This window comes from Pseudopodoces humilis, chromosome 3 (assembly GCF_049639895.1).
Source record: "Pseudopodoces humilis isolate 2021_Gansu_Grassland_sample_001 chromosome 3, ASM4963989v1, whole genome shotgun sequence".
Lineage (NCBI taxonomy): Eukaryota > Metazoa > Chordata > Aves > Passeriformes > Paridae > Pseudopodoces > Pseudopodoces humilis.
The window spans coordinates 78,820,552-79,108,909 of NC_142202.1; the positions used below are offsets into that span (position 1 = coordinate 78,820,552).

At 40.1% G+C, this 288,358-nt stretch overlaps 10 protein-coding genes across 24 annotated transcripts; 4 read left to right on the plus strand and 6 right to left on the minus strand.

Annotated features, from left to right (window-relative positions):
* Positions 1 to 3,663: 3,663 nt before the first annotated feature.
* Positions 3,664 to 20,488, plus strand: AKIRIN2 (akirin 2). 3 transcript variants are annotated; one of them, XM_014263558.2, is made up of 5 exons: positions 3,665 to 4,323; positions 14,767 to 14,910; positions 15,633 to 15,767; positions 19,421 to 19,492; positions 19,805 to 20,488. In XM_014263558.2, the coding sequence occupies exons 1-5, from the start codon at positions 4,119 to 4,121 to the stop codon at positions 19,813 to 19,815; spliced, it is 567 nt and encodes a 188-aa protein (XP_014119033.1). In that variant the 5' UTR covers positions 3,665 to 4,118; the 3' UTR covers positions 19,816 to 20,488. The 3 variants fall into 3 exon arrangements, with proteins under 3 accessions (XP_087909127.1, XP_014119033.1, XP_005518248.1); XM_005518191.2 differs by having other exon boundaries at positions 3,667 to 4,323; positions 15,618 to 15,767; XM_088053001.1 differs by lacking the exons at positions 19,421 to 19,492; positions 19,805 to 20,488 and adding an exon at positions 18,363 to 19,379 and having other exon boundaries at positions 3,664 to 4,323; positions 15,618 to 15,767.
* A 4,571-nt stretch (positions 20,489 to 25,059) lies between these two features.
* On the minus strand, positions 25,060 to 59,636 carry ORC3 (origin recognition complex subunit 3). Of its 6 annotated transcripts, none has more exons than XM_014263311.2 (20): positions 59,521 to 59,636; positions 57,035 to 57,089; positions 55,268 to 55,365; positions 51,609 to 51,753; positions 50,709 to 50,813; positions 49,794 to 49,948; positions 48,727 to 48,863; positions 47,003 to 47,162; positions 46,102 to 46,215; positions 44,546 to 44,679; positions 43,994 to 44,057; positions 40,956 to 41,072; positions 39,984 to 40,063; positions 36,087 to 36,220; positions 33,643 to 33,728; positions 33,079 to 33,176; positions 32,024 to 32,165; positions 27,864 to 27,980; positions 26,770 to 26,849; positions 25,060 to 25,629 (listed from the first exon to the last, which is right to left on the minus strand). In XM_014263311.2, exons 1-20 carry the CDS (start codon positions 59,542 to 59,544, stop codon positions 25,524 to 25,526), a joined length of 2,151 nt encoding a protein of 716 aa, XP_014118786.1. In that variant the 5' UTR covers positions 59,545 to 59,636; the 3' UTR covers positions 25,060 to 25,523. The 6 variants fall into 6 exon arrangements, 5 of the variants coding, with proteins under 5 accessions (XP_014118786.1, XP_087908847.1, XP_087908846.1 ...); XM_088052721.1 differs by lacking the exon at positions 59,521 to 59,636 and adding an exon at positions 59,153 to 59,248; XM_088052720.1 differs by lacking the exon at positions 27,864 to 27,980.
* A 152-nt stretch (positions 59,637 to 59,788) lies between these two features.
* On the plus strand, positions 59,789 to 90,240 carry RARS2 (arginyl-tRNA synthetase 2, mitochondrial). 2 transcript variants are annotated; one of them, XM_005518188.3, is made up of 20 exons: positions 59,789 to 59,933; positions 60,564 to 60,637; positions 61,262 to 61,358; positions 64,137 to 64,220; positions 65,549 to 65,646; positions 66,769 to 66,824; positions 68,372 to 68,455; positions 71,878 to 71,954; positions 73,431 to 73,586; positions 75,061 to 75,167; positions 75,784 to 75,879; positions 77,775 to 77,835; positions 81,245 to 81,321; positions 82,597 to 82,721; positions 83,979 to 84,046; positions 84,146 to 84,255; positions 85,227 to 85,322; positions 87,095 to 87,169; positions 88,091 to 88,154; positions 89,410 to 90,239. In XM_005518188.3, the coding sequence occupies exons 1-20, from the start codon at positions 59,895 to 59,897 to the stop codon at positions 89,494 to 89,496; spliced, it is 1,731 nt and encodes a 576-aa protein (XP_005518245.1). In that variant the 5' UTR covers positions 59,789 to 59,894; the 3' UTR covers positions 89,497 to 90,239. The 2 variants fall into 2 exon arrangements, with proteins under 2 accessions (XP_005518245.1, XP_087909906.1); XM_088053780.1 differs by lacking the exons at positions 59,789 to 59,933; positions 60,564 to 60,637 and having other exon boundaries at positions 61,307 to 61,358; positions 65,616 to 65,646; positions 89,410 to 90,240.
* Positions 90,241 to 90,703: 463 nt separating this feature from the next.
* SLC35A1 (solute carrier family 35 member A1) lies at positions 90,704 to 107,487 on the minus strand. Its single transcript, XM_005518187.3, has 8 exons — positions 107,244 to 107,487; positions 103,944 to 104,121; positions 98,717 to 98,876; positions 98,212 to 98,364; positions 96,900 to 96,966; positions 93,427 to 93,603; positions 92,873 to 93,007; positions 90,704 to 91,550 (listed from the first exon to the last, which is right to left on the minus strand). Exons 1-8 carry the CDS (start codon positions 107,470 to 107,472, stop codon positions 91,420 to 91,422), a joined length of 1,230 nt encoding a protein of 409 aa, XP_005518244.3. The 5' UTR covers positions 107,473 to 107,487; the 3' UTR covers positions 90,704 to 91,419.
* On the minus strand, positions 107,466 to 123,963 carry CFAP206 (cilia and flagella associated protein 206). 2 transcript variants are annotated; one of them, XM_005518186.3, is made up of 13 exons: positions 123,786 to 123,963; positions 122,407 to 122,490; positions 122,016 to 122,106; positions 120,795 to 120,983; positions 120,356 to 120,514; positions 119,690 to 119,898; positions 118,853 to 118,972; positions 116,198 to 116,396; positions 115,341 to 115,478; positions 113,171 to 113,364; positions 112,014 to 112,157; positions 109,075 to 109,341; positions 107,466 to 107,534 (listed from the first exon to the last, which is right to left on the minus strand). In XM_005518186.3, exons 1-12 carry the CDS (start codon positions 123,891 to 123,893, stop codon positions 109,111 to 109,113), a joined length of 1,866 nt encoding a protein of 621 aa, XP_005518243.2. In that variant the 5' UTR covers positions 123,894 to 123,963; the 3' UTR covers positions 107,466 to 107,534; positions 109,075 to 109,110. The 2 variants fall into 2 exon arrangements, with proteins under 2 accessions (XP_005518243.2, XP_087909851.1); XM_088053725.1 differs by lacking the exon at positions 107,466 to 107,534 and having other exon boundaries at positions 109,008 to 109,341.
* A 31,077-nt stretch (positions 123,964 to 155,040) lies between these two features.
* Positions 155,041 to 157,607, minus strand: SMIM8 (small integral membrane protein 8). 5 transcript variants are annotated; one of them, XM_014263388.2, is made up of 4 exons: positions 157,534 to 157,607; positions 156,784 to 156,841; positions 156,349 to 156,490; positions 155,041 to 155,397 (listed from the first exon to the last, which is right to left on the minus strand). In XM_014263388.2, exons 3-4 carry the CDS (start codon positions 156,466 to 156,468, stop codon positions 155,239 to 155,241), a joined length of 279 nt encoding a protein of 92 aa, XP_014118863.1. In that variant the 5' UTR covers positions 156,469 to 156,490; positions 156,784 to 156,841; positions 157,534 to 157,607; the 3' UTR covers positions 155,041 to 155,238. The 5 variants fall into 5 exon arrangements, with proteins under 5 accessions (XP_014118863.1, XP_014118865.1, XP_087909253.1 ...); XM_014263390.2 differs by having other exon boundaries at positions 156,806 to 156,841; positions 157,534 to 157,559; XM_088053127.1 differs by lacking the exon at positions 157,534 to 157,607 and adding an exon at positions 157,357 to 157,527 and having other exon boundaries at positions 156,806 to 156,841.
* A 10,034-nt stretch (positions 157,608 to 167,641) lies between these two features.
* On the plus strand, positions 167,642 to 179,273 carry GJB7 (gap junction protein beta 7). The gene is made up of 3 exons (XM_005518184.3): positions 167,642 to 167,654; positions 172,843 to 173,564; positions 179,131 to 179,273. Exons 2-3 carry the CDS (start codon positions 172,870 to 172,872, stop codon positions 179,261 to 179,263), a joined length of 828 nt encoding a protein of 275 aa, XP_005518241.1. The 5' UTR covers positions 167,642 to 167,654; positions 172,843 to 172,869; the 3' UTR covers positions 179,264 to 179,273.
* Positions 179,274 to 179,277: 4 nt separating this feature from the next.
* ZNF292 (zinc finger protein 292) lies at positions 179,278 to 230,782 on the minus strand. Of its 2 annotated transcripts, XM_005518183.3 has the most exons (8): positions 230,582 to 230,782; positions 203,688 to 203,842; positions 203,133 to 203,211; positions 201,643 to 201,778; positions 193,589 to 193,791; positions 190,641 to 190,777; positions 189,325 to 189,466; positions 179,278 to 187,556 (listed from the first exon to the last, which is right to left on the minus strand). In XM_005518183.3, the coding sequence occupies exons 1-8, from the start codon at positions 230,741 to 230,743 to the stop codon at positions 180,375 to 180,377; spliced, it is 8,196 nt and encodes a 2,731-aa protein (XP_005518240.2). In that variant the 5' UTR covers positions 230,744 to 230,782; the 3' UTR covers positions 179,278 to 180,374. The 2 variants fall into 2 exon arrangements, with proteins under 2 accessions (XP_005518240.2, XP_087908560.1); XM_088052434.1 differs by lacking the exons at positions 189,325 to 189,466; positions 201,643 to 201,778; positions 203,133 to 203,211; positions 203,688 to 203,842; positions 230,582 to 230,782 and having other exon boundaries at positions 179,279 to 187,556; positions 193,589 to 193,728.
* A 21,534-nt stretch (positions 230,783 to 252,316) lies between these two features.
* Positions 252,317 to 254,795, plus strand: CGA (glycoprotein hormones, alpha polypeptide). The gene is made up of 3 exons (XM_005518182.2): positions 252,317 to 252,416; positions 253,338 to 253,522; positions 254,718 to 254,795. The coding sequence occupies exons 1-3, from the start codon at positions 252,317 to 252,319 to the stop codon at positions 254,793 to 254,795; spliced, it is 363 nt and encodes a 120-aa protein (XP_005518239.1).
* A 30,495-nt stretch (positions 254,796 to 285,290) lies between these two features.
* On the minus strand, positions 285,291 to 287,284 carry HTR1E (5-hydroxytryptamine receptor 1E). The gene has a single exon (XM_005518181.3). It carries the CDS (start codon positions 287,273 to 287,275, stop codon positions 286,181 to 286,183), a length of 1,095 nt encoding a protein of 364 aa, XP_005518238.2. The 5' UTR covers positions 287,276 to 287,284; the 3' UTR covers positions 285,291 to 286,180.
* Between the last annotated feature and the right edge of the window lie 1,074 nt (positions 287,285 to 288,358).

The following is a 288,358-nucleotide window of genomic DNA, read 5'->3' on the forward strand; positions in this document are numbered from 1 at the left end:
TCCTGAACTTATTTTTAACTTGTGCTTTTAGGGAAAAATCACAGAATTCAACAATTAGTAGGGGCAATAACATTTAAATAACAATACTTTAATTTCCTGGGGCTAATTTTTCTCTTTTATATTATTCTAATCAGCTCAGTTACCTTTTCCTATACAGATTTTGGTTTTAATCAATATTTTCTGAATAAGTGGAAGTATATATAGTATTTTAGAAGAAACAGGTGTTTTGGATGTCTTTTACATTGGGAAATACACTTCTGTACTTCTGCTGGCAATTCCTTAGTAGCTTAGGCCTAAGAAACAGATTTGTCCTATTGAAAGTCAGTGCATGTTGCAGGTTCAGGTCACAATTTTTGGTATGGTTTATCAGCATAAGTCAGCATCTAAAGAAGTAGAGCTGACCTTCACAGACCTCTGCCTTTCATTCCTATTCCTGTGTATCCTTTACCTTTGGCCAGCACCATCTGCTTTCCTATGTAGGAAAGCAGACTGAGAAATTTATTCCAGTTTTCTTTCAGCTGTTTTTTCAACCTTACAACTCCTGTACTAACCCAAACTTTTTTCAGCTTCACTAATCTCTTCTCACATGGCGCCATACAAACACTTCACTGACATCACAGCAGATAACCACCACTGCATTTTGTCCACAAAATCTGCAATCACAGTGTGTGCCTAATACATAAGTAAGAAACCTTTGGTACCCATCTCCAAATTCAAGTGGCTGACACCACTTAAAGTGAATTTTGCTCATTTGTTGTGAAATGAACAAACCCTTGAAACTGTTCAACTAATGTATGGTCCTGTGCTGGCAAGCACGGCTGGTTAATGAGAAGTGGGAAGAATATGGTTAGATGGTGTAGGAGAAAAGATAGGGACTGTGATGTGGATCCTGCATCAAGTGAATAGGATGTCTCAAAGAAAAGGAAGCAAAGTCGAGATGGTATTCAAAGAGAATGAGAGAACGACAAAAAAAACCCCAAACCCCACCCCTCAAAAACCAAAACCATAAAAAAAACCCAAAACAAACAAAAAAACCCCAGCAACAAAAAAATCCAAGCCAAGCCAAAACAAACAAACAAAAAAACAATGGGGAAATGGAGCAATGGCAGAAGGAAGGGGAAGAAAAGAGAATGCACAAAGCCTAACATTTGCTTCACTGTGATATTTCCACCACCATCCCAAAGCAATACACTGAAAGGGTTACTTTCCCACCTCAATCAGGGCTGTACAGAGGTCAAAATATTGTCTTGAGTCACGACTTGCCTTTTTAACAGGTGTCCTGCTTTAAGTACATATTCAATAAAATCTAGCACAATGCCAGTTATGAATAAGCTCTCCCACTACCAGTATTAATAAAATTTGTGGGTACTATTTATTTTAAAAAGATGCTTGTAATATATAATTTTAAAGGCACCCCATGTAGCACATAATGGGGCACTACAAATTGGTTATATAATAAGTAAGTAGAAGAAAGAACAATATAAACAGTGGTTTGCAGCCTTGACCCTATGGTGTTTCCTGCCACAATGAAAGTAAAAACACATGTTCCCTGACAACCATGAAGCACTTTGTCACTGCTGTTGGACATTTTGCTGCCTTAGGGCTTGTCTACATGCAAAACTACATTGGTTTGGCTGGGTTTAATTTGCTGCACAGGGCTGTGTGAATTCTTATTTTGACCTAAATCAGACTTGCTTCAGTTTAGCTCAACAAATTAAAGGTCAGATAAAAGCCAAGTAACTCTGTTGATTAGGACAATCACAGTTCTAATCAATTGCTTACAATTATAGTGCAGCCTGTGCTGGCAAAAGCTGACTTTCTAGTGGCTTATCTTGATGAAGTTTCACCTGATTCCTCAGACTGTCTTAATTGATTTAAATCGTCCTTAGGATCTAGTGCCACATGGTTAATGTCACCAAATCTTTGCTTCTGCTGAATGCAGAATATATACCCAAAATAATAATTTTAGTGGGGAAATGCTGGTTACTCTGAGACTTATCTTTTTTTCCCACTACCACACCCAAACACAGGCACTTCTCAGCATACAATTGATGGCAGAAACAGGGCACAGAGCACGCCAAACTAAACAGGTGCATCATATACACACTAAGAGACACTTGGTGTTTCCTTAAATCAAAGCCTGCAAGAGCAATTTTGCTTTAGTCTTGCTGGGTTAAGTGCTTGGTAAGAATATTTAATACCGGTGCCTAAACACAGGGAAAGCTATATGCTCAGGGAAATGTAATGGAAATGAAGAATTAAACAAATGGAAAACCAGACAGCATTATTCCAAAGAAGTGTCCACAGAAGTAGTTACACCAGTACACTAATAGTAGGACAACTATGACACTGTAATAACATCAGCACATTTCCTGAGTCTTGCTGCAGAGAAGGAGAACTTGTCTTAGTTTTAGAAAGGCTTGTCAGCATCCTTATTTCCAAGGAAACACTCCAAGTACTTCCTCTTCAGAGGAACAGCTCACAGCAGAGAATTCATCCTACGATATTAATTTTAGGCCAAGGCAACTCCGGCAAGCTTAAGGTAAACTTCACCTAATTGCTCCAACATTGTTACAAACTATCTATCTGTCTCAGAAAAACCAATCATTTGTTGAGAAGGAAGGCTCTGCTAAGTCACCCCACCACCTGAAACCTCAGCTACCTCAAGAGCAGCACAACCATAGTGCCAGCACAACCAGATTGTAGTTTAGACTGACAGGATGCTACTATGGCTTAATTAACAATATATGCCACACACCAAAAATGTACAGCAAATCCTGTTTTCAAGGGATGGTAAGGTTTGTGGGGTTCTTTAATGCCATTAGAGAAAGCCTAGCTTACACTTCAGAACAGAATCAAAACACCAAAGCCTTAAAACTTTAGGAGGGCATATTTATCATTTTGTCTTTCAAAGACAACCTGCCTTTGTGCTCGTGGTTAAATTAACAACTTTAGATACAGAAAACCTAAAAGTTACATATATTTTGGGGGTTATCAACCTCTGTTAGGTTTCCACTGCGGTGACCTGTAACACAGTTTGTTTCAATCAAGAAGTTGCACAGGAAAGAGCTGTGCTCTTCCCGGCAGTGGCTTTATAGTTTTTTGATCCTCTTCCCTCATCACCATCCTTAAGCAAGAATGTGCTTTATGCAACTGCAAGGAAACCACTCGGTTACGCCGTGACACAGATCCCGACATTGTGAGGCCTCTCCATGCGTGTCCTTAGCTGTCACCTCGAACTCCCACACGCTCCCTGCCCTCACCATGGAGGCTACTAAACGCACTTTGCCCCCGATTTCACATGCGGACAAGCGCCACACGGACGTATATCTGCCTCCCAGCCCGCTCGACAGCCGCGCTAACGGGAGGCAGGGTAGGACTATCGCCCCCTTTGTGTCCCCGCGTCCCAAGGGGACCGACCGGCCGGCCGGCCGGCCCTCCCCCGAGGTCCCGCCGCGTCCTCCATCCACACCCCAGCCCGCACCCTCCCAGGGGGGATTTAAACCAGAACCCGGAAGCCTACCCTGGCGGCGCGATGCACACCGGGAGCTGTAGTCCCAACTCCCCAGTGTCCGTCCTGCCTTTGAGCGGCGGGGCCGGGGCGGGGAAACCACGAGTCCCGTGAGCCTCTGCGGCAGGGGGGGGCTGGCGTTTGAACCGGCGGCGTTGTTGTTGACGCCATATTGCTGGTGCGGGGGTTACGGCCGGGAGCGCCATCGCCGCCGCCATCGCCGCCGCCCGGGCCCCGCCATCGCCATCGCCCCGCATCGGCCGCCCCGCACCGCGCATCTGGGACCGGCACCGCGCCCCTCGGCACTGTTCGTGCCCCGCCACCGGCCGCGGGCGGAATTTGTCCCGGCCGGGCAGGGCGGAGCGGGCGGGGAGAGCGGAGATCCAGCCGGACTGAACCGGGGCTGCTGCTGCCGCTGCCGGGGCCGCTCCCTAGAGAGAGGCCGGCGGGGAGGCGGCGGGGGCGGCCCTGACGGAGCCGCCCCCTCCTTTCCCTTCCCTCCCCCCCAGCCCACTCCAGACAGCGGGGAAGACGCCTCTGGGCAGGGCCGGCTGCTGCTGCCTCCACCGCTGTCCCTCGCTCCGAGCCCCCTTGGCCGCTCCGCGCCATGGCTTGCGGCGCCACTTTGAAAAGGACTCTGGATTTCGACCCGCTGCTGAGCCCGGCGTCCCCGAAGCGAAGGCGATGTGCGCCATTGTCAGCCCCGGCCTCAGCCGCCTCCTCCTCCTTCGCCGCCGCTGCCTCCTCCCCGCAGAAATACCTGCGCATGGAGCCCTCGCCCTTCGGAGAGGTGTCGTCCCGGCTCACCACAGGTGAGGGACGCGACACTCCCTGCGCCCGGCAGCCCCCCCAGGGGCAGTTCGGCGGGGAGGGGGCCGGGAAGGCGGCCGGGAAGCGGGGAAGAGGAAGGCGGGGGAGGTGTTGGGTGGGTCTGGCGTCCCCCTCCAGCCATTTTCTGCTGGGCTCTGCGGCTGGCAGCGGCCGGGGCGATTCCTGCTCGGCTTGGCACCGAGCGACACAATAGAAATGGCCGTTTGCAGCAGGAGAGGAGGGGGAGGAGGAGGAGGGACCGGGAGGAAGAAGGGGGGGGCGGGTTGAGCCGATGCGGGCGGGTGGCCATAGGAAAGGGGTCGGTGAAGGCGGGGGTTAAGACTGGAGAAAGGGACCCGAGCGGCGGACGGGGTGTGGGGGCTGGGGGTGCTGCCGGAAAAGCTCGATCCTAGGAAAGGAGGAGGCCGGCTTTTTTTTTTTTTCTTCCCCCTCCTGTTCCATGGGTGCCTGGATGTGGCAAGGAGAGCCGCAGGGGCGAGTCGAGCTGCGGAAACGCTGGGGGCGGCAGGGGACGGGGGTGTGACCGAGGTGGGGCTGGGGTCCGGAGTCGGCAGGGCCCCAGTCGATCCCTCCTCGCAGCCATTATCGGTGGGTCGAGGCGGCGGCACCTCCTCCCGTTGCTCAGACATCGGGGGAGGCGAGGGGGGCAGGGCGGGGAGGCCGGCCTGTCATCCATCACCCGCAAAACGCCAGTGGGAAAAAGCAAAAGCGGATAAAACAAAGGGGTAATCCCACTTCCCAGCCCCTTAATACGGGCCATCGTCCCGGATAACCCCTTCTGTGGTATCCTTAAAAGTTCCGTAGGAAAACCGGGCGTTAAAAGCGGTTGTCTGCAAGGGTGAGAGTTGCCTTTAGGGCAGATAAAATGGAATCGGGCGGTCTCCTCCTCTCGTCTGGGAGATGCGGGGCAAGAACGAAACCCTTTTACATTCTTAAGGTACGAGAGATGAGTCAACCGGCGGCCCTGAAAGCTCGAGGTCTGCTTGTGTAATGGTTGTCAATTAAAAATCAACCGAATTCTTTTTAGCAGCGAGTAGGGAGAGAAGAAAGGAACGAATCTTGGCTGGGCCCGCAGGATTGACTGGCCCGTGCCATGCTTAGTCCAGTGGGCAGCTTCCAGCAATGCACTCAGGGACGGTGCAGCTCGCGGCCATAAGCGGCTGTAGCGCCGAGGTATGGATGTATCCGTGTCCTTTGTGTGCAGGAAAAAAAAAGCCCTCTGCAGTTGTTACAGCAGAATTCCTTCCGCTGTTGTGTTTGGTACTCCCTTTTATAACGAAAGTTGGCTCCAGGTTACCAAGCACTAAGTTTGAATGTTCAAATTTATAGGACAGTGCCTTGTTTCAATATTCTTAGTTCATAAAACGGTACCGTACAATACATTTTTTACATGTTTTAATAAAATAATAAAAAATTGCTATGGAGGAAATACAGAGGGCATACAGTATAAAACTTGGCATCAGTGCCTTGATATTTTTTTGAACCTCTAGGAAAGGATCTTGAATGAGTCAGCGGTCTGGGATGAGAGTTGTGATGGATGGCACTCCCTGGTACAGCGAGGCATTGCATGTACTTTGAAACAGATATTTAAAATCAGACCTAATTTGATGGTTTTAGAGGATAAGTGTTGCTTCTTTGCAGTGATTTTTTTTTTGGTTTCTTTGGGGTTGGAGAGCTTAGGTTCTGAATATTTAATATTAAATACTGTCTGGCCAGTAAATATGTCTTGCTGAAAGGAGGCAAATCAATAGAATTTTCGGAAGAGACAACTTACAGCAGTACTTGAGGTAATATCTAAGCTTCTGAACCTAATGCCTAACCATTCTGAAGGGCTTAAAAACTGAAAAGTTACTGAAATAGAGCAAATACAGGCCTCTTTATCTTCTGTGAAAAACAGAGGTGCAAATCCGTGTGAAAAGGTGATATCTGTACAGACAAGGATGTATTTTATGTATAGAAAATGCATTTAATGTAATGAGGAGTGAATGACAGTAAATCAAAATGTCTGGTACAGCACTTGAATGCTCCTAAGCAAAACCTGAAGCATTTATAAGTTGTGCACGTTTACATGGGTTTTGCTTAAAAGCTCCCTCTGTGGTTTCTGTTACAGAAAAAAATACTTACACCGTGCTGGTATAAACGTATCTGTTAATCAGCTTGCTTAGCTTTTAGTTTCAGTTGAATTTGGGGGTATTATCACATTGTATATTTCATATCAACCCTCGCCGAGCAAATTAGGGCTCATAATTTTAAAGGGGCCATTTGAAAGGCTGTGTGTGATTCATCTAATTTTGTAAATGTACCTGTGAGCTAATACTTTGCGTTTTTCCTGGTAGTCACTTGGAAGAATCAGATGGTTTATTCTAGAGTTCTGACCTAGGTTGAGGCCTAGTGTGCTCCAGAAATATGTATTGCTTTCCATTGACTGTAAAAGGAGTTCACATGACAATTTCTGATGCAGATGTCTGCATTAGAGTCAGAGAAATCATGCTGTATGTATGAAAAGAATTCAAGTCCAATTTAAAAAGTGTTCCTGAGTCACCATTTTGTGTTAGATTTTGTGTTGGGAAATTTATTAACAATAGTCAGAATTCAGTTGACTTGAAGAGTGTCTTGTCTGAATTTTCTGTGATGAGAATTAACATTCATATGAAATCAGAGTTCCGGATGTAAAGGACTTGATGCTTAGACTTTAAGTTCATGCTTAAACGTTTTTCTTCTATCTGATATTCTGACCTGGTAGTGTTTAACTTCACACAGTGGAGACCATATCAGCACCAGAACTTATTAACCACGTCGTCATTTCAAAAATGAATTCTCTGGAAGCAGAATACAGATTGATGGAGGGGTGTACTGAGAATATAGTGTGGTAGTCAGATGAGAAAATAGCTGTCTTTATAGAGTGGTCATAGACAAATAACCAATGTCTGTCAGAGAGAGTATAGGCTTATTCAGGATGAAATTTATCTCTCACAAGAGTGTTTTAATATTTTGTGGTTATTTGAACAGCTGTTAGGTCACTTCCAGTTTCTTGGTGAATTTGGCAGCCAAACTGCAATTGTGGCTTTACAGTCTGTACTTTCTGTGGAATTGTGCTTACTGGCTTGAGCATACTCATAGCTACATTTGCTGATTTTTGAATAGCATTATTTGCATGTGGAATGATGGTTTTAAAATGATGTTCACTATAAGCAGTGCAGAACATACCTGCCTGGTGTAATACTGGTTTAGTTTTGAAAGAGTGGCTCCTCTTAAATATTTTTCTACTGCTTGAATACTGCAGATGAGTTTTAGTTTCATTTAAGTTCTAGCTGTAAATGAGACTATTTTGTGTAATCAGAATAACTGCACCTGGGTCTGGATGCTGCCTATGTGTTATGCATACACTTGTTGGGTTTCCTCTAAAGTCTAGAGGGTGCTTTTCTGTTTCAAAGCTGTTAAAGGAATTCAAGGATGAAAGGAGAAAACGTTGGCAATATTACTTCTTTGTTCTCTGTTGGATGTTTTGGAACCATTTGCATTTTTACCCAGGTGATAGATTGTTCGGGAGGGGGGAGAAAAGAGAAGAAAATGACACTTAAATTTTTAAAATTCAGAGGTAGGTTAGTTGTTGAAAACCTGCATGTCTGGACATTTCTGAGATCGAAGCTACAGTGGGGAGAATACAGTTGAAAGAAACTGGGGGGGCAGAAGAGAGAAATAATGTTGATTTTAGGGATTCAAGTCTCCTAATTCTTGGTACATAGAAACTCTGAAGACAGACTGAGATCACAAGTTTTTTTTCCACACTTCATCCAAAGCCAGAGGTTAACTTGAAAGAAATCTACCGACTTTAGCGCATGCAGTTTTTCCTCCATCTGAAATATTCAACGGCCTCAACACTTCCCCAGCAACTAACTAATGTTGCAAACTAAAAACCGTAGTGGGCGGAGCTGTTAAGAACAGGCCTATCGTGAGGGACTCTACAAGCAGAAGGTAGATGAATTTGCCTTTAGTATGTCCTTTCTCTTCCACAGAATAGTCTGGAATAAGATTGATGTTATTGACACAGTTTTTCAAAGTTAAAGCAAGAAAATGTCTTTGACCTTTTTGTATAGGAAGAACAGTTAATCTTCCCCGTGGGCTGTCCTCCTATGACCTTTGAGTTGCCCCTTGAGTAAATTGAACTCCAGTCTGAAACTTGGTCAGGCAATGGCCAGGCATAGGTTTAGCTTTTAAATGAACAGATCCAGTGGTTTTGGAGTGTTACATACTAGTAGTGTTGCATCTCTTTCTTCTTAATTTCTGTTTTGTTAACTTATCCACATGTGTATTTATTGCTAAATTATCTTGGTGAGATGCCAAGTCTCTCATTGCTCTCCAGTGTTGCAGAAATCATTAGGATCTGAAAAAACAAAACATTCCCACCCCTTAAAAAAAGTCATGTATTGGCTTCATCTGGACTTCATAATTTAATTTCTATGAAAAGTTTCTGTATAGATGCCCATGGTGACTATAAATGTTAAATACCCTTGGTAGTAGATGTCATAAAATGTTGAAGCTGCTTTTTTTGTTTCAATGGCAAATCTGATAAATGCAATGTGACAATTTTTTATGTGAAGGGAAAGATCTAATTGCTGTGTCTAATACATTTTGCATTGCTTGATTTATTTTTCATTCCTCAGTCCCTTGATCAGGAGAACGGGGACTTCCATAAATAACACATTTGCAGAATGAGCTAATGCATATGTGAGCACCCCTCTTGTGGGAGAACCAGAACTTTGTTAGCCTGAAACCTGGAGTAACTGGATCTTGTGAGGTGCTCTGCTCTGTGCCCCTGTCCGTGGCAAGCTGCTTCTGTCCGTTCTGTACCTATAGCCAGGGGCTATGAGGTGTCAGCATACACCCGTTATCTTTCTTCTCTCCCTCCGTCTTAGAGCATACTCCTCTGAGGGGGAGCATGCGTTCCAAATGTATACATTCTGTAACTCACCTCTTAACATGCCTGAGAAGCATAAGTGGAGTGGTTGATATCTGAGACCAAAGCAAGAGAGAAAGAGGAATATTTGGGTTGTTTTAATTTCTATCTCTGCCAGGGTTCCCTGGTTAAGTAGAAAAAAAAAACCTGAGGAATACTTTTACCCATTGCTCTGCTGCAGTGCTGCCATTTGAGGAAACTGGCATCTTAAAATCAACATTGTATGTCAGTAGTCTGGTGGGGAGACCAAAAGTAGGAATGTGGTAACATCAGCTAGGTGTTGAATAAGGTTGAAAGTCTAATGGAACTACGTTATATGTTAATTTGAACTAGGACAGTGGAGCAGTTTTGTTTTAACAGAAGTTAAAATCCCTAAAGACGTATGCCACTGAAATCAGGATAACATTTGATTGATTACTTAGAAGAAATCTCAGGCATGCTTTAAGTTTGAATGCATACATTGAATAGTGACATTGCAAACTGAAACCTGAGCCAAAGGTTCCATTTCAGGCCAGGAAGACTGCTACTCTGATTTCAGCACATTGAGTCACCTTCCTGTGTGTTTTGCTGAATTTTCCTTTAGCTAAATGAGAGAAGCCAGGAACCGTGATGAGAGATTGAGATGCTAGTTTAAAAAGCCCAAAGAAAGTACTTCAGATAAAACAGTCAGCACCTTCATAGTTGATAAACAGTTATTAAAAGGAGAAAATAATTGTTTGCCATGTTAACTTTTTAAATTGAACTGGTGTCTCCTTGTACATAATTTCTAGGTAATTACAGGTCAGGATGAAGTAATTAGATGGCAGAATTGTGAAAAATATTAACTTGACTTCTTATCATGAATTAAAGCAAGTGGGAAGACTACATCGTTCCTTGGAAATTAATATTTGGCTTTGTAATCCATTAGTGTGACAATCATATTTCAGATATCAAACTTGAACTCTATTTTACCCTGTTCATATTTCATCTTCTCTTCGTTCAGAAATCTTTGTTCTCCAGATGACATCTCAAGTTCTGAAAGATCTTAATGCGAAACTTAAAAAACCTACATACTCAACTTTATTCTCTCAGTGTACAGTTCTGGATAAAAAAGAGTATCCATCTATTTCATTGTATTCAGGTGTATTTGTCTGAATCCCTGATGCCTTTGGTGGTTATGGTGAGGCAATAGCAGTTTTCATTTGTCCTTCTTAATCTTAGCCTTGAACCTGAAGGAGAAAGGGGCACAAAACAGATTCTTGTGTAACTGGTAGAGATTCATAGTCATATTGTATTTGAAATGCAATTTATGAAGTACTAATTCATTTTGGTGTGTTAGTAGTATGACTTTTTCTTGCTGCTACGCCATATTTGAGAAGTCTAATTTTCAGTTTTAGTACCTCTGCCTGGTGTTTCCTGTTAAATAGCTCTGCGCCTTCAGAGGCATTTCTAACCAGTAGGAAACACTGAGCACAGAGGAAAGAGTGAAATCACAAATAAACTGAGGATAGGTCACAGTGATGTGTGTTTCATCATATTAAATATATTCCTTTTATCATTTCAGATCAAATCATTGTCTCATGTACAATATCTGTTTTGAACTTGTTGTTTGTATGTTCAAGGTGGATGAAAGCTTTTATTTAAAATATCTAGGAAGTTGTAATATATGTGATGCAAGTTCTCACTTTAGTTTTATAGTCTTGGAGAAGGTGACAGTAGATTTTCTTTAATGAGTGCACTTTCAGATTCTAAGTTCTTGTATATAAAAGAATTTGTTAATTAAAATGCATGTCGTTGTTTCAAAGGACAGTTCAGGCCTCCACACTGAGGCACATAAAAATACTGTGCTGTGTTTGACACCACTTCAGTGAACATTTTAGTTCAGTTGTGCACTGCAGAGAGAATAGTCAGAAATAATTGGAAGCTGGAGAAGTTAAAAAACTGAGCTTGAAAAAGCAGGGAGGTTTTCTGGAAGCAAAAGTAGGTTGGATCTACTAATTCTAAGCTTTGTTTAACTGGGTCAGAGTTTTAAAAGTCTTTAGATTTAGATGTCTGCTGTATAGGTGGTGTTCAGAAGTTGTCTGGTTTGCACTACCTTAGTATTTCACTTGCTTCCTGCAAGTGCTATAAAAATGTTGTTAGTATATTTGTGTGGAATTATGAAACAGAACCAAAAATGGGAGAAGTAACTTGTATTTATGTGCAAGAAGTAACTTGCATTTAAATAGTTTTTCTTACTGCATTAGATTATTTTATTTGGCATTGAGATTTTAATTTAATTTAAATGGAGACTTTCATTTAAAGATTCTTTTAAAATGAGTCATAAATATTTGCAGGCTTACATTGCACTTCACAGTGAAGTGGTTTTGTTTTAAGAGTAAGATTTTATGCTACTGTAACTTAATAAGAATGTCTGTACTCAGTCTTTGCTGATAAAAAAATGTGCCTGCTTTATTTGAAGTATTCCTGGTCTCATGATTCATGTGAGAAATCATTTAAAGTTTGGTGCTGTTTTAAACTTGGGATTCCTGACTGTTAATCTCCATTTTATAAGTGGTGGAAATCGGGAAGTATGAGATGAGTCAGTCTCCTTGCCTCCTGTCAGCAAGGTACCGAGTACACCTTATGGTCCAGTTCTCTGTGCTGAGCTGTGTGTAAATGTTGTTCCTCTGAACAGAGGAATACCATTTACCAAAACAGGTTATGGGCAAGCTTAGCAAGTGTTCAGTCAGTGCTTAACATTTCAGGCTTTTTTTCTCCTGGTTGCTGTTTGCAGTGTAGGCAGTGTCATGTTTAAATAGTCCTTTCTCTTAAAGTTTGCTTAGTTCTATACCTTTAGCTGAAGCCATAGTAATACTAACTGTAAAGTGATTTTGTTAGGATGGGGCTCTCCTAGTATCTGTCAGTAGTGTTTCTAGAGATTTTTGATTTTGACAGCAATATTCAAAGGTGACAATTTAAAAAGTGCTGCCAAATTATAAGTAGATGAAATTGCTGTAATATAATTAAGACTTCTTGTCCACAATTCAGTATAATTTGGAATAGCATCATGTATCTTTGGTGCACAAATCATAGTTTTCTATCCTAGTTGTTCCTGCTTTCCGAAAGTTCACACCTGATTTCTCTTCCTCCTCTCCCTGTTTCCCCCACACCCCTCCCTTGCTTTTGTTCCTTCTATTCTGACTGGTGTTTTAACATTTTCTCTAAATTATTCCTTGTTTAATTTCAAGGGTTTGTTAGGATTCAAGGAGACATGGCTCCTTTGTTGTTTTGATTTAGCTCTTGGAGTTGTATCAGTTGGCCAGACTGTTTATGTTTATCGCCCTTAACGATTTTGGTGGTTAATGTGGTTTGAGAATGCTTCTGCAAAAAGATAAAAGGAGAACTGTAGAAAAGATACTTATCTTAGTTGTTACACCTGAAATTTGGATGATTTTTTTTGCAGGTCACATGGAGCTTGGAAAGTATAGTCAGGACAAAGTAGTCATAGTGAAGGATGGTCATGGTCTGTTATGTTCTTCAGTTAATACAAATGCAGTGTGAATATGCACAGTCATGTTTCTTGTAGTGTAATCATGCTTTAGGACAGATGGTCCTATCATTTAATTTGGTTCCCATTCAAAATTATGCAGTATCACTGCAGCCAGAACAGCACTTGATTTTGAGGAGAGGTATTGTTCTACCACCATAATGCCATTATAAATGTATAAATAGTAGGAGTATAAATATTGTTAGGTGGTTCTCTAACTGGTGTGTATATGCAGATGACCAGCTCTGCATGGGATTCTGTTTAATTACGGAAGCCTGACTATATCTTCATATGATTTAGATAGTTTGGTACCATACAGGAGTGTATGTGCCTTGTAATACAGAAAGTATGAATCCTCCATCCCCCTGCACCACTTTCTTGTGGTTCCTTCTCTTAATTTACCTGCTGTGCTTTTTTATTACTGTTTTATTAATGTCTTCTGCATTTGCCATATTACTGACCTCCCATTATAGAGTTGAAAAATGTAGAGCTACAGGCATGGGACTGAAAAGTTACCAAGTCCTTAATCAGAGGACAAAATCCAAGAAGCTCCTTTGTTGATTCAAAACAGTTTCCTCTCTTTTTATAAATTGGAAATCTCTAGACTGACTCATGGAATTGAATCATGACAGTATTTAGACATCTGAACTGAGAATTGGTGTTTGCTTCTACTTGGTCTAGCAGAGGCTTCAGCCAGATGACTGAAGACAGTGGTAGCTGAAGTTACCTGCATCAATCACATGGTTCCTTTTTAGAAGTGTTCAGATATGGAAGCTCAATAGCATAGGGATTGCAAACGTGAAATTTGGTTTAAGTTTTCATGGTATTGTATTGGCAAAATGCGACAGAAATAGGAAGGTTCTTAGTAGAGTCCTTTGTAATTCTGACACGATCAAACAGATTTATATGTATCTGAGTTTTGGAAAGTTGTCCTTGCTAAAATTGTAGAAGTGTCAGTGGAAGCCAATCATGCAAGTAATCTTTTTCTTACTGCATTTGAGCATTTTAAAGTAAGAGTTCTCATAAAGGAGGAGAGTGTTTGGAAATTTCTTTATGGGAAGGTCTTATGTAAAAAATAGAAAATTCCTTTTTTTCCTTGAAAATTTAACATTCCCAGTTACGCCACTGATGCACCTGAATGCCATTTGGTATTTGGAATTTCAGAGAGAAGGCACACAGGATTTGTTCCTGTTGCAAGGATTACTTTTTCCCTTAAGATTCTACAGTGGAGATGAGATTATTAAAATAATTCGCTGTACTTTATTTATTGCAATCAAAAACTGCACTGCATATTGCCATATTCCTTTAAAGAAGACTGTTGATCCATTTATGTGGACAAATTTGAGGCTGTCAAAAACGTTGTGGAAAGCTTTGTATTTTTCTTGTCAGCTTCCAATTCTTTGATATTTTAAGCAGTAGGTGCTTAATGCATACTGTCTAAATTGTGTTTTCCTCTTCACTGTGCTGCCTGTGAAGCAGGCCACTCAAACCTACAGATAGGAATGGCAACTCATGTGGATGTTTTATTCTAGAGTCTCTTGTTACTGTTAACTCTGTGAGTGATAATGCTGTGTGTGGGTGAAAGATAAAATTAGAGATTATAATATATAAAGATAATTAATAACAGTATAAGTTTTATTGCCAAATCTTTCTCCATGCTCATTGTATCGTTCCTAAATTTTAGGATGCTGGGTTTTTTTGTTAACAGTACTCTGGTGCCAATACTTGACCTTAACAAAGAACATTTTTGCTAGCGTTCTCCTACTGAAAATAGTCTGGGTTACCTTTCTTTTAATCAGTTTATGTGGGTTTTACAGGTCATGTTTTAAGAGTCTGTCTATCTTCTATCATCTGTTACTTACCTACAGCATTTGATGTTTGAGTGGAAATCAAGAAAAATGGTGAAATGTAAAGATAATTATATTAGGGTTTTGGTTTTGTTATTTTTTTTCTTTTTAGAACAAATTCTGTACAACATAAAACAGGAGTACAAACGCATGCAGAAGAGAAGACATTTAGAAAATAGCTTCCAGCAGACAGATCCTTGTTGTTCTACTGATGCACAGCCACATGCATTTCTCCTTACTGGACCAGCTTTGCCAGGTACCCAGATAATTCTGCGTAATTTTCCTCTGTTTTCTTAGACTCTGCTTGTGTAAACAATTTTTTCTATTTACTTGGTGGTTTATGTCACTGTCTCACCAGTTACTGTTGGTTTTTTGGCCATAAATTGTGTGTAATTCTGCTGTGTTCTGTTATTCTGTCAGATTCCATTTGAGTAAATAGTTTTCCCTGTTACCTGTTGTGTTGCGACACATTCCACTAGTTACTGCTGCTTCTTTTGGCAGTAAGGGCATTGGTCTGGAAGATGGTAGCTTTTCATTTAAAGAATTGGTTGGACAAAAACCTGGCATTGTTTTCAGTAGACCATCCTGCCTACTCCGTCACAGATACTGTAATAGGCTTTTGCAGAGCAGCTGTCTTGGCACCAGTATACTGTACTATATGTTTTCTATAGAATAGAAGCTTAAATTTGTATATGGCAACTGCCATGTAAATGGTGTTCGCAGTTCAAGTGTGATACTTTTGGGATTTTGATAGTTATGTGTATTGTCCATTGCAGATGGCTTCCTTTTGAGCATCCAGTTCTGCTTCAATAGTAACTAGGAGGATCAAATAGCAGAAAAAATTGTCTTTAAATGTTTTGTAAAGTTCCTTTAATATAAAAGGTGTGAAAAAACCTGATTATAAAAAATTGGTTCTGATCTGCTTATAATTGTAAATTGGTATGCCCAAATATTTACTCTTAGGTACTTCATCTGCAGCATCATCACCATTGAAAAAAGAACAGCCCCTGTTTACTCTCAGACAAGTTGGAATGATCTGTGAACGTTTGCTGAAAGAGCGTGAAGAGAAAATCCGTGAAGAGTATGAAGAAATTTTGACCACAAAACTTGCAGGTATTTTATAGTTCAGAATAATATACATTAGAGTGAGTTGGAAAGCTTAAAACTTCTCTTATTTTTGTTACAGTGTTTGTTTTTTTCTGACCTAATCTGATGAAGGAATGGGGTTGCATACATGACATGGAAAAAAAAAATACTCCATTTGATAGTTTTTTTCCTTCTGTGCTGCTTTGGATAGAAAGTATGACTCTTAGTTATTACTACTCAGTGCAGACAGTGGTTCTATTTCAGTTAGAACTTTCTCTTGCTATTGTGTCTGAATTGCAGTTTCCCCTTCTTTTTTTTTTTTTTCTTTTTTTCCTCCAGAAAGTCTGCCTTTAGATCTCTTTTTGAAGGACTGGTTTTTTGTTTTGTTTTTTTCCTGCTTGGGAACTGACTTCCTTTTTCTGGAATTTGGCAAGACGACAGTACTTAAGATTTCCCTTTCTCTTCCCTTTACTTAACATTACACTGCTGCCAGCAGTGTTTGTTTATCTGCTTGAGAATCAGTTCAGCTGTTTTTCTGATGCTCCATGTTGAATTCTTGTATTTCACAATTCAGCTGAAATTCTTGGCACCTGATGCCAGCTTATCATTCCATAAAGATCATGGTAATGTCAGCATTGTAAATATGACCTTTCTTCAGTTTTTAAGGTCCTGTACCTCTAAGTTTCTTGCTAGCATTTGAGCATCTAAATTCTTACGCATTCATACTTTCACAGTGTGATTTGGAGTCTAATTTAATATTTACTGTGATGATAATGAAAATCTGAGCACATTCTTCTGCAGACTTGCTTTTGAATACCTGCAACTGTTCTGCTTCCCACCTGAAAACACATCAGAATTACAGTTGACAGGTCTCTTCAGGTGGGAATAAAACCCTTTACAGGCAGAGGGTCACCAGGCTTGTGGGCTGCTTGTGATAGTATTGTCTCTGCACCCAAGGTTCTGTTCATGTTCTGCACTTGCTGATCTGCCATTTCTGTGTAAGAAATTGCTATAGTTCTATGTCCCTCTTAAATTACATTGATTTAAAACTAAAATTAGAGCCATGAATATTTTTGCTGCTGTGGGCCTGGTGTTCCATTTCAGTGCTGTTCTTTTTAACCTGCTTCAGCCTGATGAATTAGGACTCTATAGAATTTTATTCTCCTAATTTATGTATGTTAGGAATTAGGTCATTTCTTGTATTTTCTTAAATGCGTTTCATTTAGCAGGGATCATAACCATTTGAAGATCAGATAGATTTACATTTGTTCCGGACACTTTTGGAGTACAAGCTTGTAGTTCTTGACACAGGAAGCCCCTTGGTCAGGTTCCTTACATGTGCTGTGTCTCTCAGTCCCAAAAGGAGCATTGTTGGGTTTGTTTTTGGGAAAGAGAGGAGATAGAATTCAATCTGGGAGTTGCGGTTTAGTGAGATGATTCAGGTTTACTTGTTCTTACCATGGTGCTCACCAAAGAGCAATTAGGAAGATCATGTTACTGCAGCACATATATTAAGCCAGTAATACATTTTCAACATCATATGGGAATTCAGAGACTGACAAAAGAATTTAGAAATTCGTTACATAGAAGGCCAGTTACGGTTGTTTGATGGAATGGTTATAACCTTTTCTAAACTTTATGCAGTAAGGTGATACTCTTCGTTACAAAAGTGAAGTCAAAGGAAGTGTAACTGGAAATTCCATAATAAATCTCAGTTGAATAGCTTCTTTCAAGTGACTTAACTGAATGTTTGCATCTTGGATATTTTCAAGTTGTCATGTAGGTAGTTAGCCAGATACTACCTATTCTTTCCTTCTCCCATGTTCTTTGCAAGTAGAGTTGCTTTTTTTGCAGAATAAATGTTTGGTAAATGGAAAACTCAGATCATTGTAATGCCCTGATTTTTCTTCCTGCCTCCATTACCTGAACTGAAACTGCTCTTGGTGCAAACTTGGTTTTGCAAGAGCCTTAGGGAAACACTAGCTTGAAAGGTTTTAAAGAATTTGTGAAAAACAGTCTTTTATAGTATTGTAATTGAATCTATGTTCATGTCATTTAGCCACCTGACTTAAAATACTTAGGATGTATATAATACAGTGATGTAAGTGTTTGTGCAGTGTTCACTTAAATTTTCAAGTGGTTCACTGTAGGCTGCTCCAACCTTTGGATTGCTTAACTTCTGAATCTGAATGTCACAAAAAAGGGGCTTTATAGTAACTAGGTATTTTAAAAATTGGCAAAGCTGTACTTCTACCAAAGGTGATGGTAAAAAGCAGCTGTGTATGTTGACTTCCACCTTCAAGGAATAACATTTGCAAGTTTGATTTTAGCCTTTAATACATACTTTAAGGAAAAGTTGTAGTTGCTGTTATGTTTTGAAATGGTTTCAGGGCACTAGATCCTTCAGTCTGTGTTATTTTGTTGTTTGGCTGAAGTCCTCACATGGCTGCTGAAAAGCTGCTGGTCAGAACTACAGTGAAACAAGTCCTGGTTCTGGCAGAGGGGAGCTGACCCCAGGCCCCCTTGGTCAGGGATAAATGTCCTTAGATCTTTGGGTCCGCTCCGTACTTTGGGCTGCTGCTGCACTACTTGCTGATTACTGATACCCTGTTTACTTCAAAGGTGAAGCTCATCCCTGCAAGAGGATGGGGACTTTATTGGGGCAAACCTGTGGGACTAGGAACCACTACAAATCTAACTGCATTTTTGGTTGAAGATTGCCTTCTTTGACCTTGCCCTTTTCTCAGAACACCCCACATTGCTGCACATGTATTTTTCCACAAGGGAGGAAGGGGAATGGAGAGGAGCGGCATCTGGTAGATATTACTCTCCTTGTTCAATTTCCTAATTCTGAAAGGTGATATCCTGCTGATGAGTGCAGTGTTAAAACTGAATAAAATATTGCGAATGTATTTTTATGTATGTGTGTGTAGAAAGAGTAACCTTTCTGGGAAATAGTGGTGCTTAGTTCAAAGCCAAGTATGTTCCATATCAAAATTTCAGATGACACAGTAACAATTTTCATACAGTCCACAATCAACTGTATCTCCCATAGTAGCTACTTTTGTGATTGAAATTACTTAAAAGTTAGTCACTTAGCATTTCATCCTTTCAGTTTCTTTTGCTTTTGATTTTCTGGTGGTCAGCAAGTAGAATTTCTAACTCTGTAGCAAATTCCCTTTCCCATACTTTTGTGTTTCCATTTCATTAAATTAATTTTCTTAAATCTAGTAATGGTAGGAGCAGACAAATTATGTTTCCAACCCTAGCACTGACCTTTATGTCACGTTTTCCTTAACTACTCTGCCCCCATTATGGATCTGTAAAATGGGCACACTTCATTTCTTCAAAGTACAGTGTGTGATACTTAGCAGGTGTGAGGTATATTGAGGTTTTTGTTATGTGCAGCACAATTCTTTCTGAATTTACTGCCATCTTTCTCATTTACAGAAGTTTGTAAGGGACAGCCTTTTAATTAAGGGGACATCGGCTGAATTGTTCTGGAGGATAAAAAGGAAATGGCAGCTATAAACTGTATTAAGTTATTTAAAACTAGTACTAGTTGGGGGTGTGTTTAACATGAATGATAAAAATAACATGAATGTATAAAAATAACCCGCAAGTTTTTTTCTGCTTGATTTAAACTTAAAACTCATACTTTTATTGCTTCATCCTTCCAGAACAATATGACGCATTTGTGAAGTTCACGCATGATCAGATCATGCGACGATATGGAGAACAGCCTGCCAGTTGTGAGTATCTCTTTCTTCTGGTCCCTGTAGCAGCATTGAATTACTAAATGTTCAATAATTTAAATGGCCATTGTTTGCTGTTAAGCTGCTAGGCCCCAAGGTAAAGTACTAGAAATTAAAAATGTGGAATATTGAGGTTGAAAGGGAGGTGTGAGAGAAAATGCAGTTTGTGTTTAAAACATCTAGAACTGTTTTCCCATAGCATGCTGGGGTTTTAATTTTGAAATCAGTTCTGATACTACCATAGAAAGTTTGCACAGAGCTGATACTTATTACTGCTGTCATTAACTCTTTTTCTTTCTCTCTTTCCAGATGTTTCATGAATCACACTTTCTGCATATGTGGGCTGCCCTATACACCCTGTTTTATTGTTGCAAGCTATCCCAGTAAAGACTTGCAGCAATGCCATATTTTTTCCCCCCTGTGAACACAGGTTATTTCAAGCTTTTGTCAGTGGCAACCACTCTTATGCAGCAACTGGTTTTGGAGTGCTCCCTGATGTCAGTACCACCTGGATGTGGACCTTTGCTACCTGTAATAATACCAGTGGCCTCATTTGCTGTATCATTACGATTTGGCTTCTTATGTTAATAAGTTTGAAAAAGTAAAGGATTAAAGCTGGTGTTCTAGAAGTTGCCCTTCACTGGTTGTGTAAATAAAAATGTAGAATGACACTTCTGACTGAAGTTAGTGTGGTTTTCATAACTGTGCACTACAACAGAGCTGTAATCACAGTTAAGTTAGAATGTAATCCCAGGACAATTTTAAGCAAATAGCCCACAGTACTGCCTGTGAAATAGTGAAGGAGGGCATTTCTGTATTCCATGACTTTTTTGGGGGTTAAGAATGGGTTTATATGATTTCTCATTTTTGTAGTTTTTATTTATTCTATCAGTCTTTAACAAATGTTTATTGCTGCAATTTTTCAGTGTATCATTGTTTTACTGCCCTTGTAGTACTGGAATTTAGTTGGAAGAATAAAACATTTACTTCTAATCTGTTTGTTTTTAATATGCAGGTGGAACTTTTGCTGTGTATGAATAAACTTAAATCTGAGTGTTTAAATGAAAACTTTATTTACTAGCAATAGTGGGTGGGTCAGTTTTAGATCAGGAGAAGGAGGAATATTAAAATCTCAGGTCATTCTTCAGAGGCAGAGAAATCTTCCTTAGATCGGCTGTATTGTTTCATGTTGAGGAAGTGCGTTTGGTACAGAATGGACACAAAACTGGTGATACAACTTGCTGCAGCTGACTCAAACAGCAGCTGCACTTGCCTTCAGATTTCAGTGACACAGTAAAGGCAGTCTTCATGAGACAGAGCAAGTGCATGTACTGCAAGCTGGAACAGTGTAGGTATTGCAAGAGCTGAAGGTGTGTAATGCCTGTTAAGGGTTGAGATGAGAGCCTTGTTGGACGCATTCAGCTGTTGACAGATTGCTGTGTTAGTGCTCACTGCTGCTGTCTGGCAGTGCTGGGTCTCTGAATCACTGCAAAGTTCCTACATGACAAGTCCAGATCTGTGTGTTGTGGAGTGGAAGTTTTGCTACCAAAGGCCTTTGGTTACCTGCTTTGGGGACAAGAAAGCAGTTTCTAAGTAATCATTTCATTTTAAACTGCTGTCTTTTCTAACTTATTGTCAGCTTCTGGTTAAATGGAACTCTGCTCTGTGATAGATCTCTGTCCCATCTGAGATGAACAGAGGAGTTTGAGTTGAAGCTGGTAGGTTAACTTGGTCATTGGCTCATGCTTGCTTATGGTATCAGAGAAGCCTTTATGAGCTCTGCTTCTTGAACTCTTTCACTTAGGAGTGAGATTGAGGGTTTGGAATTGGACACATTGTCCACCTATATCAGTATTTTCTGCTCACTTTCTTGAAACCTATCTTGCCTAAATATTTGCATTATTACTACTTTATTTTCAGAATCCCAGAAATGAGAAATCTCTGCTAGACTCCGCTCTCAGGTCTTCTGTCACTGAAGATAAAACTCTCAAGGGCTGTAATTTCTGTTTGTCTTCATTGAAGTCCTCAGTCCTTCTTCTTGCTCCTCACTTCTTTGACCTCCTTTTATTAAGTTGCCCAGGCTAGAAAAATCATTGCTTCTAGGTGGACCACCATGCAAATTTTGGCATCCTCATAGATCTAATGTATTTCCTGTGTTCTTACCTTTTCCTTTGGGATATTATGATTTAGAAATAAGAAGTGATGTCATGCTAGCACGCAGCCACTTCTGTACTGCTCCAAATTGATGCATAATAAGTAGTCTTATGGCAGATGAAAAGCATGACACTGTGGGTGCTGATGTATCACAGCTGTGGTTGCTTAATTCACGCCTGTTTTGGAAATGAGGTTGCATTCTTTGAAATTTTTCATTTTTTTAACCTGCTGCTTGTTATGTCTTGGACTTCAGACCAGCTCCTTTTCCTGATCTCAGTGCCAGTATCTGGTGTGATGAATTACACATGAAAGGCTTGTTCTAACAAGAGACATACTCGTCAGTAGGAAAATGGCTGGCAACTCGATGGGCTGTTGAAAGAACTAGGGAAATTGGGGTACTCTGAGGAGCCGGCTGGTGCTTGAAAACAAACTGGCTTTGCAGAGCCTTTTTTAACGCTTTTGAGTCAAGGAGAAATGGGTACAGATCAGTAACTACGCAGTTCTCAGCGCTACATTTTGTGGTGGCCACGTATAGAATATTTTTGCCATTTGTATGTAACTGCAGTCTTGTCCAAAAGCCAAGCAAGCTGAGAACAGTTAACTGGAACTTTGAACAGAGTGAAACCAAAGAGCTTGGTTAACCTGTTTTTAAGGTAGTGATGTGGTTTTTTTCTTTCCAAACAGATCTCATTTCTGTGTACTTGAAAAGCAGCATGTACATCCTGTGTGTTGATTTTTGTGTCTAGATGTGAGAGCATATAACCATAAGATGATTCAGCATTTTTCAGGGTTGCAGAGGAAGAAGATTTAAGCAATCTTGTGTGCTGATGTTTTGAGATTTGCCTGTGTACTCTTGACCAGTCACAGATTCTGCTTAAAAAACTGTTTTGTGAAATCTCTTCGTTCCTGAATTGGGAATTGGGAAGGATTTAAGCTTTCTGATTCCACAGCGGGGAGAAAAAATGGAGGCTGGTAAAGTATTTAGAGTTTATGCTCTTGTTAAGCAGTGCTTGTGACTTTTGTATTGCAAGTCATTCTCAGTGATGAAATGGCTTTTACAGGCACCTGGGCTGTTCTTATAGTTTACTGCTGTTGTAGGCTTCAAGATAAAAATTAGACAGTTTGTGTTTGAAACCAGTAGTGCAGTAGTGTAAAGAGGTGTCAAAGAACAGCATCTGTAACAGTAGAGAAAAAGGGTTGGAAAATTATTTTAATGAGCATTAACTTGGATTCAGGTCTGATTTTTTGCAATAGTTCTGTTGAAAGATGTGGCTACCTAAGAATTATGATAAAAGTTAGTTCAGAGGTGAGACTACACTGGAGTTTTGTAATGACTACAGACATTAGCACTTGGGGTGTTATTTTGGTCCTGTTTTCTTTTAAGTGAACATTGCAGACAGTGAAGGTTTTCTGGAATATCTGCAAACATGCTATTAGTATGCAGAGAGTTGTAGAAACTACTTTTTAATTTTCCAGTTGAAATCTCTTATTTTGGCTAAGGTATGTGAGAGTGTCTCAGCTGTTACTGATGTTTGTTCCAGATTCAGTGATGTTAAGCTCTTTCCAGGAAGGTAGGACTGATTGCAAAGTCCAGCTTCTGAAGAAAGGTGAACTAAATTAAATTTATGACCAGTTTAGTTTGTGTTTTTAACTGTTCAACCTTCTTCCCCTCCTTGCTGAAGAAAATGAAGCGCCAAATACAGAATTAAAAGATCTGATCTGAGAAACCGTATGTAGCACAGCAAATGTGACTTTAACCGTACAAATCTGTTATTAGTTAAAGGGAAGAAACAGCCATTAACTATTAATTTTACTGTTTTAATGTCATGTTGCCTGCACATTTGGGGATTAAAGGCCACACACTGTTGAGGCTGGTTTCTCTTTATTTCTGAACATTTTACCCTCCGGGGATGTGAAAGTTACCTGGGGTGAGGTTAGCAGAGGGGGGTGGCAGGGGACAGCTACACAGCAAAGCACTTGGCTTCCTGTCCTCTTGCACATCACAGAGACATTTGGTGCTGCTCCCTTTCATTTGTCAAGTGTGTTTGCAAGATAAACGGGGTGAGGTTCAGGAAGGGGGGTGGGGGGGTGGTGGGTTGGCGGTGTTTGGCTTTCTCCTCTGCTGAAATGTCTTTCTGCTGCTGGAAAGCTGGCTGTATATGCTACTGAACAGGTCCCTGAGCATGCTCACCAAGGAAGAACGGGAATTTTTTACCTATGTCTTGGAACTTTCTCAAGTGCTCCACTGCAGTACTGAAAATTCATGCTCTTGAGGTTTTTGTCATTGTTTCTCTAGTTTTATGTTCTGGCAGAAGAGGCTGATAAGCTCCTCCTCCCCTTCCTGAACTGGCTGGAAGCATTTAGAACCAGACCCCCCACTTAAAACACAGCAGAACATGTTGCTGTGACTGCAATTCCTGCAGTTGGAAAATACACAACTTGTACCCTCTGAACTTACTTAAAACAAGTCTGACATCTCTTACTTACATTCCTGGGGAAACAGCTGGGTAAGTTACTGGTTCTTGTAACAGGACTTCCCAGTACAAGATCTGGTTTATGGCAGTGACTGTTTTTGGAGCTCCAGGCTGAAGTGCCAGTGCAGTTAAGTAGAAGCACCTGGAGTCTCCTGACGGCTAAACGAGGGAGCACTTCAATGCCTCAGAAGGAAAATGAAGGCTCTAATCCCTTCTTAGTCAACTGAGGATGTCTGGAAGTTCTTTGGAGGTAGTCTTTTACAATAAAGTAATTACCACTCAACTTTGCAGTTGTCTGGCAGGGATGAAGTCTGAACACCTCTCTTAACAGTAGCCCTTTCTAGGTGGGTGGTCAGGCTGCCCTGAAGTCCCTGCCCTTACAAAGCTGCAATGCACCTGTCAGAGCCCTCAGGAGGGTTTACCAAAGCATGGCAGATGCACTGCTCTGGAGGGCAATGCAGCTTTTCCCATGGCTGAAGAGCAGGGCTCAGACACCAGCATAAACACATTTGCTCCTTAAATGGAGTAAAGAGAAATAGTTGGCCTGAGAAGGCTTGCTGAAGATCATCACATGAGCAGTGCTGGTACATGCCCAACCTACACTGCCTTTCACACAGCTGTTTCCTTTGCCGGCATGCAGCACTGACCCTCGGCAAAGAGGGAAGTTACAACATGTGCTTTAGGTGGGGATTTTCCTAGCTTCCACCTGAGTGCTCAAGTGCAGTGTTCTCAGTCTGTGCTGACACAAGTTCCTCTAACAGCAGAAGTCAGCTAGTATCCATCAACTTCATGGAAAAAAGGAAATTATTCAAACAGCTCACTTTTGCTCTTAACAAAGAGCAAAACTTTGTATTGTCACAATTATTTTCTTCCCTTCTCAAGGAGTTTTTAGGGCTTTAGGACAAGTTTGGAAAAAGAGACAGCAGAGGCTGAACATAGAAGTTCATTGTCTTCTTTAGCAAACTTGTTTTATTTATTTTTAAATCTAGTTCAAGGATCTAAGAGGCATTTAATCATAATGACTCAAATCCTATCAGCATATAAGGATGTTAATAATACTGCTGCATCACTTCTGTGACTTACACAGCCAGTGTTGTCCTTTTGGCTTGCTAGCCTGAGTTGTAGCAGTGGACTGTTAAACATCACACATCAAAGAAAACTGAAACTGGCACAACAACACAGTGTTTGGAACATGAGCGTTAAGAGAGCAGAACATTATACAGGGATGATGAACATTAAAAAAAACATCTCTATTCAAGCCTGCCCAGGCACTCAGGATGTATCTCACAACATTCAGGCACGGCTGACTTTGACTCAGGATGCAAAGTTGGTGAGGAGTGGGGTAGTGGGAGCACAGCCCTTGTTCTGTTGGGAAGGTTTATTGGCACCATGGTGGCACTTTAACAGCCTCCCCATGTCAGCCTTGCCACGTGGTCAGTCTTCTGCTTGCTGGGCTTTATGAAGCCCAGGAGCTCCAGTTCAGAAACGGCTCGAATAAAGCGAGCACTGGACATGTCAGTGAAGGAAAGAAACCAAGTTCACTTTTTATGACAGTGACAGAGACACTGTTCTCTTCTTGGAGGGCAGGATTTCTAAGTCATGATGAGCACAGGTTATACAGTGTGTTGCACAGTAAAACTGTTGGAAATAAGGGCAGAGCACGAGCTGCCTACAGAAGCACAAATTGCACAGATCTTCAATCTGATCAGTACTTCTGCCACATGCATACGACGTGACAGCAAAGGAAGAGTCCCTTCTCCCACTGCTAAGGGAAGCTTAAAGCCAACAAACATACCAATTTTGTAGTGTCTCGGAAGAATTTCTACTTTTATGTCCCTTGACCAAAAACTAGATAGATAATTATACAGATTTTTTCTGAGGTTTCATGGCACCACCTTCTCCTTACTTTTTATTCATTCTGCCTCTGTTGCTGCCTGCCTGGCATGGTGTACAGTCCCAAGTTAGAGAATTTAATTTATTGTGAGTGACAATTAAGAGGGGAGCTTGTAAAAAAGGAAAAGCCAGGAAAGCCAGATATAGTATTAGACCATGTAATTATCCTTCCTTTAGTTAAGCCTATTTTTGTACAGCTATTCATTTCTTCTGTATGGCAGCACTACTGCTGTAGCCATGAGTTTTGGTTATAATGCTCATCTATTAAATATTTTTCAGACCTCAGTTCAGGATCAGGACAAAGTAAGAAGCAGAATGGGTATCCTGTAGAAAGTAAGTTCTCAGCTCTAAGGTACTGGAACATACTGGAACTGGAGTTACTGCTTCCATTTCTCCATCTGCCCTCTAGGTCACAGCCCTCCTCCCATCTGTTCCCCAGTAATGCTCCACCCCTATCCAGCAGCTATACCAACTCTGATGATTTAACCAAACAGTTTCAACTTGTTTTATGGACTTTCGGTTCTGTTTCAGACCCAAACAACTCCTGCAGACAAAAGCTGCTTTGTCTATATACTCCCAGCCTAACTATTTCAACTGATCTATTTCTTCAACGTTTTCAGTATATTAAGGCTGTTTGAAGTAATTTTTCTGAAATTAGTTAATCAGTCCACATGAAACTGTATTTTAAAACCCCTGGTTCAAAAATCCTGTAAGCTTTTCCATGTCAAGCTTCAGAAAAATGAGAAAGGATACTGGATAATATCATCCACCTGGTCTGAGGAAGCTGCATCTCCATTTGGTTCCTCAGCTGCCGTCACCACAGTTGAGAAAGCCTAGAAAGGGAAAAGCAGCACAGATTTACTCAGTTCATAGACAGACAGATCTGCATATAAAATAGTGAGTTCTGAGCTGAAGGCTATCACTCAGGGTGAATAAGATCTTGGAAAAAGAACTGTAGGAGACTGTCAGTTCAGCAGCAATCAAAGAGGTTACACATTACCATGGCAGGAATACAGAATGCAAGACATCACTCTGTGAACTCGTGTACCTGCATTTTAAATCTCAAACAGTTCTGGGTGCTGACCTATTCTCAGCAAAACTACAGAACTGAAAAAATATTCTCAAAGTGAGACTGCTAAAATATACTGGGGAAATGATAGAGGTAAATTGGCTGCAAGCAAGGCAGCAGCAAACGGAACACTTGGAACAAATAAAAGGATTATCCTCTAAACCGCAGGTAGTTAAGCTACAGAGTTTCTTGCAGAGGATGCTGTGGTTGCTAAAATATATTGGTAATGACATTCAGGTAGGTTTACAAAACACAGAAGAACCACTTAAATTTAGGAAACCTTAGAACTAAAATATGATTGTTAGCCAGGGAGACTTTATCATATTAATGTATATGAGAGTATGTATCATATGCTCATATGCTCTCTCTGCTTATGGCTACAGGATGAGACAGGTTATCAAGCTAGAAAGACCCAGGCTTTTCCCTTGCACAAGCATTCTCTCCAAGAGCCCCACTTGCCTGTTTCCATAAAAGTGTCACAGAATACTTAAAAACAAAGACAAAAATATGAAAGGCAATTTTGTTAAGCACAAAGTCTGATCTGTGCCAAACATAAAATAGAAGCAGAAGCAAAGTAGTTTCATCACAGAGTAACAGAGCTAGAAATAAATGATTCACAACAGAGCAAGACTTATTGGAGTTACTGTGGGTTCTTGTGGACCAAGGTATGCAATGATTTAAACTGTCAAAATAGGCACTAAAGAAAAGCAGACATGCAGCAAAAAGATAAATGAGAATACTGAAAGCAGGTAAAGGCACTGTTTGCATCATCACATACCTCTAACCAATCAACGAGATTAATCAATCTGCCACATTCCAAATGAAGCTTATACACTATGCATATGTCAGGGGCTTTATTAGAAATGCCTCCTCCATCACATTTCAAAGCTTCATTCTGATGAAAAAAAATTGAAGGCAGTAACTTTGATCAGTGTCTAATCTTGAGCAATTCTAAGGGCTAGAGAAAATATTATTTCAGGTGATTCAGATAGTAGGTATTTTAAGCAAATATTTACTGTTTGTGTGTTTAATGGCAAGTTGATGGTACAAAATAAACAAAACAAAAATGAGAAACAAATAGTAAAATAAGATGCATACTGTTTAAAAAAAAACAACCAAAACCCCCCCAACAGCTACTTCACTTCTGGTGTTTCTTCTATAACATTTCTGCAGTATCTACTGTAATGAGCAATTATCTGATTATGCTTTCATGCAATTTTTTTTGCTAGTTCTATTTACATATGAGAGAGAAATATTCAGTTTTATGGAGTTGGGAGCAGAAACTAGTCATGATTTACCACGTAGAAAATAGGGAAGCATCCTTTTCCCACAGCCCCCTTGATAGGAAGAGGAAGACTTAATAAAGATATGTTGTATGTACTAAAAATAATTGCTTCTCTCATCTCAGAGTTTTATCTTTGAGTAACAATCATTTATCTCTGGCTTGGAACTCAGCATCTGTAAAGGCAAAAGTCTTAATTTCTCACTAAGTATTCTAAATTTCAGGAAATTCATAGAATCATTAAGGTGGGAAAAGCCCTTAAAGATCATGTGAGTCCAATTATTAACCCAGTATTGCCAAGGCCACCATGAAACTGTGTTCTTTACTGCCACATCTACATGTCTTTTAATACTCTCTATGGATGGTGAGTCCACAACTTCCCTGGGCAGCCTGTTCCAGTGCTGCTTCTTTCCAGGAAGTAGGTTTTCCAAATATCCAACCTAAACCTACTTTGATACAACTTGAGACCATTTTCTCGTTCTGTTGTGGATTCTCTGGGAGAAGCAGCCAACCCCACCTGGCTACAACCTCCTTTCAGGCAGCTGTAGAGAGTGATAAGGTCCCTCCTGAGCCTTTTTCCTTCCAAGCTAAACAAACCCAGCTCCCTCAGCTGCTCCTCATAAGACCCTTCACCAGCTTTGTTGTCCTTCTCTGGACATGCTCCAGCACCTCAGTGTCCTTTTTTAAGTGAGGGGCCCAGAACAGGACAGGCACTCGACGTGCGGCCTCACCAATGCAGAGTACAGGGGGATAGCCAACGTCCCGGTCCTGGCTGGCCCACACCATTGCTGATACAGGCCAGGTGCCGTTGGCCTTCTTGGCCACCTGGGCACTGCTGGCTCATATGCAGCTGCTCTTGACCAGGACCCCCAAGCCCTTTTCTGTTGGGCAGCTTTCCAGCCTCTTGGATTCAGGTCATCAGCACTGAACCATTTATTGGGAAGTTGAAAAGCCACTTGAGCCAGAGGCAAAAGTCTCTGTACAGCTGCAGAAATTTACAGCATTTAATTTCATTTTCACTTTAAGAAGTCAGCTGTCTTAACATGAAAACAACCACTGATCATTTCTTTCAGCTCACAGAAGTTTGTTCTAAAATGCTTTCATATGCTAGCAAAATATACAAGCAACTTTTGGGAAGTTATAAAGCAATGACAGACACCTTCAAAAGAAAAATGTTTTTCAAGACAGGAAAAAAAAGCTAGGCAAAGAATATAACTTTGCTCAAGGATCTCCAGTTTACCCATAGATCTCAATTCCTGCAATTTTTGAGACTCGGCTCCAGTTTGGGCACTCGCACTTATGAGACGTTTCACAATTTCCAGAACACCTAGCAATTTTCAAGTTTATTTACTCTCCTCTACAAGGAACATAAAAGCTGTAGACCTTATTTCAGTATCTGTCAGTTTCATTACTGATGGTTTCCAGAAAAATCCAGAGAAATCTGGCTAACCCTTCACGATGTTAAAATGCTGGTATTAGTTTATCAGGAACTCAGGAGTATTATGGTACACTCCAGTAACTCAGAAGTGTACCATAATTGTTTCAAATACTCCTGTGTTAGTACCTGGCACACATGAGATTACACTTCTGGCTGATCTAGAGGCTCACCACTGCCCAGAAGGACAACACTACTCCCTTATCTTTTCCCCTCTCCTACAGCACCCAGCTCTGTGGTTTTCTGCTCCTCACGCATGTGCCAACCCTTTGCATTGATTTTCTAATTGTAAGGTCAGGACAGTTATCACAACCAAGAGAGGATGCAAATTCCAGAGCAACAGCACACTCCTAGAACCAGTTCATCTGTAGCAGCACCTGAAAGATCCGAGCCTCCCTTGAGGTAACTGGGCCAAGCCTCTGCAGAGCAGCCGGAGGGAGCTGCAGCTGTCAGTGGGGAAACCTCAGCTTTGAGGCTGCAGCACATGTGTGGTTCCAAAAGAAATAACCAGGCTGACAAGCAGGAAGCTGCCCTACAATGAGCAGCCAGTTGTGAAACCATCTGTCCAGCACAGAGCTGCTGCTCCCAAAAGAAGAGAACAGATGTGGGGGCAACCCAGAACACAGCTGATGAGGAATTGCTCTTGCCTGACCCTGCCCCAAAGCTAGACAGAGGACACACTATCCCTTGCTCTGGAATCAATGCTGTTATCCCAAGGATCAAATCCTCTTTCCCTGATATGGGAGTTGGTATCCCAAGTTTCAGCTTGTTAAATTTTTAAGGGATCAGCAAAACCAGAATTATGCTGGGCTTGGTGCAGTTTTTTGGGGTTCTCTTCTCCCCCCTGGATAAATCTGACCCTTGATTCATGTTTTGCTAAATAAATAACTGAACTGGACTCCTGTAAGCAGTGCATCACATATTAATCATTCACTGGTACTCTACTGAAGCACTTTTCTGTCCTTCTGGAAGGAACAGTTCTGGAGAACTTTGCTCTGGTCACAGTGCAGAAAAACACAAACCATGCAGAAGTCATAGACAGAAAATATTTGACTCACATGGACTAAAATGCTAAGCAAGGTACCCAGACAATACTGCTACTGTTGGAAGCTATGCCAAAACCTCACAATCTTCTCAGAAAACATTGGAAATATGTTAAAGCATTTCCAAGTACAAAGTACAGGATGACAGAGGGCTTTAAATCTTGTCAACTCATCAAAAAGAACAGAATACTTATTAAAGAGATCAAAGTTAAATTTTCTTGGCTGTCCTAGTCTATATATTTACAGGTTTTCTAAAAATATATATTACTGAGGTTCATATTAGGTTTCTTTAATAGTCACTTGCTAAGTACTGTTCTCACAAATAAGTTTTGTAAATGCTTTTAGTAATAACTCCTGCACACAGCAAAACTGATAACCCTCATTCAAACCGAGGAGAGTGCCAACAAACCCAATACAAATCAAGTTGTAGATTTCAAAGGCAGGTCTTTATCAGCCTTTATGCTTCCTGATAAGTGTTGGCTTTGACTCAAGTAGTGCATTACTTAGATACAGCTACAACCAATACTTTCTTCAAAATTATGATCTGTTTTTTAAGAAGAATGTTAGGACATAAGAACAACTTCAAGTACCTTCTGTAGTCAAGGACAAAAAGAAACGTATGTACATTAGTTTTACAAATCCTAGTCTATTTCTTTCTGTTGGTCATCCTTTCAGTTTGACTTACAAAAGAACTGGAGAACAGTCTGCTTTTCTCTCCTAGAAAAGGGCAGGGTTAAGCTGTATTTATGCTTATGACTCCACCTGAACAGCCTTTACCTTACAGCTGATCTACATAGTGAGGACTCAGCACCAGCCCCATTAAGAAAGTCTCTGGAAAGAGTAACAGACTCTGTATTTTTCCCTGTGGACAGTCATCCTAATTGCAGCAGAGGACAAAATAACTTTTCTGCTACATCTACAGAAGAAAATATCATGGCTAGAACACCCTCTGAAAAATGGATTCCTCCTACAGAACTCTTTCCAGAATTACCTTCACCAGACAGATTCCCCAGCTCTTTGAACAAAGTCCCCAGTTGCTTATCAGCACTTGCTAATTCTCTGCAAAACAGCTGAATATGTGCCAAGCTTCATGAAACAGCAAAACTCAGCCTTGCACACCATCCTCACACAGCCTTCCCCAACTACTCCAGCACCCAAACAGCCCACTTGTTTCTTACCTTCAGGTACCAGTGTGGGTTATTTAAAGCCGTGTGCAGTGCAGTCCTGGGGGCAGCATTCAAGTGCCCTCGGAGAACAGTGGCTGCATTGAAATACACAATCTCATGCAGGGTCCTGTCGCCTGCAGGAACAAGGTATTTTCTGGAAAAGCATGAGGTATGGGGGGAGTAGGGGAGACACAAGCTTCAGCTTAAGGGAAACAACACAAGTCTGCTGCAGTCAGACTACAAAAATGCATGTTTCCCATCCAGTACTGAAAAATCTCTGAAAAACAAGATGAACAGCACTGAAATAAACTTTTAAGCAGAGAAGCCTGTTATTATCAACTCTTCATCTAATGGAGTTAGCATAGAACTCTAGCTGGGACACTGACAAATTCAAAAATAAGGGCAGCAGCTACAGTGCTAACCCAGTCAAGAACTCCACAGATCTTGCTATCCATCTCAAGGCCTCACCATGAGTCTCTCTGCTCATCTTTGTCTTCCTATCTGAAGCTTTTTGCTTCTTTTTACTTCTGTTAGCTTCTCTGCTTCCCCCCCACCCTCTATAATTAACAAGTGCCTTCATCTCTTCCCCCATCACAACAAGCCTTTCACATCTTCCACTGCAGAGCTGCCTCCAAAACTGCATCTGCTATGGCTTGCTCACCAAAACAGTTCCCAAAATGGACAGGATATCACACTTGACATCTGTACAGTTTCATAAGTAGAACAGATCAGCAAAGATTAGGGTAAAGACTCTCGATTTTATTTTGCCACTTATACCCACTCCTCCCTCAATGCTGTCTCAGTAGCCAAAGTAGGTTGGTCAATTCGTACCCTAATTATTTCAACTGATCTACTGGAAAAAAGGTGTGGTTTGTGGTTTTTTTTGGGTTTTTTTTTTAGTTATTATTTTTAGAGCCCTCAAAGAAAGAATAGGAAGGGGTGGCGGGGGGGGGAAAAGTGTGCCACAAGGACCAAGACACAATTTTGACAAGATGAATGTGTTAGTCAAATTTCATTTGCAACTTATGGTGCAAACTAATGCAGGAATATAAAACAGGAAGGCTCACCTTACAAGTCTGTCTATATAGTCAACAACTTCAAAACGAAGCATTTCAAACTTTGTCAGTTTCTTAGACCTCCTTGATTCCTTCAACTCCAACAAAGTCTTTAAAAAAAAAGTGGTGCATAAGACTACATGGGAGGCAGTTATTCTCTGGAGAGCACAATCTGTATGTTTAACATGTATAATTAATTTTTGCTGGCATGTTCTCACTGATGATGTTTGAAATGTAATCATGCAGTTATTTTTATTTAGGCCAATGTATTCAGTTCTCAAACCCGTAGGAGTTTGAGAAATTCAAAGAAATATGTTAGGCAGAATGTCTAAATTACAAGTTACATAAAAAGAAAACATCTAATTTGCATTCTAAAATCCTGGTTTATGATAGATATTTTCTATAATTTTCTATGTGTCAGGAAGGCCTGAAATACATAGTTGGTACTTATTCATTCATTTTTAAGATGAGACACACACAACCCTTTACTCAGAGCTCCAGCAAGCTGGGAAGAATTAACCATGAACATTTTACAACATTAATTTAAGGAAACAGTAAAGCCTAGGCAGGCCTAACCTTCTGAAGGTGATAAAGGTCTGTCTTCTTCTGGAGCTCCTTTTGTGACAATACAGACACATCTTGTTCGTGGGAAGCTTCTGAAACTAGAACAAAACTAATGTTTGAAATGTGGGGTAGACTTTTCCTACATAAACCTCCTAAACAAAGCAATCTTCAAAGTACTCAGTAGTTCCTTCTTCACACACACCAAATCACAGGCAGCTTTTGGGTCTTGCATCTTGTAAAATATTGTTAAAAAAGAAGTCTGCTTAGCCAACAGTGATTAAGTAACAATTCAGCCCCGGGCAAAGGCCCAGCACAAGCCTTGCTTTAAGCCATCACTTTACTTCTGTTTAGGCCATCCTAGGTCATACTCTCAACATTTGTTAATTGGACAGATTATGACTAGGTACCACTGATGCTTTTGGAATATTCAAAAAGCCACATGCTACATTTTTTTCCCTTCTCACGTGCAGAAAAATAATGAGTAAGAAATGAGTTCTCCCTACCTAACCCAAACACTGCAACCAGAGTAGCAAACAGAACTGTACTAAGGTACTTCACTGGGCAGTTTTATTCTCACCTTAATTTATACGAAAATTTCATCTTCATGGACATGTAGTTTGTTGATCAATTTCACCAATTAGTCATTTTTAGGTAAAAACAAAGAAGCAAAACCTCCCAAAGCACAATCAGTGTTAGGGTGAGCGATAATCAGAACAAAAGGAATCTAAATTTCTTGCCTTACTTAAGATGGCAGATAGAGATTCCACCCACACATCACAGCTAAAGCTCTATCAGCAGTGACAATCATGATACTTAAAAGCTTTTTGGTAACCTGCAGAGAATAATTTGGTATCTTAAAGGGTCCTGTGGACATTTGTCTTGAGTGTTGAAGACTTCAAATCAGAAAACTTCCTCGCCACTAGTACACCAATATATTTTTTTATTTTCCAAATCCTTCAGCTCAAACTAGATTGAACATGAAGATATTTTGTTTGCTCAAGCCTCACGATTTTATGTTTTTCAGTTCATCAGACAGTCAGGACAATGGACTTTTAGACTATCCTTTCACTCTAAAAGATCTGTGGGCAATTTGGGTACATGACATTTTTGGCAGATGTCTGAGAATCCTCACTGAAGTTCAATACCATTACATAAATATAAAATAAGAAGTTATCTAAACTCAGCAATCTATTCACCTATAGTAAATTTAAACTTCCCCATCTCACTTTTCCTTTGGAGCTTAAATCCACTTTGAAAACAAACTACAATCATTCATGGATTCAGCAGACCTTGCCTATTTTAAAATCATCTTCAAATCCTAAGTGAAAAAAACCCCTGTCTTTTTTGCTTTATAGTTCTTCAAGTTCTGAATCCTCGGAGTTTTTTCCTTATTTACTTCCTCTAGGTAAGAATCCAACTACTTAAAAGCCTTTTGCTTTAATTCTTTTTTTCCAAACGAGACAAACCTTTAGTTTTCCATCATATTTCAGATTCCTCAGTGCTTTTACCAGCAGTGACAGATACACAGCTTTTTCAAAATGATGACCTATTTTGTCTACCACAGGTCTGCTTTTACTACAACTGTTTAAAAATACATGGTACAGACAAGAGCCTTTTGATTCTTTTGGAAAGCCCTCAGTTAACCCTACAGTGTAATGTGACTATTTTAATTAATGTTGACTGCATTTGGGGATTGTTGCCTACTTATCCAAATGCTGTGTGGCAACCACACTGATAATGAGCTTAATTAATATGCATATAACAGACCAGATGATAACCAATTAATCTTCAAAAGCCAATCTTTGGGGAGTGCTCCATAATTCAGGGCACACAACGGCATTCCTATTCCAGAAGAATGCTGAATACATCACACTCCTATTTCAGAGAGTGTGCAGCAGTTTCAGTTAACCTGCCTCTAAAAGACAGAACGCTGCTCCTCATTTGCTTTGCTAAACTTTGAAAGGTGTCCTCTACCATGGACAATCAAATCTAGGGGCTTGACGAGTCACAGCCTGCCAGCAGAGCTGACAGCTGCCATTCGGAGTCCTAGCTCTGAAGGTGCAGGGGAAGGAACCTTACATACATCTGGGTTAAATAACACGTCATAGGAACTCTGCTGCTATTTATGTTTAAAAACAGTTTGTTTTTAACAACTGGAACACCTGCTAATATGCTCAAAATACATGTATGAGAGATTTAGGGGATAATGTACGCTGATCTGTCCAATTTCTTATCTTGTATCACTCTTCCTTATTACAAAAAAACATGAACCACATACCACTAGAGAATATGAACATTTCCTAAATCTGTGCATGTATTTAAAAAAAATCCTGCAAATATGATGGTTTAATACAGTAACAGGCTATCTCAGGGAAAATTATCAGATTACTCATTGGTCAGATTACAAAACAGCTTTTATATAATTTGTAATGGAATACATGATGGTACACACCCACCTTCTAGATTCTGAAACTGGGTCAAGAACTCCTTCAAGTGTTTTACTGTCTTATCAAACTCCTTTCCAGAAGATGACACCAAAATTTCCACACATTGTTGGAGCATGGTTACCAAATCAGTCTTATTCAACATCCTAAAAGACACAATTGTTGGCTGAAGTTGAAATGCAGAATGATGAAACAGTTTTCCATGTACTTAGTTGAAAAAAGTTTTTCAAAAAACTGAAAAACTCCTTTTAAAAGAAACAATCTATCTTACAGCAACGTTAATTTCTCTCCCTGCTGTCACTAACAGAAAGAAACAAACCAATTAGGTTTGGTGATGATGATAAACCTTTACCTTTTCTTCAGAACAATAGTTTTCCTGATTATCTAAAAACACTTGTTGGACATGGGAGTTACAATTTTTGAAACTGTGAGTAAGACACCAAAACAAAAAAAACAAAAACAACAAACCCAACATCCAAAACGCAATCATGGTATGGTTCAGAACTCATTCCCAAAACCAATAAATGAAATTAAATAAAAAAAATTAAAAATCACTGTGTAAACTCATCCACAAAACTAATCTAAGAACGTGACTCAGAATGAATGACTCTCAAATTAAATCTCTATGCTTTTTTCTGTATATAATTGCTGTAAATCTAACCATCACTAGAATCCCAGAACTATTCAAGTTGGAAGCGATCTCTGGAGATCATCTAGCCCAACCTCCAGCTCAGCATTCACTTACTATTTAGTTATTAGGGCTTTTCCCAAATGTCACTGAGCACTGCCCAGTCTCAAAATCTTAATTTAAAAGATATCAAAGCAATGCTGGTGGTCAGTGTCTCAAGCAGTGGGCTTTCTGTATCAGCTACCTAAAAACTGACTAAGAAATTTACAGAAGAATTCAGAAGAGGCTGGGGAAGCTCTGTGGCTATCTGGAGGGACAAATGCAATCTGAGCTCTAGTTTCTAACTGGCAATTGATACTAAATGCTTTTAAAGGTTAAAATTTAAAACTTCAGTTTATCTGCTTCAGGGTTTAGATTTTTGCAAAATTACAGGTATTGCCTTCAGATGCACTTATTTTGTATAGAAAAGTGTCAAGAGCTAACAACAGAAAGGGTGACCTTGACCACACCAAACATTTTGAAAGTGTCTTGTATAATATGATGGGTAAACAAGATAGCCTTGTTCCAAGCCAGACAAAACACTGCAGTTAAACACCCAATGTAGAAAGAAGATAAAGCAAATCTGGAGATCTGTGAATGGGAAACAAATTTATTTTCATAGTATTATTCAAAGGGAGACTGCAAGTTCTAGAAAAACTTATTTACAACAACAATGGGATTATAGAGCCCAAAGAAAAGGCAAGAAGACAGTTATCACATATTAAAAAAGGATCCTGTGCAACCTTTTAGGTTTAAGATTACTGCCAGGTATGCCAGGTATCAGTGGGGTTAAGATTTTAACTTGGTGAGGAGTCAGGCTTAAAGCAGGAAAGAAGATCTCAGATTACCAAAAGGCAGTAAATAAATCTATCACTGATTATTCAGACAAGTTATGAAGGAGAAGAAAGGAAGCCACAATGAAGTCCACAGAACCTCCTTCTGAAAGCTGAAGTAGGGAATCACCTGAAGAAGTGATACCAGGTTGGTCAGCACCAAAATGACTGGTCACAGAAGGGCAGGACTGTGAAAAGCAGCATGTGATGAAAAGCCATCCATAATTAGCAGACAAAAAACAGAGTATAATATCTAGACAGAAGACAATAGGGCAGACAGTCCTTGAAGTTTTGCCACCCAAAAGGTTGATGAGATGTCCCAGCCAGTTAGCTTCACATGACCTATCAAGTGAGACACTCTCCAATATTCTTGATGACTCTCTTCTGACGGAATCAATGCAAAATGAACTAAAGCTCGCACATTCTCTCTGTCGCCCCATGGTATATCTTTTAGACTCTGGAAAACTCAGGTAGAGTAACTACTGTCTAGATTGCTCAAGTTAGACTACCTGAAACACCATCCTTGGGAAGAGCACTTCTAGCAGAAGGGATAAAAGCCTGTCCAGGGAAAGGTTGAAGTAGAGAAGCCAATCACAAAAGACACTTCAGCAACTTAAAACCTTACATCCAAACATAATTCATGAAAGGCAAAAGAGATACTTTGTTAGAAAATGGGAAACAAGCTGATCTAAAGCATCTCTATTTTTCACTTTCTAAATAAAAGGAAGAAAATAAGATAGATTCCAGAAAAACACTGAAAAGGAGTAAAGGATGGGGAAGAATAAACGTAAGGATATCAACAGGTGATGTGATTCCTAGTAAGGCAGACATATTGAGGAAGAGTGAGCAACTTTTAAACCTGAGCAAAAAGGGGAAAAAAAAGATGGTGAATAAAAGGAGAAAGACCAATTTTATAATTTTCTTTTAAAAGATAACAGCAAGATTCTATACAGAAAAAGCAGAGACAAGGGGAATTATTTGTAAAAAGGCAAACAGAAGTTAAAAGCTGAAGAAACTATAATCACAGCTAGAATTTGAAGTACTTGATTGTGTTGGACAAGTTTTGTTAGGAAAATGAAAAAAATTCTGGATAGAAAAAAAAAAGAATCATAGAGTCATCATCTATGAAAGCAGCGACCATGATCATTGTATTTCTATAAGAGGCTCCCACAGTGGGAGCCAGGACCAGAAGAACAACAGGAGGGAGATGAACAGATAAGAATAAAAGGGGAGAAAGCCAGAATCTGATGGCAGCATCAACTTTGAGACAGGAAAAGAGACAGATGAATTCAGATAGGATGAAAGCAAATTAAACACAGGAGAAGATAAAGGAGAGGGGAAAATGGCCAACAGTTATTAAGAGATTACAGACAGACAGTAATGGGAAGCAGAATGACACATTTGTGGGCAAGAGCTGAGAGGAGACCAAGTGCTGTCAAGATTCAGGAGAGTCAGCGAAGGAACACAAAGGAAAGACTGCAGAAATGACAACTCAAGCATGTAATCCTTAAAAGGGGATGAGGGTAAAGAACACAAAAAAGTGGCTATGCTTAAGTTTCACTCAGTATGGCGAAGATAGAGTTTGACAGGTGTGTTTCCTTGTGTGTGTATCAGCCCAGAAAGCTACCCTCCACCCAGCACAGATATTGTTTTTCTGTGCAGTTTTACTGTCAGACACATCAAACCTGAGCAGATCAGGAGGTCTAGAAGAGGCAATTATGGTTACAGGGTCGCACTGGCTCCTTGTGCGACAAAGCGAGATGAATGAGTGCAACCATCAGGAGACACACACTGCCACGCGTCTGTTTAAACCACATTTAAAAGTCTGCAGCTGCAACACTGCAACTGAAAGGTTTTCTACCAAGAAAACTGGCTTTGATGACTTTGGCATTTTAAACACTGACAGACAACACAAGTACAGGCTCTCCTAAAGTCCTGTGCTCACAGTAGTACAAAAAATTAACTCAGTCCCTGAAAAAACTGTGAAGGCAAATTAGCCAGAGGAGGAAAGCAATAAAATAAAAGAGAAAGGCCTCAGCTAGTATTCATTTGGAACAGATTGTAATTTTCACAAGACCTTAAAAATTCAAGACAACTAAGACTAATAATTTGATTGATACCACAATCATACTTTAAAGTACAAAACCCAACTCATTCTCATTCACACAACATAATCTCAGTGGTTTCAGCAAAATTTCTCAGGGAATACGAGATACTAGAACCTAGCTGAATTTCACAGAAATCAGTAGGAAAACAAACTGAAAACAGCAGCAAATTACACTTGAAAACAACCCTAAAACTAGCTGTGAACAGGTAATAGCCTCAGCTTTAAGTTCCAGAATAACTGATGACTGATATTTTCCATGTGTACGGTGGTATTAAAACAAAATGGGAAAAAAAAAAAATCACCTTGCTAGTTGAAGAGATGACTCATACTCGTTTGTCTCCCACACTTGATTTTCCAAACAAGCACAGTGCAACTCCCTGATCTGTTATGCAGAAGGTGAAGAAAGGATAAAGTGTTTTACAAAGTAATGTGGAAATCTTACAACAAGCTGTTCAAACCAATATGCAATTCCTTTAGAGCCAGTTTTCCAAAGATGCAGAATGATTGCAAAAGGAATGAGAACACTTAGTATCTTCTAGAACTAAGCTTCTGCTGGAGACTGCAGCTCTGCACCAGGTTCCAAACAACTAACATTCGGGTGAAGATAAACTGCAGTGAACAGAAAGGAATTCCAATGAAATGCTCCAGCTAAAACATCCTTTAATTCTCAAACAGTGGGACAGTTCATGCTGCTTTTGTAGTCAGTGACAGATTCTAGTAACAGTATGGAATACATTGAGAACTGAGAGACAAGTGCACATGCACAGAATGTATAATTGTTCTTCTACTGGAGGAAATCGCTTAGCATGAGAAGATGAATTAAATGACATCAGAGCAAGAGGACTATTAAGACAAATGATCACTGTTCCTCCTACTATTGCTTTTTTCTGTACAGAAGGTTGCTAAAAACTCATTCTCTTCATCTGAATTTGACTAGTGATCTAATAGGTGGTAGAAGAGTGTACATTGTCTGCAATGCATACAGATAATCTCAGATGTGGTAAAGTCAATGTGTGGATTCTTTTGCTGATCTGTGCACCTGCTTCCTCCTGGAAACTCCTTCCTGTTGACTGACAAGGGGATCATCCATGCCAGTAAATAAACCACATACTCTCATCCTCCACCCATAGCAACGCAGCATCTCCTTCCATTTTAAGAAGCAGAGGCAAAATAGCACATTAGTAAATAAAGAATAAATATTTATTTAGATGTCATACTTAACCAAAACCACAACAACAACAATTCAACAAGACCCACATATAGCAGTACATCACCTGCTTGCCCAAAGGATACTTTGGAAGAGAAGATGTGAAAACATGAAGACATCTCAGAATTGAAACATAATTTTCATGGTAAACATGCAAGTCCTCCAGCAACTTCTCTGTTTCTTCCTACAGTGATAGAATAATTTAAAAAGTAATTTTGACATCCATTTAGAATTCCCATAAAGCACTTAAAATGACTGAAGTTTTGATATGGTAGTGTGCTATGATTTAAATCACCAATCCTAAATTGAAACCACTAAGCAAATGAGCTGTATTTCAACAGTTCACTGTATTCCCATTGCATATTGTTACCTTTACTATATTCCCCCAGGTCAGTAGAGATTTGCTATTGACTCCCATCATTATCCTAAAGTTTTCAGCTATTATTTATGCCTTTAGATTTGAAATGTCATCTCACAACAATGGGAGTATACACTATTCCTTTAGTATGCAACAAGAAATTACACAGCTACTTTTAGTCAAAAACTTGCATTTTTATACTACAAATTCAAAACTATATTTATTATATTGTGGGTGGTTGTTGTTTTTATCAGTTATATGTACATTAAAAGACCAGTTCACAGAAAACAAAAAAAATATTCAGTTGCTGCTCCTATGTGTTTTTAATTTGACTTTTGCTTATTCATGTGTTGAGAACTGCAGAAATAAAAGCTGACATTTAAGAAAAAGAAATTATTGACTGCTGCTATTGAATATTCTGGATGGACCACATTATCACTGGCCTGCCATGGAAGCATATATTAACACTTTGGAAAGCCACACTCAAATATTCTGGTACCTGTACTAAAGTCATTTAGTCTTTGTGGTCATTACATTTAAGTCTGTGAATCAACAGATCTTCTCTCCTCTGTCTTCAGTCAAAAATAAAGAGGAAAACCACGGGATCCTCTACCTATTTTACTGCCCTTCTGCCTAACTCTGAGCAAACTATTCCAACCAGAAAGAGAAAAACAAAATAAGCTACTGAAGTTTTTAGAGTTGAACTGAAACAAAGGGTATCAAAGATAAAAGAAGGGCAAAACCTTGTCTACAGGCAATATAAGGAAGTACAGGTGTATGGAAAGAAAAGGTATCATACTGCAAAAACTGAAATTAACAAAGACAGTGCTACAGAGAGCTTTCTGATGTTAAAAAAAAAGTTCTAAATTATTAAAAGCATTAATGATCTTTCTCCCCATAGACTTTTATATATGGAAATTTAAGAGCCATTGATATAACACTGTTAAGGCAACGTCTAAAACCTTAGGGTAGACATTCCCAAGTTTGTATTTTAAGTACGATCATTTAGAAAAAAATTATCCCCACCACAAAATAAGCTAAGAAAAGAAAACAAGCTCTCTCTAATGCTGCTTTATCAACCTTATTTCCCCAAACCCCAAGCATTAACACATATATATTTCCCTCATCTTGGGAAGATAACTATCTCAAGACAGATACAGTTAATATAAGTAAATAGCAATGTATTTTGCCAAATAATGTGAAAAGACATAATCCATTTCAGAAGACTTTGAAAATGGTTTTAGAAGACTATGCAATATTATTTCCAGAACAGAGATAAGACATAGAATGCCACATTTACCAAATTAAATTTGCCAAGAAACCTTTCAGACAGATTTCTTAAAAATTACAATGTAAAACTGTTTTTAAAACTGATTATTTTAAGTAGGTGAAACTCCATAGTTACTAAAAAAATTGGTAACAACACAGAATATAAATGAAGCTGATAAAGTGTACTGAAGGTTTAGGGGCTAAACTGGAAGACTAAAGTGACCTGGTGCTGAAACACCAAGTTCATCTGAAATATTACTATAGTAACTTTGAAAATGTTTCCAAAGCAGAGCATGACACTGCAGATTAGCACGACATCAAAATAAACAGCATCTCATTAATGCAGCAGTAGGACCTTTTTTCCCAGGCAGAATACTCTGCCAGCTTGGCAAGGCAGTAATGGTCCCACCTCAATTGTGGAGATTAGAATAAGTGTCTTCAATTAAAATCCGTGAGAAGTATCATATGCACCTAATGAGAATTCCAGCTTCCTTCCCAAAGTTAAAAGGTGAGGCTTGTGAAATAAGGGGTGTATTATTAAACATGTAAGGTTGAAAACATATAAAGTTTAAGCTGATGAGTATTCAACTTTCAAAGCAGGTATGAATAAAGGGCAAGGGAACAGTAGTTTAAATTATTTTGCCAATCTAGATAATGGATCATAAAATGATGTAAAATCATTATCTCATCTTGAACACTGTAACTGTACTTGCAATGTTGCCTGCTCCTAACCTCCCCTCCAATCATTACCATTGTTTTTCACACTTGAAAAAGCCTTACACACCAGGCAAGTATCACTTACCTGAGAGGTTAGAAATACTTGAAATTAAGAGTCAGGAAAAACCCTTTACCTTCAGCAATGCTTCTACTGGGAGTGGCTCAGATGGTGAAAACAACCAACAGATTTTTGTTGGTGAATTCCTAAAGGGCTCACAATAGTAGTAGTCTGACTTGAATCAGTTGGCAAAGCTTCAGATAAACATATAACAAATTAGTTTTAATCCTGTATGAGGTCTAATGTGAATGTGTGCCTTGGGACACAAACTCTGCCCTACTGAGTTCAATCAGAAACTATGCGGAGGCTATGAAGGATTAAGAGCTTATGAAATCACCTCCAAGATTACTTACAAACTCTTCAAACACTTAACTGACCTTCCAAGAAAGTCAGTCTGAGTAAGTATGAAAAGAGCTGGCCATAAATAAACCTTGTATCCTTCATTTAAAGCAGTTCTGTTTCTAGACATAGAAAAAGTTGATGGAAGAAAGTTGTGCAGCTTCATATGAAGGCTGACCTGGCAACCCTAGAGATCTGGAATTTTGACTTGCCAATCCTAATTCCTCATTCCTGGTCACAAAACATGGTATGTTCTGTATAAAAGATGTTATACAGAACTATACATCTTAGTCTTGCATTTTACTATGCTCCACAAAGTTGGACAAGTTATTTCTGCTCTCCAAAGACATTCTTAGAATTTTACCTTTAAGAAGCTGTCATTTGTCAGCAGTTCAATCTGTTTTCCTGACTCTTGCTTTTCCACATACCTTATGGCACAAAAAGAAAAACAGCATAAAATCATAATATAAAGGAAGATTCTAGGACTAAAAACATTTAAAATGCTTATACTGCTATAAGAAATATGTATCTTTCTTTGGAAAGATTCATAAAGGACAGTCTAACCCAACAAGTTAAAAGGCCATTTCAAAACCCTAGAGATTGTGCTTCAAATCAGCTTAACAAGTTCAAAAGTGATTTACGGTTATTTGTCAGAATAACTTGTTTCTGTATTAAGAATGAGAAGAAAAAGTAAATTCAAGTAATTGCACATCACAGAAGCTGTACTCTCTAGACTAGAACATTAAGGCTTCCTGAAATTATTTAGAAATGTCCTCTGTTTGATTTATCTTTGCTATAGAAATGAGTGCAAATGAGCTACAGTGTTCACAGAACTACATCTACAGATTCTTTTAATCTTCTTTAAAGCCAACTCAATATGTGATTGTCAAAAAAAAAAATCTATTTCTACCTTTACCTTCTAAAAGAGGGCAGTCTCCGAATGTTTTCACACTGATCATGTGATAAAGAATAAACTCTCTTCTTAATATCTACCAGGTGGCAACACAGTACACTGAGAGGCTGGGAATAGAAGTGCTCCACAATACAGAGCTGAAAAACAAACCAAGAACTAGGGATGTTGATAAAATTCAATCTCCCTGCTGCATCTACCTTTTAATGCTTTCTTACTACTACATTGCATACAGTACAATGGAATTAACAATACTCCTTTAAAAAAATTCATTACAATTCATAGATACTCCATAAGACACTACAGGACATTGATTATACAGTTGTACACAGTCCTATAATTACCTTTGCAGTATGTGCTATTCCTTTTCAGTACCTCAGCTTTCCCCCCCCCCGCCCCTTATGTAACACCACACCTAGATATGACATGATGGTGATCTCTTTTATTTATCACTTTGAAAAACTGATCTGAAATTGCTTCATCCCTGAATACTTTTAATACACAAGCATGCAGCCATACACTGTCAGGTCTAAAACTTGTATTTGCGTGTCAGGCCAATGGAGAAGTCCTAAATTTTGATGACTTTTTCAATTAAGAGGAGCTGAAACCTGTGAAAGCCCACAAATTCTTCAGGAAAAGGTACTATGGCCAGGATACTTCTCCTGGCCACATGTAATCATTGAATCTTATGTATCAAAAAATCAGAGGAATTCTAAATATATATTACATTAAAAGGGCATATTTTACTAGCAGGTTCACACATGGAACTAGGCAAAAAAGAAACCCTTTCACAATCCTGCATTAAAAGAGATGACAGGGGCTACAAATTCTTCAGAGAACTCTTGCCTGCAATCCACAAAAATTACAAGGAGACCTAGACACAGAAATACATCTAGATATGAAGAACTATATAAGACAATAAAAACTTAACATGCTCTGCAGAGACTCTTTTTGTAAGCCCTCTGAGCGGTCCCACTTTGTCTCCTTAGAGAGGGTAAATGTAACTCCCACATTGCTACACAAGCGCTTGGAGCACAGGTATTACCTCCTCTGAGGCACCAAGTCAGTGACCCTGCAGCTCCTATTTCCCTGAAAAGGCAGGAGGTGTGCACCCAGAAATTGTGCCAGAGGAGTTCAAGTGGGGAAGAGACACTGCTGTACCCTACTCACACCAAGACAAACCAGAGTCTGAGGAGCTGGTACAGATGATCAGAACTGGGGAGTTCTGCCAGGGGTGTAAGAAAGCTACAAATTAATCTATAGCAAAATACAGCTCATTCTGCCCACTAAGCCAGGCCACCCTTTTAAATGCAACCTTAAAATATCGTGGGTTTTGTGGCAGAGTAAGCTTTTATTTGCTTCTTCATACAGGTCCAAAAAGTTTGCTCTTAAATCCTTATCAGGCAAGATTTTAAAATATCCATCTGTTCACAGATCCAAACTGTTTCCAAACAGTATTTTTTCATGTAATTCAACAATATTAGGACCTAAGAAATTTTTCAGTGCCTAATTACCCTTTCTTTTCATAATCATAGTTTGAATTCTTGTTACCACTGCCTTACCTGAAATCCTTTGATGAAATTCTGGACAGAAAAATCATGGTACAGGAATATGTTGATGAGAACTTGCAGAACTTTTTCTCCCAGTTTGAAGGGAAAGTGGGATGTCAGAAGCAGCTAAAAGAGAGACAGAAAAAGAATGTAGCCATAGCAAAAATTTTCTCCTGAGTTCAAATCAGTAAAACATGTATATGCAAGTTGATACAACTCTCAGTATGTGTTAACATTCAACTGAGACACTAAATACACTGCCAACTTCTAAAAACTGTTTCTACTAAAATATCCATGCAAAGATTGATTTTCAGTTTATCATTTTACCACATTTTCATAAGTATCTTTCACTAATACAACATTTTAAGTTACGTTTGTGTAATGCTATTTTTGTAAAATTACAAATAGAACAGAGACTGCTGTAATAAACAATTATACCCCTACTTTCAGCACGTGAAAAAGATTTTGGAAATCCTGTGGTCTACCAAGAATCCACAGGCACAACATTTGTATGGCTTGAACATACGGATAACTCAGCTAATGTTTGACAGGTGGCAAAACTCAGGCTCAACTTTATTTTTTGGAATTTAAGCTAAGTTTCAAAGCTATTTTTTTCTGGAACAAAGTAAAACTGAAATCACAGCTTGACTTTAATGAAGAAGTGTGAATGTCAGAGTATAATTGCACAAGGCAATACAAATGAAAGATGAAAGTAGGTGTGTGTCTCTCACTACGAGAAGGGAGCTCTCAGTATTGCACTATGCTGCAGCTGCAAGAAGAAATATCTAAAATCCAGAGCTTTCAGGAACAGAGTCCTTTCCAAAATCTTCAGACAAACCTGCCTTTAAAGGCCACACATGTAAACTGTGTTTCAACACATGCACTCCTCATTTCTATTTAGAAAGGGAATTACCTTGTCAATTATAGTAGACAGGTGCTCCTTACAGGAAAGGGACTGGAAAAGCTCTATGCAGAGCAGAGAGGAAACCGAGTGAGGAAGTAGTCTGTGGATAATCATTGGTGATGTAGCAATTCCAAAAATCAGCACTAGAGGTAATTCATGGATGTGCTGACTGGATAATGGGGAAAGGGGAAAAAATTAAATAATTAAAAAATAATAGTTACATTATATAAGCTTGTAACAAATGCACTATGTTTCTACTACAGCACTGAGTTTAAATGCAGAAAGGGGTAAATTAAAAGATTTGCTGCAGGTAAACCGAAAGAGGAATTGGTATGGAATAAAATTAAAAAGAAGGGATGCTATTTAAGCCCTAAAGCAGATTAAGAAAATTAAATTCCATTTTTGGATTCAAATTTCAGAAAGTGGCACAAAAAGCATCTGAATTTCAGTTTGTCTTCTGTGGATCCTACCTTCCCAAAAAGTTATACTCAGAGAACTGAGCCTTGTAATAGGATTTTTTCAAAGATACGGAGAAAAAATAAGAAGATACACTCAGTAAGTAACAGCCAAGAAAATTTACAAGATTTACACCATTTAATAAATTCAGAATAAATATGAAACATCTCTTTTGTTAAGTGTGTTCTAATCACACTTAAAAAACCAATTCAAACTTCTCCAGATTAATCTTCCTCTTCAGAGAATTTTTTAGTATTTACCTTAGAACTGAAAATTAGGACTGAATGTGTATCCCTTGAGGACAGCATTCAATTTATAGAAAATACAGTGTTTTCAGTATCATGTCATCATTATTTTCCATTTTTAATAATTTCAAGGAGGTACAAAATATGCTATCTTAAACAGCTTCTAGGTTAAAGTTGTCCATTTATTCCTTTGTTTTCGCAACAGCAACTTTCTGACTTTGGACTTCCATTGTTATCACCCCATTACTTAGCTTCTGACACTCCTCAAAAGAAATTGCTGAAGATAAACATAAACCCAAGAAACTTCATACATTACTGTACACTGTTGATAACCTTAGAGAATCTTAGAAAGGAATTAGAACTTGTGATTGACAAATCAGAGGAACCTCTCACATTTACCAACTTCACCTTTATTATTAAACATGTTTAAGACTGAGATGAAGATAATAACACAAGCTATACAATTTCTTTCTGGTAGCAGAGCAAGTGAATTGCCTTGGCCTTGTTTTGAAGTAACATCAGGTGCACACACTTGCAGCCCCAATTCTAGCAGCTCCAACCAGGGACTACCTGAGTAGTCAGCTGCTGATTACAGATCCTGGCCAGCTGAAGAAGTTTTATATACACCTCTGTTAGTAAGTTAGGGACCTTTAGGCAGCAGCATTACATCCGTAGTCACACAAAAAAATGCACCCTGCGAACAATTTTAAAAGATCTAGACATCTTAAAAATTTAGTTTCACATTGACAAATTCTGTAAAAAGTAGTACCAGTAAATCCTACTATGTGAAGAAAATCATCCACCCCTTATCTCAACCTGGCCCTTAGGCACTCTGGTTCACAGTCTCAAGTTTAGCTTTAGCATAATTTACCCCTAAAATCTAGCAAGTAAGTTTTCATTCAAACACTGCTGCAAAGAAGCTACTCCAATATCTGATTCCAAGGCTTCACTGGCTCCACTGTTACATTTCAAAACAGCTGCAAATAAAAAATGGGTAAAGGTCTAGAAGAACTAAGGTTCAAGTCACATTACCTGCTGACAACTATGAAGTCTTGCAGAACTTTTGTGGTGAAACTTTCCATGTCTTTGAATATGACTACAACTGGAGGAGACTGCCAGTGTCTAGAGGAGGAATTTCTTTTTTTGCTTGGAGTTTCAGAATCTGTTTTCTTTAAAACCATTAATTAAACACTAATATACAGAAGCCAGCAAAATAAAAAAGACTGAATCACATCTATGATATTATGATACTTGAAAATGACAAGACTGACTTTTTGTCAGCTGTATTTATTATTAGCACCTAGAACTGCCGTTTTTCTCCTGTCTGTTTGGCACAGCATGAAGTACAAAGAATAAATAGATTTTAAGCACACAGTCCAACAATGACAAGAATAGCTCTGAAAGACAGAACTGGTGGAGTTTTGTTGGGAATGAGGGAGAAGATCTGAATTGTGTACACAGACACTGCTTATTTTCTGTATCTTTACCCAGTAATAAAAAGTGCATGCACTCAGTGCACTTTGGTTTATCACACTGCTCTGATGAAGTAATCAGAAAATCAGTTGTAACTTGTATTCATGACAGAAACGAAACTTAAAATTTCAATAGGTTTAGCAAGCACAAAGATACAAAAGCATTTTGAAAGTAATTTCTTTACTTCTTGCCAAAGTGGTGTGGGCTGCAGATGATATCATGGCTCATTAGCACTAATACAGCACCTTTGCCCTGGATGGCTGTTCTTCTGTAAAGTTTTGTTTTAATAAACAAAATATCTCAGCAGTCCTGGGAGAAAAGCATCTGGCATGAAGCTTATACTGCATTTTAAGCTTCCAGTTCCAAATTAAACATATGATAAAACAGTGCTTCTTGCTTGTGTTTCAGAATTCTAACATCCATACATCATCAGCAACTAACACCACATTTGCTCTGTCACATATTATATTCAAATCACCTCAATATCATGTTATTTTTTAGTATAACGTTAAAAATTAACCTCTGGCATTTTCTCACAGAAAGCTGAGTTATTAAATTTCTTTTTTAAATACATCTAAAGGTCAGGCATTTTCATAAACTGGAGATAAAAAATGCCAACAACATACCTTTGTTACACTCTCATACCAGCTGATAAGAGAAGGCATTGAACAACGTATTTTATTCTGTGAAACCTGCACACAGTCCTCATCTTCCAGTGAGTCCACATCTATATCACTGTTCATCAGCTGCCCCATCAGCTTCTGCATCAGATTTTTTATGCCTTCACAAAACATTTTAAAAAACATGGCAAAGACACTTGGTTATCTGGCAACACTTTTCTGTCTTATTTTCTCCTTCTTTTATACTACAAAAAACTACCCCTTAAAGTTATTACTCATTGTTTTCCACATTTCTAATTATTCTCCTTTTCTCTTCAGAATGCACATCTCATGCTCCTGAAAGCATTAATGATATGAATGCTGTTCATGCAATTTGCCTAGATGGCAACAACCAAGGCTAAGATGTTGGTCCTCCATCTTTACCTGAGCTCCAGTCATATGCTTTTAAGAGTGACCTAGAAATAAGTAAAGCAGCCACTCCACAGAACTGAGGATGCTGCCATATGTGATTTTAATCTTTTTACTTAAAAAATAAAAAAGGAGCAAGGAGGATGGAACAATTTTATTCTACCCATTCTCTCGCTAAAGAACGTGACTGTAACCATTTAAAAAGTGGAATGCATGCATCCACTGTCCAATTAAACAAGAAGAAAACCAACCTAAACATTAACATGCAATACACTAAGCAGCATGTTCTTAACTGTTATGCTACAGCTAAGTAGCATTTCAATCTTCACTGTTTTAAACTGAACTGGATACCTCTCAAAACACAGTAGGTATGACTGCTCTGGTGACATAGGTTTGAGCAAATCTTTGGAAAGTCTTCAAGATCCCTCTGTCCATTACTTTTACATTTAGGGGCAAAGCTACATTAACTGGTATCTTATTCAAAAGAAGCAGCTATACTATTGTAGCATTTACCTGGGCAATCTTTGGCTTCCAGCAAGGCTACATAAGGCGTAATGTTATCCTGAAGGACATCTGAGAGACCTCTGAAAGTCAAGTCATGATCTGTGACATTTACACCTAGGAAAAAAAAAAAAGGACAAAAGGCCATTTTCCCCGTGACTCGTGAGCACAATGACTGGACAATAAACTGAACAGTAGACAAAAAAAAGATACCTCAAATATTTAAGGAAAGAATGAAAAGTATTACATTTGCTGTGAGGAAAAATGAAAAACTAACACAAGATTAGACATATATGTTGACAGTCCCTGATTAAAAGAAACAGGGAGTCACTGTGAATACCGTTCATCATATAGCTTGGAGGGGTTTTTTAAAGAAAGTTTTCTTAAGAGTGCAAACCTGCAAGAAGCAGGACTTGTTTTCTAACATCCTTCAGAAGCCATCCACAGCCATGTAAGGCCTGCAGACAAGAAGTTAAATTCACCTTCTCTAGACGAAGAATGCTGTATCCATACCTGGATCCTCTCATGGCTCATGTAAAGAGGAAAATTACTGTAAATTGCTATGAAACTCAGTCTGAATTCACTATGAACTACTTAGCATTTACTGTCTTTGTTAATACCTCAAACCACTACCAGCTGCTTAAGAGATACCTGTAGGGGAGTTGTTGATTTACTGGACTAATAAGCAACATAGACAAAAGGGGAAGGAGGTTTTATCTGACTTCCTTCTCCCCGCCCAGTCTCTTCTGCTGACATGTTTGATGACAAGCTGATGTTGCTCACATGAATTGCTGGGGCTCAGTAAGTTTGTGTGTCAAAAAGACACATCTTCTTGATGTGTCTGTGAGTTTTAATCACATGTACAAGATCAGATCAGATGTACATTACAAAACATATCTTTAGAAAAATTACCCAAGACAAGAGCTGCAGTAGGAATTTCTCTGAACTTCATCCTGGAAGTCCATTCTGTTGTCTTCTCTTGAAAGTCAGAATGAGACCGGCTCAAAAAACTCACCAGATTATCAAGCAACTGCTTATTCATATCTTCCTGTATTTGCTGCAAACATACACAGAGAGAATTATCTATAAAAATGTGAAAACACCACTGCATCTTCCTTTTTCTACTCCTTTCCTGCATAATCCTTAACCCTTAAAACTCCAGGATTTTAAATGTGATCTATAAACCACACTAATTTATTGTGCAGCAAACAGAGACATCTCCCATCTTAGAACTTCTGGCCAAGTGCCCCAAGAATAATTTGGAAAGCAAGTGACCTTAACTGTGTTTTCACACCACAGGCTTTAAAGGAGAAAAAACCAACATACTGACAAAGCCTCAGTGACAGGCAAAAAAAACCCAATTTAATTAGTTTCTGGAACGATGTTCATGGAAATTCCTATTCTTCCATCTCACCTTACAAAACAGCAGTAAACATTTTTCTGAGAGATCTAAAGAAGAGTAAATATTCTGCTCCTCCAAATCTAATTCAGGATAAAAGAAGTAAAAATAGTAATAAAGGAAATCATTAAATATGTTTACAGGAAAAAATACTAAACCACATGACTCCCATGTGTGCTACACTGTCTTCTGACCCTCAGGATGATTTTCACACAACAATTTGAATAAGCAGGAACAAATTAAAAGGTGAGAGAAGGCAGAGGGAGATAAAATCTTTAAAGGTAAATATACGTCAGCAACATTTTGTATTTATTTTTTTTATGTGTGCCTTTGAAAATCTGTCCATAAACCAAGATATGCCTTCTTCTACAACAGACAAAAAAACCTCTTACGCTGAAGTTTAGGATATCAATATATACTCTAGAACACATGTTAGAAACAAAATTACACCCTTGTTCCGAACAAAATCATCACCAAGATTTATTAGCAACACAAAATGACACACACAGCAGTGAATTTAATTTTAAGCAAAGTAGCAAAGGCCGTTTCTAGCAGCACTGAAGAGGCCACTCTCAAAGAGTGACGGTCACATCTCCAGGTGATTGAGCATGATGCCTGCTCAATAATCTGAACTCCATTTCCATAATACAGAACAGCTTCTGTTAGTTTCCTAAACAACTGATAAAACTAAACACAAAGTAATTTTAGTCTTTTCATCCTCCACTTATTGAAGAATATTCTTCTGGCCTTTCTGATGTTGATTGTGAAGCTCTCAACTCCCACCTGATAAATTCTATGCAACTCAGAACAAATTATAACGTGACATTTTTGAAAGAATTTACACCATCAGCATTTTAACACCATTGTAACAACTCCTGTATTACCACAGATCCTTTAACAATCCTTTGAGCTTCTGTTTCAGATTCCATCAAACCCTAAGCTTCCTGTAATCACTATTGTTTTTGCTAAGCAAAACAACCTAACAAGAATGTCATTTCTTACTCTGCATGATTACAGTATATATTTCTTCCATTGTGCACTTGTGACAATGGAATTCAGTCTGCCATAGCATTACACATTTACCTAGCTTTCTTAAAATACATCAGTCTTTTCTTGTCAAAACAACTGTGTTACTAGCATTGTTTTGGTAATGTTCCAGAAAGTTCACCAGGCTGCTCTGCATCTCAAGTAACCGAGGCACTTAGTTACATGGCACTCGCACTCTGGAAAAGTCACATGAACTCGAAGCTCAATTACTGCCACAACACCAGGTTTATGTGTTATGTGGTCTGAGAACCATTATCTTCATATTAGAGCAAAAATTACTGTATTTTAGCCCTGCACTTTGCCTTTTTGTTTCTAGCCCAGATCCTGATAGAACAAATTCTCGCCTCAAAGGGGAACAATGTTTCTGTAAGTCCTTGATGAGATTTATCCTAAGAACATTTGCAATGCCACTTCTGACAGCAGGGGTCAAAACTGGGATATACTCCAATACTGAAACAAAAAAAAGTCCAAAATTCATCCTCCAAAAACAAAGGGCAGTTCCTGCCACACTTTTGTCAGCTTCCCAGATGTGAGAAGCATGAAAGGATGTCATTACCAGATGACAGATGGTGCCACAACCACAGCATAGTTTATGATGGACATACAAAGGCCAGGAGTGCTCTACAACAAAGTGCCTTGGAGGGCAAATCCTATTCTGAACACTTCAGGCAGACAGTAGAGAACCAGGAAAATACCAGCACAAGCACAAGGCCTGCCAACAAATCACCAGGCAGCAGTGCCCTGGCAAAACTTTTCGAGAATGTCCTGCTAATGTCCTCCCTAAGCACACTACCAGAACCCCTAAAACAAAAGCCCAGATCAGCAAGCCACATGCTTCTCACATACTCTGCCAGGGATCAGTTTTGCTACACTAGGGTTTGAAAACACGCAAGAAATGAAATCCCGACTAGCTAAAGCCCTCACCTACCTGGTCTGACCTCGCAGATGATGCTGCTTTGAGGAGTTCTGACTAGAAACTTTCTAAGGCCCCTACCAACCTAAATTATCACACTATTTTATGTGTAAGAACAATCATCAGCTCCATGTTTGCCAACAGTAGGATAAAAGGATTTTGATTCAAAACTCAGTAGGAAAGGTATCATAGATACACCAGAAGCAATATGAAGAAAATTCTCTGTGTAGCAGCAGAAATAACTGCAAGTAGTCTGCCCTTGGACAATTCAAATTCTAAGGAAATGCTCATATCAATGTCAGTATAGGAGGAACTGTCTTTCATCAGGAGGAGTAAGACCAGAAGTATCTGGAAAACTCCTAACAGCCTCAAAGAAAACAAGGGTAGGAACAGAATTAGAGGAATTTATGAACTTAGCCCAAGGGTCCAGATTTTAAGTTACATCCATCTGGCCTCTACTGCAAATCCAAAAAAAAGCTTTGGGGAAAAAAAAAATCTCTTAATGTCTACAGAGCCCAAGAGCAAGCAAGGGACTATGGAATACTTGCCCAGAATCCATGACACTGAATAGAGGAGGAAAGGAAACATCTGCTGTATGGAAGCAATTATTCATAGTATAATGTAAACCAGCTGGCTACAGGGACACAACAACAGAATGCCATGTAACACACAACAGACAGGAGGCCACAGTTCAGTAGGAGATTAACTCTGACCCCATTCACACCATCCATACCAATTCAATAGGCCATATTTGGCAGCGGTGTCATTCCGTATCTGACATCCATGAAGCTGTGTTCACATAAATCCACTATGAATCCTGGGCTGCTGTGTTTGAATTCTGGAACACTGAGTTCAAGACCAGCCTAAAATCCTCAGAGGGCTGGCAAGCATTAACTGAACTGAAACAGCAGTATGCTGTTAATAAAGGAGTTAATAAAGAAGACAATAAGTAGGAAGAGTAGCTTAGAACCAGCAGCTTGAAGCAGCAAAAGAGCACCGTTCTGTGGTTACATGTGTAAGTACACACATGTAAGTACCTGATGCATTTATTATTACTATTATATCCTGGACAGTCAATATTTCTGGCCCTCCTATCGCTTTAACTAACTGCCATGCACTTTTAAGCATGTCAAAAAGATCTCCAGAAACAAAGAAGCAAGCACCATTGTTGAAAATGCAAAACACCACTTTAGCGTGACGCACATGACTCACCTCTGTTTCGGATTTGATCTGGCTCCATAAAGACTGACAAGTGACAAACCGTAGCACAGTATCCTCTGAATCATTGCTTGTGCTTCTGAAATAATGATCTGGAAACACCAAAAGCAAAGGACAGCACAAATAAGCCCATGAAAACAAAACATTTTTTTTTCCTGAGAATAAAACAAAGCACCCAACTGTACATATATATTTCAGGGAGATGACTTTTCTCTTAAGCAATTAATTAATTGCTGCTATTTGGTAGAATAAGCAACGGAACAAGCAGAATCTATTACCGAAGTATGTGGGCAAAAGGTAAAGAAGAGGCTTCTATGTCAAGTCTCAGATAAGCTAAAGACTAAATCAGAGCAAACAGCCTTTATTATTAAAGTAAAACAATCATCATCATCGTTCCCTTGCTTCAGAAAAGTGGGTCCACTTGGTTGCCATTCAGTGGAGCAACAGCAGTGGCTTGAACTCTAGAAAAGAGCATAATCTAGATGAGCATAATCTCCTAAAGCACTAAACTCACCCAAAACAGGTCTGTAAATAACAAATGAGAGATCTCTCCATTTTCATTGTCTCCCCTATTACCTCATTTGTATCTCTAAAAAAAAATCACACAAAAAAAAATCTGATCATACAGATTCTAGGCTTTTGGTTGAAGAAAACACAGCCACCACATTATCTGGTAATACACCAAGGCAAAATATCCTTTTTTCATTGCCAAAACTTAAACTAGAGGTGCAAATCAAAAGGCCTTTTGTGGGCCGTGACAGTATTATCAACTATCGATGCAGAGGAGTTTCACAATTAAAACTTCACTTTGGACAGAACTGGGCTTCCAGACTGGGCAGATGCACATCCAAGTACACATTTTAGAACACTACTCTAACCAACTGCTGTGAAAACCCAAACCACCTCTCTCTTTTAGGGCTAATTTATTTTTCCACCTCAAAGCATTTGCTAACCAGAACAATATGCTTAATAGTTTACCCAAGCATTTCTTATCTCTCATAAACAAAAACATAATATCCAGTAAGGGGTAAAATTTCAATGCAGTCTAAGTGCACAGACCTTAACCCAAACATTGCAAATAACTTGCAATGATACAAAAATCTGGGCTCATTACTTTCCTCTCCATCTTTTTCATATTGTCACACCTTCTGGCAGTTCTAATGATGATAAAAGTAGTTTAACCTGTGAATAAAAACAGTACGTTTCCCAGCTGAGTCTCAAATAGCAATTATTTAAGATGCCTTATTTCTGGTTCCAAGAAGAGTCAGTCCTCAAATGAAAACAGACCTACATACACATCTAGAGAAAAATGTACACAGCAAACACTAGTGGACAGAAGCCACAAATGGCTTTTCTTCCTTTTTTTCCACAAGAAACTTAGAGAAAATACCCAGAATATAAGATTTATGGATGGGATATAATTTCTGACTCCCACAGCTTGAAAACGGCTCATTCAGACCTTCAGGTGAATTGCTTGCCTGTTAGTAAAAGCCTTATGGTAAGCATGGTGAGGAGCTCTGTTGTAAAAAAAATACAAAGATGGCTACACAGTCTTGATTGCTGGAGATGAAAAAAGCCCAGCATTTACTCTAGACAATAATTTGCTTACACTCCACCAAAGAAAAGAGTTTTCAGCAATCAAGGAGTAAGAAAACCTCACAGAGCTAGGACAGAACTCATGATATGAACGCAATCAGATGCAATGAACCTTTCAGGATTAACCCTTCTCAAAAACAGAAACATAAATGAAAGTGCACTAACCTGTTTTCTCAGACAATCTTCTCTTCTTGGTACTTGGTTTAAAAACAAAGCAGCCCTAGAGAGAAACAGCAAAAAAAACCCAAACAGATTTCAATACAAACATCAATCTGACTGGCTCCAGAGGCCACTTTATTGTCGTTTTATTTCAGTGCTCCATTAAACCAGTAATTTGCACTAAATCGCCAGTCTCTTAAGAATATCAAGTTACATACTGCCCCTTTATATTTCTGTTTCAAGCTGGAACACTAGTGGAGGCAGTAACCCAGTGCATTTGTTAGGAATTTTTTCATCTTCCACTACATTTTGATTCAACCATCAACTGGGCAGATTCTTTAAATGCCTCAAAACCTCCAACAGGTTTAGAATTAAAAGGAAATTATTCCCTGGGGACCCACAGTTTTCTCAGTACAGTTTCAGTTAGAAACAAAGCAAAACGCAAGAGGCTAAGATGAATGGAAAACACAATCCAAAGTAACGCAACAAGCGTTATTAAGTCACTTATAAAAGAAAATTACATGCCCAAGCCACAGTGAATTGCATCCCAACTCAAAAAAAAAAGTAGATGGTTAGAAGCAGAATGACAAATGCTTGGAAAAAGGTTCATATAAAACCCTCTGTTTGAAGGAATTCCTGTAGAGACAAGACATATCCCAGTTAGACCTATTTCATCATGCAAGAGCTTTGAGCTCTTGAAGATTTTTTTCATTTTCTTCTACAAAATCTGAAATTTCTTCCCCCATCCTCTCTACAGAAGCTCATCTCTTCTGAAGAGTTATGAAGATTTCCTATATATCAGAAATCACATGCACTGCCCAACTCTCACTGTGAGGTTCTTGTGCTGCAGCAAGGGGGAAGGAAACACCTAAGTGCTGGTAATAAACAGACTGAATCCCACATTTGTCAGTGGAGAATGCTTACACAAGGATTATTGAACTCAACCTAGGATAGCTCAGCCACCAGAGTAAGAACAATGTAACAAAAAATCAAACACCAGAGGTATGTTAAATTTTGCTCACAGTCACCAGTCTGTTGAGTGACTTCAGACATGTTATTTCCTTTCTTGCACAAGTAAGAAATTGCAGTAAAACACCAACATTTATATTGACCCTCTCTGAAAAACAGCCTCATGAACTGGAAATGCCTTCAGACACATTCCATTTTACCACGTATATTAAATACCATTTATAAACAGCTGGACAAAAGCAGTGGTTATTCTACAAGTGCCAAACACTCTGGAACAACCACAGCAAAAAGGTGTCCTACAGATTTATTTGTACTGCTGCATGCAGAAAGGGAATTGGCCACAGTGAGTATAAATCATATACACAAAAGAAGAATGGATGCTTCATCAAAACAAACATAAACACTGCTGAATGCTTTGCAAGCACTGGCTTTTCCACACCACTGAATGTGGGTGATACTAGAATATAAAACAGCAAAGACGTATTATATGTAAAATGTGGGAGGTGAGGTGAGGTGACATGATTCACTGCCAAACTATCAGGCAACAGCCATTGTCAAAAGTGAAATCCAGCTGTTTCAGATTAAGTTTTAAGTTCGTTTGGAAGCACTTTACTTCTGGAAGTAATAACCTGCACAGTGCCTTCTGCACCAAAGGATGCAGCTGCATATCACAACTCAGTGAAAAGCAATGGAAGGGGCAGGACTCTTCCTGAGATGATAAAACACAAGCTGTGAAGCATTACTGTTGCTCACTGCATGATCAAGCAAGAGATGAAATAAATGTTTCAAATCAACATTTGAAGTCTTGCAATTCATTGACACTCTGATGAATGCACTATCCCTCCTGCTCTGAACACAGCTCACATAAAAGCTTTCAATTCGGAAATATCAAGGCAATAACAGATACTTAACATTACGTGTGGGGGACAGCACTTTTAGTTCTATTTCTTTGTTGAACTTGTTTTGGGGCGGCGGGGGTGGATGGGTGAAGCAATGAGTGTGGCAGCAAGCAATGCCACCAGACTTCACCTGGAAGTGACAAAACCTTCAGCCACAACACTCCTGGCTCTGTTCTGGGTGACATTTACTCCAAGTGGGAAGGGGTTTTATTGTGCCAGGAAGGCAGCGGGCAGGTAACACTGCGGGGTCACTCACCACTCAAGGTGTGACTCTAGGACTGCCCTGTGCAGGGATAAGGGCTGGAATCGATGGTCCTTGGAGGTCCCTTCCAACCCAGGATACTCCTTGATTCTGGGGGACTGCGGTAAAGACAAACAGCGCCTCGGGCAAAGCGAGGCCGGGTACGGATGGAGAGACAGCAAGGCTTTGGGAAGGGGGGGGCAGCGGAACAGGGAGCCTGGGCACCAGGGAGGCGGGAAAAGCAGCGCCTGGAGCAGGCGGGAAGAGGAGCAGGCGGGAAGAGGAGCAGGCGCAGGACGCGGCGGATGATGCCGCGGATCCAGCTCCCGCACAGGCCTCGCTGCTCCCTGGGGAGCACCCCCCGCTCTCTCCCCGCTCCTCACCTTGGATACGGAACACGTGCTCATGTCGCCCCTCGCCCGCCGCTACCGGAGAGGGAGAGGAAGAGGAGGGGGAGGAGAAAGAGGAGGAGGAATTCCCGCGCACGCGCGCCTCCGACGCACCGCCCACAGCCTTGCGCGTCCCCGCGCCTCTGCTCCCCCCACTTTTCCCTGAGCAGTGGTACAGCCCCCTTTGCGCTGCGCCGCGCGATTCCTCCACCCCCAGCGCAACCGCTGTTCTCCTCCTCCCCCAGTAACCTGAGAATGGTACGGCCCTGCCCGCCCCTGGGCGGGCGGAAAGGAGCGGGGCGGGGGGAATAAGGGTCGGCCGTGGAGAATAAGGGTGGGCCGTGGAGCTTCCGTCGAGCGGTGCGGCCATGGCAGCAGGTTCCTTCCGGAGGAGCATTGCTTCCCAGGTACACACCGCTTCTTCCCGCGGCTGGCGCGGAGCGGGAGTGCCCCCTGAACCAGATGTCCCTTCCGTGCCCTCACAACGGGTTCCCCCTGCCCGGGCGGCTCACAGTGGGCGCGACCCGCCCCGCCCCTGCCCGGGGCGAGCTTTGGGGTTTCCCGCTGGGTTTGAGCTGGAGTGAGCGGGTATAGTCATTGTCCCATCCCTGGAAGTGTCCCAGGGTAGATGGGGCTCTGACCAGCCCGGGCTGCTGTGGAAGGTGTCCCTGCACATGGCAGGGGTTGGAACTTGGTGGTCTTTAAGGTCCCTACTAATCCAAACAATTCTCTCTTTCCATGACTGCTTAAGTCCATAATGGTTTCGATGGGATTCTTCGAGAGAAAATTAAAAAAAAATCAACTCTCTGTGGTGTTTTGTCTTGCCTTTTTCTAAGGGTCCTTTAACATCTCTTAAGTTTGTATTTTTTTGTATTGTTCATAATAGTTATCAAGTCCTTGCTTTTTTTTACCTGGGTTGAAATTAGATTTCAGATATAAAAGGTGCATCCCCCGTGGGTATTTAAACAGGGAGCAGTATTTTTCCTTGGATCTTTTTCTTTCAGCTTAAGTCAATTTTTTCTTTATTTTCAATTTAGCTTTCAAAAGTTTTGGATCTGCCACCAGAGAATTTAATAAAGTCCATATCTGCAGTTCCTGTCTCCAAAAAACGGTAGTTGTTTACATTTTATCTTCAATGTTGGTGTGTTTTATTATTTTATGGCATGCCTGTTATTGTAAAAGCTTGACAAGACTTCAGGGAAAAAATACAGACAAAAATCCCAAGCCTTTTATACCAATGTAATTATAAGATAGTTCAATCCAATTAAATCCCTGTATTTTTGCAAGAAAGCTTAAAGTAAATATAATTGCTTACAAGCCTGTACAAATTTTTGGCAGTGCATGGATGGCAAATGCTTCAACACTGGTGATCTGAATGTGAAACTGCTTAGAGCCAATGTAAAGTTATGGAGGATTTTTTTTCTGTGTCCTGCTCAAGAGTTGCAATAATGTTAGCAAGTAAATTTTATTTATTCATGAGCATAGTTTTTATTTATTATGTGATGGTGTTCTCACCATAACTACTTTCTGATTGTATTAGAGCAAAGGTGATATTTGGCCTTCTAGTCCAGCTTTCTAAATATAGTGAATCTTCAGGTATTTGTGACTGGGTTATGCTTGGCAATTACACTTGTCATATGCAGAGTCAGCTTGGATCTGCCAAATCTCCCCAGCATTTCAGCAGGTTTTTTTTTTCCCTCATTTTCATATGTTGTTGGTTTGTGTTTTTTTTCAGGCATGTGGCTGATTTCCAGCTCTCCATTGCTTCTGTAATAGAAAACAGTTCTAGTGATTGCTTAGAACATCTTCAAGCTCAGCAGCTTGCTGAAAGGGTATGTTAATGAACTCCTCATATATTGATGTAGTAATGAACTTACAGACTAGATGTGTAAGGGGATGGATAAGAAAAGAATCCTTTCTCCAAGCATCTGTTTGGGTCAAAGTAGTTTGATGACTGTACTTACTGTAATTGTACACAGCATCTTCATAGGGAGTTGGAGAAGTAGCTTTGGTTAAGGTTCTTGTGAAATTGTTGTTTTCAAACAGTTTCTATTAAATAGTGCTGGTGAAGTTAGGTGGGTATCTTAAAGGGTGTGCCATGGTCTGTGCTGTTGCCCAGCACTTGAGGAAGAAATTGAATGTGTGGTAGCTCAGAAAACCAAAGACTGCAAAACCCAGCTCTGGAAAGGCAATGGATGAAGTTGGCCTGTGGGACAAACAGGCCTAACTTTCAAATCCTTATCTGCCTGAAATAGAGTTTTCTTGGAACAGCAGTTTTTTCAGGTGTGCCATTTGGGAAATGGCAGTAGCTGGGTGTTAATACTGAAAAAAAGGACAAATAAAACCAGTTGTAATACTACTGAGGAGCTAAACTGTTTCTCATGTCATTCTTCATTGCTGAGATGTTGAAGTTATCCATGTCTTGGACCTGTTCTAACAAGATAAATATTCTGACTTGGGTGGAAGGGGAACTGATGATGCAACCAATATATATACAACCAAAAGTTCTGAAACAACTGGAAGATGATCTAGAAACACGAAATAATTCAGGTTGGAAAGGACCTCAGAAAGTTATCTGTTCCCATATCCTCCATAGGTGGAGGTGGTTTTGATGAGGTTGCTGAGGAGTTTTGAAATTCAATGAGGGAGGATTAGACAGCCTCCCTTTCAATCTGTTTCAATGACTGTATCATCACAGTAACAAGTTTTATTTTTCTCCTTGTGTGTAATTTTAAAACCATCGGCTATTCCCACTGTTTAGGAAGCTGCGAGTTTCTTCCCTTCTTTATTGTTTGTGGCTCAGTAAATAATCCTGAAACATTTGGCCCTACAGCTTTTCATGGAGGAGCAATTTTAACAAAGAAGAATAGACCATCAATATAAGCCCCCAAACTAAATAGATCGTGCCAGCTAGACAAAGGAAAATAAAAATCTATAATCTCTAAGGAATGCTTTTTGTTGGGTGATGAATAAATGAGATGCATTTTACTTGTTTAGACTGGTCATATCATTTCCAAATAAGGTAAGCAGTGTATAAACTACCAAAATATAACTATGTGTCAAAAAGTAGCAGAGAGAAAAATGCAGGCAGTTACTGGTTTTTGTCATGATAAACAGTTGATGGAGTGCCTCAAGGTTCAACAGAATGCTCAAAGTCACTTCTGAGGAAATGGGCCACAATATTTGAAATACAGGTATTTAGGTTAGGCAAAAGGAGATGGAAGTTTTTCCAGTTGACTAAAATAGCCTAAATAGCTGGGCAGTGAGACAATAAATGAAGCAAAGTACTTCAGTATTCTGAAGTACTGAAAATGGTGTGTACAGAAAGATCAGGGGGTCTTGTTTGCATGGGCTTTTGATTTCATTTGGCTGGCTGATTCTTGTTTCCTTTTTGTACTGTTAGTTCTTTGTGGAGGGGATGTTGTGTTGGATGTTTTAATGCTTCTGTACTGCGCAGTGGCATCCTAGTGCAAGCCTTGGGCACAGGGACATCTGGGTACTAAAGGACCACAGGGCACTTGGAGAAGAGGTTGTTAAAGCTGTGGAGAGGACAAATGAGCACTCTTATTAAAGAGAGATAAAAACTACTGATGTGACAAATGGCAGATTATGTAGAAAAAATTTATCAGAACAAATGTTGTGGAGAAGATCCAGTGGGTGTTCCTGTTTTCTCTCTGCCCCATAAACAGAAAGGACCATTTGTAAAATAGTAAGGTGGAAAATTCAGTGTCAAGACAATAAATGTTTTTTTCACATAGCTTGTGAGTTAACATTAGAATTTGTTGTTAGCAGAGCTTGTGAAAATAAAAACATTTCAAAGCTAGCTACAATTTCTCCTGATTAGATCAGTGTCTTAAGCTGGAGATCTAATATGGGAGTACAACTTCCTCTTCATGGTGATGAGCTTCAGGAGGAATGTATAGTTTGCCTCTCTCATAGATACTGAGTGAGAAGGTGATTGTGTCATATTTTTATATGCTTTCCATCCCTCTTTTTTCCCTTTTTTTAAGGTAACTTATTGACTATGAAGGACAGCTGGTTTAGTAAGAAGCTCTTTGGGCTGTGAAGAGACCCAAATTTGTGTTGACATTAGGTGTTGGTTGGCCAAATATGCCTTGTGGGTTCAGATTTTTCAAGATATGTGCCTTATGGAAATTGTAAATGAAATTTTTAATAAATTGGCCTTTCATAACTTTATTTTGTGACACTGGGTACTGCAGAATGTTGTCACTAATTTTTTTTTTTGTTGTTGTTAAGTTCTGGCAGCTACTGTGTAAGTTGTCAAAAGTATCTCAGCTTTTGTCTGTACAAAGAGTTCAACTACTACTCCCAGTCAAAAGAAAACAGACTGTGCACATGCAGGGTCTGAAGTGGAACATATTTGTGGCATTTCAAGCTGAGTTATATTCAGAGCTTATTAAGCATGAATGGGAAATAATAAAATTGTCCCTTTTCCAACAGCATTGGTGAAATGATCCATTTATGATTGCTTCAAACAAATAACATTTAATATTTATAGTGGATTTAATTAATATTCACAGTGGATTGAATTACAGTTTTCCAGTTCATCTATTTTCATTTAAAGTTTCTGTTTTATTTTATTCTCTTAGCTAAAATGTGATTCAGTAGTGAGCGAAATCAGCGCTGGTCCAGGAACAGTGAATTTTACAATAAACAGGGAATTATTAGCAAAGGTGAGTAGTGTCTTTCATGTGCTTTAAGGTAAAAAATGTTTTCTCAATATTAAACTATGGATTACCTACTATTGTCTTAGGAAGGTACTTTCTATGTGAAACTGTCTTTCACAAGTTTTCCCTGAGGATCCCTGTTGCTGATTTGTTATGTAGGCCTAGAATTTGAAATGAGGCTCAAGAAAGCTTCCTCTTGTGGGGAAACAGTGCATCTACTGTTCACTAATAATCATAACTCTTTCCCTCTCTCTGCTTTAAAATGCAGGCTTTTTTACATCTAGTTTGAGTTTTGACAGTGTACAACTCAAAAGTTTTGATCTTGTAAATACTCTTGGTTTTACCTGGCATAGAAGTATTTGATAGCAGATCTTTCATTACACACTTTGCTGGAAAAAAAATCCAGGGGAAAAAAAAATCCAAAAGAGAGGATGTATTCTTCAATAATCCTGACTGAAGTGTACATATACCTTGTAACCAAGCCAGTGGCTACTAAAGAATAGGTGTATTAGTAAATTTTGTGTATGTGTCTAGCTTGCCTTCTGAGGTGTCATAATAAGAACAGAATTAAAGCATTTTTACAGATGCTGTTCCTTTTTTTAAAAAAAATCAATAGCTGTTGCAGAAAAATGTTAAAGTGATGTTTTTTGAGTGGGAAAAATAAGAAAAATTTCCACTGAATGAAGTGAGATTTCCACTTTGTTTCACTCTGTTAATGGCTTCTGTTATCTTCAGGAAGCTTGTTCAGTTCATACAGCTTCACAGGTTAAGTCTGTAGTGCATTGGCCTGTGTGACCTTATACGTTTCAGTTCATGGAGGGACTGACTTGGTGCTATGAGCACATCACTGATAATACTCATACAAACTGTCCTGATGAATATTTTAAGGCATTTTACAATCTCCAGACTTTCAAAGCTGACATATTTTAGTACAGATCATTCATACTGCCCTTACAAACTTGCAGGTGGAAGAGAGAAAGAAGAGTTGTTTGGACACATTAGGATTGAAGAGTTGGCTTTCTTTGGCACTAAAAAAGTAGAAGTTTTTCACAAAATTCAGCCTTAATTTTCACCAAAACTCTGCATACGATTCCTCTAAAATTTTTTATTTGATCAAATACAGCTTTCAAAAGTTAGTGGCATTTTTGTCTGTGTATGAGACCTTGTTTGCTTGGAAAACCAGACATCTAATTACTAATGTGAATAAAGGATGTGGGATCAGTCTGATTTGTGGCTGGTAAACAGTTTTCCTGGCGATGCTTTCTGTTGGTGAAACTTCCTTGTGTGGATTTGATTTTTTTTTTGTTGTTGTTGTTTTAAAAATTGTACCTTAGACTGTGCTGCAGCAGGTGTGGAATGATGGCTCAGAGTATGGAATAAAAAGTGAACTTTTCTCTACAGTTCCCAGACAAAAGGCGGTGATTGAGTTCAGGTAAGCACACCTGAAGGGTCTTTGAGACAATTGCCTTGTCTGCTGATTGATATTTTCTGGTTGATAGTCATTGCTGTAAAGAATGACGCCTGTGATGTTAAACCATATTAACTAGTATTATATTTAGCGGTATTTGACATTCAGATATATTCACCACATAGAATATAAATTATATTCAGGGATTTGAGGCTTTTTTCCCAGAATGTATTTTGGGTATTTAAGGAGTTCATGCCTTACACAGCCCTCCATTGAGAATATTCTCATTTAACACCTAACAGCATTCAGTTCTTAAGAAAGCTTCTTTTTATTTTGTTATGAAGAAGTAAAGCCTGAATTTCCAGGCTTTAATCAGGTTTTTTACCTTCTTCCCTGACTTGTTAAAGAAAGCAGTCATTTGTCTGAAGAAAGCAGTCATTGATTGCTGTCCCCAAAAGTTTTTTTCCACTGCAATTTTGTTGACTGTCACCTACTCATGGTATGAAAAGTGTCTGAGTCAAATTTTTTATGCATAAATATTTTTGTTGAGTAATATTCCCTCTGCAGGCTTCTAGTCTTGAAAAGTAAGAACTTGGCTTTAATTTGGAGGTTGAATTTTCATAGCTGAACTTTATATATATATATACATATATATATATATATATATATATTAATCTGGGCAAACAGTTGTGTAAAGAGTTGGGGTTTTGTTGTTTTTCTTTGTGAGGGGTGGGCATTGCTGGAAAGATGTCATTTTGATTACACAAAATCTCTCATCCTGGTTTATCTCTGAAAAAGACATGAGGAGAATGATCCATATGTCCAAAATGTGTAGAAAAGTGAGAAGATATTTTTGATTCTTTGTTGCTAACACAGCTGGGCTTTGATTAGATTTTTTTGCTTTTGTTGGGTTGGTTGATGGGGTGGTTTAACCACAGCACTGTCTGTTAACTAATACTGGAGGGAAACCTGGTTGGATAAGAACACTTGCTGTCTAGGACAGAGGCTAATCAGGGAATCTTACAGGAAAATTGAGGATTGAGCTTTTATTTCAGCTCTTCTAGATGCATGTGTTGAATTCTTTTAACTTGGTGATCTGGCAGTTTTGTCCACTGAGCAAATGTTATTTGTAAAAATCTGTTACAGCTCCCCTAATATTGCCAAAAAGTTTCACATAGGACACCTGCGTTCCACCATAGTAGGTGAGTGTGCATTTCACTGCCTCCTGGGAGGGCTGCTTTCTCTGCCTGCCTCACTTGACAGGGGTCTCACTCCTTGGGTGTGAGTGGCTTGTGTCAGGCTCAGCTTGCTGATTAAAACCTTTCTGCTCATTATGCAGTGAAGAAAAGAATGTGGTGTGTTGCTGGCAGATTTATTAAGTCACACATAATATAGTTTTATGACTGTGGATATTAAATGAAGTAGCTTAAAATTGGTCTTCAAAGACACCCAAGGCAGTTTTCATTGAGGTGTTAAGAGAGTCCTTTGAATGTTAATTCTCAATTTGCATGGGACTGCAGAGCAGTTCAGATCATAATGTCTTGGTGGCTGCCCTGCAAAAAGCTTGCTTTTATATGCTAATTACTTTATGCCAGTATTACCGAGACAGTTGCTGTAATTTCTAATAGAATAATTAATAAATTTCTTGTGCAGTGCTCTACTGATATATGGAAAACTGTATTTGTCCTTCGTTTCCTGATCTCACAATAGAAACTAGGAGGTTGTAGCAGAAGATCCTACAAAATCTGTGCATCTAATAATGTATTAGTTTTTAATTATACTTAATTCATCATGTATAGTTATTAATTACATAAATTAATTGCCTCTTCCATGGACAGATAGTTGAGTGAAATTATGTATTTGGGTTTTTTTTATGTTCCATTTCTGGATCCTTTGTTACAGAAAAAAGCTACTTTCAGAAATAGTTCTGTAGATCAATGTTTGTCCCAGAGTAAGACAATTAATTCACTACAGAGAATGGAATTGAAAGTAATTCAGCAAGCTAGAATGTGGTGTTATAACAATACAGTATCAGTTTTCTGCATCCTTTACAACAGTATTGTAATTAAAAGGTACCCTTGAAGCAAAGGAAAAGAGAGGAAGGGATGTGATTATTTCTTCTTTGTAATTCTAAGGCTATGACTAAGCTCAGGAGAGAGAAAAAGGGTTTTTGTTGTAAGAGCAGCTGGAACTTATATATATGTCCTTATAGGATACAACAAGTTTGGAGCATGCTCTGTTAAATGCAGAGCTCAGAACTGCTCCAACAGTCTAGAGAGATTCAGGACTCGATGTTCTCTCTTTAGCATCACACTTAACAGCAGTTTGTGAATTTTGAGTGCTTGCCTAACCTGCTTTGAGGTTGCCTGACTGTGATGGAATTATGTATAATGCCACATATGTGTGAGAATACAAAATGACTTTAAAAGGTTTTTCATGATCTTACACTTTGCAATATGTGCATGTACATCCACCTGTGTATGTTTTTATCTCTGTAGTGCGAGACACTCTGTGGCACTGTTCAGATGCACAGCCTTTCTTTTCCTGCTCAGAAAGGAACTCACTTTTTACTATTACTGCTACTGCTGCTTTCAGTTGTCAGGTATTTTAGCAAATCCTGCAGAGTATTCCATCTGATTGCTTTTCTGCTTAATTTTGAATACAGGTGATACAAAACCAGAAAACTGTTCCATAGGGATGAGAGACTGCCTACAACTGAATAATAATACCATTTTTGTTTCATTACCAGGGAATTTTATAGCAAATCTCAAAGCTGCGCTGGGACATGAAGTAGTAAGAATAAATTACCTTGGTGACTGGGGCATGCAGTTTGGTATGTTTCAAGATTTTTTTATACTGTGTCCTTTTCTACTGTATAGTATGGTCTAGGTTTCCAGCTTCAGTTTTTGTAGGCCCATTGGATTCACTCTGTGCTCATAAGGAATGATATCATGTCTCCATGTGGGTAATGTATAGTTAATTTCCTTAAAAAATCTGAACAAAATAGTCCAGACTGATCCATCAGCAGTATGACCTGTACTGATAATCCAGAATGATCCATCAGCTGTATGATTGTACTGATGTCCAAGAAATAACAGGACCAAATTTATCCAACTGTCTCTCTGTCCCTCTCAGTAGCTCTTCTCTCAGACTAAATGTGTAGTTCGGGGGTTATATGTTTTGTTTTGGGTTTGGATTTTGTTTCTTTGGTTGCTTGGTTTTGGGTTTTTGTTGTTGTTTCTTTTCTCATCATTCATAGAGCATAATTAATTTCCACAACAACCACATTTTGGCACACTGGGGCTCAGAGAGTTTATATCTTTAGAGATATCCCTACACTTTCCCCAGAATATTCAGTTGCCCCTTAAAATGTAGCAGAAGAGAGGTGTGTAGATGGAGAATGTGCAAGTGAATAGGGGCTGGAAGACTAACAGTCCAGTATGCATACAGATAGGCACCTCCATCTCTTCTGAAATCATCAGATTAGTGAGGACTGAATAGTCCTCTCAAGTGCAACCTGAGGATGCATGGCTTGATATTTATTCCCACACCAGAGATCATTTATGTCCCATTGCTGAATCTATAGCTATCCTTCTGTTACGGCAGCTGACCCATCCATAGCGTTCACAACTTTGTTGACTTCTGTTGTTAATCTTGCATTTTAAATTGATCTATAGTCTCATCTCCTTTTCTAATTTCCACCAAAAAGCTGGTTTGGGCATATTTTTAGGCATTTAAAAAAAGGCAATCATGCCCATTTCCTCATTCTTGAAAGCTGGTACGCCTCTGAAAACTATAAAAAATCCCAATTTCTTTCACAATAGGCTCTGGAAGCTGTCCATTTATTGATGTTTAAATGGCAAACACAAAGTGCAATGTCTGTTAAGTGATCACTTTTCATTATTCCAGTCCTTATGCTGCCCACTCCAGTTTCAATAGTACTGCTGTTTTGGGGAACATCAAGGAATCAATATTATGAACAGAATTGGGTTAAAAATGTAAAGTCAATGCCCTACTTTCAATCCATTTTTATATTCGGATTTGTAAGCATAGATAACTAAAATACATTCAGTTCTACCTGTTGTCCTTCTGGATTAAATTCCTGGATTTTAGGCAGTGCGGTATAATATTCTCAGGACTGTGAGAGCGGTAATAAAACATTCTCTCCTTTATTGAATTATTTCCCCTGCAGCTTGCCTTTCCTGATCCTGTTTCTGATGAAACAGTATCTTATAGCAGAGCTTTGCTTCGCTTATTATTGGTTTCATAAGAATTGAATACAGAATGAATTCACCAAAAATTGAGTAAATTTCATCTTTGCATATTCCATTCATGTTTGCCCCTTAGACATAATTTTATCACTACCCTATTGTATAATAAATGTGGCAATGGCAGTTAAGCAGTGAAATGCTGTCTGGATAAAAGGCTTCTCAGCTGACCTCATTCAGTCTGCCTTTGAAGATACTAAATAGCACTCTGAAGTCTGAATATCAGGAATTTTCTGTTTTTCGATATCAAGGTTCCTGAAGGTATAAAGATCACAGTACCCATTATTTACATGTGTGCCATTTGTGCAGCACTCAATTCTTAGAATCATGCTTTTGACCTAGCAGTTCCAACTATTTCTTTCAAAGTAGTTACTCCCCTTTTTATTTGGGCAGGCTCAGCTCAAATATATGGCAGGTATTGTAACAAATAATAGTCATGCTAGTCATACAGAGTTACAGCACAGCAGTATTATTGTAATGGTCCTTTCTCAGAAGCAGTGCTGTAATTAATGATCTGTCATCTGCTTTTACAACTGCTATTGTCAGAGGCTTTAAAATATGAGAATTGAAAACATATTTTCCTGAAAGATAGCAGAGAGGTCTCAGCATTTAGGCAGTTTTGCAGCAGGTTTTTTAAGGTAGCAAATGCAGTCACACCATCTGTTTATCTGTCTCCCTGTCACTCTGCTCCTAATAAATTTTTAACCCATTGGGCAACTTTAGCCAGATCTGACAAAGAAAAATATCTCCAAGAGAGTTAATTTCTTTTGGAATTACGACAGTTGGCAGCTGAATAAAAGTAGAAATATAGTATATTGACCTCTGGGAGGAAAAGTTAGCTTCTGTGTTCAGCCTGCTGGCTAACCAGTCAGCACCCCAAAGTCAGAATCAGTTCCAACATGTGCTGCATCTTGCCATTAACTGGTGAGGATAACAAGGTCTGGGGATAATATGGGAAAGACAAAAAATACATGGAAGGATGTGTTTGGGTTGAATAAAGACTGACAGTTGTGCTGGAGATGTGAAGTCAGCACTGAATGGCGGAATGTTTAGATACGCTAATATCTGAGAGAGATCATTAGGAAACCCAGCTCTAATTGCTCATAGAACAAGCTGTTCTTAACTCCCTTCCAATAGGATTAGACTAATTTTGTTTCCTAAAACCTGACCTGTTCTTCTTAAAGTCAGCCATGCTTTCTTCTGTACTCAGTGTTTCTAAGAGGAAAGTTCTTGAGACAGTGCTGTTTGTTTAGTTGCAGAGAGTTTTCCAAAGGGATACCTGCATATCTATTCCTACATCAGTCCTGGTCCTTGTCAGCTCAGAGGAATAAGATGGCCTTAAAGTCAGCTTCATATAATCCAAGAGTCTTGACAGGTTAATATTGCTGCATTACTGAAAGAGTTAATGGGGTCTTTTCATTTAGACAAAAAGACTGAGATTTGGATTTCTTTCTCTTTTACATTTCTTTTGGAAAGTCCTGAAACCAAATTGGGTTTCAAAAAAAGCTGCATATTTAAGCAAGCAGCAAAAATTTTTCTTGAAAACATTGCATGAGTGGTATGAGGAACTCTATGTTGTATCCCAATTCTTATTGTCCTTAAAATTATAATACTAATTAGGGAGGAAGCAAAACAAGGACTTTTGAGCATGTTCTGTTGCTGATCAGTTTCCACTGTGTGGCTTCGTATTTACATCTTGTTTCTGTGTAAAAGATAATTCTTTATACAAGTCTAGAAATGCAAATTCCTTATGAGGAATTGAGAAATCAACACAGTATTTCTTACTATTTTCTAGCTATTGTATTTCAGGGGGGTTGGGGGGTGATGTTTATGCAGTGGAATAATAGGCTATGCTTTTGATTTTCTTTTTGTAGCGTACACCATTATATTGTTTCAAAATGTTGCAGTGTTAAGACTAGACTTACAAAAACAACCTATCAATATACTCTGGTCTGTTGTCTAACTCTATATGTAATTGTTATTCAAGGCTTATTGGGTGTTGGTTTCCAATCCTTTGGCAACAAAGAAAAACTAAAATCCAGTCCTTTGCAGCACCTTTTTGAGGTAAGTTCAGAGGAGACCAACTAGATTTGTCTTTCCAGGATTAAACAGGTTATGGTTTGTTGGCTTGCTCCATTCAAGTATGTCTGATACCATCTGAGTCAGTATTTCCTTTTTGTTGATCTTTGTGTGACAGCCATGTTGGGTGTGATATAGCTACAATACACATAAGGGATTTATGTGCTTACCTGCACAGTGCCAGTAACCGGGAGGAAAGGTGGGCAATATTCCTGGATGGCTAATGTTCAAGCCCTCATCCTCTAAAAGAAAGATCTCACATGTTAACAGGGCTTTGTCAGGGGTCTTGTGTGTCACTCTCAGGTGTGTACTTACCACAAAGCTGAGCTGTGCTTCACCCTCGGAGCTGGACACAGGAACTGTGGCTAATGCTGCTGTTCAGGCAGAGTGACACAGGATAGCTGTTATGTGTAAATCTGTCTCGTGACAAAGGAACAAACTGTGAGTACTTGGATACTCAGCAGCTGAATGCATGTTAGTTAGATTGTTTATATGGCAGAGTAGCTCCTTCTGAGCTTGCCATCTTCTTTGACACAGATAAACTTTACTCGCTTGTTCCCTCATCCTAAGCCCTGTGGATTTAAGGTCATAGAGTCTTAATACTGAGGTGTTTTAGAGCATTAGGACTGATTGAAAGAGAAAACAAGAAGCGGTTGTATTTTTGGGATTGTGCATCAGTGTGTATTACTTCATTTTTATTTATAATTTAAGTCCACTCTTAGAATTTAAATTTTTATACTTGAATTTTGCACTAAAGCTTCAAAATACCAGCTATTACAGTAGCATGTAGGCTTTATGACCTTAAAAATTTGCCTTTAGGTGTAGAGAACAGTATTCAGTCAAGATGCAAAAGATTCTAAAACTGTAGTTGTTTGAGACCAAATTAGTTTCTCAGTTATTCCAAATTTTTAAGTGTTTATTCAGCTGTATGCCTAGCTGTATCAAAAACTGAGTTGTGTTTCAAAGTGGTGCTTTTTCTGCTGGTGTGTGAAATCAATCTTTTCTATTAATATACAGTTGTAAAATACTGAGTCTATCAAGGATTTTGTTGCTTCAACTGCTATCTCAATTTTAGGCAGTGCAGTTGCCATAAATGTCAATTTTGTGGTCCTCTGAAGACATGTCTGTGGTTTAAAAGTCTGTGATAGGTTCCCTTCCATGCATAAATTAGTTCTTCCATATTTTGCTGCTGCAGTCATTTCAAGGTTATGAAGAGGATGATAGCAACAGCAGTAAGGAATTAGGGCATTAGTCTTCTTTCAAGATAAACTGCACATTTTCCTATTGGGCTTTGGGCTATTCATTGTTTCTTTCAATGGGGAATGTGTTGCTTTAACAAGTCTTTTAAAATTTCTGGCTTTAAGAATGTCATCTTTAAATGTATTTGTATTGTTCTTGTAGAACTGTTTTCATTGGAGGAGAGGATTATTCTGCTTCAACATTTTCAGTGTCATATTTTAGGTGTATGTGCAGATTAACAAAGCAGCAGAAGATGAAAACACAAAAAAGCTGGCTAAGGATTTCTTTAGAAAACTCGAGGACCATGATGAGCAGACGTTGTCAATTTGGAAGCAATTTAGAGACCTCAGTATTGAGGAATACATCCGGATTTATAAGGTACAAATCATCCAAGTGTTTTTTCTGTGTTGCTGGTAAAATGGTCTCTTTCTGTATTGCTTCATCAACATAATTGACAGTGACCTTTTCATCTAGGAGACTGCCAAGCAGTGGACTCACTTGGGATCGGAGATTGCTCTAATGTTATCAATTCATTGCTTTTCCCATAAACTTTAGAATGTTGTGGGGAAGCTCTTTCTCAGTATGCCAGGCTAAGCCTCATTCTGCTTGGTAAAAGCACAGTAGTTGATTTCTCATTCAAGCAGGCTGTCACTTAAGTTGCTGACATGCTAGATACATTTTATTTAATGGTGTCCAGGTTATTGGCCTTTAGACTAATTCTGCCTTCTCAAAAGTCCTGAAGCTCAAACTGTGGTGCTAAGCAGCAAGGCAAATCAGTGTTTGCTAAATATTACTTCGTTTTGCTTTATCTTTGAAGTCAGTTACAACCCACCAAATTTAACAGTTTCCATGTAATAAATTTTATTAGAAGATAACTCTTTTCACATTTCTGATCTAATGTTATAATGTTGCATATTAAATTTGGTGTAAGAAATTATAGCAGCAGGAGTTCCCTACTGGTGGAGTTGAGCTAATACACAGCCGTGTGTTGCACATGTGATCTCATGAGTGGAGCCAGTGTCTGCTGGTTCATGGGACATGTTCGTGCCACTGACCGAAAAATTAATCTTAAAAAATTGGGAAACAGTTTATAATTCAAAATGTCTCTGCTTTAACTTCTTCCCTGAAACATATCACTGGAGCCAAAAAAGTACTCTTAAGTTGAGGTCTCCTAAGTGAGACACGAGATAATTCTTGTTGAAAGCTGACCTCTGAAGGTAATTAGGTACTGGGCTGTGTATGCAGCTGCATCTTGAAGGCCACCCATCATTGATCACATGATGACTGGTACAGCTAGATCTTTCTCTCCTAGTTTCATTTAAACTAAAATGTATTGAACTGATGAACTGACCAGGTTTGACAGTTAAGGTCATCCTGTCTCTTCTGAGTGTACCCACAGCCTTCAGGGTAATGCTGATTTCTGTGTGCTCAGCAGTGTTCGTGAGCAGCTTTTACTTTTTAAAATTCCTCTTAGCATTCTTTTGAAATAGGGCTGGTTTCATGTCCAGGTAGTTCCTCTGCAGCCCACTGGTTTCACCTCCAGCACACCAAGTAAGAGACTTGCCTCAGAATTTGTGTATGAATTGCTCTAACCAGTTGATGCCTGATTTCTCATGAATATTACATCCAACACCATATTCACCTCAGGGATAGATTCATTGTAATGCAGAAATGGGTTAAATCAAAATCCAAGCATCCTTTCCTTTTAACAATGAAGTGTCGTTTCCTGCAATAACACTGATCTCTGCACTGTATCTGATCTGTAACCTATCATCTGACTTAACTTGAAGAAAAATTGTTAGCCTTTATTTTAATGATATTATCCTTCTTTGATGTTCTGGTAACTTTTCAGCGTCTAGGAGTGAATTTTGATGAATATTCTGGAGAATCATTTTACCAAGAGAAGGCCCAGGAGGTTCTGAAGATGCTGGAAGATAAAGGACTCCTTCAGAAAACAATGTATGAACTCATTCAATCTATTGGTGTCATTTACTTTTTTTAACATCTCAGTTGCACTTCCAACAAGATATGTGAGTTTTGTACATAATCTGAGGGGAAGAGTTTTACATGTTTTTGGAGTTACATGGTTTTGGTAGCTGTTCTAGTAGAATACCATCCAGGATTTGTGCAGTCACAGCTAAAATTTACATTTTCCTTTTCTATGACTAGCACAGAAGCCTGGCCTTGACAAATTGGGTGCAATGACAGTGTTCAACTCCTAGTGGTGTTTTAGGCTGATGATTAGTTTGGTAGCTGTGTGTGCCATTTAATAAGCAGAACTAAATGAGATCCTTGCCTTGATGAAAGAGGTGCCTGGCTGAACTGGGATGGGAGCCATGGAAAGGACCAGAATGTGGGCAGGCTTCTCCCTGACATCAGCAGTGGTGACAGCAAACTTACAGGAACAGTCTTCAAAAAGACTTAAAGGAGACGGTCATTCAAACAAAAAGAATGAGACTGTCTAGAGGAAGGGGAGGTTGTGGCAAGAGGCCTTGGTTTTGGCTCTGACCTGTCTTGCCTGAACTTACCTGTGTAGTAGCTTGCAGTGACATCAGTGTTTTCCCTCAACTTACAGAAAAGGGACAGGAGTTGTGGATCTCTCGGAGAAGAAAGACCTCTCAACAGTTTCCACTGTCATGCGCAGTGATGGGACATCTCTTTATATAACAAGGCAAGTAAGCCCATTTGTGCTGATTGCCAGTCATTTTGCCAGGGAACTTTTAAACTTGAGCACATTTATAACTGATCACATGGATTTTGAAGCTTTTTATTTCTAGGGTAGTTTTAAGTGAAACTAGCAATGTAACTATGATGGGGTGAAAATGGCTTTTAAGTACTTCTCCTCCCCCTAAGTAATGTTAGTAAATCTCTTCTTTTGCATTAATAGTAATACTTTCTCCAGCTACAAATTTTAGAAACAAAGCTGGAATCTCTGGATGCAATAAATAGTTGCCAAATAATAAAGGTTTTAGAAAGACCTTTGCTTGCTTAAAATGTTTATTGATGGTGTATTGATATAGGAACAAATAGCTTGTTCAGCCATATCTTCATTGATTCAATGGGCCATCAGTGCTGTAACATCAATTTTATTGCTGTTTTCCTGCCACCTCATCAGTATCCTAAAACTCCTCTTGGGTATTTTAGTATGGAAGCCTTAGCAATTTCTTTGTCAGGAGTGTAAATAAATCTAGTGTCTAGCCTGCAGGGTAAACTCTGTACAGCTTTTCAGGGCAAGGGTATTAGAGAGATGCTACAGTCAATCCTGTACATTAGGGAGCTGCTGAGTCCTGTAGCCAGGTAGATACAAAGGTGCCACAGCTCCATGCCCACAGGTCAGCCAGGAGTGAGCATGAGCACCTGATCTCAACAGGCCCACACACAGGGCCAAAACCACTCAGCACAGCTGGCATTTTGTTTCCCTCTGGGTGATTAGGATGGGTATCTATTCCTGTGAAGAAACAGACCTATATGTATGTATGTGTATAGATACATATGTGTATGTGATATATATTGTGACATAGATACTTGTATTATGTATGTGATACATGTTTTATTTAATAATTTAAGTAATACACATATGTATTGTACATATCCCTTCAGTAGCTGGAGGTCTCTGTGGTTTCTCCAGCAGCTGGCCTGGATCCTCTGATGCCAACAGTACAGACCCCTCTGTGTGCCTCATTTCTGCAGACTGGAGACTCCCTGGGATACTTTGCCGACTTGCTTGGCTATTCAGCTTGATATTTGCTCTCAGTCGTACCAGGATGTGTGCCCTCACTCCAGCTGTTGGCTGAGACACCTTGTGACCCATGGTCAGACTCCAGCTGTTATTTGGTCAAACTCCAGCTGCTTCATTTCACTTATGCCCAGTCCCCTCTGTCTCTGGCACCACAAATGCATGGCCTACATGAGCCCCCAGCTCCAGCTACTGACCTCCAAACACATGTGCACACAGAGGAGAGAGCCCCCTTACCCCGAGAGAGTTTGAAATGGAGTCATGGGAAGACAGGACAGATTGTGCTGATGAGGTGCAGGACAGAACTAGGCAAACATATAACCAGCAATGGATTTACAAGCCACTCATCCCTGTTATCATCTTCTCTTTTCTTATCTTTGGTTCCTCCCCTAAGCATCCCATAACAAGTCTTGTGCAATTGCAAATGCTTTTTTCAGATTGGAATACAAGGCTGATGGTTCTCCTGTGACAGTCCTGTGTGCTTGTGTGTGTGTAGATGAGCTTTCTACCATTTCAGCTAAGGCTGAACATGGGGTTAGTTTTCCAGGAAAGGGTTGTTTCTCTCAGGTCCCAGCAGGCAGACAGGCCCTGGAGTTACTCTGCACCAAAGAACTGTTTCCTCAGTAATTTTCTTAGGTAGTGGTTTAAAAAAACATTTCAGACGTGTCATCAACAAAGTATACATGTCGTTTTCTACATGTAAGGCATACATGGATCCTTCTATCCAGGAAATCCTTTCCCCTCCATAAAAAGCAGATTATTTTTCTAAGAGGCAAGTAGTGAGGTATGTTCGAGTGAAAGTCCGAATAGTTTCTCATTATCTCTTTCAGAGATCTTGCAGCTGCTATAGACAGAATGAATAAGCACAGCTGGGATACCATGATTTATGTGGTAAGTAATTCTAGATTCAGCACACACATTTGTGCTGACTCTGTGCAGTAACCACGGGGCCTCTGGCTTGCAATATGACTTTGACACACAATATTTTTGGCAGTAAAATGGATGCCCTTACTGCCCAGCAGCTGTGCCTCTGTGTGGCAATGTTTCTTGGTTCAGTTTCAGTGCATGATGCCCAGAATGGTTGAAAAATACCTTTAAACTGAAAGAGAGTAGGTTTAGATTAGATATTAGGAAAATATTTGTCACTGTGAAGGTGCTGAGGCACAGGAACAGGCTGCCCAGAGAAGCTGTGGATGCCTCATCTCTGGAAGTGTTCAAGCCCAGGTTGGATGGTGCTCTGAGAAACCTGGTACAATGGAAGATGTCCTTTCCCACAGCAGGGAGGTTAGAACAAGATGATCTAAGGTCCCTTCTAACACAAGCCTTTCTATGATTTTATGAAAATTAGCTCTGGAGTTTTTCTCTACTATAAAAATTCATTACAATTAGCTTGAAAGGAACTCTTACTTGACATTTTATTTTCTGTATAAATGTTGTAATTAATAATTAAACAAGCCAGAAAAAGCTGTCAGTATTATAAAGGGTTTTAAAATGTTAATTTAGAAATTAATAGTCTAAAATGAATTGAAGTCTACTCTGAAGTCCTGATACCAGATCTGAAATGTACATTTTTATGGCTTTGAACAATGCCTTAGTTTCATTATGTAGAAATTGCACATAAAGTACTGTTTAATCAATCTGAATGAAACAGTTGTAGACAGGGAGTCTTTTTATATTTATTGGTTTCATTATTTTATTTTTAATTTTATTCTGGCAGTATCAATAATGGATAGAAAATATGAATAGCAGGACTATCTCCTTACTTGTCTGAAACTGTTTTTTGATCTCATATTAGCAGGGACATTTCATGTGATGCTTCTAAATCTTATTTTTCTCAGATTTTGAAAAAAAAATAATTATGAAAGCCATGTTCTTTTATATGAAGTCTAGAATTAGTAACATGTGGAAAAAATCTGTATGTGGTCATGTTTGGTAATGTCTTTGTACCGTCTCTGTACAGCTTTTTCAAAAGTCAATATAATGTGACACATAAGATGATGCAGGGAGAGAGATCAGTAAGCAAAACATTAAATGCACAGTTTAAAGTTAAACCACATTCCTCCTTTTAGCTTCAGTCTTCAGGAAGTTTCCCATAGCTTGCCATTCTTCCATATTGTCACAGAGCAGGGACTTCTGAGTAATTCTGAGGGGAAATTGGTTTTGGTGGGAGCTTTTCTGCCCCTGCTGGCTGGAACAGTGAGTTCATTGGCATCAAAGGGCAGTGTGGCTGTGAACATGCAAAGCATTAAATGTTAAGGATGTTTCCTGTCTGGTTCATGTGGGTGGGCAATTATCTGTGTTTGATAAACCAGGAGGTAGCAGGGACCAAGGGAGAAGGAGCAATGAGAAAAAAGAATAGTTGGGTGTCCACTTTGCACAAATCAGCTGAACTTTCAGCTAATGGAGTGAGCAAGCATAAGAGCAAGAGCCTTGAGCAGACTGCTGGTGTAACTGAATTCCAGTCACTCTTTAATTCCTTGCCTGGGCCTCCCTGGTTTCCTTCAAGTCCAGAGAGATACACAGCAGAGCACAGCCAGACTGTGACGTGACTGATGTGTCCATCAGCCAAATATCTGATTCAAGTGGGAAATGACCGATTAGCCTGTCCTGTCCTCTCAGCCTTGCTCAGGTTGTATGGTTTTCAGAGGACATGGTTAGTATTTTTGTAATTTCTGACTTTCTGAAGGCTGAGAAAGTGGGTCATAAAAGAATGAAACAAACTCTTAGGAGACTCTTGTGGGACAGACAGCCTGGTGAGGGAACTGCCAGCCTTTGCTGAGCTTTACTGCTGTTTTGTGGCATTGCTTTGTAGTGAGTTAGGACTTTACTCAGTGTTACCAGAGGCAAGAGGACTTGATGGGATTAAATGAGAATGCTAATGATTTTAGTCTTTAATAATGAAATACAAATATATTTCAGAATCCTAATCTTGTTACAAGAAAATTATTTAGAGACTCTAGAGTCTTATGAAATAAGATCATCTTATTTTCATCAGATCAACTTCTTTAAAAGAACATTAAATTGGTTTACTACTTGTAATGCTGTAAATCAGTGCATTCACTAATTTAGGTTTTTTAAAAAATCCGACTTATTTCACAAAAAGGCAGTGGTATGAGCAAAATATTCAAAGCATGTTCTTAAAGAGGTACTAAGATTCCACTGAATGTTGCACTCAAGAAGGAAATGAAAATGCTTTTATATATAAAGAGTTAAATACAATCCATGCTGTCAGACTGCAGACCTCTACCTTAAAGCCAGCCACTTAACAAGAGAGGTCTGGCTTTGTGCAGAGAGGCACCTCATCTCTAAGGTGCATGGAAAAGGACTTGGAAGGCCTTGTTTGAAGCACCAGCCAGTGCTGTCCATTTATCAGCTGTCCATTTATCAGCCTTGCTTGTGAGTTGGCACAGAGAGGTGATTCCCAGGAGCAGAGCAGGTTATGAGGAACTAGGAGAGAGGAGGCAGGTGCTTGATACCGTGGTAGAGTTGAGAAGGAATACAAGATAAGTATTTTACTCCTTGTCCCAGAACACCAAACAAATGAGGGAATAGTGATTATTTGGTTATCTCTGCACTGTTTTTTAAGGAGGTATAAAAAGGAGGCTGAGTGAGATGACCAAAACAACTAGGTAGAAAAATGAACCTCATAGCAGCAGCTGTGGCTAGAAACACATATGAAGATTGTTGTTAGACATAATATACAGTCAGAAACAACTTCTGTTTGTAGAAGAGTGTAACTGAAAGTGGAAGAGAGTACAAGATGCATCTTTGTTATGAAATTGTGATCATTTATACATTTTTTAAAAATTATGTACCTGCCTTATGATGTAAAACTACAAATCATGCTGGAGACAATAGAAACTAGTGGGTTCTGGAGGCAGACAGCCAAAGAGGTGTTCTGTTTCTAAGCCAAAGGACCCTTGGAGTCTGGTGATATAACCCCAGGGGTATAAAAAGAGCAGCAAGGATCTGAAGTGAAAATGGAGATGTTTTGTTTGATGGGCAGCTCTCAGATCATGGGAAACTAAAGAACATTAAAGTTTCCTTTTACTTCACATCTTTGCCTTTGTGACCTGAGAATAATAATTTCTGAAAAGATGTATTTCTTTTTCTAACATAACTCAAAATCTCATTGTCATAGATCTCAGCTGTCACAATTTTTAAGTCTTGCTTGTCTTTGTAGGTCTTGATTTTGCTTGCAATGACTTACTGGCACTGTGGTACTGTGTGTTTGTGTGTTAAAAGTTACTCCTTATCACACTTGTAGTGTTTTCTGATATGCATCAATTCTATTCCTTAGACAGATAAAAGCCAAAGTAATCACTTTCAACATTTATTCCAAATACTGAAGCTCATGGGTTATGACTGGGCAGAAAGGTATGTACTTAAATATCATAATTACATACTGGTTTTGGTGGTTAATTTATTTTTCCTCAAGAATGCATATCATATGTACATTGGAATTTCAATGGAGTGCTCTTTTGAGGAGAATCTCCTGATGGTGTCCATCCACCGCCATGCTATAGCACACATCATGTAGGCGTTTTGGATGAAACTGAGCTACAAGATGTGATGCTGCTGTGCAAGTAATCGACTCCAGGGTACAAGCAGACATTTGGCCTGTAGGACCCAACTAGTACTAGTCCAACAGAGAATCAAACCCTCAGAATTATGTGCAATATGGGCTTCAGGTCCTTACCAGCAACCTTTTCATTCTATGTGTCCACTCCTGCTGGTCTGATTTATGTGTGAATGGAGTCACTGTTGTGTGTTTAGGATGTGAAAAACAGCCCTGTCTCTCATTTAACAGGTTTTTCATAACTGCCTGATGTGAAAAAGGGAAACAATTTTTAAGAGACTTTGTGGCATAGCTTCTGGGATATTGTGTGGTTACAAATTATTACCTCTTGAAGTATTTTATTTCAGCAGAGATCAGAATCTGAGTTTGAATCGTGCTTCAGGCTTGAAGTATCTATTGCAGGGAAGCGTATCCCTGCTGTTATTCATTGCAATTACCAATCTTGTTAGCAATCTGAGCAAAGGTCAGTAACAGATCTCCAGACTAAATCATATTCCCCTCTGCCAGACTTCATGTCTTTTGTGGTTAAATATAGGGTTTTAGCCTTCAGCAATACCTGCCTCCTTTCACAGTGTTTAAAGTTGTGCTAAAGTTACCTTAGATTCTGGACCAAGAATAATGCTTGGGATTTTTACAAGCAGAAACAATGAATACTTTATTATTAGCAATGATTAATTATACTTTTGGTTTAATGTGGCCACAATAGAATTATTATGACTCCTTTTCTAATTATATTAAGAGATCTCTGTTGCCACAGTAATTTGATCTGTCTACAATCCTGTCTCTCTTCAATTTATTGCAAATTATTGCATTGAGGCCTCTGTACTAAAGCTAGTAGCAAGAGATTCCTGAGCATACAAATGACCAGGCTATCATAACTCTGATCATAATTTTCCCATTATGTAATAAGTATGGAGCTTGGTTGCTGAAATGAGAATTAGTGATTATATCACTGAGCTTCCCACATTGGAGTGTTATTTATTCAGCTGTTATTGCTGTTTCCAGCTCTGAAAAAACGGCAAACATTTCTCTCAATCGAAATATAATTTTGGTCCTGCTGCTTCTCAACACAGGTGCCAGCATGTGTCTTTTGGTCTAGTTCAAGGCATGAAGACTCGGAGAGGAGAAGTAATTTTTCTGGAAGATGTTTTAAATGAAGTTCGCTCAAGGATGTTACAAAACATGACTTCCACAAAAAGTTAGCTATTTCAGGTCTTATTAGTTTCTTTTGATGTTCTGTGTTGATCACATTGTGTCATGTTTTCCACCCTTCACTTCTCCCTGTGTTGCACTAATCACAGTAATATGCCCTTTTCCTTTCTTTTTGTACTTCCTGTAATATAAACAACCTTACAATAATTTTTTGCAACTCTGTGAACTCCCCTAAATTGCAGATTTGCAAATTTTAACATTCAGTTAAATTATTTCATCATGCACCAGGAAGGAAGTATCTGCCTTTCAGGGACAACAGTTGTTTTTTTCTGGAGAGACAAACTACTCAGTAGTAGATTTGGGGCTGGAGTTCAGGGATCAGTCAGATTTCATCCAAAGGATTTATAGCTCTGACAGTTTTCTCTGGCAAGAGCCTTCCTCGCTTGCCTGCCACTGCTGCCTTGTCACCCTGCCAGCCTCGTGGCTGTTCCCGAGGCCACTGCTCTGCAATCTCTTCTGATTGTGCTGAAGGGGGGGTTTGCCTGCGCTCCACTCAGCCTGTGGCTCCAGGACCGTTTCCTCCTGATGCAGTACAGATCCAAGCAGTTCCCAGTGAAATGCTGCCCCCTCTTGTGCTCTCTGGTGTTAGATGCTGGATTGAGTCAGCAATCTGATCAGCTTAAGTAGTATGCATCTTCCTTGCTCTGCCTCCTCAGCTTTTTTAAAACAGATGACTTTCTTTGTAAGATAGACGAGGAGGTGGTGTTGCTGCTCATGGCAGGGGGTTTGGACTGGATGATCTTTAAAGGTTCCTTCCAACCTTCCAAAGCATTCTGTGATTCTCCCAGTTCAGATTCCCTCAGTATAGTCAGTTTAGGTATTTACAATGGATGGTGTGAATACTCCCTGAAACTACATCCAAACGGTCACTAGCCATTGGAACAACTTTTCTTTTTTTGTTTATGCATCTTGTATCACTTGGAGCTTTTTATCAGTTTTTCAACAAAATCTGCATTTCCCTGGTCTCGGAGATTGGCTGTCAGAATTGTGAAATGTAGCATAGTCTGTTGTAATGACCCCTTCCACCTCAAAATCTGTGCTATGCATACAAGGGGAAGTGGGAAAAAGCCTATGTTTTCAGCTTTTAATAGAGATGTATATCCTCTTGCTGCATGCATCCTGACAATTTCCATATTGCTAGTTTATAGTTGAGGAAGATCTGCTCTTACATTGGCATCTCCAAGTCTGAGCAAGAGGGTCCTTATGGTACTGCAGACTTAATGATGTTTTTGTTTCCCTTCAGCAACCAAAGAGGTCCAGGATCCTGTGGAGACAGCAGAGAAGGTTGGTCTTGCAGCACTCATAATTCAGGTAAGTCTTAGCTGCCTCATGAGGTGTCTGCATTGTCTGTGAGAAGTTATAGATTGAGATGAAGAGCCATGTCTGTGTGACATCAGTTTATTGTTCCAGGACTTCCGGGGCCTCCTGTCATCTGATTACCAGTTTAGCTGGGATCGAGCTCTCCAGAGTCGGGGAGATACAGGAGTGTTCTTGCAGTACACCCATGCCAGACTCCATAGGTAAGAGGAGCATTTCTGCACAGCAGTCTGACACGAATACTACTGCTTTGTTAAGTAGTTGTGCTAACTCCTTAAATATGACACATGCTCACTTTTACAGCAGAAGTGTGTTTAAGATAGACTTCCCAGAAGAGCAGGCCAATTAAAATCAATATTCTACCTCATTTCTGTGGAACTGAACTAACTGTTCATGTAGTTTGTCAGTTCTAAGGAACATCGTCTCTGTGGTTGGTGTCACTGATGAAGAATGGTTGCCTGGAACTAAAGAAACTGATGTAAAAGCCAAAATGTCCATACTTGTAAAACACACAGCTTAATGGAAGTTGAATATTTCGGCTACCACAGTAACTAGTGGATTATTTTTAACATTGTCATTTCCCACTGTTGATAGCCAAGACTAAAAGGAGATCCCTTCTGGTTGACTCAGGTCAAACACCTGACATGTTTAATTTATTTTTTTTAAAGAGTTTCAGAAGAGTCCAGCTTGAACAGTTTTATCAATTATACTGAATTGCCAGAGCAGACCTCAATATGTGTTTTCATGTGAGATTCCTTCCTGAGTGAGGCCAAAGGTGTGAAGCAGCCTGATGTTCTGAGGCAGTGGTAGCAGGATATGGTGTTCAGGGAGAACATGCAAGCCTGATCCCTTTCTCTGGTCTGTTCCTCTTGTCATGTAGGTATTGGTGGTTCCAGGTACCATTAGTGGGAGATTGACTACCTCCCTACTCCTTTGAGCTTCTAGACCTGTTGTCCATGCATATCTCTTATCCTGTTGATAATTGACTGGCCAGCACAAATTTATTCTTTTTTTTTAAATCTTAGGTTGAAGTCAGCTAGTCTGTTTCAGTGTTCCATTCAGCTTGAGCAGAGCCTATTCTGTTTCCTTAAAAACACAGATTACTGGGTTTTTTGTTCAGCATTGCTAAGAGGTGATTTTCATCCCATGTTTATTTTCCATTCTTACGTTTTAGTTTAGAACAGATGCACGGGAATGCACAGCTAACTGATGTAAATGTGGCGTGCTTGCAAGAGCCAGATGCCATCTCTGTTCTTCAGCATCTTCTCAGGTTTGTCTAGTTTTCTTTCCAAATACCATTTCCCTTAAAATAAATATCTGGACATACCACTGACCTATTGAGAGGGCACAGACTGTATGATCATAAGAAAAAAATGGCTGTTTGAGGCAATGTCTTGTCTTTTGTGCCACGTGGATTGCAACATTTGAAATGTTAATGACTTGACAAGCCACATGATGGAAAAAGCAGTATTTGGAATATACTGTGTACATGAGCCTCCTAATTATTTCTTACCTTCATAAAAGTGTGCTCAGCTCTGTATAAATATTAGCTGCAGATTTGCTTGGTCCCTCATGTTCTGTTTTTGTCATTGAGAAAAGAGAGAGGCGGTGATGTGCATACGTGTATGCACATCTGCAACCTCAGCATCCTTCAGAGCTACTGAACATGCACAACTGCTAATAGCACTAGTGTTCTTCATTAATTCAGTCTTAAAGTTGAGCACTTTCTGTTTTCATTATTTCATAGATGTGTAATTAAACTACGGAGACAGGGAGTTGTCTGTTGCGCAGCCTGTCATGGAGTCAGAAGTGACCAAAGCTTTCAGAATTCCTAGTGAGAATTCCTATATACTACATTGCACACTGTGCAGTGCCAGCAAGTTACCTTTTTTTACCAACTAAGACCTTCCTGAGGTTGTCTGTTTAAAATTAGGACTTCCAAAGTCATGCCAGTGCACCAGGTGGCTCCTTTGACCTGCACGTGTGGGCTGCAGAGCCCTACCATTAACTGTAATTGCCTCCAGAGTCTGCCTGCAGACCATCGTGTGCTGCACGCTGTCTTGAGAAACAGCAGGACCAGCCAGCTCTCAGCAAGACCAGTAGTGTCTTATTTATGCAGTGCCATTGTATTTCAAAAATGTGTGAGTTGTTTCTTGGGATTTTTTTATACTCTAACGTGACTGCTGAGCTGTCATTACCACAGTGTGCTCCCCAGTTCTGCAGCTTGTCTGTAAGAGAGGAAGATTCTACAGCAGTTCAGCTTGGACATGCTGGCAGGGATGGGCCTGGGAGCTGAGCAGAGATCAGGAAGTCCAGTCCTCACTTTAACTTTGACACCTCTCCAGCCCTGGTACTCTCCAGTCTTGGTACCTTCTTGCAGGCTGTGGAAAAGGATAGCAAAACACATGGAGAAGAAACATAGCTGTCATGACTGCCTGTACTACCCTGTTTAATACTGTCTTACAAAGTCGTGCATTGTCTAAGCTATGTAGGATGACCCTACACAGGGTCATAGGGACCCTACATAGGGAGGTTGGACCAGATCACCCAACCCTTCCAACTTTAACCATTCTGTGTGATTCTGTGTTCCAGGATTTGTCTTCTTCTAATGTTGCAAGATTCCTTTTATCTGCTTAAAATTCTAAGCTTCAGTTACTAAAGGCAATGTCTTCTAAGGGACTATTTTGACTTCCTTGGTTATTTAACACGTGTTTTTTGCTCCTAGAAATGTACAATTAGTGTTGAGATGTAAAACCAGACATAATGTTCCAGGAGCAAATACAGCTCTTGTGTTCTCTTTGCTAGAGCCTGCCTCTCTGAGCTGTTTGCATGATGAGCAGCAGAAGCAGTCTCCTTCAATAAGTGAACAAGGAAGGAATAATCAGTTGTGTGTTAATGATATGGCTTAGATCTACTTCAGAAGATTAGTTTTGCTAATTCTACAGCTGTGGTTGTGTTTGTTCTGACTTAAGCAAGTCTGATGAGCCTTCTATCTGAGTACACCTTGTACCACTTCAGCACCAAACAAACCTTCTTTCACAGGTATGATGAGGTCCTGTATAGATCTTCTCAGGATCTGCAACCCAAGCACATTGTCAGCTACCTCCTCACACTGAGGTAAGGTGTTTGCTGATACTGGCAGTGCAGTGAGGACAGGTCTTCCTGAGCTGGCTCTGCAGCCCTCACATCTGCACTGCTTTGAAGAGTAGAAATAGTGGGGAAGATGCAAATTTGTGGGACAGTTTCCCTGAAGCAGGAAATACATAAAATACGATAGCAAATAATGTAATAAATAGTAGAGATTAAGGCTGGAACCGGGAACCTCCTGAGAAATATAACAGCTTTTAAGAAAAAATAATTATTTGGCTGAAACCCAATATCTGAACCCAAAATCATGCTGGAGTAATGATGTCTTAAGGAGCAGATTTTAGCTGATAACATCCTCTCAATATCAACATTTCAGCTAGGAAATTTTACCCAAACCACTTTTAACCATTATCTCAGTCCATGAACAAAGCCTGTTACATGTGTAAGTCATACACTAATATAATCAGTGCATCTGATTCCCATAGGGATTGGACAGAACCATGAAATGCTAGTGTAGGCTTGGTGGAGGAATCTGAACAGCCTGTGTATGGGGAAGGCTTTAACAAGTTAAAGAAAATTGTGTAAAGAATCATGAATCTTGGGAATGATAGGGTAGGCTCTCAAGGATCTTCCCAGAGCAGTTTTAAGATTGGTTTGTGGGTTTTTTGGGGGGGATGGAGGGCAGGGAGTGGAAGGATATGTGTGAAGTGGGAAGATTACTTTGGGGTTATTTAAGGAGAGTGAAGTTGTCAGGGCGTGCCATCAACATCATGCAGGCTTACAGAAAACCATGCCTTCCTTCAGCCAGGTGAAGAGGCTGTTGGAAATCAGCCTGTTTCATGCTGCAGTTGTGGGTGGCTCTTCCAGTTCTGCTGCTTTCTGTAGCCCACAGCACTGTGTTTGTCAAGTGATTTGCTCCTTCTCACCGTTCTCCCATGTTTTCCCTTTCAGCCACCTGGCAGCCGTGGCACACAAAACCCTTCCCGTGAAAGGCAGCACCCCCGATGTGGCACAGGTACGGCACACCGGGGTTGGGGGCTGGAGCCTGGAGGGCGGCCCGAGGAAGGATCCAGCAGCTTTGCCAGCCCCGCTGTGTCACCACTGGGGGGAATACGAGCCCGCAGGCAGAAGAGCCAACAGCCAGGCTCTCCTGTGGGTGGCACTGCTTTGGGAAGACAGGGATTGCCGTTCACAGCTGTGCATTCCAGAAAGGGCTGCTCTGCTTGATCCTCCAAAAACACACTCTGTAAGGACAACTGCTCCAGACCCAGTCAAGCACCTAGTCATCACCTTTCCTTCTAAATGTTTTAAGAGTAAACATTTGGGCATTTAACTTGCTTGTTGACTTTTCTTTTTATGGTTTCCTTTAGTGGTTATGAGGGAAGATAGAGAATTAGGAGCAAACAGAATCTTGTCTCCTCCTTCTTGCCACCTACATATCCCAAGTTGTCGGTATTGCCTTTCTAGCTAAAGCACAGAGGCTGACAACTGTTAATGTGCCATTCCAAAGAAATGCAAATTCTTTTTTCTGATCTCCCAGGCAATGTTTGACCCCCTAATGACTCAGTAAATTATATATTAATTACATTGCCTTTCTTATTTTCTTTCATCTACTTCAAAAGGAATTACCTATTTGATTTTGGTAGGAAATCATCAACATTTAAGTGTTGATCTGTGCTGTGGGGGACATTGGTGCCTTTGGAGATGGACTGTGCCAAACTTCAAGGAAAACTTTAGTTCCTTATCCTGTAAATAAAAATATTTCTAAAGATCTTGCAATGTGACAACTTTCAAGAACTATGATTTTTGGAGCAAGCTTGATAGAGCCCTTCCCAAACAGCCAGGTGTGTAACAGCCAAGACATTGACAAAGGAAATTTTCAAAGCAGCCCATAGTTGCTTGACAGCCTGTCACACAGGCACGTCGAGGGGAGAGATTCCAGCGGTAACCTCAGGCTGTTCTAGACCGTGGTGCATGAGAGATTTTCAGCTTTTAGTCATTGCACTGTTTCTCAGGCATCTCTGCTTGCTCTGCCCCGGGGGCTGGGCTGAACATTCCGTCTTCCTTTGTTTGACAAAGTGTCCCCCTGTTAACAGTGCAATGGGCTGCCACGAGCTGCTGTGAATTCTGGCACGCAGGTTTTTTGTAGATCCTAGTCCCGGTGGGGGCCGGCTGCGCACAGTGTTCTCACCTCTGCGTCTAACTGCTGTCCCAAGAACCACACCCTATTGCTACAGCACTACCCTAAAGTGTTTTTCCTTGTTTTCCAGGCACGGCTCTGTCTCTTCCATGCTGCACGCTCCGTTCTAGCCAATGGAATGAAACTTCTTGGCATTACACCCGTAACTGAAATGTAACAAGGCCGTATCCAATGTCAAGTGATTTTGTAAAAATGACTTAGTAAAGACTTGTAAAAATTTTGAAAAAATCACTTAGTAAAGTGATTTTTTTCCACAATAATAAGAATCTTGTCCTGTGTGCCACTGCTACTGCAGGCTGGAAACTCCATCTGCAGTGGGAGCTTTGTGTTCTCCATCCTACCAAGCTGCCGCAGAGCAGCTGTGGGACAGCGACATTTGCCATTTGCAGTGGTCAAGGCTCTCATAATCACTTTCTTCAGGCATTTGGTGGCAGCAGAGTGCTTAACACTCTACTCTACCTGGAATTTCCCATAAAAGAGAACTGCTGTGTATTTGCCATGTAACTACCACATCCTTGTGGTAGAGGAAGTGGTAGTAACTGTGCTGCCCTAAGCTAAGTTCTCCACTCCTCCTTGCCACTGTGTACCAAGGCCTTATGGCACAGTGGCTCCTGGTGCTGTCTCCTGTAATAAACAGAGTTACTCAGACCCTGCAGAGACCTTTTCCTGTGTGTTGTGCTGCATTTCCCCTTCAGAAACCTCAGCCAAGCCCAACTGCCAGCAGTCACACCCTGCTCCTCGGCCCTTCCTCTGTGCCACTGACGTGATGGCTGGTGAGAAGAGACTGCTGCCCAGCTGGTGCAAGAGGAAGCACAGTGTTCCCTCAGCACTGTGCGCACAGGCAGATGTGGCAGGTGCTGCTTGGCACCCCTGAGCCTCACACTGCTGTAGAGAGATGGAGCAGCACCTCTGAGGTCCTGCAGGTGCCTGGCAATACCTTCCACCATGGAAGCCTCAACTCCCAAGAGCAGCACTGTGGTGGAAGAGTTGGCAAAACGCAGAGGGGACCATCCTCTCCCACTGGAAGAGAACTTAGGCATATTTGTTACTGCTGTGTTTAACGTGCCCCACTTCCAAGTAAATCCCAGCTGCTTAATTCATGTCCAAAGAAATGTAGCGAAGAGCATGAAATAGGTCACATTTCACCTCCACTGTGAATGTCAACAAGTTGCCCAAATGCACCAGGGTCTGTTTTCTCTTAATGTAGAATTGAAATATCTGGAAGGACTCAGAAGAAATTACAGTTGGCACTAATAAAGGTGAACATTATTACAGGAACCCTTTTCAAGCATCTGTATGCACAGAGGGGTTGATAGAGAAAAGATCTTGTAGATAGAAACTTTGTGTTGACTCATTCACACGTAAGCCAGAGGTACAGGAACAAATACAAACCTTCCCCTGTACTACACATAAAAGATCTGTTTACCACCTCTAGCTGATATAAAAACACATTTTAAAGAGTAAAAGGAAATCCACAGCTTCAGTCTTTCATCTGACTTTTTAAACCAAACAACAAAGTCTACCTCTATCACACTAAGATAGGTGATGCTCAAAGCAGGGGTCTTCCCTGCAGAGTTGCATCATCTCGTACTTGTTGCCTAGAAGAGAAACTCTTCTGTTATTAATCAAACTGCAATTGCCAAGTATTTTAAGAGAAAATTCTGGCAGTAGTTGCTTTTTTAATAGTTTTGTTTTTTTTATGAAGCTTTCAGGCATTTCTGCCCTCAAAGAGCAAGACAGTTTATCAAATACACAAAGAACCGATTTCTCTCTATTATATACATTATATACAATTGAGTGATCAGTTCCTTCATTGGGTTTTTCTTGTAAATGAGACTCTTCATTGACGATGTGAATGAAGAATACCTTCCATAAAATACCCAGCCAGCTCCTCAGCTGTAGTGTAGCCTCAGTGTCAGCCGCTGGAAACAACACAGGTAAGACAGAACTAACTTCTGCTTTTAGTCTATCCCACTTAAACCATTTCATGACTAGCTTAAGGCTAATTTTGGAAAAAAAATACAGTTTTTTTTAAAGTTTGTTTTTTCTCTTGTCCATCTGTCCATTTTTATGGACAACATCACACAGTAGCAAGTCTCTCTTTTGAGCTTTTAGTCTCTGAGGGCTGGATTTTTGTGGTGTCTTGTCGAGGTAATCCATAGAGGTAAATAGAAATACACACCAGGAAAGCACCCAGGGAGAAGGTAACAGCTGAAAGGAGACAAAATAGTTTAAATAAATACATCCATATAAGAAACCTTCAGCAAACCACGTAAGTTATGATATCTGGATGACAGCATTGAAGTTACCCAAAACAAAAGAAGACAGCAAGCTATTGATAAGTCACAGCATTTAACTTCATCCTGTCACTGGGATCTCTTGAGTGTTTACAATCCCCGCACGGTTCCAATTAGTCTCATCAGCAATAATGTGGTGGTAGTGGTCATACAAGCAAGAGTGAAGCATCTCCTGCAGTCCCAGGTGCCATCTGTACAGGCTTACATTACAATGAACTTAATAATAAAAAGTCAGTGGATGTGATAAAGTAGCCTGTGATAACACCTTTTTTAACTTTCCATGTCTAGACAGGGTTATTAAGAAACTCTATTAATGAGGCTTTCACAGAAAACTCATTAGTCCAGGTTTGATTTATGTCAACTGTCAGGAAAACATTCTGCCCAAGTAAGTTTTTAAAATTTTTTCATCCCTTGCTTTACAGTGCTCTTTTGCAGCCAAACACTGATTATTTTCTCCTTATGCAAACTTTCCTTAAGTTTTGTCTCACTAATACTACATCAAAAAGCTAGTTTTTCCACCATTTTCCCACACCATCTTTGGATTGAGGTAGGAAACTACCCACAACTAAACAGTGAAGGACTGAGGAGCAGGAGTACTGGGCACAGTATCAGACACAGACTTGAGTGGGGAGAAAATCCTTTGTAGTTGCAGAACAGCCCAGAGCCATCTGCTTTCCTCTCAAAAACATTCACCACATCAGTCAGTCACAACCCCAGCTACTCTGACTTTCTCACATGGTGGTGTCCACAGCAGATGGGGAAAGTAAAAGTTAAGGCAGTAGTGGGTGTAACTCATCAGGAATGTGTAAAGCCCTTGAAGAAATAGCTGAGGAATTAATTTGGCACTGGCTGTACTAAACCTGACAAGAAATAATAACTCATCAACAGCAGTCCCAAGGTAAACAGCTGTATCACACTAAACTGCATCAGACAGTGATGCATGAAAATAAAGCTGTTTAAGCCAGAAAGGTTCTTTCTGTTTGAAGTTGTAGATGCCTCTGAAAGAACGAAGCACGTATGTCTTTGAAAGCACAGAGTCACCAGGTACCTTTGTGCACCACAACAAGAATCGATGATGCATGAGTGCATGGGATTCCTGGAGAAGACTTGAAGCTAAAACCAGAAAAACTGAGAGGGGCATAAACGATGGCTTTGGTATGAGCTATGTACAGCAGGCTAGGCAGGCAAGAAACATGCACAGCCACCAAATCAAATCAAAGGCAGAAAGGCACTTACTTATCTGGAGGCCAAAGAGGGTGTATGATGCCACTGTAGAGAGAACAATGGCTGCCGCTGCAGAAAAGCCTTTCATGATGTTATCTGTGTACTTAACAACCACCGAGGTGTAGATGCCACCCACGCTGGCCAGAACTGGGAAGCAGATAAGGTGTTACCATAAGTACAGGTGCAGTAGGTTACTCTTGAAATGATGCATTTTACTCCACTAGTGTTCTCCTACTTTGGGCTCCATTACCCTAATTAGTAATTTAACAGATCATTCGTGGAATGGGGATGCCTCCGTGGCATCCTGTAAATAAGATAAAACTCATTTAAAGATGATCTACTTGCTAGTCAATTATTTAGGCTGCTGTTTCAGCACAGTTTTAAATTTAATAACTTCTTCAACAACTTTAATTGAAAAGCTTCCAAGAAAGTGATACTTTTTAAATAAAATCCCTCAAAACACAGCTATGAGTGTGTCAGACTGAATTTGTAGCTTCCTGCAATCATTTGTATCATTGTTAAAGAAGAAAAACAATGTCAAAAGACTAAACCCACAAGATACTTACAGACAACAAACCAGACGTAGTATGTGTAGCCATAGAAAAACCCTTTCTCAAGAACTTTGGCTCCATCTGACATGTACACAACAAATAAATTCACCACAATCCCAGATAAGTACAGCTGAATGTTCCTCACCCACAAGGAAGTATCTGAACTCTTTAACACCTTTTCAAAATAAACTCCTGAAAAAAACAAAACAAAACAAACAAAAACTTGAAAATGTTTCGGTGAGAAGAATGATTCATTGTTTATTGCATTTTAAAACCAGACAACCTCTTAGAGCCAGCAAACTCCCAAGCTCACTATCCTTGGAAGACACTGCTGAACACCAATGATGGATCCACTGTTGGTGGCCCCACTCCTCAAGGCTCGACCCTTGGCCCTCTGAGAAGATAAGAAGGCATCCCATGGGAGTACTTCACTGAACTCATGGCACCTGCACCGTGTACAAACTCCTTTACATCTGTGTGAGCATGAATATACTACAGCAAAGGGACTATGAATGCTCCTCTCTTACATTCTCAGGTACTTTAGATTTGTAACTAACTGAGCCCTATAAGGAGTTACTGTTGTCTCACAGAATCTTTTCCAATTAGGTTGTTAAGTTTAAGTGCAGTTACAACCTTTAGGCCTAAACCATTGGTCAAGTCGGCTAAGTTTAGCAAGGGGATCCATATGCTTTGACTCAACGGGAAGGTCTCCCTCAATCCTGTTTATCCTTATCCTTCCCTATCTTTATGCTTTTTCAATCCACAGCCTCCATGAAAATAATTTAATGTTGATTTTAGTTTTAGATTGATTTTAATCTGATTTCTCTTGGGGGGTAGGGGAGGATCTATATTACCTCAGTACTGAAACTGAAAACTCCTCAGGAGCTTTGTGCAGGCAGAGCACTTGGCAGAGCAGCTCGTTCTGAAACCACAGCTTTGGGGGATTACAAGAGCAAATCAAAACTGAGGCCTTCTGCTAATTGAAACTACAGCTTGGTTTTGAGGAAGTGGAATCCATTTTAATCTAAAGCTCTAGTTCTCAATACCACATTGAAGAACAACATTTTTATGCTTTGCATTACTGAAACTCCCCAAATACTTCTTCATTATTCTACTTGGGAGGCATTTGTCAGACTAAGAGGCAGACATTTGGCAAGGCCCTCACCACCTGCCTTTTTAACCACTGCTCACTCATCAGGACTCTGCCAAGCTCTGGAATTTCCTCCACATTTCAAAACACAGAGCATTCTGCAGGACTCTTACCAGTGACTTCCATGACCTTCTGGTGAGAGCCCTAGACTCTGGGGCTAGAAGTTTATTGGTGATTAATATCACATATGATCCTTCATGCAATATGAGAAAATAGTATGGAACCAAAAAAGGTGGCACAAAGACCTGTGTGTTAGAAGCCCTAGGCACAACCCCCCCACCCCCAAAAAATCCCCAAGTTAGCTTCAAGGAAGGTCTTGCTACTCTTTTATTAATGAAAAATGCAATTTATAATTTAATAGAATACAGTGAGTATTTATGGTGAATAAATGAGAAGGCAGATTTATATTTCAGGGGTTCAAATAGTATAAAACCAAGGAAATATGACATTATCTCATAAAAAGTGTAAACAACAAACTAGTATTGTAAAAGACTGCAGCCTTTAAAATAATCCAAAATAATTACCTTGAGACTTCCATCCCCTGAGAAGACCCACAGAGCACAATGTGTAATCAACATAACAGAAATCTGGCTTGAGTATGAACCATACTTGTAAATGTTATAAACTCAGAAAACAGTAGGCAAATCAATAAAACTATGCTTCTAGTTTTGTGACTATACAATCCACAAATCCACTAGGCAAGATGAAGGAAAGAATGGGGGCTGATTAGGAGAACTTACTCCTCAGAACTGTTTTAATTCACAAAGGATCTGCTGTTAAATTATCCCTCCAATGCTTTTAAAAGCATTGTTGGGGCCCCAGATACTTGGAAATTATCACAGGATCAGCAATTTGAGGAAAAAAAAACTTCTTTTCCATCTCTAAGTGACAAAAACACACAACCTTTTTTTCATTTTTCTGGACTAATAAAACACACCATAAAACATGGTCAGTCCAGAAACTGGAGGTCTAATGGCAAAATAACTGCTTCATGTGAGCATGGGAAGGAAGAACAGGAAGGGAATTTGAATAGAATTTATGTTTTCAACATGTAAAGCCCCAAGGGCACAAGGAGCTCTGTGGATGAAACACACAGTCCCTCCCAGCTGCCCCAGAGCTTCAGCTGTCAGCAAGGAAACCCAAGCTGCAATCCTTTAGCAGGAGAAGAAAGCCCTAAGTGTCTCAAGTTGCCTGCATCAGCGTGTCAGTGCTCTGAATTTGAAGACCTTTGGAAGCACAGCTATTGACCCACATTATTGGGGAAAGCAGGAGTTTTAGGAGACTGAAGGCTGTATTTTGTCTTGCGGCTTGGGAGCATCTATTTAAATAAGGAAATTCATAACCTTTCAGGAAAAGCTGACTGAGCTCTACACAGTTTTATTTAGTATTTCTGCTTCAAAGTGCCCATTTCACTGAGATGACACCAAATAAGAATGACACTCTCTTCCTTTCCTCCTCTACCCACCAGAATGTTTTTCCATGAGTAACGAGCATCTATGCACAGCACAAGATTATTCTTGCAAGATTTTACAGTACTAGAGGTGGGTGATAGTACTTCGATTTTTTACAGAGGATGGGGGAAGAATCCAGTTTACAGCCAGAGGAATATGCCCCATGAGCCAAATTTCAAATTACCAAGTAATTTGCATATCTTTACTTCCGAGCTTGTCCTAAAACTTGTCCTAAAGTTTTGGTGTCCTTCTTCAGAAGCGAGAGAAAAAACTACGCTGAGGTGAGACACTGGTTGTAGAACAAAGCAAAAATAAACAAAATAAAAAATCCTTCATTGAGTTTTTCCAGGCTTCCTGCTACTAATCGACCTCTCTGCCTCTCTCATGCTCCCTCTACATCCTAGATAGATTTTCCACCTACAGAACTATGGTGACGTGTATTTCAGGGCTGAGCTGGTACAAGAACTGAGCAAGGAGCTCAGTTCCCCTCGTAAAAAAAATGCAAGTATTTAATGTGATCACCAAAGGGGAGCTATTCACTGCAAAGTAAACTTTGTAAAATTGATGTGCATTAATTAAATGTACAGAGTGAGTCATTATGCTGCTCCCTACAGTCTTACTCACAGCATTTGAAAGACATTTCCACTTGCAAACCAGCCCTCTATGCTGCATCATGTAAAACCAATGGTACATGCTCCTATCATTTTCTTGACAATGGGAGTAATCATGTTATGAATCTGCCATAATTACCAAACGTAGAAGATAATTATGGGCAGAGGGAATAAACTACTAAAGGAAGACAGTTAACAAATGTAGAATGTTCAGTTTTAAATACTGTGAGTTCTCCAATCCTTTAGTGCAACCCACGTACCCAAATAATACTGTACCTGCAAATCCTGAACACAGCACTGCCACAGCAATCGCTCCAAACCCTAGCCATGGGTTCTGCTCCACCTGCAACATCAACCATTATTTTAAAAAGGATACAACACTTCAGTCATTCACAATAATCAGTTCCAGAGTCCTGTGGTTTAACTTCAGCCATCAACTAAGGACCACCCTGCTCTTCACTCATTCCCCCCAAGCCCCAGAGTGGGGAGAAGAACTGAAAACAAAAAGTTAACTTTGTGGGTTGATATAAGCCCAGTTTAATAACTAAATCAAAATAAAAATTACTAATAATTCTAGTATTAACAAAAGGAGAGAGAGATATAAAACCCAAGAAAACTAAGTGATGTACAAGATAATTGATCACCACCTGCTGACAGATGCCCAGCCAATCCTGCAGCAGCAATCAGCCCCTCCTGGCTTTCCCTGATTTTCCATACTGGGTGTAATGTTCTGTGGTATAGCATATCCCTTTGGCCAGGTCAGCTGTCCTGGCCATACTCCCTCCTGGTTTCTTTCCCTCCTCACTGACACAGCAGGAGACACTGAAAAGACCTGGACACATGATTAAGCACTACTGAGCCACAACTAAAACATCAGTGTGTTACCAACATTGTTCTCATACTAAATCCAAAACACAGCATTGAAACTGCTACTGCTAGGAAGAAATGTAATTCTATCCTAGTCAAAACCAGGGCGCAGAATTACTTCATTAAGTAGGGCCAAATTATTAGCATTTCACTGCAGTACCACGTGCACTTGCTGATTTAGGGCTGTCCCTCAGATCAGCTCAGTGCTGCTGTGTGGTGTTTCACTTTCTGTGGGTACCTCACCAGTGCTCAGAGGCTGTCCACTTGGCTGTGGCCAGTACTGCCAGAGGCATGACCTACCTTTCCCACTAATGCAGCTGAGTAGCAGCTATGACCCAAGAAACAGAAGACACTTGTTTCTCCCTACAACAGTATTAGGTCAGTGCCTCTGAAGGGTGTGTTTAAATGACATATACACACTGCACTGGAGTTTCACTCCTAATTCCTCCCAGTGCTTTGATTCCAAGTTCTCCATTCCAACAATTACAATGTTACCACGGCCAACTGCTGGAAACAATCTATTACTCAGACACTCCTAGGATGCTGCATTAGACTGATTATGATAGCTGTGGTAATTTATATTAATTGTAGCAATCAGTTGTGTTTCCAACAAGGGGGACAGAAGCAATACTACAAGCCTGCCTGAACTGGTACACAGTCAAGGTGAAATAATCAAGGGTCGTTTATTCTTTATCTGAAGAGGCAAAATATTAACTCTTACCTGTACTTTTGTAGCCTGAGCAGGCTCCCACTGAACAAGGGTAACACCACCACATAGCATGAAGACAGAGAACCACTGCAACTTACTAAGGGTACGGTTCAGCATCAGGACCGTACATAAAGCTGTACAAGGGATCTTCAACTGGTATGTCACCTAAAAAAGATGGAAATGTAGTGTAGAGAACATGGTTTTATAAACTCCTCCAAAACAAGAAAATAAAATGGTAAATTCAACTACAGAATGACAGATTTTTATATTCATTGATTTCCTACAGATCCACCACCAGCTACAACAAAGCGAATTTGAACTGACTCTGGCAGTGAGTGGCTTAGCTCAGAAAGCCAGAGCTCTGCAGCAGAGTGTATGCTCTGAATATAACAAAACACAGTTTGGCTTTTAATACTGAGGCTGAAGAGTGCTGTGTGCCAGGAAGATACCTGACATGTGTGCCTCATGAACCAGGAAAAATATTTCCAGATCTGTTACTGACAGAAACTTGTCTTACCTGGTAGACTGCAGCATCCAAGTTGCTAAGAGCCACGAAGGCCATGTTATTTTGGAGAGCGTACACCACAGATGGAACACTTAATTTTAACAATTCTTTAGGACTTCCAAATACATTTTCTTTTAAAGATGTTATTAACCTTGTGAGACTTCCAGTTTCTCTGCAAAATAAAATATTAGCATAACTGAGGGCATTCTTAAACTGGTATTTTAAAACAGAAATCAAATCACTGAATCCCTTGGGAGAGCTGAAAATTTGTTCTCCACAATCTTTTTGCTCATAAAAGAAAAAAAGGTTAACTGCCAAAAAACAAGAGAGGTTTTGAACAAGTAAAAAGCCCTGAAGTCAAGAGAGACATTCTGAAATCAGGAAGTTAGATGCATTAATGTGTAGCAGTGTGTCAATATAGGCAGTGAAGCAGAAGGCTGTTGTTCATGTCTCCCCTTTTTTACTGGGTATTAATGTCTGTGTACGATGTCATGCCCATGATTTTCCAGATTCCCTTTAAACTGGGCCTGTAAACAGTACAGTCAAAAAAGGACTGTACCCTTGCACACTACTTACCTAGAAAAACCTCTCATTCCTCAGTCAGCCATGTGCTCCCAGTCTCACTTGTCCTGTGGGAGATGCTGGACCAGCACCAGCACACACATGAAGAGGTCTGGCGGGTGTGTGGGGGCTCCCTGTCGCCTGTCCCTGTCTTTGCATTTCACACCTCCCCTTCAAGTAATTATAGTGTGTGACAGAGCAGCCAATGGGGAAGAACATGTTGCTGCTGGCTGCTTTTGCAGTTTGCTACTCAGCTTTTCACAGCTGCATTACTGGTTCTCCCTTATCACCTGTACATCAATCTGACATTTGCTGCTTACTTGTTGCTGCTGCTCCAGTCCTCTTCCCAGTTCTCCCATGGCCCCCATTTTCCAATCTTCTCTTGCTTAGCGCTGACAAATACCAACATCCAAAATCATTCCTGCCCCCTCCCACAGGCCTTGCAACTTGCAAACTGTACTGCTCTTAAATTTAACTCTCTCTGGGGTTCTATTGCCTACTTGTATGAATAAATAGCTTTAACCACATTGTTTCAGCATATCTTCCTTTCCTTATCAGCCCTACTCTGTACTCCAGTTGCTAAACTTTTCCTCTCCAGAGATTCACAGACTTTACCCTCTCATGATCCTTCCATCCAAATTTGCCTTTCCTTGCCTTCCTCCCTTCTTCCACAAAGCATTTACTTCCTTTCCTTGTTGTTTTGGGGTTTTTTTCCCCTGGTAGGGAGAGCTGCAGGAAGCTGCAAGGGATTCTTTTTGTATTTTTCCATAACAGAAAGCACACACAGAAAACCAGACATGTCTGGAACAATCATAACAAGAAAATCCATGGACAAGTAGCACTTAAAGTGAAGTCTGCAATACAAGAAAGGGGAAGAGTTCCTGCTATAGCTCACCATGGTTAATTGCACTAAATACAAAACTATATAAAATGTTAGGAGTAATTGATATTATGGGCATTTTTTTTTTGGTTTGTTCCATTTCTGAATGTATTTACTACATTGTCTAGGACTGGGAGATAAGACATACAAGAAAATTGGGTAATACTCAAGTGCAGCTGGACTGAAGAGCTTCTATCTCAAATGTCTAATTGAAAATAAAATATATTTAGCACAGACAGAGTACTACTCTATGAAAATAAGAAATAAAAAAAAAAAAACCCCACACTTCTATTCATTGATACTAAGGTGGGCTGTCAAACAAGAAAATAGTATATAAACTATACCTGTTTCTGTTCCAGACCATGCTCAGTCAATCTGCTGATCACATTTTCAAAGTCACAGAAGCAACAGTACTGTCTATTTTGACTTCTAGAAGCAAATTTCAGCAATGAAGAACACATGCCTAATAGCCACCATCTTCCTTATAGTTTTTGAGAACAAGAAGATGAACTATCTAATAGTTCATCTGTGCAGTGGATATGCTTTTGAAGCATGCACTTACCAAGAATCTCTAACTATAACTTGAATTCAGTACATGGCCAAAAAATAACTTAAACCAAACCTAAATGTACAGCTGATAATGCAAAATTAGGTGCCCAAAGAAGTATGCTGCAAGATTAAATTTGAAAATGAAAATTATCTAGCTTGAATTCAGCTTTCTTGATGTTGATCTAGGTTTGAATTTTAAAACATAATAAATTTTCTTTGTAGAATGGTTCAGGTTGGAAGTGACCCTAAGACCATTTTGTTCCAACCTCCCTGCCACGGGCAGGGACACCTTCCACTAGACCAATTTGCGCCAAGCTCCATCCAGGCTGGTCTTGAACACTTCCAAGAATGGGACTTTCACCACATCTCTGGGCAGCCTGCTCCAGAGATTCACCACCCTCACACTAAAGAATTCATTCCTAATATCTAACCTAAATCTAATTTCTTTCACTTTAAAGCCATTTCCCCTCTCATAAATTCATTACCCCATTGACAAAGACAATTCCTAGGTATGAAGAGGTGAGAGATACTAATAACTATCACTTATGCAACAGAAAAACACATTTGTTAGAAAAGCTGAAGTTAAAACTAGTTTGCAAAACAGCTCTGCTTTTCTTCATCCATTGCTAAGCAGTTATGTACCAGCTAAGTATGTAGCAAATGCTATTACCAGATGGTGAACAGGACTTTAAATAAACATGAGAAATGGAGGGTACACTTGAGTTAACAATTACAACAGCTTAAACTATCATAAGCTTCTCTTTTGAAAGACAATTCTTTGGCATTCATCCATTCAATGTGCCCTCCAGGAGATACCTTAAGAGTAAACAGTGAAGGCATCATGTAATAATGTGCAAGAAAACAAATTCAGCAGCTGGACCAGTGTGAGAGTTGTACTCTAGTATCCTGTATACTGCAGTTACCAATGCTGTCTCTTTCAAAAAGAAAAGGTACCCACATAAATGTGTCCTGCTGTACAGTAAAAACAGATGGTACTCTATCTTTTGACTTGTTACTGAGCTACAAAGGCACTTTGCCTTGGGTGAGACAAATTGGTTAGGATTTAAAACCGAAGGAAGATGTAAAGGAGACACAGAAAGAATGCTGGAATTGATGCTTTTCAGCATATTCATAAGAGAATATCTTTAAGGGAAGGTTACTTGAAAGTTGGCAACCTTTGGACCCACCAGCATGCCAGACATTCTGCCAAGGAGAGATGAGCTGGCCTGATGAATGATGTCTGCTGGTGCCCATCTCTCCCTCAGCTATGGAGAGAAAAACCCCACCAGCTGACCAGATCAGAATAGATATTATAACCTCCAAACAGCTCAATGAATCTGACTCTTCCCATTTTAACTGGCAAATAAGGCTCAGGTGTTAATAAATGAGAAAGACCCATAGGAAATTATGACCTCTACATACAGCAACCCTTTCTCATCTAGTTGTGGGCACCTGTCAAAAAGATGCAAGTGGTTCTTGGATGGCACCAGCTCAAGGATGGTATCAGCTTCAAAGAAATGAGCAGAATCCTTAGGAAAGGAACTGAGGCCAAGAGAGAAAGCACCTTCACCCCTCTGCCTAATGCCATGGCATGTTCACATCCTGAATACAGCATGCAGCTCTGGATCCTGCTTCAAAAGGGATGTAACAATACTGGAAATGCTCTAAGGATGATCCCAGAAAAATTAAACTAGGACGCCTGGCTTAGAAAATAAATTAGTGATGAAAACACAGATCTGTAGAGATATGAAAAGCAAAATGAAGGAGGAAAGATAATTCATCATATCTGTCAACTTAAGACAACAGCATCCATAAGTTTCTGCCACCTGCTAAGGAAAGTTCAGCTCATGCTTGTCCCCTTGGCTACACTTCCATTCTACACATCCTCTGCTGACAAAGGGAAGATAATGGGATACAGAGACTTTTTGCTGTGCAGGCCTGTTCCAAAAACATCAATATACTAAGACTTCTTTCTGAGTTAAAAGTAATTTAGTTTTTAATTATTTCAAGTAAAAAAGACCATTCATACATTTAATGAACACAATATTACAGACCCTTAACAAAAGGGATTGCTTACCCTGCTGCACTAGTTGTACTATAAACAGCCTGGGTGCCAGGTGCTTAAGACTGGACAAATTATACACACAGGTGAGGCTATCCAGAGGTCTCTCACTATGGGGAAGTGTGGGTTCCTACAGTCTCCAGAAATCCAGTGGAATCCTCATTGGTCACAACAGTGAGAACCACAGCAGAACCATGTGTCAGCAGAGTCACTTCTGCCAGCATTTTGTGCCGACAGAATGAGAAGCCCAGGGTGCAAGAAAAGAAAAAGAGAAATTCCCCCCTGGTCACACCTGCCTTCTCTAACACATTTCATTTAATGAAAGGTTAAAAAAAAAAAGGCAGTTTTTCATAGTTGCCTTACCATTTTTTTTTGGTATTATCTCGCTTCTAAAGCAAGTAAAATGCCATTTGTATGTTAAAGAGGAAAAGAGCTGATGTAAATCTGAAACACATCATGTGACTCAGTGAACCTCTAGCACATAACAGCCAGCCTTCTGACGTACCACAAAGCCACAAAGAGAGATAGAGACCCTAAAAGAACAAATTCTACCACAGGAGCAAGAACAGGGCTTTGGAAAAGTCCAGAATCTAAAGATTCTTCCTAGGAAGGATGTAGCACAGGGCAGCTGAGAGAAATGGCAGCAGACTGATAGCCTCCTTACTTGAGATGCTCACGCAAGGACTAAAGTTCTAGTTCTTAGCAGCAGTCTGGAATTACAGAAACTAATATTTTTTGATCACAGTCTTTCAGCATTGGTTTGCACATTATTAGAGACAGTAAAATGTCTCTCTGTAACATTGTTTGGGAAAACTTATTAGTAGGAACATTAGAATTTTATGCAACTCAGCAGATGATGGCTCACAGCAGATGATGAAAATCCAACTTTCATCTACACCAACATTTTAAAGACCCAAAACATCGTGGATAATCCATGCTGACACTCTGAACTGATTACAAAGCATACAATAGAAAATATGTAGAAAGGACACACCTGAATATTGTGCTGTATACAAAGCAGTTTCAGTTGATGAGGACTCACAAGCTCTAACCCGCTCTAAAATTACCCTTCCACAGCATGATTATCCAGCCACATTCTCAAACATACCTGCATGTCAGTACCCGAGAATCTGAGGTTAGAAGCAAGGACTGGTTTTCAAAATACTGATCAGCACTCCCACACTTACTTAGCCAGGATGCCCATGCTCAGGAACAACTTGATAACTTCAGTGACACACACAGCCGTCGTTGAAAAGTAGAGTTCTGTCTCCACTGTCCTGGTGTACCGCAGTGCCACCGTGTACGTGGCAGCAACCAGGGTCATCACCATGAGGCAGTACAGCTTGAACAGTAAGCTGACATTTTCTGAAACAAAACAGAGGAGATGATTCAGTGTGACCCTCATTTTAATTTAAGAACTGAAACAGTGTGTTCTCCAGCTGGAGGGATGTATCAAACAGCACTGTGTCAGAAGACAATAATTACAATGTTAGGAAACACTACACATACAAAAGTTTCAGTTAAATTTTACAGCCTTCTCAAAGAAGGCTGTAAAGGAGCTCCAAGTGTTTGAAAATAAGATGCTATCTTGCCCTCATAATCATCCTTCATTCTAGAAAAAACTAATCATACATTAATACTTATCTAATCACAATCAAAAAGTCTTTGTGTGCTTTAGCTGACAGGTAGGCGCTCGGTCTGAAATGGCAGCTGATCCTCTTCATGTAATATACTGAACTCTGACACAAAGAGCATTGGCAGACTAGCAAAACCAAAAATGGAGGAAAAGTTCACTATCGGCAAAGAAATCTAGCAAATCTTAATAAATAAGGCAGCATTTCCATCAGCCCTATTTTCCACTGAAGTTAGTAAAAGATTTTACTCTGAATGGTGATGGAACTTCACACAAAGGACTTTCTTGAAAAATACCCTGTAGAAAGGTCTACGGTTAAGGCTCTTCCAGTAAATTAAACTAGACCAGAATAGACTGCGCATAATTTGTGTTAGCCCCTCTGTCTTCCCCACTGCTATACTCCTACAACAGTAGCAATATTTGTAACAGTTTTGACCTGGACCAACGACTATCCTGCAAAATTTAGGAGTTAGCCTGTCCAAGGTCTCCTGGCACAGGCAGTTTTTCATCCATCCACACTCCTCTGAGGCCTGAGAGTTCCTTCAGGCCACTCCATTGCATTCCCAGGTCAGGGAATGACTAAGCCTGCATCTGAGCCAGCAAAGAGAACAGCACACAACTACAAATGGGATTTCTCTGCACAAAGGCATGACCCAACATGAGACACCAGCAAATGTGTAGCTTCTACAAAATCCTTTTTCAAATTGGTAGATTGTTATGTCTGGCATCTCTCTGGTGGGTATTGGTCATTCAGCAGCACCCTTGAGGCCACTGCAGTGATCTAAATACCCTAAAGAAACGTGTTTTAATTGGTGAAAGTTTGTGTTCTTCTGCTGATTAGGGAATGAGATACAGGATAAGTACTTTTGTAATAACTTTGCTCATTTAATAAAGGAATGAGTTGCTGAATCCACTGCCACCAATGCTTTGGTTCATGTTTTTTTCAAGCCAGAGATGTCTTCAATTGCATAACATTTCTTCAAGGTACAGTTAATACCTCCTGCCACTGCAATCATTTAAATTAGCTACTTCCTCATAGATAAAAATCTTACCCACGTCAGTAATCACTTTTAAAAGGTAGAGCCAATTAGTTTTTAAACTAACAATGCTTAGAAGAGACTTACAAGCTGTAATCCATTTTTAAATTAAATTTGGATTGTGGGGAGGAAATCCAAGGGCATAACAACCAGGAAGTATAATTAACCCCATCTGGTTTTACAAAAACGTATCTTCTAATGATGCTTCAGTGCTGACAGAAATTATATTAATGCTGTGATTTGACACACGAAAATTTTAAGTCTATGCTCCACCAAACTAAAGCTAAACTTAATCCTTGCTGCTATTAACTACTCTTTAAAAAAAAAAAAAAAAAAAAGCTCCAATTTGGCAATGGTTTGGAAACTTGGGTAAACCAAATGCAGCATGACATAATGAATCTACTATCCAGAACAGATAGTTCCAGCATTATGGAAAAAGGTATTTGTAATTCTTTTCAGCCTGGACATTTCTTCAGCCTGGCTCACATGTCTGCATCCGTACCAGGGCAGCAAGGGGAGCAGAAGAAACCATAGTTGGGGCACCTGTAACTTCCACTGATAAATCTGAACTTATACCTGTCTAAAGAAAAGAAGAGCTGGAAGATGCTTTTGGTTTTTCCCCAGTAAATCCCACCTGGATGAAATGATTTCTGGCAAAAAGGGACCAGACAGGTCAAAAGCCTTAGGATACAAATGCAGGCCTCCCACACATCTCCACGGCTCATCTAACGGCTCTGCCAGGGCTCCTGGAAGGCAGCCCTGGGCCAAGCCTGGCATGGGAGCACAGCCCACTGCCTGCCCGGTTATCCGGGATGGCAGACACTTGGCACACACTGCTGGGAGCCTCTTGCCCTCACCCTTCCAGGCCCCACTGCCAGGAGCTGGGGAGCCCTGGGCAAGGCCCTCCATCCATGGGGGAACTGGAAGCAGGGCAGGCAGCACCTTCCTGGCAGATTTAAGCCCTCCTGGCTTGCCCGAGGTTCTGGCCTCGTTGTACAGAGAATTATCGAGAATCAGGGAATCAATTAGGTTGGAAAAGATCTCTGTTGACATCGAGTCTGACCTATGACCGAACACCACCAAGTCAACTAAACCATGCCACTCACTAAGTGCCACATCCAGTCTTTTCTTAAACACCTCCAGAGATAGTAACTCCACCACCTTCCTGGGCAGCCCATGCCAGCAACTAATCATCCCATCTGTGAAGAAATTCTTCCTAATGTCCAACCTAAACACACTCCAAAGGGCACCTGGGTGCGGAGGCGTTTCCAGGGACGCCTGCGGTGCCCACGGGATGGGTGCAGGGGATGTCCCTGTGCACTGACCGCCTGCCCCCGGGATAAACCCCAAAGATGCTGCGCCACGGTCAGCATGAGGGGAGCTGGCGGCGGGGGAGACGCGACTGTGGCTGATCCTAAAGGCGGAGGCGTCCCGGGGACCCGGCAAGCGCCGCACCGGGAGCACCCGCCGCCCACAAGACGGGGATGCAGCAGTGCCACAGCGCGGGGAGAAGCTCTCGGGAGGCAGGAGGAGAGCGGGAGGGTGGGAAAGCAGGCGGGGAGAGCCCCTCCCCAGCGCGACCCCGCGGCTCCGCGCAGCCCCTTCCCCCCCTTGGCGCCCGCAGTGGTGGCGCCCGGTGCAACAGCCCCCAGCGGGGAGGACAGTTCCACTGCCTCTGGCAGGGGGGAGGCAGGGGGAGCCTGCGCGCGGGTCGCGTTTCCTCTTGGGGAAGCGGGTGGGAATTGTCCCCGTTTTCCGGCCGTGCCGCCCGCCGGGAGCCGCGGGACCCGCCGGGAACCCCGCGCCGACGCCCTCACCTTTCGGAGGCGACATGGTGCTCGCCGAAGGCTCCAGGACCGCCGGGCCGGAGCCGCCCGCCGTGCCCCGCCGCTCCTCCCATCGCACCATAGAGTGCGGCGCGGCCGCCCAGAGCGCCCCGCCGCCCGCGCCGAACCATCGAGTTGAGCTCCGTCCCGCCTGGATATCCTGGAGAACATCCTGCTCCACCCGGCCGCTTTTCGGAGCTGTTTCATTGGCAGCGAGCATCCAGGAATCTCACACACGTATTTCTGATTGCCAGGAGCAAGCTCGTTGCCACCGACACGTTTCTGCCGTGACAAAACCGAGATGAAAATTACAGTTGTGTTTCCCAGTATTTTACAGCACTGCAGTACCTTCTCCAGTGGAAAAGAACGAAGTGGGATAAAATGAAACATCAGTCATCAGTTTACTTTTAAATAAAATGTATTTCTGGATTCTTGAAATACCAGTTTGTTGGTAAGAACTGTAACATAAAAGCCTCAAAGCAAATGATAATATAGAAAGATCACAGCAAGAGAGAGAAAGTGTTTAATAAAGAAGTGACAGGGTATTTCTGGAAAAAAAAAAAAGCTGCAGCTAGTGATTGCATTGATATTTTAATTAATAAATCTAATCATTGGTGCCTGCTCATAATTTAGAAGCATGGAGGAGCAGCACATCTAGCTGCTACTCCATAATTAGTTTATTATCCCAACAGAGAAAATCATTTAATCAAAAAACATTTAGCAAAGTTCTTTCTTAGTGCTCCCCTCACACTTTGTTTTTTTAAATAATGCTCTGGGCATTTGTTCCTGTTGTGTAACTTTTAAAAATTAACCTAAACACCTTGGAAATCAAAAAGAGAATGCTATCCTGCACAATGCCACAGAAAAAGTGCTTCATTGTCACAAGCTTGTCTTGCTACAAGCCAGGAAACCACACAGCATCACAATGCACACACACAAAAGAAAGAGATTTATAAACCTTAGCACGCCCTATGCAATCACCTGGACACCTTGTGCACCTGAACACCGTGAACATAGCAGTTTGGGGAAGTCTACTGTCATGAAAAGGACCTCTATTTTAAGGTACCCCCTGTTTCCATTTGACATGTTTTATCCTGAAGCTCAAATAATTCGGGTTTTCACAAACAGAAATACTGTCTGCAGTTGCACTGATCAGACCTGGCACTTATGTCTTTGCCACAATGACATAAAGCTAAAAACTTTTTCTCTGTCATACTTCAGTGTTTCAAACATAAGCAAAACAGAGCTTTCAAAAATATCCCCTGAAGTCAAGTTCCTATGGTTTGCAGTGTGGTCACCCAATACACTGTTTAGCCAAGAAATTGCTAGAGATATAAAAAGGTGCCAGAACCACCCAAGATTGATGCCCTCCTCTCAACCTCCCAACCTTGGTCTACACTCATTGGGTTGGGTTAACACCAGCACAAACAGACAGGGCCAAGGACCCAGACTGGTTTCATTTTGTTGGTTTTGCCTTCTTGACAACTCTGCTCTAAGGCTGGGGTTGTGACATTTGAGTGACTCCTGGGGTAAGTTTTTTCACTTAAAGACAGTATTTCAACAAGCAATCGTTGCATTAAAACTTCAGTAAAATCCCAGAATGCTACACATTTAAATGTTAGAAGTGAAAGTCCTTGGGAACATCTTGTTTCTAAATTGCTATTTAAAATCTGTGCTTAAGGCTTATCATTTCTGTCACTTAATGCCAGTCAGCAGCCTCAACAGATAAGATAAATGAAACAGACCAACTGTTCCTGGAATCAACAGACACGGCAAAATCTTTAGTGTCTAAATTCAGATATATTCAGAGATTTTTATATACACTTTCAAGATGTGTCTTCAGGTTTCTCATTTTCACTTAGGTTTCATCCAGTGGTCTTGTTAAGTCTACTGTGACCATATGAGTAGTGGGAGATGATCCTCCTCGGAGACCTTTCAAGAAAATCTGGGGTTTGGGTACATTGGTTGAGTTGTCACGCTTAGTCTGGGTGCCAACATCTTTTGGCAAGTACACTTGGGTGAAGTTCTCTCTTCTCATGTGGCTGAGATCAGTCTGCATGGCATGAGTTAACTTGTGGCGCAAGTTGGCCTAAAGACACAAAAAGAATCAGATTAAGCAAAACTTTGAACATTTTAGCACCAGTATATACTCAGGAGTGTTTGCCTGTTTTACATCTGTGGGCTTCACAAACCTGGAACATAGCCCACCTTACCTCTCCTGCCAATACACAGTTGTGACTGTGATTTGGGAAATCCTGAGCTAACAGGATGTGTGAACAGCACTTTAGGTAGCCCACACAATTTTTAATGAGTCTTATTAATTTCATACCATTGGTCATTGTCCTTCAAATTTTGTTAAAAGCTTCACCTTTGTTTTGTTAGAATAAAATGTTTTCATGGCAAGTTCTTCCAGTCTTTGGTTTCTGCCAAATGTGATGAGGTTTAGGGGTTGGTGTCACAAAGTATCAGATAAAAGTGAAAAAACACCTTCTTACACTACCTTGCTCAGTAACCCCTTGACAAAGGGTAAAAGTTATGATTAAAGATAGTTATTCACAGAAATTGCTGTAAATACAACAACAGCAACACCACTTTTCACTAAATGTTAGTATTCCAAAACCAGCACTTGAAACAAAAAAAAAGTTCCTTATTCCACTGAGCCTTCTATGTCAGCAACAATGTAAAACACTGTAAATTATGATATAATGTTCTCCTCAAAATACACAAAATACAGTCTCAGGTGCTGGAATTCAGACTTCCCCATGTAAGTGAGAAAGTCCCTGGAGTCCAGTCCAGTCAGTGAAGACTGGAGTCAGTGGAAGCTGAAGAGTGATACAGCTGGCCAAATGTCCTAAATGTTGTATCAGGGCAAGTTAAAATATTCTCCAGACTCCACCACTGAGGTGTCTCTCTGCTGGAATGGAAGGTGACACACCCAAATGTAGGCACATTTGGTACCTTAATCTACAACTGAATCTTATATACAGATTCATCAAGCAGAATCCAGAAAGGAGCAATAAGGAACTTACAGAGCTGTAAGATGGTATGGGAAGAAAGATAATATATTAAGTCCTTTTTTTTCTGAGAGTTTTAATGACTGAATGTATGCTATTACAAGGAACTGTGCTTGAACAGAGAAACAAATGTGAGCTAAAAATTTTACTTCTAACAGCATATAGGTTTTCTAACAAAGTAATAGCTTAATATCTCATACCACTACAAGTTTTTTGGCTAAGTATGAACAACACAAAAAACCCCAAAGGCATGTGAGCTCATCCTCTAACAAAACCCACAAATATATCTGATGCTTCCTTGAAGTATCAAATTCATTGATGCACTGGTAAACTATTTCTGTTATTTTATCACTTTGATATTAAATATTTTATCACCTCCACATTATAAATTAGCATTGTCAAAGAGCACTTTTGCATGCATTTGGGATTTTTTCTTTCAGCTCCGCATCACTAATCTCACATTTGGACAGCTGAGGCTAAAACACCATTAGTACTTTAAAGTACTTTCTCTAAATATTTCAAAAAAATGTGCTACAAATTTGTTTGTGAACGGTCTTCATGACCAGATATTGGAAAATACCCACTTTTGCTTATGCTTAAGAGCCACTAACCACATCTTATGTTTATTTATGTACTTTTGTGCTTTATAAAAGTAAAAGAGGCTTTTAGCTAGGCTTCTTGTAAACCTGATTGGCTCCTTTATATACCTCAGTTACAACTATTTCTTAGAATTCTTCATGAGCTATCAACACTGGCAAGACTGCTCAGTCCAAAATTTTGGTTTCCTTTTATAATTTTAGAGATTTCATGGCAAAAAGTAATTCAGAAAGGAAATAGGCTGCCCAGCAGACCATAGGCCCACACAGTGCATCTGCTCACAGAAGGAAAAAGAAAACCCTTTAATATTATGTGTTCAGTTGATATTGTTAACTATGATATTCCCTGTACTCACAAGTTGTTCATTTTGACTGAATTGTGAAAATCAGATGCTATACCTTGACAACTACATGTGCTGGCAAACCCTAGAAAGAAGCTTCTGAAATATTTATTGTTAATTTAAAAGTTTTTATGTACATATGTGGTCATCCTTCTACAGACAGACTGATTCCCAATCCATCAGAAAATCCTGATAGTATGACAAGCACTTGCTCTGGCTTTTTTACACAAAGAAATTATACAGAGGATCTTCAACTCATTAAATTGATTTGAATGTAGAACAGCCCTAATATTCAATGCAATTCAATTCAAAACAACAAACTCTTATTACATAAAGAAGGCAACTGAAAAATTTGAAATTAATAAATATAAATATAACAATTCTATATTAAATATAAAATATAAAAAATAAAAATAAATTGAATTATAAATATATTTTCAAAAAATAAATATAATAAAATTGAAGTTAATAAATAAATAATATATTATATAAATAAATTATAATTACAAATCATGAATATTATTCAAATATAAATAAATTTGAAATAAATAAATTTGAAATAAATAAATATAATTAATAAATGTAGCAGTGGAAGCACTGCTTTAAAAATGGGGAAAAATATGGAAGAAGTGAGAGAAGAAGTCTAGAAATAAGGAGAGAAAATATCTAGAAAAAAAATTGAACCAGTTTTAATGAAGTGTATGTCTTGGAATAAAAGGTTAGATTTATGTTTCAAGGAACAAAAGTTAAAAATAATTTACTCTTAAATTTGTTATCCAACAATGAAAATCTGGTAATAACAGTACAAACCAATTTTATAGCTTTTCTTCTCAGTTCCCATTCATTCCATTCATAGGATCTCACAATAGTTGGAGGCAAGATATGAGTATCAGTTTGAGTACCACTGTCACGTTTTGGGAGTGGTTCCATTGAACTTTTGCTTGCCTTTCTGGCCTGGATGAAAAGAAACAACCAAAGCCAAGCAATCCATTGAGAAGAATACAGAGAAATAGCATATGGGTATGCTACTTTTAAAAAGCAAATAGAGACCTGCAAACCACAATTGGATAATAATTTTTACATTCAACAATATTTTTGTTACCCATGCCCCCACCAAAAGGAAAACATAAAGGATCTAATGGATTCAATTTCTGACAGAAAACCCTTGAGGCAGAGGCCACAGGGGAGTTGCAGGCTCCTGCCTACCTAGTGAGTGCTTAATCACTAGATTTCGGAAAAAAAGGGTCCCACCACCACCAGTATTTTATGATGCAGGCAGCTCAGTTTGTCTTCATGAATGGAATCACAAATTATAACTGGGAGTAGTGCACTCATCTCTGCTACAACTGAGATATAAACTCTGTTTCAAACCAAGGGCCAGTTCAAGACTACATTCTTTCCACTGCTAGGGATCTAAAATTCAAAAGTGGATCACAGAGAATGTTGTCTATAAAGCCAAACCCAGTCATTGAATTTCACATAGTAACACCATCACATTCATTATTGATGACTCTCCTTTTATTTTGTAATACATTCCATAATTCCTGTCCCCAGATACCACTACACCTTCATCCAACACACATGGATGGACTGCTAAGCTAAAGCTCCAGTTAACATGATATCTGATACATCTGCTGTTGCATTTATTTACTGGTCCTTTAAGGTACTTTTGCAAAAATGAGGAAAAGAAACATCAGACACAAGACCTGCCTAGGCTGTGGACTAACAGCTTTTATCACTGCCAGAATGCTTTGGATCTACATATTTTCCTGTGAATAGATAAGGTGAGAATGACATTGAGTAGAAATGATTCTTCAACACTGTGAAGACCTGGAAAAGATGGACCTTCAGACAGGCAGAGGATTTTACTGCTTTTCTAAAGACAGGTATCATCTGTTCTCTTTCAGAAAGGACAGACCAACCAGTGACCCAGCAGCTGTTCAGCAAGAGGCATGGGCAGTGTGTACCTGTGCATGTGGAACAAGGTATTCAAACTGATGACGGAGCTCAAGCAGTTGAATTAGCTCTGCATATTGTTTTGCTTTTTCTACGTTCAATTGAATGAACTTATCTGGATCTTGAGCAAAGATGTATGCAGCTTCTTTTGAACTGAAAACATAATATTTCGCCTTGTGCTTCAAAATTCCAATAGCAGGATTTCCTAAAAATGAGAAGAAAAGCCAACCCAAAATAAACTCCACAAATTAAAATTGTGAGCAGTATGATATCCAAAACAAAAGACATTTGTAATCAAGATTCTGTGTTTCCCTCGAGTTAGTTTCACTTCCTTCTTTTTCTGAACTCAGTATAAACCCTTAAAAAAAAGCTTTTTTTAAATATAGAAAAGTCCATTTTGTTAGGTCAGTTAAACTGCTTCTGATCAGTTCACATCCAGCATGCCTTAGGTGCATGTCTCAGAAAAAGAACACATAAAACACATATAGCAAAGGCATAAGAAACCAGTCTCTACCCTCAAATACTTCCCATAAAATCTCCACCAAATATCTGATTGCAGATCAGTGGTGCATTTATACCAAAGGGCATAACACTGAGATTGACTGAAGAAACAGATAGAGCAGCTGGGAAGCTGAACAATAAATTAACAGAGAAAATGAAGTATCAATAAAGGCCAAATAACTTCTATAGGAAAACATAAATTGATTTCAAGGACAATGGTAGGTTGTGCTTCAGATGTTATTGCCCAGGAAAGACCAGAATCATCACAGACAGTGCCTTGAAACTACTTAGTCAAAAAAGGAATTATTACTATGCAAACATAGTAGAGAATAAAACCAACATTATAACAACCTGTAGGCTACATCTGTAGTAACATATTTTGTTCCAACACAACAGAACAAGTAAAAGGGAGCTAGGAGTAATCAAAGGCCTGTGATGCCTTTCATAGAAGGAGAGGTTAAAGAAAGAAGCCTCCTCAGCATTAAAAAGAAAAAAATAGATAATATGATAGGAGGTTGGTTATAAAACCATTAATTGTGTGCAATATAATATTACTACTTAGTAATTTTCCTAACAGAAGGACTATCAAGTCTTTGTTGAAATTATCAAGCCAGAGCTTAAAACCATCTTGAAAAGAGGTATATATATGCTTTTCATAGCATATATAATTGTGGGGCTCTTGAGAATAAGAATATCCCATGACAAACTCTAGATGGATTCCAAAATCAATTAGATAAATGAAAAACCTCTTTGAAGCATTATTCAACAGAAGATTACAGACTCAACATTAATCAGATGAAATCCCATAACCACTAACTGCTAGAACAAGGAAGGATATAATTAAGGAAGGATCACTCTGATTTGAATTCTCATAATTTTAAAGTGTTCATGATTGTCCATGTGCAGTAATCAGATACAGGGCTAGAGACACCTTCAGTCCAATTCATGACAGCTGCTCTCATGTGCAATACTAAGTAAGTAAATTACATGGCTAATAAAATATCTGTTCTTTAATACTGGCAAGTAAATGGCCATATTTTCCTCCCAGATTCCCATAGGTTTAAAAAAATTCTATATGGACAGGTTCTAGACAGGATAGGGAGACAGAAAACACAAACTAGGATACTTGAAATAAGGCTAACTTTCAAGACAAATGAGCCTTGAGAAACAAAATATTCCTACGATTAGTTGACGTAATCAAGTGCACTTTTGAATTCTTTTCAGGAAAGATTTTAGTTCTTTGTCATGACTGTTTAAAAATACATATGAGGTAGGCATGAATGGCCATGTTTGCACTATATGGATACACAAAATAGAAGGAATGGCCATTTCCCTATGCCTGCATTATAGCACATTAACAACAGTAACCAAACCTGACTCAGCTGCAGTGACTATATATACAGACACACATACAGAAGGAAGAAACATTTATCCATCCCATCTTGTTTCTGGCCCCTGCTTGCTCTTCAAGCCCTCCTGTCTTCTACTAAGGGCAGCTTATTTGTGTATTTTAAAAAAGATACTTTAACAAGGGAAATAAGTTATCTGGGGTGAAAATTACAAATGTGGAAAAACAGTATTCCAGCTTTGACATAAGAGGATGAATTCAGAACACCTTTACATTGTTCCTAATCCTTGTGTAAATATATAGTATGGAAAACACCTAACTACAAAGCATACCTGGTAGGGTGATACCTTTCACACCAATTGAATGTGCACAGAAACCATGGTACTGGATTAGCAACTGATCAAAATTATCAGTAGTCTCTAGAAAAAGCCATTCTTGGTTCTTGAAATCAGAAACATTGACTCTGGTTTCTGAGAAAAGATAAAACAAAGGAAGGATTTCAATATTAAAATACTTGATGTCTAAAAGCTAGTAATATTAGAGGATGACTAGATTACTCTGGTTTTCACAGGATGACCTGAAGTGCCTGGATTCCAAAAGTCAAACTTTAGTCCTGCCTTGAAAGAGAACCTACTGAAAATCAGTCCTGAGAGAACCTTCTTTAGTAGCATTAGTTTTCTTTGAAAACATTGGACAACAACAGGAAGAGAGTATTTTATTCTTTGATTTTCACCCACCCATGCATTAAAAACTCCCTGGCCTAAAACTCGGTTCCTAGGGATACCATCTTACAAACTCTTCTGGTAACTGAAGTCCTGTTAAATTATTTTGTTTATACCCTATCCCCTCAATTTCCAAAGTTCTCAATGGTATAAAAAGACATAAATACACTTCAAAATTTTTTACAAAATTTATTAATATTCTCTGATCATTATGCCATTTTTGTAAGGTATACTTGTATCTAGAAGCTCTGTTTTAATTTCACATGTAAAAATAAAATCCCAAGCTACATTACATGAAAATGTAAATTGACACCCTACAAGGCTTATTTTAATTTACTGTGCAAATTCTGAGCATTAAAAAATCAATATGTAGCAACCTCTGTAAAGGCTGCACCTATTGCAGAGAAAATTCAAACTACAAAATCTTGGAAAATTAAGGAAAACCCAAAAGTTTCAACATTCCATACCCATGGTTTCTTTTATCCTTTCCTCATCACTTTTCACAGTCACTCCTTCCAGAAGAGATGTTAGCATTTCCTCTGGAAAAAGCTGTGATTGGATTTCCAAGAATTGTTGCAGATTGTTAGCCATATTTGTGAAGAAGCTTAGCAGTAGCATTTCATCCTGAAAGCTGGTCCAAAGCTTAGAAAGTTCCATAAACAGAGGCTAGAACATAAAGAAAATTATCTGAAATGCAGATTTGTTTTATGTCTCCAGTGTAACCCATGCACTGTGCACAACAATCTCAGCTATGAACTAAGTAGGGCTGATCTCCAAGGCCTCCAGCAACCAGAAATTCCAGGGGAATTCAGGGACACTGTAAAAGGAGCTTCCACCACATATGCCTAAAGCAAGTAAATCCAACATGTCAACCTACAGGCAAATGTAGTACTTTTCTGTATTTTACTCCAGAGCCTTTCTCAAATAAATGTACTCTGTGACCATGCTTTGAATTAAGCACGTCACTGACAATAGTTTTATAACTGAAAATATGGTGTAAAGGAGTAAGGACCAGAAGGAACACACTTGATTAATTACCAAAGTAGGTAAAACTACATCTATATACAAACTATCAGGTTTTGTTATTTTGTCTGTCCTGCTTCCAGAGTGAGTTGGTACCACAGCCCCCAGACCCTCAAAGGGGTGCAGGCCTCTTCAGAGTGGTCCAAGGTTCAGGGCAAAAACTGGAGGCTGCCCTTCCCAGCACTGATAGGATGTTGGCATACAGGTGTAGGCACATAAAGAAGCAGCCTATAAGCTTTATGTTTAAATGCTGTTTTCAATGACATGACATAAAATGTGCCCTATTACATCTAAACACACAGAGAGCTTTTACAGGAAGAGATTCAACCATCTGAAATGTACACTTAAGCACACATTTTAAGCATGTTAACAACACTATCATAAGAGCAGCCAACAGAGCCAGCTCTGAAATTCATCAGCATTGCTAATGCTGAAGAAATGTTATGGTTACAAAAATGGAAGAAACTAAAGGAAGATCAAAAAAAAATCTTAATAGAATAAAAAAAGAGTATTAGTGAAACGTACTATTTTTCCTAAAACAAATGTTTACTACCAATATAGGCCCTATCCTATGCTTTTTGAAAGACAGAATGCCCTGCTTCTCTAACTTTGTAGAGCATCTAGCTTGTCAGCAACAAGCTAAAGACAAGAAAAGTTATTTAAAAGGTGTGTTAATAGAAAAATCTCTACCAGAAAAGGATCTGAAATCAAAAGGCATTATATATTCTGTCTTCAGCAGAGAAGACAAAACAATTAACCAACTAGAAGAGAAAAAAAAAATTTAGAAAGGCAGCAAAAAAAAATAGACAGCTTTTAGGGAAAAGGGTAAGGTACATCGGTCACTTAAGTCCCACAAAGATATAGAAGAGCAAAAATTGCTTTGAGTAACTAGTCAAGAGGGGAAAATATTCTCCAAATGAGAACATCTGGTTTATTGAATCAAAAGCAAACATAAATTGAAGCTTGGATCACTCAGTTAAAATGCTGTTCCCAAGAGTTTCCAGCTTGGATGTTCTTATGGGAAGTGTAAAAAATACTCTGAGTAGGTGGAGATCATGATCTTACTCTTTCTCCAGTAGGCTTTATTTTGCTTTCTAATAATTAGCTTAGAATGTTGAAAAATAACCTAAAATATGTATGAAACTGCATGCTGGTGCATCAGCTAACCACATGGAATCTGAATGATAATCAAATCACACAAAATAATGAGCTCTTACATGAAAAGCAAATTAAACGAAGAGAATGGTTTCTAGCATATTTCTCTCCCGTTTCTTTTATAACATGCCAGCATAATAATCCCAGGCTTTCACAGGCTCATCAAGCAGCCTCCCTCATAATAGCTGCAGTTCAGAGCACTCATTGCCTTTCCCCCTAATACCTCCTTCCCATGTCCTGTAGCTCCCAAACAAGGGTGCAATATAACAGAATATCAATCCTTCAGTGGCTGCTCACTGGCCAGAGAGCACACAAACCATTTCAGACCTGATCTTAGTAAGGCTTTAACTGTGTGTCTCTAGTTGCTATTTTTTTTCCACAAAACTCGCAGAAAATGACATAGTTTGAGATCTTTGGACTCTGACAAATGTGACTAAAACTTGCCAACAGGTTCAGAAGCTATTGGGAGGGGAAAAGAGGCTGACATCCCCATCACAGAAACACAGTTTTTTCAGAAAAATTTCATCAATGACTCATATTGTAATTACAGGGATTGCTATCTGAGGGAACTTTAAAAGAATCACACCCTGATGTGCTGTTTTCTGCAATCATTATGTTCTTACAGTTTCTGCAAGGAACAGGAAAGAATATAGACACACACAAAAAAGGAAGATATCACTGTAAATCTACAAATAATGACAACTCAAGACACTTGCAGTAAAATACCATTTCATTCCTTTGCTCCCTTTTGAACCTTGTCTTTTTCTTACCTGAAGAGCAAGTCTTTTAGCTGCCCCTTCAAAAATAACAGATGATATTGTCATAGAGAGAAAATATGTAGCCTCTTTCTGAACATAAACTATTCAAAAATGCACCAGTAAAGTTTCTTACTTTAATAATTTTTCTACTGAAGAAGTAATGGGCTTTCCATTTCTAATACTTACAAAAACTTCTTTGAACTCTATGGAAGTTTTATCCTGCACTGTGTTTTTCAATACCATCATTGCTGCTTCAAACTGAACATCCAACGATTCAACTTCTTGGGCACTTGTAATTAGATTAGACTGGAAAGAAAACTCCAGGTAAGACATATCATACTCCAAAAATCAAGTATTTAGTAATAAGTATTTACCTGGGCCTCTTCATTCAACTATTTCCAGAACAATTGTTTTATGGAATAAAATGTACTCTAGCTTTCCACAAAATACATTTTCCCTTAAATGTTCAGGTGTTCAGGCACTTCACTCACACATAAACTACCAATTTTTATAGAAAATCCTCTACATTTTCCCAATGAAAAGAAAAAAAAAAAAGCAACTCTTTTTCAATGTCTTATACAGGAAAGACTAATAAAAACCTGCAGTTTCTCAAAAGATAAATAAAAAGCGCTTCATTAAAAAAAAGCAAGAATTTAAATTGTATTCTTCAAAGACTTTTGATGACTCCATATAATCTGTGGCTGTCTGCTGACTAAAACTGAGATGACTTATGGATTGATCAAGGAGATATTGTCTCTCATGCCTTTTGGGGCAAAGAATCAGTATGCAAACTGTTTAATGGCGGACTTGGCAGTGCCAGGCTAATACATTAATGATTGGACTTGATTTTAAAGACATTTTCAAAACCAAACAATCTATGGTTCTTTATTTAGAGATATATTTTCTTTTATTTCATTCATTTCCAAATAATTTTTCTTATATTTCTGTCCTGTGCAAGTGGGTAACTTGAAGGCATTTCACCTGCAATAAAAGTCCACTGGATATAACACAATGATATCTCACCTGAAGGATGCAAAGGAAGGCTTCATACTGTCTCACATTAAATAGTGCTTCTTTTAATTTAAAAGTCCTAAGATGGGAGACTCTGTGGGGGTCCTCCTGCATGGATTCCAACAGGGCTGTGTAGCGGTGGGCTAGCAGCTGGCAGGAATTCAGACGTTCATCAAGAGTCCGTGTAGCTGACAGAATGGCTTCATTCAGGATGTCTGGCACTATTCACATAGAATAAATGTGAAATACATATAAAAAGAATTAATGTAATCATTATCAAATGGTTAAAGAGCAACATAATGATCTTCCAATGAATTTTGGATTTCTACATTTTGTCCTCATATTCATGCATTTGCAAATACTTGCGAGCCAGGTTCAACCACCCAATCTCACTAGTCAGGTTGTTTCAAATATTTAGAATTACAGGTGTGGAAATACCACAGTCAAGTCAAGGAATGGGAGAAAGCTTGCTTTATAGTAGATGTAACTCTGTTGCTACAAGTCACATGGTTTCCTGAGCGAATCCACACAATTTTCAATTCTCAGTTCCCTAATTTGTAGAATACCAATAACAGTAACACGTCTTCCTGAGATGGGAAATTATTGGAGCAGCTCCAGTGAAGAAGGCCAGGAAGAATGAATTGGGAATACTCAGCTCAAATGCATTTGTTTACTTACAGTCATCAATGCCGCTTCCTCCTTTCTGGCACTGCTTGTTGTACAAACGAATTCCTTTGACTAGCATGGCAAGATCTTTCAGTTGTTCTTCTTTGTCCTTCTTACTGAGTGAGATGAAAGGAATCATCTCTGCCTGGGGGAATACACTCTGCAAGGCAGCTATAAGCATTACAAAGTGGAAGAAAATCCTCAATATGAGGGAACAGAAAAGAAAATCATTAAATAAGCAAAAATAGCCTCTCCTGAACAAATGCAAAAAATAGGAAATCTATGGGAAATTTACACTTCAAGACTGAGCAGGGACAGTTTGGATAGTAAGCATCATCACAGTTTACCACATTTGTACCTATATATCAGCAAAGAAGAGATGTGAAAGAGAAAAGTGAAATTTTATTTTTCAAGAAGAAAAGCCCAATTTCACAGCTGGGAGTTTACTGACCTGTTACCTCCCTGACATTCTCAATATCTGTTGGGGATCCCAGGCCAGATCTCAGCAGCGCATAGGTAACAATCTTTTGAAACACATTCTCCATTTCTTCTTGCGTACGTGGACCACTCTCTGTGATAGCTCTAACCACAGGAGCCAGTTTTCCTTCCAGAACATGCTCCTGCTCACTCAGTAATTCATCTAGGAAGGAAGGACACCTAGAAAGTGCTATCTAAGTTCTTTGAAATTTGGCTTATACAAAGGGTGCAATTCATGTCCACAGTCAGAGCAGCAACTTAAGGTTTCTGAAGCACAGGTATGTGGAAGAGATGTTCATAGTATCACACCATTAGAATTAAAACCAGCAGAGTTAAACATTAATATCATTAACATGATTACTGTCAGACAGTAGTCCTGAGAACTGTTCAGGCCAAATTAAAGAGCAAGTCTCTGGCACTCTGGACTCCTCTGACACACCCACGTATTTCAAACACACCTGAAGTTACATGCTCAAGTCAGAATACTACTCATGATCTCAAAAACTTGCTGCAATCACTGAGCTTATAGAGTTCAGAGGATTTAGGATCAGCTTCCAGTGTTGCTAATTTTTGGTTTTAATCCACGCTAACAGGAAAACATTTTCATTATCTCCTTTCAGAGAAATGGGGTTTTTTTGTGTCTATTCTTGTTCTGTGTCTTCTATTTCCCAGCCAGCCTCCACTGTCCCTTTGAGATTTGAAATTACAGTTACAGCAGAGGCATTTTCCCCATCTCATTTTATTTTCACATTCTCATTCTCAGACCATATGAAATTACTACTGATGAGACAAAAATATACTCTGTATATACAACTGTAACTAATTGTTCAAGATTACTCAAATTTCCCAATTAGGGATATTGATAAAATACTGAGTTCTGAGTACCTGAGACACACAGGTGCAGGTGCAAACTTTTCTTGCTGAAGGCAGCTAACCATTGAACCTGAAAGTGCAATTGTCTTCAAGCAACCTAATACATTATATTCAGTAAAGCTCTCAGACAACATGAGAAAACTGTACTCTCAAACCTAATGTACACTTTTTCCTACTATATCCATACTGAAACATCAGACTCCAGTACAGTAAATTTCTCCTGGGATTTTTATTTTGCTTTACTGCCAGGATTCATTTAACAGTAATTATTATTAAATTATAAACTCAGCATCAACTTCTATGAAAACATATTCGAAATTACCTCGGTTTGCATAGTTCATATCAAAGTAAACTTGCATCTTAATTGTGCTTAGGGATGGGTTTGTTGTGTCAAGCAGTCTGGTAACACAGAGCTAAAAAGAGAGTCAGAGACGTGAGTTCTTTCTCATCTCTGGGGAAACATCTGAACTGATAGTGATCTACTACAGGTTTCACAACAGCTGTAGAGCCCTCTCACTACCATTCTCTCCATATAAAGCTTTTTAAAGGCAGTTATGTATGGAAACATAGTCCAGTCTTTAGCTACAGAACCATGAGACTAAAGTAGCACTAAAACTTTGAAAGTATTCATGTAATTTTAGTTACAGGAACAGGTAGCAAATAATGCTATAGTCTTAGATAAGTACTGACTCTCAACATCATGTCAGAATTACCTGGATAAGATCCTGCATATCATTTTCTGTAAGGATTCGATCCATATTAAAGTCATTTCTTGGATCTAAAACAACAGCTTTCACCTAGAGATTGCCAAAAGAAAGATACTAATTTACATCTCAAAATATCATCTTTGCAACTCACCTTTTATTTTCTGAAAAATCTCAGATGCATTCAATATTTCTTTCCTATTCTTTTTTTATCCATTTCAGGCTTTGATAATGAAAGAAAATTACTTCATTTCACATCTCGCCAGTTTCAATCTCAGTTCTCAGGCACAAATGAAGAAAAAGATCTTTTTTGTGATACAAATATTTAAATATAGCTCCTTTAAAAATTACTAGAAAAAATATTTTCCTAAGCAACACTTTCTGAAAACCAATCATGGTTGTTTATAACCTTCTAAGTTGGTGTTATATGCATCAGTACAAACATCTACCATTTGAATAAAAAACCCATAGTGTTCTGAATGCAGAAAAATATGTGCATGTTTGTAATTGATGTTCATGCTGGGTGTCTTGCCAGCCACTTGTACAAATTTTTTACTCGTTAAAATTTTCCTGCTTAATCTGCTTTTGAGCCCAATCTATTTTCTAAAGCTGCAGTGTCACCTTTAGGGGAAAAATAGCACATTAACAGTACTGCTGTGAACCATTTACATTTATATACAAGTTTATCAAGAGCTGATCATCAATAAAAAAGGAACTTAGCCCATCTTTCTTTAGACACAGCTTTGCAGGCACATTCAGACTATATTCTGCAGGAGATCTGTGTCTCCTAAGAGATGCCAAAATGTAAAATGTTTTTAGGATTCTTACAGTTCTCTACCAAGGACAATACTGAGACTGATTCCATTAAATTTTCACTTTAAGTGGGATCAGAGCCCACTTCTTCAAATATTCCCCCCATTTATACTACCTGGCCCTGTCTCAGCAGAGAAACAAACAAAATTTTCCATCACAATAGAGGGAAGAGGTAAACATCGAAGAACAAATATAGCTGCTGCATTAATCATTCACCTATGCATCACACGTTCATTTATGGGAGTGTGAAGAAACGTTATTAAAACTTGGTAGCACTTCTCCTTTTCACTTCTGAAAGAAAACGGGGGTTTATCTGCTGCAGAAGAAAACTGGGAAAGAGCTCTGAGTTCAGAGAGCTTCCAGAACTCGGAACCTGCAGTCTTCTTGGAGCATTATACTCACATAAGATTTCAGAGGAATGAAGTATTTTTCCCGGTTTTTAGGACCCTGATGTCTCTGAACGCCTCTTTAAAATTTCTTCCTGCAGGCAACTGGAAACCAAGGTATTTCCAAGCCCAGGTCACCCTGAAAGCTTCAGCTGCCGCCAGCCCCTGAACGCTTCCTTTCGCGCTTACCATGAAGGCCACCAAGGTTTCCGAGAGGCTTTGTCCCCGGGCAGCGCACTCCAGGCCGACTTGGCGAATTATTCTCTTGATGACACTTTGGGTCAGCTCGCCGGACATGCTGACCAAACACGCCTTCACCGGCTTACATTCACTTCAGTGAGGGTCTCTCTCGGCCCGGCCCCGCCGCTTGCTGAGCACCCCGTCCTGACGCCAAACCTCCCCGCTGTCCGCACGTCCCGGCCGCCGGCGCCGGGCGGGAGCGGCCACGGCCGAGCGCCGGCCCCGGGCGTTGCCAAGGGGACGCGGCCCGGCCCGGCCCGGCCCGGCTTGCCGGGAGCGCGACGAGGGCAGGCGGGGATGTGAATTTACACACCACGCATACACAGACAGTGTTTGTACAGCATAGATGGGGCAGTGTGCGCGCAAAACACACGCCTGCATTTATTCCAAAGACGTGGCTGTAGAGGCACCGGAGTGTAGTTGTGTCTAGGTGCACATACAAACCGTGGGTGTGGGCGTCTGCAGCTACGGCTGTATGTAGGTGTGTGTAAATATAGATACATATGTATGTATAAAGACACATACGTACCGTACATAGGTGTGTGTACCTTAATATTACAGAATCATTAGGATCGGAAGGAACTTAAAGAAATTATCCAGTCCAAGTCCCCTGCCAAGGAAGGGTCACCTAGAGCAGGTTACTCTGGAATGTCTCCAGAGGGAGATCCACGGCCTCCCTGGGCAGCCTGTTCCAGGGCTCTGCCACCCTCAGTGTAAAGAAGTTCTTCCTCATGTTGAGGCGGAAATGCTTGTGATTTAGATTATGGCCACTGCTCCTCACCTTCTCACTGGGCACCACTGAAAAGCATCTGGCACCATCCTCTTGGCACCCATCTCTGAGATATTTATGTGCATTAATGACATCCCCTCTCAGTCTTTTCAAGACTAAAAGGCCCACCTCCTGCAGTCTCTCCTCTGAGAGAGATGTTCCAGACCCCAGATTATTTTTATGGCACTCTTCTAGACCCATATATACTCATACATACAATATATATACTCGCCATGGCAGTGGGGATCGGAACTAGGTGATCTTTAAGAGCCCTTCCAACCCAAACCGTTCTATGAATGGTCTGCTGGAGAGGGGCAGAGTGGGAGGAAAAAAACCTTCATGCTAAGCAAGCACACAGCCAAAACACCTGTGTGTTAACAACACACCACAAATCCAAAGCACAGCACCACAGGGAATGCTGATAAGCAAGCTAACTCCATCCCAGCCAGACTTGGTACAGATAAATGTATTTACACACCTATAAATGCATACAATACATTGATAAATTCACACATACATGTAATAAACAAAATGTGTGTGTGGTACCCAGCAAGTGCTGGTGGCAGAGGCAGCACTTAGAGGCAACTTTGAGGCAACTTTGCTCTGCAACACAAACAAGAGGGCTGTCTTTGCTTTCAGGTCTCATGATTGCTGCTGGAGGTGGCAGCTCCTCTGGGTGTAGTGCCTGCAAGTACTACAGGTCACAGCCTGCAAGCAACAGCCCAGTGAGCCCCAAGTTCTTGCATACACCAGTGGGCATAGCACTGGATGAATGCAATGCCTTGCTGTAAGTGGTTCAGTTAGTCAATATGCAATTAATTCCAGCTTTTCCATGTCAGATGGAGGAACGAGTAGTAGCATGCTAATTAAATTTAAAAGCCAAGTCCCTGAAAAGCAATCAAACAAGCTTAAAAGGCACAAGGAATGCAGGGATAACAGATGAAAAGCTACACCAGTTTTCCACTGATTTATTTTTTTTCCCTTTGATTTACGCTGTCAGACAGAGGGAACTCCACTGAGAATCATGATGAGATCAAGATGATAATTTTTTTCCACTGTGACCTCAGACAAATCACTCTTATCAGTAAAATTAAGATTATACTATGCTACCTGGCAAGTAGCTGCAGGGTTACATCCGTGTTGTCAGTGTGTGTACAAAGGTACAGTGCAAGGAGTGCTAGCAGCATTACCCATAGGAAATGCTTTGGGAAGATCTGTGGAACAGGCATCAAAACAATCCTGCAACAGACATTGCAAAGTCTCAGGTTTCATTCTAGTAGCACAGCTAATGGGGCTTCTTAATATGTCCTCTGCATTGATATTTTAAAAATGCAATACCCTTAAGCTCAGGAATTATAGCAAGACTTTCATCAAGAGAATCTACAGGACCTCTTTTTCTACAAATTGCTGGATAAGTTGTTTTTGGGGCCCTTCCTGGAGCAGAAGTATGTTGCTGTTAGTACGCTTTAACTTATTTGTAACCTGCTGAAGACTTTAGGTTGGACAACACAGTTTTATAACTAAAGCAGCTGGATTTCTCTTCTAGAATTAGTATCATGTTTTAAACAAGTTCCAGGAATGGAGGCCTGGTACCTGAAAGACAGATAAAGTCTTCCCCCTGGCGGCGCATATGAGCCATTGACAGACAGGAGAAGGATTCCTGGTTTGTGGTAGGAGGAAGTACCGGATTAGTTTGAGGAGTCATTAAATGACACACACGGTTGTTTTTGAATCTCTGTAAAGTTTGACACCCTAGTGCTTTATTCATGGGAAAGCATATCAGCTATTTGATGAATTTGCTATCACATATGACTGGCTATCACATCTAGGAAGTCACCCCTTTATCCAGCTATATACAGAAGATGAGATTTACTTAACGGGCTGCTCAAGTCTGAGCACATATCCTCATTTTGCTAGTGTGGGGACAAAGTTGCAGCTGGGTGCTCTTGGATCTGCAGAAGAAACAACCTACAAGCAGCTACATGACTCAGCGGTCCAGTTCAGGGCACGGCCTGAGTCACATTAAGTGAAGAGAGCTTGCACCCCAGAAGATAACAACTGCCAGGATGGCAAAAAACACTGTTTTCTGAAGCTCCACCCACTGCCCTGTGCCCAGTGGAGATGCTGGGCTGAGCAAGAGACTGTCTGAGTTGCATAAACACAGCCACATTCACTAAGGGATTCTGCAATCACTAACCCTCCAGTCATTCCCACTCATGGCTCATCTGAAAGAGACCTTCCAGCTCAGTTAGCCTCTCTCTGCACTCGGCCCTCCTGCTGGTGAATGAGCACCAGCCCCTTGGCCGGAAGGTCTTCTGCTGCCATAAATATTCCAAGGCACTGGTTAAAACTCTTCAAAGATGATACATCTAAGTGCAGGGATTTACTGCTGACAGTGCAGGATACAAGCAGAAGCTGAGTCCCTTTCCTCATCTCTGAAGTTAAAACATAAACTGTGTGATGCAGGCTTTTGTTTTCTACTCTTCAGAGTCCTGAAACTACCTTGCATCTTGATGTAGAAACTAAAGTCCACTTGATTATGCTTGATTGTTTGAAAGAAGCAGTGCAAGGAAAGCCTTCTTCACACAGGAATCAAAGGCCTGTCTCTTTTGAGAGAAAAACACATTCCATCTATCTAGCTTTATTTCCACAGTGTCACAGAGAAGTGTCACAGTCAGAAATCCATTTTGTGAGGACAGACAAGCCATGCCACCTTTTTTTAGCTTGTCTATTAGTTCACAATAAAGCTGACTTTCAAAGCTGAGAATGTTTTGGTGCAAGGGTATTTATTCTTTCTTCCTCCTCAAATCTGTATATCAACAAATGGAACAAACTGTGCTTGTGCTGCCTTGCTTGAAGCACAAAGCTGTGGTACTGGCCAACAGTGCTGACCAGCTCAGCATTAATGACATAGTCATACAAGAGCATGCAGTGCTATTTTAAGCTTCCATGACTCTCCTGAAAAGCTATATAAGTGGTAGGTATGTAACCACTGCAGACTCATTGAGGCACAGTGCAGATTATGCTTCACATTCAAAGGAATCCTTGTCAACATTCATAGCAATCATTTAACATATAGTTTAGGGTCTGACCCTCCCTTTTGGAATATGATAAAGGAATGTGAGGCTGTTCTTCTATTTACTTCCCCCAGCTCCAACATTTTTCTGTATTAAAGAAGGGATGCCTGAGTATTCTAGTGCCATGTCTCCCCCTAATTCCCACTATATCAGACTTTCACTGCAATATGAGGCTACCTGGAAGGGACCTTAGACTCAATCATTGGGCAGAGGACTCAGATCAGGGAAGACAACAGTTATCCCCAGGATGAAACTGTCATCAAGGTAGCAAGATTTTGCTGGACAAAGAAGTCCAATTTGGCTTTTAACTCAGAAACAGAAAAAAAAAAATCACTCACAGATAACATGGTACAAAAGGTTTACCTTTCATTTGAGTATTTCTGGAAAAAAAAACCAACCCAGAAGCACAGAAACCCAGTTAATAAATGCACTATTGTTAGCCTGTATCCCTTAGCAGGCATAATAGATGCACTGTATTTCCCAGGTTCCAGAAAAGGGTGCAGGGCACAATTATTTGTCCTTCAAACCTTGAGAGCTCTGGCAGTCACTGTGCAGAGGGAGTGGGGAGATTCCAGACATACCATCAGTGCCTCAACTGGAAACTCCTGCAAAAGATGCATTATTCAGCTGTATTCAGATGAATCACTACTTAAGGCTCCCAAACAATATTAACATTACATTACCATTTCAGTTAAAGGCATTTATAAAATTAATCAAGAGAATTTTGCATTAATCATCCCTCTAAAATAATTTGCTCAAAGCTAGACCCAGGACTTATAATAGACTCAGAATCACAGGTTGGAAGAGACCTTCAAGATCATCAAGTCCAACCCATGCCCTAACACCACAACTAAACCATGGCACTGAGTACCACATCCAGTCTTTTTTTAAACACATCCAGGGATGGTGACTCCACCACCTTCCTGGGCAGACAAATCCAGTACTTTATCACCCTTTCCATAAAAAACTTTTTCCTAATATCCAACCTATATTTCCCTTGGCACAGCTAGAGACTGTGTCCTCTCGTTCTGTCAGATGCCGCGTGGTGAAAGAGACCAACCCCCACCTGACCACAAACACCTTTCAGGGAGTTGTAGAGAGTGATAAGGTCACCTCTGAGTCTCCTTTTCTCCAGGCTAAACAACCCCAGCTCCCTCAGCCATTCCTCACAGGGCTTGTGTTCCAAACCCCTCACCAGCCTCGTTGCCCTCTCTGGACGTGCTCAAATGTCTCAATGTCCTTCCCAAACTGAGGGGCCAGAACTGGACACAGAACTCCAGGTGTGGCCTCACCAGTGCTGAGTGCAGGGGCAGAATGACCTCCCTGCTCCTGCTGGCCACACCATTCCTGATCCAGGCCGGAGGGCATTGGCTTCTTGGCCCCCAGGACACACTGCTGGCTCATGTTCAGCTGCTGTCACCAATACCCCCCTGTCCCTTTCTGCCTGGGCCCTGTCCAGCCCCACTGTCCCCAGCCTATAACACTGCAGGGGTTATCATGGCCAAAATGCAGGACCTGGCACTTATTAAACTTCATCTTATTGGATTCCACCCATCCATCCAATTGTTCCAGGTCTCTCTGCAGAGCCCTCCTGCCTTCCAGCAGATCAGCACATGCTCCCAGCTTAGTGTCATCTGCAAATTTACTAATGAAATACTCAATACCCTCATCCATGTCATCAATAAAGATACTGAACAGGACAGACCCCAGCACAGACCCCTGAGGGACACCACTGGTGTCTGGCCCCCAGCTGGGTGCAGCACCATTCATCACCACTCTCCAGTCCTGGCCATCCAGCCAGTTCTTAACCCAGCAGAGTGCTGCTGTCAAGCAGTTGTGGTCCAAGCCATAACTCGATCTATATCAAGTAGTTGCCACATATTCCTGCTGAGTTATGTTTAAAACAAGCAGTAGTTTGGCCAGAGTTTGGCTATTTCATGTGTTAGCTAGATAATACTGGGCCTGATAATAAGAAACAGTAAAATTTCTTTACGGGAACACCTCCTCGTACAATGCTCAGATGAGTAATTTCTCATTGAGAAATTAGTCATGAGACTATCCCACCAGTATGCAAAAGCAAACAAAAACACAACAGCAAAAAATCCCTGGTGCTGTCATTTTCTCTTGAGCTCAACAATTGTAAGAATCAGCTGCTGGGTGGCACCCTGCACTGATCCATCAGGAGATGAAGGACTGAGGACTTCCTTTTCAGTTCAGGCTACACAAACTTATTCCAAAGTTATGGAACCATAGCTATCCAATAAATAGATGAAGGAGAGAATCTTCTGTATCTGACTCCATTAGTGTGAGAAGAAAAAGTACACTAATAATGGGAATGTGGTCATTCCACAGTTTGTAAGTTAACTTCTCATTCTGCTTATTTTTATCCTGCTTATTTTTATCCAGCTACAGGCTTCTCACTGATGTACAAGGATGCTCTTAATTCATCTGTCAGACAGGAAGGGAATGATCAGTGAATCAGACAGGGAGGGCAAGAGGATTATTATCCACAGTACTACAGAGCCCTCCCTGCAGTGTTTTCCCCATGTCAGGAAGTGAGCTGAGATCCAAATACCCTTGTAGATACACGCAGATTTCAACTATTCTCCTAAATTCTGATTTTTTTGCCCAAAAGCAGTTCTATTCCCAATACAGCCTCTCTCTCTTAAAGAAGCTATTAAGGCTTAAGACCCTGTCAATTTGTGCTGAATACTTGGCAGGAAAAATCTTTAGAGAGCTGTGCCTGTTTATAGCAGTCTTCAAAAGCAGCACTAAGGACTGAAAAAAAAGTAGTATTTTAACATCATGGGATGTCTAATAACCTTTAGAAAACCACAAGTATTGCTGAAATAGCACTTCTTTCTTACTTTTTAGTTTAGAAATGAGTTCTAAGACTTTTCTTCAGATATTCAGCACTGGCAGATGTGATTGTTTTTCAATCTGGCATGTCAGCTAATCTTGATAATAGAAATGGAAAACAATATTTGGTTAGGAAATAACTTGAGGAGGTAGGAAACTAATTTGTGAAATTACAAGTACACAAAACATGTGATCTAGAAGGAACTGCTCAACTATAGCAATAAAATTGGAATGAAAGGATTTAGGGATGGTCATGAAATCCATCTTGCTGACAGAAGAGGAAGTCCTATTCCTTGGCAAGAACAAACATTTGAGAAGCACAAGCTGGGATTGCTTTGAATCAAAGGCATGTCTTGAAAAAAGATTTGAAAGTCCTTTGCTAGGACAGTTTACCATGCTGACTTCCTCTCCAGCTCCTTCCCATGACTGAAGTGAAAGTGGAGTTTTCGCCAAGCCTCTATCAAAGTGTAAGCTGGAGGTCATACAGACCTGTGCACAACTGCAGCACTGAGATCAGGAGCACTTTGGCAAGAGAATACCTATCCTTTACAATTTTAAGGTACTTAGAAATATGTCTGCTGGCATATCATTTTGAGCACAGTAAATCTTAATGGCAGATTAAAAGTTTCCAATATTAATGAATGTAGCGCACAAGTGCTCTCATGTGCCGCAGCAAGACGCTGCCTTACTGAGAAATATAAAGAGGAGTAAGAGCTTCTAAAAAGCCCTAGTTCTGGGCAACTCTTTTGAGTAGGTCACTTGCAACATCTAGGACTATTTAGAAAAAGCAGAAAGAAAAGCCCTACATTCACTTTCAGTCCTTGCTGCCAAAGCTTTGCCAGTTGTTTCCTCTGGCATTTCCTCTGGTATTCCCTGGCATGCCCTGCTCCCTTGAGGTGCTGGAGGTAGTCATTATTTCAAGAGTCACCAGCCAATGCTACAACTCCCTCATCCTGAAGGAGACTACAATTTTACACAGCCCTGTTTTTCAGTAAACATTAAGTCTCATTTTAATCAGAATTTCTTCTAGAGATATCTGTAATGACAGCTGTGAGGAAGACATTAATAAAGTTACACACATCTTGACATGTACATATGGATGGATGCCTGTACATGAGGGAAGCAGCATGCTAATAGCATGCTTGGTCTGAAGCATCAACTGAGAGCAGAAAGCTGTAAGAAATATCTTTTAGCCCAGAGCAGACTAACTGACATCTTCCAGAATTCCTAGTCAGTATTTACATGTCTTTTAACTAGATAGCTGCTTATAGCTGGCTATAAGAATATTCTAATGAATATTCATTAGAAACAGAAATATCATATACCTGACTTGGGCCTCTACTGATGGCAGCTTTTCTTACATCTTTATAGAATTCACTCACTGGTGAGCAAATCACCTGCCCTGACTTCTGCTCCTATTTTTGCCTTTTAGACTCTGCGAATTACCTTGTAGTCCAAATCTTCAGTCCCAGCCCAAGCAACAAGGGACTTCTCTTCACCCAGACATGGACCAAGAGAAAGCAAGGTCAGTATTTGGCCTCACAAGAAGGCTCCTGCTGCTTGCTAGGGGGAGATCAGGAGGGACGTGAATCTCTAATTTTCACTCCTGCTGGAACAAAGTAGTCCTTCCATGGCTTTTATTAACTTTTCAGAATTCTTGGCTTTTGCAAGCCTTGTGACTCCTGAAGCTCCTTAAATCCCACTCTAAGAGTGGTGTAAACACTTCCATCTGCCTTGGTGTGGATTTCACAGTGTTGCAAATCATGGACATTGTGCACATAAGACAAGAGGCATTATAGATAATCCACCACAATCTGAATATCTGAGTTTGATTTTTATGTCTACTGTAGAATATTTAGCTTTCCTTTAGTAGAAAATTTAATTTGTTGTCAGGTAATCTTTTAGGCTAGAACAAACACAATTAAACACAGTATTTGTGTACAAAAAAGGCACCTCATAATGTTTTCTATTAAAATTTGATTTTCTTTGACTAGATGAATCCCTGTGTTGTTCCATTTGAAACTGAACAGGATTATTTTACTGAAACAAATTTTGAAACAGCTAACCCTAATGCATAATGGTGTTTTTTAACCAAGTTTCTTTATACTATTCTTCATGGTTAGTTCTATCTTAGTACATGTGCAACATCATGCTATTTCAATCTTAAGCTCTCCAATAATGAACAAAGGGTATTTGTTAAAATATTGAAACAGCTAAGGTGGGTCATCTCAGTAGTCATCTGGGCATGTTCACTTTTATAGGACAGACAAGGAAGTTCTTGTTTTACTTTTAATCTGTGACTTTAATCAGTTTTCTGTAGGCTTTATCTTTAGTCTGGTTTTGTTAATCTCTGTGAACTTAATATAATTCTCTCTCTGTGTCACCATATTGCTGATGTTTAAGCAGGAGTGATCTTGAAGTGCTGCTCCTAGCTCAGTTTCATGTCATTGTTCTATTCTTAGGTGAGTACAGTTCCCTCAATAGGTCTCCCAATTATCAACTTAATCTTATTGTAAAATTCTTGGTTCATAGTGTTTGAAGGACTGAATAATTTGTGTTGATACAAGACACAATGTATTAGCCATCTTTAAGCTTGCACACACCAGGCTGAAAACTTCCAACTGACAACTTTCACAACCTCTTTTCAAAGTTCAGTTGGGATAGAATTAAGTGTAAGCACCCTATAGGATTAATCAAAAAATACATTAAGTATTGATATGAGCATCTTTCATAAACATAGAATTCTGGATCAAGCTTTAACCTACACTATCAAAGCAGTAACTAAGAGATTTAGAGAAATGGACCTTTGGAGCAAAGCAAGGATTTTCCAATCAGTTCCTAGCCTGGTGGCTCCACTTGTTGAAATTCTTTATTTCAGAAGACCTTCAAGCTTTTCAGCCAGCTCTGAAAATTACAACCCCTTTTACTCAATCTTGAAGAACATCCTCTTCCTCCTAAAGAGTTTTTGAAGGAAGCCCACACTGATATTAAAAGCTTATTTGTCAGCTTTGTGGATGACCCTTAATGTACAAACTGCTCTCAAAAGTACTTCTGAAATTCTGGAAGGATGTTTTGGTGAAAGATGACTGATCATTTCTTTGACCACTTTCTTACACTGGAGGTTTCACAGCATTCTAGAAAATGGACATCTAGATGGGCAAATAAATATGGAATATCAAAAGGAAGAATGTAAGTTTACAGCCTGTTAAGATCTGTATCCTCTCTATGTAAGACTTCTAGAGTTGTCTGGAAAATACCCACAATGTAAAACTTCCACCAAAAGCTTAAGTTAATGACTCTACATCAACGGGTATATCCGGCAGTAAATCTGTTTATGTCCCAATCAAGTAGAGCCTGCCCAAGTCACACCCTAAGATATTTGATCTTAAAACAAGATCAAACATTTACAATACCTGACTAGAATGCTATTGTACTGGTCAAAAATTTTCTAGCCCAGTGACTCAGAGCAGTCTTTCAATGAGCTGCAGAAGGGACTTCTGACCAGCATGTGAAAAAAAAGCTGTTTCCGTGTGCTGTTGAAAACTTGGGTCTAACAAGAAGCCTGCAGCTGAAGGAAAGATGTTTGCCTCTTACCTGTACTGACAAGCAATGTTTCCACCATTTGAAGTCAAGAAGAGAAGAAGAAAATACAACAGGTAAGAAAAACGGGATATGCATACAGTGTGAGGTGTATGTGTGAGGGGAAAGTAAAGCTGAGAGAGATGACTGTGCCTGTGTATATAACATGCAGCTCCTGGACCAGGAGCAGTGGAGGGCAACGAAGATGTTGAGGGGACTGGAGCATCTCTCTTACCAGGTAAGCCTGAGGGAGCTGTTCAGCCTTTAGATGACTGAGAGGGGATCTCATTAATGTCTACCAGTCTCTGAAAGGAGGGTGCCAGGAGGATTGAACTGAGCTCTTCTCAGTGGTGCTGAGCAATAGGATAAACAGCAATGCACAGAAACTGATGGACAGGAAGGTCCACCTGAATATGAGGAAGATATCTTTACTGTGCAGGTGACCACACACTGGAACAGATTGCCCAGAGAAGTTGTGGAGTCTCCCTCACTGGAGATACTCAAGAACTATCTGGCCACAATCCTGTGCAGTGTACTCTAGGATGGCCCTGAAGGAGCAGGGAGGTTGGACCAGATGGCCCTCTCTGGTCCCTCCCAATCTTACCCATTCTGTGATTCTGTGCGACTGTAATTCACTGAAGAAGCTATTCTGCCATTTTTTGCACATTTCTGTGCTAGTTCTGGTTTCTTTGACTCTGACTCCAGTAGGTTAGTCAAAACCATTTAAATACTTTGAAAAAATAATGTTGTGGTTGCTCCCCTCTGTGTGCACATTGCAGGATGGTAATTTTCAGAGGGAGAGAGAAAGAAACTCCTGCAAAATGAATTCAAGAAATTCCTGCCTCCAGCATAGATTCAAGGGGGTGGCTTTCAACTGTTGCAAATTCTTTGGCAGACTCACCACTTCTCTGGTCCACGCACATCAGATCCATTAAGATAGCCTGCAAGGAAAGGGCAAAGAGGAAAAGTTTTGCTATCCTCAGTCAAAAGTCATACGGATACCCATTGGCATCCAGCTTATCCAGCACATTATGGTATCAAGCCTGTGTGACTTTTTACTGGAAGGACAATTTCTACTTTTTTTAAAAGAGTTCAGTAGAAGGTGCTTTAAGAGCATTATTGCCAGGAGCTGTGGAAGGAGACCTGGTGCAATGCACAGTGACAAATCTGCACAGCATGTTTGAACTCAGAAACTCCTTAATGCCGTAAGTTGGATTTAACAAAACACTTTGTGTACAAGAGGAAAGAGACCTGACAGGAACCTACTGAGAACCAAGAAAAAGCCACCACCTAACACCAGCTGCCATCCTCCTGTGGGGTCGTAATGGTTCTTACTGTTCCCCTGGGCTTTAGACAGTATTGTTCCCTTCAGGTTTTCGAGTCTGCTTCCTGTACCAGTATTTGGGTGAGAACAGACAAGTAAATTGCAAGAGCACAGATCTTTTTGCCCTAAGTAAGGCTGCTAGGCAATTAAAATATGACGATTTTATGTTAAGGATTACAGAATCAAAAAAGTAGGGTTTTTTTTCACTAGAGGAATAGAAAGATATGCAATTTTAGTACCCTTAGAGAAAGAATAATCTTAGTAAAGGAAAAATAATTTTAGTAAACAAGAAAAAAAGATGCAAGCAGCAGGGCCTTTAGAAACTTACAGGACTTATAGACTTCAATTCTTATTATTCACTTCCAAATGAGCTCAGTTCTTTCAAGAAGTCTTTCAATACCATGCATGTCCTTTTACACTGCCAGACTTTCATGACCCACTCCAAGTCACTCAGCATATTGTTGCTCAGATAAAACTAAGCACAGGAACAGATGAAACTAAGGCTTTCAGGCTTTTACAGTATTAGAAGCTTTTTGTTCAGAAGGATCTTTGAACCACGTACATGCCAACATCTTAACCTTGGATTTAAAGCTAAAAAGATTGGGGGCACATACTGAAAGAGCTCTGCTAGTGTGGTGTGTGTAGAGAATCCCAGGTTATTTGCCTTCTGAATGGAATAAAAGAAAGTTTTGCTGTCTTTTTGGCAGCTTCCCAGGAATCCTCTGGCAAGATCACAGTGGTCCCACATCATACGATGAAAAGAATCCAACTCCCCATTATCCTTGGTGAAAGCCCTGCAGAGGATGGTCTCTGTGGAGCTCAGTGCAGAACTGGCAAACCTGCAAGAGCGTGTTTAAGCTTGCACAGCAGAGACACAGATCAAGGCCTCAGTCACATGGGTGCACCTCTAATTGACCAGCAATAATGTCAATGAATTATAGTTCATGTCCCATATGCAGCAGACTGGGTGGCTGGAGGTTTCTATAACATTGCAAGGTTTCCAGCAAAGTCACACAGGAACTCTCTAGTACCTGCCAATAGAGCCCTTTTTGGCAGCAGAATTAAAAGAATAAAAACTTTCCCTTGGCAGCAAAGTTAGTAATTCCAAGCTTTCACTCACAAAGCTCAGCTTACTGAACTGAACCCAGTATTACAGCCTTATCCCAGTCATGCTTTGAAACACAGTTTCTTTCACATGGTTTGTGAAATGGAATGGGAATTTGCTGCTCTTGACTACAGCAATCAATTTCGTCTAATGTAGCTTGTAACAGATGAAAGGATCAGTCCAGCTTGTGATGGAGATCAGATTTCTCTCATTAACAAATACAGCATTCCAAACCATCCAGGAGAGGTCAGCAAGCCTTCTACAGAAGAACACCATCTGTTTAATGACCAAGAGATGGATATTACTGAATATACTTGAATGTTACCCAGTTTCCATTCTCAACTATCCATAGACAAATTACCATTTATATTTAATCAATACCTAAATAGAAATGGGAAACTAACACAAGCTGGTTACAAGAATAATTTCACAGCTATCTTCTGATATTGACTAAACACATGAAGAAATGGGGAGATTTTTAATTTCCTTGTGCTACCTTCTCTTCCTTATCACAATGATGGCATCACTTGTTTTTGCTCTCTGTTTTTTCATTGGCACAAAGACGCAATGTATAAATACAGATTAAAGTCAGAAGACAAACACATTTACAGGTTTGGAGTTTTGTTCTGTTGTGGAATTCAAGAGTTGCCCTGTAAAAAGAAACATACCTCAGGGAGTTAACTTTAACCTAAGTTCATCCAAGTTATTATTCGAAAGTGATGACTAATGTGATTTTTAATTTCTAGTGGGGAAAGAAGTTTAACACACCCACACACCACAAAATAGTCAGTCTCACAGGTAAGAGACTTTAGGAGAAGTTTAACACAGACATTACAGCAGCAGCCAGTTCCTCCTCTGTATTCCTCACATGACTAATGATAATGCATTAAACATGCCAGCAAGCATTTACCTTGTTCTCTATTAAATCAAGAACAAAGATCCTGTTTTATAACAAAATATCTACAAGTATATGTGTTGACTGGACTCACAACTCTTACCTCTTATTACAATGACCTTTATTTCAAAAGTTCCTAATCTTCATTACTTTATACGAATAATGTGTTCATAATACAACAGTATGCAGAAAACCACTTTCCTAAAAATACAGGAAAGATACATTCAAGTTGAAATCATTATTGATACTAGGAATGTCTTTAGTAACTGAGAAATTAGATGCAACACCTGAAAGGTCACTAAATGTGAATGGTGATGGTGTGCAGGTAGAAGCAGAACAGAAAACAGGATAAGATGGAATCATCTAGTCAGCTGACCCAAAAATAAGCATATCTGGCAGACACACATACTTAGTTTTTTTAAGGGAATGTGACAAAAGGACTTAAGATGCTCACTAGAATAGCTAAGTGTCTCAGCATCAGAATTCTATCAATATAGTGAAATTATACAATCTTTCAAGGTGAAGTTTAAGGCTGAAGGTCCAGGTCACTGATTTTTAAACCCACATTGAAAATCAGAACTGGGTATAAATCAGGATTATAAACCTCATACTAAAGAAGGACTATCAGAAACACATCAAAGTAGGTCAGATTCTGGCCTCAGAGTTAAACTACTCTTTTACAAAACCTATTACTTGCAGTACTTGGCTAGTCTCAAAGTTAAATTACTCTTTTTCTGAAATCTAACTCCTGTAATGTGTGGCACATCAGGTAAAAATCCTCAAACCCCCAAACTCCAGAAATCATTATGGGATACCATAGGTAACACAGGGAAGGGACTACAGCTATTGTGGCTAGCTGATATAGCACCCAGAGCCCTTCAACAAACCTGACATCAGCAGTTTAAGTTGACAAGAAGCCATGAAAGAAAACAGAATTAAGTGGAATAGCCATCAATATTCCATTTATACTGTGGATTAAGTTTTTGAATAAACAAATTAGAAGTGCCTGTGCCTTTTGGATAGTTGATTTGAGGAAGGAAGAATATAATCTTATGAGAAAAATAATGAAAAAATATGGTGCTCAGATACCTTGATGAATAGGACTTTTTTCTCTAGTCACTCAAGTTTTAGGAAAACCAACAGCAGGCTGCAGCTGTACAGTGGAAAAGTCCAAGTATACAAAAGAAAGGCAAGACCCAGCAATAAGAATGAGGCTTGGAGTTAGATTACTAGCTGTAGTTAGTTAAGCTGTTTACCTTACTCTTGGTTTGCTCATAGACCCAAAGATAGCTAGTTGAGCTCTAATCACAGTAAACTGCAATGAAGGGAGCACAGGTTTTCTCACTCCTGAGGATGTTGCCATCATTGTTATTGGCTCAGTCTTCCTTCTAGGATATGTCTTTCTGGTCACTGCTAACATATGCCCAGGCAGAACCCTGCCTACATATCCCCAAATCACCCATGTACTGCACCTACTAGCCAGTATTAATGGCAGTTGTTCCAGCATCTGTATCTCCCACCAGACACTTGCTGCGTTCTGCAACTAGTGACTCATGTTGCTTTCCTCTGTCTGTATTTTAAGTAGCATCAAATGTAACATTGCACTTCTGTTAATTAAGGCCAGTAAAGGAAATCACACCAGTAATTCCAATCCCAATGGCTGGGTTTCTCTCAGTGTGGGTACCCCTCCACCCATGCACAGACATGGTGCATTCATTCTGCGCCCTGGTGTCCATCACGCACTGCGGCTCCTTAATTGCCTCACATGCACAGACAGTGTGCGCTCACACTCCAAATGCTACCAGCCTCATTAGTTCCTTTCACACTTCATTTCTCCATGTGAGGCATTCAGAGGTTTCACAATCTGCCTATCTTCCTTTTAAGATGTCACAGAGCTCTTCTGCAGACCTTTGAGGGATTAACGAGCAAGATGTCTCTATTTCATTAATTAGCTGCTTCTCAGCTGTACTCCACAGCTTTCTACTAGTTCAGCTGCTCAGCTACAGTAATTAGACAACCCACTTTTCAGTCTTCCATACCATTGCCTTAGAGAGAAAATTTGACTGTTCCTGAGACTGTGGTACTTTCTGGCAATTATTAGACATCTCCTGAATGACTAATAGAGAAATCCTGCTTTCTGTATTATTCACTGCAGCATTACAGCTCCCATTCTAGGCTTTGTCTCATGCACTCTGCTGTCAATATGTGCCATCACTGGCATTCGAGCATCCAGATGTTATCTGAAAGATTCTTTATTTGCATCATTCAGACATAACAGTGATAAAGACTGTATTCACACTCCCGGGGAATCAGAGTTGCAAGTAAAGTGGGTAGTGTTACTTCTTATGCTGCAATACTTCTCAAACAGGAACAAAATCAAGCCAACAAACATATGCTGTCATGCAATGGAAGGAAGGCTTGTATATCTGAGCCCACAAATTTTCTTAGCTGAGCTCATGTACTCACAGTACCTGACATGCAGAAATTTATAGAATATGAAATGGCCTTTTTTTTTAAAACTTGCCAGTCAATTATAATTAATATTGTGCACTGAGTACAGCTACAAGAGAAAAAAAATCTCTTAAATCACGCTTAGTTACTTTACTTGCTAAAATATTTCCTTGGAATACCAAATAGTGTCCATGGTGAACAGCTCTCCAGATCCCAGAGTGATCCTACTGCTTGCTATCTTGTCTATTTATCTACTACATTACCAAGCTACTCATTTAGGCTGTGGCTGTTGCTCCTTTCATCTCTCCAAAACCAAGCACACAGACTGAGGAGGACATGCTGTTTCTAAATGGAACAAACACACCTTCAACTTAACGTTTGAAAGCAGTAAAACAAAATGTTTTTCCCTTCCCAAGAGGCAATGAGAAGCAATGCCAGGATCTGACAGACTCTTATGAGCTGTATGGGCTGTGCATACACTGCTGAGTAATTCCATCCCAGAGTGTACTGGCAGCATAGATATGTACAGACACAGCTGGCCAGATCTGAAGCCCCTGCTGCCTGTCTCCAAATATGCCTCCAAAAGCTGTAGATCAAGAAGGGCCTGGGATGTGTAGCAACCAGGGTCCTTGGTCTTGTCTGGATGAATGAGGTGCCCAGGACTAAGGTCCACCAAAGATAATACCTACCCCTGTACCCAGCCATGGTTTGTATCAGTCCTTCCCACTGCATCCCAGATAAAAAGTGAGCTAACCCTGTAAGACAGGGTGACCTCTTCATTCCATGTGATCAGTAAGGCATTGCAGAATGATTATTATATTATGTCCTTCCTAGTAGAGAAGAACTAACAAATCTACTTTTTTATCAGTGTACAGGAACTTGAACTGTTTGTTCAAGGAGGGTTGGAATACTTCAACATCATTCAAGCATGTTTTCTAACATGCAGCTTGTAGAATTGCCCCTCATGTTGCCTTATGCACAGACAATCGTATGCAAACAGTGTGTTCTGTGCAGTTTATGCATTTAATTAGACAACAGTTTGGATTTTTTCAATGTGAATGTAAGAGGGAAATGAACATGGAGCTTCCAAAATTCAGTGAGCTAAGGCTTTACAGACATGTCAGTCAGAAATAGTGCCAGAGTGTGGCAAATATCTGTTCAAAGTATTTTATATGAATTAAGCTTTCCACGAGAAAGAAGTGACTTCACTTGTCTTCACTTCTTAGTTTGGTACAGTTAACCATCCTACACTTAAAACCCCACTTAAATCACTCATGCACTGATGTGTTCACTTAGATGAATAAATTTTCCACTACCAGCTGTCCAAGCTCACTGATAGTTAGCATTTAGCTCACTAAGAGCTAAGCTAACTAAGGTTAACACACCTCTTGAAATGAACTGCAAGAAACAAACCCCAACAAATATAAAACACCGTGCAGTGACTTCAGTTCTATCTGTCTCTTATTTTGTTTCAGGTGTAGAATTCTGCACCTGGAAATTCTCCCCAGCCCTTAGTCCTTGGAGCCAATAGTATCAGGGCAAATGGGACATGTTCAAATCCTGAGCACTCAGGGCTATGAAGACATGTAACAGTCTTAAGGCAAGTAATTGAATGGCTAAACATGAGTTCCTAATATTCTGCCAGCTATTGTCAGCAGATACCATGACAGCAAGAGACAGAGCTCCCTTGGAAAACAGCTCCATAAAATGGAATGAACTCTGTTGAAAACTTAAGACCACTGCAAACCTCACTGCTTTTCCTCTTGAGATGCCAAGTACATTGCTCTGACCGCCTGCAGTATAAACAGATAGCTATTTAGAAACTTGTATAAAATAAAATTCCAAAGCAAAACACTCCAGCAATTCTCTGTGAGCCCTTCGTCATCTGGTGGGAGGCTGCAAGACTAAGGATGACAGGTGTCAGACATGCTGAGTAACGCCTGGCAGTGAAAAGCCCCGTGAAGTGGTGCAGAAAGCAGGAAGGCTCAGATCCAGAAGGATCTCTTTGTGTGTATCAGTCTTTTCTCAGATATCCAAAAAGCCATATAAAGCATGAGTCAAGCATATAGAAAAACATAAAGCTACAACTGGCATGCTTCACTTAGGAATACACATATGTTGGCAGTTTTCCTTCTCCTCCACCCCACTTGGGGTCCAGGTTCAGCCATTGGTTAAACACTTTCCTAGCTTCGATGGACACGAACCTTCAGGACAGATTTGAAGTTAAGCCTGTACTTTACTACCCTTAGGTAGTAAACAAGGCTTGACAATGAACTTAAAATGAAGTCCATAAACTTCATGGAATAAAAAAAAGTAGTGAAATGTTCTGAAAGTGAACTAAAAATCCAGCCAGTTCAAGATTTCATCTCATCAAACACTAAGACAAAGCCATTTTTCAGGCTAAGTACATCTGGCACTACAGCTCAAATCTCAGGTGAATAAAGGTCCTGGTTATGGCAAGCATTTTCAAAAAAAAAAAAAAATCTTGGCTGTCAAACACTCAGTCCTGTCATGCTGGCCATTTCCACAGTAAGGAAAGCGTGTTGTGCTTTGATGACACAGCTCTTCCCTTGTCCATTTTATCAAGCAGCGAAGAGAAAATAATTGAAAAAGACAAGGCCTCTGGCCTTCTGGGTGTGTTTCGAACTGTGCATGTCAATGCAAAGCTGCAGCCTCATGCTCCCAGGCATGCATAGCACTCACCCTGCTGCCAGAGCTCTCAGGACACTGATAAACTCTTGATACTGCTTAAAATAGAAACCAACCATTCCTCTTCACAACACACATCAAAAAAACATGCACAACGTGATTTCTACAAAACTTTACACTGCTGGTCAGAAACTTATATGGCAATTAGGCACAGCATATACTTCAGATTCTTTTTAGATCCTCAAACATATGAATGCTATCATGAGCCCTTCATCACTGAGGTCATCATTGTGGTATGCTATGAACAAATCAAACCTTAAGAGATTGCACAGATCTTCAGACTAAGGTCAGGAGCCAAAATCAGGTATAAGAAGGTGAGATTCAGTATAAAACATCCCAGCTGCGTCCTGTTGAAGGATGATGGGATGATCTGCACAAATGTCAAATCAAACATAGTTCTTACCAAAGTACTTGAGCTTCAGAAAACACTTGCTAATGGTCCTGCAGCTCCTCTGCTAAAAGCTTTTCACACTTCATTATGCCCAACTCAGAATGCTTTATGCACAACAGAACAGCTGACCCTGTTCCCCCTCCGAATATACTGGAGTTACTAATATGCAGTTCTTTCTCACCAAGACGTGAAAGCATTAATGACTCACCAGAACACATAGAATCAAGAGGACTTGGGGTTTTCCTTAATCTCAGATTGCAATGAAAGAAAGGAATTTCAGAAATTAACTTTCCCAGTATCTTACAATGAGTTTAATACTGTGTTCTGGAAGGCTTATACTCCTGAATCTGACCAAAAGTACCACTGGGAGGTGGTACCCTTTTTGAACACATAGTACAACAAAGGAATCCAGATCAGAACTTCTAATCATTGTGTGTTCCAGTGTCATTCTGTAATAGTTACTAGTGTCAGAACTCTATTCCTGACACATCTTACAGCCAAAACTCTTACTGTTTCTACAGAAAATACTCAAGCTGGTGAAAGGAGAAAAATCATTGGCAATTACTTTTTACCAAGTTAGCTGAAACATATTGTGAGAAATGAACTTGTAAAAATTCATAAAAATCTAAATAAATGTATATAACAATAATGATATAAAATATAAAGTACAGTATGACACACAAGCCCTTCCCAGATCTAGCCACGAATTCCCACTCAAAGGATAACGATCCTAGCCGGCGCCCATCAACAAAAGAATAGACAGGACGCGGCCCATCAAGCTGACAGGAAAAAAAACTCCTCAAACTGACAAGGACAGGCTCGGTGACCATCAACGGGGAAAAATAGACAGGACACGAAACATCAAGCCAAAACGGAGAGGCACCGACGAGATATTCATCACCGGACCCGAACACCTCGCCTTGCGGGCTACCGTTGGGGGAAGCCATCAAGTAAACAAAAGGAAAAATCCAGCCGAAATATCCATCGGCTCCAACCCGGATCCAGCCATCCCATCCGGAAGGCCTGAACCACAAGAGGCACTCAAGATATCTTTACATATGAGGAGACTCGGTCCGGACGTCCATTGGACTCTATTCTCCAATTCCAGGAAATCAATTCATACGACAATCAAGGACTGTTGATGAATGGTGCCTACCTGGAATTTGGCCTCAAGGCTAAAAATTCCCTATAAAAAAACCCCGGACAGTTTACCCTCCTTCGTGGATTTGGGAACACCTATACCTTTGGGTATAGACCCCTGTCCACCCAGCGCTGCGCTGTTTGTTTTATTGTGGTTTTCCCTCATTGTTTATTTTTTATAAAAATTGTTTTATAATAAATTGTTTTTATTTAACCCAAATCTGCCTTTGCATTTATAACAGATTGGTGCCGTGACTCGGATCGGAGAAACTGCGGGGAATCTCGCTGCCCAGGACGGGTACCCCCGCTGATTTTGGCGGCCTGGTGAGTTGAGAACCCCCGTAGTTCATTCCGATATCCGAACCAAATTTAGGCGGAGGTAAAAACCACAATAAAAAGGATAAATCCGGATCGGAGAGCTCGGAAGGCACGGGAGCCTTCGGAAGCCGCGGCTTACTTTGCTCGGTTTAAAACGTCTAGTGCGCACAAGGGACAACCCACGCAGGAAAATAGCTGTAAGTACTGCTGGTTGAGCGGCGCGATCGGGCGAGTGGTGTGAGACGTGATTCTGATCACGAAGCGAGTGCGGACTTCAAGGTCGCGTTTCCATCCTCCCGCGAGGGAATTGGCCGGCCGCGGAAAGGGAAGCGATACAGAGTGAAAGTTTTTTTTTTTCCCTCGACACACACTCGTAAAACCTGAGGCCAAAGGGTGTGTCTCGGGAACTGATCGCAAGGTACTAAGAGGGGAAGGGACGTCTTGTCGAGCTCGAGGCTGGGTAAACCCTCTTAGTAACGGACCCAGGGAGAGGTCCAGGGAAGAATCAAAAAGTTTCCGATTACAAGAGACCTCAGCTCAGCTCGCTGAAAAGGTGAGTATCGGCAAATTTTGATTCCATAAGTACACAACGCAGAAACTGGATAATCGACTCCGGGAGAAGTCGAAGAAGGGTAAGAATATATATTTGCGAAGTATGGGGCAGAAAAAGAGTAAGCTTCAAGGAAGAAGCACAGGAAAAGATTCCTCCGATCAGGGGGAGGAATCACCAGACATCCCACTGGAAAGTCCCTTGGGGTGGATGCTAAAACACTGGGAAGAGATTGTCCCCAAAGGAAGGGGAAATCAAAGGAGAAATTAATACATTACTGTATGGAGGTTTGGGGAGGACAGGAGTTGAGAAGTCACCTCAATTGGCCAGTGTTAGGCACATTTGAAAAATGGACGTGTGTAACAAAGTTGTTCTCCTATGTGGAGAACAAAGTCCCCTCAGATCCTGAGGAGAGGGAATACGCTAAGCTCTGGGTAAATGTCAGAGTAAGGCTATTTCCAATAAAGCAAAAAAGAAAAAACGTGAGTCGAGAGCTGAGTCCTGGGAACCCCTCGATCACTTACCACCCCCGTATCGAGGACCAGCGGGACCTTCCTCTGCAGATCAAGTATGCCCACCAGCACCCTTGGGCCCCCGAGACCACCCCACTGAGATACGTGTGTCTCAAGCGGGAGAGTCGGGGCCAGCAGCAATGCCGGCAGCCCTTCCCCTTTCCCCGCCTGTAAACACCGTAACCACAGCAACCTCCTCGGAGGTTTTTTTCTGCGCAAGGCTGGGAACACCCTATCCGCCCCTGCCGATCCAGCCGCCACAAAACAACCGGGACCCTCCCATACAACGGAGGGGTGCTCCTCCCTTCAAACCGGGGTGGCGGCAGAATTCCCACATTTAATAACAGGGAGGCAACACACAATCACCAATTCCCCTCCCGCAAGTAGAACCCGTTTAAAAGCAAGAATGATAGATAATGAATGGGGAGAGAGTGAAGAGGGGCACCGGTTGCTCCCTCTTAGGGGAAGTACCGACGGCCCCGGGAGTGATCGGTTTTTGTGATTTTCCCCCTTAACTCTGGAGATGTAAGGGCATTTAAGAAAGAGATGGGGCGGCGGTTGTTAGATGACCCTCTCGGAGTGGCTGAGAGGTTAGATGAATTTTTAGGGAGTAGCATTTATACCTTTGACGATCTTATGGCAATCCTGAGATCATTGTTTAATCCGGAGGAAAGAGAAATGATTAAACAAGCGGGGATCAGAGACTGGGACAGACGCAATCCACAGGGGATGCCAGGTAACCAGAAATGGCCTAGTGTAAGCCCGAGCTGGAATGCACAGACAGAGGAAGGCAGACGGAACATAATGGATTTAAGGAGCATGATTGTACAAGGTATAAGAGAAGCGGTCCCTAGGGGCCAGAATATTAGCAAAGTTTTTAGAGAGTGTCAAGGAAAAAAGAACCACCCACTGAATAGATCGAGAGATTACGGCGAAGTTTACAGATTTACTCTGAGACTGACCCGAACTCTCCTGTGGGGGAGGTTCTGTTAAAAAACACAATTCGTTACTAAATCTTGGGAGGACATTAGGAGAAAATTAGAAAAGATCGAGGGGTGGCAAGATAAAAGCCTCCAGGAGCTCCTAAGGGAAGCTCAAAAAAGTATACATGAGGAGAGAAGATGAGAAGCAAAAATTACAAGCTAAAGTTTTAGTAACTGCAGTAAAAGAAATCCAGAAACAAGAACAGATGCAGGGTAAGTTTAAAACACTACTCGGAAAAAGTCGGGGTTCTCACTGGGCAGCCCCGGCCCCACGGAGAGAGCCCCCGGAATACTACTACTGTAAAAAGGTAGGACACGTTCAGCGGAATTGTAAACAAAGAATAAAAGATGAGAAAATTTTTCAAGAGGATTAAGAGTGTCAGGGGCTCTTTAATTTAGAGACCAGAACATCCAAGAAGCCCTTGATAAAATTAAAAGTGGGCCCCTAACGACAAGAAGTAAGTTTTCTTGTAGATACTGGGGCAGAGAAAAGTACCCTGCAGAAATTGCCATACGGATGTGTGGCTAGCAGAGAAAAAGTTTTTGTAATCGGTGCAAAGGGAGACCCCTTTGAAGTACCTATAATAAAAGATGTGGAAATAGAATCTGAAAATAAAATTTGCTTAGGGAATTTGCTATTAGTAGAAGAAGCAGATTACAATTTACTGGGAAGGGACATGATTGTTGCTTTAAGAATTAATATCTTGATTAAAAATTCTGAATTAGTGGTGAAAATATTTAAGTTGACTCCTAAAAATGAAGAGAAAATAAACCCTGAAGTATAGTATTCAAAGAGAGAAAAGAGTTGAAACAAATAATTGATGACCTCCTAAACGAGGGTACTTTAGAGCCTTGCATGTCTCAACACAACACCCCCATCCTGGCTGAAAAAAAAAAAAAAAAAAAAAAAAAAAAAAAAAAAAAGACGGATGATAGCGTCCGATTAGTCCAGGACCGACGAGCGGTAAACGCTAGGACCCAGACTAGATTCCCGGTGGTGGCCAACCCCTATACTTTACTAAATAGACTCACACCAGAAGATGTGTGGTATAGCGTGATTAATTTGAAAGATGCTTTTTAGACTTGCCCTCTGGATGAAAGAAGTAGAGATTATTTTGCATTTCAGTGGGAGGACCCAGATACAAACCGTAAGCAACAGCTAAGGTGGACGGTCCTCCCCCAGGAGTTTGTGGAGTCTCCGAACCTTTTCAGACAAGCTTTAGAACAAATGTTAACCCAATTTGCTCTTGAGGACAGGACAAAGCTTTCACAGTATGTAGATGACTTGCTAATAGCTGGACCGACTGAAGAGAGTGTAAAGAAAAGCACGATTGCCTTGTTAAACTTTCTAAGAAAGAAAAGTTTGAAAGTATCAAAATCCAAGCTGCAATTCACAGAGCCTGAAATAAAAAATAAAATACCTCAGACATTGGATATCTCAAGGAAAAAAATTAGACCCGGAGAGGGTAGCAGGCATCCTTGCATTGCCTGCACCAAAAACAAAAAGGCAAATTAGACAAATTCTAGGGCTCTTGGGATATTGCAGGCAGTGGATTGAGGGTTTCAGTGAAAAAGTGAAGTTTTTGTATGAAAGATTAAACACTGACAGGCTGAAGTAGACTAAACAGGATGAGTCTAATTTCCAGAAATTAAAAACTGTTCTTATGACTGCCCCGGTACTAACTCTACCAGATACGAATAAAAAATTCCAGTTGTTCGTGAATGTGAGTAAACAAACAACACAGGGAGTCCTGACTCAGGAATGAGCAGACAAAGGGAAGCCTATAGGCTTCAAAGATCTTAGATCCAATCAGTCAGGGTTAGCCTACGTGTTTACCAGCAATTGTAACAGTGGCTCTGTTAATAAAAGAAGCAAGGAAAATAACTTTTCCTCCCCTGGTAGTTTACACTCCCCACGATGTGAAAAACATATTGCAGCAAAAAGCAAAGAAGTGGCTGACTGATTCCAGGCTTCTAAAATATGAAGCCATCTTAATCAGCTCACCCGGTTTAGAATTGAAAAACCACTGCACAAAAATCCTGCTCAGTTTCTATTCAGAAAAATTAGTACATGATTGTTCTAAAATCGTAGAGCTGCAGACCAGATAAGTTACATCAACGCAAACTGTGATTGTTTTCCATTTATACATTTTAAATGTGCTTGTTGTAAACAAATTTGAGTAACCCACTGTTGGGGAGAGTACAAACCTAAGAGATTGTGTACCAATTGTCTGACTAAAGAACAGGAGCTGACTAGCCGTTTCTTAATACTTGTCACCCGGGCGGGGTTTTTAGAACTTAACTATCCTGAGTGGTACCTGTTTTTTCAAAAGGGGATTAGAGGTAAATTAGACTCCAAAGCAAAAACTTTAAAAAATTGAGTGCCAAAAGACAGTCAAGGTACCGAGCAGGACAGACACAATTAAGTCGTCTCGGTGGGCTGCTTTCAAGAGAAGGTACGCCATAAGGACTACAAAAGCCCCTGAAGAATATCCTTGCTGCCGAGAAGATGGTAATCCCCGCCGTATATTTCTATACGGGCGAAGGGCAAGGCAGAGGGATACACCGGTGGGGAATCCTGACTGTCCTGAGTCTAGCCGTGTGCTTAGCTGAGAGAATGATTCCCGAAGTACCTCCGGGGGAGTGTGAGCAGTGTCAAACTGCCACAGATACCAGACGAATAGTTAACTACTGTCCTCCGGAACGTTGTTTGTCTAACAGCACTCGGTATAATCTTTGTGAATTAAAGGGGAAGGTCTAGTGTTACCACTCAGGGGCAAGGCTTAAAGACGGGCAGTCTAAAACTCCTATGAAAAGAAAGACTGAAACTTCCCATTTCAGGTATAAGAGAGAAGTGGGAATGATTCCCCCAATTCCAATCTGCAGCCAATGTAACAAAACTGTCTGGATAGGGGGAAAAAGACAATCCACCTTTTTGGCATATTATGCGGTTAAACCCTTTATGTTACAATAAAGCGAATTTAAAAATGTGTCCCATGAGAGAGAAATTATATTGGGAGGTAAGAAATTAAAAACATGAAGAAGAGTTTTTTTAATAATGAACCGATAATCCTTGATTTGTTAAAAAGTAGTGATGACCAGGTATGTTTGCAATTCAACCAAGTATTCTGCTTCTCCAGGGATGAGGAAGGGGTGGACCCTGAAAACAAAATAAAACAATTAACCCTAGAGTTTAAAGAGACGAGAAGCGGAAAGGCTCGGAAAAAGAAGAAGCTAGAACAGGAGAGGCTTAACTCTCTTAGTGAACATTATGAGCAATTAGAGAAACAATACAGCAATTGGGGGTTGCCAAACCCCAACCAGAATCTTTTTATAGATCTAATGCAAGAAATAGCCACAGAATTAGGTCTATCTAACTGTTGGATCTGTGGCGAGTTAAAATCAGCTGAAAGATGGCCTTGGAAGGGAGAGGGACTAACCCCAGAGCAACTCCTAAAATAGGAAGGCTCTAAAATATCAAAAACAAAACAAAGACCAGAAGGATGGGTTATAGACCAAAGAATAATCGGTACTGTCTGCATTAGCAGAGAGGGAAAAGAATACACTGATTTAGTAGGCTATACCCCGTGTGTAAGCACACTCACGGTGAATTCGGAAAGCAAAACAAAAACCTGGCTAACCTGAACCACCCGCGGGCTATTGGAGTCGCTCCCGGGGGAATAACTGTGAATGGATAGAAATAATTGAACTTTGCTGGTACAAAAACTCTGGGGCCAATCCCTTCCATGAGCTAATAGGATTGAAGGAATATTGAGATGATCCGGCAAAGTTGAACAAGGGTTGGGAAGCTCCTGATAGTATATATTAGATATGTAAAAAAGGCATACAGCAAGCTACCCAGAAAATGGAAAGGATCCTGCACACTTGGAATAATTCGGTCCTTTTTCTTTACTCTACCTAAAACAGAGAGTAAATCATTGAGCCCCTCTCTTTGAGACATTAAACAGACAAAGGAGGGAATTAAAACGGAAACTACCAATAGCGGGAGGCAACCAGAAGTAGAACGAAGAAGAATGACCTGCCAAAAGGATCATTCAATATTACGGGCCCGCTACTTAAGCAAATGATGGCAGCTGGGGTTACAGAACCCCATTTATCTCCTCAACAGACTTATCAAGTTGCAAGCGGTGGTAGAGATAGTTTCCAACCACACTTCAGAAGCCCTAGAACTCCTAGCCAAACAACATTCACAAATGAGAGCTTTTGTGTACCAAACCAGACTAGCTCTCGATTATATGCTAGCCGAAGGAGGGAGGAGTGTGTGGCAGATACAACGAATCCGAGTGTTGTATGGAAATTAGACGATTACGGAGGAGAAACAATAAAAGGATTGGCTGCTGGAATTAAAAAAGGTAGCTCATGTGCCAGTCCAAAAATGGAATTCAATCCTACAAGCCTCCTGGTGGGACCAGATATTCGGGCAAGGGGCTTGGTGGAAGAAGCTAGTATTTTTCATCACTTGTTCAGTTGCCGGAATCATTTTTCTTTCCCGCTTAAATCCTTGCTTCATCAGACTAATTCACTCTGTTGTGCAAGGAATGCAGATTGCCACACTTCCAATTGATCCTGAGAAAGCGCAAGGGAGACCTACTCCTCTCTCTAAACTAATGAAATTAGAGGAGAAAAAAGAAAACGAAAATGTGATTAAAGCCTTAAAGAATTTTGAAAATAAATATAACCTGGCACAAGCATATAGTGAGAATTCGTTAACAGACTGGGAAGAAGATGAATGTGAGTAAAAAAATTATAGTCCTCCCCTGCAGAATTGGATGAAATAACACGAATTTTTAATGTAATGAATTATTAGGTGGGGGACTGTGAGAAATGAACTTGTAAAAATTCGTAAAAAATCTAAATTAAATGTATATAACAATAATGATATAAAATATAAAGTACAGTAATGACACACAAGCCCTTCCCAGATCTAGCCACGAATTCCCACTCAAAGGATAACGATCCTAGCCGGCGCCCATCAACAAAAGAATAGACAGGACGCGGCCCATCAAGCTGACAGGAAAAAAAAAACTCCTCAAACTGACAAGGACAGGCTCGGTGACCATCAACGGGGGAAAAATAGACAGGACACGAAACATCAAGCCAAAACGGAGAGGCACCGACGAGATATTCATCACCGGACCCGAACACCTCGCCTTGCGGGCTGCCCTTGGGGGAAGCCATCAAGTAAACAAAAGGAAAAAATCCAGCCGAAATATCCATCGGCTCCAACCCGGATCCAGCCATCCCATCCGGATGGCCTGAACCACAAGAGCCACTCAGAATTTCTTTACATATGAGGAGACTCGGTCCGGACGTCCATTCGACTCTATTCTCCAATGCCAGGAAATCAATTCATACGACAATCAAGGACTGTTGATGAATGGTGCCTACCTGGAATTTGGCCTCAAGGCTAAAAATCCCTATAAAAACCCCGGACAGTTTACCCTCCTTCGTGGATTTGGGAACACCTATACCTTTGGGTATAGACCCCTGTCCACCCAGCGCTGCGCTGTTTGTTTTATTGTGGTTTTCCCTCATTGTTTATTTTTTATAAAAATTGTTTTATAATAAATTGTTTTTATTTAACCCAAATCTGCCTTTGCATTTATAACAGATATTCTTTCCAATTAGGATTCAAACACGTTGATAATTCAGTAACATCCAGGAGACAGATGATAAGGGAGGGTTTCATGAAGTGACCCTTTCCAGCCTGAATGCAGCTTCCAGTGTAGCAACTATTAATGGGGAAGGGCTGGTTTCACCCACAAAGAACTAGCTTTCCCTGGTAATAGTTAAACAGCATCACAGTAGGCTTTGGCCTTTTAATAGTTTAATTGCTTTTTCTTCCTGAATTCCAGCAACTCCCATTCACACCACATAGTCTAAGGCAATCTTAGGAACAGTACAACAGCTTCAGTTTTGGATATTTTAATCACAGCATTTTGTTGCTGTTTTTGGTAAAAGATGTGAAAGTCGGCACAGACAGTAGAGAACTGGCAAAAATCTCTAAGAGCCTCTGCCCAGGAAATAATTTTGACTCACAGTTTTTGTCAAGCCTGTTATCATCCATTATAGATAATTATCACTACACTAAAGACTGAAATTGAGAAACATGGAACAAAAAAACCTATACTGGTGCTATGTGTTTGTCCTCCAAGACGCATAAGGGGTGCCATGCTTTCAGAGCTGAGCAAACAAATTTTGGTATCAAAGCAGTTTTGCTTGGGTGGGGTTTTTCTCCCCTTTAATCCCTATACACACATTGTTCTTATGATAAAAATCAGGTACTTAAAGCAGCAAATGCCGGTGTTGATACTGTAACATTCATTAACCTACCACATACCTCTCTGTATTTGCACTGCTTTATCTTTTTTCTATATAAATTGTGTATCATTAAGTTATCTGTACAGCAGCTGCTGAAGAAATAATAGGACAAATTTAAATACCCATTCTTCCTTCATCTTCCAAGTCCCGAAGTAACCTGTTAACAGGACTTGAGTCCAGCCAGCATTCAAGAGGCCCCATCTCAGACAGCTTTTGTAAGAAGTGTTGCTGGCATGCGCATGCCTACACCCTGTCCAGGTCAGTCTACTATTATCTTTTATGCCTCCCAGTCACATTTTCTTTTCCCCAGTAACTGCCAGATCCATATACACTTCACAAAACATAACTGAAAATCTTGAGAATACAAATCCTGCATTATTCCCAAACATGTGAGAATAAGAGAGTGGGCTTTCAATTAATCTGCAGACATCTGCAGAGGATCAAAGCATGTATTCTAAAGCCTGCAGAAAAAAACAGGTAAAAATACTTACTTGTAGCACTGATTTGGGTATAATTTAGTTAAATTCATGCAAACATACGAGACCTGTGCATTTTAATGAACTGAAAAGAGCTAAAATCCTGTGTGACTATTTTTAAAAGAACAGATTTATTCTAAAGATCCTTCACAAAGAACAAACCAACTATATTCTGCAGGCTATGCACAGCATGTGAGAGTTCTGAATATTTGATAATTTCACCCAGAAATTCCTTCACCAATCAAAAGGCAAGTGGTTTCCTCACCTCACCTTAGATTTCATCAGGAACCTTGCTGTTGTAGGGCAGCAGGCTCACAGAGGGGAATCTGCTTTTAAAAGTTGCAAAAAAATGCCCCCTTTTTAAAAAAAAGGCTTTTTTATATGTAGAGCTCACTTCCCTTCTCAGGAAGGAAGCAGCTTAACCAAAGCCCTGCTGAATTTAAGATAGTAAACTATAAAACAAGAACAGGAGTAAACTCACATTCAAAATTAAGGGATTTAGAGGGACATACAGAGAAATCCCACAGTGCAACTACTGTCTCTCAAGTCAGTCAGTCACCTTTTTTATCTCCAGTATCTAAATCTTCTCATAAAACCCAAAGCAACTCCCAGAGTGGCAAAGCAGGAGTTCCTGCATGTTCCTTCTCTGGCCTGACACAAGCCACCTTGGTCAGAAGAGGGTTGACAAAGAAGCCTCTCAGCTTCCTGAGTGCCCTTGTTGGGTCTGTAAATACAAGAAACTGAACAGAAAACTGCAATGTAACAACAGTAAGGCTACATGGTAGAAACAGATCGCAGCCTGATATGTGCCCTCCCACCACATGTTCTGGAGCTTGGTTAATGGGGCACTGTCTAGGATGTCAGGCACGCAGAAGCAGCAGGGAAGCTCGTAGGAGAAGGACTCAGTGCTGGAATAGGAAGACACCTGCCTGTATAGTTTGCTCAAAGGCTCACAAGGGACCACCACATCTGCTAGGGATATGTCACAATGCCCGCTCACCCTCCAGCCACACTCACAGCAGTACTTGGGGATTTTAGACTTACCATTCCTTATTTTGAGTTCAGTAACCTACAATAAATTAATGTCATATAATGCAACATACTTTGCAATATTGAGAAGTTTAATTTTTGAATGCACTTGAAATAAAACTAGTCCTGCTGATTAGTCAAGAATATTACAAAAACTCCAGCCAACCTGGAGCTAAAGTTATCAACTGGCAGGCCGATGCTAGCACACTTACTGACCTGTTATATGATGCCAAACAGGAAATATAATGGCTGAATTCTTCCTACCTTTCTCTTAACAGAAGCACTTGTTTCACTTTTTCTCCTCTATCTGGCTACTGATTTACCTTTTATTTGTAAGGAAGAATATATTCAGCATCCAAGGATTATTTTGGCTAGTATTTTACAGTTTCCTTTATGAAATAAAACCTTCACCAACTGCTTTATGAGATATTCCTTGCCTTAAAATTAGTTTACTTGCACCACTGTTATCCCACAGATCAAGATACCTACTTTTCTTTTCACAGACAACACATTATTCATTCTGTTTAAAAAAAAAAAAAAAAAAAAAAAGGATAAACCTCTGTCTTCATTTAATGAGAGCAAAGAGAAAGCTGAACTATCGTGTCAGTTTCTAAGGCATTTACCAGTACTGACTGCAGGTCTGAAGTGACTTCATATCTTCTGACAGTGATCTCTCCGGAGATCACAAAGAGCAATTCTTTTATTTTTCTTTTATTTTCACATGTATCTTTACCGCAGTTTATTTGTACAGGCAGAGCATTTTATAAAGGAACGTGAATTGGATTAAAATGCAAGACAGACATTTGTCCATTAGTTCAAGGGAAAGGGAAAAAAAACAGTAGTTGCCTTGAAAAATTCTGTGAGTGATTTACTGATTTTTCTTTCTTACATTCTCAGTCCCACTTGGAAGTTTTCCTCCTCATATATCTGGACCCCTCACTGTCGATTGCTTCGTAGAGGTCCTTTTTATTCTCTGCAGTTGCATGCAAATAACCAAGATAGGCCACACAGAGGCTAATTGCTATCAGTCCAAATGCCATCACAGGTTTGTTCTGACAAGAAAAAAATGTGGTAAATGTTTTTAGTAAAAACATTTTTCATTAAACTCAAACATTACATTCTTCTATCTCAGCTTAGAAACTGAACAGCAAACTATTGTGACATCTGCAAAAAATCATCACTGCCTTCTTGTAGACTGAATTTTCTGAGAGCAAAAGGACTTCCTTTTGAAAAAGAAGATTCTTTCTATAGACAGTACAGCACATTGCCCAGTACTCTGTATTTTGGTTGGAAATGCTGATTGAGCATGAATGAACCAGACAAAACCAATTACTGAAGGTCTCTACTACAAATTTTTAACAGAATTCAACTGGATATACTACTGGGACAATACACTCTGGTCCTGCTTGATTACAATCCTCTAAACCACATTTTGTATTCTTATCACAAAATCTACTTTTATTGCACTAAATCTATACTTATTATATGCACAACATTTCACTCATTGCTGGGTTCTGCAAATGCAAATAAAACCCGAGTATCATCAATTTAATTATAAAAGCAAGAAAAAGGAAAACCCAAAATACTGAGAAGCTACCAAAAATCACCTCATTTCATATCAAGAAAGTTTGCATTGTATGATTTGTTCCCTTTTAAATATTAAAAACCACCCCTGTTGTTTTTATTACTTAATAATAAATAATAGTATAACTTAACCTGTCAAATTACATGGGTAATATACGTTTAAAAAGTCTTTCTGAAAGCAGCTTGCCCAGGTACAAAAGAATCAGACAATATAACAGCAAAATAAAAGCTGCAATAAACAATGTAACATTCTGTGCTCTCAACAATCAAGAGTGGAAAAAAGTAAAAATATTTTTAGTTACATTTCTGAGTGGTTTGCATAACAAAAGATGTTTACATAATGCACAGAGAATTGTAACAATTACTTTAAAGCAACTGTATCTCTTCAAGCAGATTTAGTTTCAGAACGACTGTCTTACAGGTTTAATGAAAAGCTCGGGGTTCACAGCCCGGAAAAGCATAGTTGTCTGAACATTCCTCAGTCCTGGTTTTCTCTCTTTGAGTGTTTCATTTTCATTTGAAGGTTTGGTGGAAGACATTTTATTTGATGTTGAATAGTTCCTAGAAGTAGAATGAAAAACAGGTGTAATATCTGTAAAAAAACTGGGAGATTTTTTCCACTGAATTTTTTACATTCACTGAATGCAAATTCACACTCAGTTTGTCTTCTAACAGCATGAATTTTAGCTAATGTAAATATTACTGATAACCTCCAATGTCACCTGGAGGTAGCTTAGGCACACCAATTTTCAATCCTGGAAATTTTTTGCATCCTAAAATCAACTTTTGGAAGTTCACATCTTCATATAGCCATTCTAAATCTCTTGATAATGGACTTGGGGTTTTTCACTTGCCTTTGGCCAATGCTTTAGCTACCTGTGGACCAAGTAGGATCAGTCTTCAGATCACCGGCTAAAAAGACAACACCAGGAAAAATTTTATTTTTTAAAAACTATTCTACACGGCAGGACAGCCCAACCACTACTGTAGTGCAGTCACTTCAGCCACCCACCCCAGCACTCAGGTCTCACTTTTACACGCACTGGGCACATCACAAATGTCTTGGGTTCAAACTGAAAGAGGGAAAAATTAAGCTCCTTGGAATGTGCAAGAAATTCTTTATTCTGGGGGTGATGAGGCACTGGAACAGGCTGCCCAGAAAAGGTGGGGATGCCTCATCACTGTAAGTGTTCAAGGCCAGGCTGGATGCGGCCCGAGCAACCCGATCTTGTGGAAGGTGCCCCTGCCCCTGGCAGGGGCGTTGGAACGAAACGATTTTTAAGGTCCTTTCCAACCCAAACCATTCCATGAGCACCTGAGCAAAGGTGGAAAAACACGCCCTTGGCAGATTACTGAGGGGCAGAGGAGACACGGTGCCGGGGATCCCCTGGGAAGGGAAGGGCAGCGCAAAGGCAGTCACACAATACCATCCGGAGCGGCGAGGAGCTCCTGGCGCCGCCACCGGGACGAAGGGGACAGTTTGACCCTAATCTGGAAAAGCCCAGCTGGAACTCCCGGGACCCGCGGGACCACCGCCTCACGGAGCGGGGCGGCTGAGGGGCCACTAACGCCGCGCGTGCCTCCCCGCCCCCCTCGCTACTCACCGCTCGCGGCCAGCGGCACCTCCCCGCAGGGCGGGGCTGCGCCTGCGCGCTGCGCCCCCTCCCGGGCGGAGGCCGGCGGGGCGAGCGGCTTCCGCCCCTCCTCTTCCTTCATTCGTGTGGCGGCGGCAGGAGCGCGTTCTCCCCGGTTGGAGCCGTGGAGCTGCCTGCCGACGATGTCCCAAGATGTCATAGAGCCATCAAGGCTGGAAGAGACTTTTAAGGTCATTCACGCGACACTACCACTGTAACCCGTCGCCACTAAATCACCCAGCGCTAGATCCAGACGCCTCTTGAATACCTGCAGAGATGGTGACTCCACCACTTCCCTAGGAAATATTTCAACGCCTGATCACCCTAACAGTGAAAAAATATTTTACTAATGTCTAATCTAAACGTCCCCTCTTGCAGTTCAAGGCCATTCCCTGTAGTCCAGTCACCACAGGCATGGCAGAAGAGACCAGCCCCAAAAAACTTCTTTCAGGGAGTTGTGGAGAGGGATAAAGGCCATCTCAGCCTCCTCTTCTTTAGAATAAACAACCCCATGTCCCTCAGCTGCTCCTTATAAGACATGTTTTATAGACCTTTCAAGAGCCTTCTTGCCGTTTGCTGGCCACACTCCAGCACCTCAATGTGCTTTTTAAAGTGAAGGGCACAGAAGAGAATGCAGCATTCAAAAACAGTAAGTGGGAGGTGGGGAGAAGAGCTGGCTTGATCAGATGAGCCCTTCACTGCTGAGCCCACTCCTAACACCTGAGCATGGTCACAGCCAGTCCTGGCTTCATCCTCTCAGCAGCCTCCCTTCACATACCGACAGACACTGTTGAGGCCCCCTTTTAGTTGTCTCATCTCGAGGCTGAACAGGCCCTGCTCCCTCAGCCTTTCCTTGTAAGAGAGATGCTGAAGTCCCTTGATAATCTTTGTTTCCTTTCACTGCTCCCACTCCAGGAGCTCCACGTCTCTGTTGTACTGAGGAGAACAGAACTGTCTGGTTGATCCCAAGTGTGGGAATGAGGAAGGGGTGATTCATGTGTGGACAGTCTCTGGGAGTACAGCTGGCTGAACAGAAAAATATGCTACAATTTAAATGTCCGACTTCAGTTGTGTAGATCCAAACCCAGGACTTTGGGCATCTGGAAACTCCTGGTTGCATAAATGCTGCTGTGTGGTGGCATTTTGTTTCCTTTTATTTGTAAACAGTAAAATTAATAAAATTACTTGAAGTCCAGAGGAATCAAAGCCCATGTGCTTGCCTCTGACTGCTTGTGCATCCCTTTCTACCTTCACTGGCTTCAGTGCCACCAGGCAGTTTCAGCTACATTATAAAGTAGGGGAGAAATTTGGAATTTTGGAAAAAACAGTACCTGGAGGGTAGAGCGGGACACAGATCAGTGCTCCCTTAGGTAACTGGCAGGCAGAACTGAGATGTGATGGATAGTATTACAGTTTTAGCAGCAGCGAGCTGCTGGATTAGCACATGTAGCTCTGGATTCACCAGCCCTGGCTCACACTTTTCTGCACCTGGAGGGTGAGTGAGAGGACTTTGGTGGAGTGTCTGGTTATTGAAGCCTGGGAGGCAGAAGGGAACAAACGTAAGTTTTGGCTAACAGTGGCTGAACACAAGCTGGCAGTGTGCCCAAGTGGTCAAGAAAGCCAGTGGCATCCTGGCCTAGATCAGCAATAGCGTGGCCAGCAGGACCAGGATTTGTTCCCCTGTGCATGGCACTGGAAAGGCCACACCTCGAGTGCTGTGTCCAGTTCTGGGTCCCCTGACTACAAGAAAGACACTGAGGTGCTGGAGCTTGTCCAGAGAAGGACAACAAAGCTGCTGAAGGGTCTGGAGCACAAGTACCATGAGGGGACACTGAGGGAGCTGGAGTTTTTCAGCCTGGAGAAGAGGTGACTCAGGGGGAACCTTATCATCCTGTACAACTACCTGAAAGGAGGTTGTGGTGAGAGCTGATCTCTTCTCCTAAGTAACAGCTGACAAGACAAGAGGAAATGGTCTTACATTGCACCAGGGAGCTTTAGATTGGACATTGGCAAAAATTTCTTCACTGAAAAGGTGAAGGGAGTGTGGCATTGTAACAAGCTGTCCAGGAATGGCTCAAAAGACATGTGGATGTGGCAGTTGTGGATACGGTTTAGTGGTGAAAACAATGACTGTAGGTGTACAGTTGGACTTGATAAACTTAGAAGTAATTTCCAACGTTAATGCATCTATGATTCTATGAAATGTAGCGGTATCCAGGCTCACAGAGATTCCTGTTCCATGTTTTTCTTCTGCAGTAATCAAACTGCCTTTCTTTCTTTTTTTTTTTTTTAAAGATGGCCGAGTAATAATAAATTGCAGGTTAACTTTTCATGTCTAAATCCAGATGGACTATCTAAATTTTTTTTTTCTTGTTGTGAGCAAATATAATAAGGTGAGAAAAATAATAGGGAAATAAGTTTAAGTGTCAGGAGAGGATTGAGTGGTATGTCTGGGGTTTGTGTCAACAATTAATTCACAACATACCATCTGCTAATCTGGTAGCTATTGTTTTGGTGGCATATGCCATGCAGCTGATTTTGTTTGGAAACTATTGAGTAGAAAATCTGAGTGAAGCTGCTTTTGTTTGTTTTCATGTTTGTCTAATTGAAAGAAGCCAATGTGAGGCTTTTGCAAGAGCTTGGTTTTTGGGAAGGTAGCTCGGTTTTCTTGAGGGGAAGGGGGATTTTTTACTGTCATATAGGAGATGTTCCTCATACAGCTCCCAAAATTTTTCCCTCACAAATTTTTCCCTCACAAATTTTTCCCCCCACATTTTGGAACCCAAAAGAATTACATCAACAGAGAGATGGTGCACTCACTTACTGGCCCGTGCACCCCTTCCCAGCAGTTACACTACCCATGCAGATAAAACTTTTGATCCAAAGTCAGACAGGGTCATGATTGTTTTTTCCAGATTGTGGTAGGATGGGTTTATGCCAGAACACATTTTCAATATATTGGTGTCAAGTATTGTTATGTTGCTGCTAGTTCTGTAGCACTTCCCTTCTTTCTTATAAAGGACAGGTAAGTCCCAGATATCATTGACAGGGGAAAATCCTACACAAAGAACACCACTGGCTGAAAAAAAAAATTCTTCATATGAAGAGCTTTGGGATAAGGCTTTGTGTGTAAAAAGAGAAGCAGAGAGGGATGTAGAAACAGGCTTAGGCTTTGATGTGAATGTTGGTACTTGGCATGTGTTAAGCATGTGCCAACTAACCAGATTAACTGTGCAGTGATGAAAAGCTTGGACTACTGTTTCTAGTTTTGCTTTATGACAGTAGGAAAATGTTGTATTTTATATTTAATGTGAATATTATGTTGCTATCATCTCAACAGGATGTTGAAACATCCAATCCATTAAGGCTTATGAAGTTGTTTAGCATATTATCTAGGTGAGACTCTATAAAAGTGTAGAATAGTAAACATCTGTGGTATTTCTGAGTCACCCATCCTCTTAATATCTGAATATCTCTCCTGAAAAGAAATCACACAAAAACCCCTTCCTTTTCTAAACCTGAGGCTGTTACTGAGATTTATTTTCCTTTCAACTAAATTCCTTTGGGATTCTGCATTCAGTACTGTGCTTTGTGCTATAGCCATTCACAACCTAATAGCAATTTCTGCTTTTCTTGAGGCTCACATGCCCTTATCATTTGAGCTGCAGAAGATCCTCTGTAGAGAAGAGAGCAAAGTCAGTGCTGTGCCCCGCAGACATGGTTAGAATGCAACAGCCAGCCTGGTGTGGTCTGGGGAGCAGCACCGTGCCTCCTGCTTTTGCTGACTGACCTCACAGCTCCTGCTTATTTCAAGTATTGCACAAGAACAGAGCTTTGCATTGTCTTCAGAATAAAGATAATGTGCTTCAAGCTACTGACAAGCTTATCCTTGCTTTAGAGACACAGTTACAGTGCTGTTGTGGTCAGAAAAAAATCCTTTTTGAATCCACACTGGGATTTCAGCACTGGTATGACTTGTAGTGAGAGGGGCAACTACCAGCACACATTTGTTAGAGTTTTGATATGTGAATGTGAAACTCACATTTTAAAATTATTTTTTAAATGTTTAAGACACCATGAGTTTCACAATGTTTTAATTAGAGTAGACAACTGGGACTTTTTTTTTTGTTTTGTACTGAACAAATCTGGGGGAGAAGGGGAAGTAAAAATTAGTAATTAGAAGTACCTTTTCCTACTTGCTCAAAGCTAATGATGAGAGTAACCATTGTTTCACTGAGGCATGTGAAACACTATGGCCATACCAAAGACATAAATGCATAAGAAACAAACAGACCAGTTAGACAGGGATGGCACTGAGGGTATTGAGGGTTTTCTGTGCGGTTGTTGCTCTGCTCATGTCAGTCTCGAGTCCTTATGCTGATTTTCGGCAGCTTTTGCTCCTTTGTGTTGTTCCCATTGAAAGAAAGCTGTTTTCAGACAGCTTTGGGACCCTACCATTGACAATCCAAAATAGTTTTAAGGCAATATGCATTTTAAAACCAAAAATCTCTTAGTGTGACTCTTCTGCATTTCCTAACGTGTATGTCTTCTATAATACTTGTTAGCCAGCCGTGTCTCTGTGAGACAAAACAAATCACCCAGCCGTGCTTTCCAGCAAAGATTAAAGCAATTGTTATTCTTCAAACACTGATCAAGCTTATAAATCTTTTTCAACTGAATTCAGTATGGAAGGAAAAAGGCGCTTTGTTTGAGTGGGTAAATTGGTTCTGACTGGGAACAAAATATCAAAACTCAAAGCATCCGCTCTAGAAAGAAAAAGGTGGCTTCTACTACAAAGAAAGTGCAGAGAAACACGTGCAGCCCTGAATTTTCTAGCTACAATATACAGCCAGATACCTTACAGTGGGGTTTAAAGACAAATGTGAACTAAGACTGCATCTCCAAAAAGGAAGGGCAAGGGGGGACCTCTTTTCATTTGTAACTGCTCTGGATTTCTTTGCATGCAATGTTATAATTGCTCAGCCTTGGAGTATGCCAATTTTGTTCCCTGGTCCATGGCCAGAAAAGAAAAAAAAAAATAAATTATTTTTCAGTTGGATGGGCAAGACCCTCTAATGTAAGCAGGGCAGTGCAGTTGGGAAGGCAGCTGGAACTGGAGGCACAGACCAGGACTGACCTCTGCCTCTGACACCAGGACTCCCAATCAGTTTAAGGTGTGAGAACTTAAAATCCTTTCTCATGTAGGCACTCCTTCTAATCTCAGGCAGGGAACACAGCTCCTATGAAGACTACAGAGGGTAGAAATTTTGCAGTTTCAAAAGAACAAACTCTGTTGTAAGGGACTCTGATATACAGTGTTCTGGAACTCTTCAGATTTTGTGCACCTTACAGTTGTCTTTTAATATGGAAACACCACCACATAGAATAATAGAATCATTAAGGTTAGAAAAGACCTCCAGATCGCTGACCCTGAGATGAGCTCAGCTGGTTAGAGCATGTTGCTGATAACACTTGTGTTGTGGCTTCAATTCCTGTGTGGGAATTGAATTCACTTTAAGAGTTGGACTTGATGACTCTTGTGATCCCTTCTGGTTTCTCTAATCTGTGAATCCAATGTTTGACAGAACACTGCCATACCAATTAAACCATACCACTAAGTGCCATATCCAGTCATTTTTTTAACACTTCCAGTGTTGATTGTTGAACTGTATAAAATTGGCCTCAGCGCATTGATCCAGCTTTGTCCAGATCCCTCTGCAGATCCTTCCTGCCCTCAAGTAGAGGGCCTCAACATTCCCATTCAACTTAGTGTCATCTGCAACCTTACTGAGGGTGCATTTTATCCCCTTGTTCAAGGTCAAGTTCATTAGTGAAGATGTTAAACAGGGCTGGACCCAATACTGATCCCTGTGGGACACCATTAGTGACTGGATGCCAAATGGATGCAGCACCATCCACCACCAGTCTCTGGACATGGCCACTCAGCCAGTTTTAAACCTGGAGAGGAGTGTGCCTGTCCAAGCCATAGGCTGCCAGCTTTTCCAGAAGAATGCCCTGGGAAACGGTGTAGAAAGGCTTTGCTGAAGGTCAGGTAGACAACATCCACAGCCTTTCCTTCATCCACTGGTGGATCACCTGGTCATAAAAGGAGATGAGGCTGGTCAGGTAGGACACGTCTTCCCTACCCCAGGCTGGCTGGGTTGGACCCCCTGGTTGTTCTGTACATGCTGCATGATGGCACTCAAGATGTTCTGTTCCATGACCTTCTTCAGCACTGAGATCAAGCTGACTGGCCTGTAGTTTCCTGGATCCCCCTTCAAACCCTTCTTGTAGATGAGTGTCACATTGGCCAACCTCTATCCCACTGGTACCTCCGTAGTTAGCCAGGGCTCATGATAATGATAGAGAGGAGTTTGGCAACCTCTTCAGCTCCCTCACTACCCTTGGATGAATTCCATCCAGTCCCACAGACTTGTGAGGGTCCAAATGGCTCAGCAGTCTACCAACTACTCCTCTTGGAGTGTAGGGGGTCTACTCTGCTCCCTGTCCTTGACTACTAGCTCAGGGGCCCGTTGCCCTGAGGATCACTGGTTTTTCTGTTGAAGACTGAAGCAAAGAGGGCATCAAGTACTACAGCCTTTTCCTCATCTTTGGTTACAATGTTCCCCTCCACAACCAATAAGAGGTGGATATTTTCCTTGGCCTTTTTTATGTTGTTAATGTATTTATAAAGCCACTTCTTATTATCTTTCACAGCAGTGGCCAGATCAAGTTCTAGCTGAGCTTTTGCCTTTCTTATTTTCTGTCATCATGACCTAATGACTTGTGCACTTCCTGAGTTGCCTGCCCCATCTCCCAAAGGTCTTGAACACTTTATTTTCCCTGAGTTTTAGTAAAAGCTCCCTATTCAGGCTGGTTTACTTTCATACCAGCTCATCTTCCAGCACATGCCAATGGCCTGCTCCTGTACCTTTAAGATTTCCTTTCTAAAGTATGTCCAGCCTTCATGGATCCCTTTAATGGCTGTTTCCCAAGGGACTCTGTGAACCAGTATCCTGAACAGACCAAAATCCATGCTCTGGAAGTCCAAGGCGGAGGCTCTGCTGATCCCCCTTCCTTACTTCACCAAGGATCAGAACTTATTATTTTGTGGTTGCTATGCCCAAGATGGCCACTGACCACCACACCTCCCACCAGCCCTTCTCTGTCTGCAAACAGCTGGTCAAGCAGAGCACTGCCCCTGGCAGGCTCCCCTACCAGCTGTGTTAGGGAGTTAACTTCCACACACTCCAGAAACTGCCTGGACTGCCTGCTCTCCACCGTGATAAGCTGCCAGCAGGTATTTGGGAAGCTTTGCATTGCCTGCAGTCCAGCTCCAAGCTCTGGCACCTTTAGTCACCCTCTGAGGCATCACCTTCTCTGGGGACAGTACCAAGGTGCAGATTTAGACACATGTATAAGGCTGTGTGGTAGTTTCCTCTCTGTAAAACTACCAAACATCCACATGTAATTCCCAGATAAAAGCCACAGTAAGCTTCAGCTAATTAAATTATACTATGAATAAATTATAGTGTGAAGAATTAATTTAAGAGGCAAGGAGTTCAGTCTTTCTGCTTATTTTGTAATGTTATCCAGCAGAATGGCCACATCCCAGGTAAAAATGGCCACAAAGCCCTGATAGGAGCTGCATAAGGCAGGGCATAAACATTCCATTGCTTAGTTATTGAAAGTAAAGTTATAGGCTTCCTGGTGGGGAGTGGTTCAGCTGCCTAGGCCAATGTGGAAACTGATTAGCACGTACAGTAAACAAAATACATTTCAATAACAGAACCCAGGCTTCACTTGCTTGGGAAAACCACTGTATTTTAAAATTCTAAGAGAAAAGTTTTTCTGAGCATTTGTGTAATGTATTATTAGGGGTCCTGTGTGCCTAAAAGAATATGTGTGTTTTGTGGACAGCTGACTTTCCCAGGAGAACATAAAATGCAAATCTGATATAAAATGTCAAAGAGAAAACAGGATGTGAGTTAAGGCTCACAGCACGTGTCTTCAGGCTGTGCTGCTGTGCTACTGTGAAAACACAGAATGCAGCATCTGAGCCTGATGCCAATGAGTGCTCAAAAAATGCAGATAAATCCTGCAACTTCAAATAAATGCCAGTTTCCTCATATCTTTCTGATGATACAAGATGCTTTATGGCTCTGGTTTGAACTGTGTGCCAGCAGAGATGATCAGGTTGCACTCATTTAGTTTGCATTACCTAGGAGATAAGTAGTTCCATTTTCCAGGCATAAGGCAGTAACTCCCTGTCTCAGAAATGAGCTGTTGATTGTTAATTCCACTAGAGAGCTAGGATCCAGCTGTAATCATTCACTGAGACACAGGTAAGTTAGATTTTCTTGTTATAAAATACAGTTTCACTGAATGAGAAGTTGATTTTCTAATTAAATAGGCTTGATAGTAGTCTCATGCAAGTGTCCCATCAGCCAACACAAACCATGGACATAATCCTCTTTTTGTTGCACTGTTGCAGTACTTCATAATATTACAGACTTAAAATCTCTGTGATGTGACCAGTGGCAATTTCTTGTCCAAGTGGAAATCTTTTGACTTTGTCAATTATTTTTTTTTATTTTACAAGTTGACTAAAGTGTGACAATAGTAACAGTAGCCTGAATGGAGCAATAATATTTATTAATGTTGAAGATCATTTGCTGCATAGGGAGATTTTTGTTTACATCAGGAGAGCATGGTAGAGATGGGTTATCTGTTTGGCACAAAGGTGATAAGAAATGCAGTTGTAGTCATGTAGATGAGATATGGATATCATGACTTTAAAAGAATTAAGTAATTTTGACTACTGAGCTTAATTTTTAAAAATTACATCATTTACCAAGTAACAAAGAAAACAGTGAACTGCTTCTACCCTCTCAAAACCCATTCATCGCTGCAGAGAAGAGACCACAGCAATTAGCAGCTGGCAAGACATCACACTCAGCAGCTGCTGGCTTTTTAAGTGGTGTTTGTGGTTTCCCTAAATACAAAATAAGATGGGATTTTGCCATAGTTTAGAAGTTGTATTTTCAGGAAAGTGAATGTTTGGCAACTAAGATCCTGAAGCACAGAAAGAAAGGAGATTTGTCCCATGCCACTGCAGAAACCCATGTGAAGGCCTGATGTAAAAGCCAAATCAACCAGCTCCAGTATTGTGCTAAATGACCAGCTAAGCCCTCTTCCATCTAGTGTTTCCTTTTCCTTCCTGTAGCTGGTTGACAAATATGTGTCTAGGCTAATGTCTTTATATACTACATGTCTATTTTAAGCCCCATTTATTTCTGTTTTTAATATCACAGTAGTTAGAGGTTTATCTCCCAATGGACCAAAGGGCTTATTTTTTACTCCAAGGAGTTAAAAGTTAATAATAGGCATAGAAGAGTGAGAGGTTAGATCCAGCAAGGCAAGGCAGGTGAAAGCAAGGACTGGGCTATGAGGGACTGTGGTTCTTTTCTTAGCTTTCCCTCTGATGTGCTGAGTGATGCTGGATAAACCATATCTGTCCCTTGGCAGCACATGTTTTTTCTGTCTAGATTGACAATGTTTGTAGGAGAGGATGACCTTTTCCATAACATGTTAATGAAGGGTTCATACCAATGAATTTCATTCTAAAGCGTCTACAGTGTCTAATTGTAGTCTGTGCATGAGAGAAGAGCAAGCTATTACCAGCATGTTTACTTCTGCCATTTGGGGGCCTTTTCTTCCCCTGGAAGAAGGATGAAATAGGAGGGAAAATTTTGGCTCACATCAGCCTTAGAACCATGGACTTTGCTGCACTACCAACTACTAACATTGATCCTGGTAGAAGTGAACAACTTGGACACAGACCCAGGAGGGCTATGTTTGCTCATGGGTTCTCAGGCTCTACCTGGCTTATTTTGTGAAGAGCCTTAAAAAGTGAGTGTCAATGCTACATTAATGCTATAGCTTTACTTATTTTATAAAAAGAGGTGAGTTGTCTGAAGAAGGCAAAGTTAATTTTTATGTCCTCTGTTTTGTGTTGCTGACTCTCTCATAAGGACCTGGAGATCACCGTGGCACTCTTACCACTGAACAAGAAGCAAAGTCATTGCAAGGTTAGTGACTTGGAGCAAAAATTTTTCAGCTCCTACAGAAGATGCACAGCAGTTGGAACAGCTGGTGCATGTGCAGCTTGGTAATGTGACTTTGAATCAAGTGATACTGTTCCTTGGTGCTCCTAGGAGGTTTCCTGATCCCTCCTCTTCTCTAGCAGAGCACTGGAATAGATGCAGCATGCTGAGGGGACGAGTGGAGCTTCCATCAACTTAAGAATAGTCTGAACTCCCAGGAACAGTTTCTGCACAACTAAGCCTTTTCGGGGCTAGAGAACAAAGCAAATTGGTGTTTCTCAGCCTGTGGACCTCACACCTCTGGTAGTCAGTAAGGAAGCACTAGGCAGTCCATGAAACAGACTCTAAAACCATAAAATGGATACACACCTCCTTATATCAACAAACAGAAAAGATAAGGGCAAAATGCAGTTACTAAATGAACACCTGAAGTTAAGCTTCATTATTTGTTTGGTTGTTTATGGAAACCATTGTGCCAGTACTTGTTTTTTCTTTTCCTCGTAACACTGGGAGGATCCTTGGTGTTTGGAAAAAAAATAGTGCTGTGATGATGTTTTGATTAAAGTGTAAAAAAGAAAAAGGAGAGAATGGACTCTAAAGATTACCAGCTCTGCTTTTTATGGTCCTGTATCCTCTGTGATTTCTACTTCTGCTCTCTTCTTTATAATTTTTGCCACTATTTATGGTTCTCTTTCTTCCTGTTAAAAAAAAAAATAAAAGAAAGTTGTAGGTGCAGCAAATACTCCCCAACAATGTTTATATCAGAAAAAGCAGCTCTTCCATCTCTCAAACTCTGAGGATAATTTAGGTTGCTTGTACAGAATTGATAGATCCACTGTTCAGAGGCTTGTGTTCTTTCTCTTATTTCTCACTGTTCCATTTTCCAAAATCCTGTGTCTCCTTCCTGTAATTTCCTAGCTCTTTGAGCTCCAAGCTGCCTGCCCTTTGTGCCTCTAATACTTAGGATGCTTCCCCACTTCATCTCTAGTTATACAGTTTCTTCTTGCATTTTCTTACTTCCCTGTCACTGCCTTCCCCCTGCCATTTTCCTCCACACAAAAATACCTTTCCTGCTTTTAAAGTAATTAAATTAGCAGAGCTGATTGAAATCTAGGTGAAATAATTCTCTGAGCACTGTGCTTTTCAATGGATGCATTACTCAATGCACATTAGCCAACCTCCTGTAGACCTCAGTGAATGACAGAAATTAATATTTGATGAATATAATCAACAACAATAGCATTATTCAAACACTTTACTCAATAAAGTACATTCAGCACACTCAGAAGTTAATGGTGCATTCCGGTTACTCTGTTTGCTCAGTGGAACACATGCCCAACCCCAAGAGGGAAAATCAAGTCACTGATACATGTGAGGGAAGTGGGGTGGGAAGTCTCTTCTGGTCATTCGTGCCTCTCATGAGCAGGACAAAGTGTATGTGTATGTTAGTGGGGGTGTTTAAATCCCATATAGGGAATAAAGGATGTATGTGATGAGGAAGAGAGATTACTTGCTCTATTTCCTGAGTAGCACATCTTGTTTTCATGTTTATCACTTGTACTTCAGCTAGAAATGAGAAAAACAAATCAACATATTTCTGATCTTCAGCTTTTGTTCAAACTGGGGTGTGCTTGTGTATATTGAGCAGAGGGTTGAAGTAAATCTAACCACAAATCTCTGCTTTTCACTTCTTGCTCCATTTAATGTTTCCTTGAGTAGTTGGTGCAAATAATCTATCTTCTACAGCTTAAGACTCTCTAATGCCTCCTTGGTAATTTCCAGTAGAGGCCAAGTCTCTTTTGTGGTCCTTATGTCCACAGTACCAAAGAGATTCCCCCTTTAATGGTTTTGTAATTTTTTAAAAACTTTGAGTCATTTCATTTTTAGCTTCAGCATTGGACAGTACCCTGACACAAATTGATGTCATCTACATTTCCCACAGTCTACTCAATTTCTTTAGCTAGCTTCCCTTCTTGACTCCCTTTATTTCTTTCTGTACAAAATAAACTTTCTCCACATTCTAAGGCTGAAATGTCTGCTTGGCTACACGGATTTGGATCACACTTTTCCTGTCTTGTCCTTAGGCTGAATATAGCCAGAATATAATTTTGCTAAAGCATCATGCTCTGACTCTACTCAGCATCTACTACCATGGGAACTGCCACTTCTTGAAGTGTTACCTCATACCACTGCCCTATCTTTCCTTCTGCCCAGCTATGTGCTCACTAGATGATTTTTTTTGTTGCCTGAATCCTCAGCTTGCTCTGAATTTCATACAGCCCACTTAATATATTTGCCTACTCTGGCCTGAGCTAACCTGAGCCCTCATCAGTCTTGTGTCTGTGCTGTCCCATAAATTCAATTTTCTCGTTTACCTGTTGAGTAACTCCTTATCTTTGAAGTCCATTTTACTTTTTCCATTCCATATGTTTTTTGCAATGCTTCAGTGAATTAAATGTATTTTCAAAGGATGCAAAAGCATCAGTTAACATCCACATCTATAGCAACAGTGGTCAGAAAGCAAACATAACCTTTCCAAAGCACATTTGCAGCTCCTTTGAACAGGGAATCTGTGCTAGTTACAACCCAAACAATACTACAAAACAGGCTCTGTGACCCTTTAGGTTTGAAGCTGAAGGCTGTTCTCTACAGGCATTTCTCATTACCAAGTAAAGGCTGCAACTGGAAAAAATATAACCAAAGTTCTGCAGACCTCTGACTGCAGAAGCACTGCACACCACGAGACCTGCCCTGCAGTCCTTCAATAAGTTTCTCTTCAACAGAGCACACAGACCAGGAACCACCTTCAGTTTTGTGGAATCCCTGATGCCTCATTACTAAACATCTAGGTAACAGAATGTGTTGCTCTCTTTCAAATTAGCTTTGCAGGAATTTCATCCATCCAATCTTCCATCTGGTTAGAATTTGCCCCTTTCTTAGGAACTGTTGACTTTGTCAAATTCTTGATGCCTGTTTTCTTTGGTCAGGACTTCTTATTTTCATTATATTGTTCTTCTCAATGTGAGATTGGCAAGGAAAGTGTAAAGTTGCTCTTTTCTAATCCCTCTTGCTGCTCAGTTAAGGAAGTAGCAGCTAAGCTTTGGGTGAAAGAGACCTCGAGGTAAATTTCTTTATCTATAATTAGGTATACCCATGGCCTGATTTCCACCAGTGTTGGTGTACACTGATTTTGGTTCCTTGCTGGTTGATATCTTTCATTTCTGTTCACCTGGAGGCTCAGAACTGGCGTAACTCCAACCATGGACTGATAGGTGAAATCAGGCTTTTTACATTAGAAAGGGATGGTGCACTTACAGTGGCCATCAGCAAAAGCCCCCTTGCAGCTGTACTTGTTTTCCATGGAATAACAAAATTCAGAATTCCCTCCAACAGTCCTTGTGCACATCTTAAAGCCTTAGGAGAGGCCTCTTGAGGTTTCCCTTCAAATCTCCAGCAGACAGCTCATCCACAAGATGCACACTCATACGCTAACATTCACTCTTGCTCAGTGAATGAATGCTTTGTTTCCTTGCCTGTGATTTATTACACAGTGGTGTGTTCATGTTTGCTGTTCAGCTCCTTGGAGACTATTGTGACTGTGTGTTACTTATTTAGAAAGCATTAAAGCCCTGAAGCTCATGTCTTCAGAATTTTGATTTAAACTTCTGCTTGAACTTTGTTTGCAGATGTGGAAGACAGGAATAGCTCTTCAATGAAAAAGTAACCACACTGCCAAACATATTTAAAAGCATAGGAGCATATGTTTTAAAGGATATAAGCTGGTATTTCCCTGTTTTCTTTTTTTATCTGCAGCATAAAGGAGTAGCTTGGTAATCATTCTTGGCAGCTTAAATCAGGAATGTATTAATTTCTGCAGCTGTCCCTCAGTTCCTCAAGGTAGAGGTAGCTCAGCTCTAATGGTAGCAATGCAGGAATATCCAAACAACTTTGCTTCCCAGCAGAAGCCTGACCATAGGCAGAGGTCATGAAGGGCTGCAGAACCGGGGGACAGCAAAAGAAGCACTGAGCTTTTCCTCTGTGTTGAGCCTTACAGAATCATTTAGGTGAAAAAAGACCTCCAAGATCGAGTCCAACCATTGACTAAGGTCCACCTTATCAACTAGACCATGGCACTAAATGCCCCGTCCAGTTGTTTCTTGAATGCCTTTAAGGGATGGCGACTCCATCACCTCCCTGGGCAGCCCATTCCAGTGCCTGAAAACATTTTCCATGAAGCTTTGTGATGCTGTGGCCTGATTACTACTCAAACTTGCCAGTAGATTTACTTGTTCATTACAACAGGAGTACCTGCAGCTACAGAAGTGTCAGTGGGATTTGCGCGTTCCACTGCAGCCACAGAGAGGATACATTTTCTCTCCTGCTAGGCAGAGCTTGCAGAAGCAGAAGATGAGATGAGGACATTAAATGACATAACACAAAGATTTGGAAACTTCTGATTTCCCTCCTCACCTCATGTCTCCTGGTCACTGTTCATACATCCACTTTGTGCTCTTACAGAATGAAGGAGCTTGACACCCCCCAAAAAACTGTAACACGCACGCATACATATTTTGGAGTAATGATAGGAAATACAACAAATAAAATCCAATGAAGCAGGAAAATATTTAAAATATTGCACAAGTTTAAAATATTGCAAAAGACAAAAAAAAAAAATCAATTTGCATTTTTGTAGTCAACTTAGTATGGGATTCTTGGCTCCTATGCATAAATTTGAAATTGAAATCTGATTTGGCTGTGTGTAGTATTTGCATAACTAACAGGGCTAAGCTGAACGTAATTCAGTGGTAGTGTCAGCCTGAACTTGCCAGAGAAAGACCTACCTGACAGTCAAGAGACCCTCAGGGAGAACAGGCACATTTCTCACAGAGGACAGCTTAACAGAATGTTTAGACTTCAGCCTAATTGACAAAATGTATTTAAACAGCAAATAAATTTTGTTCAATAGCCTCAGAATGTATCAGAATTATTAAATTATCAGAAATAAAAACAGCTTGTTGTTCTTATTTAAATGCTTAATAATATTAAATCATGTCTAAATGCTTAGATATTTTAAATTGTTTCAGCTAGTGGTTATATTTTATGTTGAATGAATGTCACATTTGTCTTCACCCAAGAGGACGCATCTCTCTGATCTTGTGTTTCTTTGATACAGCATTTCCTTCTTTCCTTGAAGAGAAAAATGAGCTGGGCGTTCCTACGTGATCTGCTGAGTGGAGTGAATAAATACTCAACAGGAATTGGAAGAATTTGGATAGCTGTTGTGTTCATGTTCCGCTTACTGGTTTATGTTGCTGCCGCAGAAAACATCTGGAAACACGAGCATGATGAATTTGAGTGCAATACCAAGCAGCCTGGTTGTGAAAATGTCTGCTTTGACCATTTTTTCCCTGTCTCTCACATCAGACTTTGGGCTTTGCAATTAATTATGGTTTCCACCCCTTCACTCTTGGTTGTCTTTCACGTTGCTTACAGAGAGAACAGAGAGAAACACCACAACCAGAAACTTTATAAAAATCCAGGAAAGATAGATGGTGGATTGCTGTGCACTTACCTAATCAGCCTCATTTTAAAAACAGGACTTGAAATAGTTTTTCTTGTTCTGTTTTATAAATTGTACAATGGATTCAAAATACCACGTCTTGTGAAATGTGACATAAAACCATGTCCCAATACTGTAGACTGTTATATTTCCAAACCCACAGAGAAAATTATTTTCCTCTATTTTCTGGTGGCAACTTCATGCCTGTGCATCATATTAAATCTAAGTGAACTGAGTTATCTGATTTTCAAATACTCCATAAAATGTTATCTGAAGAGACACGTGAAGAAACAGCAAGGCTTGAAAAGTGATTGCTGCGAATCAGAACTCATCAGGTACAACAGAGCAGCAGCTGCAGGACAACTCCACAACAGCTCATCATCTTTGCCTCTGAATATGTAACATGAACATGAAAACATTCCCTGCTGAGCTGAAAGAAGGCTGAAGACCACCCTCCCATTACACAAGCTGTTTTTGACAAATTGCTTTTCCAATCAGTGCTTTGCAGAACTATCCCTGGAAAGGATAGTTACATAGGAAATGTTGTTTCTCTGTTAGTTACCCATTACTTGAGCTGATAAATTCACTTACATTATGTATGTCATACATAGAATCACTGAGACCTTTTCATGTTGAAACAAGAAATGTAGAAGCTCTGAGAATTCCATGAAGCTTTAATATAAACACAGATACTTATGATAAATCATGCAGAAACAATTGCTCAAACAGTTGTGTACTGAATATTACACGGAATTGCTTTGGTACAAGCAAAAATAGGCTTTTTATATGCAGAGATAGGAAGAACCTGGGATTGATGAAGAAAGACAGCAACAGGGTATACAGGATTTGTCAGGTATGTTGATCAGACCTGGTAACTGCTGAAATGGAAATAGGAAAGTACTGGCATAGAATGATTGTTGTGCCTTGAAGTGAGCTGGGTAGTCACGAGTCCATTCCATTGGACTACTGTAAAACATCTCAAAAAAAACCCAAAAACAACCAAACAAGAAGAGGTAGAATCATCTAGTTTAGCCCATGTGATAGACAGATTTGGTTATTTAGCTGATTGTAAAGCACCTCCTTCTGGAATTATTTGAGCCCTTACAGCTGTTAGGCTGTTAATCATCAAAAAACATGCTTTAAGAAAGGCACTTGCTCAAACTTGTGCAAGCAGCATGTACCAGTGTATAGACTTCACTCCTGGTCAACTGCACCAAGCAGCTCCCATGTCATTAGACTTGTCTTCTGCTCTGGTGGTGGCATTTAAGTGAACAGATCATTCCCACTTCCCTAGGATCTGAACAGAGAAATGCGGACCACACAATACAGAAGAACAGTAGCCAGTAGTCCCTAGTATTAAGTAGCCTAGAATCTGGTCCCTTTAGTAAGGTTGGATATATGCTACTCCTTCAGTAGATTTCTCCGCTGCAAAAGAACATGTGAAATCTGGAAATATGAAAAGCCTCCAGCATAAACAAAGTAAAAAGGAATCACCTGTTCCCTCCCCCGAATTTCAAAGTATCTCAAACACCACACACCTCTGCTCTTTGTTATGCGTGTTGTTTGGGCTAACAGGAAAGGGACAGTTGAACCTAGGCTTCTAAGACAGTGGAAAGTAGTGCCTTACAAAACTTCCTTCAGGGTAGTGTTTTATTTCAGTTAATGGAACGAAAGACCTTTGGACATACATCTGGTACTGAGCCTGATAAAAATTCACTGTTTAGAGAAAAACACCAACTGAAGTGGAGCTGCCTGAATGCTGAACTAATTTTATTGTTCATGCCAGGATAAGAAGGAAGAAACAAAAAAACTAGCCAAAACAGGTTAACTATTTTTTTTCCACTGAGGCCCTCTCTGGCCCTTTGACTTTGGTTACAAAGCATTACATTTAATGAGTAGCAGTTAGAGTGAACCTTAGCAACTATTGAAGAAGCTATGAACTTCTGGTGGTGATTTTCAAGGAAGGGTTTGGGTTTTGTTTTTGTTTTTCTCCCCTGAAATAAAAAACTTTTTTCGTTTTTTATTTTAAAAAAAACCCTTTTTTAAAATATGGAAAGACATTTGCTGCTGCTGAATTTAACAGCAACAGCAGTCCCTCAGAGACCAGCTTGTGCCAGGTTGTGGGCAGTCAGTTTTAAATCTTGACTGATGCTGAATCTGTGCTTATATAGAGACAGGGTGCTTTATACAATTCAGAACATTTTCTGTTAAACCTCTACCTACACAGAATGTGGCTTGTGACAGAAATGCACTTAGAAAAGCTGCTTTTGCAGCTCCTGGACAAAACCCACCAAAGAGTGCCTGAAGCAAAACCACCACCCATGAACCATGTGAAAATGTGACTGCTACAGCTTAAGTAACTGAGAACAAACCCCAGAATTATCTTAGCCCATCTGGACCCTCATGCATCATTTTATTAAGAGAAGGACAACAGTATCAAAGAAAAAAATGTTTCTGAAGTATCTGGGTTTTAATAACTGAGGACAGATTTTTAATAGCACATTAATGAAAAAATATTTATTCAGTGTTTTTAAAGTAAGGTTTATTTGAGAGAAAATGAAGAGAAGCAAACACAGATTAGCCAACACAGGTTTCTGATAAAATTAGTGCATTAGCTGCTCTCTAATAAAAAAGTATATTAAGTCAGGGCTTGAAGGGTTTTAGAGCACCCCCTAAAGCTCTGTGGCTGGTCAGAGATTACCACTTAGACCAAAAATTTTCCCATCAAACAAGAACTCTAATTCTTTGGAATGTATATTCAAAGTTTTATTTTTAATACTATCTTCCAACAGTCAAGAAAATGATAAATAAATTCAAAAATCAGTGTTTCGAGTCTTGGAGGATACTTCAGTTTTGACAAAGCCAGTACCTTACATGAGAAATATTCTGAAAAATGATTATGGACCAACTCCACATAACCCGACTCACTCGCAGCAAATTGCCAAGTAGCCTTCACATCATGTGCTGCAAAATTTGAATGTTTCATAGGGCTACTAATGAAAAGGAAATGAGCATCACTTAACTGAGAGAACAAAAACAAGTACATCTACTGTCTGAACCCTCACTCTTGGCAACCATTCGGTCTTGTACTGGCTCCTTCCCTTTCCCTGTTTTTATATGCCTTTGTTCTCCAGTTTCAGTTTCACTCATCCATGCACCCCTGAAGGCATTTGCTGTTACATTTTTGGTTCAAATGAGTTTACAGGTTTGGTCCCAAAACTTCTGAGTCACTCAGACTAACATTTTAAAAAATTTAAATCATGTGCTATGTTCTGCAAGGATATAAGCAATGGATAGAAAGCTGATCTGAGTCCATACTGTAATGGAGAAATAACGTAATCACTGCATGCACATTCATACAAAAATATTTACCTCATTCATATTTCAAAACATCCCTGCAAACATCAAAGGACCAGTATCTTACATAGGCTCTCATTTTCTTTAAAATCCAAGTAAGCTTCTTGCCTTGGGACAGAAGAGGTTTGAAAAAAAGACACAAAGTATTTCCCTATTTGCTGATAGTTTTTTCCCTCTACTCCCTTCTCCAGTACCAGTGGCCTCATTTCCCATCTCTAATTGTATCACCTCCATACCAAGGCTCCAGGCAGGGCTGAGCAGGGCATGAGCAGGAGCTTCTCCAACTGGGGAACATAAACCTCAACCTAGTCTGTCCCTGCCCTCGTCCCTCTCTCCTCTGCACACATGTGGGAGCCCCAACTAATTCTTTGGCACAGAAAGTAATCGCAACAATTAGCCAACTACCCGCCCCTCTCCTGACCCAACAACTGATCCCAGTGTTATTTGTACAAGCACTGCTTACTTACTATCCAACATCCATAAACCAAATGTCCCGCTGTAATGCTCGAGCCCACAGTCCCCCCATCCAGCTGAGAAGGACCACCCTGAAACATGTAGGGACAAATCCACTACTCTTATTTACACTGAATTAGGGCTCAGGTAATAGCAGATTTCTTTATATAAACATAATTAAGCACCAGAGAGGCTGACTGTCAGTTTAAAGGTGTCTTTTGATCACAAAACAGTCCATGCTCTGAATTCAGACAGATTCCTCAATTTGGCTGCTTCCCCATCAGCAACACCTGCTGCTTTAGTCAGCACATTCCTAATTGCAACAAGGGGCTTCAAAGAAAGCACCTTTGTTTGAATGCTCCACAGTTAGTGGGTGACAATTCTGGAAGGCAGAGACAAAGGAGAGAAAGAAAAGGCAAAAGACAGAGGACTGGGCAGTGGGGCTGACTTGCTGCTGGTACAGCTGGCTCGGCCACCTCGGAGCCCCATCCCACCCAGCAGCCCCCAAGGACAGGTGTGTGGCTTCAAGCCCCAGAGAAGCTGCCCATCCAGGCGTGCTAGGGTGGGAGGTTTTCTCTATCACCCAAGGTAAAACATCTAAATGCAAACACTAGATTTATTTCTTGGGAGTTTCTATAAGTGGCTTTACAAACCAGAGTGCCCTCTACAGTCTGTGACATTTTAAATCAGACCCTGCCTTTGGTACCCCATTTTAAGTTCAAAATACTCCTGTTTGTTTTTTAAAAAGGAAATAAGAGACCCCATACTAGCTTACCTGTTGGACAGGCAGTCAGTAACCACCTAAAAGGGAGTGTGCCATGGAATGTACTAACTATATGGGTACAGCATTGCTTTAATTGGATTGATTGGGATAAGACAGTATTAAATATTTTATTCTCAGAGATTCAGATGCAAATCAGAAATTATTTTCTGGATATTTATGACACTGGATTTTTTTATCCTTTTCTCTTTTTTTAAATAGCATTCTAGTATAGCACTGTGTAGCTAATAGTTATATGCTATTCTCAGTCCAAGAACTGCAAATGATACAGTATCAATCATCGGGAATGTTGAAACTATTCAACTTACACAACACAAACAATCTTCTAAAGACTAACAGTTACAAGGTCTGTTGACAGTGACAGTGGTTAGGTACAGCTGAAAACATGAGAATTCAGGTGAGCTCTGAGGATCCTCTCCAGAGGATCTCTGCCCTCTTCTCCCCTGCAGAAGCTCCCTCTACAATCATCGTGGCTGGTATCCAACAGCAGCTCCATCCAGGGGGACCAGCGGCCTCGGGCAGGTAGAAAATGGCACCATGTACTTGTAATGATTATAATGATCACTATTAGAGTCAAAATGCAAGGGTTTGTTTTGGTTTTGTCATTCTCAGACTGTACCTTTGATTTACTAACGTGGCATAATAGAAGTTTGGTCACTTGGGAGGGATGGAAAGTGAAAGGAGCCGACGGGCTCTGTTCATATGGAAGCACAGGCTTTCTGCGAAGGTAAGCAATTTAGCACCATGTAGCAAACCAAGGGCTGTGCCCGAGGTGAAATGCTGTTCCTGTTCAGACATAATCCTCACTCTCGCAACAAGTCACTTCATTTGGTTATCGGAAGGTGCCCTCTGCACTGATATTCAGGAAAACTGTCAGAGATTCCAGGTGAATAGCTTACAAGCAATCAAATCTAGCATTTAATGCAAAGCTTCACACAGCAAGACAAGTTTATAGAAAAAAAAATAAAATCGAGCCAATCTCACCCAAGATAAAGACTGTTTTATATTACTGAAGGTAGGTCACATCCAGTAACGAGAATAATCCAAGAAAAGTTTTTGTTACCACACAATCCAGCTGGCTGAGTCAAACATAACCACGCATGAAAACCAACACTGAAGATTCCTGGGTACTGACAGCTCCCACCAATGCATTCACACTTTTGGTTACTCAACAAATGGGATACCTGTCATTTCAGTTAGCAGCATACAGAGGAATTGCTCCAATCCCGGGCACTACAAGCAGCACCGCTTCTGAGGCTCGTTCCAGTGTGGAAAAAGAGAGGTTGTGAGTGGTGCCACATACAGTCAAGCGAGAGGCAGAGGAGCGCAAAGGGAGCCTATGCCACCAACAGAGCACAACCACCGAGTTTATCTGTAAGATCACCATCTCACTTCCCTTTCAGAAAGTGCCTTGTTTATTTAGTTTTTAATGGTATGGCATAAGGACTCGTGTATTTTATAGATAGATACCAAACTGGTATTATCAAAATAAACCCATCTGTTTTATAAACCCACTATTTACAAAAACGGTTTCTGAAGTTTTTTTGTTTTGTTTTGTTTTTTTAACAAAAATTAAACTATACACCAATCTAAGTTACAGAAACAAAAATAACCTTTATAAGATCACATGTATAAAACAAGAAATGAAATGTGTTTTTATTTAAGGCAATACTGGGCTACTTCACAAATCACCACCTCAAATATATACACTGCTCCACACTACTAATTTTCTATCACATTCACAATGGATTCTTTAATACCAAATATTGTTTTAAATCTTCAATGTAGCAAACTATTTTTATTCACATTTCCATTTTTTATTATGGAATCATAAACGCTTTGTAACCAATTAAAAGCAATGAAAAAATGTAGCTATAAGAAAACTATTATTATATTTATGTGTTAACTACATATGAGTATCATCCATAGATACTGGATGTTAAAATTTACAAAAATGAGCGTGTCAGTATGTTTAACCTATGAAATGTGATCTTATCCAGCTTTTCTTCTGTAAATAAATGTTTTATGCAAAATAAACTGGATATGGCAGACTTAGCTAGCTTTAGTTCAAAAGTTCTTAATTTAAAATGATTAAAGGACAGTTTTAAAAACTTGCTCACTTAGTTACAAATTAAAATTCCGAATATAAATGTGTCATTTAATAGTTTAGACTTACAGACTGCTGGTGGCAGCAAATGATTTACAATAATAAATATATACAAAAAAATGTATCTACAAATAAAGAAAACTGTTGTACATGAGAAGTAACCTGGTGAAAGATACCAATCACAGACAACTCACAAAGATTTAGTTTATGGAAAGGACAATCTGATAGAAAGTTGAGGTCTTGATCAAGTATTTACAAAACTGAAGCAATTACTTTCTTCAAGTCCCATAGGGATAAAAACAAATAAGACATTTACATGACTCATGTCATGTTTTTTGCTAGATTAAATCACTTCAAAATAAAAGAGCTCCACAGTTACTAGCATGCTTGATGGCTTCCTATTCAAAATAAATTCTATTACAGGTTATGGTTAAACACATTAGGTTTTCAGTATTTTGATTCCCCTTCCTCAGTACCCACAACAATTACTTTTGCAGCTATAACCTCGGGATTATCCTCCCAACGTCCTTCGAGCTTTCTCAAACTGACAACAGGTTTCATTTCCTGAAGCTGCTTCAACACACGCTCAGTGCAGTCTTTAAGAGTCTTGTCTAACACTATCTTTACATTATCACCACATGGAAGCCGTGATGGGTTGGCAAACGGTACAAGGGTTTCAGTTTCAGAACATGACCAAGTGACGTTATCACTTGCTACTGGGCCCTTCTCACTGGCTTTCCGTGAGTTTGAATGGGATCCTTTTTTGGTTCCACTGCTATGGTATTCTCTTTCAGAATTTTTCTTTTGCTTCACAGCAGATTCTTCAAGAAACTTGAGGAATGACACTTCAAAACCCATTGGCTTGAAGGAGCTCCAGTCAAAAGCCGCAGGTTGCTCTTCGGCCGTTTGAATGGCAACAGCGGTCTCTTCCTCCTTGTGCAGGCTACTCACGCCACTGGGCAGTGCTTCCTCTGTTTTCTCAGTTCTCTTTCTCTTACTCTGAGATACATTTTTTTCTTTATTTGCTCTTTTCAGGTTGTTTGATTTTTGCTTCTCTGAGGGGCAGGAGCTGGTCTCCTGCAAGTCACTATTTACACTGGAAGAGATTTTTGCTTGAGTTTCAGTAGTTGAACAGTCCTCATTAATTAGTTTAGTAATGAATAGTTCTGTCAGTTCATCCACTTCATCCTTCTCACCTTTTTCAGTTTCCTTTTGTGGTAAGGTAGTTGTGCTTGAATCATTATTGCTCTCTATCAAACTTGGTTCAGGCTCTTTCACATCAGTTTTTTTATCAGTTCCCTCCTGCTCACAAGAGGCTTCCTTTACTTGGGAGACAACATGTTTTTTAGATACAATAAGAAGATTCCTGTGTTGGGAAGTAAAAGCTTTGGACAGTTTGTGACATTTATAATGTCTTATTATGTTACTTTCACTTGTGACCACGGAAGAACATCCCTTGATCATACATGGATACTGAGTTATGAACCTGCTTGTACATTCTGATAAGGCATCGTTTCTGGCCTTTATTAAATACACATATTTACCTCGTTTCAGTGAATAAGCCTTATTTTCCTGAACCTGTATTCCTTTTGAGTTTTTGTTTTCCAAATTCACATTCTTCTTTCGTTTTGTTTTAACTGACAGCCTGTTACCTTCTTTTCCCGATCTGTTTTTAAGTCCTCTCTGTTTAGATTTCAATGGTTTCTCCTGATTTGCTTTGCTTGAAATGTTTTCTTGGCCTGGTGTCAGTCTCCTGGGTCTTATTAGATGATCTTTATGCCTGTCATTATGTTTGTTAAAAATATGCCTCAAGAGGTTAGACCTTGTAGCATAAATACGGTCACAGCCTTCACAGTCACACTTGAACATGCCGTCATCTTCTACTCTGTTGGGCTTTATCTCAACACTGTGATCTGTCTCAAGATGCACAACATAGTTAAGATAAGCTGTAAATGAAGACTTACACTGAGACTGGTCACAAAAAAACCTTCCCACCTCTGGGGCTGATTTCATACTTCCAATTTGCTCTGGAGTCATGTCATGAAGCTTCATATAATGCTGGATTAAGCTGGTAACTTCCTGAAAGATGCGAGAGCAGTCACTCACCTCACACCGGAACTCTCTGACAGCAGGTTTGGTTTCCACCTCCTCACGTTCCTCTCTGCCTTGCTCGTTCTCTTCCTCCACTTCAGCAGAGAAAGCAGGGAGGTCTGATTTGTGCACAGCTTGGTAATGAAGAATTAGGTTTTGCTGTATTGTGAAAGCTGCAAAGCAGCCCTGATGGACGCACCGGTATGGTCTGTAGGGGCTGTATCTAGTGGGAAACTCCAGAGATTTTGTTACGGGCTTCCTACCATTCCTCTCCTCTTTCTCCTTCCTGTGCTTCCTAACCTTGCGTACTTTGGCTTGTTCCTGTGTACTATCAAAGGATGCTGGATTGTGCTGCTCCAGTGGAACAGAAACCACCTGGGGAGGTTTTTCCAGTCTTTCAGGAGTATTATTTTCTGGTAGAAGTTTCTCCAATATTTTTACAGGCTCTGCAACTTCCTTTATCTGAGTTTCTTTGACCAATGGAGCTACAGTTTTGTTTTCTATTACTAGTGTCTGCACAGTTTTTACTTCAACAGGCTGTGGGGCTGCGTTTACAGTTTCATTTTGAGATCTTCTGCCATAAGGCCTCTTAATTTTTAATTTTACCATCTCCTCTGTTGTAAAATGATGTACAAGCTGACAGTGCGCTCGGAGATTAGAGTTTCTTGTGAATGTTTTTGGACAGGTAGCTACAACACATTTGAATGGGGCATACTTTAGTTGATGTTTCTTTATTTCTAGTATCATTTCTGCAGTGTACTGATGGATCTTGCCATAGTGTTTAAATAATGCATCTTTTGTCATAGCACTGTAATTGCAGCCAGGATTCTGGCATACAAAAGGCTTATTAACTCTGTCACTAAATTGAATGTTACTTGCCTCAGGAGATAGCTGGATGAGAGGTTTATTTTCAATTGATACAACAGGAACTGCTGGTGCTAGCTTATCTGCTGGAGGACACTGAGAAACAGTCTCAGAGATGGGAATGGGAGAATCATCTTCTAGCTTCAATTTTTGCAAGCCTTCCAAAATTTCTGACATTTGAGTATCATCCTTTTGAGGTATCTCAGACTGGGCAGAGCTACCCTTTGTAGCAGTAACATTTGCTGTGTGCACAGCAAACTGTGTAGAAGTGGATAGTTTTACACTGTGTGCAGAACTTTCTGAAGCAGCCTGGGCATTATTTACTTGCAAGTTTTGTCCTGAAGCAGTAACAGTATCCTGAATTTCAGTTTTCACCTCAAGCATCTGTGAATTCATAGCAGTTTTAATTATTTCCAGGGTTTTTTCGAAGTTCTGCATAACACTGTTCTGTGAAATCTGTTCTTCCGAATGAGCCTGCACACAGGAACTTGCAGCCATCATTTGGGAATCCCCATTTTCAGTTTTTACTGTTAGAGGGGGCAGAACTGTTTGAGCCTCAAGATTTGTTTTGAAATTCTCTTTGATACTGGCCATGAGTAACTGATTGTCAACATTACTGAGTTTCTGTGCAAGGTTTTCCACCACTGCTTGAGAGCCACAATTTGCCAGCAAGTTGGACTGAAAACTTTCTCCCTGTATTTGCATGTTTCCTTCAGTGCTTTTGGTTAGAAGCCCCATTACTGTTGCACTGTTTACTGCTAATTTCTGTGATGTACTGGGCATGAGCAGGGGTGTAGGTGTTTTTCTCTTCCTCTTTGAAGAGCTGGTTCCCTTCTTATTCAAGTTGCTTGATCCTGAATTCTTGGGACTACTTATAACTGAAACTCGTGAGCTATTCCCTGCAAAGTTTTGAACTGCTGCAACAGTGTTAGAATATGAGCTAGGACACAAGCCATTTTCAACAGTCTTCAGCATTAAGTCCTCTGTTGCAAAAACAGGCAAACTCTTGCATTCATTTAGTGGAGGAATTTTGGCACTGTTTTGGAGGGTCCTGTTTTGGTCTGTCAGCAGGGTACTGGGGTTACAGACTGTTGGCAGCAGAGAGGGCGGGGCTGAACTGGGGAGAACAGCTGCATTTATCTGAGTTGTACCAGAGACACAACTTGTTGTAACCACACGTGGAAGTACTTCTGTCTTATCAAAGTTACTCGGGATGCCTGCAGTTTCCAAGGCTTGTTTTATAATTTGATTACCTTCCTCATTTCCACTGGTATTAAAGTTAGTCACATTGGCCCGTGGAAATATAGTCTGCAGTGTGGAACGATTTTCTGCTGCAAGTAACTGGAGGAATGACGGATCTTTAAAACACGTCTCTGGATTGAAGGCAGACTCCTGAGATTGCTGCAAGTTTAATGAATTTGAAGAAAGGATCATACTGGCAAGCAAAGATTGTCCATTAGCTTGCAGAGCTTCGGGAGAAATTTCTGATCCTTCAAGAGGTTTACAGTAAGACCTCTTAGATAAATGTCCACCAAGTGATCTAGGATTAGTAAAAACTCTGAAACACCTGCTACAGATAAATTTGCCATCTCTGATTATTGCTGGCCACTTTGCCCGCTTGTTATGTTTTGGCTTCCTTTCTTTCCCATTTAAGCCCCTGCCACGATCTTTTTTCACCTTTTCTGAAGCTGGATGCTGAGAGCTAGTTTCACTGAAGTTATTTTCATTCCTCAATTGTGAGGGAAATATTTGATCAACACTTTCCTCTTTTGGGAAGGTAGAACTAGTGTTTCCTTCCAGTTGCAAAGAAAAGTTATTTGTGTTATTTTCCAGTTGTGAGAAGACTGAATTTGGAGGATTCTCTGCTGATGAAGGAAAGAGAGACATTGGACCATTTTCCGCAGGCAAAGGAAGAAAAGGATCTGAACCACCATCAATATTCAGAGGCATAACTGTTTTTGCCAGATCATCCAGCTGGGAAGGTAAGGTTGCACCAGACAAATTTTCCATTTGTGAACACAAAACACTCTCAGGCTCACTTTTAATACGAGTAGACAAATTTGGATTTATGACATTTTCCACAATAGGCAACATAGGATTCGCCAGATTTTCTAGGTGGGCTGGGAAAAGAGTACTTGAGACATGCTGCACTTGACTGGAACAGGTGGGATTCAAATTTGATTTGTTCTGTGCAGTAAAAGCAGCACCATTGGGACTGCTCACTTGTGATGGCATAAGATATACAATCTTCCCATCACTCGGCACATTTTGCAGATTGTTGGATTTTCGCGGTTTCTTATTTTTACGCTGCATTTTAAAAGCAGCATATTCATCAGGGTGTGCTGCCTTCATGTGTTTGCCAATGCTCTGTGATGAATTGTATGTTCGAGTACACCCCTCAACCTGACAACTAAATTTCTGAATTGGGGCTGCTGGTGACACAGCTGGAACTAAAGAGCTGTTTATGTTAGGCTGTGATGGAATAAATGTAATACTTTCTAAAGTTTTTAGAGGCAGGTTATATAGATTAGCTGCAGCTTTAATACTGTCTTCAATTTCAAGTTTGGAAATGGGTACACCGCTTCGATACCCTGTCTGATTCTGCATGCTGAATGGATTTACGATGCTCACTTGTCTTTCTAAGCTTTTTGATTCAAGGGCTTCTGGTTTTAATGTGTCTGAAGTCACAGAAACAGTTTGAATATTCTGAGTCTGACTGAGACAGCCTTCCTCCTTTCTCTCTTGGAAAACTGGAAGACAAGAGTCAACTGATGGGCATGACTGGTGGACTCCAGGTTTAGTAGTATCTACTTTACTGGCAGTAGCAGCCAATTTACCTCTTTTTACAAAATTATCTCGGATCTTCTGGTTAACAACAGACAACTTAATGCTGCCTGCTGGAACTGTTTCTTCTGTCTTTATTGAACTCACAGGAGACTGGTCTGAACCAGCATTAGGCAAGGAATTGCTTTGCTGAAGTACACTCACTGACGCATTTACACTTTCATTCCCTACTGGTTCTGCTTTGATTTGGTTCCAGACGTTTTCTCCTTCAACAAAACTGCTTCGGTTTTCAGCTGGAGGAGATGTCAATTCCTCTTTAACTGCAACTCCATCAGTACTTTCATTAGCTTTAGAAGGCTGACTAAGATCAGGCTGATTAGTTTGGTTTTCAGGCTGCTCTTCTTTTTCAGGCTGCTGGTTGTGATCCTCAATGTGCTTCTCCAGTTCATTCTGTGAGCGGTACACCTTCCCACAGCCTGTGACTCTGCAGGTATAGGTATTATAGTGTTGTGCTTCATGATCATAGAGTAAATAGGCTTCAGAAAACACTCTGCCACATTTGGGAAACATACACTTAGCTCTGAAGACTTGATGCTCTCTCCTATGGGTCAGCAGCTCAGCATAACTGTTAAAGCCAGCCTTACATTTCATCTGTATGCAGATATAAGGCTTGCTGCCACAGTGCATTTGCAAATGATCATTCAGGTGAGTAACACTTACAAAATGTCGTCTACAGTACTGGCAAATCACTTTTTTGCTCTGCATTTCAAGAAAACGTTTAGCTTCTTCGTTATCTTTATGGCCCTTTGCATGTGCTATTAGATTTTTAAAATATTTAAAGCCTTTTTTACAAAGTGTTACAGGGCAGGTGAATTCATTAACAGGGGGAGGCTTTTGAACTGGCACTATCTCTGGTATGTAAGGTTTATCTTTGTCATCGTTTTCATCATCTGAGCCATCGTTATCATTAAACACAATGAAGTCTGTTGAATAGAGACTGTTCTTCTTAATGGGTCGCTGCTCCTGTTTGGATACAGAATTAGTTTTCTGATTCTCATTGGCAGTTGTTATTTTAGGAGGTCTTCCCAGTCGCCTCAGTGGTTTCATAGCAGCCAATCTCTCTTTGCTAGATTTTTTCACATGCAAAGTTACATGGGGAACAAAGTTTTCTTTAGAATTAAAATTCTGGGCACAAATAGGGCAACTGTAAATTCCATCTTTATAATGTTTCTGTGCATGTCTAACTATTCTATGACCTAGAAATTCCTTGTCACATAACACACAATACTGCATGTAAGCTTGCCAGTTCCTAAATCTAGCTGATATAAACCCTCTCTCTCTGAGTTTTTTGATTTCTCTTTTTTTCTGCTTTTCATCTCTGATACCCCTAAGAAGGCTGGTAGCCTCATCAATGCCAGCAAGCCCATTCAGAGAAGTTTCTTTACTATCTTCTTGGCCATCCTCAACCTTCTCATAAACTTCGCTATCGTTTAGTTCGTCTATGGATGACACAATGGATGCCTCCTCTCCCATAAGTGCCAGACACTGACGCTTTAGAGTTTTCCAGTCCCAGAACTCTGGATCAAAAGGCCACTGAGTTTTCAGTACAAGTAAGAGCTCACAGCGCAGAGAATTTGGTATTGGAAGATTCTCTTCATCATACTTCTGGTCAGGCTGATTATATAGCATTTCAACAGCATAATATGCATCCACAGTGGGCTCCAGAAGAAATTCACTCAGCTGACAAGCACGTTTCACCTCCAAATCATCTGGAAGTAAGCAGGAGATAGTCTTGCAAATAGATATCTTGACATCTGCATTTTCACTGGATTCCAAGCGCAATGCTTTCACGCACAGTTCAATGCAGGTTGCAAGTCCAGCACCATCAATCTGTAAAAGCAAGACTAATTTTAGTAAGTCACTTTCTCTAACTCTCCCTATACTTTTAAGTAAAAGATGTCATTATTCAATCATAAGTGTCTGAAAAAAATGCACCTGGGGTTCACAGGAATACTTTTTACCTCAAAAAACAGAATGGATTGTCTTCAGATGCTGTTCCTTAGGTTGCATAATTTGTCTTCATGCTACTAAAAAAAATGCTGAAATTTACATACAACTAAAAAACCAATTAATTGTATGGTCTGTCTAGTTTGAAGACTTTTGGACTTTATGTTAGAGGTGTTCAGTTTATATTAGAGCAATATTGAGCCTTTCCCTTGGAATCAAGCCTGTCAGTTGTGCCACAGGTATTTGAGAGGAGCTTCTATGAAACATCAACTTAACGTTGGGTAGAATTCAAATGGTAAAAAATGCTGCAGTTGAAGAAAAACACGTGATCTTCAGAAAGATCGATAATTTGGAGATCATTATAAGTAAAAGGTTTATTTTTATTTTTAAAAATTATGTCACTTCAAAGACAGCTGACCTCAACTGAACACATGGCTTCAGTCCAACTGAAAGCAGTAAGTATAGTTAAATTTTGTTAAATGTTCCATCATTTGAATGTTCTAAAGGTCACGTGGTCTTTACTCATTCATACCCTAAGGCAACACCATTTACTATTACCATTTACTTTTACACTGACTTTACAAGCTCTTTATGCTGCCAGGGATGCACAAGAGAGGCTGTGGCATACATGAGAATAAAGTTCAGCAAATTTATGAATGTGTAAGTCTACTACCTACATGGTCTCCAATTTCTACCAACAAGTAAATGATTAAATGCTCACTGGAGAAAAATCAATATGTCACGGAGCAGGCAAACATCTTAATATCACAAGACTCTGTGAAAGTTATTTTCTACCCCCTCTCCAACTCCAATTCCACATCTTTCAGGGAGGGGGGAGGAAGAATCTTTCAGTTTAGAAGCCCATGATTACCCATACCAGAACACTGAAAAACAAAGCCAGGAATTTTTATGCTTAGAATTAATATCACAACTTACAGAAATCTTCATAAGAGCTCAATTTAGCTATCAATATTAAATATTGCAACTACTAAAGAAACTAAGAAAATTAGATGACAAGGTTAGCTGAGAGAGATGAGCAGGGTTTTAATGTAACATTGGGTCTAAGACCACAAATGACAAGTATTTCATTTATCAAAATAAACTGCATTCATAAGCGGTAATTCAAAAGGTTTTGAGTTCTAGTTTTGGGATTTTTTTTTTTTTTGGTGTAGTTTTTTCTTTTCTTTCCCAATTTCCTGTAATTTTCCTTTTCTTATATATTATTATACACCCTTCATTTCCTTTCCTCATGAACTGGTTCTCTCCATTTTCTGTAATTTTTGAACTATGGAAAATAATGGTGAGGAATGTTAGAGCCTGCTTACAGAAAATACCACATTTAAAAGACACAGGCAAACCTAGAGGCTATAACCTCACCTTTAGTGCTTCCTTCATCTCAGTTGTGGCATCCAGCTTTTCTGTTTAACCCCACTCTTTTTTTCCAAAGGAACCAACATTTTAATGATTCAAAATGAATCAAGTCATAATTTACCTGCAGAAGGAAGTTGCTATGGCCTTTCCTAAAGCCAATTAGGATTGCCCTGAAACTGATCCTATACAGAAATACAGGATGTCAAAGTAGTTTTCATAGATTTTCCTGATTACAGTTCCATTGAAAGTGCCAAAAAGATTCTTTCAGGAGTATCCTTACCTCTGAATTAATTACTTTAATCAGGAAGAAAATGTGATAAACAGTCTTAGTTAACACAGAAAGTTGACGACATCTCTCTAGATACACTTGAATAGAAGGCTCTACCCTTTGCTGCAGTTTACTCCAGAAAAGAGTCAGTTCCCTAGAACAAGAGAACAATATTTCAGGGCCATCAATGCAACCACTAATCTGATAACAAGAAATGCAAGGCTAAGAACAGTTTCCATTTTGTCTTTGGGAAAGGAAAAAGTCTAAAATTTGTTCACACCTTATCTTTTATTAAAATACCCCCACTATTAAGTATCTAAATTTTAAAATTATGACAGTTACTCAATTCTAGAAGGACAATTCAGATTAAAACCAGTATTACCACAATTTATGCTACATAATTTACTCATTATGTGGTCTTGAAAAAATGAAAAGTCTTGTACAGTAGTTTACTATTCACTGAACTCTTAGTTATTACTAGCACCTACAGAAGATTGGCTCTTCTCTGTGGTCGATACATTTTTTCAGCTCTTAGAGCAGCTTTAGGAATGTGACTATGATTTAGCAAGAAATTAGCCCCCAAAGCCAAACAGTATCACAGTATCTACATTATCTCACTTGTTCACTCCTCCTCAGGTGCAAAAAGCCAAGAGTACCTAGTACCTTGTGGAATGCTGTAACCCCCAAAACTTTAGCAGAATCTCTTAAAGCAAAATACTGCATTAGCAATTTTCTCCTGCTGCTGCACATAAAACGGAGATGCACAAACACAGCAAATTCTTCAGGAATTACACAGATTTACTAGTTAGCAGAAGGAAATTCAAACCCTAACAGCCCTAATATCCACCAACAAAGACCAGTTATTTGTTCCCACATTAATGAAAGCAAGCCCTAAACAATAAGTATCTTCATCTAGCTTATTATTGTGGTTATAGTAGTAGTAAAGAGCTTCTTCCATTCTAAGTTTGTTAGAAAAAGAAGCACTGTGTTATTACAGGACAGAAAGAACAGTACTTACTGATTAAATGCTGACCAGTTGCCTGCAGATATTAAATTTCTTATTTCTATGGAAGAATCATTAACCATCTATTGGTATTTGCCTCATCATACTGACAGCCTTCAAATTCATGTAATGGATGCTTATCTTGCAAAATGCATTTATTTTCTTTTTTAACTTTCCAGGAGTCTTATCTCCTTCCTGTTTAGCTCACAGATTTTATCAGCTAAAGGAAGTTAGCTTATAGCTTACGTATCTTCCCCAGGTATTTCTTTGTTGTTGTTGTGTTTAAAGTTTTTGTTCTTACATACAAAACAAGATTCAAACTCACCAGGCACAGTACATCTCCCCTTGCTGCAGCTGGCGAGATAGAAATGCTGCACATAGAATCAGAGCACTTTTTTCATCTCCATCAGATTCAAGGTTACAGATCATTTCTAGAGCATCTTTGCAATCTACTTCTGCAATCTAGAAGGGAAGGAAGAGAAGAACAAGACTAAGAAAGTGGCTGCATTTTCAGACACATGGTCAAATTAGTGCTTGTAAGACAATAATTCAGAACTTTAATTTAACAGTCAGAGATGAGCTTGAAAGCAAATCAGTACATTTCTAGACAGTGTCAAAATTCCTTATGCCACCAGAAAAACGGTTTTATTGAAGTGAACATAAACTTGTTTCTTAGACATGACTTATCTCTAGTGTCCCAGTCACCTAAGAATTTTAAAGTACATTAATTATTCATATATATCACATACATATGATAATACTGATATGAAGACTTTTAACTTTAAATTGCAGCTTAACACCAAAAAAAAAAATTACCTGTAATTCTAATCCAGTTTACTTATCACTGATGTCACTACTGCTTTAATACACTAAGCTGGGTGGTTAGTGAATCTGAGGTTTAACATGAATGTTCTAGTACCTTTTAAAAAATCAAAGATATGAAGAAAAGGAAAGCTGTACAGTAAGAAGCAGGTCATCTGAATGCTATTCTAGAAGAACACTATAGTCTGCACAATATAAATTATTTCTCAAGTACCAATGGAAGTACTTAATTTTGTGGCAAACAAAAGGAAAAATCACAGTTGCCCAGTACTACTAGACAGCTGTATCAGTACTGAGTCAGTGCACTTGCTCTAACAACTACTGTCTGATTCTCAGTAGACTGGTAAGTAGACTTACATCAATTAGTGCATCTGGCAGGACATGCTGCTACTTATTCTTTGACACCAGCAGGTGAAGAATAGCTTGAATATGACAACAGCACTGTTGGAAGTCTCTCTTGAGAAATCACAAGACCACCCAAAGCAAGAAACAGAAGTGCTCACCCAAACACCCAGCTGGTCCGGCACTCTGGGTAAGGCGGCAGCACAGCTGGGTTGGGCACCACGGTATCCAGCAAACAAACTACAATTTTGAATAGTACAACTACTTATTTTCACACCTCTAAATTGACCCTTTGTAAATATACTAACAGCCCTTCACTGAATGTCATTTGAGGTCTAATAACTTCAAAGTCATCTTCTAAAGAAAACTGCATTTCTTATCATGGAACAATACAAATGTAACAGCAATTTAGACTGAAAGTCTGCTTTGCTCAGTGCTCCATCTCAGAAAGGGACTATTAATTAAAAGCTTAAAGAAGAATATGGTGAACTGAACTTATAATAAGGCAACTATTTTTTTTTTCATTAAAAGCTTTTCCAGCCTCTCATGCTTCCTAGGGGATCCTCTAACAAGAGATGTTTCTAACAAGGTTTGTATAGGTCCAGCCATCAAGTTTGTCAGTGTAGCATTTCACAGACTGCAGGTCTGAATTCTTCACGTTACTGAAGGAAACTGTTAGACTAATCCAAGGTGAAACTTTGCTTAAATGTTACTGTCCTGCCTGATCTGAACTGATATAAAAATTTCCACACTGATAATATATTTTTTTACACTTCTTTTTTACTATTTTCTTACTGTTCTCACACTACAAAACGACCATCTTTCTCAGATCGTAACTCCACCTTGACATGTTAAAGATAATGTGCCTTCTCTTGGTAATACATGACCTTAACCATTTTGGAAAGGTCATTTTGGAAAGCACTGCAAACAGTGCTGCAGCTGGAGCTGCTAATCTAAGCAATCCAAAGCTCAGAAATACCTGAATTAGGTTCTCTCTGATAACCCAGTTTGAACTTATCTGTATGTTATGGCATCCAAAGAAACAAGGATAACCCTTTCCTTTTGTCCAGGGGATTCACGGTTCATTCACTGAACAAGCCCCTTTGGTGCTGGGGCTGAGTAATGAAGGAAGGCTGTTGACAGGGTCATATATTCCAAGTTCCATTGCTTGTCTCCAGCAAACAAAGGTAAGACTGCACAGCCCCATCACAGCCCCTCCTGAGCCTGTTCTCCCAGGGTCTGCAGCAGCCAGAGCTGGGAGGACTGCAAGACATCTAATTCTACTGAGTATCTGAAGAACATGCTCAGTGAGAATAGCTCATCTTAGAATTTCATCTGTATCTAGGGTAGGAAAGTTTTCCAGCCCTAATCAGTGTACAACTCTTATCCCTTTAGGTTCAGTTACAATATGCTTAATATTTAACATAAAAAGATGACAGCAACAGAAAGACAGCAGAGACATTGGCAGACAAGAAAAGAGACATTTGCAGTTAGTTTTCCTTCAAGAAGGAAAAAGGCTCAGCTAAAACTTTGGAGTGGGATGAGAAATAAAGATGCCACCTGAAAGAATGCAAAAGAGCAAAGCTGTCAGCTCATCTCTGACTTCTGTATTTAAATTAGAAGGATTTTATATTACAAACCAGATCAAAGATCTGATTTCACCTTCAATTGCACCCAGGCATTTGGGTGAAGTTACATTTATTCTCTGAATTGCAAGCAGCATCTAAAGGGCCCCATTCCATGTACTAGGTACACAGAAAAAGCAATATAGTTAAAATAATAAAGAGTGAGAAAATTATTTACTTCAGTTTACTAATGAGGTCTGAGGCAGAGTTTTAAAATACTTCAAGCAAAATCAAACACAAAATTGTGGCACAGCCAGAAAATGCCTATTAATAACCTCATAATACACTCCCATAAGCATTTTGAGTCATTACTACTCAGCTTAAAAGTGACTTGAATGAAAAGGAAAAAAAAAAATTGAACAAAAATATTTCAGATAACATTTTAAAAGAAAAACTTCTGTAGAACACCAGCTTATGATTAGTAACACTTTACTATCATTAAAGAAATAAGTCTAAGAAAAAAAATTCTTCATTATTTACTTACTTCTTCCATTAGCCTTTCATTTGGTGATCCTGAACAAAGACAGACCAGGTAGGTTTGTTTGAAATTGCCTTTTGCACTGATTTCTGGATGGTCAGAGCAGAGTTTTGCCAGGGCAGTAGCTTGTGTTAATTGCTTTGTTTTCATTAGGTGCTTAATACGCATATCCAGCAGGACAGGGCCTTCTGACACTAAAAATTCATTCACTAAAAAAAAAAAAACAAAATAAAACCCAAAAAACCAAAAGCATTATATGTATGTTACAGAGTTGACAGACTGCATTTACTCAATCATGGCTGACCCCTAAAATTCTAAAATTTACACAAATCAAAACAGATACAAAAGATATGAAGCAGAGATGAGGAAAAGGCTTCTTGGTGAACTGCGCTTCTTTTTCGTTATCATAAATATTCCCTGTCACAGACCTTTTATATACTTGCAGGTTTTAATTCATTCTAATTTCTTGGTTAACAGCTGCACACAAAGCAGACAGAGACTATATAAATATTAAAGTATTTAGATACTATTTAATTATAGTTCTGCAGAAAGACAACACAAAGCTGCTACTCATCCTTTGGATGTTTGTGCTATGCCTTTGCTAACAGTTGCCTTTTAAAGATCTTGCTATTGAAGGATGTGACAAGTACAGAAGTTTCTGAACTGGTTTTAATTGGTGTGAGATGTTTCATATTATAAACTCATAGAATACAGTCAAACACTATAGTTCTTCAAACAAAAATGTTTCCTTATTTGAAAAAAGAGGCTTATCTTGTGTACATTTATCTGTGCAGTCTAAAATTCAAAAGAGACAGGTATTGAATTGAATTTTTCAGATATGCTCCCACCAGAGCTAAACTCTATATTCTACACTAACAACCCAACTCTAGGTGCCTCAGTGGAAGGCATAAGAATCCTAGAGAAAGGGGGAACACAGGTTAATGTTCCAATTCTTAAATATACATCTTGGATCTCATCCAGATCTTCAAGATCAAAATTCTTTCAGCTTTGAAGCATGAGGTTTAGTACTACCTCCAGAACATTTAAAGTCAATTGTTAAAACTAGACACAAAGACAATCAGTTTTTTTTAATCCTTTTGACATCAACCCCTCCCTGTTTCCACAACGTAGACATATACTGCATAAAAAATCAACTTGGTTCTCAATTGCCCTCACTTTAATTTCATAATACATTCTCACATCTTTTATAAACAGCAAGTATTTTCTACTGTTTTTTGTTTCTTTTGTGAAAACCAGCACATTCCTTTAATGCTTTCAGTATTAGGAGTAAAATTTTGAACTTTTCTAAATGAGATTTTTTTTTCCAGCCTTTGAGTATTCTCAAAACCCTCTGGTCATCTGCAGTGATTACTTTTTGACACATCTTGATATGAATTTTTATCATATTCCTTTTAATTTCATTGTCCTGAATTTCACCTGAATTATGTGGCCCATTCACTTAATTTATATTTTCTTGACTTTTCAAGTCCTGTTTTGACTTGATGAAATAAATACTTACAACATAGAAGAAATTAATTCTCTCTGTAACACTTGAACTATTAGAATATGAAACATGGTTTGCTAAAAAAATAAAAAAGCTCATCTCATTTCATTCTTTGCTCGTTCCCATACTATTTACCCTGATTCACTATGGCCTTTATTTCATTATTTCTCCTTCTTCTAGCTGCTTATACAGTACATTACTAAAAGTCCATCTTGAAATTAAAATCAGGTCAACCGTTTTCTTTACCACATCAGTGCACAAGACTTTAAGACAGGGAATACGGCCTTTTGCAGATATGGGGCCTGTTAGACCCCATCATCATCTTTCACCCATTTTCAGATTTATGGTTGAATTATCATTTCAACGAACTTCTCAGTTATTTGTTCATATCCTTGTACTCTGTTACAAATGATCAGCAATAGCTAACTGATGTATACGAATATTCAAGTGAAATGAACTCCTTCCTCTCCCCATGGTGATGATGATATGACCAGATTTGTATTTATACAGGAAGAAAGGAAAACCAGAGCACACTAACAGACAATGGGTAGACAGTAAATATTTTTTGTATTTATTAGAGGACATTCTAAGCAGCAGATAAATGTTCCTTTAACGTCATTACCAATGCATTATAAAAGACATTCATACTCCTGCCAACCTACAAATGACCCTGTGACTAACTACATTCAATAGTTTAGCCTTGCTCTTCCTCTACCAGGTACCAATAATCCTTTCACCCACAACATTTAGTCCTGGATAGTCTGCCTGGAATAACACTGGAACATTTTACCTTATTTCTGTAACAATATACAGGAACACCTTAGACTTTAAGATATATTGGTAACCCAAGATGCTTCACTCTGATTTATTACTATAATTGCTGCATTTAATATTGGAAATATCATGTTCTATCTGCTAGTTCCCAGTAATCCCCTTCCTTTAGCGTTTACTGCTTCAGCCAGCCTACCTTGCATAAATATCACCACATTTTCCGTTATCTTCTCAACAAGAAGCAGGAAGACCTCAGGGTTAGAGTTACATATTAGGCTCTTAAGCCTTTATTCTAATCTCAGTGATTACAACCATTACGTTTAACATCTGAAAGCTCATTCAAAACATGAATTTTTTAATTACATTTGTTTTGTAACTGAACTAAAGCTGACATTTTAAGACAAAAACCAGTGCTGGGGTTACAAGACTAAGTTTATGGTGGGGAACAGTCTCAAGGATAAGATTTTGAGGTTATTGAGGAAGGTTTTGTTTATTTATTAAATATTTGATAAATATATTTTATTGTGCAATGTCAATTTTAAAAGTTATTTTGGCCAAATTGCTAGTCTACCATAACAATTGTAATTAATAAAAATGCTTTGAGACACAAGTGCTTTTCTAAAATGAATAACTTAACCTCTATGAGTGTAAACCCTGACATATTTAATGAGAACAATTACTGGAAAAATTATTAAATGTCATTTTTGTGCAATGCTCCCTCATCCATTCAAATTCACAAACATATTCGTGCAAGGCATGTGCAAAACTAATATAAAATTACAGAACATTAGGGAAAACAAAGATGTGCAGATAACATCAGACAGCTGGTACTACAATCTACCAAGTCTATCAAATTAACTTGGACAGGCTAGGATCTAACCTTTCAGATAGTTTCCCTCTTATTCCCTTGAATCCCATAGCCAGCATGGTAGGTCCTACTGCCAAGTGATTCCATGCCAAGTTTACAAGAGAGACTATGAACTAAACTTTTATTACAGGTATTGCTGCTACCACACATGGATTAAACCAGAGAAAATGTAATCCACAGATTAGTGGTGTTGGAGTCTGGAATACAGAGTGTGTGCCCTTGTTTCTGATACTTAGTTATAAGATCTAGAAAAACAGTGAATTTCATATAACATGAAATTCATGAGCATGTTTTCATGGTGATACATGAAAACAAATGTTAAAGTTAGATAGAAAAAGCTGAAAGTGTAAGTGTGTAGATTAGGAAGTTTTTTAAATCACTGGGTGAAAAAGTTAGTTTAAAGAACAGGAGACAAGATGGAGGATTTAGGGTGCTGTCCCTTGTCCCTTCTTCTTTCTTCTTCATGTTCTTCTCCTAGAGGTTTTTGGGTAATAGTCAGTGATTGGATAGAAAATGCCGCAGTGCATCACAGCGGTGATGGGTCATTGGGTCATTAAGAAAAATAATATACGTGTCTACTGTTAATTGGGTAAAAATAGGTATAAAGATAAAAGAACTGTGTAGTTTGAGGCCATTTTGTGCATCAGACACGAAGTGTGCCACAAGGCCTTGTTTGTACCATCAGAAGAAAGAAATGTGCCAAATTGCAAAGATTAACCTTGTAACCAGCCTGGAGAGACCTGTTAAGTTTTGTAAGGATCCTTCAATAAACACAAGAAACAAGATTCTAACGAGCTCGGGAGTTTTCTTCGAATCATGAGGACTGAGATAAGTGGAACTCCCCACAAGGGAGGATCCCAGAAGAATTCAGCCCAAAGGAGGCTGAGAGACTAGAGAAAAGTTGTATCCACAGAGAATTCAGCCCAAAGGAGGCAAGGAGAAAAGAGAAAATTACAAGTGGCACACAAGAGCAGGAGTAAATTCCAAGCACTAACAGGTTCTCTGTGGAAGACAGTCCAGATTAATGCCACATTTTGGCTAACTAGTAGACTTAAAGAGCACAGAGAATATTTGCCTTACAAAGCACTCCTAATCCTACTACCAGACCCTTCATCAGATGTAGGGTAGGTTCAAATGAATTTACTACCTTTACATCTTACTTTGGCCAAGAAGGATGAAGCCAGAAGGTGAATATACCTGTGGACAATCCAACTCAGAGAATTTCAGTTGCTAGTTAGGAAACTAATGTACTGGCTTTGTCTAGGGTTGGGCTAATTTTCTTCCAGTGGCTGGTGTGGGCTGTGTTTTGTATTTGTGCTGAACACAGGGTTGATAATGTGGAGATGTTTCTATTATTGCTGGGCAGGGCTTACACAGAGCCAAGGCCTTTTCTGCTTCTCGTACTGCCAGGCTGGTGGGGGGCTGGGGGAGCCTGGGGGGAGACACAGCCAGGACAGGCGACCCCAGCTGACCAAAGGGACATTCCAGACCATGGAACATCACGCTCAGTGCATAAAGCTGGGGAAGAAGGAGGAACGGGGGAATGTTTGCAGTGATGGCGTTTGTGTTCCCAAATCACCGTGAGGTGTGATGGGGCCCTGCTCTCCTGGGGATGGCTGAACACCCATCTGTCCATGGGAAGCTGCGAATTCATTCCTTGCTTTGCTTGTGTGAGCAGCCTTTGCTTTCCCTGTTGTACTGTCTTTATCTCAATTTGTGAGATTTCTACCTTTACCCTTCCAATTCTCTCCCTGATGCTGCTGGAGGGAGAATGAGAGAGTGGCTGAGTGGGGCTTGGCTACTGGCTGAGGTTGCGCCATGGCTGCTGGCTGAGGTTGCGCCATGACACCTCTTTAGTCATCTTTAAGTGTTAGTCCACATGTACGTTCACACTATGGGTGACTCTGAAGTGACTTGATGCTTTCCATATCTATCAGGAGCTGGGACTCAGAATCCTTCATGCAAGCAACATCTCAGTACAATTCTGCTGAATTGTGCATCAATCCTGGATGCTTCTGTGGTGGCACAGTGTCTGGAGAAATGATAAAAGAAGATCCACATAGTTGCTTTGAATATACCCAGGATGAAAACACTATTTTTTTTTGTCTCCTCTCAAAACTGAGGCTGCTGGTATCATTCAACTTCTGGTGACAGGTGCTATAATTACTGAAAATAGTTCCACATCGGCTGTTACATTCTGCCTGCTTTCCACCTTGACAGTCTCTGGATAGTGATGGTTGTATCCAGGTCCTCTTTTCAGTGTGATATTCTTTAGATGCCTCCCTACTCCATTTAAACTTATGAAAAATTCAAGAGCCTAACTCTTGGCATCTGGGTTTAAATCTCTAGGATTTAAGGATAATTAGAATTAGATACCAAAAAAGCAGCAGCAGCCTGGCTTTTTATAAGGTTATCAAAGTTCCTCCACTCAACCTCAGTGTCAGCGGAGGAGCTACCAGTGACAGCTTTGAAAGATCATACCATCACTACAAGAAAATCAGAACCTTGAGGATGGAAAAGCACGTTCATGCTGAAGAGCACAAGCCACACTGACAGAAATTGAGGATGGAAGTGCAGTGTTTTAACATTGCATAGGCTATGGCATAATCCCAAACACTTTGGTGTACTTCAACTTTCAGTCTCTGGCACACTGAGCAACAAGGCTGCACAGACAGCCTCGTGACTTCAGGAAATCTAATTTTCACTTGTCATTAATTCAGATCAGCTTCAATTCTAGATTAGTATCAGTCCTGATCTCACATTAAGCTATCTGGTGGTTCAGGAGGAGGCCAGTAAGACAAAAGACCCACTACGATGAGAGAAAATTAAGACAACGTTACTAAGGTTTCCTTCCACAGCCAATTTATTAAGTGGAGAAATGCGGAAAATTCCTCTCTCCACATGCAAGTGCTTCTTGTCTATCATACACAATCTTGATAAAAAAAGAAGTCATGCAGGTGAAACCTGAAGTAATAGCAAGTCCAATCACCATGCAAATGCAATGCAATGCAATGTCTGATAGTGGTGCAGAACCTACACCCATGGGATTCTTACAAGAAATTCCTTAAAGATGTTAAAGTTCACTTTCCTGAAGTCCACAGTCACAATCTTACTTACTGACCTGTGTCCTCCTCATCCAATACTGAACTTATGAGCAAGTTCTTAAAAAGACTCAAATATTAGGCAATTAAATATTAATTAAACATCTCTCTTACAAGTACCTGTTACAATGGCTGCAGGGTGATTGAGAGGAAGCTAGTAAAGGAGTACTTTATGGGACTCTGAGGACTACATACAAATCCAAAGTCTGTATTAGATGTATAATAAGTAATTAAAAGAAGCAACAAAATGCAATTCTTGTGGAAGAGTAAGCCCAGTTTCAGTAAAAAACAAACAAACTAAAAACGATGAAAATCACATTATACAATTACTAGACTTATCCAAGGGAGCTGTGGTAATTTGAATAAAAGAAGATCTAATTTATTTTCTAAAGGCATTAAAAGAAGTCTATTAAATCCCTAAAGTACCAAGCTCTTTTGGTGGTAAAAAAAAGATCCTTGCAGAAATAAATTATCACTTAATAGAAAAAGGGTAAGGAAAACCCCAAACATACTTTCAGTGCGTTTCTGTAGGATCTGTACCAAGGACAGCCTATGTCCAGCACTTTTCTAAACATCTGGAAAATGGCAGAGAACCATGACAAAATATGCTGACAAAAGCAGGGTAGCAAAAACATGCCAACAGTCCATAACACAGCATAGTAGATAAAATTAAAATGTTGATAGAACTCCCAATATTATTTTCATGGGGGAAAAAAATACAAGCCTAATTGTACATACAGGCATGATAGGGGAAAATCCTAACACTGAAATAGGTACTAGTCCTCGAAAGAAAATATCTTTTTCAGTTCTGATTTAAGAAAACATTGGTCCAATGCTCAGTCAAGAAGCAAGGCTAACGTTATGAAATATTATGAAAGGAATTTCCGCTGAAGGAAGCAGAAAATCATATTGACTGCTGAATAAACCTTTGGCTCCCCATACAAAGAGTGGGACAGTAAAGTTGGAAGACATGTAAAACACTACATAAGAGAGAAGATGAGACATGATAGTAGACTATCGAATCAGGTCTTGTGATGCATTCATTAAAAGATGCGAGAATAGTTAACTTGTTAATAGATAGAAAATATATGAAATAAGCAAGCACCAGGCTAAAAGGAGGCAGACAGTAAGAGGAACTATTTCACTTGATCTAAGAACAGTGCACCTCTGCCACAGATGCTTATGTGACACTTTATACAGATTCTAAAACTATTTAGGCAAAGAATCAAAAAAACAAATAAGATTTATTCACACAAGGATACCACTTCTGAATTGCAATCACCAAAACAGAAGTAACATATCAGGGCACTATCCTTGTAAGCTTCTGCTGAGCATATATCCCTCCCTTTGCAAGTACGGTTAGCCATTCCCAGAACTCAGATCCAAATGAATCTTCAGAAAAGGTCCTCCTGGCATTTCATAACTGAATTAAATGACATCTTCATTAAAAAAATATATGCAGTTTTTATTTTTTGGGTTTATGTCAAATAAATTTTGTATATTAGTATTGAACTTATCCCAACGTAAATTAGTCTGTATTTAAACTTCCTTCACATGGCTTATAAAGAAAATGTCAAGAGAATTTGAGGCATGATTATAATTTATGCAAAATACCAAGATTAAATTATTTGTATGTTACCATGAACACACTGTCTTAATAATTCCAAAAAGGCTACATGCATATTTATTTATATAGATTATAAATCATCACAAACTATATTGAACAAAAAACTTCCACAGATCATAATAATATTTCAATTATTATTTCAAATAAGAATTAAGTACATTTTATTTCAACTATAACTTTAAATTATACCTTTATCTGGGTCCAACTGTTCCTGGGACAGAATACCACACAAAACTGGGTTCTTCCACACTCCCCTCTCTTGCGTAAGTGTTGTTAAAATGTGCAGTTCCCGGCTGCCGTTTTCCATCAAGTTTTTATGAGCCACCTAAATAATATATTTTCCAAAACAAGGTATTGTTTAAAAAAGATATAAATAATGTGTCTTTTATACTCCTTTATACCTTATGTTATCAAATTAACACCTTATCAGATACAGAGTTAAATGTATAACAATACAATCTTAACATTCAGCTTACATAAGTTTTACTTCTGCCTCTACTGCCTAAGATATAAGCTGAGAAACCGCAACAACTGAGTGCTTCAAACTCACCTTGAGATTTATTTACAGGGCTACTTCTGAAATTTCTGAAACTAAATTTTGAAATAGACCTCTCTTTTAAAAATGGATGAGCAATTTCTCTAGTCCACATATTGTTCTGATAGCAGGTGCCTAAACTTTATCTTCGCAAACTCCTCAGCAGCTCAGTTTCTATGTACTGGAGACATTGAAAAAAATATTTTTATAATGTCAAAAGATTTTAGCTGTTAAGATCTCACTGCATGTTTCTACGCAAATATGATGAAACAGGCTGGAGTCTTAAAATCAATTAAAATATCTTCCACTGCAATTATATACCAGAATAAATTCTGTGAGCAGATATACACTCAGGAGCAAACTAAATACCTGCAAAAATCTGTGGCTTAAGCAGCAATGCACAACTTACACTGGTCCTTTAAAAATACCAAAAAAAACCAACCCAGAAATGGCTCATTTTTCTTTTACTTTTCCACCTGCTCTCAAGGCTGTGGAACCCCTCAGCATCAAACACATCTCTTCAGAATTGATTTAGATAAGGCAATTGCTAGTCAAAATTCACTCTCAAATAATCAGCCTTTCATCTTCCTACGTTATTTAGACTGAGAATCCTAAGGTAACTATATCTGGTTTTTACATTATTACTCTCTTTTCCTCCCTCCTCCTTTGTTCTTTTTAAAACTGTAGACTGGACCCCCCACTACATATTTCTGATAAATACTGAGAAGCAGAACTTGTTCCAACACCCTCCTTTAATGCAGTGCTCTAACCTTAGCCCGCCAGTGCCCTGTAAGAGATCTAAGAACCCTTCAGTATCAACTGGTTTTTCATTCATAAGTTTCAAACATTCAACTATAGATAGTAAAGAATGACATATATGATAGTATTCATTTCTAAGAGTGTTAATAGTCAAATACATTTTAAAACATGAATTTTCTTTCAATAATCTGTAAATATTTTTTTTCTCCACAGCTGCTGCACACATCAAATAATACAATCCTACGTACTCTGCAATTACTATAGAGTACATAGTATTTCCAGCCAAAGGCCTTGATCCTTACAGACATCCTACATACTCAATATCCCTAGGTTTCCAAACCATTCTGAAAAGCTGTTAAGTCTCCATTTCATGAACCAAACCCACCTGTACAAAAGCCTGAAATTCTTCCCATTTATTTTCAGGTAAGTCCAGAGGCAGACATAGTAGAAGTTCAATACAGCTTCTGGAAGTCAAAAAGGAGTATTATTTGAGGCAATTGTTGACAATGAAATTATGTCACCTTTACAATTCTTTATTCTAATATCAAAATTGTTGTTTGCAACACCAGCCATGAAACACTTTGCTTCCTTGAACACATTAAGAGGTCATGAACACTCTTGCAGAAACTGTAAAAGCAAATTTTCCAAAAGACACCATTAAAAGAAGAAATCATTGAATCCAACCCTGTAAATTCTTGTGCAAATTGATGCACTTTCAGATAGTACGCGGATCACTAATAGCAAAGTGTTTCAAGCCAGGAATGTTGTCTTGTCTTAGGTCAGGAATCCTTCTTGCCTTAATTACAAGAAGATAGTCTCCCTTACATACAGCATCCACCTACTGGGAGGTAGGTGCTGAGAACTGCACTGGGGAAGTGTTTAAGCAATGAAAAGTTAATACCATACAGACTGGTTTTAGCAACCAAAAACACATACTCACAGTGCTAAACGTTCAAGCACAAAGGCTACGTTTTCACACTCAGAGGTAAGGTAAGGTCGTGCTTTAACATAACTTCGGATAGCCACCGTGTACACCTCCAACAGAGGCAGAGGATCTTCTGATGTCTTCCACTTTTCTGCATATTCCAACAAAGTCTATTTAGGAAAAGGAAAAAAACAATCCAAAAATCAGAAATAAATATAAGTTTGAAATTTTATATTTCTCACTAGTAGATCTCCTTAATATGAATTACAGATTCTCAACGCATACTTTTTTTCCCTTAAAATTAACTGTTTCATTAAAAACTGACACTTAAAGACTCCACACACAGTCATTCTCTGATCATATAAAAACGTTATGACTGACACTTCCTCCCTGTGATAACATCATATGATTCACTTTACACTCCTATTTTCCAAATACAGAAGCCTGAAGAGCATATCTTAGTTAAGGGACTGAAAACTCAGACATTCATCTCTATAGTTCAGCTTCTAAAGCAGGTAAATTTGAAAGTACTAGTCTTTATTTTAACTTCTTTACTTCCAGGAACAGTTTTACTTTGCCCCTGCTTTGCCACCTTGAAGATACAGGTATTTTCAGGACATTGCTTTTTACATGGCTCTGAAAGGACTATGTTGTATGCATTTTAAAGACACCATTTGTACATCAAAAACACATTAGTAAAAAGATTGCTTTCCTACTTGCCACATGAACACCAGTGATTTCAAACTAAAACTCATGAGAGTGATGAAACAAAAGCCACCAACCCAAGTGCAGAAGACTTCTATTCACTTCAGTCAGGGCTAGGGGACTCAGACACACATTTAGGCAAAGTAGATAATAAGGTTCTCCAGTCAACATCCCAACCACATCCCCCATGGATCTCTCCTATCATGCCTAGGGTAACTTGATGGACTGCAAACTAATTCCTACACCATGGCAGGCTGCATGGAGTCTGTCATATTACAATAATCAATTTTGCTGTTTGCTTCTTGAGGAGCCATAACACACAACTGAGAGTAAGAGAGAGCAGTTTTGGTTGTCTGACGCCCTGCTGAAAGCAGGATCATTATAATACATTGTTTGGAGGAATATGTTGATGGAGCTGTGTATATACCAAAGAACAGAGACTCTAAAGCCTTTTTGGGCAACCTGTTTTTGAATGTTTAGAATCCCATTTATTAGGATTTTCCTCCACCAGTACCTAATGAAGCAGTCCCACAGAGGGATTAATCCCCCTCAAACTGGTGCTAGCATAGCTGAGGGTGTAGCAGGTCCTTAGACAGGGCATACTGGAGCTGCTCAGGAGAAGAACTGGGCTGGTGAAACAGAGCTGATCCCAAGCCACTGGTGCATGGGGCTACTCCCTCCCACCCCTCAGCTTTGTGCTCACCTTAGCCAGACTACATGTCAGTGCATTTCCCCTGGATGCTAAGCTCCCTCCCAACAGTCTCTCTGACCTCCCTTACCTTGCTTGCTCCCACCAAATCACTATCATCCACAAAAGTGATGATGATGTGCTCTGTCCCTTATTTCAGTTACTAATAAAGAAGTTAAGGGAATATTTGTTCCAGTGCTGAGCTTTGATAGGAAGCTGCAAGTAGCTGGCTGTCATCTGTACTTCGTAGTACTATGTCTTTGGGACCCACACGTCAGCTAGTGGACTATTTCATAGATCTGTTTATAAGAATACTGTGGGAGATGAAATACTAGGACCTGCTGATGTCTGGAAGAAAAACATCTGCTGCTATCCCCTTGTCTGCAGAACCACCTACTTCACAGAAGGAAATCAGGTTTGTTGTTGTGAAAGCATGTTACAGAGCTCATACTGTCAAGGACATTCAGGAAAAGTCACAATTCTCATTTACTAAGGACAGCTGTAATTAAACTAATTTTGACAAAATTGTTTCAATTCTGACAAGGTTTGTTCTGGTAAGGAAAATCAAAGCTCTCTTCTGCTAGAGAGTCCCCCACATACCTGAATAAAGAAACAGAACAAAGTGGTTCTCAACCCAGTTAACATCAAATGCTGAAATTTTGTTTAATTTTTAACATGTTAATACAATTATCTAAAAGAATTTGCTATGTTTGAGATACAATGCAACTCAAATGATAAAACAGAACTTAGTGCAAGTTTATGTATCAGAATGTAAGAAAACCTAATGTTAACTATTCTGTAAAGGAAAGCCATCCCATTAAAAAACAAGACAAAACAGAACTAGGTTTATTCCTGTCTTCAATTCTGCTAAGATAGGCTTAAGTTAAATTCAGCATTGTCTGTCTGTTAGCTGTCTGCACTGAGTTAGCCTGTGGTAATACTACATACTTAAAATTCTTTCATTTGGCAAAATCCAAATAAATCCCCTCAATAAAAAATGTCATCTATACTGAAATGAATCAGAAATCTGTTTCATATCATCATTTGCAATTACAGTACCATCACCAGGTTATATATTGTTCACCCAAAACAAGGACCCAAAGGTATCTCATTCAAGGACATAACAGGTAAGAAATACGCAGATTTTGGCAAAGTGCTGCATTAAAACCTGTCTGGTTTTAAAGGAGATCTTATGACACAATGAATATGTAAAGAAGTTACATGCTCTCTTTACTGCAGGAGAAGATGCTTCTGAACATCCAGTGCTTCCTATTGGAACCTTGAACCTGGATGGAATATTGTCTGTTTTGCTGTAACACTCAGTTTGATGCTCTCCTAACAGCAGGAAAAAAGCACCGCAGATCATGGCAGAGAAATCAAGGAAGAGCAAAACAGAGCTGAAGCATGAAAAAAAGAACAGAGGAGGACTGGATAAACAAGCTAACAATATTAGCAAACACAATTTCAGAACCACTTGGAAATTTTGCTCAATGTACTAGAATAATCAGATCAGAACAAAGCAGTTGCCTTCAAAGAATCTTGAAAGAAAACTCCAGTGAAGAGCCTCTCTTTATCCTAATACTCTCATAAACAGAAGCACTATGATTTCCATTACTGACTAGTCACACGCGACCTGTTTAAGGATGCTAGTGGCAAAACAGCAAAGCTGAACAAAAAACAGCCCAGGAAAGTATACTTTATATTCTTCACTTTTTGGGTTTTGGAGCAATGTTTTAGATGGAAAAGGCAGTAACTTCTTCCCTTTGTCCAGCTGATATAAGTAGTCACATTAAAAGAGTGAATGGCATAAGCTTCAGTTTACATGAATGCCACAAACCTGCAAAAGTAGTCCTCTCTTCACAAATTGGTATTGTTTCTTGTTAAGAATTCACTAGAGCAATCAATACTGCACCTTTCATAGTATAGTACTCACAGAAAATTTATAATAAAAAGCACAGTGATATAATCCTTTTTCCTTACGGAGTAAGCTTTTTCTTCTTTTAAGTGCTTTGGAATGACTTGCATTTTTGTACTGGAGAAAACACCACACAACTGCTTTTTGTTAAAAGAGTATTACAGCTTAACCAATTTCACACTTGCTTAAAAGACAATTCCCCCAGTAAAGGGAATATGTGAAAACAAGTTGCTGGTGAGACTGAATAAAAGAGGGACAAACATGGTAATGTGAAATTCAGCATACTTTACTGTTTATATTGATTCATAGATATGCTTGGAAAACTCTTTGCATTAGTTTGGAATGCTACTTAGCTCAGACAATTAGCTTTGTAATTAGAGATAAATAGTTAAAATTAACACTGTTACCCCAAATTACTTTCCTTTCTAATTAATTTGAAAAAAATATACTCCTCTTTTTAGACTGAATATATATTTAAAAAAAACCAAACCACAACACTAACTGATCTCCCAAGTGGTAGCTAACAAATAAGACCAAAGCAGTAACAGCATAAACTACCATTCAGTTTTACCCATCTTTTATCCAAACTGTCCAAATTTGCTACAACTGGCCTGGAAGCCAAATAGCCAAATCTGGCCAAGTAAGTTCTGTTAGTAAATTAAGTCGATATTTAAGAATTTGATCTATGAAGTCATGAATCCTCTTTAATACTTGAAACACCATGTTATTACTTGATGTAAATTTCATTCTGAATGTGGCCCATGTATTTTTGCTCATCTCCTCTTCAAAAGACCACAGCAAACAACAAGATTAATGCAAGCTTTGGCAAACGAAGGACATTTCCAACTTAGCTACCTAGCCAGGACAACATAACTTGGAAGTGTGTCTTAAGTGTTGAGGACAAGAAGGAAGAAGAAGGGGTAAGAAAAAAGGAGGAGGCAGGAAGATACAACTAAACAGTCATCTAAATGTGACTGAAGAATATCCAGAATATTCTCAGCTGCCATTGCAAAGATGAGAACCTAAGGAGGAAACTGACAGTCTCAGTAGAGAGACACTGATTCATAATATGACAAGTGACCACTGAGACCTCTAACAACAAGATCAGGAGATCTCAAGTTTCACGGTAGGTGGTCAGCATGCTAAAGAACCTCCAGCTAGGCAGTATCACCATCCAATCTACACATGGGGGGACACATTATGACAGAACTCAGCTGGAATTCTCCCAGATAAATAGGAACCTTGCAGAAATACCATGTAGTCATTAATACCAGAAAATTGGATGAGAGAAGAATTATAAAAGCACTTGCAGAAACTATGACACTCCAATGAAGACCACTACAATCCACATTCAGATTATTAAGACTGAGGCAAATAAAATATCATTTTTAAGATAGAAAATTCAGTAGCAGTTAGTCAAAAATATATATATAATCAACAGATTGGCAAATTCTCAGAATACACCATCTAACAAAAAGTATTCGGAGTGTTGGTGACCTGTTACTATCATCTCTTAAAAGCAGCAAACACACTGTAAAAAGCAAGAAGAGTTTGCACTATAACATACTGGCACTAATTTCAGCATTAAATTGTGCTATTTTTATCTCATATATATAGATCAGCCACTTCCAAGCCTTTATGTGAACTATATTAAGCATTTACACCCACCACACCCTTCAAAAATATTCGTTACTATGACAGATTTCCTTGTCTGGATGTCTCTAGACTATACAGCACAGCCATTTTACAAAGAAAATCAAATTCATTCTGCTTTGCTTAATGAATCAGTGTTGTGCTCTGCTTACAACCATAAAAAGAAAGAATTTTACCCCCAGCCCTGGGCCCCATTAAGTTATTTATCTCCCTAGTCAGGACATGCTTGTTAATCAAGCCAAGTACTGTATTCCAAGCACAGCAGCAAAAGTTTTGTTCCTCTGTGAGACTGAAATAGGCATTTTATTTTAGCAGCAGCTTACACAGTCAAGAATCCTCCAAAACTGGAATAATCTTGACCTGTACAATAAAAATAAATATGTACTATACCTGTGATTTCAACTGTGGAAAATGTATAGCCACAGGTTAATTCAGACAATTTTCAATCTTTAAAAGAACCCTTACAAGAATGTTGCTGTAGCAACCCACCCACCAGAGGATGGTTTACTGAACAATCTTTGCTAAAACTAGCCCTACAACACCAAAGCAGTGGTAAAATATGTTTCATATTAAAAGGCAGCACTATTTACTGTTAACAGGAGTTACACATGTACGCCTACATCTCTCTTCAGCTCTGAAGAACAGATTCTTACCCTGAACACACCTGAATAAGGTAAGCTTACTTAAATATATGTAAGGACATGACTGGGACTGTCATTTTCATTCCCTGCTACACCCAAAGGACTAAGAGGCTGCAAAAGTGACAGACAGTGGTCACACAGGTAAGATGCACCTCTCAAACAACTCCAAGAAGTAGCAAAACCTTTATTTCAGTGACTTTCTCCAAGCACATCCACATAGGATAAAAGCCCAAACAACAAGCTCAACACAATTGCATTATATGGAGATGAAACTTAGGGAGCTGCATACAAAGAGTGGCTGAAGGAGCTCCCTCCATGAAAAAAACTCCACAGTGGCAGAAGCAGCAAAGCAATGACCGAGCTCCACGCACACAGGCAGGTGCAGGAACTACAGCACTTCTCAGTGAGATCACTCTGCTGCTTGCTGCTCACAAGGAGCATTCCTACAAAGACAGGGCTCCCCTTGCCACAACAACGCCTCTTGCTCCTCCAGTACCTTCTAACAATCAATTGACACGAAAGAGCAGCTGTTTTCAGAGGGACCACCAATAGCCTGCTTCAAGAAAACAGGTCAAGCTTTATTCAAAGCTGGTGAAGAATGGCTACAGTTCTGCTATCACCAACAGAAATTTCAAAGGAAAGTGAGGGTTCCAGTCAAGAAAGGGTAACTGAAGAAGACCAGCGAAGCAAGGTTCCCATATGAGCCACGTACATGATTTAACACTGTTTTTCTTGGCTTAAGATTCTGCCCTGTAAAGGCAACAGGTATGTTCTAATAACCAGGGCAACTCACAGCTTGTATCCCTAGATGATGGATCATGAGGAAATAAAAATGAATTTGAGATCCTGAGTTTGGTATCATCATACAGAGGAAGATGCAAAGAGATGCCATACACTGTGATGAGCCTGAAAACATAACCACTTGAGTCAAATCAAGTTCCACTGCCTGCTTTGGACTGGTTTAGAATTGGATGTTTAGGATTAAAGGGACTGAAAGAAGACATATAACATAAATTGATCCAGAGTAAATGTCCCTTAGGACTTTGTCTTGGGACCAGTGCTTTTCAATATCTTCATCCATGATGCAGACACTGAAATCAAGTGCACCCTCAGCAAGTTTACAGATGATAAAAAGCTGAATGGTGTAGTTGAAACAACAGAAGAAAGGGATGCAAGTCCAAGAGGGACTTGGACAAGCTTGAGAACTAGGCTTACAAGAACATCATGAAGTTCAACAAGTCCAAGGTGCTGCACCTGGGTCAGGGTAACCCCAGACATGAACATGAACTGGGAGAAGTCATTGAGAGCAGCTCTGAGGAAAAGGACTTGGTTGTTCTCATGGATAAAAAGGTGAATATATGCCAATAAGGTGTGCTCATAGCCCAGAGAGCCAACTGCATCCTGAGCTGCATCGAAAGAGGGGTGGCCAGCTGGTCAAGGGAGGGGATTCTCTCCCTCTATTGTGAGTCCTTTTGAGATCCAGGCTGGAGTGCTGCATCCAGCTCTGTGGTCTTCAGCACAAGACAGACATGGACCTGGTTGAGCAGGTCCAGAGGAGGCCACACAGATGAACAGAGGAATAGAGCAGCACTCCTATAAATAAAGGCTGAGAAAGCTGTTGATCAGCATACAGAAGACTTTGGAGAGATCTCACTGTGGCCTCCCAGTATCTTAAGTGGGCTCATAAAAATGAGGGGGAGAGAAATTTTATACTGGAGTAGTAACAGGACAACGGGCAATGGTTTTAACTGAAAGCGGACATGATGTTAGATTAGATGTTAGAAAGAAATTACTCAGGTGTTGAAGCTAGAGGTCTCATCCCAGGCACTGCTCAAGGCTGGGTTGGATGGGTCCTGTGTAACCTGATCTAGTGAATGGTATCCCTGCCCATGGCCGGGAACTAGATGACCTTTAAGGTCCCTTTCAACCCAAACCATTGTATGATTCAATAAATTTTGTACAATTGGGTTCCTCAGGTGGTCATGAGCCTAACCTTCACGCAAGAGACTTTTGGTGAGACAATATATGAAAATGATTTGTGCTATCTTCTTCCCTATAAGATCATAACCTAGAGAAATTAAAAAGCAGGGGAAGATATAACCATGTTTTCTTTCAGTATTTGAATAACTGAAGTTTGTCTGTTTAAGCCTGAAAGTCTATTAGTCTAATAAGGAAAGATCTCACACAATTATTCTTGCCAAAAGTAGTTCTAAAGTATCAATTGCCAGAATATTTAGTATTCCTTTTCCAGAAAGCACACAAGAAAGTGTTTCTTGCCAAAATCATACGTCATTTTTCAGACACTCTGAAAAGCAGACAATTCTCTTAATTTAGCTTGTAACAACAGAGATACACAATGAATTAAATCAATGGTCAGTCCATAACCTGAAAGACAAGGACTTACTTTCTTTGAAGAAACAAATCACCTTACCATGGCAATACTATTATCTGACAATAAGGTGTGGGGAGTGAGGTAATGTTCTTTGTGAACAGCTGGCTTCTACATTAGATTGTGTTAGAAAATCAGATCTAGCACCAGACATTGCTTTTTAAATACATACAACTAAAACAAAAGGAAGTATTTTACAGTACCACACACGTACTGCTTGAGTACTACTCATCATCTAGAAGATGTTTTCTTTTTCCATGCAAACTGAGGAAAAACAAGGCTGTATGTATTTCCCTCAGTTCATGAAATATATTGCCTGTGGTCCACTAAAGAACAGCACAAAAAGAGAATGGTAATTAATGGTAATTCTAATATTGACCTTTAAAAGCTCCACGCTACTATCTGCTTGCAATTATTTCAATTCTTGCTTCCTCAAATTTCTTGTGTAACACTTCAGATGAGCAAGAACTATCTTTCAAATACAAACAGCTGTATTTTAAGAATGTAATGCACAATCATATTCTCACTCCTGCTTGTCAATGTGGAAGTTACTAAAACATGCAATGATGAGCCATGAGAAGTAGGCAAAGCAAGACACTAGAGCAGTAAGGGTATGAAAATACTGAATGTGTCTATTGAAAAATCTTCCTATGCAATCCGACTGCTGCTGAATGTGAGGAACACTGACAATGCAGCCACACTGACCTGTGAAGAAGACAGAACAGATGATGCCTCCTGGTTTTGTATTACCAGCACAATCCTCTCTTTGTATTACAAAGCTGGTGTAACCCTGAAGGTAAGCTAAAAGACTCTTAACATTTAAACCTAAACTGAAATTAAAATGGAAATGTATCCCTATATTCTGTACCCTACGCAATTACTCATTCCTGAACTGCCATCCTTCTGCTTTTGACACTTTAAAAGTAATTTTACTGAAGCTTTGAAAAGTGAGATTTACTACATCTCTAGAAAATATGTTTCCCCCCTCATGATTTTGTACTTCATTTTTGTCGCCTTCTGCACTGATGTCCACACCTTGCAGATAATCACTAAATGAAGACTTGGATTTAAAAGTCTGACTAGTAGGGCCAGATGATTTCTCTCTGCTGTATGTCTTCTCCAACAAAGGAGCTGTATATTATTCAATTACCAAAATAACCCAATTATTTTATTATAATTGATAATAAGACTATAATAAGATTAAAGACACCCCCCCAAATACTAACTCCAAGGGTCTATAATCTTAAGTCAGTTTTCACTTCCAAAACTGCAATCTATCTGCTTCTCCCTGAAAAAGTATTTCCCATGTGTGTGCTTCACATTGCTGACCTTTCAGGTATGGTAATCACAAGCTACAACTAACTGCTTACGTTTAACTATTACTCAAAAGAAAACAGAAGAAGATTCAAAACTGCTGGATAAACTTTCCTCTCCCAGGGGAGTTAAGAGCACCATGAAATATTCAGTAAAGTTCTTGCAGTATCCATGGCTCCACAAGGTCTGTTCGTCAGTACTGGAACGCGCACACAGACAACTCTCTGCTTGAACTTGAGATGTTTCCACCAGTCACATCTTGCCAGTAGATAAGCTCACTGTCAATTCTTGCATCCAGGACCAGTATCTTAAGTATCTTAAGAGGAAACACTGAGGAATCTTAGATGTACAGCACTCCATTGCAGAAGCACGCAAGGCAACTGTGCACAAGCACAGTTCCCAGATGGTGTCACATTAAGGGTGTGCACACATCCTGATACTAGGCTAACCAAGTATTTTGAGGTCTCACTATATTTTGGACAGCTAGACCATCAGATACAGAAACTTCTAAAAACATTTCATAAATATATAGGTTTATGCAGTTACTTTGAGATATGCAAGATGAACACATTTCTTTAAAAAAATTAATATATTGGCACTTTTTAATACCAATAAATTCACTGCTGAAATTCCTACATGAAATATAAATGAACAAAAAGGTTTTTTTTAAAAAAAAATCTGTGAATTATATTCTAACTGCAATGTATAAATAAAGCTGTTATAAATAACTTTATTGAACATGCATAAATTCCTCAGACCAAGAACAGAACAATACAGTGAGAAATAAAACATCTTTTAAAAAGGAGTCCAAAAAACACTGAATGGCCACTAAAACACTGCTTTCCAGGAATAAAGACAACAGAATGAAATGCTCTCTAGTTTTTTTAGGATAGCCACGAAAAAATTTCTCAGACATGCAGAGGTAACAAGCCCTTGAATGGCAACAGAGAATTGGTACTGGAGAAAATGCTAGAAATTGCAAGACAGATTAGTCCCTGACAAAGGCCCTGAACCCTAAGAGGTGGACACAAGGAATATGCTGGCTTGATGTGGATTCTTAATCAAGTAGCTAGGTATCATGACATTGATGCTATCTTCTGACTTAACAATAGCAGAATAAAAGTTTTGGTTTGTTTGGGTGGTTTTCTGGGAAATCTGAAAAAATTACACTGATTCTTGGGCTGAGGCTAAACATTTCTTCTCATTCAAGACAAGTTTATTTTTGAAAGCTGTATTTTTCAGAGTAAAACTGTGAGCCTGAAGCATAAGCTCACTGACTACTACAACCAATAAAGAACTGAGCATGTGATCAAGACAGCATTGTTCAAATTCCTGGAAAGCTGATAACAGTCTACTTTTAAGGTCAATTTATGATAGCTTACAAACCAAGCCAGGCTTCTGGCCTTGAGTTTTTTGTGCAATTCCAGCCCTGTGCTAGTATGATTACTGGATCACATGAAAAGTCACAGAACTGAACTAGTAAAATAGAAATAAACCTGTAAGGAAGTTAATCGGTCTCTCCCTTCCATGTGGAGCATCAGTCCTGGTTTGCAATAGTAAAATCATCCCCACCCCAAGAATTCGGTGTAAAAGAACTCAATTAGAAAATGACTAGGATGATAGCAGGCATGACCAATGAGCATAAGACCATGCACTGGGCAATCATCCTCACAGCTTCTATAAAGGAATTGCCTCAAGAAGCATTTCCAGACTATCAGAACTTAAGTGAACACAGCAACACTGCCTGTGATGCCTCTCTCAGGTAAGGAAAATGAACAGACTGGTTCAGAATAGCTTTATAACGTGTTCTTTTTAACTAAGTATCTGAGATACTAAAAATAAATTAGAAGTCCTAATTTAGACATATCTGGAGTCAAGAAGATTTTATACCAATACATGTGTACCAGATGATGTCTTTGTGAAGTCCCACAGCAAAGTTACATCCTAAAGGGACACACAAAAAAAAAAATCTTTACAGCGTTAAACTACAATTATTCTCAGCCTTGATGAGCTAAAGCTTCTAGAGATGAAAACTATCTTTCATTTTTGTGATTTCTCTCCTTGCCTTTCTCTCCACCTTGTTGTTCAGTGTTTTACCAGAAGATGGAGAACAAGCCCTTCATCACATAAAAAACCAACTGCTGCAACTTCTTTTTTTTTTTTAAACTGTGAAGTTAAGGTTCCCATGAAAAGTTCCCACCTTATTTGAGGAAAGTGAAGGCAGCTAAGGAATTGCTGGGATGCAACCAGCATTTGCATTCACTTTGTATAAGTACAAACTACCCAACTAAGATGTCGAATGAACAGAGTATTCAAGCAAAAGCTTGAGCAGTTCTTGAGCTACTTCTGCATGCTGAAAAAACCCTTACTTCCCTGACTACTTTAAACCAAGTCTACCACAGATTGCCCATTAGTCATTAGAAACAAATACTCTAACATGATTTTTAAAGCATTTAAGAGTAAACTAAATGGTTACATAGTATAAAACCCATCTCTTGCCCATTTAAAAAAGTACAGGGGAAAAGGAGGGGAAAAAAAATCACAAGTATCTATTGCTTTCACTGCAGTATGACAACCTTCTGATCAAGACATTCTTCACATCACCATGATCATAATCAATCTTTATTTTCCTTTCACCTTTGTCTCCAACAGAAAAACTGAAACATAAATGACCTGTTTCCATTTTGTTTTCAAGTTGGGATACCCAACAGGCAATTTTACAGATTTTTAGGTTAGAACAAAATTTCACAGAAAAACACAGGTATTTCAAACCTTTCCACAAGTATCAGACTTAACAGCACCAATCTGAAATATTGCTGCTATCAAAAATTTGCCATAATAAAATCAACAAAACCAGTTTTTATTTATTTAGAACAGTACACAGAGAAGTTACTTTACATCAAAACAACACAGCACTGCACTTCTAAATAATTTCCAAAGTAGTTTAATGATGCAAATTAAAACTGGCACTACTTAACTGATTCAGTATTTGTTTACCAAGGCTTAGCACTGTTACCTTGATTTTGTAGCTACACAAGTGATGCAAGAATATTAGCTCTTACACGTTTGTTATTATAATACAAAACAAACCAGAACGAAACAGCAAAACTCCAGCAAGTACACAGTATCACACCGCTCATACGAAACTATGGATGACATAATCTAATGCGATTGTATTTTCTACAGGACAAATGATGATTATGATCAAAGAACATCAATCTCAATTTGTACTCAATTTTTATTTTTAAAACTTATCAAGATTTTAATTTATTTATAGGCTATTTTTACTTGAATGTGTGTCTGAATTGCTTCACAATGAAGTTTTTAAGCAAAGTATAGCTCTAGAAAGCCAAGACTCCCTTTTGGCTGAAGAATCAGATGATGACACTTTAATTCTAATGGAGATATTGACTTGTGCCCAGAAGAGAGGACTGAAGCCAGACTCTTAATTCTATCACTTACTACAAGATCGTATTTAAGCAATTGTTTTCACTCTCAGTTTCTGCAGCATGGTACAGAGCTATCCAATTTTTTTTCCCATTACAACTCTTCCACTGACAGGCTGCAGTTTCAATCTGTGCTTCTTTTTCCTTTCCCTTCAAACAGAAAACTCCAGCTGCTTTCACTCTTTGCAAAGCCATCCTAACATCACTGGCTTCTCTACCCTGCAACTGAAAGCAAGTGAAAGTCATGCCAAGATTATCAAGTACTGAATCAGTGAGTCAAGACAGAGTCATTCAGAGATGAAGTTCAAAACCAGAATCTGAGTTTGCCAGTTAGGTTCTGGTCCACAAAAAGCTCACAATGACTATACCATTCCAGTGCAATGCACAAGGAGTGGATAATACAGCAGAAAAGAGGGTTCTGAGAACCCAAGTCTCCAGTGAACCCATCAAAGACTGGCATTCAGCTGGTTCCATTAACTGGATGCCCACTAGCAGGTGAAGTAGACTGCAACTGCTTCTGGAACAGAGCTTCTGGTTTAGTTTCATCCAAAAGACATTAAAATTTCTACACTACAGAGCTGTTCCACTATGTAAAAAGAAGTGTGCTAACAGGGATGATCAGAACACTTTCAAATCAAACCCCATGTCTGATCCAGAGTATTAACATATAGGAACTCAGTCTTTTTGTTCACGTGTATCCTCTAAAACTGTTCTTTCAACCACTGTCATGTCTCATTCATCTACTGAAGAGACTTTCAGAACACTAAAAGCAAGTTTTGTTAGACGGTATGAGCAGGTATGTTTTCATACTCTTGTCTGTATAGCAGTGTTTCTCCTTACACTGGCAAAAAAAAAAGCCCACCTGAGCTCTGCTCATCACCCCTGTATTTGAAGTACCACCTACAAGGTAGCACTGGTTTTTATTACTGGTACCTTCAGAACCCAGATACACAGGTATGCACTCTGTGATATAGACACCCATCACTTAATAAGACCTGATTTTTTGGCGCTATCTAACAAGGGAAACATGAGCTCAAATACCTTCAAGTACTAGTTTCCAGAACAAGTTTCCTTTTAAAGATAATCCATAAAAGTGTTGCAAAGCTCTATCTACCTACAAGCCCTTTTTAATAAACATTCTCCCCCCACCATCCTCTTAATTTTTTTTATTCTCAGACTAACCAAGTACATCTAAAATCTTGCCTATCAAACCAGAATACAAAGAAATAACTGATCTATAATTGCACCTTTTTTGTTTTGGTGGCAAACCTGCAAAAATTAACCGTACACATCTAGGTTTTGCGCTCAAGCTCCACCAGAAAGGGAGCTTCACAGAAACAGCAAAAAAACAAGACATGCAGCAACTCATTCCTCTGTTCATATTTAAGGAAAGCTATCCTCCCTGGAGACTTTTTAGAGACAACCGTTAAGTTCAGAACACAGAGAGAACAGGTAATTGTTAAAGAACTGACACTACTTGCTGACTAATTTTGATTTGTTAGAAAGAATTAGAATACTTTTGAAATCCAGTAAATGTAACCAACTACCCTGCAATGAATGATTCATTTTCTCAGTCTGTTCAACCACTACACATTCATACATATATTCAGTAGCTTATAACGTAACTACATATTATGTGGTTTATTATGCAAAATAAGTTGAGTATCATACCACAAAAATTAGAAAATATTGAAGCTGAACAAAGACAAAGTTAGTAAGAAGCACCATTAACTACTTTTTAACTCTTGCCTAAAGAGATTCTCCTCAAATAACCACATCTACTTAGGTCTCTTTTGTGGATATATATATTTTTTTTTAATAAAACTCATTGCAGCTTTAGTTATCATTGATATGCAATTACTAAACAGATTTCAATGATTCTGAAAACGCAGGAGCGAACTGAGTATTTGAACTCTCCTCTCCCCACACATATTTTCACCACCAAAGGCGTTAATGACCTTGATGACTTCTTAGAACTACTTGCTGTAACTCTCAAGGTTGTATGTCTCTAGCCTCAAGCCAAGTTAAGACTAATAGTGAGAAGAATCCATGTTATAATCTTAAGAGTGAGTTTCCTTATCAACTTTTTGAGGATTTCTTTAAACTATTGTTATATTTCATTTTTTAGGAACATTAGCACCCCAACTCTTTGGCACACAAATACAAAGTTAACTATGCCTCTAATACAACTACTTATACTTCACTAGGCAGATAATGTAACAGCAACAAAAATATCAAGTTTGTCCTCTGATGCATATAACTGAGTAGCAGGGAAATACCACTACCCTCAATTTACAGATATGAAACCAAAAGCTGTAACTATGCTGTTGGAAAATATGTTTATATTTTTAAGGAAAAGTCTGTTGGAGGAAGGTTTGAAAAAAGCACCTCATCAGATACAGAAGCAGAAATAGAACAGCTTGTGGAGCTCTACTACAACTCTCACAGTAATTATGTCACCTACCATCACGCAGAAAGTTTTAAAAAAGAACCCACAGGAAGGGGACACAACTGAATGTTAACTACTGAACACCGAACGTTCTCTTAATTGACAGATGTTTCTCTCCCCAAATATAAGTTAAAAGGCACAGGGAATTTGCATGCTTTTCATCTGAACACATACTGAATGAGCTCAGTTTGCTAATTATTAAACTGAAAGAGGCAAAACAAAAGCAAAATTACCTTGGTGCTATTTGTCCCATTATTTTTAAGGCACTATTTTGCTTACAATTCAAACCCCAGCTAGTTTTAGAAAAAGACCTAGGAAAACCTAGAAAATTAATGGAGAGCCTCTGGTTACATCCATGAACTATTTTAGACCAAATAAGTTATTTAAAACATCAGTAAATAACTTCATTAAGCCTCATACTTCACATACGTTAATAGAAATTACCATTCTTTAGGTTTGCCTTTAATCTTTCAACATTTTGCATTTAACAGGCTCTTTCTGATCTGGTCATTGGTATCTAATTTCTCTCTTGCATCCTAACATAAGTGAACTTGCTATAGTTCTAGGCTACATTTTTCTCTATTCAGCTATTCAATCATGTCTCAATTCAATGTTGTCATCCCAACATTCATATTTTACTCTGTTTAGTTAAAAAGAGCATTCAGCAGTTGGCTATTAAACAAGCATTTCATGAATGTGGCGGGATGTTCATTACAGTAAACTTTCATCCACTGCCAGGAAATGTAATTTACCTATTCTTTTAATTATCAGACTGGCATATGGGCAGATTAAAAATAGGAATACAGCCAGAAATAACTGTGTCTAATCTGGAAATATTTACATTTCCTGCAGCATAGGTGACTTAAACCTGCTCTCTCATCCAGTGAAATGAGACATTATGATATTTCTTTAGTTCAACTGCATTACATTTTTGTATTAGCTGTCTTTATCAGATGAATGCAACTTCTCCCACTGCTACTTCAAACCTTTTTAATTCTGATGATAACTTAATTGATAATCTCCATCCTCGGTAGAAAGATTACTCAACTGCAATTTTAAACTTGTATATTCAGCGCAGTCAAATTGGCTTCCAAAAGAATGCCTTCCATCTGATTGACATTTCTGGTGAAAGAACAAGGCAACATCTACCACACTGTGCCTAATAACCACCAGTGTCCTTTTACCAGTGTCAAAGTACTGCCACTATGTCCACATGTGGGAAAGGAGTGGAGCCAATGCCATGCCTTCTGCTGAATGTGTTGGCAAACCTGAGCAGAACTCTTACACTCCTGCCATCACACTGACACGGTGACCAAGTCTGGCTGGGTATCCAAAAGCAGGGTTCAGTTGCTACACAAGTTTCAACTAAAACATCAGGCAAGTTCCCAGTCTGTAGAACGAGGATAATGAAGTTCCACCATCTTTACTATTACAGATTCATAAACGTAAGTTACTTTTTATCCCTGTAATTCTCTTCATAAGAGAAACCCTCCAATGATTAAAAACAAAAATGAAGTTCAGATTGTGTCTTTTGTGATTATGAACATTTAATCTCTTCTTGTACCCATCCTTGTGTTCATTTGTGTTATAAAACAGTATACTATCACAGGCTCCTGAAACAAGCAATCTATGACAGGACCAGCATTGGTGGAAGCTGGACTTAAGTAGTGTTTGATGCTCTGCTGCATTGACATGCTTGTCTCCAAATTGGAGAGACATGGATTTGCTGGATGGACCACACTGTGGATAAAGAACTGGCTGGATGGCCACATGCCAAGAGTTATGGTCAATAGCTCATTGTCCACATGGAAACCAGTGGTGCTCCTCAGAGGTCAGTAGTAGAGCTGATTCAACATCTTTGATGGAGAGTTGGACCAAGTGCACCCTCAGCAAATTTGCTGATAACACCAAGCTGTGTGGTGCAGTCGGTGTGCTGGAGGGAAGGGATGCCAATCAGAGGTACCCTGACAAGATGGAGATATGGGCTGTGCAAACCTCATGGAGTTGAACAAAGAGGTGCAAGGTTCTACACCTGGGTCATGGCAATCCCAGGCACACTGACAAGCTGGGCAGAGAAGTGACTGGGAGTAGCCCTGCAGAGAAAGACTTGCGGATGATAGACAACATGAGCCAGCAGCGTGAGCTCACAGCCCAGAAAGCCAGATGGAATCCTGGCCTTCATCAAAAGAAGCATGGCCAGCAGGTCAAAGGAGGTGATTCTTCCCCTTTATTCTGCTCTTGTGGGACCCCATCCACATTACTGCATCCAATTCTGGGTTCCCAACAGAAGAAGGACATGGAATTGTTAGAGCAAGTTCAGAGCAGGGCTCTACAAGGGAGCCAGATAGAGATTCATCATCAGGAACTGTAGTGATAGCACAAGGAATAATGGGTACAGATTGAAAGAGGGGAAGTTTAGGTTATATATTAGGAAGAAATTCTTTACTGTGAGGGTAATGAGACACTGGAACAGGCTGCCCAGGAAGGCTGTGGACACCCCAAACCTGGCAGTGTTCAAGGACAGGCTGAATAAGGCCTTGAGCAACCTGGTCTAGAAGCAGATGTCCCTGTCCACAGCAAGGGGGGTTAGGACTAGATGATCTTTCAAGTTTCATTCCAAACCCTTAACATTCTATGATTCTATGAATCACAAGACTGAGGAACTCCTTATTCATGATTTGATTTAATGCCTGATCACTGAATGTACTTTACCAATTCACTGAAACAATATTTGGTCTGTTAGATACACAAATACCAAACAGGATTTGTCTATTTGACAGAACCCATTCTCTCTATCATTCCGAAAAACGGAAGAGTAATCCTTCAAAATTCTGGGGGTATTCTTGATATACAGAACACTGAGAATGCTACATCTGCTCAAATGAAAACTGCTCTATTCATCTCAAAAGACAAGAGAGAGTTACAAATAGACTGGTCTTTATCCTAAAGAATTTTACTTCATGGAGTTAAGGTCCCCAAAGCAACAAATACACCTGCCAAGCAGCTAGGAGAGAATGAACTAGGAGTCAGTGTTTGAAGATGGATGGAGCTTTGGTAGTTGTCCATGTTACATGAGTTCCTATAAGAACAAAGAACTGTATGATTAGTTCAGAATGAGTAACAACCAAGTGAGAGCTAGATAAGTTAGCACAGGATTTTCTTATTTCTCTGATGATTGTTTAATTTACTTTACCTTCATACGGGAAATCATAAAGCCAGTAATATTGTATACCAGAAGACTGTACAACAGTTACAGAAGAGAAGATAGAAAAGACATTTGATCAAACTATTTTCACCAAAAACAGGCACACATTTTTGCAAGTGTAGTCCCATTTCCTACTGGATCAGGTCTGTTTTCAGAGAATAATTTTATAAAGCTCCACTGCTTTTTTGACGTTACATATATCTTCTTTCTGAAAGTCTTTGTTCTGCCAAGTACTAGGTGTTATTAGATTAACTCTTCACAAATGAAAGCAGTGTACTTCATCCTTAGAGATGAAAGACCTGAGAAAAAATACCACACAGCTGTCTTTAATGCATATTTTGAGAGATAAACAGAAAAAAATATTTCACACCTCAAAAAAAAAAAGACTTGCATATTCCTAAAACATGACACATTAAGTGTCATTTAAACTAAAATTTGCAAATTGTTGTACATCCTCATTGGTGGCCTAAGAACCTCATGCTAGTTTCCCTCATGAAAACTATAGAAACACACTGTATCATAATTGCATAAGGATATGCATGGAGGCCTTTAAAAAAATCAACTAAAAATTTTTGACAGGTATAAATCAATGCTTGGAACACTATTTCTAGAAGATATGCTCCCTAAATATGTGAATTTTAAATAGTTTCTTTGCCTTGTATGTCAGTTTAGGTAACGTACCACACAGAATAAACAATATGTTGATGTCCAGTAACTGTTGTTGTTTGACCCATAACTTAAAGAAGCCTTAAGTAGGAACAATGCACAACATATCTGCAATAAGCCTAGAATACAAGAAAATGATGACATTTAAATGGCAGAGTAAATGGAAAAGGCCATATGAAACTCCCTAATTCTTACTCATGATGGAAGCGAAGCGTCCCCAGAAGAGCACTTTTTTTTCTTTCCTTCCCTCAAGACCTATGGTTTATGAAGCATTCATTCTCTACCAAAATAATAATTTTTAAAAATCTAAAATATATAGAAAATGGACTGAACATTTAAATAGATATCTAATATCATTACTATGAAAGTGAGACATACAATGTAGATATTTTGATAGAATGAGATGCCCTACTGGATGATAATATTAACATACATATACTCCCTGTATAGCCCTGCACCTTGCTTTGCTTATTGGCTATAGCAAATATTCCTTGTTTTTTAAACAGTGAATCTTCAGTAATTGCAGTTTTAGAAAGCAATCTGGACTTTATTGATATACATTGTTCAAAAGTGGGGAATAAAGTTTGGATTTCTGGGAAAAGGTAAAGGCAGGAATGTAGGTGTCAGTACAGAAAGTTATGCCAGCACAGATGTGCAGCTGCTGCTTACAGTCAACTAATACAAGTAAACTAGAATCTACAGGGAGGTCTTCAGAGGTTTTCTCAAAGGGATAAAGGACTGTGTAAAGCAGAACATCTCTCAGTCTTTGAATGGGCAACAAGAATCAAGGATATTATGCAGAACTGTATCTGCTCTGAGTATTAACTTTTCACTGGAAGTATTTCTTAGAGAAATGGCAGTTTGCTGATAGAAGCTGATAGTTTTCTCCATAACTTCAATAAAAGCATCAAGTAAGTTAGCAAATGTCCATGAGGGTAACTACGAAACTAAGTATCTAACTGCTGAACTTACATGGACAGATAAGCTTTTGTCAACATCCTGAAGCTTTAATAATTTTTATCCCTCCACCTCTGTTTTGTCATCTTCTTAACTACCTTGTTACGCTTCAGAGAACTATCACTCTTCTCTTGAATATTTGTACTCAGAAGGAGAAATGTTTTAACTTAAATCCCGAGTTTTAGACAGACTGTCACCCTCTCACTAAATTCTTATTAGATTGCTACCTTCCCTGCAAGTAAGAAAAATCCCATACATTCCAAAGATACAGCAAAGAAGCAAAAAGGAAAGGGGGAAATAGGAAAAAAATAACATCCAGAACTGCAAAAACTGTTCTCAAAAGTAAAAAGTGGAAAAGAGCTGAAAATAGTATTGAAAATAAGTCGTGCTTCCAACAGAAAGAGAATATGCTACTTTTTGTTATCTACATGGGATACAACACATCACAATAGTCTTAAACTGCAACTAGATATTAAGTTACACTGCAAGGACTGGCAGAAGAAATTATTGAAGGCTGAACACTGAATTGAAATGTATTATTCAGGGAGTTTTTTTGAATCTTTTTCAATGGATAGTTTTGAGAACAGATTAAACAAGCATTTGTAGCTATGGCTTATCAATAATCAATGCTGCTTTGGAATCATGGTCTACCTGTCTTACTTCAATACAGGAAATACAGGTTTAATAAAACCTTATAGTACAGATCTCAGAAGTTCTAACGAAGACCAGCTCAAATCTAATATGATGCTGGGGGTCGATGCCATTATTGAGGACAAGGATTAGAATATTTATATTCATTGTTTAGATTTACCCTAAACAGTGAGGGTGCTTTCTTCTAAATATTTTTTACATACATCTTAACTGGATAGGTACACATACTGTTTTATTTGAAAGCAAGACAATTTCCCTAACTCCATGTAGTTTAACTTAAAAAAAAAAAAAATTAATCTGGGGGTTTTACTTCTATCCCTCTCCCCAGTCAAAGAGATAATGTGACTGTTTGACATGGCAGGTCTCACAGTGATGAAGTAGCACAAAAATGCCTCAGGCAGCTGAAAGTCTGCATGACTTGACACAGTGATGACAGGTGTTTCTCTTCATGCACTTGGAAATCTTTGTGGTGTACTATATTTTAGCAGATTCCTTGCAATTTCTGGCAGCTGTACATCTCTCCCTGAATAGCAGAACATCTGGAGGTCACAGTTATGAAAGTAAAATTGAAAGTATTGGAAGTTATGATAGGAATTTTGCACTCATGGTAATGTATTTAGAAAAAGATAGGAACTGTGTGTGAGACCAGAAGCAACACACCGAATGGCAGAGGAAAATGTGTAAAGACAGAAACATCATAACAGGAACTTTTAAGTGTTACCTCAGTGTAAAAATCACTCAGTGGACTCAACAGAAAACATTTTTTACCTAAAGCACTGGAAACTATGGAATTCATGCATACCCAAAAGAAGAGACACAGACTTGATTATAGACAGGGCATAACTGAATTGAAAGTTTAAAAAATATCCACTTACTAACAACTACATTCCACCAGTGCCTGTATAATGTAAACATCGCTGTTAACTGTTGAGCCAAACAAAATCTAAGGTGGACATCTACCTATCCATTCAGTGAAGAGTCTGACAAAAGTTGTCTGGAGTAAGAAATCAAGTGTGATATTAAGAAAAAGAGGAAATGTCTTCATACTTCTATCAAAAAGGCACCTGAAGTTTTGTGGGTGGTGTTTCTTACCATCAGTGAACGCTAATCTTATGGTCACATCACAACTGCAGGTGTTCAATGAAATAGCAAAAAAAAAATCCTTCAAAGGCTGTTGAGGTCTTTATACACAGAATTACTCTTGGTAAGGGATCATACTCTAACTCCTGCAGAAAAAAATAAAGCAGCCTACTGAAACACTTCCTTCTCATTAGATTAAGACAGACTCTGAGTTTGGATAAATCCAGAACATATAAATAAAAGATTTAAGAAAAGCTTTATTTCAAATTTTATGCATAGAACTGAAGATTATTTCTGTCACTTTGGGTCTGAAGAGGAAGTTGAGAACAGAGAGACTAAAAGTGAGGAAGACAATGACAGTTGAAGACAGTGACAGCACCAGAAAGTTGTGAAGTCTGTGAGGTATTAAAACTGAATGCCAATTATATAGTAAGATTATTAGGAGAATTTGTAAGAGAAAACATTAGACTCCAGTAGAAACAAATAATTAGCAAAAATCTGTACTATACAGTGATAAAAATAATAATAATAATAATAATAATGTTTTTTATGTAGAGACACACAGGTCTGCTTTTAGGAGGGACACCTTAGATTACATATCCCTGAATATTACCAACATCTACTCTAGCATGACAAGACATCCCAAAAAAATAGGGTAGGACCTTAACATCATAATACTTCACTAGAACCTCAACACATAGTAAAAACCAGCTTAAAACAGTAGGAACTAACTGCACAGCCAGAACAGTTAAAAATATTTTTCCTTTAAAAGAAGTTTTGGGGTGTCTTCTAAAAATTTGCATTACCACCAGAGACCCCCAACTTTTTCAACCATCATTACATCTTTTCTGCTACTATTGTTAAGAAGATTGTAGGTTACTTCTGGATAAAATAGAAAGATATTAATACATCTACTAAAAACTAAGCACGCTTTTAACACATGATCTTTCTCATAACGGGCAGACATGACAAGACAACCAAGAAATGAACTGAAAGTGCAGACAAAGTTATTGAGGAAAGGTCTTACAACCATCCAAATAGTATCTTATGCCTATAATATAGGAAAGACACTTTTTGCTGACAACTTGTACATCAGTAGAACAAACCTAACCACCTTATAGTTTTGGAGAATTTGTACCACAAAGTACAGCAGGACTGAAAAAAACCTCAATCCTTAGAAGCAGATTCAGGAAAGAGATGAAGTGTCAAAATAACAAAGAAGGGAAGACTCAAAACACATCAACGACAGAAACACAGTCAGAAGAGGCAGAAGCACCACAAAGATTTCACAACCTAATGACGACAGAAAATTTATTACCAGCCTACAATCTATTTTTTATTTATCAAAATTAAAAAAAAAATAAAAAAGGTAATGACAATTGGAAGGGAACACAGCAGATAGTGAGGAACTCTGATATACCCACCAGCAGTACACTCACCTAGCTCTTAAGCACAGGAAACCCAAACATACATTTTGGTCTTCTCCAGCTGAATATAAACAACTGGTCACCTTTAAGAGCCAAGTCTGAAAATAATCTAATCAGCCACCACATGGTGACAAGAACAGCAATCTTCTTTGGGCCATTCTGAATTCTTGCAAAATTTACATTTGCAATTTTCAGTCACTACAGATGAAGATACTTGTTTTGTCTGCCACAGTCTGCACTCATACAGTTTGTGAAAATATAACCATTTTGTCAAGGATTTGCTCATTATCAAATTGCAACAGAAGAGCACAAATCACAATTAAAAAATCATTTTACATATACTGATATGGATGTGAATTCCACCCTATAACAATAAAAATAATGCTCTCTACTGCATGCTGACAATGGAGAACAGAACCACAATCACACAGATCTGGTACAAGATTAAGATCCAGCCTATAATCCCCTTAAAATTTAAGAATAATTGCACTATTTCACAGAGCAATCAGCAGCAGCACACGAACATATTTACAGCTAATGAAATGCTGGATATAAAATACATCAACGTAAACTTTACTCTTACAAGAGAAGAAAACAGTTCTATAACATTTTCTGTCAAGGTAAAAGGTTCTTGTTTTTCTGTGTTTTTAACAATTGTCCTACAGTGTTGGGTTATAAACAATAAAATATTTCAAACTGAGGTATTTCAAAACCAGATAAAGGACTTGGCTGTACAACTCCCACTTCATTTAATAAGCACAGAATACTTAAATCCTTTATTTGCCTTTGAACCTAAGGATCTTTCCATGCTTTACTGCACATTCTTTAGCTTCCATCAGTTTGAAAATAAGCTTATTTCTTGAACACTGCTACCCACTTCATTAAAAAAAATAAAAGTTAATTTATGGCAACAAGCTAGGTGGTTGCTGAGCTCCAGAGTGAGTACCTGGCAAAACAAAACAAGGACACCAGACAGTCCAAGATCTGTGCAGTTATTACATGCCTAGAAACTAAGCATGAAGAAAAAAAAGAAAAAGCAGGTGAAATTATATTGAAATACTAAAATATTTCTTCATTACTGAGTTTCTAGACCTTAGATATAAATAAGTGATATATATTCAATTTATATATATAATAACTCTCAGTTCCATATATTTGACCAAATACTTTTTTCATGCATATATTTTCAAAGGCTTTATTCTAGAAAGCATGGCAGATACCTTTAAACTGTTATTTGAAGAGATTTCTGAGATGGCTTTTGAACTGATGTCTTGAGAAGGCTGACCTAGAACAGCCTACATGTTTTTTCTACAATTTGTGTCATGCAGTGCAAACTAAGTAGCTAAGCCTACTCTCTGAATCATGAATACTATTTTGTATTAGCCCAAAAAAAGATTAAAACTGCAGAAGAGGCTGTGTAAGTATTCTGGCACCACAAGTACAGGTGGACAGATTTTAAAAAGTGCCTGCTGAGCCAGTACAAAAACACTTGCCTAACAACACTTTTTAATATATTAAGCATCTGTTTAGACCTCTGTTCAAAATTTGAAAAGCAAGATCTTTCAACATTGAAAGGCATATCTCAACCCTAAGTGTTACACATCAGCCTTCAGTCTGCATGATATGGCTGTACTATAAATCTTAGTATGGAAGGAACAATTAATTAATTATTTAATTAAAGGAGTAATTAATTTCAAAACAGCATGATTTCTAAGTCAGTTTCTACACAACTGATTTGTGAGATTCAGTGAGACTTGCTTTTAAAAAGTGCATGGCTAAGTAACATAGTAAATTTGGGCATTACAACTGACTTTTATAACAGTCAGTTACAAAAGTAACTAAAGTTACAAAACTTTTGTAACATTTAAGTAATAAGAAGACTATTCACACTTGCTAAATTTTAAATCAATCAAACAACTCTTGAAGCCACTCGCTGAGAACACATAACCACAACTTCAGTGATAAATCTACTTTAGACATCAGTAATCTACTCTGTACATGTCAAGGATGGTGTCTTCATTCCCACCTACCCAACACTACTTCAGTTCAATGAACAGCTCATTCACAAGTCGAGTCGGAGCCAGGAAACGCAGATTTCCACCTCCCAGTGTATAAAGTTAAGAAAGTAGGCACAAAGATAAAACAGACCGAGAACACACTGATCTGAACCAACAAAAACCAATCTTTCTGTGCTTAAACCAATGTTTCTGTGCATCTACATGGACATCTAACCAAGCACAACATGATAAATTTTTACCAGCAAAAAACGAACCTGATATATGAATCCTGTATATACAAAATAAAATAAAATTATGCTTAAAATATTTAGTAGCAAATCTTCTTGGTTAGTAGAAAGTAGAGCCCAGTTTAATCCAGAAACGACAGATGTGAAATTAGCATGCTACAATGGCCACCAAGAATGAACTCTTTAAGAAACCAGACACAAAATCATAAATAAAATACATTTCAAACCAGCCATGTGAATTCACTCTTATCCATTCCACCTCGTAAAAATTTGCCTGACTGTCCATGAATGGGCGATAGTAATGCGTAAACAAACACTATCATTTGTATCAGCCAGACTATTAAACAAAGTAAAGCTACAAAAGCAGTGGTTTCTGCGGTCCAAAATATTTGAGAACTTGTTTTATACACTGGGATGCACCTAATGCTATCCAAGAAATGCTATCCAAGAAAGGATATCTAAGAGAGATCAAGGCCATGTACATAACGTACAAGTCATACACATGACTAAAATGGTCTGCTTTTTTAGCAGTCTGTGGAGCTAGTACCACAAAGTTTGTTTAGGAACAAATACTCAGCAGGATCACTAGCTCAGAAGAAACACCTGCAAACAAACCCTGCCTTAGGACTAGCCCAAGGTCCGGGAAGCGGGCCTTTTCCCATAGGCAGAATAATTACACACAATGGTGCTTCAAACAGTGCCGGCTCGGGAGCCCTCGCCCGAGGTGGGATTGCGCTCCTTTGACAGGGCGAGAAAAGGGGAGCAGCAACACAGACTTGCCACCACCACCGGCGACTCTGTATAGTCCACCACCACCTTCACACCTTCCCAGAATGGCAGTAACTCCACTATCCCTCCAGGGTACGAGATAGGAAAGGCAGCGGGGGGGAAGGAAGGGGACATAGTGCAGGAGCTTCGAGCCGAGGGACCCGGGACAGACTTCCAGCTCGTGCCCGGCCCCTCAGAGGAGCGGCGGAGCCCCCACCTCCCGGACCTCCGCCTCCCTCCCTTTGCCCCCAGGGGAGGAGGGGTGTCGAAGGGACGGGGACGGGGGGGGGGGCCCCGGTCCGCCACCGCCAGGAACAAAGGGCCCTTCGATAAGCCGAGCCGCAGAGCACAACAAAGGGGCCTGGAGACCGCGAGAACCGGGCGGGGGGAGGCGAAGCGGGGGATGGGGATTACGGGCCGGAGCGGCAGCGGGCGCGGGGGCCACTCCGCCTCAGACCACAACGAGCGGCGGCGGCGACGTCCATCGCCCGGCCCGCTCCCGAGCACCGAGTCCCCGCTCCCCTCCTCCCGGGCCGGCCGCCGCACCGGGCCGCCGGTTGCGGGTTCCCCGCGGCGGGGGCGGCGCTGGTCCCGCCCGGCCCCCGCGCTCCGGCCCGGCCAAGCTCATACACACCCCGCGGGGGAGGGGAGGGAGCGGGCGGAGGCAGGGCACGGAGGAAGGGAAGGGAAAGGGGAGGAGGCGGGCTGACCTGGCAGAGCTGCATGCAGGACACGGTGGCCGCCTGCACGGCCGGCTCGCGGCTCTCCCGCAGCCCCGCCCCCAGCCCCAGCAGCCGCTCCCGCAGGCGCCGCAGCTCCAGGAGGTCGCCGCCCGGGCCGCCGCTCTCCCGCTCGGCCTCCTCGTCCGCCATCTTCGCACCCCGCTCCGTCGCGTACGCAGCCCCCCCGCCCCCCTTTCCTCCCTCCCTGCCTCCCTCGGCTCCCCCCGCTCCGCTCCCGGGTCACGTGATTACACAATGCCACGTTCCAGGGACGGGGGGTCACGTGCGGAGGAGATGGAGACGCGCGGGAGCGCGCGGCGCGCGCGCGCGCGCACCGCCCGCCGTCCCCCCGCGGCGCAAAGGGCTGGGGCCGGGGAGGGGGCGGGGCCTCCGCGCCTCACGTGACGCGACGCCACTCGCGCCGGGGCGCGCCCCCGCGCGGCCACGTGACGGGGCCCTCCCCCGCCCGCGCGGCGACGCGTTTTGGCGGCAAAACGGCTGCAAATGGCGGCCTCGGTGGCGGTGAGGTCTGGTCTGGTCTGGTTAGTTTTTGCCGCTGTCCCTCTAGTTCAGAATCACGGAATCAATTGGATTGGGAAAGACCTCTCGGATCATCTCATCCAATCCATGCCTGAACACCATGATGTGAACTAGACCGTGGCACTAATGGTCACATCGAATCTGTTCACCTGAGAGCACCATGCGGCACGAACTGCAGCTGGACAGGCCATAGGTGACACCACTGAGGTTTTGTGGCTTGTTGATTATGTCACCTTACTTCCTCCGCAGGAAGTGTTAGCATCAAGGATGCCACTGAGTTGTCTTCACACCTAGATTGTCCTGCTTTTATAATTGGGAATGGGAAGTGCAGTTTGGCTCTTAAAATGAAGCAGTTGAGATCTGGAGGTTCTGGTGGGCTTTGTTGCCCTTGCATGCTGGACCAAACACCCTCTCACACAATGGTGATGTATTTACATCACCACAAAGCTCCAGTGATGGACGTTGTCGTTCCCTGCATCTATTAAATTAGCTGAGGAGACTTCTTCATCTGTCACAGGTGTTGTAAGTACTGGAGATGGGCCTAAGGCATGGATTATGGTGAGAAGGAAAACATGGATCTGATGGACACTGAATTGGCATGGATTCATGTTTTGCAGTCGTCTAGGTTGCACGGGTTGATGTGTGTTGATGGCTTCACACTCTCCGTGTTGCCAGCCCTCATTGAGGAATTGAGGAGGAAATGTGTTACAGCAGTGAGAGCCCTGCCTTAGCTGAACTGAATCATTTCTCATAGCCAGCCTGTCTTAAACTGTCTTAAGCTGGGCATTTTACATCATCTGAAAAATGAGGAGCACTGGTACTTTACACAAACTTAAACTGGGTGTAACGGTCTTTTGACTGGAAGAGACTACCAGCAGACCCCTAAATATGCCTTTCAGTCTTGTATTGGCACAAATGTAACTCAAAATCCCGTGATTGTGGGATGGATTTTTTTTTTTTTTGTCACAAAAGACAAATGATGCTACCTTCTTGCATACAGTTGAAAGCTTGTGAGAAATTTAGTGGTGATTTGTGTCAATCGAATAGCAGTCACCTATGTATGTGTGTCTGCAAGCAATGCAGACAGAGACCATGGAATTATTACAAAGAAAAGTTTTGAAAAACAGCTAAAATAAAGCATGGAAGTAAAGTTTAACAAAGTAATAAGCTTTTAGCTACCTCCTTGTTCTAACAACAAAATTTTAAGCTTTAAACTACCTTGTAGTTTAAACTATCCTTTATATAAACTATAAATTAGTTTTAAGAAAATTTGTAATCACTTAAAAAGGGGAAGTAGGACTAACATGAGCTAGAAAACTCTACAAAGGCATTTTGAAACATGCTAACTTTGAGCTTTGTAATAACTGAGGAAAGAGCCTATGAAGGTATTTTTAGACAGGTGAGCTTTAGCTTGTGAAATGATTGAAAGAAAGCTTGCAAAATACATGCTCACTAACAAAATGTATGCTTGCTTGAACAAACTGCTAATGGAAAAAGATATTTTAAGAGAAAGATGGGAGACTAAAGAAACATCAGAAGACCATCTCGGACCACCTCCCCAACAGATGTCCAAAAACCACAACTCCTGATTATGAAGAAAAAGCAAGTAGAAAATAACTGAAGATTTGAGAAAGTGCCTAGAATGGTATAAGAGACTAATCTCTGAGTTTGTGTGTTGCTTAGGGTGGAGACCCTCAACATACCCAGTGTGCTGTAATACTTGCTCACCTTTTATTGAGCAAATTAATAAATTTACTGTATTGCTTGATGTATTGGCAAATCTAGCATTTTCATTTATAAGAAGTGGAAGCTTATTGTGAAATGAACACTAAGTCAGAGCTGGGAAGAAAAGAGGTTCCTCCAGGACTACAGAAACATTAGTCTGCAAGTGCAGACATTCATGGTGATGGCACTGAATATGCAACATTTTGGAAACAGGCCTTGGAATCTGGTCCAAAAATGACCACATTTTGGGTCACAGCAATGAACCCAAAGTGGTGTTTCTGATTTTCTATACAAACATCCAAGTAGATATCTTATTTGTGACTTGTAAGCCTGAAACATTTCAAGTTCCTTGACTTTTATTGTACAGGAAATCCATTCTGTTACAAGCAGAAGAGAAAACTTTCAGCTTTTCCATTTAAGGCTTAGTATTGGGAAAATCTGGTTTGCATGTATCCCTCGCTACCAAACTGCCTATAACATCAGTACTAGCCAGTCATGCAAATGCTAGAAACAGTGGCATGAAGACATATTTATTCTTTCTCAATCACTTAATATACCTGCAGGATCTAAAATACCTTCTCCTTTGGATAACTCTGTCCTATACTGTGCTGTTTAGAATTATTTTCACTTAAGGGTGAGCCACAACAGCCCAATTGATAGTCTGTCCTTGCTTTAGCTTGCTGTATTTTTTCTGCCTTGACCAGGGGGTGTTCTGAATAGAGCCCAGGCCAGGAAGGAAGGAGAAAGGGAGTCTGGGTTTCTCGCTCATGCCAAAGGTTAGCGCTCTGAGAGGGCAGAGTAAGTGTTGTTTGTTTTGTTCTCCTCAGGGTCAAGTGGAGACTAGCCTGTCCTTCAGTTGTGCTACGCTGCAGAGCACTTGCGCTTACGCCTCCAGGGGCCTTGTGCAAGGGAGGACTCCTGTCTTTAATCATGACTCACAGGCAGTTAATTGCTAAGCTTATATCTAAGAGACACAGAAAATAATTATTATGTAGAAGGAACGACCACAAACAGTGGTGAAAAACAAAGGAGTCATTTTTTTTCTTGACAACAGTGAGAACATGATGACAGCAACTGAGTCAAGCGTGGCAATGGCCTGAGAAAAAGAGTAAAGCGCAACTACGAGGCTGTGTTATTCATCCTATATTTGACTCCTGACAGAAGCTACACTGTGGTGGATAGAGCTCATGGAAGAGAAGAGCTGGTGCTTGGTGGTGACAGGTGAAAGAGATTGTGCAGAGAAGAGATTCTTTTCAGATATCTGTTTTCTTCATGGACATGTGGGGCAGAATATGTGACAGTGGAAGGATGTGAATAGAAGAGAAAGGAGGCTTACATTGCAGAAGAAACATTGACTCTAATTGTAAATATAGTCAAGTAACCCACTTGCTGTTAAAATGAAGACTACAAAGAAGAGAGAAGCAGATGTGGAAGATGCATGTTTTGGGAAGGACAATTAGAAGCAGGGGTAAAGAAAATTAACCCAACCAAAACAGTCCAAAGAACAAAGGTGGTGAAGATGGTAAGAAAGAACAAAAAAAGGATGGAAGACTGGAAGGGAAGGGACCTGAATTTTACACCAGTTCAAAGACAGAATTTTTTGTTAAGAGGACCTGAAAGGCTTATTACTTGCGTGTGCTAGAAATAAAGATTTAAGATAAGGACTTGTAGCAGTAAGTATTCCTCACCATCAGAAATTTCTTTGGGGTTCAATTACACTCTTCCCTGTTCTCTTATTCTTGCTGCTTCCTTGACTGATTGATTATTCCCATAGTGTGGTGTTTTTCTAGCTCTGTACTTCAATTCTCATGTCTCATATAAAGCTGTCATTTAGAAGAGGCACATCAGATACTCTTTATGTTTTGGGATGCAAGGCCTGGTTAGAAATGCATAAGAGATAAAGGAGTCTTTGTGACCCAAACTCCCCTTTATGTGGGTTATTTCACTATCTCAGTTATTTGAAATAGCTTTAAATATAGATGAAAAATTAGTCTCCCACTATTTGTTTTTAGGTAGTGGAAGACGGAAATCGAGCAAATAGCACAAGAAATATCAGAGATTATTAGGATGATAACAGCAGAGAGGGTTGGAATTGTGATGACAGTGTAGCTTAGGCTGTATATATAGCCAGCAGTTGTGAGGAGGACTAACTCTTCCAGGGAGAATGTCATGTTAGCAAGAAACAACTATGATATTTGTATATTACTGGAGCCCTGGCAACAAAACTAGATCTTTCAGGGATAACAGAAGATATGACAGAATAAAGATTAGGATGGGATCACACAAATATTAAAACACTCATGGTGTTTGGTAAGCTAAGGGGATTAATGGAGGATTAGAATTTGCAGTGTGATAGATACTAAAGAAACAAACAGCGACAGGATAAATAAAGTAGAGCTTGTTTGAGTCGATATTGGGAAAATGTGTCAAAGAGCTTCTGTTAGAGAGCATGAAGATGTGCTGGAGATGTTTGGTGTCAAGTCTGGAGAGAAATAGTTTTTGAAAGATTAATTAGGGAAAACACTACTTGGAACAAAAGTAGGTTGATAACAAAGGCTCTTAATTTCAAAGGTCAAACTTCGAGAAATTAAGGGAATGAGCTTGTGATGACAAATGCATCTAGGTGGTTGAGGACTTGCATGTGGAAAAAGTTTGGTAGCTGCCAAATTTCTCTGAAAGAACTTATCTGTAATTTGAATCTCAAACAAGAGTGACAGTCCCAGCTTGATAAATAGGCACTTCAGAAGGGTTATTTGGAACAATCAAAATCTTGAAAGGAATGGAACAAAATGATTATTTGAAAAATATTAAGAAGAGTAAGAATAAAGTGAGAATTTTGAGAAGCTCAGGTTCCTTTACAAAGGAAATTAAAGTAGTGGCTAATGAGAAAGAATATATGAAAATGAATGTTTCCACATTTGAGGTGAAAGCAAGAAACTAATCACATACCCATCTGAAACATCAGAAGGTCTTTATTCATCCAGAAATTTCCATCAGTGATGTAGGGGAAAAAAAAAAGAGAGCTATAATAATGAAACATACTGGTGATACAAAACAGTGAGACAATTTCAATATGAGAACGATCAAGACTAGGTGGCCTTCAGAACCTTAATAACAGGGTGGATTAATTTTAATAACACAGCATGCAAGGAGACTGATAGCAATACTTTCTGCTGGGGAAGAATCTCATTGTTTGGAAGTAACAGTGGGTAGGAAGTGCTCATTGTGTTACTTGAGGATGACCAACATAGATATAATTCAGCTGCAAAAAAAGTTACTAAAATCACATGGCATGCCAGGTCTGCTGTTTCCATTAGATACTGCAGATAAAAACATTGGTCTCATCTCATCTGAAACGATTTATGCGATTCTGGTCACTATTAGTCAGAAAAGATGAGATCACACTGCAGGAGGTACAGAGAAGGATTCAAAGAAAGATCAGTAAAATGGAGAATCTGTTTCATGAGAGAGAATAAAAATAGTTCATTTAGCTTAGTGAAACAAAAGGTGAAAATAAGTGTAATTTCAGTCTGGAAACAGTAAAAGTAAGCTTAGTTAGGACAAAAGCTTTTCAAGCTGAAGGATGGTAATGTGTGAAGAAAACTGGGATAACTCATTATTGAATATGTTGAAACAGACATAGCTATCATGCTAGACAATAAATAGTGCTATTTCTGAGGCATGTAGGTGTTCTTCCACAAGTTTACAAAAGAAACTTCATTAAAATGGTAGAATGGTAGATTTGCACAAAGGGATCTGATCATGAAAATCAATTGCAAATAAAAACATCATCTCCAAAAGAGGCAAGAAAATTAATGTTGTGTAGTTACATCTTCCTTAATGATACTGCTGCCTTCTGTCAAGGCTGGGCCCACATTCACCTATATTCAAAATCACTTATATAGGTCTATATATTACTCAGTAATCAACATGACCTGTATATTTTACAGCAAGAAAAAAAACAACTGAGCAGAGCCTGTTCTTAGGTTGTCTTTACATAAGCTGGGGGAAGAAATGGAAAAACTTTTGCAATATCCATTTTCAGCTTGCAGAAAGGAGCAAATTAATGATGAGGGAGGACAGCACATTTGAAAGTACAGCCTGGGTTATGGCTTGAGCTGTTTTTTCAGAAGGAAATCTTAAAAAATATTTTCAGAGCTATCTTAAAAGTAAGGGAGTGGATATGTTCTCATTTAACATAATTTAATACAAACCACAGTGCTAATACCTGTAATTAATGGTACCTTTCTACCTTTCCAGTTGTGTTTTCTATTTATCATTTTCCTTTCTTCGCTTCCCAGCGCACACTGCCTGACTCCTCAATAGTTTAATTCTCATTAAGAGAATCTAGCAGGGTTTTAGCTATACTTTAAGAAATTATTACAACAAAGAAAGGGCCATTGCATTTTTTTCTTCATTCTCTTCCCCATTTTTTGGGGGGTTTTTTTGGGGATTTTTTTTTGTGGTTACTTTAATTTTGTGTCTAAGAACTGAATATTTTTCATGAGTATGGAAGAAAGGGATTGGTCACCAGGATGGGGCAGTTCTTGTGAACAAGTTGGGAAGGAGAGAGTATATTTAAAATAAAAACTGATTATCCTGCTATAGATAAAGCAAGAATTTACTTGTAGGTGTAAGGTCAGTTAAAATAATGTGGTTTTTTTCATGTTGATATGCATTCTGCATTCCTGATTCTTCATGATTTAGCTGTTTATAACCAATTGATTACTTAGTAGTGATACCCAGATCTTTGCTATGATAAAGTATAAAACTGCTTCTCAAGAACACATTTTACAGCAACACATTTATTTTTTTTAAAATATTTCATTTAATTTTTCAGGCAATTATTATTGAAAACCTTTGGTAAAATATAGATCTCCGTGTCAATAGAAGGAAAAAATGGTGCAACCTGCAAATGGCAGGAGGAGGAGGTAGAGGGATGGACTTTAAGAGGGGGTAGTATAAATGTTCTGTAATCCCTTACCATTCTCTGACTGATGATGAACTACATATACTGCCTGTTACAGCAGTATTGATTGCAATCAGATGATAAAATCATTTCACAGAAAAAGAAACCACTGTAGTGAAAATGAAAAGATGGAAATTTAATGAATTCTTGATTAAAAATGATTTCTTGGAATTAAATCAGAACCTCATTCTTATAGTTGAGAGTTAGTCATAGGAATAACAAAATGCTGAAAAAATATAACCAGTTAAAAAATTGTTTCAAACTATGTATTTATCTTCAACAGCCATCCCACACTGTTCATCTACAATCCTTATGTTACAAATTTTCCTCACTCAGAGCCTTAGATTTACTTACAATTAATCCACTGCTATAGTGATGGAGATTCTTGCTGGAATGCATTAACTTCCTCTGTTAAATCCTCCCTCAGGCAAACCTCTTGAAAAATATTTCCTTTGTCTAGTACACACTGTTTAGTAGCTCCTTGCTTATAGAGAGATAGCAATTCTTTTGCAGTGATTCATGCATACTATTCAAATACAAAACCTGCATTAAATTATGTTACATTAAAAGATCTGAGACGTGCATGCCATTACTTGGGCACCATTGTGCAAGGAAAAATGTGGGTCTGATCCTGTTGCTGTTCAAGCCCATGCTTACAGAAACAGCAAATATTTGTGATGTGGACTTGCAATGATGTAGCAATTCTGGTTAACTTTTGGTTTACAGAGACCAAACAGACTTTCAAATTCACTGATGACCATGTAACTTTAATATTTTTATTAATCATACAAACAAAGGTGTTGTGTGGCATTTCAAAAGAAGCAGGCTCAGGACTTCTGGAGAGAAGATTTCACAGCCTCTAAAACAGCTTGTTTAAATGCTTTGCAATCTGAACTGTTTGATTGGATTCATAGTATTCGACTTAAATCCCTGCTGGAAATTCATCTGATCTTTGTTCTTCCTCTAGTTGTCACAGTGGAACAATAGCCACCAAATCTTTTATGGCAGCTTACTACATTTTTGAGTGCCACTATAATACCTCTCCTTTAGCTCTTTATTTTGCAATTTACTGCCCTACTTCTAAGCCACATAAACCTCATACCTTCAGCTTTCCTCACAGCTGAAGGGACATCACAACATTCCTTGCTGTCATATGTGTCCCTCACCCTCAGCGATGGACTGCAAATTTTATTTCTTGGAGCACAGTGTCCAGTGCCCAACTCAGTTCTGCATTTTCTGGGACTTTGCCAGAGCTGAATTAAGTGGAATGATTACTTTTTGTGTCATCTATTACATTGTTGGCTCTAGTTTGTGATCTCCCCCATTGTTTTCTGCTTACACAGTCGTTTCCTATTCTATATTTAACTTTCTGCCCTCATTAGATTTCTCTTCCCAAAGTGTTGTCTGCTTTGTATTTTGTCTGATTGATTTTAGGCTGATTCTTTAGGACCCATTTTTAGTGCTATTTCCATCCTTCAAAGCACTTTGCCACTTTACCCAAGCTGATGTCACTGCCAAACTGTGTCAGTGCACTCAAATGCCATCACCCAGGCTGTTAATGGATGTGGGGTGTAAAATTGTTCCCAGGATGACGTACTGTGGGACTCCTCCTGAGAAAGCTTCCCAGAATGACAACAAACCATCAATTACTGCACTTTGAGAACAGCTCTACAAATGCTGTGCACCTCCAGGGTTGCTACTTACCTCTGGAATGCACTGACATGGCTTACTTAGTAAAATGCTGTGTGGAACAATGTCAAAAGCTTGTCATTGTCACGATGCATCATATCTGCTATTTGCACTTATTTGTTAAAGCAATTATCCTGTCAGAGAATGAGATTAGCATCAATTGATACAATCTTTCTCATGACTAACCAATTTCAACTGGTTTTTAATAATTATCATAATCTTCCAGGTATTTACAATTTTTTTATTTAATAATTTGTTCCTTTTTAGGGGATAAAAGGTTGACAAAAATGATAAAACGATAAAATACTCTATGTTCTCTATTCTCTCTTTTAAAAATAAGTATTGTATTTATACTTTTCTATGGTTTGAACCTTCCTTGCTTGCTGTTATTTCTTGAAAAGCCATCATTAATGATTCAAACATTACTTCAGTTAGTTCTCTGAACATTCATGGTTAATTTTGTCACAGCCCACTAACTTAGCCACCTCTAACTTTTTTCCCCCCTAAGAATCGTGGGATCAAGGCTTAGACTTTCTAAGCTTGTACTTGACAATCCAAATACCATTCTGCAACGTGTGCTTAGTGTCAAAAAATTGTTGTAATCAGCAAAGCGCGTGTGCTCATGTACACCCCGCTCAGCCAACGTGTAAGTACATGATTAAATGCCTCTGAAATCACTGGGACTTGCGACATCACCTGAGAATCAGGTTTTTCGATATTGTTTTCACAATTTCTAGCCACTTTCCCAGGAAAGTAACTATAAACATAGGTGTTTATACATTCCATTAAAGACATGCCTTTTGATGGACGTCTCTCACGGCCAGTGCGGTTGGGAAGGTGGTAACCTGACTATTCAGTCCCTGATCCTGGTCGAAAACCTATAAATACTGAAAGAACAAATAAACTTTGCTTCTTCTTTCACCTGCGTCCATGTGAATCATTTCGTGTCCGACAGTGACAATCACCGAAGTTAATGAGATTTCACACCAGCGCCTGCTCTGCAAACAACTGCAGACTGCTCTCTTGGGGACCTGGTGTGATCCCCTGCCCTGAACTGTGTTTGAGTGTCTCCTTGCTGTTGGATATTAGGTCTGTGCACACCGGGATGCTTGGGAAGGGCGGGAGCGCTGAGGTGAGCGAGGTGCCAGCTGGGTGTTGCAAGGTGTTGAACCCAGGGCTTGTGCCAGTCATGCCTCAAGCGCCGAGTCTTGGCTTTGTCCGCGGGCAGATCCATCCTGTCAACTCCACCCCAAGCAGGGAAAACGTATGCAGAGGCGCCTAAAACATGCTGCCGTGTCTCTACTTCTTTTGTGACTGATCTGGTGCGTTGATATGCAGCCATATCACAGCGGTGGATATCCTGGGGCCATGTGGTGCCTGCAGAATGCCTCTGGATCCTCTGTTGATACCTGCCTTGGCGTTTTTAAACCTGTTTTCAGAACCTCGGTGTCTGTAGTGATGCTCTGACAAAAACTGTAGTGGTTGAAATAAGGAGTGGATAGAGTAAATTTAGGGTGAGATTTTGGTATTTTGGGCTTGTTGTGAGCCTTATCTGGCCAAATGTAAGAATCTGAAATGCAGCTGTACATGCTTACATCTGAGGTAGATGTCTAGGTTCCCCTTAACAACAAGGAGAGTGGCCAATTTATCTTGGCCTGAGATAGTTGTCAAAAATAGGTTTAAAAATGCCTTTTCCTGCACTTTTGATTCTGAGGGAATCTAGAAAGTCAGTTCAGCTGTCTGGCACTGCAGTTGCCTGTGTCTGATGAGGCAAATATCAAACTCATTCAAGTAAACTTTTCAGATTATGTGTAGCCGTAGCTTCAATGATACATTCCAAATGTAAATAATGTAAATGTAAATAATTAAAGTATCAGTTCATATCCATGCATGCTTCCCCCCGCCCCCCAATTTCCTTTCCCACTCTTTCCTCTGCATTCAATTTTATTTTGTTAAACTTCAGTTTGCTAGACTGATGAATCACTTACTCCATGGTTAGCACTTGCACATTCCTCATTTGTAGCTGGCACTAATTACAACCTTGTATGTAGGATTTGGTTGAGTGGGAGGGAAAGCATGTGTATAGGGTTCATATTTCTTTCTTGGAAACATTTGCTAGACCACCACCCAGAAACTTGTGACCCAGTACTGGTTCACAGACAGCGAGATGAGTAACTCCAGCATAAATTGATGGTAATCATAGAGGACCCTTTTGTACACCTGAGGAAACTGAACCCATCACTCACTACATTCCCTGTCCTGCCTGTTTGCACTCAGCAATTCTTCAGGTTGTGTTCTGAGGAATACTAATCATATGTTTGTGAGTACTAATTCATTATTTGCTTAATATAGGTTTTTAAAGCATACTGCTATGGATGTCAGTCTGAAAAAGTTCCCAAGAATATTTCCTCCTCTGTTTTCACTGCAGATTAAAGCAGCATTGGTGGAAGGCTTAAAGTAAACAGCCAGGAAACTGTTAAAATACAAAGATATTGACACTGAGCTTTACTTTTCCCTGTCAGAGCAAGCTGATTTCACACACAGGACTCTTTAAACCAATAAATCAATGGTAAACTTGTGACCTTATTTGCTGTAATGAATCACTTCTATTGCCGTGTTCTGCAGCATATCAAACAGCAGAAAATCTGGTTTCACTGGCCAGTGCACTCTGCCTGGTTCAGTGCTGCAGTGAAGCTCTATTTAAATTAAAAATATATGTTGTAACTTGACAAGGCATCTCAAAAGTTAACATTTCTTCCCTAGTCATATTTTGCTTGTTAGTATTTGGTCCTAGCCAGTAGAAGTAGCAAAGCTGTACTGTCTCCAAATTTCCCACCTAGTATCTAGATACGGCTGTTTAATTGTTTTTTAAAAAAACTACCAAAACAACTGTAAAAGCTGTTAGCAGGGAAAAAAAATACAGTCAGTTAACAAGTGGCGACATTGAAATGTTTTTATTAGCTTGCTAGCCGAAAGGTCTGACTGCCTTCTTAGAGTAGCATGTAGTGCACTCTCAGATATCAACATCCTGAAGCTGGAGCTGAAGGTTTACTTTAAAGATTTTGTGTTGTGCTTGCCAGCAGGATTTTTTGCCAGTCTGTAAGTATCTGCCTCTACCAAAGACTCTACAAGCTGTCAATCCTCAATATGTATTTCTATGAATTCAAACCTAATATTCTTAAATGTATTTTGCTAGTCTGTAGATTTCTCTATGTCTATCAGACATCAGTCCTGGTGAAGTTACTCCTGCCTGAGAATAACTCTTGGGAGGTGATTATGTTCCTGAAAGTCTGCTGCACTTGCAGCACTGTCCTCTCGAGGGATACAGAGCATTCCCTTCTCAGTATCAAGGAAGCAGAGTGTTGGTCTGTGGTTGTTGTACTGTCTAGGATCATACATGATGGACAAAAATAATTTGAATAAAAGGATAGCCTTTGCTTCAGAGAATTTTCAAGGTAAATACCCACTAAAACAAGAGTACAAAGAGCACAGACAAAGAGAAAGTATCAAGGAGACAATTAGAAAATAAGGTCTATCCTCACTTTCTCCCCTTCCTAACCTCCTGGATATGTCGTGGGAAGTTACAGAGAACTTCTACTTACAACATGTCTCTTTGATTGTCTAACTTCAAAAGCACAAGCGTGATTATATTCATTCCAGCATATTAGACAAAACATTAAATATTCTTTGTACTGGATTAATCTAGTCCATTGTGAATATCTTAAAAAGCTAATATGACTATCTAAGCCAGCTTTCTTGACCTGTCTATAACCAGTGGTTGAAACAAGCAATTGTAGGTCATCACGCGTTTTATTCTAAGTTGAGAGTAGTTTAATGGCACCCAGAAAATACCTGTGTCTTTCAATTGACTGCCAGAGCAACCAGCATGGACCTTGGCCATATGTGCTGCAGATGTCTCAAGTTGAGGGGATTTGAATCCCACTGTGGTAGCTTTTTTCCTTCTGTGCACTTGTGCAAGGGTAAAATATCAATCTATACTTCTTGACAGCTTACTACTGGAGTGCACACAGAATGTTGCATGAACAAAGTAATTCCTGAGTGTTGAAGCAGGGAGGAATCCCCTGAAGCCTTTCCTACTGTATTTCTCATGTCTGAAAGGAGGACACACACACCATCTAGACCACCTGAGCAGGAGACTTTATTCAGTTGCTTGTCAGCTCTTTCATTTCATGTTCTAAACTTACCTTAAGAATTAATGTGGATCACAAAGTAATATAAAATAGCTGCTTTAAATTTTTTTCTGGTTTTCACACTGCCTTCCCTGTTTTTTCCCTCCTCCAAAATTTACCACTTAGACCTTTATAGTCTACTTAGATAAGCATTCAGCCTAAATTTGAGGTGTAAATTTAATGTATTGCTGGCCCCGGAGGATAGCCATGTAATATTGCTGGTAGCAAATGGTTACTGTTCTGCCGTGTGAGAATGGCTAAATTTCAACAACGTGGGAAATAAACTCTAAATATCCAGCTTTCAAAGCACTGTAAGTTCTATTTTGAAGTGCTATTATGTAAATGTAAGCCCTCTTTATTTCTGATAGACAACTGTACGGAGGTGGGCAACACTGGCCCACTTTGCTTTCCAACATGGCATTAATTATAAGACTCTAGTCCATTTTCCATGTGCTGACTCACACCAATAGCCAAATCCCATGTCTAATTGCCTTTATTAGTTGCTCTGATAGTCTCTGGCAAATGTGAAACAAATGCTGTGCACAGTTCCTCCTAAGGGCAGGTGGCTGTATGAAGGGATTGCTTAGACATGATCAGAAGAGACCACTGTGAGTGAGGGAAATGACCTGCTGCACTATGTACACCTAAGACCTCATCTCGAAATTTTGGTGAAGCCCAGAACATCAGTTTTGACATCTGATGTCTTAAGAAAAATGCCCAAGTGGGTTGAACAGAAGGAGTTTTAGGGGAATGGCTTTAGTCCCCCAAAGCCAGTGTGAGATGGCAAGCTCTCCAGGGCAGGGGACCATTATCTGCTTGTTCTCTGCGCGGGTTTCTTTGGTGCTGCTGCAATGTGGAACTTAAGTATGGTGAATTTTTTGTTTAGCCTGATTACCTGGCAGCCAATTTTCTCTGTGCAGTGACAGTAAGAGAGGGTAACAGCAACCTGGTAACGATCCTCTTGGTAATGTGATAGAAATAACCTGTTTTCTTCAGAAACCTTTTTCCAGCTAAGTTTCTATGTCAGTGCATTTTTTTATTATCAGAAACGCAGGCTACTTCTTGTTCACTGCAATCTGATTGGAATTTGAGGAACCTGAGCATTTTTTCTGCTTTCATTTGTAAAAATCAAGAAATACAGTTCTATGAAATGTGAAAGCAATTAATAGTATAAACCTCTACTAATAGAAGAAGTGATACAGTGAGCATATGAAAACACTCAGATTTGGGGCTAGAAAAGGATAATAGCTAATTGTCTGAGCAATTATTACTGTATAAGATAATGAGAGTTGCTGAAATAGCTAGTTGTATAAGTGAGACATCCTGCATTATTGATCAGGCTTCTTTGTTTTAGCTGCACTAAAGGTATACATTTCACTTTTACATGGCTATTTATCAAGTCTAAACCTCACATGCAATTATGTACTCATATGGTTTGCAGTGTGTGTGTGAGTTTTGTGTTTGTTTTTTTTTTTCTTCAAGAAAAGGGATAAATGTTGAAATATGCTTAAAGTAAGGCAGCATTATCCATCCCTCACGGGCTACCCTTGTGGGGCTACCCTTGTGGTGCAGGAAATTATTCATTGTCATAATTGGTTTGACCAGTAGTGTATGTAGCCCAGTGGTTTACCCCTGCCTGATAATAAATAAATTAATAACAATTACTGTTTCAGGAGTCTAACAAACCTGGTTACTTCAACTCAGCAGCATTATATATCACAGGAACAGACCTTCCTGACCTTGCAATCTCATTTAGTCATCATATGAGGTGTAGTTACTTTTATTAATTAAAAGTAGAGAATAAGAATATTGAATGCAATCTCTAAAGCCCTTGAAGTTAAACCTACATGATAATGACATTTTGTTTGCTGTCCCACAATGCTGTGAGAATTGTAATATTATCTATTCTAAATTTGCTCAAAGGAATTTGATTTCAAATAAACCTATTCATAAAAGAAGCATGAAACCAGAGTGAAATGGGAGTCATCATCCTATTAGTACTGTAAGTTGCCTAATAACAACAAACAATTAAACATTTTGACCTTGAAAATCACAGTAACAAAGGGGAAAAATATATCTATTTCTCATAATCTTTCTGATTTCCTTCAGCAGCACAGTTTTTACTTAGCTTGCATGAAATAATGTTTATTGCACATATTTCTGAAGTGTCATAGTCTGTAATAGTAATTCCATTAAAAACAAAAAAAATATGTATTAGTGAACCCACTTTACACTATGGTTTTAGAATAGGAGAGGCTTTTCAGTCAATTATTTATGTGCAATAAGTACTGAAAGACTTATTATCTCAGAATAATCAATGTTTGGCTGAAGCTTGAGAACACTAATAGCTAATATTAAAAGTCTTGATCCAGTGTCATTTGAAATAATGGCAGAACTCCTGTCAATTTTAAACAAAGGAGGTTGAGACCAAGAAATATTGCCTTGAGAGATAATTTTAGATGATCAGTTGAAAGCATCTGTAAAAGAACAGAAAATTTGACTTTCATTCTCTGCATAATACAGTATTAAGGGAGCTCCTAGTAGTGTTTATATGTACTTTCTATTGATTTTGGGGGGCTTTTTTTTACATACATAAATGTATATACACATGTATATATTTACATGTATATATGTAATACAGAAATACGCAAATATATGCACTGAACTGGTGTTACTGTCACTGGGAATAAGCAGATGGCAGCTGAAAAAGTTATGATCAAACTGAGAAGGAGTAGGGACACTCAGTGAAATACTGAAATACCTGCATATCTTTTTATTTAAGTTACTTCTTTTGTTCCTTGAATCCCCAGCAAATTTTTTTCTCTCCAGGATATGCTCTCACTCATTCTGCTTGTTCTCTCTCTTCAGCCATCCTGATAATTTGCTTAGGTCATTGCAGAGCAATCTGGGATCCTCTCCCCTCCTAGGAACATCTGGAAGATAGCATAAGAAATGAAGGAACTGACACCCAAAATGCAAAAGATAGTACCAGTACTTCAGGATGCCTTCTGGTGCTGGGTCTGGTGCAGGCTCTCGCTTGTGGGTGATGTGTCAGCCTGTAGGGCAGGGCTGGACAAAGATATCAAGGAGGTATTTAAAGATTGCAAGGGAGAAGGAAAGAGGAGTTTCTGGCATTTGGTGAGCATTCCATTCTCTCAGATGGAGGGCTGCTCTTTTCTGATATTGCACAAATCATGAAGGGTGGATTTTGGCTGCATTTGGAGGAAGTTCTGAAATGTAATTTAATTACTATTGAAAAAAAAATCCTCCAAAAAATCCCCCAAAGCTCAACCTGTCAAAAAAACCATCCAAGCCAAAAATGCTATCAAAACTTCATTTTAAAGGTTTTTACTTCTCATTTACTGGTCTGCAGGAATTAGGAAGACCAATAAAGAAGGCAGGGATGAACACAGCAGTAATTAAAAAAATGAAAGTTAGGTGTGCTCTCTACTGTCTTTTCTGCTGGGGTATGGTGTATAGTAAACCTTGTATTACCCTTATTAAAATAGGCAGATTCTGTTTAATAGTGCTAGTATGTAGCCACAATTTGAGGGTGTATTTCTGTTTATTGATAGAGTGGACTTATTTTTTAATAGAAGCATTTGTTTTCTGAAGCAAGAGAACCCTTCTCCAATCTTTTACAGTCAGTGCTGGGTGTCAGTGCTGAGTGGCAAAGTAGAAAAGCTTTCCTCTAGCAAGGAAGAGGCAGCATCAGGAGGCAGCCTGCAGATAAGCAAATATCGCTAAGTAGGGAAGTAGGACAGATACCCCGAGACAGCATCTGGCAGGGCAAGGGAAGAGACGTGAACTCTCCTTTCTAGAGAAAGCCAGAGAAGGAGCTGTAGGGACCCAGCTCCTAGAGAAGAGCCAAAAGTTCTGAAACTCCATAATATTTAGGTCCCGAGCTCACACAGATTTCAGCCTTAAAAAGTGCTATATTTAGTGTCACATATGTTCCTTAATAGAGTCCCAGTCCAATTTAGGAACATACTGGCCTCAGAGAAACTTGAAAATTTTAGCAATTTGTTGCATTTTTCCAGTGCAGAATGGCAAAATACTGATCTTGGCAAAGCATATTCAGTAGTCCAGTTTGGGGTATATATTTACCTATATTTTCATCCATATGCTTGTACAGACCATAGAATCATGATATCAGGGTGCCAAAAATACTTGTGAGAGTATTGCTAAGTGATTTAATATATTAGAGGGTGCTCTCTCCCCCTCCAAAACAGTGAGCCATGTTCTCTCATTTCTCATTCAGTCACACATTAAGACAGATTTGACCAAGTATTTTTAGTTGGAGATTTGGAGCAGCTAAAGTAAGAAATCCTCTTAATAAATATAGGAGCTTTTTTTAAACTATCTTTTATACTAGTGTAATTCCATTGACTTCACAAGATTTTTTTCCTAATACATTCTGACAGGGAAAGACTAGCAGGTTGTGGACACTTTTCTTTTTTTTTTTTTTTTTTTTTTTTGTGAGGATAACATTGTCACTGTGCTTGAATCCTTCTAATAAAATAAACGTTTTGCATAGCTTTTGCTGTATACTAATGGATGATTTGCTACAATACATAGGTAAGTATCAAATATACAATACAAAGTTTACTTATTTTTATTGTTATGAAAGCAGTTTTCTGGCTTTTGTGAAGCATTACAAGCCATCCTAGCTTTCCCAAAGGATTGCAAGCTGAGTTAAGTATGAAATGGGCAGGACTGAGGCACCCTACAAACTTCAGCAATTTTCATCAATTTGCTTTGAATGACAAGAAATATTAAACTTCTGTCTCCCAGGGATGCACTTCTCAATAAACTGTGTTTACCAACAGCTCTCAAATTTCAACTGTATGCTTTTGTTATTAAATGAAGCAAAAATTGTGGGGAGAGAGACTTTTTTTTTTAATTTTTATTTATTTTTTTGTTAAACCAGCACACATTTTAACACCAAACAAGCTTACAGGTACAGAAATCCATTTTTGGTTGTGAAACAGGAGCCAATTTCAAGCCAAGTGTAGGCTGGGGACAATTGTTCTGAGTTTAACTTTGTTACAGTGATGAGTTGAATAAATGGAGGAGAAAAAGGTGTCTGACACCTTGAAGCAGTTGAGGTTGTTAGTGAAGGTAGAGGTGATAAAGGTTGCGATAAATGTGTCTGAAATAGCAAATGGAGTCTGGGAGTGTTGCTGTTATTAAAAAGAGAGTCAGGGAAAGGGAGAAGAAAACTGAAGAGCAGAAATCTACAGAAGTGCAATTCACCAAATCCAACTATACAATAAACATTTTGTAAGAGACTGATTGTTTTGCGAATAAAAGCCTCATTTTCATAGGAACACGAGAAGCTGCAGGGGGTCTCCTTCAATCTCCTAGCTCCATCAGTGTGTGACACAAAGCAGGTGCTTAAAAGGTAATTTTAAGCCTTTGGATGTTTAAGAATTTTTTGAAGCTGTAAAACATTTGTAAATCTCTCTGGGTAGGGTAGTGAGCAGCCCAAGGTAGCTGCCCCGGGCTCTCAATGATGAAAAATAGGCACACGATAAAAGTGGCATAATCTTGTACTGAAATAGATGTTTAGGGCTATTTCTCTCCATTGTCTGTAGAGGCAATCCAGAGTGAATAACTAGGGTTTAGGCACTTAACTTCTGCAGTGAACTTTTGACAGCTGAAGAGAACTTCCCTCAACTCTCCGGGACTTGGAAACACAGCAGGGTCTTGAGCGTCACCCCAAGGCTGTCTGCATTGCCAGGGACTGCTCCCAAAAGGTGTTTGCATGTTGGCCTCCCCTTTGAGAAGAGGAAGGGAAGCATCCAGTGGGTGCGAGCCCTGCTGTAGAGCTTGGCCTCCGGGCCAGAAGGCAGGATAGCGCCCGTCTTGTTTAGCCAGCATCGACACAGACTCGGTCACTTGAAATTAAGGACTTACAAGTCTCTAAGCTGCACTCTGATGCAGTTTTCAGAAATGCCTCCATTGCATTAGCTTTATTCTAAAAACAATGTAAGATCCTGCTGGAAATCTTACCTTTATAAAGGTGATACTTCTACATTTTTATGTTTATCCATGCATTCATTTTCTGGGCCTTAAATTCCAATGGAGAATTTACAAACTAGCATTTCTTCTGTTTGTTTCGATCGCTGTTGGTCTATTTTTTTATTCTCTGCTAAAACAATGCCATTTCTATAGTAGTGTTTTATGATTTTTTAAAAATAATATTCCCCAGTTTAAAAAGAAGCGTTAGAAAACTTTAGTAATTTGTTCTTTTTTGAAAATGAGCTTCTGTTCACTGAAAACTGCAGCAAAAAATGGATGTTCAGTGTTTGAGCTCCCCAGGAAACTCATACAGCACTGACTTTGTGCTCTCAATCTGACCTTTTTTACATTATATAAGAAAAAAAAAAATAATCCTTATGAAAGTCAGGTTGAAGATAAGATCAGCATGGTGGGCTGGTAATTACATAAAGTGATGTTCAGTCATTAGAGAAAATGTACAGTTGATCCAATGGCTTAGATGTGGGCGAGGAATATGATCTAGCTTTTACTGGTATAAAAGAAAGATGCAACTTTTTCATCCATCAGTTTTGGGAATTTACCTTCAAGTGTTAAGGACAGCTCATCTACAAACACCGTCCTGCAGTTTCTCTGATTTATTCTGGTTGAACAAGGGAGGTAATATATTTTTATTTTTTCATGACTGTTACAGAGGAACAATTGCATATGTTTTTACATTCTCTTTCTCTTCTTTTCCACTAATTTCCTTCTCCTTCCATTCTGTCAAAATTTTTGCTTTGAACGTTAACTTGAAAGTTGCTTTGGGACTGAAACATCAATGCTTAGAGTTAAGCTTACTTTGTAAATAGGAGAAAATTAAGCTCTAGAATTAGATTGCAGCTAAACATTGATAATTTTTTGAATTCAGATTGGGTCCCAAACTTCTTCATTAGCAACTTTGTATTTTTCTCCTGCTCAATGGTGGCAATTGCTGTCAAATATCAAACATTACACAACCTGTGGCATTAGCACATCTTTTAGAGTCTTTAACAGAAAAAGATAAGATATTGTAAATAATGAGGTGAGAATTTACGTGCTGGGAAAGATTTAGAATTACAATCTTTCCAAAGAGCTCCTGAAATTCAGGCATTATATATTATTCCAGTAGCTTAAGAATGATAATATTTAATAGAACGAAGTAGAAACTTCCTTGGAATTGATGGTGAGATGAAATGAGTGGTGAGAACATTTACTGGGTTAACAGCATGGCACACTCAGAAAATTCCAATAAGACCACCAGACAAAACAGCTATTGCTCTGGAAAAGTAGAGAAGGTCACATCTCTGATTTATTGACAGGTCTCTTTGGTGGTTTTGGTATGAGCCTGACAATCTGACTCAATAGAGGAAGTACAAAACTGCAATTTCAATTCCCCTTTTGGGTAAAAAAACTTCCCTCTGGGAGTCCCTTGAGCCATTACAATGTACCAAATTATAGAATTACGTCTTCTTGGAAAAAATTAGGGTGAAGGATGCCACAATGCCTTCAGCAAAAAACATGAAAGACAGGATAGTCTGTCTAGGGTTGTGGAGTTATTCCTGTGGCTGGCTTCTTTTACTGGATGATTAGGCTATCAAAAGGCTCAGGACGATGTAGAAACAAATCATTTGGAAAAGCCTGTCTGTGTTCTGCTGGTGCATGAGACCCTTCAGCTGGCTTCTTGCACTCTGGGGAGCATTCCCCTTGGATGGAGCAGGGTTTAACATTAAACTATGGAATTGTGTTCCAGTGCAGGCAGGTCTGCCAGCAGTCACGTCCCCTCTAAGGGATTGTAAAGAGGATATACAGAAAGCAGCTTTTAAAAAAAGTGCTTTATCTTCTGGAGGGAGGGATCCAGCCAATCCACTCTGTGTGGCTCTGTAGATGCTGTTGAGCTCGTTTTGGTTTGGGAGGACCATAAGAGGTTGGGGATCTAAACAGTGTGAAGGACCACCTTTCTCCTGCAGACATAGCTTACTCTTGTTGAAGGAACAGGTCACAGAGGGCTAGCAGCTGCTTCTCAGGAGCCTGACAGCCATGTTCAATGCTTCTAAAGCTTTCAGGAGAAGTCCAAGCAGAGACGGAAAACCACAGGTTGCACAGAGCCCGTATGCATACCTACATGTATACGTTGAACTGGCTTTTGGACACCTCTTCTAAATGCTTATTTCTAGTGCTTCCAAAGTTGTTGCCAATGTTTTTTCTTCCTGATCATTATTGGCTGCTTTTAATTCCTTTATCCTCTGTTTTCTGCCAGCATGAATGAGTCACTGGGCAGGTGGGAGGGAGGAGGTGAAGTTTCTTGTACCCAGCACCCAGCTTTGCCACCTGGTAACTACCGCGTTATCAGCCTCTTAGCCATTCTGCTTAGCTGGGCTTCAGATCATTTCTCTTTCCTCTATTTTTTTCCTGAAGATACTTGTTTCCACTACCTTCATTCATTGCACTGGAAAGCACTGCATATCAGTTTTGCTCATAAACTGTTTCTTTCCACTTTAGTAATCCACGTCAGGCAGGGCCCATGTTCTTCTCATCCCACCTTTGGTCTCAGCCTTCAAAAATGTGTGTATTTGTATTTCTAGACAGATCATGGATTGCTATGGGAAGTATGCAGCTGTCACATTGACCATTTTGTCTGTATTTCTACATCTTCTTCATACTTTCCCAGATGGAGAGTTTCTCATGCAGGGTAAGCTGCTTTCAGCATGCAGAAATATAACAATTATAAAGAGTAGTAATTAAATTTTCACGTTTTATAAGTGTGGTCATAAATTTTATCTTTCAGTTGCATTTATTGACAATGAGGGTATAATAAATCGAGATAATTCCACTATGAGCATGCTTCCTATATCTTCCCTAACTTTAATTTCTCCAGGTCAATGATGCTCCAGATGACCATGTCCTCAAGTTGATGTGGGTAACCTTAATCCTGGAAAAACTATTGAATAGGAATTTTTGGTTTCTTGTACTCCTGTTATCTAAATGTCAATGTAACATTAGGAACAGCAGAACCTCAGCTTCTCCCTCATAATATGCAGAATGTTTTTACAATGTAGATCCCAAAATATGGGATGCTGGTGGTGTAGCAGTCTACGAAAGACACAGAGTTTGGAGGTTGCAGGGTTTTTTATTTAGCCTCAAATAAAATATAAAAAAATGTGATGTACAAAAATCTTGGTACCACCGAACATTTAAAAAACTCTTGCTAACAGAATCTTACTTGAAAACAGGCAATGTTTTGGAAGCACTACAAGTCCTGCTGGTGCTTTTATCTACAGCTGGTAGGTAGTTTCCTAGGGGTAGCTAGTGCTGTAGACAGAAACAAACCTCTGCAAGTATCAACAAAATTAAAAAGAAAACCAGGAAAGATCTAGTAGTGCTTGTGGTTTACTTAGAAAGCCACAGCCTAGTTTTACAGCTGGTGCATGTCGCAGAGTTGAAAAAACCTAAAGAGGGGAGCTTTGGTGTCTGTGCTTTTCTGTTCTGCAGACATCAAGCAGCATAATGTGGCATGTGCTTCCTCTTACGGCCCGCACTTTCCCTTTGTTTTTGAAAATGAAAATACAGCTGGAAACCAAGTAAAATTCTCTCCCTTATATTTTTATGGCAGGTTGTCCAGAGTGCAAACTAGGGGAGAACAGATTCTTTTCCAAGCCAGGAGCACCCATTTACCAGTGCACTGGGTGCTGTTTCTCCCGTGCCTATCCCACTCCGATGAGGTCCAAGAAGACCATGCTTGTTCCAAAGAACATTACATCAGAAGCAACATGCTGCGTAGCAAAGGCTTTTACCAAGGTGAGGGTGAGAATGAGGTCTGCTTAAGCTTCTTTTAGAATGCTATATGAAGCTGAACAGTGACTAGTAAAGAATATGGTTTTGCTGGAGGACACTGGAACAGTTTGAGGGAAGAATCCTTGGCATTTATGTCCTTTGTGCCTTGGTTTTTTCTAAAGAAGAAATTTAAGCATCAACCAGTAGAAAGCTGGATATTCAGCTGGGACGAGAAAATTGGTGCAGCACCACTGAATTATTTGAAACTGCTTTGTCTCATGACACCTGCAGCTCTGGTGATGGATTTGTCCCAGTATTTTCAATTCTCCTGGATGTGCACCCTCCCCTTAAAGGCTATGCAGTGTGTGTGTACTTGATTTTAATAAGTTTATTGCCTTGTGTCTTTACTGCGTAAACAGGAGTTCTCTGGGAAAGAGTCTGGTCAATACAATCAATTACATATATGGGAATGAGGGACCAAAATCGTCTGTGCTCATTAGATTAATTGAGGTGGTGTTTTAATTTCTTATAGTATAACCAAGAGGGAACTGTAAATGTGTGCAAGTACTGTGAGCATTCATCTAGAAGGTTCTTTTAAAGATTCTTCTAAATCTGATTATTTTGGGAGTGATTCTGCTCCAAGTGAAGAAACCTTACATTTTATGTAATAAGTGGTGAGCTAGTTGAAACAAGCTACGGTGTCTGTCCTGTGGCAACCTGAGTCAGGCTCATTAAATGTGTCAGCTAGAGGTTCAGCTGAGTTACCCACTCACAGATTTGGAGCATTTGAAATACCAAAGTCATATGGGTATGGCTGGCAGACCAGAACCCATGAAAATGTAAAGGTGACTCGTTTGTTTCTTGCCTTTGTTTTTGTAATTCCCATGTGATGTATTTTAAGGACACTTTCTGATTTTCCATAGATTGGTTACTTGACACTTTTGGAAACTCAAACACTTTAAGGAGTGTCCAAGTTAAAGAGCAGCAAATTATGTCACCATGCATCTTACTACTGAAAACCTTCACAATACAGCTCAAAAGCAGTGATGATGCAGCTTCATAAGTTGGTGTTGAGGTCATTCTAGTACATGCATCCCAAAGGGCCTGTGTACTTTGTAGTTAAGAAAAAGTTTTCAGACATATTTTACTTGACAATGCTGTTTTTACTGTGCAGCTAATCCTAATTATTTGTTATATGTGTGTGTTTTCTTTTTTTAAGATTACCCTTAAGGACAATGTGAAGATAGAGAACCATACAGATTGTCACTGCAGTACCTGCTACTATCATAAATCCTAAAGCCTGTCCCTTTGTTAATGGTCAAGGACAACGGTGAATGGAACATTTGTTTTTCAGCTTTTATAGCACCACAGTGTAAAACCTTATGTTTTCTGGTAAAGACTCTGGGTAGACCTCTGGATAAGATAGATGGCTATTTTATTTCCTCTTTGCTTCCTCATGCATTTAAGTTAGTGTAATTATTTCCATTAGGGATAAAATACAGCACTTGCATGACCAAATTCTTGATCTATTTTTAAAATAAACTGTCAGTTAAATCATCTATGTTTATTGAGGAAAAATGGTGATTTATTAGCTTAAGAGACAAAAATAGATTCTGATGCAATTAAAATTTCTAGATTTTTTTTTTCTTTTTGGCAGAGAGAGGGGAAAAGGAAGAGAGGGATGGGAAACTGAACAAAAGAATTATTTTCTCCTTATTCACTTAGTGATTAGATTTCTTTGAAGATGCAATGTATTGTTTCTCCTTCTTTTCTTCCACTTTTATTTTACCTAGTGGGAAGAAAGTATAACAGTATATCATCCATGCGCAATTCTCTGTCTTTCTCTGCCATCTTTCATATTTCTCTGAATTTGATCTCCTCCCAGATAGAAAAGCAAATTATGCAAAATCAAACATTATAAAGAATTTTTGTACATTTTCATGTAGCAATGGTGGAATAGAGTAGTCATACAACAGTATTAGCCATTTAAGCTGCTTACCTTTTGCTTGTCTTCATCAAGGCATAGGGCTCTGGTAATTCCCAAATGACATGTACTAGACCCAGGTATACAAATGCAAAAGGTAGGGAATGTGCTGGGTGAGAAGAGGACCACAGAATATGTACTCATAACACCTGACATTAGTATCAAAAACTTATTTAGTTGTAGTGGGTTGCATCAGGGGCTCTGGAGGAACTGTTCACAGGTCTGAAGCCTGCCCATGGCAACCGAAGTGAATGAATTTCCTTGCTCTTCATCCTAATTTCTGGGGTGAGAACTTCATCCTTGCTTCCTTCAGTCACTGACTGCAAGAGTTTAAGTGTGTTGACTCAAAAAGCCTCAGATATATATTGTGGGGGATTTCCCTGCAGTTGAAGCTGTGAGGACATCAGTAAGAGATTCCAATAGGGATAGGGAAGATTTCCTGGAGTGAGGCTGAGAGGATGGCTGGTCTGTCCCGGGCTATGGCTGTGGCTGATGCCTGTGCCGATGCCAAATGACTGAAGTAGTTTATACGGACCCCCCAGGGCTAAGCTGTGCTGGGGAACTTGAGGAGCTGAAGGTCGGCTTATAATGATCGTTTAAATCCACCACCCACCCTTCTGTCTATTGGAATGCAAGTTCAGCGCTATTTGCCAAGAATACAGTCATGGGGCTTTACATAGGAAAGGACTTTTCTTATGTAGAGGAGATGAGGTTCTTAGAGAAGCATTTTTCTGTGTATGTTCAATAAACCTTACTAATCTGATCTCCACACCTTAACCTCTTAACCCCCTCATCTGCCATTCCTGGGAGATGTTTTGCCTGACTTGCTCTTGAAAGAAAAACGATTTTGTGAAGGAGACTGATCTCCTTGCTTCACTATTCCTATTATTTTGGAAAATTACAATATTCTGTAAAGCTTTTCCCTTAGTGCTTTATCTCATTTGCTTCCATGTTGACTTTGGTCAGTGGAAAGGAAGTTCAGTAGGATGGTCTTTAGGATTAATTTAATAACACCAGCAGCACAGGTTTTCAGGATGAGAACCCTAATTTCTCATTCTGGATCGTCACTCAAACATTATGGGAATATATGTCAAGCAGCTGCTGTAGCTGACTCACAATTCCAAGCTGCTGTACAATTTTATTAAATGTGATTGATGTGGCTATGTTTGCAGGAAAGCCAGGTCCTACCTGGGATTCCTGGGCAATGAGAGAGGAGTGATTTGAAGCTGCAGCATGATTACCCTTGGGAACGGTATCGCATTTTCTCATAACTTTGACAGGACTGAAAAGGAGAGCAGGGGAACTCGTTCCCTGAAGTTTGCTTGCAGGAGTGATGTGCCTTTTAGTGTTGCCAAACTTCTTGGATGACATCTTACTCAAATTATCTCCTCCAGCAGTACTGAGCACTTGCTTATCTTCTTATGCTTGTGCTGCCCACAATAGCAGCACAATAAACTTTTGTTTGGAATTTCTGAATCAACTTCCGTATTTCACTTTGTAAAACCATAGAAATACCAATCAGAGTGAAACCCATGCTTGAAAAAAAAAGAAGAAAAAAAAAGAGATGGTCTAGCCATGTGTCCTGCTAGGATGCCTGGCGTTTTTTCAGGGGCTTTTCCCCTCTTGCTTGTACCAAGCCTTTTAGTCATGAACTCTTCAACTCATGGATCCCTCTCACCCCTCAGGCGACCTCAGGCACCGAGAGCTTGCAAAGTGTGTATTGTGAGGCTGTGTGGAATGGGGGACCATCGGCCTCTTTAAGTCATCTGGCTCTAACTTTTAGTTTAGAAGTAGCAATACATAACAAGGAAAGGGATGGAATAAGCACTCAGATACACAAATTTATCAGCAGGTGGTAAAGGAAACAAGAAGGCAGACCAGACCCTTTCAGTCACTGGAGGATGGGCAATTAAGGATGGCCCTCGGGCACGGCACTGGTGGGGGCATCATGGGCTTCCTAAGGGGTGGGAAGGGGCATCCTGGGCTCCCTAAGCAGTGGGAAGGGGGACTGAGCCGGCTGTCGGTGCTGTGGGTGCTCGGGGACTGAGTAAAACTTTGGATGCCATGGGTGGGTGCTGCAAGGTCTAAGTGCTAGAAACTGGAGAAAGAACCCATAGATCTCGGTGATAGCAACTACAAGACTAATATGACAGAGACCAGCATGATAAGGTCAGGACAGAGCTTAACAACCTCTACAACTGCCTAAAGGGCTGTAGCCAGGTGAGAGTCCGTCTCTTTTCCCGATCACTAACCAGTGATAGGACATGAGGTAGTGGCCTCAAGTTGCAGCAGGGGAGGTTTAGATTGAATACTAGGAAACATTTCTTCAGAGGGTTAAGTGCTGGAACAGGCTGCCCGGGGAGTGGTGGAGTCACCAACCCTGGTGGTATTTAAAAGGAGTGTAAATGTGGCGTTTAGGGGCATGATTAAGTAGGGGATTTGGCAGGGCTGGGTTAATGGTTCGACTAGAAAATCTTAAAGATCTATTCTATCTGAAACGATTCCATCATTCTAAAAGTGGCTCATTATCTGTGATGAACTTATTTTCTTCTAGACACCAGAGTTGACCCAGTTGGAGGGACAGTGGGTAGGTCAAGTTGTCAGCAACTGGAGGGACCACGGTGTATATTTGTGTGGGAGAGGTTTAAATATAAGCACGTGTAAATAACAAAATGTGCCTCTTTTTCCCCTGGTTAACTTAATCCTGTATGACTAACTGTACGGAAAATTTTAAGCTGGACTAATTGATGAGCAGGAGAAAGCCTGAATCTGGAAGGACTCAAGGTCTGAGGTCAAGCTGAATAAGGGGACACGGAGTCTGGGCATGGGTGGACAGAGATATTGTGCTAAGTTCAAGAAATCCATGACTGTGGAGAGGCTTGTGAGACAAATGTGTGATCCACACATATTATTGCTAGCAAACTTCAAACTCTGCTGTCTGGGGAGTAGGAGGAGACCCACTTACTGGATAAGGGAGCCCAGGCATGGGTTTTAGAGGGCTATACAAGCTGGGCTGATATTCAAGGATCTGTGAATGTAACTGCACTTGTGAATCTCGCAAGGGAGGGCACATATGTTTTCACAGAGGATTTCAATCCTTGTGAGCTGGAGAGGAGGAGGCTGAAGGTTGTTTGTGTTTATGTGAGTGTGGCTGAAGGTAGTGGTCTGTTGGGTAATCTCTGTGCAGTTTCCTTGGTGCTCTCTGTGCTTCTCTGGGATAGATGCTCACCTTTGCTGCTGGACAAACCTGCACAAAGACAGGAGCTCTGTCAACAGACTGGGATGGAGAGTCCCTGTGTGCCCACAGCTGGCCTGCAGCAGTCAGCAAGGAGAGATCCCTGCGTCCTGGAGTCCACAGGATTCAGCAGCCAGCCTTTACATCTTTAACATATATTATCCAAATAAATTTTTTGGTCCTTGTAGCTGTCAGAATGAGGTCAGAATGTATTTCTTTATGTTTGAAAGTAAGAGCAAAAATCCAGGCCACGTTTGGAAGAGTAGTAATGGTAGATCAGTGAGCCCACTTACGGTCAGGAGTAGGAGAAACAATGCCACATGTTATTAGGAGGCTAATTCAGTGGACCATAATAGATAGTAAATGGGATACGAATAGGAATACTGGAAGACTTTCTAGATTCATATTTGTGGGGATTAAACACCATATTTGCAGTAAAAAAGAAAACCAGAAAAAAATCACTGTACAGTTTCCTTGCATTATAAAATGGCCGAAATAGAGGCTCAGCTGGTCATATATATTCAAGAGGGCACAGACAGACAGTGTCATAAAATCAGAAGAAAAACTAATCCCCTGTTTACAAAGATAGCCAATGTACATCTTCTATATTTCAGGAACTGGGTGTTTGTGCATGGAGATAAAATGAAGTCTTTGTCAGTGTGGTTTATAAGTAACAATGAATCAGTCAGGCTGATACTGTGGATTAAAAATGCTGAAGATCAAGCAGACTGAAGATAAAAATGATATATTTTTGCTGCCACAGTGACCTATATAAACTTACATCACCACACTCCTAATAACAAATTCATTCTGTGAGCAGTGGGACTAGTGAAGCTTGATTTCCTGACTATCTGTGCCAGATCTCATTTTAAATCCATTTTGCCATGTCCTCAGCAATCCCTCTACCTCCTGCCTGGTGGTCCTGCCAGGTGCTCTCCCAAGCTGCTGCAGAGCCATTAGCCAGAGCCAGGGCTGCTCCATCCAACGTGTTTCCATAGGGATGCTACTAACTTCTTTCCAGACAGATCCCAGTTTTTATATTTTGCCATTAGTAGGTGTTGATTTTCACAGAACTGCTAAGATCTTCCAAGGACTTCATTATCCATCATCCAGAAATGCTCAAACCTGACCAGAGGCTTTAACAGTTGCTCAACAGTAGCTGTCAGAAACCTTTGTGGACAGACAGACAGACAGACAGACAGACAGTGTGAGTGCCTCACTGCTTCCTGAAAAACCTTTAAAAAACCTTTAAATGATTGTTAGGTACTGTGATTTCTAGTGAGAGCAGGAAGAGCATCTTCTTGGCAGACAGAAAAAGCTCTTGGGCTGCAGGGATTTTAATGAATTGACATTTCACACCAGACCTCTTACTCCCAGAAAGACTGAGAAGCTCCAAGTGAACAGTCCTTTTCTCTCCCTTTCACCCTGCCTAAACAGTGCTTTTTTAAAAGTGGTGAGGGGAAAGAGGTTATTCCAGGGCTTGTTCTGGAAAAGCCCAGGCTATGTGTCTCCCTTTTACAGCTGGGTAAAAGATCCTTACTAAATTGGAATTTGCTTAAATATATGCATATATAGCAGGAGTCTCTTGCAGTGGAGGGAAGGGCATCAATGAAGATTGCCATGAAAAAAGATTGATTTGAAGATGATGCCAGGAAACTTGTAAACTCACTTGGTGATGAAATCAAACTAACAGTTAATCAGGTGTCTGTGATAACAGGTGTCTGGGGGATTTCACCATTTAAGGGGTTTCCCTGTTGCTCTGCAGTTTCCCATGTCTCTGACATATGTTAACCCAGCAGCTGGCCTGCTGTCAGGTTGGAGTAAGGTGCCATCTCATTATCTGCACGTGTGTAAGCAGTAAATCTAACAATTACCATTCTGGATCTGGGGGTATGAGGGAAACCACTAATCTTTCGGTTGAGGGAAACAAAAGGCCAGGAAATTAGCTTTGGGAGAGGACTTCAGCTTGGTGTTAATTTCTTGAGAATTTGGGGTTTATTGATATTATAAATTGTTTTTAAAATAATCTTTCTCCATAATTTTGATGGTCTAGAAGCATAAGAAACATCTTTCAGGTCAAATCAATCATCCTTCTAGCCCAAGTACTCGGTTTCTGACTCTGGCAGTATCAGATGCTATTTGTGGGATCACAAGACTCTGGCTATTTCTTGCAGTTGGTTTCCCTTGTGTCACTCCCACAATATCACAGAATCACTCCCACATGTTCCAGTATCCATGCTGGTTTACTGGGGGCTGCTAGAGATTATATTTCTGCCTTATTCTTTTTGTATCTACCCGTGCACTTCTTTTGTATTCATTTATCCACTCTGGTTTGAACCTGCTGAGATTATGTGCTTTCCTAACTCCCTGCCACAGTAAGTTAGAGAAGTATAAAAATTTCTTACTCTATTCTAAATTAATTTCCTAGATACTCCCTTAATTATTTTGTAGTACTCAGCTGTTCCTGTTCTTAGCATTGTCCCCTGTACCACAAAGACCCCCGCATTTTTAGGATTTCCCTTGTAAGGCAGCTGCTTGATCATTTTGGTTGGTTTTCTCCATACCTGCTTTAACTCTACCCTTCCTGAGATGCAGAGAGCAGACCCTGACCTCCAATGTGGTAATACTAAAGTTACATGTCATCACAAAATGATGCCCTCTGTCTTGTTCTGCTACCCTCTTTCAGGATACTGTTTTAGCTTGCTTTGCTGCCAGACTTGTAAGACCAGACCTGTACATAATGACTCTTAAGATCTTTTTTTTCTGACATGCCACTTCCAGTTCTACATTCAGCATCATCTGTGGTTTGGCTTATTTTTCCCTAAATGCATTAACTTATATTTATATGCTCCAAAGTTTATCTGACACATGTTTGACCATTTTAGTTCATCTGGTCTTTCTGGGGTTCTTCACCATCAGCATAAGTGTTGGCTGCCTGAACAAGGGTTTAGTACAATCTATGAATTTTTAAATGCAACAGAGGATTTCCTTCTCTAGTTTTCTGATTAATATGTTGAGTAAAACTGATTATTGAAAGTTGAAGGTCCAAGTTAGCCTTACTCTTTTTTTCCTATACTTTAGCTAGCTTTTACTTTATAAAAAAAAACATTTTCTCCAACCTTGTGGCAACTTAGGCTTCTCTAAAAACACTCTTTAGGCATTATTTTGGCATGTCTCCATTTTCTGCAGTATTATAATAGTAAAACACCCCAAGTCTTAGTATCCAGTTCAAGCTGTCTCAAGCTGCTGGTGATAGAGGTTAAAAAATCCCCTGGTGATTGCCAAGACTGCCTTTACCCTGCTGCAGGGCTTGGAGTCAGTCCCCCTTACAGCAGGGTCAGTTTTCATTTCTTGAAAATTTTGTTAGGTTATTTTCTTTTAGAGCAAGCCTAGCTGTAATTTAACTCAGGGACAGCAAGGTTTGAACTCCCTACACCTCTGCATGGAGACAGCCTGGAGAAAAGTCAGTCCAGAAACAAAGCCACCACTCCAATGGCAGCTCCTATTCCTGTTTCTCCTACTTCCAGAAATGACTATAGTAAGTCACTGCTAACCTGTATGAATGTGGTAACTTCTACCATGCAGTCATAGCTAAGGGGATCAGTGTTCAAAGAGGAAAAGCCAACATGCTCTATTTTTCTGTTTGTTGTTTTTTTAGTTTTTTTTTTTTTTTTTTAAATTTACATTTAATTCCCCGTCATTATTTTCTTCCCATCTTCTTCATAGTGATAGTCTAGTGAGAGAAAAGGCCCATCAGGTGTCATCCTCAGCAGACAGGGATAGAGAATGTTATCCTTGTTCTCACTCCTTAACACAAGTGTACACTTATTAATTTAGGTCAGGCAAGGCCAGATGAAAGCATGAAGGGAGAATGATTTTTCTCTCCCCTGCAGATTTTTGAGTTAGCTTGATTTGGAATAGCTATGTTTTTACATGTGTTTGTCATTTCACTTCTTTTTCTTTATACTAAGTGGTTCTTAATGTTCCTTTCATGTAAATATACTCCCAGAGGAGGATACAACAGCAAAGCAATTCTGAAAAGTCACAAAATAAATAAAAGGGCAAAACACTGAGCCACGTATTATTGGAAGACATAAGGGTACACAGTTGCCTGAGAGCCCAGGGGAAACAGCTCCAGCTGATGGGTCCTCCAAGCGCAGAGCTGGAGGTAGAAGTCTGAAAGAGCTCTGAGTTAATGTTTAAAAGAGATGGGTAATTGCATAGCCATTAGTAACATTTACAGCCATAAATGCAAAGATAATAGGAAGCATAAACAAATCCATTGCTCAAGATGTTGGCCCTGTAGGCATTAGAATGAATGTTTTTTTAATTGCTTTTTGGACAGAGCAAATACTTGTTTGTGATAGGTTTTATTAAATTTTTTTTCCTTTCCTTGGGCATGAGGCGTTAACTCTTGCTGGGGCAATGATAGAGGGTTTCCTAGTGCAACAGTATCCCTAATAAGGATCTCTTCTGGTTTCTTAGCATTACTGAATATTTTCTGTCCCAAGCAGAAGAGAAAACACAATTTTGCCCTAGACGTGTGGTCTAGCAGTGGGGAGACTGAAAACCAGCAGAGTGCTCAGAATAATAAACATGGAGACAGCACGAAGCTTTTTACTACAACTTGCCTTTCTGTGCTCCTCATTTTCTCCATCCTTGGGCAGCATCAGCCCAGGGGCTTTTTGCTGGTGCCATGGATGCAATAGATTTCTGTGAAGTGCTTGGGAAGAGAAAACTGGTGACAATGCAAATGAGTCAGGTGGTTATGTTGCAGATTACCTGAAGAACGAATTGAGCTCCTGGCTGTTGATCTGGATATAAGGGCTCTACAGGCATGAAGTGATGACCACAGAACAACAGATCTCAGCGGCTGATGTGATTCTGAGTGTCCATATGGCTGTGAACCCTAGTGTAGGTAATGAGGAAGATTTGCTCCTTTTTAGCTGCTTGATTAGAGAATGGCCATGGGGCAAAGATAAGGCTGGGATTCTTGCATGAGGAATGTGTTAGATAGAACACAATGCCTTTGCTGTATACATAATCTCTGCTGAGAAATTATTATGTATTTGAACTGTGCTTTGTAGTTTCTAAAACCCAGTTCACAGTCAGTGTTTTGATACTTAAGAGTTAAAACTCTGCCCCTGATGTTTCCTATTTCTTCTGTTTTACATTACACTGTACTACTAAGTGTCAAAAGCACCGTTACTGTTTTCTTCCACAGGAAGAAAAAAAAGTTGTTCTGCTTTTGTTACTTTAAAACCTCCTTTCAATGGGCTGGGTAGAAAATCTTGTGCATGGTGGATAGTAGTTTAAGAATGATAACTCCACCTGCTTCCACCTCTTCCAGATAAAAGATAAAATAGGCCTTACAGGAAGAAGGTTTGGACAAGGTCTGTATCTCATAAGAGTTTTCTGAGCAGACTGGTATGAAAGAAGACCAGAAGACTCCCTGAGAATCCCTGGGAGCCTCTCTCTGCCCTCAAGCCCTGGTTTGAACAAGAGTGTCCAGGCTGGGAGAGCAAGGTTGTACAGGCAGGACTGTTGTGACTCCTCTATTTTCTTTTTAGGCCTCATAAGCTACATTACAGATATAATTAGATGTTATCATATCAGATACAGGAACCCCTGTGAGCATCTCCAGACAACCACCAAACAAGCACCCCTAAAGCTGTCTGTAGCTGGGTGCTAAGTTTCCACTAGCCTGTTGTGAGGACCGTACCCTGCATGCTGCTGGGGCTCTTTTCTGAACAATGGACACATCTCTAGGGTGAGTAGAGAGAGAGAGAGATAGATAGATAGATAGATAGATAGATAGATAGATAGATGTATATATATATGAATATTTATATATAACATATACAAATATGTAACAATATATATTTATAACTTTATTAATATTATAAACATATAGTATTAAATATTGTATCTTTTTTATATAGTGTATATATTTTTTATGAGATACTTGAATACTACAGACACATTCATTGCCATAGGAAGATTAAACCATATCAACTTTTTGCTGTGAGGTGCCCAATATAATAGCTGGAGAAGATTCACATTTTAACTTAGGTATTCTCAGACCTCCACCCTTTTTATGTGCAGCACCTGTCCCCTGAGTTAAATCCTCACCAGAAGGAAACATGTCCCATTGCCACCATACCCCAAATGGAACAGAACTGCAGCAAGGAGTCCTGAGCACATCACCACAAACACCGTGACCTGCACTCAGGGCAAAAGCACAGCTTGAGAAACACAAACACCTTCGGGCAAGCAGGGCCAGACCACCACCACCACCACCACCAGCCACACTCTCAGCAAGCAGCAGCAAGGCTGGTTTCCCCAGGCAGACTTAAAAAATTAAAGAGGGAACTAAAATTCATAGCTAGACTTCACAGCAAAAACCTACAGACTTGGCAGCAGCACTGGCTGCCCAGAATATCACAGCTTTTCCTGATGAGTTTTTTGTTGCTTGTATTCCGTCTTAACGCAGCAGAGGCCGTGGCTCCATCATCTCTCCTCTTCCAAACTTTCCTTTGTACCACAGAGGTGCAAGCTGTCTATTCCTTTAAAGGTGTTAAGCAGTGAACCTCAGCAAACACTGCCTGCCCGAAGTGTGCTGCGCTCTTTCCGACCCGCGGACATTCTCGTCTGCTCCGGCGCTCTCCGCTCTCCGCCGGGCACAGCAGCTGGTGTGCAAAAGCATCTGTCTTTCTGCAAACCCGACCCTACTCGCACCCCCAGACCCTCACAGCTACACCCCCACAAATACTGCTGCAGCTCTGGGGGGCTCTTCTTATCTATGAGAAACCTCAGTCTGTCTTTATTCTTAATGAGGGGCTGGGAGCGCGGGGCGGCTCAGGCGAGAAGGGGCCCCAGGGGCTCTCCAGCCCAGCCCAGCCCAGCCCAGCCCAGCCCAGCCCAGCCCAGCCCAGCCCAGCCTCCTCTCAGCTGCTCAGTCGTGAGATGGGGTGCATTTAGCGATACTGCCCGGCAGCAGGACGGGGCTGAGCTTTAAATAAGGAATACAAAGGCAGAAATGCTTTTAAAGAGCTTTTTGTGTGTGCAGGTGTTGAGCGACCAGGGCGTTGTGTCTGTGTAGACCCAAGGTCAAATTAATACATTTCACTTTTTCTCTCCCTGTTGGGTCCATATTGGGTAGGAAAACCACAAGAGACATCGCATTGTTTCCTGCCAACCTATATTGATGTTGATGTAGACTGAGATGCCGAGATATGACTGTTGGATTCTCCTAATTGGAATGCTGCTTTCAGATCTCCTGTCCCACATCCTACATGCATATTCAGTTTCGTCTCAGAGGAAAGCTCCTTTCTCCTCGGGAACTGTTTTTTTATCTTTCCAGATTTATTTCCTAGGAACCTTGAAAGCATGAATATATTACAGAAGCATTACCAAGCATCCAAAGGGTTTGGAGGCTTTGTGTTTTAATTTTCTTTTGCTGCAGCTCCCAGTGTGAGTATTTATGGCCCTTGAATGCCATCCAGTGGTGGAAAAGCAGGGCATCTCCCAGCCTGCTGAGAAACTGCCTCCAGACTCGGCAAGTTCACACGGAAAATTATTTTTACATTAACAGCTTATCATTCTCATGCCCTATTTGTAGTGAGATCAGAAACCATAAAAATATATTTTACATGGCAGGGTACAGCGACAGAAAAGCCATCTGGCGTTTCACAGTTCTTTAAAATGTGAGACAGAAATAGACCGTATTTATAATTTGAATTATAATTGGCTTTAAGCTCAAGCTTCAAACAACTGCAAGGGCTGACTTTTTCATCTTCATCATGATTTTTTAAGGCAGAATTTTCTCTTGGGATTTGCTTGCTCAAGAGAACTAAAGTGTGAACTGACATGGAGGGAGGCAGCTTTGTTAACTATTTACATGCAGGTCTTTGGAACAGCTGGGTGTTTTGGAAACTTAACATGCAGAGATTGCAAGATATACCTTGTAAAGAGTACATTGTTACTTAAGTGATAACACCTTCTGCCTTTCCTATGGTGTGGATTCAGTGAGTATTTGATTCTATGCAATTCAAAAACACAGACTGCAGATAACAACAAAGACAGTTCAGCCTGTCAAATAAACACCGGGTTTGTTTGGAGCCCAGAAATGTATTTTAAAGTTTTTTTTTTGTTAAAAAACCCAAAACAACAAACATAGAATAAGTGCAGTTCTTCAGATCGTTATCATAGCTCAGTTCTTAAACCATAATTTAAAGTCACATTTTCACTGTTTTCTCTCCTCACACAGTTTCTACTTTGTCCCACCACTGCCATTTAATGATGGCAATATAGAATGAAGAAAGATGAAATGGCTGGAAAAACAGAAGAAAAAATTTCAAAAAGTCAGTCTAACACAGCAAGAAAACCCCATCCAATCATCATTTTCTTATTTTTTCTAGCATGGAAGAGCATCTTCTTTTTTCTATCTCTGCAAAACTGAATTTTTATTCCTTTAAAATTTATTACATTTGGGGATTTCTTTTTTTTTAATTTAAAACACTCTCTGCCCAGTCACTTCTGATTTTCAGTGAGATTATTGCCCAGATTTCTATCCCTTCAGTGGGATTCCCCACTTGCACCCTGAGGTGTGACCAGTTATGGTGCCTGGTGCTAAACCACTGAAGGTCAGCCCTTCTTCTGAAGCCTAAGGCTTCTTCACAGATTGCCTTGCATGAATTTGGGGTGCAGAGATGAATGAATATTCATGGTCTTCCACCTAAAAATTCCCTTCTCCTTGGCTACTATCAGACAGTTCCAGAGCAGATTCTGTTAATAGTTATGTTTGGCATTTGCCTTAATGGCTACTCAGTCCTTAGCTGTTGTAGTGAGGCACAAAATAAATTTTCATTTCATCCAGAGTGTTTAAAACAATTTGCATGTTTGTGAGGATTGTTATGGGTTGGGGAGTATGGGATCAGAAATGCCACTGAATTCCCTAGGTAAAAATTTCAGGAAAACTGAAATTTCAGCAATAGTGAGCATACATTTTGGGATTCACACTCCAAGTATGCCTGTCACTGAACACTAATCCCTGGAAAGAGGTATCACTCAGCTCTGTTGGTGTTACTTTTCATTACTCTTTGCTCTGACAGACATATTCTCAATGCCTTTTCCATTAGGATCTGGCATACACTTCTCGTGATGAAGCAAATCTCGTCTCTTTTATCTGCCACATCTCTTAAGGAACATCTCTCAAGAAACCAGGACTCATAGCAGTTCTCCAAGTGCTAAAAAATAAGCACAGATCAAGCCTCAAAATTTAAGAATGTAGTGTAAAAGTAATTAAATTATTCACAGCAATAGTTTGTAAGTTTATTTGCTTGCTAGTTTTACAGCCCTTAGTGGTACCATACTTTTAAGCTTCACTGGCTTCCTTGGACCCTTGCACCCAGGTGGAGAGAGATAAGCAGAGACTGGCAGGGCTGCCTGTGGTCCTTCTACCATTTCCCTCAGCTCCTCACTTCAGGCTGTCCAGGGGGTTCAATATCTCACTCCAGTTTAGGGATTAGCCACTGATTCCAAGCAGAAGGGTAAAGGTTCAGGAAGCAGGGAGAGAATGTGACTGCTACACTGGGTTAATTCTGACACAGGTACCATGTGTGTGGTGTTTGTGCCTGCCAGGGCAGGGCCTTGCAGCCATTGCCACATGTCCTGCTGCTGCTCAGGATGGTGCCAATACCAGCAGGTAGCATGGATCTTCGCTCCTAACAGCTGGTGCCAAACAGGGGCTTTTCTGTCAGTCCTGCACAATCAGAGGCCGTGCCTCTCATGTCTGAAGAAGCTGACAGATACATTGTGCAACTGTATCAAGACCCATGCTGTTCTTCTGCCACACAGGTGAGTTTCCTGCCTTTCAGCTGGGCTCCAGCCTGGAGCTCTCCTCAGATTTCTGACTCTGTGCTGCTTGAAGTGTTCCTCTCTATTTGTATGTAGTACAGTTAAAGTTTTGTTTCCAGCAGCACAGAAACAAGTTTGGGTGCTGGGTGGAGATAATTTCCTCACAAGACATCACGATTTTCACCAGGACCTATCCTTTCAGTTCTGTTTTACTTTGTTTTCTAACATGAGGTGAGAATATTACTGTTGACAGTCTGTGTCTGTCTGCCGGCTCCTTTCTGCTTTGCAGTGGCATATCCTGTGTCTGCCAGCAGGTGCCATCAAAACTAATCAAACATCAGAAGCTACACAGAATCATAGAATCCCTGAATATCCTGAATTGGAAGGGACCCACAAGTATCACCAAAGGCTGACTCCTGTCCCAGCACAGGACCATCCTGAAAGTCACACCACGTACCTGAGAGCATTCTCCAAATGTTTCTTGAACTCTGTCAGGCTTGGTGCTGTGACCACTTCCCTGAGGAGCCTGTTCTAGTGCCCAACCACCCTCTGAGAGATGAACCTTTTCCTAATACCCAGCGTAAACCTCACCTAACACAGCTTCAGGCCATTCCCTCATGTCCTTGTCACTGGTCACTGGAGAGAGGAGATCAGTGCCTGCCCCTCCTCTTCCCCTCATGAGGAAGTACATTGTGGGGTCCCGATTATTTTGCACTTTCTCTGCTTTTCTCCACATCAAGGTCAGAAAGGGGAAGAAGTGATCAAGGATGGGCTAAAAATAATTGAAAGAATGGGTAAAGAACATATAGGTTTGATGTCAGGCTGAACACATCTGTTTGAACAAGCAGGGGAAGAACTAGTCAAAGCCACCTCTGTGTAATTAACAATTATCTCAAATGAGAAGGGCTATCACTATTGTACCACTTAGTCCTAGACCTGCTGGATGCCTGGATTGCCACCCATCTGCTGGCTGAGTAGGGAGACACTTGTGCTCTCCTTTCCTAGTCACTGCCTGCCAGGGATATTTGAGAATGCCACCTGAGGATAAGTGGTTATTTAATGTGCAGGGCTTATGTACTTCACCAAAAAGCAACTTTTTCATGTATATATGTGAGGCATATGAAAAACAATTTGCTGTAAAGCCTGGAGCTCAGATGTATGCATCAGAGACTTCTCTTGCTGCTAAAGGTGTTTTTTTTTTTTCCTGGTAAACACATCCTGTCTTAAGTTGCGTGCTTCCCATAATACTTATCTCCAGGAGTAAGAGTTGTTGAAGAGTGCTCTGGTAGTTAAGAGTAGGCTGTGTGGGGCATTTCAAACTTGTAAGTACTTCTTGTAATAGGCACCCAGCTGCAGAGGAATAATAAGAAAGTATGTCATTCTGAACTGTTTACTGAATGTAGGCTGGTTTCTTGTCTTCTATTCCCACTGACCTGAGGTGAAGTTGATGATCTTTTTCACTTGCAATTCATGGGCCTCAGGCTCCCTGCGCACTGAGATCCACAGAAGAACAGGCATCTGAAGAAAAAGTAATTGTCTATGCAGTGAGGCTTTGATGCTGACCTTGACCTTTCCATTGTTAGGTGTGAGATAGTAATATTTTCTTCAAACACTGCTCCTTGTTTGAATTTTGCTAGAAACTGTGTGAAGTCCAATGACTTTGGCACCGATGAAGGAAACTATTTCTCTTCACTAGGGGTGGATTTTTTTTAATCGCCTCTGTAACAAGTACAGAGAGACATGTCCCTGAACAATGGATCATTTGTGGCCTTGGGTTGTGAACAGGACTACAGAACTAGCTCAGGTGCCTCTTTTCTGGGTGGCCAAAACTAGGTGAAATAAATCCCACCTGAGTGTTGGCTAACTGGTGAGATGGGCCTGGAGGTGCTGCCACTGTTACATATCATGATAGTAGAGCAGCATCTGCCCTGCTGAGCAGTGCCAAACTTTCTAGTTTGGCCTGTGCAGTGGCACTGCCTGGGGCCTCAGGCACACAGAAGGACTCTGAAGAAGATGAGGTTGTTGATGTGCCTCAAGGAGAAGGCTGATGGGTCAGGATATGGAGCTAACTGAGAATCTCAGGAGGCAGACCCTGGATGAGGGTGCAGGTAGGAAGTGGTAGTGAAGACTGCTGTTAAATACCTTCTTTTGCAGTGCTTGGTTTCCTTCAGTGAACAAGTATCTGTCTACAGCCAAATTTTCTGGCTCACTTTCCACATATTTTTGTGCAGCCGAAGTTTACTCAGCAATTATTAATATTAAGCAAATTTGAAGTTTACTGTCAGCAAACATTCTCAGCAGAGGCTGGAGTATTAGTTCCTCCTTCCAAGCTGAGAAGAAGGGGTCTCAGGAGGTCTGTGAAGCAAATGCAGCACACCAGCAGTTTGCACAGTGGAAGCTTTTAAAATGCATGACATTTTGAGGGAAATTTTTCAGATTGTAATGTCCAAATAGCTGCAATCTGCTTATGGGCAGACATAACCAGAATACAAAGGAAGATATGTCAGATGATAAGGGTTCAGAGGCTGTTGCAAAGAATAGGGCATTTTTTTTTCTCTTTGTTGGTGGCAGCTGGGATGAAAAGCAACATGAGCCAATTGTAGCAAACGAGGAGATTCAGGTTAGATAGTGAATAAAGCTTTCTGTTGGTGAAGGAAATGAAGCAGGGAAATTGGCTGTCTGAGGAAGATGAGGTATCTCCATCACTGGAGAACTCTGAGAACAGATTCAACAAGTATTTGTCAGAAGTGACATAGCTGTAGGTGACCCTGCCTTGAGGCTAGGGAATGGATGAGGCCCTTCCAGCCTTATGATTTGCTCCTTCTGAGATGGATTATCTAATTCAGACAAGTCTGTTGGAATAAACACCACAACAGTGTGTTTGTCAGACTGTTGGACCACTGCAAGTACAGTCAGCCTAATGGACATGAGTTTAGTGCTTCATATTTAATTGAAGTTTATTTCCTAAAATGAAACAAGGAATGGAGAAATCTATTTAGGAAGCCTATTCTAAAAATTCTGAGTGTAACACTTGCTGCTTCTAATATTGCAGACTGGTTCATACAGCACTACAGGTTTTAAGGAACTGAGCAGGAGAGGGGAGGGTTGGTTGTTTTTCAAGTGGGAGTTCCTCTTGATTCAGGACCTGAGTGGTGTACAACAGACCTGTGTGGGTTACAGCTTCTTCCTGATACCGCTGGTGCATGATGCCTCTTCCCTGCATGCTCCCTGTGCTTCCCTTGCTGTCTGTCTTTATCTCACTAGATTTTTGAACAGAGCCAAAAGTGACATGATGTATGTCTTTTACAGAAGCCACCTGGACCAAAGCTGTGTCCAGGGTGGTAAGCTGGCTGGGCAAGTACCATTCCCAGTATCCAGTCAGCTTCCACCCACTCAGCATCTGCTCCCCACAGTTTCCCATGGTGTGTGTACCACAGTTTGGTCACGGTGATCTAGGCAGCCTCTTCAGTTCTCTGTGGTTTTGTAGTTAGTGCCAGATGGCCTTTGGACACTAAAATCTGTCCTTGGCAGCATTAGCTGGGAAAACAACAATGCTGGTCTCCCAGGGAACATGATGACTGCTGGGATGACAGGAGTGGTAGTAAAATCAGCAAGTGTCATCATCACTACACCCTAGGTGTCAGTATAGGTATGTGTGTTGGAGGAAGAACGGGGTTCCAGAGTATGCCAGCACCATATCTGTGAAAGATTTTGTGAGTGAATTTGGAGTGACTGGTGAGGCCTCAGCATAAGAAGAAATTGTGATTGCAATAACCACTGCTTCACTTGGAGGGATGTCCTGTTCCAACAGCTCCGAACAAGTCACACATACTGCTTACCTGGGAGGGGGTGGTGAGGCCTGGGCTGGGTCAGGGGTAGTGAGCTGCAGAGGCAGCAGATGACAGCATGACTTGCGGGCTTCTGTGGATGCTGGTGGTCAGCAGCTACGTGGGGCAGTGGGGATAGGTTACTGATGTGAGCTTTCAGAAGAAGACAGGTACCTGTACCTATATGGGATTGAGGCTGGGCATTGCTGAACTGCCACTACAAAGCTGCTGGCTACTCTGCTCTGAGCCCAGGGCCGTGAAGATCCACATCCTCAGGTGAGTGGCCTGGCAGTCTTCTAAATCAGGAGTACAGGGTAGTCCCAACAGGGTGCTTGTCCGTAGTGGTCAAGACGTAGTTTTACAATTGATGGCAACAGCTCCCATCAGTGGGCCATGCTTCTGGTGTGTGAAAGACTGGCTGGTGCTGGTCCTGGGGCTCCAGCTCCTAAAACAGCCCTGAGGTATCTGCAGTGCAGATGACAGAGAATTATGGCATGACCCCTGTGCCTGGGGTATGCAAGGACCACCTGCTGCTTTTCTCTCCTTTTGAGCAGATGAGGAGGCCAACACAGCAAGATCAGGAGCCTGTGGGTAGGCACAAGCCTCTGACTGGAGATAAGGATGGGAACTAACTGGAATGTTAAAAGCATATGTGTGGATGCTTCTCTGCCTGATATACCCTGTCTGAGGTAGTGCATTACCACATCATGCATTCATGACCACATCAGTGTTGATGCAGTCCTGAAGCCCTGGACCTGGAGACGAATCCCCAGACCATGCTGCTCCCCAAAGCACTGGTGCTTCTCGTGCAGCTGAGGAAACTGGGCTGTCCTGGAGGGCAGCAGACTGGAGCTCACACATGGATTCATGGCTGTTGTCAAGACAAGGAGCTTCCCCCATGTTTGCATTTCATGCCTCTGCCTATAGATCTAAAGATCATTAGCAAGTATTTCAACAACACAGATACACTAACAGATAAAAAAAATACCCTCAATAAAAACTGACTTAACACAGCCCCACGTGAGCTTTTGAGCAGAGAAGCTGTACTTTCAAATTGCCTTTCAACAGTTATTTTTAAGGCTCTCTTTCTGTGTGTGTGCAAAAACTTATTCTTATCTCCAGGTTTTGGAATTAAGTGACCTGAAAGACTGGCCTTGTTTGCATCCCTTTTCTCCAGCATGTTCATATATTCATTACAAAAAGGTGACTATTTCCTTCATCTGAACATATCTATTCACCTTTATTTCCTTGGATAGTCTTGCTGTTTCCAGCACCCAGTTGATCTACACATGACAAACTTGAAAATGTGCAGTAGAAAATTCCTTTATGCAATTCAAAGACAGACCAAAGCAAGTGCTTAGTTGGAAAAAGAAGAGAACTATCTTTCCCTAAGAAACGGGCTTTTCACAGAGAGTGTGGGCTATTTTTAAAATACTTTTAAAAGGCCAAAGTTTTTTATTCTTTTTATTCTTGCATGACCGTGTTTCAGTGTTCAAGTGTAGTTGACGTCCAGCTGCCTGCAGGAGTCCAAACTCCCTTTGGAGATATTGAAAACCCAGGGCTTAATTCCACTGCCCCCAGGTAGGCATCTCCTGACACCTGAAGTACCCTAAAGTATCCTGCTGCTGCTTTGCAAGTCTGTGAAGCCTGTCTCATGCCTGGGTGCAGGTGTATCTTCCAGGATGAAGTGAATCACAGCTCCTGATTCCAGAGGCTGTGTTGGACAAATCCTCCCTGGATGTAAAGGGAGCAGACAAACACAACACACATATAGGTGTTTCTATACATCTGAATTTTGTGTTTTCATAAGCAGCCATACCCTGTCCCATCTGTCTCCATTCCAGACAATCTCTGATATCCCTCTTGTGATCCCAGTCTCAGCCTCATTAAGCTGGGGATATGATGCAACCTTGATGATTTAGTATTTCAATACATTTTGTATCACTGGCAAAAAGCAACTGATCTTTCTTCTTTTTAGGCAGAAGGGTAAGTGAAGTGATCATAACTTTCTTTTTTGCCTTTAAAAAACAAAGCATTCATGAACTGGACACCAAAACCTTTGAATCCCAAGAAAGCCAAGTGCTACATTTACTGTGCTATCAAGCAAATGAGGTTGTTGTAAGGCAAAATGTAGCAATTACATTGGCAGGAATTTGAAAGATAAGTGGCAAAGCTACTTTAGAGCCAAAGAGGGGTCTTACATCCATGGAAGTATTTGATTTTTGCTTTTAATTAACAGAGCTTCTCAAGCTGCTTTCTTGCCAATCACCTTAGATATAATGATAGGTAGGTTAAAGAGATCATGAAATGGTGGGCTGTCAGGAAAAAATGGAAGGACTTATGTGAAGAACTCTGTGACTAGCAGACCTGACGAGCTGTGGAAACCACTTGTGTTTTAAGTTGGTAAAAAGACAGAAAACTACCACTGGAAAGTATTCAGTGTAAAGTAACAGGGAACAATAGAGCATGGAGGCAGTTCATCAACCTAAGTGAAAGCCTGTAGGAAAGATTCATCTCCAGAGCACCCCTGGCTGTTTCCTTCTACTTAGGTCAAAATTCCCTTTAAAATTTTCAGGAGCTGTTTGATTATTAGGCTTGTGCATGCTCATTTTTGCTAACATTTTGGCAAGCTACATATCTAACAAATGCTTTTTGAAGCCTGTTTGTGAAATACACCCTCCTAATAAACAGAACTTACTAGTTAACTTAATAAACATTAACTTTCCTTTTTCAGACAAAACTCCCCTCAGGGTATGTAGCTCTGACACAGACATTTGTCTGCACTACATAGCAAGCTGGGTGTTCAGGAGTATTTCTGAAGATGACTGGCCCAGGGCCATCCTGAGAAATGGAATTTCAGGTGTGAGTGTCATGCATGAAGCTGCTGCCTTCCCACTGCCTGCCCCCAGCTCAGAGAGGTGACATCCATGGCACCGATGTGCACCGGGGGCTGGCAGCTGTGCTTTTGAACCCAGGGCTTGTGCCTGGTGGGCTGGTCACTGGCTGCCTTTCAAATCAAACTCTTCTGTGATGCTGTTAAAAATATGTGATGTCAGTTGCAATGGGGAAAACAAAGCCAAAGTCAGAACAGGTAAAAGTATTTTTTTCCTGGCTTATAGCACATGAGACACCAGGATGCATAGACTCCATCTAACTTCCTCGGGATCCAAAGCCCCACAGCAAAGTCTATTGCAGCTGGGTGAATATGGAACAGTCTTTGGCAGGAGGTTCACTTCCATAGTTTTGTTTTCCCTGCAAGGTGTTATCCCCACCCTGCAATCACGCTCCTGTGCAGAGGAAGACAAAACTCAGCAACTGCAAATTAAATCCAGACTTGAGCTGTGTCATTGTTCAATCAGAGCATCCCTGGTGAGTGCTGTGGGGGTGGCAGTGCAGTGTAAGTCTGCTCCCTGACAGCCTAATGCCAGGGCTGGGGCCAGGACCAGGCAGCCCTCCCCGCCTCCTGCACTAAGGGTCTGTGTGGGGGTGTGACATCCCCTCTGCCTCCAGCTCCTGGCCTGCCAAGGAGGCAAAATTTTTATTAGGAAAGCACTCCTTTTAGCTCAGATGACAGCAGCCTGTGAGTTTCATGCTGGTGACGGCGGTTCTGTCCCTCATGGTGCACATATGTATGTGAAAGCATAATACATTTTCACTTCATCAGTTTGCTTGGTGGATTCCCCTGTCATTATGATGACAGAAGGGTTGATCTCAGAGTGCTACCAAGTGCAGAGTGCCTTGCAGAGATACAAAATTGTTGAGAAATACAGTGTGGACATGTAAGGAGCATATTAGAGGGCACATCAGCCCTCGTCCAAGGTATGCTCTACTTCTGCTGCCGTTTAACATCCTGCTTCTCATATTTGTTGTGGCTTTTGGTTAAAGTTTGAGGAGCGCACATTCTATTCTCTATGCTGCTGCCAGAGTCAAACTGACCCACTGGATTGAAGATAATAGTTCACAGTAAAATATTAATCCAACAGTATAATGGAGGAATGCATGGAAGAGTGAGAAAATAGAGAGGGCCAAGACAAAGCCACTCATCTAAGGTAATCTGCAGCCAGACATTTCTGGTTATTGTAACTCCAAAATACAGATTATAAGGCAAGTTTTCAAACAGCCTTCAAAAATAGCTCCAAATTTTTCTCACCAAGAGATTCATTCAAAGGTAGTTGAGGACAGTACTATATCTAACATTGACTTTTTTGACTTTGTATCCAGTTTCCAAAATTTTATGGGTGTACAATACATAAAATATAAGCATGATGAACAGATCAACACACTCCAGAACTTCTCAGTACTTTGTCCTCTTAAAAGCATTCTCCTTTAGAGAATATCTTACAATCTGTTTCTTTTGTATGGAAATAGCTATAATCTCCAAAGGGAATGCAGCTGGCCCAGAGGACCTCCATACTTTGTGTGCTGTTAGTCATTACCATTGACTTGGGGTGTCAGTGTCAGACTGTTGTCCCAAATGTAGGCTCATTACCTGGCTCATTACAGCACCAATTCACACACCAAGGTGAGGTATTTCCATTTTTCATTCTAGTTTGTGCAAAGTAGGGAGTTAGGTGGTAACCCACAAAAGGCTGGCTCACTGGGCGTCAAAACTTTACACTATTACATTTTAATAACAAAAGCATCAGCATTCACTGGTTAGTGATTATTTAATTATTTTTGAAATTAGTACTCAAATCTCTATTTGCTAGTTAAATCTCATGTTTCCCATGCTAATTAGCTGGTGTGTGCAGTTTCCCCTCCATTTGAGTCTGGGGTCTGTTTGAGTAGGTGGTCAGCGAGTCCGTGATTGCAAATCCCCCACTGCCAGAATTACCTTCTCCCCAGTTAGTGCTCAGTTCTGCTGACTTCACTCCTGGTGTCTCCCAGACAGACAGCCCATTCATCTTGGGATTGTCTTCCCTCTTCCTTTAAACAAAAGATTAGCCAAGCATACAATGCTCACAATGCAGTTCCTTAATCACAACTGTCCTGCTACAGCTACTTTAAAAAAAAAAATTGCAAAGTTTGATTCAAACCTTGAGGGGTTTGATATTAAGGCTGTTGGATTTATTTGTCAATGTCAGGCTATGCTGACTCTATCAGGATCCATCAATAACGACTGATTTTCAAAAGAGGGAGAGGAAAGGCAACAAACTTGGATGTGGAAGGAGACAAGAGGATGTCAATTAGCCAGGAGAGTCCATGGGAGCTGCTCAGTGCTCTGTGCCCCACGAGCTTTTGCATGCCAGCCTGGGTGCCAAGGTTGCCCTTGGTGGTTGCCATGTGGCACATTCAAGGGTGAACTAAGCTATCAGTTTTGGGCACCAAAACCTTATTCCATACTTGTGCCTGTCCTGAGAGTAGAGAGCAGGGAAGCCACAAGTTTTTGATTGCTCTGGGGCTGCAGTGGCAGCAGCTTGCTGTTCCCCTGCCTGGGGCAAAAGAAAAGGTCATTTGGTGTCTTCCATTGCATTTCCTCAGCTGTTCAAGCTGGGTGCTGAACTGAGAAGTTGCTGTTACCTCAACAGGCTCTTAAAGACTGTTAAGGTCTCAGCATTGGTTGCTTTTGGGAGCATTGGTGGCTGCTGTGCAAGGTGTCAGGAATCCCAGCCACGGAGCCTGGGGGTTCATGCTGTCACTGGATGGTGGGTTTTATCAGCCCTTTCCTTGGTTTTTCCCACACAACCCTTCAGTTGTCTTGGTGACAAGTAGTGGCTGTCTTTGTGTGGGAGCTGGGTTTGGTCCCAGTCACTGTCGGCACCAGAAGAGTCACTGCAGTAGGAGTGACATGGTTTGTTTCCAGCCAGGACCTCTGGATGTGGAGGACAGCAATGCTTCCTTTTACAGGAGAGTTGAATCTCCTGCTTGGGACTGTTTTGATCTGTAGACTGTCAGAACTTGTTTGTCTGCTTTAGGGAGTGGGGAGGTTTAGAAACTGTCTCTTGTGTGACTTTTACCCTGTGAGTGGATCTGGCATTGCTCTGGGGGTGTGTATGCCTGCCTGCCATACAAAGAAGGGTTTGGCAGTGGAAAGCAGCCCAGCTGAGCAAGGTGAAGGCATCCCTGTAACATGTGACGTGTCCTTTCTGCATTAACCAGGGTGCTGTTGGTAAGGATGCTGCAGCCCAAGCTTCTGCAAGGCTGACACACAAGCACAGCCCCTCTGAGGGACGGTGCTCAGCCCTGGTTGCTGTGTACCTTGCTGTAATGTGCTAGAAGGGCTTGATGAATGTGGCAGCATGTGCTTGCTCCAGGCAGGTCTGCTCTCCTGGGAGTCCCTGCTGCAGGTCTGAACGGAGCTGCTGCTGTGGAGCACCTTTGGTGTGCTGGACCATGTTGCAGGGAGAGGGACGGCGACTGCTTTGGGGACTTGCTTTGGATGCTTCTGCTCTGTTGTGTGGCTGCTGGTTTGATGGTATTGGGGGACACAATTCCAGCCAAGTGCTTAGTGAACAGCCCAGGAGGAAGTGTGGGTCAGTCCTTCACACTTCTCACTTCTATTTGGTCAGAGGTGCCCTGAGTCCTCTGAGTGAAGGTGGAAGCCATGGTTTGTGTGAGGGAGGACTGGGCTCTGAGGAAGGCAGGGAACAGCAGTGATGCCATGTCCCCAGTGCACAGTCTCTGCCAGCCATAAAGCCCCTGGTCTCAGTCCCCTTCCTCCTGTGGGCTCTATGCATGGTAGGAAAGGGTACAGCCTCCTACCAATCCTAATTAAAACCACAGATAACCTGTTCTTCAGTGAGTGGTGAAACTGCTGTACTGAAAAATTAAAGGATTTTGATCTGTGACTTGCGTGTATGTGCATGCAGCAGACCAAGACAACCACGCTTAATTTTGCAATCCTAGATTAAGTCCTGTGGATCTAATTGGATTAATTTTTTCTTTCTGCCAGCTTCAAAATGACTGTCCAGTCATAATACAGAAGTGTTCTGAAATCGGAAAAATAAGAGAGACTATTTTCTTGTTATTCTGAATTTAAAAAGTGATTATTTTAATTTCTCATATGCAGGCTTAGCAATAAACAAATGAGGAATTACACTGCAGTATGTACAAATAAAAAGAAAACTCTAGCTGATAGACTTTATTTTAGTGGTCAATTCAATTTAAAACCCTCAGGCTGGGGGTGTTAACCTCACTTTTTATTTATCGAAGAAATAAGCTTGTTGAGGCTTAACCCAGCGGTCTCGCAGCTTGGCAGGCTGTTCCTCCTATAAAGGACTGAGATAATATTTCTAGTGGCATTACAAAGGTGAAAGTCATTTGTGTGGAACTTTCTATTCCCTTGGAAAGGTCACTGTAGAAAGCTTTGGAGAGAAACAATTTTTTATTGTAAAATCCACTGGAGAGTCACTCTGCTCGTTGCAAGTTGTTCAGGCATGCACATGTGATTTTATGTGTTGTTTCTTAGTGCTCTTTTAAAGTTAATATCCAGAAGTCATTTCAGATTGTGTGCAAAACAATTTACAAAGGAATAGGAATTCTGTCGCCCAAAAAGTTATGTTTTGTTTCTTAATTGACAAAACATGCATCTTTTATAAAGTGTAATTGCAAGGAGACAGTGCTTTGTGCCTCACCTCATAGAAATGTGTGCCATTTGCAGTCATGTGGTGTACAAAATGAATATGGGAGATGCAGTACATTAGAATATTTGAGTACCCCAGTGACAAGGGATCTTGCACCAGATAGAAACGAGGCTCAGAACTTGTCATGCAGGAAATCAACCCACAAAACTTCAGAAAGCTGCTCTATATGCTAATGTGTTTTAAGTATGCAGTGGAAGCAACTGGAAGACCGTGAAATATGAGTGGCAGTGGGAGAAGTGGAGTGGGTATTTCCAGCGCCACTTCTTCCATCTGGAAACCATGCTAGCTGTGGCTTTAGTTTTTATTGATGGAAGCCCCACGGGTGAGGGTAAGGGGGGGAATTATTAAAAAGACATCTTCAAAAATTGTGGCACCATGGTTTAATACAAGCATCTTTCACCTGGAAGAATCTCGATGCATGGTAGAAATATGATTTTTAGTAAAACTGCAGTAGAGCTGAAGTAGAGGCTGTGCAGAACAGCACCATGGAACAGAGCCCGGAAATTTAGGAAATCAGGTTGCAGGACCTGATTTCCTAAAACCAAGAGCAGATGCTTAGGTGATGTATATCAACATAGCACAACGTGGCCTTGCTTCTTGCTACAGGCTACTAGATGCTGCTGTGGTGCTGGGGAAGGCTGCCAAGGAAAAGAAGGAGAGAAAGATAAACAGGGGGAAAAATTAATGAACAGGATTCACAGACCAGGAAACAGTGAAATGAAGAGGAAAGAAAAGTGATTAAGAAGGTAAAAAGTTGAAATTAGTCTCTTTCCCTTAGGTCTTTGAGAAGATGTTAATATAATTTTCTAATCATGTTTTTTTTTCCCACAGCTCATTCATGGTTACATCTTCTACTCACAGCAGCAACATCAAAAAATTATTTTTAAGCACTGATTCATAGAAGCACAAAAATTAGCTGAGTAGGAAGGAGTAATTTAATCATGTAACATCATCTATAGGTGATCACCTGCATGGGATTAATGAAGAAGTAAAGACCCCCTGGCAGTGTAAGAGAGGAAGGGAGCAAAGTTTGTAAATGTACATAGAGTAAAACAGAGAATGCTAAAGAATAATTTTACGGCAGATGAACCTGGAATTTATCCAACATCAGATAATTAAAAAAAAATATATTTTTGGCCCCAAGTGAAAAATGGATAGCAATTAGAAAGGGTGACAATATATTGCATAGGACTCTTATGAAATATCACTTGAACAATAAAAAGTATCACAAGATTTACTGTGTCTACTTAAGCAATAAGCAATTGAGATAATTCTTCATAGAAATCATTTGAGTGTGTAAAGGATGAATAAAAACCAGCTTGTCTCTTATTGATATTTGCAATGGTTAAACAATACCCAGGCACAAGGACTATCTCTGCACTCAAGCTGGAAGCTTGTATTTCCCCTCAGCACTTTAATGCTCTTTACTTTTTGATAATTGGAATTCAAAACAGAGGAGTGGGAAACTGAGTCTTTAGAAAAGATTCCTTTATTCTTTTAATATCTTTTCTTAGAAAAACACAATTTTTAAAAGTTGGGGTTTTTTTGTTAGTTTGGGGTTCTATTTTTGTTTTCTTTTTGTGTTTTTGTTTTTTTTTTTTTTTTGTTCCTTCCTTGCACATGCAAAGGACAAAGAAACAAGAAGTGATAACTATCAAAAACTGGACAGCTCAGGTGCACGGTAGTGAAATCTGAATAGTGACAGCCTTTTACATAAAATTGGTGAGTCAGGGGCTTTGTTTTAAATCCTTTGGACAGTTCAATCCCATCATCTTTCTCCATACAGGAAGATCAACAAAATTAACCTCTGGGTAATCACAATGAACAACTGGGTACATCATTGTGGTGAGGAACCCACAACTTTAAAGTACTGTGCAGGGGCCAAATCCAGGTGGGTCAGGGCAAATGCAACTCTTAACGTGTTTTTGCTGTGTCTATGTATGCTGTGCACTAGGCAGAGATAGCTCATGTCAGAAGAGGATGTGATCTGTAAGGGAGAGGTGAGAAAAAAAGACAGACAATACACACACTCACACTAATTCCTCCACTGCCCACGGTGACTGCTTTTGTTTCAGGAGTTTTACCATATCAGAAGTGGTTTTGAGAAGGAAAAAAACCCATCAGCTGCAAGGAGCAGGAGAGATCTAGAAAGATCATGGAGGTGGTGGGACAAAGCTTGCAGAGGAGAGAGCTGTGGTTGGCACAGGCAGAAGAGCAGGAGCTGAGTGAAACCTGAGTAACCTGTGCAGTGACAGGTCCCCAAAAGCAAAGATACAGGTCCATAAAATAATAATACAAGGGTCAATTTTAATGTGGAAGAAAGGGAAAAGGGTACAGAAGAAAGGGAAAAAATAAAAATAGGTAAAGTACCATTTGAAGAGTCTGTCTTTTGGGGAGGACAGCTTGTTGATTGGTACAATCTTCAGGGACATATGAACTCACTCCAAAGCATTGGCTGCTTACAGAAGACAAAAACCTTCTGGATATGGCCTGGATACATGTAAGACAGAGTAAAATCTTACAGACTTGAACAGCCACAATCATGGGAATTCTGATAACTGCTGAGAGAACAAAATCTTGCTCTAGTAGGACCACAATAAATTTAGGGATTAGAAAGAGTCAAAACCCAAAGGCAGGACAGGCAGGGAGTTAAAGCTGTAAAGCAAGAAAACTTTGCAAGGGCACCATTAGAGATAATAAGACTGGGATTTCAGGATGGTTTAGAGAGGTTAAGGAAGATGGAGGTAGTCTGTAGGTCTTGAATACATCATTAAGAGCTTGTTGGGAAGACCTTGTATTGCAGAATGTGGTGTGCGTGGCACTGATCCAGGATAACTGTGAATGGGGAGTTTCCATGGACAGGTCAAGAAATGTCTCCAAACCCATTGTAAAAGCAAAAACTTAACATAGAAAAAAAAAAAAGGATTTTGTCAAACAGTGGTGTCAAACTAGTTTTTATTTTCATGAGAAAACTGGTAATATCTGATCAAGTTGACTTGTTTTAAGTAGCCAATGCTATATATTGTCCCTGACTTTGTTTCTGAGCATGGGGAAAACATACATCTTCATCAATCTAGTGGCATTTGTTGGAAAACATTCTCTGTGTTTAGCTAATGACTTAATTAGAAAATCAGTAGTCAGCTGGCAGTGAATGGTGAGTCTTTATTTAACAGGAAAGCACGGAAATTAGCCATCCATCTGTTTTTTCCTGTTAATTACCTCTAAATATTAAAATTGAATACAGCCTTCAACCTGATTGGTAGTTTGAGTGGTAACAGCAGTGTTCACACACTAAAAGGAAGCCATTAGTAGAAATAAAGATGATGCAGCTCCTGTGTTTTACAGCTTTCATCCATGTTTCTGAAGTACTGCTACCTGCCTACGACAGCTGCTGTGGAGGTCACACTCAGCATTTCCAGCCTTCAGCCACACTTACGGCTTTAAATGAGCATCAGTCTTGGCAACAGAGTTAACTGAGCTGCTGTTTTTCCCGTGAGAAACATGACTGCACACAGCATGTCAGAGCAGTGTGGAGCTGTGACGCTGGTCCCACTTTGAGGTTTGTTGTTTGTAGGGGACTTGGCCTAACTGGCCTCCAGAGATCCTGTCCAACCTAAATTACTCTGTGTGCCATGTGCCCTTAGGAGCAGCAGTCAGAGCTGGAAGCATCTCTCATTTTGTTAGTTTTCCCCTCTGAAACACCTTTCACCAGCACTGTCACTCCCACCCCTTCCCTCCTCCTAGCAAAGACCCCTGTGCAGCCCACCCCACAGCTGAGCCCCAGAGACAGCCCAAAAAAACCTGGCTGGGGTGCAGCTTCTGCCTCAGCTGAGCTCCTTGGCATGGCTCAGGCAGTCTGCTGGGGCAGTCTTGTACATTTACTCTTCTCTTTCTGGTCATCACAGGAGCTGGGCACCCTTGTGCACCCAAGGGACACCAAAATCTACTCTCTTCTAGCCATAACTGCCTGTGTGTCCTGTTTTCTCTGCCACAGTCAACTTGTTTCAGAAATTGTGCTGAATCCTTGCTCTTTAGTAATAAATTCTATTACGTTTTCTGAAAGAGAAAAAAATATAGTCCGCAACACTTCTTACAAATACCACATTTTTTATTTTAACTTCCAGGTTTGTTTTTAGTTTATTTTTTTTTTTTTTCCTTAATAGCATATGTACTCTGGGGAGCTGCTTTGGAAGCTTTATTGATAGGCAGGGTCAGGACACACTTCCCTGATTTCAATCAACAATTTCCACCTCCAACAAGCTGCACAAGGGAAAAACCATAATGGATATCTGTGCTTCCTCACTAAAAGAAATTTTCAGTGGCAGAGATAATTTTCCTCTCTTTTTAGGGATTAATGTCTGCTAGTAGGGAACCCAAAGGCATCTGGAGGAGGCAACTGCAACAGTAGCTTCAGAAGGACAGCTGGAGATGAACCTCCCAAACTCTGGCAGGGAGTCCTGAAAGAAGAATCCCACTGCATGTGGGTAAGCAGCAGGTCATGCTTTTGGCACCTTCAGACCTGGTTTACACTCAGCTTGTGGCACTGCATCTTTCCAGCCAAATGCTTTCTCTCACCAATAAGGATGTCATTTCTCCATTCCATTTGCAGTTTATTGCTCACATATTACTTACACTTCCTTGACTCTTGATAAGAAAAATGATTGTCATCTTGTAAATTTTCAAAACATTTTTAAGAGATGGCTTCCAGTGCTGTTACAACACTTTTGCTACCTCTAGTATTTGTTTTGATGGATTTGGAGCCACCATACTATAGTTTTCACTGTTATTGCATGTCAGGTTGACATATGTGGTATTTCCTCTGTTGTGTATTCATGTAATTAAAAAAGAATTTGTCCAGGGAAATGGACGGGGAAGAACATTAGAGTGCAAGGCAAGTAATAAATATTTAAATGGTGCTTGGGAGTTGCTAATGGACAATACCAAATTCTCAGCTTTGATTTTGCCCCTTCCTTGATTGATTTCCACAATATTTGAATTATGAAATTTTAACTTCCATAAGCACAAAAGACAGGATACAAAGGACTCTTTGTCTCTCAGGACAGGGGAATTAGGTCTGTGAAGGACTCCCAGAACAAGAAATCCTACCAGAGCACCTGACCATAGGTTAAGTAGGCAAGATTGCCATTGCAAACTGAGATGACAAGAAAGCATATATGCAGACTGCTATTTAAAATGAATCATGTTACTGATTTTTTTTTTCCTGATATTCCAAAATAATTAGGTTTTAGCTAATGTTTTTGAATTTCTCTATATTGCTAGCCTGCTGAGAAGATATCCAGTTGCCTAAGTTGGTGGGGGTAAGATCCATAGATCCTTGGGGTTGTGCACCACAAGATTCAGATGAAATATGGCACAAGTGAATAATACCACCCCAGAACTGACTAAAGTAGAAGGCCTGAAGAAACAGGGTTAGTGGTATTGAAGGTGTGACCACTCAGATGTGCAGTTAGTTTCACAAGTATCACACTTGCTAGCTGCATCCTCTCAATTGCCAAACGATCTGCACAGGTGTCTGCCCAACACCTCAACTGTAAATCTGGAATATTACAAAAAGAGAGCCACTTAAGTTAATTCCTTTGGGTTATGAAATGAAATAATTTCTAGATGCAATGAACTGAACTTTGCTTTCTGTTTTGGGAGTGTATTCCTGAAGAAAGGAATAGTCTATTCTGCCTCAACCCAGGGTGGAAATGGTGGTAATTTTCCTCCTAAATGGCTGTTACAGCTTTCTCAGAATGCCACAGTAAAGAGATGCTGTTTAGCTCTCATGACCATGAAGTGTTTATTAATTTTTGAATATGTATTTATGGGGTTCATTTTATACAGTACATAATTTCGATGTTTGATTCTTAAATGGAAAAAGTATAAAAGTGAATATTGTTTGCTTCTTGAATCATTGATTACACAAAATGTCTTAGACATGAGTACCTAATACTATTTTTTTTCTGTTTCATTTCTAAAAAATCATTTCCTTTGTAGAATAAATTTATTTCAAACCCTTTACCATGAATAACACTGGAGATTAAAAAATGGCATAATTACAGGCTGAAGAACAGTCAAGCAAATAGGCAAACACAAAAATCCCCTTTATCAAGGGAAACGGTGGCAGAGCCAAATGATTTTGCTCATTTTTAAGGCCAGGAGTCATGCCAGCATCATCATCTCTCAGCACTTTTAAGTATGTTCTCGACACCTGATGAGCTTTCTAAAGGCCAGCTTGAAATCCTCATTAAAGCTCGTGTACAGCAAAGGGTTGATGAGCGAGTTGACATACCCAAGCCAGGTCAAGAAGTCTGCTACTTCTGGAGAGACAGTGCAAATGTGGAGGCCCACAAGCAGTTCTTTGATGAAAAAGGGCAACCAGGACAAAATGAAAGCACCTAAAATCAGCCCCAGGATGCGAGCAGCCTTTCGCTCTCTTGTCGTGGAGATCTGCTGCCGGTCGCCAGCCAGGTCCAAGTCGTTCTCGAAAGGAGGGATCCTCACGGATGGTTTGATTTTATCAAACTCTGTGGTTGGGTCAGATGTGGAGAAGTCCGAGACGCAGAACGTCTGTGTGAGCTTGCAGCTGGCAAAAGAGTTCTGGCTGTCGGTGCTCCTGTTGCTGAGGTGGCGGCTTGAACCCCGTTTTTGGTAAAGGCTCTTTGCAGCGTGGTAAATTCTGTAGTACAGGATCAGGATCAAAGTCAAGGGAATGTAAAATGCCCCAAACGTGGAATAAATAGTGTAGATGACATGGTCATGCTGAATGCGACACTCACTGGGAATACTGATGCTGTGGTGATTTCTCCAAAACAAGGGGGGCATTGATATGAAAACGGAGATTGTCCACACGGTGACTATCATCAACCCAGCCCTTTTCGCCGTCCTTTTCCTGGCGTATTCGATAGCGTCTGTGATGGCCCAGTACCTGTCCAGTGCAATGACACACAGATGAAGGATTGAACACGTGCAACAGGTCATGTCGACGCTAAGCCAGATCTCACAGATGAAGTACCCCAAAGTCCATTTGTCTATCATTATGTAAGTGATGCTCAAGGGCATGACGAGAACAGCAACAAGGAGATCCGTCACAGCCAGTGAACATATGAGATAATTTGCCGGCTGGTGGAGCTTCTTGGTTGTGGAGATTGCTGCAATTACAGCAGAATTCAGCAGCATAGTCAAGGTTGTGATTGTGGCCAAGGTCAGGGTAATGAGCATCTTTCCCGTTACTGTTTTTGGCTTTGCAGCCACACTGGCTTCAGTGGTGCAATTTGTGAAATTCATTTTCCCCTCCAGGATGCGAGAAGTTGGTAATGAAGAGTTCTAGGTTCAGAAGTCATCCATTTGAAAGAGATGCTATATGTATAATTAAAAAAAAATAAATTATAATCCCATATTCGACAGAGCAGCAAATAATCTTCCAGGTTTCTTCCTGTTCATTGTTTTCCTAGAAGATAAAAACACACCTGTTAGTCAATTTAGGATAATCCCACCTTTTGGTAAAAAAGTTTTGCATTTCTAATATCATCTCAAATAAAATGTTGGTCTGTTCTCTCTTCTCTTCTCTTGCCTTTTCTCTCCCCTTTTTTCTGCATTCATAGTTCATTTTTTTCTTATCTAAAGGGCAAATTGGGCCAGATTTCCTGCTGATGTGAAATGGTTATTCCTTCTTCAGTTTTGGAGATTTTACTTTAGGAGGCTGGACTAAGGGACCTCCAGAGGTCCCTTTTCACAAACATGTCTATGATCTTTGTGATACTGATACCAGGAGCTAGTCCTTTTCCTGCTTGTTAAAATACACTCTAGCAGATGAAGAGCTGAGGGAATTTGCCTTTTCATTTTAATTGCTATATGAGAGGCATCAATTACTTTTATATATCACCTTTGAAAAAAAAAGCAGCAGAGCAGCCTATCTCAGCAAAGGCATGCCAGCATTTCACAGCTTTCTATTCTGCTTTTTCATCTCCATATCTGTATTAACATATTAGAAACTGCACTTAAAAATTACCTGGGTTGCTTTTATCATGCAGGTTTTCAACAATGTTTAAAGCTTTATGGCAAATGCTTGGTTTTACACAGCACATCAGTGTTGCTAGGAGCTCATATAGTTTTGTCTAATTATTCCTGACATTTCACATATCCCACTGTGAGTGTCTTTAGAGGAGACAGACAAAAAGCTTCTGCAACTGCTTTGAGATTTCCATCTAATTGTGCTCCCTGTCAGGGAGTCCAGTGTGATGCAAGGAACAATAATTTAAAAAAAGTTTAATTTTGTTACAGAAGTTTACATTTCTTTTCCATACATCCCAAATGCTAACTGAAGCCAGAGTTAATAGCCCATGAGGTGCAGGTTGGGATAACCTCTGG

Excerpts from the sequence above, each read along its gene's own strand:
- AKIRIN2 (XM_088053001.1), top strand. The coding sequence starts at position 4,119 with ATGGCTTGCGGCGCCACTTTGAAAAGGACTCTGGATTTCGACCCGCTG. Across the intron at positions 4,324-14,766 it reads GTCGTCCCGGCTCACCACAG|AACAAATTCTGTACAACATA; the intron begins GTGAGGGACGCG and ends TTTTCTTTTTAG. Across the intron at positions 14,911-15,617 it reads TACTGGACCAGCTTTGCCAG|GTACTTCATCTGCAGCATCA; the intron begins GTACCCAGATAA and ends ATTTACTCTTAG.
- ORC3 (XM_014263311.2), bottom strand. The coding sequence starts at position 59,544 with ATGAGCACGTGTTCCGTATCCAAG. Across the intron at positions 49,949-50,708 it reads GGAAGCCAAAGATTGCCCAG|GCATAAAAAATCTGATGCAG; the intron begins GTAAATGCTACA and ends TGTTTTGTGAAG. Across the intron at positions 47,163-48,726 it reads GACTTCATAGTTGTCAGCAG|TCAGCACATCCATGAATTAC; the intron begins GTAATGTGACTT and ends CCCATTATCCAG.
- RARS2 (XM_005518188.3), top strand. The coding sequence starts at position 59,895 with ATGGCAGCAGGTTCCTTCCGGAGGAGCATTGCTTCCCAG. Across the intron at positions 77,836-81,244 it reads GGGATACCATGATTTATGTG|ACAGATAAAAGCCAAAGTAA; the intron begins GTAAGTAATTCT and ends TCTATTCCTTAG. Across the intron at positions 87,170-88,090 it reads AGCTACCTCCTCACACTGAG|CCACCTGGCAGCCGTGGCAC; the intron begins GTAAGGTGTTTG and ends TTTCCCTTTCAG.
- SLC35A1 (XM_005518187.3), bottom strand. The coding sequence starts at position 107,472 with ATGCTCGCTGCCAATGAAACAGCTCCGAAAAGCGGCCGGGTGGAGCAG. Across the intron at positions 104,122-107,243 it reads CACCATGTCGCCTCCGAAAG|AAAATGTCAGCTTACTGTTC; the intron begins GTGAGGGCGTCG and ends GTTTTGTTTCAG. Across the intron at positions 93,008-93,426 it reads CTACGTCTGGTTTGTTGTCT|TTCTGGCCAGCGTGGGTGGC; the intron begins GTAAGTATCTTG and ends TCTGCTTCCCAG.
- CFAP206 (XM_005518186.3), bottom strand. The coding sequence starts at position 123,893 with ATGTCCGGCGAGCTGACCCAAAGTGTCATCAAGAGAATAATTCGCCAA. Across the intron at positions 120,984-122,015 it reads TATGAACTATGCAAACCGAG|ATGAATTACTGAGTGAGCAG; the intron begins GTAATTTCGAAT and ends CTTCCTTCCTAG. Across the intron at positions 112,158-113,170 it reads ACCTTGTTCCACATGCACAG|GCCAGAAAGGCAAGCAAAAG; the intron begins GTACACACTGCC and ends CTTTTCATCCAG.
- SMIM8 (XM_014263388.2), bottom strand. The coding sequence starts at position 156,468 with ATGTCTTCCACCAAACCTTCAAATGAAAATGAAACACTCAAAGAGAGA. Across the intron at positions 155,398-156,348 it reads CCGAGCTTTTCATTAAACCT|AACAAACCTGTGATGGCATT; the intron begins GTAAGACAGTCG and ends TTTTCTTGTCAG.
- GJB7 (XM_005518184.3), top strand. The coding sequence starts at position 172,870 with ATGAGCTGGGCGTTCCTACGTGATCTGCTGAGTGGAGTGAATAAATAC. Across the intron at positions 173,565-179,130 it reads TGCGAATCAGAACTCATCAG|CGAGAGGCAGAGGAGCGCAA; the intron begins GTACAACAGAGC and ends CATACAGTCAAG.
- ZNF292 (XM_005518183.3), bottom strand. The coding sequence starts at position 230,743 with ATGGCGGACGAGGAGGCCGAGCGGGAGAGCGGCGGCCCGGGCGGCGAC. Across the intron at positions 203,843-230,581 it reads CCTGCATGCAGCTCTGCCAG|ACTTTGTTGGAATATGCAGA; the intron begins GTCAGCCCGCCT and ends TTTCCTAAATAG. Across the intron at positions 203,212-203,687 it reads GTGCTTGAACGTTTAGCACT|AAGCTGTATTGAACTTCTAC; the intron begins GTGAGTATGTGT and ends TTTGACTTCCAG.
- CGA (XM_005518182.2), top strand. The coding sequence starts at position 252,317 with ATGGATTGCTATGGGAAGTATGCAGCTGTCACATTGACCATTTTGTCT. Across the intron at positions 252,417-253,337 it reads TGGAGAGTTTCTCATGCAGG|GTTGTCCAGAGTGCAAACTA; the intron begins GTAAGCTGCTTT and ends TTTTTATGGCAG. Across the intron at positions 253,523-254,717 it reads TAGCAAAGGCTTTTACCAAG|ATTACCCTTAAGGACAATGT; the intron begins GTGAGGGTGAGA and ends TCTTTTTTTAAG.
- HTR1E (XM_005518181.3), bottom strand. The coding sequence starts at position 287,275 with ATGAATTTCACAAATTGCACCACTGAAGCCAGTGTGGCTGCAAAGCCA.